The sequence below is a fragment of the Bemisia tabaci genome, chromosome 7, assembly GCF_918797505.1.
Source record: "Bemisia tabaci chromosome 7, PGI_BMITA_v3".
Classification (NCBI taxonomy): Eukaryota; Metazoa; Arthropoda; class Insecta; order Hemiptera; family Aleyrodidae; genus Bemisia; species Bemisia tabaci.
This window is the reverse complement of record NC_092799.1, coordinates 1,975,433-2,220,023: the sequence shown is the minus strand read 5'-3', so window position 1 is coordinate 2,220,023 and position 244,591 is coordinate 1,975,433. Positions and strand designations below refer to the sequence as shown.

Sequence of the window (244,591 nt, the reverse complement as noted above, 5' to 3'; positions counted from 1 at the left end):
TGAAATAATTAATTTACCTTAGATTGTGCTTTGAAGTGAAATAAGGCAATAGTACTTACAATTTTGTGCTTGCGTGTTCGTTCAAATGAAGCGTTATCGATGGAGAAAATATTGAAGTAAAATTGTGTCCTCGGAACACAAAGCAGTGCATTCGATGGCTGGAGCACAACTCACAGGTACAAGGTAAGTTTATACTGATAACTTGTTAAACAGTCCAGCGAAAAAACAATAAATACATAGAATTTAAAGCAACACAGACGAAAAACCTGAGCGGCGACACGCTAATGATACGCAGGCAGCAAGACTGATCAGACCAAGTGGCGAATACCGCGACCCCTCGGCCTTTACAGGTTCGGGGGTGGAATTTCCATCTTCCTTGGCTCAACGGTCATCTTCTTTTGTTTTCTTCACGCAGCAAACGAGTTGTGGGAGGCGGGGAAGTAATGGCGTTGCCACATTGCTGAAATATTTTCCCATCCTCCTGTCTTAAGGATTGCTATGATTATGTCAATTTCTCGTCTCTTTTTTTTATATTATCATGTAAGGCTCATTTTTTTTACTGTCATAAGGCTAATCTTAAGAATTTTCAGAAAAACTAGTGAGAGAGGCCCTACTTTCCTCGAAAATTGAAATCCTCTGTTCTGTAATTTCTCTTCTATGTCGCTTTAAATTCTATTTATTGTTTTTTCCCTTGACCGTTTAACAAGTTATCAGTATGATGTTACCTTATACCTGTGAGTTGTGCTCCAGTCATCAAATGCACTACTTTATGGTCCGAGGACACAATTTTACTTCAATAAAATTCTCTCCATCGATGACACTTCATTTGAACAAACACTCAAGCACAAATTTGTAATTACCTACTGCCTTGTATCACTTCAAAGCACAATCTAAGGTAAATTAATTATTTCAGAGACAAAGCCAATTTTATACCCCTGTATCCCAATATAATTTTTGCTGGTATCTTTCTTTTAAATCAGAGTAACAGCGACATCGCTCATGCAATTCTAAACGCGCGGTTTATTCTTCAATTCAACATTTTTTTGGTTATGCTGTTATTTTTATATGTTTCTTTCTAGTTAAATTCTTCAGTTGTCGATGGAAAGTATCCCTGCAGCATTGCCGTGCTAAGGAAGAACGCCGGATGAACATCCGAGAGTTGCCAAATTTCCCTTGATAAAGCATGTATTTTTGAAAATATTCATGTATTTTTTTTTCTAGAAAAGTTCAGATATTTTAGATTAAATTGCGTACAAAATTGTCTAAAAATTTTGGAAAGTAATATTCGCAATTTTCCCAGTAAATTTGGTTTTTATCGGAGGAAACTTAGCAACGTCTGAAGGCTAATATGGCGTTCTTTCTTAGCACGGCAGAGCAGCTTTGCAACTCGGTGGCAAAGCTACGAGCCTCTCCCATCATGACTGTTTTGTGGTTTGAATTCTTGACAGCATGTGGGAGATAGTTTGTAGCAAAAATATCTACTTTTATTGAAGGTACATTCACACTGTTACTCTAATAGAGCGGATGATGAGCTTACTTCAAAAGGAATTTGATGAAATTTCTGGCGAGTCAGTGTTTTTGAACTTTTCCCTTATTCCTTCATTTTTCTGTCGAAGAAAAACTGCGAAGTGAAAATGGCTACCCATGTGCATTTGCGTCTATACTTCTTACAATTTCTTTATAATAGATTCTCATCAGACCGATACTTGAATATCCGAATCTGCTGAAGTGATCATATCATTGTGGTAGGTCCCAGAGTTTGACCCGATTGAGTATTTATTAAAGTTACATAGCAAAATTATATTAATGTAGAATAGTGGGAGGTAAAAATTATCCAAGTGACCCAATCAGACGCTGGCATAGTAGTGGCTTATTCAACTTTAATAATCTGGATCGTTGACCTAATAAGCTTGAATGAGCTAGCATGTTGGGCCGTTCAATTTTAATGCTCTTAATGATTCAGCTACGATAAGCCTGATCATTAGCCCAATGAGTTTGAATAAGCCGATTAATTGAATCATTCAAATTGAATGATCCTGATCATACAAGTTGAACGATCCAACAAGTCGGCACATTCAAATTGAACGATCCAACAAGTTGGCACATTCAAGTTGAATGATCCAATGGGCCAGCGTATTCAAGCGCATTGGGTCAAAGATCCGGATCGTTCGACTTGAACGATCCGGATCATTCAAGTTGAATGATCCAACGAGTCAGCGCATTCGAGCTCATTCGGGATTATTGATGCTCATTGAAGAATCATTCAAACTCATTCAGGATCATTGAAAATCGAACGATCCTGAATGAGCTTGAACGATCCATTTTTTCTCGGGTTTCCGTTCCATTTTTCCGTGTCTTTTTTTTATGAAAACCAATTTTATGGAAATCATACACATGGCAAATTTTTAGCAGGGTGAAGATACGTATTTTTCGTATACAAGGTGATTTGTCAAGCTCAAGTGACGTGATCGCACTGGCATGCGATCTATTTCATCGATAAGGTCAAAAATCTCGGCGGATTTTGAACTTTCTAAACCCAAAAAATTGCATACTGTAAGGAAATGAAGACAGAACACTGTTTAGAAAAAAACCTCGCAATCAATACAGTTATCGATGTCTGTATCGCATGCGAGGTTTTTTTTTTCAAACAGGATTCTACTTTCATCCCCTTAGAGTATGCAACTTTTTTGGTGAAGACTGATTCTTTAGGCTCATGCGCGGGGGCGGGGGCGATCGTCCTTTTTTTGCTAAAGATTCCAAAATCTGCCGAGATTCTTGACCCAATCGATGCGATACATCGCATGCCAGTTCGACAACGTCACTTGAGCTTGACGAATCACCCTAAAACCTTCGATATGTTGTCGGTACTCTAGTGGAAATGACCAGTGGCGCGGCGTGAATTGCGATGTATCGATTGTTCTGCCATTTAAACCTGTGGAATAGAATCGACAAACAGGGTGTTGGTAACCAACACCTGAATAATCGATTCTTTACTATAGCTTCAAACGGGGGAATATCGATTATCGGTCATTCATGCATCGCCACTGGGAAATGAGCTATAGACTAGAAGTGGACAGGACTGTTGCACTGTGCGGTGTTTGCGGTTCATGGATGTAATAGGACTAGGTTCACGGGCGTTGGCCTTAATCCTGTTGCCATTCATTGCCACCATGAAGCAGCACCGACACCCTCGGCTTATCACACCTTCCTTTTGTCATGGAAACGTTTATCCCCTATTAATGCTCCTTAGCTCTTCTGCCTCATTCTCTCATACTTGTCGCCTCCGATTTTGGGTCCTTTCTCCTGTGAGCAGCTCGTCGCTGTTGTCGGGTCGGGTCGGGTCGCGTTTTCAGCTCGTTGGAGCCGGAGGCTGGCATCTTTCTCAGAGAGCTGTTCATGGGCGGTCTCGGCCCTCGCCCTCCTGTTTGTGGGTGCCCAACCAACACTGGAAAAAAAGCACATTGGATCTGGAGTCCAGACTCTTGTAAACATTGAGAAGAAAAAATACTCTTGATTCAATCAGATTTAGGTTTAAATCAAGAGCCAAGCCTCTTAATTTGAGCGGATTTCCTTTTAATTTAAGCTTAAATCTGATTGAATCAAGAGCCCTTTTTCTTGTCAATGTTTTCAAGAGTCTGGACTGTGGATCCAATGTTTTTTTTTTTTTTTTTTTTTTCAGTGCACCTCTGGAATCGTGGGTGCTCAACCAACACTGGAAAAAAAGCACATTGGATCTGGAGTCCAGACTCTTGTAAACATTGAGAAGAAAAAATACTCTTGATTCAATCAGATTTAGGTTTAAATCAAGAGCCAAGCCTCTTAATTTGAGCGGATTTCCTTTTAATTTAAGCTTAAATCTGATTGAATCAAGAGCCCTTTTTCTTGTCAATGTTTTCAAGAGTCTGGACTGTGGATCCAATGTTTTTTTTTTTTTTTTTCAGTGCACCTCTGGAATCGTGGGTGCTCAACCAACACTGGAAAAAAAGCACATTGGATCTGGAGTCCAGACTCTTGTAACATTGAGAAGAAAAAATACTCTTGATTCAATCAGATTTTTGCTTAAATCAAAAGGAAATCAGCTCAAATTAAGAGCCTTGGTATTTTTTCTTGTCCACGTTTTCAAGAGTCTGGACTCTAGATCTAATGTCTTTTTTTTCCAGTGAACGTGATAGACCACTAGATAGAGTGAGAGAATAACGATGACCAAAAGCGAAACCATTATTTCTATTACGATGCTTCAAAATTTCGGCTCCAATTTTATTTTTTTCGAAAGAAGTAACCCAGCTTTATGGCTTGATATGTATACCGGACTATAGAAATAAACCCATACTTCGCCCTGGAAGCAATCGCGGACGCAAAAAATATTGTATCGTGCATTTGAGTTCATCACTTTTTACGTATTCTGCCGTGCTTAGGAAAAACGCCGCATGAGCCTTCAAACGTTCCTAAATTTCCTTGGATAAAATACGAATTGCCTGGTAAACTTATGAATATTTACCTTCCAAGTTTTCAGATAATTTTGTTCGCAATTTCACCTGAAGTTCCTGACAATTTCGAGGGAAAATATTCATAACTTTCCTCGAAAATAAACATTTTATCGTAGAAAATTTGGCAACTCTCGAATGCTCATACGGCGTTCTTCCTTAGCACGGCAGTATTGAACCTGGACGAATAGATTTTAAGAGCGAGACGTACGATTCGCCTTCAATTCGATTGATATGCAATATTAGCTACTTGGAGGTTAAAATAGTTGAACCTTTCATTTCCTGCTTCTGCAGCCGCTTTCAACGGGAAACGAAGTGAGCACCGGTATGTACAGTTTATCTGTTTGGACGTGATCCCTCCTTTAGTCGAACGTGTTTATGCCAAAAGGAACTATGTCTCGCGCAGACCCTATGCACATAGTTCCTCTTAGCATAAATATGACCAGTTGTGAATTATGTCACCATCGCAATCTAAAACTTCAGAGGTATTTTCCCAAATTCCGCCAACAGAGCAAAAAAGTCCAGGAAGTTTGCAAGATATTTCGTTGACTATAGTATTCCTAGTAAAATGACGAGGAGTCTCCAACATCACAAACGGAGATACGTGGTTTCTCACTTTTACCATTTAAAGCAATTTGGTACCTGTTTCTGTTCCCCCGAATGAGGTGATTGTAGCACTTTTTGATCCGTTTAACTTGTTGCTCGTGAAATTTTAAGTCGAAAACATGTCCTACGGTAGTGAATTCTTTAATATATTTTAATGCCAATTTGGTTGGTTTTCATACAACATGGTAAAATGATTGAAAAAATAATTGAGCTACAAGCCAAAAATAAATTAAACAAATAATATTTCAAACTAAATATATTAAGTTTTCCACCAATGAAGTGAGTTTTAGAGTAAGTTTAAAGTAATTCCTGTAAGTTTTTTATTATGTCTCACTCTATGTAGCATGAAATATTATTTGTTTCATTTCTTGTTGGTTTGTAGCTCGATTATTTTTTCAATCATTTTACCATGTCAATTTTTAATTTGTTCAATGATTCCTTACGACCATGATGCTTCACAGGTAGAGACATTGAGGCATTTACTTGAGTCGGCTAGTAGTGGTACAAGGACCCCATAAAATCTCATCAAAAGCAGTTTAACACACCTCAAAATGTTTATATCATTAAAAATTGTACCATAAATTTCTCGTATCTTAACACTCTCAGCTATATTAAAACCAGGCTCGGACTGGCCATGAGGCCAATCTGCCATTGGCAGATACGCCCCCTTGGCGCGCCGAAAACGCGCCCCTCTGACAGATAGTAAATTAAGAAGCTAAAACAAAATTACCACCGAGAATATATGCGGAAAATTTCTTAAATGAACTGAAGAAGGGAGAGTTAGGAGTAAAGAATGGTGCTTTCACGCATGATAGTGGTGAACAGAGGTCCAGGAACTACTTTCTAAAGCGTAAATACTATTCTGTGAAATTTTCACATTTTTGTACACATACACGCGCTTTATCATCCCCCCCCCCCCAACCATCATTCGCTATTTGTAACTCCCTTAGAAGCAATGGTCGGTTCGATTTTTAGACATACGCACCCTTTATACATCTTAAGAGACCCTTAAACATATTTCTTCCTTTTCAAAATGACTATTGACTTGGGCATACCATAGCATATCTCGGGCAAACTCAACCTTCATTTAAAACGAAATTAAAAAATAAGAGGCATCTAAAGTGTAAACGCGATATGACGATTCGCGCAAGATGGATGTCCACATTGCATATGAAAAATGTAAGACGCGATGGCGTGAGTCGTGAACTCGCAATGCTCTGCTCTATGCTACTAGTTAGAAGTACCATCAAGAATAAGACAAACGCAAACGAACACAATATGGAAATAAAGCGAGGGAATGGATGCGCGTTCACGACGGCGCGGTGCAGAGATACAACTATTCGTACTTGATGGACGTCCGTGCTGCATCTGAAAAATTGAAGGCGCGATGACGCGAAGCGTGAGTTCTCAATGTTGTGCTATATGCTGTCAATGAGGTGTCGCTCAGATTTGGGAGAAAAGTTAAAAAAGAGGCGTGAACACATCTCTCCTACCTTTGGCTGTGTTGATACTCGTTCTTTCCTCTTTTTCGGGTTCTTGTCCGATTCTTTTTTAGGATTGATTTGCAGATCCACGTCAAAAGCTCGTGTAAACCGCAGCACTGGCTCGGTCGTTTTGGAAATCATGGTGCTTCGATGCGTCTAGTGGCTTCAATTTGTTATGTTTCCTTTAATTTCAGAAGTCTATTGCTTACTTCGATGCGTTCAATTTTGCAATTTTTCTTCTGTACGATTCATAGACTTTGAACCTGAAAATAGCGTAAACTTGTGCTGATTTGCCAAAATGTTCTGAACCCTTCTCCACGTAGGGGATGCTCTACCAGAAATTTCACATTACGCCCATTTAACCACCTAAGGGTCTAGCGAGCCAGTCCGACTCTGATATCAACCCGCCGTTTTTTTATGGTGAACCTAAGTGTGGCCTCGGTTTGTTTCCGTCTTGCACCTGTATTCCAAAAAAATTCATTCCATATGGAATTCTTTGAGTCGGCGAGAAATATTGACGTCACGCAAATATTTGGATCAGCCCTCTCCCCAGCCTGACTGCCCTACCACCACGCAACCTTTGAACATCATTGACTTCAAAAATATATATAGTATATGCACGTGTCAACGAAAGTTAAGCCAAAGATTTTGAACGTATGAAATTCGGCCCCACGTTCAACTCTACCACGCGTTTTTTTTTTTTTTTTTTTTTTTTTTTTTTTTTTTTTTACCAAAAAAGAATTTTAAATTGCGGGTGAAAATTCCAGATCCTTATCCAGAGTCTGCCTTTTTTGTGACGTCTGTCACCTAAATGTGTTACTAAGTATTACCATGTGTTCACGGAGCCATATTCTCCGACATAAGTATGGAATGCCGCATCATTTAACACATGCCCCCCCCTCCCCCTCTTTCCCAGACGTCGGGATGCGTCCGCCAAACAACGACGCACACGCCCCGACTCGCCGCGCCGCGACGCCCTGAGCAGTGCAGCAGGCGACGAGTGCAATTTTCTTGTTTCAATGTTGAGAATGCATCCCAAGAATGCCAATTTATGCATACTATCTCTGGTTAATGAGCGCTTTGCGTCTTACACGAGCGAGGAGAAAAACAATGCGATAGGAATGGTCCAGTAAACAAGATTCTAATTCAAGCATGCTCATCACGGAATAAAGTGTTTGGGGTTATCCCTTAAACTTGTGCTACTACCCCAATTTCTTGGATGAAATGGGCATTTCCAATTAATGGTGGTAGTACCGCAACTCGATTGGGGTAGCGCGGCAACATTTGGTTTAGTAACCTAATTTATGGAGGTGATACCACAATTTAAGTTCCTGAATCAAGTTGGGTCGTAACCCTTACCTTTTTTTTTCCGTGGTGCATGTTCCTTCACTAAAATCTCACGTAGGACGCTATTGGTGGAAAGAAAATTGCTGAAACTAACTCCGAAAATCATATCTAAAATACATACATATACGTAGAGATACAACTATTCGCACATGATGAATGTCCGTGTTGCATCTGCAAAATTGAAGGCGCGATGGCGTTATGCGTGGTCACTCAGATTCAAGAGAAATGTTTAAAATGCCCGATTACGTCTTGACTCTGTTGTTCCTCAATTTTTTCTTCTTTTTTCAATGGAGATGTTGCATGTGTGAGAACTTTGCGATTTGACTGTTGATTCTTATGTAAAAGTTCGCGAGAAACACGATGGTGCTACTGGTTTTCTCTGAAATTAACTCCCAAGCTCAAAAAAAGCTCTCAAGTTGCGACCGAAATGGAGGGGACATCCCACCCTACCCTGAGAGTCCACCTCTACATCAAGACAAACTTTCCATGCAAAGATAGGGAGCAAATACATTGACAGGGCAAATACATTGCCACTTTATTTGGGGACTCTGAAACTGAAAACTGAAAACACGGCAACCCTGATAATGTAGTTGCTCCCTATTTTTGCATGGAGAGTTCGTCTTGATGTAGAGGTGGACTCTCAGGATAGCGTGGGATATCCCCTCCACTTTGGCCTCAACTTGAGAGTTTTTTTTTGAGCTTGGGAGCTGACTTCAGAGTAAATCAGTGCTACCATCGTGTTTCTCGCGAACTTTTATATAAGAATCAGGAGTCAAATCGCAAATTCCTCACAGATGCAACATCTCCATTTTCTTATTACGATCATGCAACTGGGCACGCATGAGCCACCCGCGAAAAATTCGAAATATTCGCCGGCTTTCGAGGCCATACGTCATCAGCTCGTTTATGCGGACGCGGACGCACCTATCCTGCCCAGCTAAGGAAGAACGTCGTATGAGCCTCCAGAGGTTGCCATATTTCCTTTGACAAAAAACGAATCCGCTGGAAAAATTGTGAATTTTTTCCCGCAAATTTCCAGACGATTTTTTTCGCAATTCAATGCGAAATATCTGAAAATTTCACGAGCAACACGCAGAGCACCTCAGAAATACATGTTTTATCCGGGGAACTTTGGCAACTCTCGAATGTTGATAGGGCGTTCTTCCTTAGGACGGGAGTATTCGCACGAAGCGCAACCCGGGAGCGGCAAAAGCGAGAAACGCATCGTTTTCTTTTTCCCGCCTCCCGCGTCCAGCGCCGTCCTCGACGGGTGCATCTTTCGTCGCCCCACTCACGTAAGAGTGTATCTCACCCGCCACGTGAGCCCTGCTTCACGTATAAACCCATGCTCTCTGGAGCTCACGCGGAAATCGAGGTGCGCCCTCTCGCCGGAGGAGCGACGCTTTTTACGCCGAAAATAGAATCCTATCCGTCGGACATTTTGAGCAGCCCGCTCCAATATTTCCAACTGCAACTCTGATTTCATGCTATGCCCTCGCCCATCGGAACCTCACTTAACAGCCGTGCTTAACGCTGAGTGCAGTCTCCAATCCCAGCCGAAACAGTAGCGACGCTCATAAGTTTCGATACTATAGTTGAACGGGCCACTAGACAACGTGTTTTCTCTCCCTGCGGGGCGATTATTGAAATGATATCGACTGTATGTCAGCGCTTTGTCGAGTCGCGCCATCGACTAAGCCATTGCTTAGTCGATGGCGCGACACGACAAAGCGCTGACATACAGTCGATATCATTTCAATAATCGCCCCGCAGAGGAGGGGTATTGGTATAAGGGCCGTTCTTGGGCCCACCCTGATTTTCTTCAACTCCTCAATTTTTCGTTAACTTTTACGGAATGCATGAGGATTTGTTGGTTTTCGGTCTTTTCTGGGTCTAGTCCTGGCCTGTACATGGGTCAAGATCGATTTCGGCGTAAGTTGCAGATTATTTGATATTCAATCACAAACCCGCAAAATCCTCGGTTTTTGCCAAATTCGGCCTTCATACCCATGTTTGGGCCGATGTTAGACTCGAAAGAAGATCGAAAAATAACTGGATCATGACGCATTTTATAACCTATGTATAGACCATTCATGAGCAAAAAATCGTCGAGTTGAGGAAATTCAGGGTGCGATAAATTTGAATGCGCCGACTGTGTCCAAGTGCAAACTGGAATGGTAAAGCAAAATCACCATTTCCCACGGCCTCATGTCCTGAGGTGCAGATTTTTGTGACAAAAAATTAGAGCAAACAGTGAAAGTTCTTAGTAAATGGTAAAATAGACTTTTCAAACTCACCTTTTTCACTTGTAATTGAATTTAAAGTGAAAGTGGCGAGTTCGAAAAATCTGTTTTACCATTTGAAGATTCTTGTGCTCAGCTATTTCTTATTTATCTCAGTGCTTGGTTTTATCCACCTCTATTTGGATTACATTTTGCAATAATGAACCACAATATCTGGCTCTTCCATAAAATTACCTTTCTGCGTAGGAAAATCGATGATTCATATGTTGTTTCTAAAAAAAGCCAGATATAGTGGTTCCTTACATGGCCGGATTTACCCACTTGCTGCCCATGGGCCGCCTGTATTATGCCGCCCTCCTCTCATTCATTCATCAATAAAAACCATCAAGTGAACGTGCCGGAGGGAGACGGGTGCATAAGACGCGTTCACTCGTGTTGGACACATTTTTTTGCGTACGCCCTATCAACACTACTAGCAAAAGTTCACGGAACTTTGCGCGAAAGTCCGTTCCGTAAACCTATCTCTGTGGGGACAAGGCCGTTCATTTGTAAGAAATGAACTAAAAAATTAAGAAAGAACAAACATAAGTGTGGTTTAGTAATTAAAAACCTCCGCCGCCGTGTCGCGCTGACCACACTGTTTGGCGCAATACGTGAAGTATTCATGTAGTCTTGTAGGCACTGTGTGTTTAACGCCGCGCCGACCGCTGTTGACCGTACTGTGTTTGACGCAATGCGTGAAGTATTCATGCAATCTCGTAGGCGCTAATATGTGTTACATGCCGACCGCCGCGTCGAGGGCTTCTCCTTTTCATCTCAAGTCCTCGTCATCATTTCTCATTGCGCCAACAAAACTGGGTGAATACTTCACGCATTGCGTCGAACACAGTGCGGTCAGCAGCGGTCGGCGTGAAACGCATAGCGCCTACAAGACTGCATGCATACTTCACGCATTGCGCCAAACACAGTGCAGTCAGCGCGGCGCCGAAGTTGAAAGTATGTACCCCCATTAATGGTTGTTAGTTCACAATGTTTTCGTTCATTTCTTATAACTATATGTCTTATTTTAAGTTGAGTGTCTTTTACCGATTTTTGTCCGCATCATCCATATGGATGCCACACTGTGCGTCGAGAGAATTCTGCTTTGACGAGTAAACTTTTTTTCTTTTAGAGGTACATACAGGCACTGCAGACTATTATTTTATCCCTTTGCACTTTACTCTGTCCAACTCTAGTAATTATTTGACAGATGTACACGGATGTTTACAGATGTTTCATTTACACGGTTTAAAAAGTTTGTCATGTGACAACGGGAAATTCTTCAGTGCTCTTGCTAGGCGAGCGGTATTACTTTATTGTAAACACTTAATTAGTTTATTTCAAAACTCCCAGTGGTGTGACTCGTTCATTTCGTCAAATTTTGGAAAGAAAACACGATGTGTAGTATTTCAATTGGACTGTATTTTGCGACCAGGAACTGCAATTTCTAGCTCATACATAAAAACGCCCATCTGCATTGGAAAACTAATGGCATATACGTTGTTCCTGAAATGAGCTAGAGCTTGATTTTGCTAATTGCAAAATGTGGTCCAATTCATACTTCGTAAAAGACCTATCGAGCGGGACTGACCCTGTGACCCAAAGACCGTTTCCCTATCAGTTTCTCTTGGAAGAAAAGTTGAGTTATTGGTGCGGTGACCCACTGACCATTTTTTTTGGTCAACAGGTTATCAGCAACAAACAACCCACATGTTAGCATCGATCGCTGGTGGAAAGGTCAATGACCCTGTCCCTTAAACTCAAGTACTTTCACCTTGTGACCCACTGACTGAGTTTAGAGTTCATTCACCCTCCTGTTCCTGTTGATAAACACAAAAAATGAACGGGAGAAGAGAGAGTAAGAGTAAAGAAAGGTCTTCGTACGCATGATAGTGGTGAATGGATGTCCTGGAACTATAATCCGGAAATAAGTGCCCAGAGGCGTCAGGGCCTACAAAAATGCTGGAAAATTGATGGTTTTTTTTTTTTTTTTTTTTTTTTTTTTTTTTTTTAATTCGAGCGGGACTGACCTCGTGACCCAAAGACCGTTTAACTTTCAGTTTCTCTTGGAAGAAAAGTTGAGTTATTGGTGCGGTGACCCACTGACCATTTTTCTTGATCAACAGGTTATCAGCAACAAACAACCCACGTGTTAGCATCGATCGTTGGTGGAAAGGTCAATGACCCTGTCCCTTAAACTCAAGTACTTTCACCTTGTCACCCACTGACTAAGTTTAGAGTTCATTCACCCTCCTGTTCCTGTTGATAAACAATTTTAAGATGATCGGTCCAGTAACTTACTGATAATACCAATGGGTCAATGTACCGAAGTGCAACCTGAATAATGGGTCAAGAGTTTCCCATAATTCATGAATTTCGCCCTTGTGCCCTACTGACCCTGAGGTTAAGTCGTATTAAGGTCGTTCACCCTTCAGTTTCTCTTAGCGGAAAAATCTCATAATAATCTCTGCGGTGAGTCGATCCAGGAAATTAATGCGGAAGCCAGGAGACCTCTTGGCTCGTGGGAAGAAGGGTGAACTGTGGTGATTATCGGGTACGTAACTTGGCAACACCGCATAAGGGGGTGCAGTTCTTTCAGGGAGGGTTTGAAACTTTTGAGGGCACCCATTTACATGTCAAGGACTAACATACATAAAATTTTAACTTAATTTGACTAGATGGCTGGGGGTTTTAGTGGTCATACATTGGCTTTTGCCGCCATTTTACCCTTAAAAATAGAAAAAGTCGAAAATAAAAAAAACGGCCCCACTTACGATTTTGCGGTTTTCAATACCTTAATCTAGAAACCTTCCTTGACACTTTTATGAAAAAAAATCGCGGGTGGTCTTCAGAAAAATTAAATTTTTTTAAAACGAACCGTGTCTGGCTCTCCCATAAAAGCACATATCTGCGTAGGGAAAGTAGTGGCGTGTGCGTCGTTTTTAAAATGGGCCAGAAATAGTGGTTCCTTATTGCAAAATGTAATCCAATCAGTGAATAGACAACCTACCCAACAATCCCGCACAAAAGGATTAATAACATAGTAAATTGATCAGAAAATCGAGCTACAAGCCAAAATAAACAAGTAATATTTCAAACTACATGCAGATGAGAAATAATATAAAACTTACAAGAAACAAAGCTTGTTTATTTTGGCTTGTATAGCTCGATTTTTTAATTAATTTACTATGTTCTATACAGCTGAACCAGTCAAATTTGCAATAAAAAGCAACAATAACTTTACAATGTAATTGCAATTTATTGCAATCTTGGCTACTCAGGTACTGGACGTAGACATGTGACTAACACAACTGACCCAGACGCACCACGCGGTCCGAACTAAGATTCTGAAGGAAATATTCCCAAGTTTTCCAGAAAACTTGAATTTTATCACACGGAATTTGGCAACGTCTAGATGTTTACACGGCGTTCTTCTTTGATACTTACCACAGCGGCAGAGCGCCCCGCTTAGATTTATACCGGCCAATATTTTGGAGCGGGAAGCGAATAATATCGGTTAGATTGATTTCGCCCTCTAAAGATGACGGCTAGTCGGCCACCTCCATCATAGCTTCCTAGAACAGCGTTGTCGGATCCATCCAAACAATTGTCAAATTGACACGCACTGGAAAAAAAAACCGCATTGGCTCTAGAGTCCGGACTCTGAAAAACATCGACAAGAAAAAATACTCTTGATTCAATCGGATTTTAGCTTAAATCAAGAACCAATAAGCCTCTTAATTTGAGCGGATTTCCTTTTGATCCAAGCAAAAATCTGATTGAATCAAGAGTATTTTTTCTTGTCAATGCTTTCAAGAGTCTGGACTCAAGAGCCAATGTGGTTTTTTTTTCTCCGGTGCGCTGAATAGATGTCAGAGCTTTCATTGGGAACTGTTCGGACGACGTCCTTTTTGGTTGTTTCATTTCATCAAATTTTTCCCGAGAAATCCGAATTTTAACGGGAACCTGACTTACCTATTTTCCTTGAGCATCCCAGAGAATCTCAATGGCAAATAAATATCGTGTTTCCAGTGGCTTAGCTTGCGATCAAAAATACATCGTAAAACGTGATATCCGCCCGGAGCGCAGCGCCTTCATTTTTTGTGATACTCTACGCTTTGTCACGGTGTTAGCTTATTTGCCTGACCGAACCAGAGCCAACCAACTTTTCACTATTCGCTCTCCCGGATATGTCCTATACCAGTTACTTCCATGTTTTTACGGAGGAAAAAGTGTCTATTTGCATGAAAGGCAAAATAATCAGAATTTTAATCTTGTTTCTTTATTTCTGAATGGACCACGAGGCAAGGTGCAGCTTTAAGTATCTTGATACAAGTTTCCCAAGAAAAATTTCACGCAATATGCGATTCGCTCATCGAAAATTACTACTAGAACTAATGAGTCTTAGACTTAGATCTTTAATATATCTATCGTATATATTGAAAGAATCACTGATTTCGGAGCCGGATTTTAGCAGCGCGACGCGGCGGATTTTTTCGGAACCACAGCTGAAGATTCCCCTTTAATTCGCACCTTATCTTGTGGTCTATTGGAGAAAAGTTGGCAACATTCGAGTGCCTGTACAGTGTCCTTTCTAAAAGTGGCAGTCATTCTGGGTGATTACCCTGTTTACTTTTTTATTTAGGGTGAGTTATCGGACAGAAAGGGCTTTCTTAGGAGGTTCGGCTACACTGAAGAGCGGCTGACGTTTCAATAGAGCGCTGTCGCCGATTAAGCGCTCGTTGTCATTTGTCATTCAGCTACCTGGAAACTGTTTTATAAGTCTCTTTGCGGCGGGTGCCTGAAATCATCCACGTAAGCGGATTAGCTCCGCGTCAATGTTCCCGTCTGTCGACCAATCAGGGACAAAGAATTTCAGAGACCTCCCTCGAAAGACTCGCCACAGTGTAAAGCTTCCTCTATCGTCTCACCCAAGAGGAGCAGTATGTCCTAACACCAAGGCCCAAGAATATGGGCATACTAGTGTCTTTAAGGAAAAATCTTTAACTTTTGTAATTTTGGACCTCTTGCCTTAACTTGTCGAGACATTTTCGACGGCACATTCTCTCATAATGCTAGAAAAGGGAGATATAATTTTTGGTCCTCCCTTTTCCACCTACGATACACGGAGAAAAAAAAACTTCGTACGTGGGACCCGAAGTTTAGGTCATATGGATCTCTGAAGTTTTCGGATTGAGCATCTGAACACTTTAGGTCCAGCTGCTGAGGTTTGGGTCACACATCTGAAACTTCAGTTCTTACATCCGAAGTACTTCGGTTTTCACATCCGAACAACTTCGGTTCTCACATCCGAAAAACTTCGGTTCTCTTATCTGAAGTACTTCAGATGTAAGAACTGGAGTTTCAGATGTGTGATCCGAACCTCGACAGCTAGACCTAAAGTGTTCAGATGCTCAATCCGAAAACTTCAGAGATCCATATGACCTAAACTTCGGGTCCCAGGGTCCCACGCACGAGGTTTTTTTCTCCGTGTAGGGTCCAGTCGTGTACGCTCATTGCTGGGTTGTTCGTTTTCACATCTAAAGGGCACCATCGATGAAGGAGCTGAATGAAATATTTTATTAGAATTGAAACGTTGATTTTAGAAACCAGCACGAAGATAATAAAGGAGGAGTCATGGATCTCCAAGCAGGGCAAACCTTTCCATTTGTAGCTGTGAGGCTACTTTGCCGTTTTGCGGATTGGAGTAATAATGACCCAATTTTCCATTCAAAAAAAAAAAATTGGCTTATCTAATGTAATCAAATTATTTTTATCAAATCCACTTAGTACAGCGTAAGTCGTCTGATTTGCTAAATAATGAGAGCTAATCGAAAGTAAGTGCCAAAAACTTGACGATGGATTTGTAACAATGTTTTATTATCCCGCAAGAACAGTATTTCTTGCTGTATTGCGCAAATTGGTGCCCTTTTTATAACGACTTCTAATCTTGAAATGTTTGTTATTTGCGATAAAGTAACCACGCAAGCGTACACGAGGTAGATCATGCAGCTGGTTTTCATAACATGTGACAAATAAGTTCCTTTCTTACGGTAAGAAGATGAAGTTTGCCTCTTCTGAATCATCCGAGAACTTTCCCGCAGTTTCTCACCCTCTTCCAAATGGACGTATTTATGCTAAAAGGAGCTACACGCCATTTTCAAACTCTTTAGTGGAGCAAGCTCGACTCAAACCATTGGCGTTTCCTTACTAATGGACCGATTTTGCTTTACCGTGAATTGTTTGAAAGCTGAGGAGCTCATTTAATTACGCACGTCACTGAAATTCCAAAAAAATGAATGTTGAGCGAGATATAGGGGATTTTGGACGTAGATCCCTCTGATTGATTGCGCTATCTAGGATACTGAATTAAATCGAAAGGAATTTTATGCACTTTATCGACGCGCCCGCGTCAGAGATTTGTAGAAACTTGATGGAACTTGGTTTTCTGCTGAACAGAACCAAGCTCCAATTTGAGGACTAGCCAGGTCCAAGTTCCATTCTGCCTGGACTCCTGGAGAAGAGTGCTAGCGGTCGGAGAGCGCCTGCAAGTAATTGGTTAGACTCAACCGCGTTGCAGGGAAGTAGTTGAGTTTGCCGGCGTGCCCGTTCCGCGGCGCGCGGCGCGGTAAGGTTGTCCGACTCCGACTGAGGTCTGTCTGATTGAGTCGACTCAAACAATTTGAATGACAAGAACAAAAATAGCCGACGGCGAAGGCGCAGAGTGGGACGAACAGGATAAAACCTCGGACATAGGGTCTTCTCTTGTTTTGCATAATGATGTGCCATGATGGGTTTCTAAGGATCCATATTATATTAATCTAGTGTTGGTTTATGCTTTTGTCAAATGTGCCTGCCCCCTTGACCCCTAAAGTTACCATTCTCTGTAATCTTAGATTTTTCTGTGTTGTCAAAGGTTTGCTTTCACACTTGTCTCTTAGAGTGACATTAATTGGCACCAATATCAATGCTTGGGCCTCATTCTGGAGCGTATGAAAAACATATATTTCACTGTTGGAAAGTAAATTTCACTCAATTCTAAACGTTGAGATATCTGCTCAAAGATAATTCTTCTGAAAATCAGAAAAGAAAAGTTTGAATAGACTTTAAACCAAGCAGTGAACTCCAACACAATGTGTTGACAAACACGTGTCGTTATAACGCGTTGCTGACTCATGTATAGCAACCACATTAGCTTTCATTTTCAGGGATTTTAATATAGGTGAGCAGCTAATTAGGAAAATTCACGATCCAACGCTGCGAGGTCAGCCACACATCTAGACGAGACATTGTATTGTGAACGTAGAAAGCTATTCGAAGGAGTTTAAATTTTTTCATCTGCCACAAGGAAAAACTTAGCAGCTTTTTAAAGATCAGTGTCTACTGAATAATTAAAACCAAAAAAGAAAAATTCTGTCGAACTCCTGGAAAATAAAGTTGATTTGAAGGTATTTTGGGGGCTGCAATAGCCAAATCACCGGTAGTAAATCCCGTTACAATATTGAAAAGAAATTGACGCGATACGAATGGAATTGTATTAAATACGTCTTGATTTTGTTATTTTCAACATTTTACCATGCAAAGAAGTTCAGCCATGTCCGATGCTTTTTTCATTCGTGAATTGAGAGTGAGCAATCTAAATCCCGAAAACTCACCGATTTGCTTTAAAAAATCGCAGAGACTATTAGATATACCAGGTCGATGTATCCCCTCGTTGACTTTACTAATGAATTTCATGAAGGATGGGAAAATCAATATACTTTGGTCATTTTAAGTGCATTTATTTTTTCGTGAAACACAAATAACTAATTTCAATCCCAAAAATCCGCCAACTTTCCGTAGGTAATAAAAAAAATTGACGTAAAAAATCGATGTGTCGACTCTCTGACGTGAAAATTCAATTCTACGTGTAAAAAAGACTATGTGTCGATATGCTGAACAGAGAACACACGTGAACAACGATTCACGACCACCGGCAACATCAATTGGACGTATTTCTGTCAAACGGAACTATGTGCATTATGACGTGAATCCTGTTATGCATATACTTTAATGAGTCTCAGGGCTTATGTCTTAATGTACATAGTTCCGTCTAGCAGAAATACGCCCAATTCAAGAAGAGAACGGCAAAAATTATATGGGGCTTTAGCCCCTTTGAGAGTTACATCGATATTTGTCCGAAAAAGTGTGAGAGTCGAATTCGCTGTTTCTCTATCTCTTGCTGAAATGCTTTGATTGCTATCTTTTGTTGCTTGTTTTGGCGTCTTGATCTTCTCAGTTGGATTTGCATTTTAAAACTAAAAAAGTGAAAGTAAAAAGGAACGCCTTGAAAGTAAGGTCAAAAATGAAATCTTCGATCAAAATACCTCAAAGTATACCGAGTTTTAACAGGGAATACCAACAAGAACAAGTAAAATTTGTAGAATGAAAAACAACTTAATCAGCCAAAATTCACATAATAAAATAACACTTGATTTGGGAAAACGGCTACAAAAAAACAACAAGGGATAAACAAAAAACGCGGAACGTTTCAGAATATTAACACTTCCTGCTCATTTTTATTTTTATTTATCCGGTTGAAAATGGAAGTGTTAATATTCTGAAACGTTCCAGGTTCCAAGTAATTCGTTTATCCTTTGTTGTTTTTTTTTCGCAACCATTTTCCCAAATTAAGTTGTTATTTTAGTAAAATTTGTCTTTGAGCTACTCATCTTCTCATGTTTACACCGAAAGTTTGAAGGAACTGCGAAAATCGTGTATTTGCGGCATTATATGAAGTTGCGGTCAAAAATGATATCAGCTATGATAATGCCATGGGTTTACCACGTTACGACACGAAATGCTCATTGGAAGGAGTGGAAGAGCCTAGAGTCCCTTTATACCCAGAGTTACGACATCTCAATTCTGGTCGGGCTTGGTTGGGCTCAGAGACAACTGGAAGTGGCCAAAAAATCCAATTCCGATTGGTTCTCGCTCATGGAGTCACAAAAGAGTACACCAAGATAGTGGTGGCTCGAATGTGAACAAAAATAATGAAAATATAACCCAATTGTAATTTATCAAGAGTGAATTGTTATTTTCATCGCACCAAAATGAAAATAGATCAAGAAATTATCCACAAATAAATATCATTTTATTTTATTGCAATTTATTTGGTTAGGTTTTGATCAGTTTTGTTGATGTTGTTTTTGGATGACAGACATCGCAGGATTCCTTACCCTTATCCATCGATATTGTCCGTTTGGGTGCACACTTTTGTCGCACCACGGCCAGCCAAGGCCAGCTGATAATCGATATGTCTTAACTCAGGGTATAAAGGGACTCCAGAAGAGCCTAAAGTACCTTTATTGACAGAGTATATGGCCATTCGTATCTTTTTACTACAGGAAAACTGTTCCGCTTTTTGATTGGTCAACGAGTTTTTAGGCTTCATGATGCTCTAAGGGCCGTAAATAAACAAACAAGATGGCGGCTCACCGTAACATCGATGAGAAGCTAAATTTGACAAAAATTTCAGTTATGCGGCAGTAACAATTTAAACGAGCATATCTACGAATAGCACACGAAAAACACATGAAAACATTGTAAAATTGCCTTCCACCTTTATCACAGGAGGATGTAAGATGTGCATAACCTCAATCTTGCTTGCTGATAACGGCCATCTTGTTTGTTTATTTACGGCCCTAAGAGCATCGTGTCAGCCTATTCGCTATTCGCTATGAAAAACCGGAACAGAAATGGCCATACTCTGTCTATGAAGGTACTCTAGAAGAGCCGAGGCAAGTTGGGGAGTGCGGCGATGAGCGGGGATTCCTCTGGTTGGCTCCACTGTGCGCCGACGGGACACGGTCAGACGATCGCCACTTGGGCCGACGCCGACGGGGAACCGAACTGCATCTCGCCGCCACGCGTCGCGACGCCGACATCCACGTCGTCGGCCACGTCGCACAATGGACCCCGTCAAGCAGAGAGATCGCCCATGAAATTTTTGACCAAAACTCAACAAATTCTAAGGGGTGACTCTAGAAGAAAATGAAGAATTTGCAGGTGTCCGAAATTTGATGAATTTCGTGTTTAAGTGGAAACTGCTGAGTGAACTGAACACGAGGATACCCTCGGTTCATGAATCGAACAATTATTGGAGAAGATATGACAAAATGATCTAATATGCTAAACTGCGTGTGTTTGAATGGGAAATGCCGCCAGATGACGTCACCAGGCGGTGCATTTTCTCACTTTTAAATCTATTTTTACACTATTTCCCAATTTAGAAAAATTATAAAAAATACTGTGAAATCCGCTCTTTAAGGACTTTCAGATGGAGCAATAAAAAATTTGCATGCAAATTCTCCATTTCACTGGAAAACCAATGGAACCACTTTCAGAACCTCAAAGTTTCGTAAAAATGGAGTTATGAGCGTTTTAAGTTTCCAAATTTTGTCGGAGCTCTCCCATCGACTGGATCCTTTGTGCGTCGGCCCGTGGTCCGTGCATCCGCGTCACGTTGGAGGGTTTGAGGGGCATCGCCACGCTCCAACGTTCTGCAGTGTCAGCGCACAGAGCTGTGCTCCCCAAACCCAAATCCATGGTTAAAGTGCGAAACCGCGTATCTCCATCGCGGCGTTTCAAAATTGCCGCACCTATTCTATTTTTTTGAAGAGAAACAAACCACTTTTACAACCTGGGATGAACATAGAATTTCTTCTAATTGCGTTAAAAAAATTCGTCGACTTGTTATCCGAAGAAAAAGAAAAGTACGACAGGAAGTCTGCAACAGCAAACGGAGATACGCGGTTACGCATTTTGGCGCCATCGAAATCGAGTTACCAACGAAATTCGACCGATTTATGGGACTACTTCTACCGTGCTCAAGTATGCACACGTCAACTCTTTTTAATCTACTCTCAGGGCCGGATTTACCTACTTGCCGCCCGTGGGCCGCCTGTATTTTTCCGCCCCCCTCTCATTTGTTTTGAAATATCAATAGATCGTATTCGATGTATCGTTTGGTTCAAAACAATAGGATATAACCTCAAACAAACATTTTAGGATTTAATTTAGAAAAGCTGAAAATGAGAAAATTCCTGACAATATCACTTTTCATTGCCATTTGGTACTCGAGAGAATTCGATCACATAAGACCCGTTACCTCAGATTTCTAAATTAACTTTTGAGGCTGTGCTTACATATTGAACCAATCAATATCAATATACTCTCACCTGAGTGATCCGTCGGATACAATCTATAAAAACCATCAAGTGAACGTGCCGGTGTGGGAAGGGTGTATGAGACGAGTTTACTCATGTCGGGCACATTTTTGTGAAAGCCCTGTCAACACTAACAAGAGTTCAGTTCCGTAAACCCATCCCTGTTTGGACAAGGCCTTCCACTTATAAAAAACGAACGAAAAAATTATGAAAGAACAAACATAAATGTGGTTAAAAATGTTAACTTCCACCGCCGTGCCGACCGCACTGTATTGGCGCAATGCGTGAAGTATTCATGCAGTCTTGTAGGCGCTATGCGTTTCACGCCGACCGCCACTGACCACACTGTTTGGCGCAATGCGTGAAGTATTCATGCTGTCTTGTAGGCGCTGAGCGTTTCAAGCCGACTCCTGCTGGCTGACCGCAGTGTGTTTGACGGCATGCGTGAAGTATTCATGCAGTCTTGTAGGCGCTATACGTTTTATGCCGACCGCCGCGCCGCTCCGTTCCAGGTCAAATTGCGTGTTTGGTTTCTCTCTGAACTCGTCTAATTACAGATGTTGTCTCTTGTATCACCGAGAGACGACAAAATTAGAAATTACTGTACTTTTACTCTCAAGAAATGAGAGATTTTGTCGCCTTTTCTCGTTTGTGATTTATTTTCTGAATCCGATTTTTTTCTCTCTTTTTTTGATACCTACATTCAAAACAATTGCAAAATTTGCCGCCCCCTACATTTTGCCGCCATGGGCCGCGGCCCATTAATCCTTAATCCGGCCCTGGAAGAGCCTGTCATCGTATGAGGTATTTTTGAATGGTTTTTGCCTGATTGACCGGCGCCATGTGGTGAGATTTTGCTGTTTTCTCGAAGAATCGCTATAAATCGGTCGCAAGGCTGGTTCTTCAGGTGTGAGCGCAAATGACTAAAACTTTCCTATTTGAATATGTTGTAATTTACAAACCTAAGAGTGGCATGAGATTCAAAGTGGCTCTCTTTTGCGTTGATATCTTAAAGTAAGCTCTCATCACTTAACAATCGTGTAAAATATATGAAACTAATTCGGATTTAGTCGCAGTATTTTCGATATTAGATACATTTCAGAGTAATGTAGTAATGTCCATATGAACTCTTGATCACCTACTCTCCTTAATCGAGATGTTCTGAATGGGTTTTGCGTAATTAATTGGCGCATCGTAGTAAATTTTCGCCTTTTTCTCTAAAAATCGTATTTTTCGGTCGTAAAACTGGCTGTCCAGGCAAGGAGGCAAGCAAACTACACTTCCTCGTTTGAATACGATGTGAATTAAAAATTGAGGAGTAACATTTTGAAGTATACGAAAGCAGTAGCCCCTTGCGCTGACATTTGAGGAGGAACTTTTGTTACTACGCAGTCGTATGAAATATATGAAACTGAGTAATAGTTTGTACACAATTAGTGTTTCAGTAATTGTTAAGGCACGCGATTCTGCCACACCCACCTAACTTCAGCCACTGAATCCAAAAATGACCTTGGTTTCTTAATATCATGCAAATTTTCCTCCAAAAGTTGAATTAAAATCGAATTTTTCCCCGAGGAACTCAATTTGCAACGAAAATCCTAATTTAATGGAAAGAAAATGGGTCAATGCAAAAATATAAGATCATTTTTGAACTCAGTGCTAAAAATCTTCGTAAATATGGGCGCTTTTTCTGCTTTAGGGTCTGGACTAAATGACTATTATGGTGGAATTTTCTAATTGTTTAGGGCCAAAAACCCCTCCCTTAATTGGACACATCCTGTGCCTCTTTTATGATCCTGCGTTAAGTCCGTGTTTATAAACCGCCCTTCGATATGATGTTGATTCGTCATGATGTAATAATGATTCTAGTACTATGTCCCACTTAAAAATAATCGATTATTTTACATGTGTTAAAGTGGACGAAACCTTATGTCGTCAACTTGCGCGAATTGCCAGAGATTAGGGTTCAGACTGAGTGTCGATCGGTGCAATTCTGTTAAACTTGCTCCTCTCGGAAGAATCTGCTTCCGCACTCTGGCTCTTGCATTTTGTTCAAGTCCCATATAAATGTTTCTTTTACGATGCTACTTTAAAAGCGTCTTTAAACTCTCCTCCCTTACTTTGAGCCCTGTGAGACTTAAACTAGAAGAAAAGAGCCGTTTGGGGAATTATCCCAATAAAAGCGTACAGAGTCGGACTGGCTCGCATCTGAGAGCGTAGACCTTTAGCTGGTTAAAGGGGCGTAATGTGAAATTTCTGGTAGAGCATCCCGTACGTGGAGAAGTGGAGAGGGGTTCAGAACATTTTGGCAAATCAGCACAAGTTTACGCTATTTTCAGGTTCAAAGTCTATTAATCGTACAGAATAAAAATTGCAAAATTGAACGCATCGAAGTAAGCAATAGACTTCTGAAATTAAAGGAAACATAACAAATTGAAGCCACTGGACGCATCGAAGCACCATTATTTCCAAAACGACCGAGCCAGTGCTGCGGTTTACACGAGCTTTTGACGTGGATCTGCAAATCAATCCTAAAAAAGAATTGGACAAGAACCCGAAAAAGAGGAAAGAACGAGTATCAACACAGCCAAAGGTAGGAGAGATGTGTTCAGGCCTCTTTTTTGACTTTCCTCCCAAATCTGAGCGACACCTCATTGACAGCATATAGCACAACATTGAGAACTCACGCTTCGCGTCATCGCGCCTTCAATTTTTCAGATGCAGCACGGACGTCAATCAAGTACGAATAGTTGTATCTCTGCGCCGTCGTAAATGCGCATCCTTTCCCTCGCTTTATTTCCATATTGTGTTCGTGATGGTGCTTCAAACTAGTAGCATAGAGCAGAGCATTGCGAGTTCACGACTCACGCCATCGCGTCTAACATTTTTCATATGCAATGTGGACATCCATCTTGCGCGAATCGTCATATCGCGTTTACGCTTTAGATGCCTCTTATTTTTTAATTTCGTGTTAAATGAAAGTTGAGTTTGCCCGAGGTATGGTATGCCCAAGTCAATAGTCATTTTGAAAAGGAAGAAATATGTTTAAGGGTCTCTCAAGATGTATAAAGGGTGCGTATGTCTAAAAATCGAACCGACCATTGCTTCTAAGGGAGTTGCACATAGCGAATGATGGTGGGGGATGATAAAGCGCGTGTATGTGTACAAAAATGTGAAAATTTCACAGAATAGTATTTACGCTTTAGAAAGTAGTTCCTGGACCTCTGTTCACCACTATCATGCGTGAAAGCACCATTCTTTACTCCTAACTCTCCCTTCTTCCGTTCATTTAAGAAATTTTCCGCATATATTCTCGGTGATAATTTTGTTTTATCTTCTTATTTTACTATCTGTCAGAGGGGCGCGTTTTCGGCGCGCCAAGGGGGCGTATCTGCCAATGGCAGATTGGCCTAATGGCCAGTCCGAACCTGAAAGCGTAGTTTGAATTAGAGGATCATCTCATTATTATAATAGTTGCTACATTAAATGCTATACATTTTAATATTATTAAAACTGATATATTTATGAAATCAAATAATTCATATCACTAAAGAACAGAGAAGTATTCAGAGTCGTGCATTATGTGGTTTCTATCGTAACTGGCGGGGGGGGGGGGGAGGTGTTAGGGAGCCCCCCAAAATACCACCCTCAAAAGGACAATTTTTGCCAATCTCGTATTTTTCGCAGCATAACATTGAACATGGATCCTTTCAAGGGATTACAATGATTTGCCACCTCGAAATGTACATTTACAAAACACGGAAGAAAAAATCCTGTGATTTTTGATAAACTGTACGTCTGAAGCGAAGCTCCCTTACATTTTGCAGAACTAGCGGTCTATTTGCTTTTGTATTTTGTATTTCTTGCGGTGGCAAATAAGTTTTTTATCCTCCTTAAAGAAACCACTTAGAAAGCTATGAAGCGTCTGAATTTCACTCAAGGTGGGTCGAAATCCCTCTTATGATAATATTTTGAGGGCTTTCCTGAATCTCCCTCAATCTCAATGCAAAGCAAATGAACGTATTTCTGCTAAACAGAACTATGTGCGTTAAGATATGAGCCCCGAGAGCCATAAGAATATATGCATAACGGGGCTCACGTCATAATGCGCATAGTTTCGTTTGGCAGAAATACGTCCAAATGTGCCGTCCGAAAGAAAGAAAGCTGCTAATGGAATGACTAGAAATATGAGCCTATAGGAGACTGGACACAGATAAATTAATAAGGCCTTTTTACTTTGAAGTAAATCTGTCTTTATTCTTTCTCCTTAATATTATAAAGGTAGTACTTTTTATAAAGTGTATCTAGAATTAGTTTAATATTATTTAGACAATGGGCCTGTTGCATGCAAGAGATACAGCCGCGCGAATAGACTTTGTAGGGGTTAAATGACACTAAAATTACGATGGTCTCATTAAAAAAGTCTGAAATACACTCCTTACTGCGCAATTTGCGTTGTTAGGAACGCGCTTTTTCAAATTTCCCGCGTCTGGGGGCAGTTTTCTAATCACCGGAAACGAGCAAACGGCGGGCTCGGTGATTTCCGGAAGATGCCGAGTCGTTGTTGTTGTTGTTATTTTTTCCTTCAGTTTGTTTACAAACCCAACGTGATCCCTTAAGAGGTCCATGTACGCTTTATGTGGTAACGAAATCGATCAATTTTTAAATATCCAACGAAATCCTTCTACATTTCATTTCACGGTATCACGAGCTCCGATTTTTAGGTTATGTTGTCAGTTTTAATTGACCGGAAATAGCCGCGAGTTGCCGTTAGAAAACTGCCCCCAGACGCGGGAAATTTGAAAAAGCGCGTTCCTAACAACGCAAATTGCGGAGTAAAGAGTGTATTTCAGACTTTTTTAATGTGACCATCGTAATTTTCGTGTCATTTAACCTCTAAAAAGTCTATTCGCACGGCTGTATCTCTTGCATGCAACAGGCCCATTAAGACAAGCTTTTAAAAGACTTATATGAAGTCTAAAAGTGTTTATTGTGCAAAATTTCTATTGTGCAAATAAAAAAAAAAAAAAAATAGGAGACTGGAGAGGAGCTGTCTAAGGACCATGCACGCAGCCTTCGATACACTGGAAAAGGAAACACATTGGATCTAGAGCCCAGACTCTTAAAAACATCGACAAGAAAAAATACTCTTGATTCAATCGGATATGCTTAAATCAAGAACCAAGCCTTTTAATTTGAGCTGATTTCCTTTTGATTTAAGCAAAAATCTGATTGAATCATGAGTATTTTTTCTTGTCAATGTTTTCAAGAGTCTGGACTCTAGAGCCAATGTGGTTTTTTTTTTCCGGCGCGCTGAATAGATGTCAGAGCTTTCATTGGGAACTGTTCGGACGACGTCCTTTTTGGTTGTTTAATTTCATCAAATTTTTTCCGAGAAATCCGAATTTTAACGGGAACCTGACTTACCTATTTTCCTTGAGCATCCCAGGGAATCTCAATGGCAAATAAATATCGTGTTTCCAGTGGCTTAGCTTGCGATCAAAAATACATCTTAAATCTGATTGAATCAGGAGTATTTTTTCTAACGTTTTCAAGAGTCTGGACTCTAGATCCAATGTGTTTTATTTTCCAGTGTAGGGCCTTCGGAATGAAGATTCGAGAAAATTGTGCGGAAAAATTGTTCCTGGGTGCGAGTGCGCGAGTGGGAAAACGTGGCATCGCGGAAAGCGCAAGCGGCTCCGCGGCGGCGCCTGGTGGGTTTACGAGTTTGCAGGGACTTTCACGTTGCGGGACATCCCTCTCCAACCCTCTCCAGTCTTAATCGGTGAGACGTCTGCTAAACTTTATGTCTTATTACAATATTCCCTCTTTTTCTTCTCCCACCCCCTCCTCCCACGCGCTCAACGCCTCCTCCTTCGTTGCCGGAACGTGCAAGAAAATCCCCACTTCCTCCCGCTTACCTCAACTAGAGTCCCTTTATACTGAGAGTCAAGACAATGCGAATCCATTTCCGATTGGTTAACCGGATTTTAGGCCTTCACAGTGACACAAACGGGAATAAAGATTACATTTTCACCAATTTCAAAGATTATAATCTGGAATGGACCGAGGAATTTCGGGTTCGACAAGGAACAAACGGAATGAGAGAAGGAACGGAGAAAGGAATTTAAGAATGAGCCGATGAAAGATTACGAAAAACGTTCAATTTGTGTAATCTTTATTCCCGTTTGTGACTCCATGAGGGGTGTTGTCTTGACTCTCAGTATAAAGGGACTCTAACCTCAACGTGGGGTACCGGAAATCCGGCAAAGTCGCCTCCTTGTTCTCCTCAAAATCCATACCGCTTGACTGTTAGCCGTCGCGAACGTTTCCGAGACCACTCGTCGAAAACTTTACGTCTTTATTTTCCGAGCGGGCGAGATTTTTTTAAGAGGAAAACTTGGAATTAAAAAGCTGAGACTCGAGTCAACAAGGCCCCGCGAAGTTCCGTGGATTATCTCCCCGTCGCCGCCGCTGTTTTCCCGGATATTCATGACGTATGCAAAAGGATGTTCACCTTTTTATTTGTTTATTCTGCATCGAGAAAATAAGGGTGAGTGAAAAAGCACGATTTTGGAGTTTTGAATTCTAGCCATGTCGCGGGCAATCAGCAGTCACCGGAAAATTACAATCTATTTTTTGTTGACTAAGAAAATTTAAAAAAGTGGCAAAGAAAGAAGATAAAAAGTTCCCAATTGTTAAACTTGATATTCAAATAGATAATTTTTACATCTTGAATGCGTTATCAGCTGGCACGCTCGTGAGAACATGTGGTGAAATCAGCGACCCCAGTTGGGTTTAGTTTGGCTATGCAACTAAACCGACTGCCTGGCAAATCGGAGAGTATCACGGGGGTTTAAAGGCGCTCTAAACTGAGATTATGCTTTTGAAGTTTTTTATCAATGAAAACATTGCTATTGCTGAACAAATTATAGCAATTTGGTGAGTTATAGTACGCATACCGTTCGCAAATTGCGCTGGCGATTGTTGATCACCCTCTACAGACATTAGAAGCACGCGTTTTTCAAAGGGTTCTGCAAAAAGGAAGAAAGAAAGAAAAGCCCTATAGGCTCCGGTCTAAAATGTAATGTAGGAAAAGGGAAAAGGCCGGCAAAAATGTTTGCAAACACAAAAAGAAAGAGTAGGTAAAGCTGAAGAATTTTACGATGTGCCTCGGATCTTAGGGGTGGTTCCAAACCCTTCCTCAACCAGAAAAAGAAAGAATAACAAAATGAAACAAACCAAAAATCAAAATGCAGAACCTTCGTCGACAAAAGCACAACAAATTGACTTAAGGACATAGCTCAATTTCCTAGTGAGCCCTGTTTTACATGTGAATTCATGCTGTCCGTGGCTCATGCGGAAACCGAGGTTCTTGTCACGTCAAGGACCTTGTTAACCCATATTCCCTGCATTTATCACGGATTTTGTTTTGCTAAAGTCTCAGGTGTTTTGTCCTCCAAGGAATCTTACTTATTTTTAGTCACTCACCATTTTCACCTCCCTCTCCCCCTTCCCACCAACCCCTCCCCCTTATCCCCTAAAAGCGACCACCACCTGTTGCATTCGAATTCCGTTCGACTTATTCCGACTATTTCAAGCCGTTTATTCCGCATATCCGGCGATTTTTCCCCGTGTCAAATAATTAGTTTAGGCCGATATCTTGCATACTGCGATAATCCATGAAAAACCAATAAGCTGGCACACTGCCGTGCCAAGGAAGAACACCGAAAGAACCTTCAGACGTTGCCGAATTTCCTTCGCTAAAAACAGAATTTACTGGAAAAATTGTGAATATTTTTCCCCAAAAATTTTCAGACAATTTTTTAGGCAATTTAATCTAAAATATCCGAAAATTTCAGGGGACAATAGGCTTAAATTGCTTCAAAAATACATGTTATAACAAGGGAAATTTGGCAACTCTCGAATGTTCATACGGCGTTCTTCCTTAGCACGGCAGTACAATACCGAACCTCCCGCAATTCGACTTCCCTGTACGCCGCCGTGATGTTAATGAGAGCCTCGTGGGTTGCCGAGCTTGCAAATTCGAGCGTGTGTGGGGGGGGGGGGGAGATGTACGATTATCGGGCGGGCGAGGGAGGGCCGCGGGGCCTGGCCGACCGGACCGCGGCTACGTCAGCGATGACTCAATTACGGTGGAAATTAATATTTGAGTTGTTGCCGGGGCTAACAAGACCAAGACGACGGGCGTCGGTCGTCGGTGTCTTCCTCGCTCCGAGCGGAGGGCACAAGTCGCCCGACCCCCGACCCGCTTCTTTCGTCTGCCCTGTAATTACGCGCACTCACCGGTGAAAGCCCCCCCTTCCCCCAGGGGCCCCCCTCGTTATTTTTTTCCCACTTGCCTCTCGATGGGAACTCGACGCGGCGCACACTGAGGCCTTACACCGTGGATATGGGCCAAACCCTCGATTCCATCTATTTATGCTAATCTAACGGTTCTGCCAGGGTTCCCACAGTCAGGGAACACCTAGAGTCCCTTTATACTAAGAGTCGAGACAATGTGAATTCATTTCTGATTGCTTACCGTATTTTGGGCCTCCACGGCAGTATCGGGACCTACTACCCTTTGGGGCCCTAAAAGCTCCATGACCCAACCTCGGGTATTACCGTCATGTCAATTAGGTAGACGGAAAAAACTAAATTGCCGATTTAACAATTCAATTGCTAAAAAAAGTGACTGCAATGTTTCAATGTAGATTCTACAACACAAAAATGCTACTTTAACCACCCCCGTGGTTAAATTAGCTTATAATAGTGGTTGAAGTAGAATTTGTTTGTTGCAAAATCTACGTTGAAACGTTGCAGTCTCTTTTTAGCAATTGAATTGTTGAATGAGCAATTTGATTTTTTCCGTGAATCTAGTTCGGGTGAGGGATTGGATAGTTTTTGGACAGGTTTCGAGGTGAAACGGAAGGGTGTGCGGTAGTGCGCGTCTCCCTCGCTCCGTTCGCGACGTCCGGGCGGAAAAGTAGCGATTTGATCCATTTTCGAGACTGAAAACGAGCCGAGATGCAGATTGCACCGCCGCGCCGAGCTGGAGCAATAGCGCGCATGTCCCTCGGACTGGAATTGGACTTGGGTGGTTCTCGGGCGAGATGGCAGACTCCGGAGAGGTGTCTCGCATCGGGATCAGGTGCGATCCTCGCTCAGCGGAATTCTGGGACGTTGCTTCCGGCGCCTCCTGGGAAACCTCGTCGCTACTCGCCAACAGAAATTCATTCCGCATTCCAATTTACACCTGAGGCTTTTCGCTGGTCTAGACAATTTCAAAATGGACCACTAGACAAGGTACGAATTTCAGCATTCTGATACAGGTTTCTTAACCGAAATTTCACGTAGAACACGATGCGCACAACAAAAACTACTGAAATCAACTCCTTACGAAGAAATTAAATGATTCTTGATGCGTGAATTCAAACCACCCGCTCATGAAAACTCAATGCTCTGCGTGATTCACATCGCGCGCTAAACGTCATCATGACAGTCTCTGCGATATAAAAATCTGGCAACCTTAATCTTGACGCTTTGGCTCAGTTAAAGCAAATTGCTTATAGTTTGAACAACACATGGTGGGAAATGAACGTTTGCTCGATTGAGAGGCTCGCTGAAACCGTTGTCGTGCGCGATTTGACTTACGTAGAGCTTTGAGTTTCTTGTGAGCGGGCCTTTCAAATTCCTCATAACCAATGTGAAATAAAAACGTTAATATCTTCCGTAGGAGTTGATTTCAGTAATTTTCGTTGCGCAAATCGTGTTCCGCGTGAAATTCTGGTTCGGAAACATGTATTAGAATGCTTAAATTCGTACCTTGTCTAGTGGTCCATTGGACGTGTTTTTCCCAAACAGGCTATGTATGTGCTTGTGCATGAAGACATGAGCCCTGAGACCCCTGAGGATGTACACGGAGAAAAAAACTTCGCGCATGAGACCCGAATAGTTGAGGTCATATGGATCTGTCAAGTTTTCGGATCACGCATCCGAAAACTTGAGGTCCAGCTGCTGAAGTTCGAGTCAGACATCCAAGTACTTCGGTATGTACCGGAGTACTTAAGATGTGTGACCCGAACCCTTCGGATAATACGGAAGTACCTTAGATGTCCGATCCAAACTTCGGCAGCTGGACCTCAAGTTTTCGGATGCGTGATCCGAAAACCTCAGAGATCCATATGACCTCAACTTCGGGTCTCATGCACGAAGTTTTTTTTCTCCGTGTATGCATGACAGGGCTCACGTCGTGATGCACATAGTTTCGTTTGGCAGAAATACGTTAATTTGTTTTGCATTGTGATCAGGGAAGGTTCAAGGAGATCCCTAACATAGCATCTTCGAACACGATCTTCTTGACACATCTTGACAAACTTGAAGCGAATCTGAACCTGTACCTTGCACTGTACAAAGCTCGAATGTTAATTTCTTTCGTATTTTGTGCATTGCCAAAATAATCCACTGAAAGGTTAAAATTTGAGCTAGATCGATTGTGCCCAGAATGCTTTACGATATAGCTGAAGAACCACCCGAAGGAATATATTCTTCGGCTGAAATTAAGATTTTTTGGCGGGTTTGTTAGCTAATATGTGAGGAAAACTCCGCTGCAAAGGATAATTTATCAATAACTGCAAGAACGAGAATTTAAATGGCGGTGTTTCCAGGGCCGGATTTTCCTACTTGCCGCCCATGGGCCGCCTGTATTTTGCCGCTTCCTTCTTATTCGTTTTGAAACATCCATAAAAACCATCAAGTGAACGTGCCAGCGGGGGAGGGGAGCATAAGACGCGTTCACTCGTGTTAAGCACATCTTTTGGGAAGCCCTGTCATCACTACTAGCAAAAGGTCACGGAACTTGGCGCGAAAGTCAAGTTTCGTAAACCTATCTCTAATGGACAAGGCCTTTCACTCATAAGAAATGAACGAAAAAATTATGAAAGAACAAACACAAAATCTGGTTTAATGATTTTAACTTCCGCCGCCGCGCCGCGCCGCGCCGATCGCACTCTGTTTGGCGCAATGCGTGAAGTATTCACGCTGTCTTGTAGGCGCTATGCGTTTCACGATGACCGCACTGTGTTTGGCGCAATGCGTGAAGTATTCATGCATTCTTGTAGGCGCTATCCGTTTCACGCTGACCACAATAACCGCATTGTGTTTGAGGCAATGCGTGAAGTATTCATGCATTCTTGTAGGCGCTATCCGTTTCACGCTGACCACAATAACCGCATTGTGTTTGATGCAATGCGTGAAGTATTCGAGCAGTCTTGTAGGCGCTAATATGTGTTACATGCCGATTGCCGCGCCGAGGGCTTCTCCTTTTCATCTCAAGTCCTCGTCATCATTTCTCTCTAGGTAAGTCGCGCCGCTCCAGGCCAAATTGTGTGTTAGGTTTCTCTCTTAACTCGACTAATTAAAGGTGCTGTCTCTTGTATCACTGAAAGAAAAAAAAATTAGAATTACTATACTCTCAGGAAATGAGAGATTTTGTAGCTTTTTCTCGTTTGTAATTTTTTTTTCTAAATCCGATTTTTTTTTATACCTACATTTAAAAATATTGCAAAATTTGCCGCCCCCTAGATTTGCCGCCATGGGCCGCGGCCCATGTGGCCACTCCCTTAATTTGGCCCTGGGTGTTTCAAAATTTCCACTCCTATTTAATCACGTAGAATTAGAACAAAAGCAGTCAGTTAGCATCTCGTAACTCCGCTCAAATGGATCAATTTAATCGGTGCACCGAAAAAAAAGTGAAGTTGATTGAACATTCTGGATGTGAAAAAGGTGTGCGACAACTTACAAAATGCTGAATTACCCGCTACAGAAGTTACTTTAGCTATGCCAAGATGTAAAACTAGCTGCCGTGGCGCGTGATTCAGCAGTTTATGAGTTTTCGCCCTTTTTTTTTACATGCAGATTGTTAAATCAACTTCACTTTTTTTTGGTGTGGATCCCAATTTTATCATTCGTTCAACCTTCGGAGACAAGTAATTTAGCAACCGTCCATAGAGTAGTCAATTAGAGTACAATAGCTTTTTACAGGCTTCAGATTAAACGGCAAAAAAAATTGGTAGACCATCAACAGGCAAATTGGTCTATTGATGACCATAAGTCACGGTTTCGCGCTGCAGTGTTGACATCGACCACGGACGTATTAAACTATAGATCGTATTCGATACATCAAACGGGTGAGATTGTATCGATATCGATTGGTTCAAAACATAAACATAGCCTCAAAAGTAAATTCAGAAACCTGAGAGAATGGATCTTTTGAAACAGATTTTTTATTCTTTTGAGTACCAAATGCCAATACAAAGTGAAATTGTCAGGAAATTTCTCATTTTCAGCTTTTCCAATTAAAATCCTTACGGTTCGGTTTGAGGTTATGTTCTATTGTTTTGAACCAAACGATACATCGAACCGTTATCGAATACGGTCTATAACATTTGAACGAAAATCAATAGGAAATAAGGCCTTCTCCCTGACGGCATCCTGAATGGCACAAGGATAGACACGTAAAGTGGTGAGGCGGAATTTCTCGGGGCTGATGTGCGGAGCATTTTCTGAATATTTCCTTTTTTAATGCGCGGTAATTAGAATATTTTCTCCTCGGTCTCGCCGCGGCCGCGCCGTCCAGTTTCACAGCTACGCGGTGGTCTCTTTCCACACCGCCCGCAGCCCTATTGGCACGGCGTTGATATTTTATGAGGATCGGCTTTGAAAGGTTAATAGCTCTTGTTTTAGGTTGTTTGTTTTTGCTTTTAATTTACTTTTCCCCCGCTTTAACTTATGAATTTCCTTACCCAACATGCAGGTCTCGTCAATCCCATGCCGCACAGTGGATCCAGTCGATCGGAGAGGTCGAGCATAAACTTTTTGACTAAAACTGCAAATTTTGATGTTTATTTCGTCACATTTTAAATTTTGAGGAGTGCATCAGCAGAAAATACCACGAGAAAACCAATGAAATCACTTTTAGAACCTCAAAATTTTGTGTAAACCGAGTTATAGGTTTTCAAAGTTTCATCATTCAAAGTCATTTTGTCCGACCTCTCCTAGTGACTCGATCCACTGTGTGCCGAGCGCTTCTTGCCAATGGATTGTACTCGGAACATCAAACAGGTGAGATTGTATCGATATCGATTGGTTCAACATGTAAACACAGCCTCAAAAGTCAATTGAGTAATCTGTGGGAACAGTTTTTTTGTGATAGAATTTTGATTCTTATAAGTACAAAATGGCAATGCAAAGTGAAATTGTCAGGAATTTTCTCATTTTCAGCTCTCCAAACTTAAACCCGTAAATTTTTGTTTGGGTCTTCTTACAATCTTTAAAGTTCTTTTACAGAGGAATCATCAGAACTGAGGCTCGAATTCCTCGTCGTTCCTGAAAGAGCTAATTTCCGCAGGAAGCCCCCAGTTCGTATCGTGATTATGGGAAGTTTGGGGAGATCCTCATCATAAAAAGGACACTTTTTGCAAACCTCGAGTAAATGAAACAGTATTACTTTAAAAAAGGGTTCTTAAAAGGGTTTACAACAATCTACCACTACAAAAAATACAAAATTCGAAAGAAATTAAATTTCGAGTTTTGTAAATTGGAAGGCACAGGTTCGGACTTATTAAAAGTCTATCCAAATCGCGTAATATTTATTTCCCTCTTTTTACTTTTCATAGTGGCAAATTATTGTAATGTCTTGCAAAAGATTCGGACTAGCCATATGGCCAATCTGTCTTTGGCAGTTACGCCCTCCTGACGTATCGAAGACGCGCCCCTCTGCCAGATATAGCAAAAAAAGATGAGAGAAAAAATTATGACCGAGAAAAAATTCGGAACATTCATAAATGAACGGGAGAAGAGAAAGTAAGAGTAAAGAAAGTTCCTCGTACGCATGATAGTGGTGAATTAAGGTCCTGGAAATATAAACCGAAAATAAATCCCTAGAGGCACCTGGGCCTACAAAAATGCTGGAAAATTGATGTGTTGGTTTTTTTTTATTTGCTGAATTCAGATTTTGTATCCGTAGCTCAATATTTTGACGAGGAGAATGTGAGAAATTGGGACTTACTAATTTAATCAAGCCTCAATGAATGACAATCATTTCCCTCACTGGCAGGCATTTGATTAAATAAAGTGTGCAATCTTCCGCTATTATACGCTTTACGCTTTTAAATTGCGCTATTGCGCGAAAAATTGGTCACTCTCCGTCGTAAAATTCGCCTTGAGGCATTGAAAATTTTTCTCGATTATATTTTTCGAAAAGGAGCTGATGAGCGTCATTAAGTGAGAAAATCAAAATAGCTCTCGAACTTTGTCAAGTGTCAAAATAACTATACTTAAAATTTCGAAGATCGGTAAAAAATTCTTTCTTTCGAAATGTTCACCTTTTATGGTCACATAGAGACACTTGTCAATTCTTAGACGTGCGCCCTTTTGATCGCTTGAGAGACCTCTAACATATGTTTTCTTCTCAAAATGATACTTGATTAGGGCCCATCCTATTTTTTGCTGTGTTGCTGATGTAGCCCTTGAAGCACCACTAAAATGAGACAAACGAAACTAACACAATATGGAAATAGAGCAAATGGAAAGACGGCGCAGAGATACAACTATTCGTGCTCGGTGAATGTCTGTGTTGCATCTTCAAAATTGAAGGCGCGATGGCGCGAGCTGTGCATTCGCGATGTTCCGCAGCTTCGCTTTATGCTGCCAATGAGGTGTCGAGAGAAAAGTTAAGAATCGAGGCTCGATTATTACGGCTCTCCTATTTACGGCTGTGTTGCTCATACAGTCTTTAAGGTACCGCGAAAATTACAAATAAGACAAACTGAAGCAAACACAGTATGGAAATAGAGCAAAGTAAAAGGACGACGCGCGGTTATCGTTACGGAGAATTGCGAGTTCACGCCTAACGCCATCGCGCCTTCAGTTGTGCAGATAAAACACAGACATCCATCATGTACGAATAGTTGTATCTCTGCGCCGTCATCAATGCTCCGTAAGGATGCGCGTAATTGATGACGGCGCAGAGATACAACTATTCGTACGTGATGGATGTCCGTGTTGTATCTGCACAACTGAAGGCGCGATGGCGTGAACTCGCGATTCTCCGTTCTATGCTGCACCGGAAAAAACAATATGCTGTTTTAGCACCTAGGATGTCAAAAATGTGTCTGGTGATCAGAGATTGTTGTCTTTACTGCCTCCGCAGTTAACTTTACATCCTGTGAATGCAAATTTAACTGTGTAAGCAGTTAAGGCAGCATCTTGGGATCACCAGACACATTTTTGACATCCTAGGTGCTAAAACAGCATATTATTTTTTTCGGTGTGCCAGTGGGGTGTCGCTCAAAAAACCTATTTGATCTGTCTAAAGATATTTGTAAATATCTCGGTCAGAAGTTTATTACCAAACTTCCTGTGTAGTGTGAATCGTTTTCTACGCAAGATTTTGAGGAGCATACAAGGCTGTTTTATGCTGGTTTAGATCCTATGTTGGGCCCATTACACTTACCCTGCAGCCTGATTATTGATATTAATAGACAAAGTTATAGATAAGGGAGGCACAGAGGGAATTGAGCAAGCCTATCGGTGGAAGCGGGATGTTGCAATGTCGCAGGAGCCACTGAAGCTTTACAGTTGTTAGTCCATCATGTTCACCCTTACTCTGTAACAACCATCCATTTCAACGAATAGGATTGCTCTGTTCTCTGTTTTCCATTCGTCAATCGTTATGTTGGTCTACTGCTCTGTCTATCAATTTAAATGATCAGCTCGCTGAAGATATCGTTCATTTTTCCCTTGAGGCCTGGATACACGTTCAAATTTCCGTCAATTTTCGATCAAAATTATGACGAAAATGGCGGTCGAGAGTTATCTAAATTGATATCTAAAATTAATTAAAACAGCGTGTTGATTGAAACAAGCACGGTTGTTTGGAAATCAGATGACGGATGAGACCCACAGTTCCATCATCTACCATCAAATTTTCGCAGGCCGGAAAAAATTGATGGTAGATGGTGCGCACCAGTCACCATTTGATCGGAAATTGGTGGAAATTTGAGCGTGTGTCCAGGCCTTTAAAAATACAATTCCCTCCGGTCCGAGTCTGTTTACATCGGGCGCTGAGATCCCGACTTGAGTCCCTTCATACTGAGAGTCAAGACAACACCCCTCATGAAGTCACAAACGGGAATAAAGATTACAGAAATTGAACGTTTTTTGTAATCTTTGATAGGCCCATTCTCAAATTCCTTTCTCCGTTCCTTCTCTCATTTCGTTTGTTCCTTGCTGAACCCGTAATTCCCCGGTCCATTCCAGATTATAATCTTTGCAATCGGTGAAAATGTAATCTTTATTCCCGTTTGTGACACTGTGAAGGCCTAAAATACGGGAACCAATCAGAAATGGATTCGCATTGTCTTGACTCTCAGTATAAAGGGACTCTAATCCCAACGAGAGTCCTGAAACTCGCGAACCAATCGGAGAGCAGCGATACTCTCTCTGCGTGACGTCGTCCGCGGTGACGGCACCGAAAAGCGCACCGTCAAAGCGGTCCCCGGCCGAAATTAATACGGCCGATTTCCGAGCCGGGTAATTTTGTCGAAACAACAATTCGCGGCGTTGGTCGGCCAATTTATGAGTGCATACCGGTCCCGCGGGCCCCGCCTCCCCCCCCCCCCCGGCCCGGCGCGTTGGGGCCCGGTGCCCCGGCGCAGGGCCCACGACTCGGCCGGCCGCTTCACCTCTGGTGGTCCGCCGACATTACCACCGGTGCACCCTTACTCCGCGGCGGCGCTGCCAGGTTTCCCCCGGAAACCCGCCGTTTCCCGCCCGGGCGCACCTGGCGGCCGAGCGGAGCGGCAACCCCGGGTCGGGAGTATGTTAACTAGGTCCGCGCACCGGCCCAATACCCCGCGCTCTTTTTCAGACCGCAATTTCATGTCGGTACGTTTGTTTCTTCCAGATCAAAGATACGTTAATTGTATGCTTGTATTCTTTTTACGCTACGCTAAGCTATCACTTGCCTGCTCGCACTTCTTTTTATTTGTTTTACATCCCCCCTCCTCCTCCCTCTACCTCCGCTTAGCCATACCTCTCCCCCTCTTCCCTACCCGGGTATCCTGCTTGACCCTCCTTCCGATTTCCTCGGTTCTGCGTCACAATTTTGACTTTCGTCAAGTGGGAGAGTGGAGTGTCTAGTGGACCACCACCCCCTTCCTCCCCTCCCCCTCCCCCCGGTCCCCTGGCAGGCGCAATTAATCCGAGCGGGCCGCGCAGTGCTTGCTAATTCGCGTCTCCGTAACCCTTTCCTCACTTGGGCTCATTATCTCATGCTTAGAATTAGTCTCTGGACTGAGGGTCTATTTTCGTCGCTCTGCATCGGGAAGGCAGCTCCCTTCTGCACTTCTCCAGTCTTGCGGCTCTTTCCACTTGCGCCGTCTGCGCGGGAAACCGCCCGTGGCCAGTAACAAAAGGGCACCTCGCCGAGAGAGAAATAAATCCCGTAGAATGAGCGATGCACTGGGTGTCTACAAGTCCGGAATTTCCGGAAAAAGTACCGATTTTTCAAGGAGGGGTCTGGAAGTATTGAAAAAGTGCGGAAATTCCGCGAAAGGTCTGGAATTTTTCTCATTTTTTGGTCATTTTCGTCTCAATTTGAGCGAGAAATTCAAATTTTTAAAATTTCTCGAATTTCGTCAAATGGAGGTACTGAAAAAGTACTGAATTTTTCTATTGAGGAGGTACTGAATTTTTTGGGAATGTACGGAAAAAGTATTGTAAAAGTACTGATTTTTGGCCCGCTTGTATTAGTTTACACCCTGGGTGCTCCCGCGAGCTATGGAAAAACACCGTATTGAGCATTCAGGCCTTGTCAGATTGCTCTTCATGAACACGAAACTTTAGGGAAGGGAGGGCTATCAATTAGGACCGTTTTTGGGCCCACGCTCAAACTCCTCAACTCAACGATTTTTGCCCGTTGAAAGTCCATGTTTTACAAAATGCATCATGATTTGTTCATTTTTCTATCTTCTACCAGCCTGAATATGTGTCACAAGGCAAAATTTGGCGTAAAATACAGGTTTGCTGTCAAATGCCTAAACATCCGCATTTCTTGCCAAAATCTGCCTTCAGACACATGCAAGGCCGGATTAAGGGAGTGGTCACATGGGCCGCGGCCCATGGCGGCAAATCTATAGGGGGCGGCAAATTTTGTAATTTTTTTAAATGAAGGTATAAAAAAAAAAAAAAAAAAATCGGATTTAGAAAAAGAAATTACAAACGAGAAAAGGCGACAAAATCTCTAATTTACTGAGAGTACAGTAATTTCTACTTTTGTCGTCCTTCAGTGATACAAGAGGCAGCACCTTTAATGGGCCTGTTGCAAACTTTTGCTAGAGCAAAACTAAGAGTTGTTTCCTACAGATAATGCCTCAAAAATCACGATGAGCGCATCGGCAAAGTCTGAAATGCACTCATAACTTCACAATCTGCGTAAATTTGCGGTTTTTTGAGCTTCCCGCTTCGAAAACGATACTACGGTACAGGTGAACATTTTGTTAGAGGAGTCGTTCCATTGGCGACAATACTCATCATGGCCGACGCCAGTCCGCCAAAACACGTGTGATGGGACGAGATAACACTGAACAGGATTAAACCATATAACAATCGGCTGTTTACGTTCATATTTTCCTCGCCCGCCTTAATTGACCTTGAACTCTCCTCGAATTACGCGAGGAACTGCGCAAGCGTCGGCCATGATGAATATTGCCGACGATGGAGCGACTCCTCTAACAAAATGTTCACCTGTGCAGTAGTATCGTTTTTGAAGCGGGAAGCTCAAAATAACGCAAATTTCTTACGCAGATTGTGAAGTTATGAGTGCATTTCAGACTTTGCCGATGCGCTCATCGTGATTTTTGAGGCATTATCTATAGGAAACAACTCTTCATTCTGCTCTAGCAAAAGTTTGCAACAGGCCCATTAGTCGAGTTAAGGGAGAAACCAAACACGCAATTTGGCCTGGAACGGCGCGACTTACCCAGAGAGAAATGATGACGAGGACTTGAGATGAAAAGGAGAAGCCCTCGGCGCGGCGGTCGGCATGTAACACATAGTAGCGCCTACAAGATTGCTCGAATACTTCACGCATTGAATCAAACACAGTGCGGTCATCGCGGACTGCGTGAAACGAATAGCGCCTACAAGAATGCATGAATACCCCACGCATTGCGGCAAAGACAGTGCGATCAGCGGGAGACGCATAGCGCCTACAAGACTGCGTGAATACTTCACGCATTGCGTCAAACACTGCGGTCTGCGAGGCGCGGCGGCGGAAGTTACAATCATTAATGCACATTTATGTTGGTTCTTTCATAATTTTTTCGTTCATTTCTTATGAATGGAAGGCCTTCTCCACACAGAGATAGATTTACGAAACTTAACTTTCGCGCAAAGTTCCGTGAACATCTGCTAGTAGTGTTGACAGGGCTTTCCCAAAAAATGTATTCAACACCAGTAAACGCGTCTCATGCACCCCTCCCCCGCTGGCACGTTCATTTGATGGTTTTCATTGATGTTTTAAAACAAAGGAGAAGGGGCGGCAAAATACTAGCGGCCCATGGGCGGCAAGTAGGTAAATCCGGCCCTGGACACATGTTCAGGTCAATTTTAGATCCGAATATGACCAAATCATGATGCATTTCGTAAGACACTAGACCTTCGATGAGTAAAATATCGTAGAATCGAGGAAATTTAGGGAAGGTGGGCCCAAAAATGGCCCTTATCGACACATCCTTCGTTAATATTTCCCTTCCAATTTTTCAGGGGATTAAATTTGCGATTTAAGTTATTAAGAAAATTTTTTGAAACGTACTCATTAATTTCCTTCAAAATAAATATTTTATCATGAGAAGTTTGGCATCCTCCCTCACTTCGGCAGAGTGGACCTTAAGATGGGATACGAAATTTGCACATATTTCCTTTCTGAAATTTCAAAACCTCAACAAACTGAGATATCTCATTTATTATCCATATTTTTTTGGCTGATAAAAATTGTCACTGTTTGTTACAGCCGGCCGGAAATAAAAAGCTCATTCTCAGAGAAAGTTCAAATCCTGATTGTTCTATGCCCTGGTATTTTTACGACAGGAGTATCCTCAACAATTTAACACAATTCATGTGGAAATACATAAAAAAATACTAATCTAGGTAAGCCTCTTTTTCTCCCTCAAAGAAATTACTTATTTATTACCAATTACTAATCATCTTATGTTATCTTTTAGAATTCCAATGGACGTCTAGCTATTTATTCTTTTGAAAATTTTACGTAAAGCACGATGAACGCAATTTTTCTTCAAATTCAACTCATAAAGGAGAAAAACACGTTTCTTGTCTACATTAATTCACACAGCCCGCTCAAAAAAAAACAGCAGTCTACCCAGTCAAATCAAGCATTATAATCTAAATTCGGTTTAATTTACGACGGCAGAATATTAATGTGTAGAGAAAGGAAATGTGTGTGAAACTATGTTCGATTTGGGATGTGTAAACCGGAATCATGCAGCTCTTCGTTCAACACTAGATTCAACAACCACTTGCGCTCACTCGTATGTTTCTTGCCTATGCGGAAAAATTGAAGGTGAACTTCAAATTGATGATAACTATCATCAATAGGTTAGCAAAATCGTTTATTGGCTCAATCAAAGGTAACGCTGCGATAATGTGTATCCATCGAGTAGATGTGCAGAGAACTATTCGAGTCTATTTCGGTATATTTCTTGCCTAAACGATGAAATCGAAGGCGAATCTCGAGTGGGCGGCGCTGATGTGGCAATAAGTTCACGCATTGCTATTGATATTTAGTTTATTTTATTTTCCGAGCAAAAAGCTGCCGATGTAACATCAAGTAGGCAAAAAATTACGTTGACCTCTAAACATAACTTTTATCTCGCCCTCGCTTCGATTTTTAGTGCGAGACCTCTAATCTAAGATATACTTATTGTCTCTAAGCGTGGCCAATGAATATATGGCCGAGGGCCAGATTTGCGTTCAAGGGCCCGGCATGCTGGTCTTTAGGAGCCCCGAATCAGGTTTAGGGCTTCTCTAAATCAGTTTTTAGACTCCAAGGACCCCTAGAAGATCTGGAATACTAAAAAATCCCAGGGAGACCCGCGGGGTCGGACCACCCGAAACAACTTTTTCGATATTCTAGATCTTCGAGGGGTCTTTGGATTCTAACATACGAACTCAGAGAAGTCCTGAAACAGGAATTTCGCTGGTCTTGCGGCCCTAGAATTTTGGGATTTGGGGGCCCTAAGAACCAGCATCACGGGCCCGCAACGCTAAACCGACACTGGACCGTTTCTTCATTGGTCACGTACAGAGACAACACATCTTAGATTTGAGGCCTCGCAGTAGAAATCTAAGCGAGGATGAGGGAAAAGTTGAATTTAGAAGTCAACGTTTCTTCTTTGCCTAATAGATGTTGGATCGGCAACTTTTTGAACAGAAAATCAAATAAACCAAGTACCAATAGCAATGCGTGAACTTATTGCCACATCAGTGCCGCTCACTAAAGATTCGCCTTCAGTTTCACCGTATAGGCAAGAAACATACCGAGAAGTTCGAATAGTTGCTCAATAGATACACATTTATATCGCAGTATTAGCTTTGATCGGGTCAGTCAATGATACTGCGAACCTATTGATGATTGTCATTATCCATCTGAAGTTCGCTTTCAATTTTTCCGCAGAGGCAAGAAACATAACAGGCAACAGCAAAGCGAGGGTGAGGGAAAAGTTAAGTTTGGAGCTCAACGTTAGTTTTTGCTTATTAGATGTTACATCGGCAACTTTTTGAACAGAAAATCAAATTAACGAATTACGAATAGCAATGCGTGAACTTATTGCCACATTAGCACCACCCAATCTGGTCCTGGAGCAGCTAAGAAATGGTGGTGCCGGGGTTGGGGGTTTTTAATCGATTCTCTTGAAAAATCGATTTGTTAAACCAAAGAAAATCGACAAATCGCATCGATTTAGTTGCGTTCGATTACTTCGATAAATCGTATAAATCGATTTTCCCCTCAAAATCGAAAATTCCGACTTTCGCTGCCCGAATTCTGCATGTGAGCTGATCTTTTGACCCACATTATAGCAAACTTCAGCAAATTTTCGTTCGATTTTTTCCAAGGGTGCGAATTTCGAGCTTTCGTACTTTCCGAGTTTATAAATAGATTTTTCGGCAAATTGATTTTTTTAGCAACAATCGCATTTTGTTCAAAGTTGTTCTGTGTTGTGGGGCCGGGGCTTATTTTTGCGCGCAAAATTTGGAAACCCCTCGTCGTTTTTAAGTTGTTTCCCAAGACAGCGCTGTTTTCTGACCTAAAATTGGAATTCGCTTTCACTGGTAAAAAAAACCCTCTTGGTTCAAGAGTGCAGTTTCTTGTCGCCGGTTTTAAGAGTCTTGACTCTTGTTTCAAGCGGATTTTGAATTGAATCAATGCAAAATCCGCTTGAAACAAGAGTTCAAGACTCTTAAATCCGGCGACAAGAAACTGCACTCTTAAGTCAATACACCGCGGCATTGGTCCAAGAGGTTTTTTTCACTAGTGATTCTCATTGGTCGCTCAGAATCACCCAAAAGAAACAAGAAAAAAAAAGAGAAACAATTGGTTGTTTCGTGCAAAATACGACTACTCTAGGTAGTAGGTAAGGAAGGGAGGATCCCCTCTTTACCTCAGAAGCGTAAATGAGGTGAGGGCGGGAGGGAAACGGAGGGCGGGGCGCAGGTGGGGAGGAAGCGGACACGGAAGAAGCGACGAAGAAAGAGGGCGAAATGATGTCTATATCAATTCATAAAGGAGGCAATTAATAGGTATTATGACCGGGCAGTGGGATGGGACCGCCACCGGTGGAGGATTCCTTCCTGGCTGTCCTGTGGCTGTGGCCGCGCCGCGGAGGCGCACAGTGCGGCACCCTCATGGACGATGCGGACAAAAATCGGCAAAAGACACTTAACTTTAAATAATGAAGCTAACAGCACCGACATAGGAAAACCCTTCGGCACTATCAAAGTAAAACACTCGAGGAATAAGAAAATGTTGTACCTCAGGTTTTTTTTGCGTATTTTTCAAGAAAAGTTCATTCGAAGTTGGCAACCTCGAATTAGCCATGTGTTAACAATGTAAAAGCAACGTGAAACACCCAAACTTTAACTTCAAATATCTCTGATAGTCGCAAAAAGTCGCAAGATCTTTTTCGTAGAATTGAAGTTGGATATCTGAGGACTAAGAAAATGTCAACCACCCAGAGCATTTTGCGTTTCAAGCGAGAAATCTCCATTTGAAGTTGACGTCTTTTTTCCGTGTATTTCTTACGGACCAGTGATTCCCGACCTATTTCCTGACCACTTTCTACCCACATTCGAGGTAGTTTTGAGCGGAAAATTTGAAAATGAACCATCATAGTGAGTCAGAAATATCTTCAAGATAACAAATTCCGTAAAAAAATATTCAGATGTCGAGTTGTGAATTTTTGACTTTTGTCCACAGAGGGCCGCACTGTGTGGCGGAGGGGCCCCGGCTGGGCCCCGGCCCGGGAGTCGGGGCCCTCTGCCAGTGCGCCCGCGTATCATGGAATAGAGATCTCCCGCTCGGGCCGAGTCGAGCCGAGCCGAAGCGCCGCTTCCACCGATGATTCATGGTTCGGCCGCCACAGCGCTGCTACTGTTTTCACTGTTCTCTCTCAAATCCACCGAGCGGCAGTTGCCCGCCTCTATCATGTCCCCGAGTAGTCGCGAAAAACACACGTGTTCGACCACTCACGCACTCCGCTTCCAGTTTCGGATCGAGTTGCCCGTCCCCGCGTCTTCGCCCATCACGAAATTTCAAAGTGCGCGAATTTCGCTCTCCCAAATTTCATCCCTCCTCTCGATTGTGTTGTGAATTAGTTCCGTGCCCCATTCTTGCATTTATTTACGACTTGGGATTTTCTTCAAGATCCAATTGCAGGAAACGCTTCGAGTGTTTGTTTCGAATTCGGAAGGATCGTGTGTGCCGACCGTTCAACTGTTTCATACAAGTGTGCGTGGATTTAATTTTTTTTGGTTTTTTGTTTTTTTGGAGCGTGTGACGAATTTTCCAAAAATAAAGGCGCCTCTCTGATCAACTTGTTTAATCTAGGTGTTTTGACGGTTGAACCGCGCTGCGGGATATAAATAGTGGAGCCGTCGTATAAGGCAAAGTTGCATATTTAGTTGCGTCTCACCTTCGGATATTCTCGCACGGGCTTTTTAGAATTTCTACCCAGCGTCGACGGATCCGAGAGCCGGCCGTCGTCTGGTCCAATTTCGTCGAGTGCGTCTTGCTTCTGGATTCTCTCGTACGTCGATGCCCAAATCTGACAGTCCGGTCTGGAAAATGATCACCTAAGTGAATTTTGTTGTGTTGCGTTTTTTAGCTAGATTTCCCTCCAATAAGGTTCCCCCCTCTTGAATTTGTCGGCATTCGGCTGGTGCGCTAATTTAAGCTTGGATTGTGTCTTTTGAGCGTAGTGGCGCCGATCAGGAGTCTAAATCGTTTTGAAAATGGATTCGATGCGGATAATATTAGAGGGAGTGAGTGAAAGGCAGGCTTAGGAGTGTGACTCGAGCTGGAATCGAAGAAGATCGATCGGCGGCTGGACTAGCGGGTGTTTACACTCTGGAAGCGTGCATCGCGGTTTACGGTTTTGCCGGCAACTAAAAATAAATCGCTCACCCTTATCGGAGCGCCGAGTGCAAGAGTCGCGGCTCGCCCCTTAGGAAAACAAGAGGGCCGGCCAAGGGGAGCTTGTTAATTGATCGCAGAATTCGGGATGCTATTCCGTGTCGAAATGTCCTAGCGAGATGAAAGAGTTGAGGAGCTAGCCGTGAGAATAAACACTGGATAAGAAATGTAAATTTGAGTGTGAAAATGTCGGGAGCGTAGTTCGGAGACTATTTTTAGTAGTTCATAGACCTCGGCGACGGGTCTTGGCGGGAGAAGCAGACGCTGAGCGCTACCAACTGTCGCTGCGGAACGGACCCCGCTCGAAATGGCGCCCAGACGAGGGCCGTCGCGACGCCCCGAGAAGATGCGCCCCGCCGCGAGGATCGGTGGACACACAGGACTCATCTCCAACGACTTCCCGAAGGAAAAGCTCTGGTGAAAGCCGACCCAGTTTGAGAAGAGAACCGCGTCACGCAGAACTCTGTGTCAGGATATGACGTCATTCGAGGAGCCGACGGAAAGACTTGTTGACAGAGACAGCGACACATCGGAGACCGAAGCACGCCGAGGATCCAATGGGCACAGGCGGCCCAAACTGACATTCGCTCTCCTTCTCGTCTTCTTCCTCGCCTGGGTCTCCTGGGTCTCAGCCACGCCGCTCCACTACAAGTCCGCCGACAACGCGAGAACTTTAACCAATCACGGCCCGAGCCGCCCTCGCGCCATGTTGGACAAATCCCTAGTCAGCTACAGCAACAGAAGCGCCCCGATGTCCACGTCGACAGAGGGCGCGCTGCGGCGGAGCTCCCGGACCTCGGGGCGACGCACCTACCAGGGCGCCTGGTCGCCGAGCAACTACCTCAAGGCGCCGCGGCTCTCGGGGGAGGCGATGCCGGTGTGCTCCCACGTGGGCGACTACACGAACGAGATCTCGGCCAAGGCCTACCTGGCCGGCACCGTCTTCGAGGGCAAGGCCCGCTCCAAGAGCAAAGTGAGCAGCGAGGGGAGCTACGCGGTGACGTTCGTGGTGCAGCGGGTGCACAAGGACCAGACCTCCCGGCTCAACCCGACGCCGCTGCGGCTCGGAGCCAGGTGAGGCTCACCCTCAGCGAGAAGCCGAGGGTCGGGAAGCTGGCCGAGTGCGACCAGAGCTACGACATCGCCCCGGCCCGCCCGGCGAGCTCGTGAGGGCCCACATCAAGCAGGGGCGCAGGTACATCGTCTTCGTCAACGGCGTCGGCCCCCACAACTACACCGTTCTCGGCGAGCCCGTTCTCCAGAGGAAGAAGACCGTCCAGGCCGTCAAGGATGTTCTCTGTCCCAAATGTGGTGAGTTCTCCCTCTAACTACTCCATCTCTATAACCGTCTAACCAAGCTACCAATGTACCGAGATCAGGGCTCTCATTTACAATCAGAGATCTCTATATCATCAAATTACTGCTGTCCGCAGTAGTCATGAGTGGCGGTAGCCACATCCGGGCAAGTAACCTATCCTCCAAAATTGGCAACACAGCACAGCCCGGTCGAGGCACCGACACCATAGTTACACGAATTTGGCTTATTTGGGTTTTTTTTTGATAAAACACTCATCTCTGATCGGCGCGCGAGAACCCATCTGCGCTGCTCCCTCACAAATTTGACAGCTTCAGTTTGATAGTGTGACCCGGGCTTCAGGGTCCGTTCATGAAACACGTAAAACTTTAAGGGGATCTGAGCCTGCATTATGGATGCGCTACAAGGGGGAGAAGAGGCATTCAGGGTTGCGTCCCGATCAGCTAGATTTGGGCGCGCAACTCAGATTTTTGTAAAAATCCAAGATGAAAAATCGACGCGAAGTGACAATTTTTCATCCGAAATTCATCATGAAACGCCATTGGGAGAGGATCGAAAAGAGCGATACCATTTTATTAGGGCTAAGTTACGGTAAGAAGAGAGGGGGAGGGGTGCGATTTTCAGCGTTACACATTTCATGAGCGGTCCCTAACTGCTTTTTCATAACTGGACTGAATTTTGCAATCTGGAACTATAAATTATGGCCCAGTTTAAAAACAATGTATGTGCCATTAGTTTCCCTATGCACATAAATGTTTTTTTCAGATGAGCTTGAATTTATAGTTCCAAATTGCAAAATGCAGTCCAACTGTGTCTCAAACGTCACACCGAACATCTAGTGCGCAGCAAGTTAAGAGGCCAAGATGGAGTTTTAAGGCGAACCTTAAAATTTCCTTGACCCTGAAACCTTTCTGAGCATAAACTGAAAGATAACTCAGAGAGATGAAGGAGCATAACGGTAAAGATCCATTCCCCTTTCGGGAGGGTTAACACGGTGAAAACAAATTCGACATCATGCGCACCCCGAAGAGCTCGGCAGTTGGAGCTGAGATTTTCGATCCCGGCTGCTGGAATTCGGCAAAACTGTTGACTTCTCGGCAACGATATTCCAAAGTTTCGGGAATTTGGCCAAATTTCAGCAACCTGGACCGAAAAAATCAGCCCCAGCTGCCGAGATTTTTGGAATGACATCTGATTAGTGCGGCTGCACACAATCACGACTTTTCTGGGGGTTTGTACCCTCAGTGCCCCCTAACTACACTTCCTCACTTGCACCGAAATCTACATGCATGAGAGATTTTAAGGAGATAAAAATCCCGCAAATTCAAAGTGAAGTCATTCTACTTTCGAGCTGGCGTTCAAGCTAACTGAAAGTAAGATTTATCCTAAGTCTGGTGCATTCTACCCCTGAGTCTTTTAAAATCGTATAAGCTCGCAGGTCAAGCGAGAGGAAATCGCATATTTTTTTCCAGTCTCTAAGCTTTTTCGAGAAAAAGTGGACGGCATCAAAAGAATTAGCGTGTACTAAATCAGAGGTTGCCGAATTTCCTCGTACTGTTCCTCCGAAAACTGCGTCTGATTCTGCGGTAAAATTTTGCGAGTGCATTGCTTTTAATCTAGGGGAAAGGCACGAAAATTTTCCTAGAATTATGTTTAATGGTTTTCCTATAAAATTATGGAGAGAAAATTGGGTAACGTGAAACTAATGTCAAACTGATGCCTGTCGAATTCAACCAACTGTAAAATGTCGATCAAGGGTAGGATTTGAGTCGGTCAGATGACATGTGTTGTCCGCCTATGCACCTCATTGCACCCTTTACGTCACTAGAGTGTGAATCAGATTCATCGGTTCTACTTTTTACTCTTTAAATTAATTAATCGTATGCGCTTGCTAATTTATGCTTGCGTTGAAAAATATTATTGAACGAAAATATTACCTTTTGCGCATCGTACAAATATCGTACCGCACAGTCACAGATAGGTATGATATCTTGGGCAACTTAATTTTATTACAATTTGACAGAGCAATAGTGATCAAGTTGTTCCGCAGTTTTACAGCTGTAGGAGCGTTCCAGCTTTAATTATTTTCTTTTCCCCTTCTTTTTCAACACTATTCTCTCCTTTTTATCTTTCAATTTGCCCCCTCTTATGTGCGATTCTTTTTTTTCTCTGATCCCTAAAACAGCTTCCAGCTAGTGGATTAAAGTTACGACGATTTCGGCCCGCAAGTCTGCTGCGCAGGTTAGTGACCAAAGTCGGCATAACTAAACTTCCCCTGTCGGATCTTTATGCCGCCTTTGGTTGCCAATTTGCGCGGCAAACTTCCTCTTCCCTTTTTCCAGTCGAGTTAATTTTTTTTTTTTTTTTTTTTTTTTTTTTTTTTTTTAATTTTTAATTTTTACAAGTTAGAACTGGGATAGGACAGAATCCCAGTCGAGGGCCTGATCTAAAACTTTCAAAAGAATATTCGACTGGTTAGGTGGAATATCCCAAGTAGCATTTTTCAACGGAAAAATTGGGATATATTGCAATTTTATCGGCGATAAAATCGCTGGGATCATCAACATCTGAGCGATTATCCACGATCTTATCGGGATAAAATCGCGATATATTATCACGCGGCAATTTATCGCTATATTTTCGACATAAAAATCGCGATAAATGGCGATTTAATCTCGATTTTGTCGACGAAAATTGATCGCGATTTTATCGAACCAAAAAATTTCGATGTGTAGCAATTTAATCGCTATACATCGCAATTTTTAATGCGATAATATCTCAATATATTGCCACCGATATAATCGCGTCAACCAACCGATAAAATCGGTATTAATCGCTGCTACAATTGAGATTGGCGTAGATTTACAGAAGTGCGAACTCGCATCCCATCGACATTAATACGGTGCCTAAAATATGTTTCTGTTACTTACCTTATTGTAAAAAATTTAATAGTTTAAGTTAATTTTGCAACCTTGGAATGGAGCTAGTTTCCTTCGCACGGTAAACGACGAATTACTGTGGTTAGCCCTCGTGCTACAGAATTTCTGTTTAAGAAAGGAGATTTATCGACAATTTTGGCAGCTGCGGTGGGAGTTAGCACCTCATTTGAGGTGGATTTGTAGGCATAGCTAAAATTCTTGCCCCGATCGACGGAGAATTAAGTTGCGTCCGTTTCGAAATCCATGGACCGGCGGTTGGATCAGCCGCGGAATGCGGGCCCAGTAACCTAGTGGCACCTGTGCGCATGCGCGACAGGGCTTTCATGTTTGCGCTCCGCAGGGAAAAGAAGAATAAAATGTTGTACGAGGTTGATTTGCCTACTGCAAAAACCGCAGCAAAGGGAGGTCAAGGTTTCGCTCTCCGGTGTTTTGTGGAATGAGTCGCGGAAAGCAAACTGTCCGGAAGAAAGGAGACTGTCCTCTAACTGAAAGGAGAAAAAAAATCGTCGAATTTTAAACTCTGTTTCCACGTTCGAAACGGGACATCGCGGTGACTGCCGAGTGTTGTCCCATCAAACGTCAGCGACGCTCTTTTTCGATCAGCATTATTCGCGAACAGAGTATCAAACGACATGTTCAATACAGTATCAAACGACATGTTCAATACAGTATCAAACGACATGTTCAATACTCTCTGTTCGCGATGTTCATGTTCATCAAAAAGAGAGGCGCCTTCATGTTTTGATGGGCAACCCTCCACACTCAAGAGTCGTATCGCTGTCCCATTTCCATCGTAGAATCAGAGGTCAATACCATCAGACTTTTTTATATAAAAATAATACTTTTCATAGCTGTCGAAAACATTGGTTACCCGGATCCAAGTTCGGTTATTACATCTTACCGGAAAGTTCAGTTACTCGAATCGACAATTTTGGTTCCCTTAATCGAAAAGTGGTTGGGGGGTAAACACGGGCTGGACGAATTCAACCAAAATTTGCCTAACTGCATTCTGCACTCCCTGAACTTGCACCTCAAATTTGCAGGTTAAATTTTTGCTAGTATTTGCGCGAGAATTCTGTAAAAATATTGTCCCAAGGTACACAAGTTTTTCTGCTATGATACATTGTTTCCAAAAAATGTAAAATGGGGTTTACGGGGTTTTTGCGTTGCTTGGCTACGATTGTTGTGATGGAAAAGGACGGATTGACGGACAGCCTCTCATGCGCGGTGGAGAAGATCTCCTGAAGTCTGCGCGAGCGGCAGAAAACTAGAAGTATAGCCGTAATAGCGTGCTAAATATTAGCCTCACAGATTTTCATGTTCGCGGAGCTCCCGAGGAGTGGAGGATTTACGAGTGGATTTAAAATTAGAAATTAGTTTAGCGTGATGATTTTTCGATGAGCTCTTTTCGCTCGCGTCGGGAAAACAATAGGCGGCCGGGCCGGGTCGGGTCGGGGCGGAGGGGAGCGGTTTTATTAAAGTTATGTAATTGTTTGCCGCCGGGCGAGACTCAACATTGAAAAGATGAAAACATCAAGTGGGTCAAAAAATATAGGTTAATAATGCCGCGGCAGAAGCGCGCTTCTTCTGCTCATTTAAAAATATAATTTGGCTTCTGGTGCGAGGCTCATAATTCGTAAGGGTGGAGCGGCGACTCGCGACTCACCCGGGGTCAGGAACCCCCGAGTCGGGGCCGTCCAAGGTGCTTGCGCTTCCCGCGCGGCGGCGCCCGCCACAATTTTCTCCACACGAAAATATCTCCCGAGCCCGGGCCCAAATGCAGCTGCCGCCACCGTCATTTTAAAGCAAAGCAATTTTGTCTTTGCGCCGCTCCATCATCTCGCCCAAGCCAAGCAAGAGCCTCCTATACTCCCGTCCTAGCAACAACGCCGTATGAGCCTCCAGCAGCTGCCAAGTTTCTTTTCCTAAATCACGAAATTTCGGTAGTCCATTGGAAAAAAAACACATTGGATCTAGAGTCCAGACTCAAACATCGACAAGAAAAAATACTCTTGATTCAATCGGATTTTTGCTGAAATCAAGAACCAAGTCTCTTAATTTGAGCGGATTTCCTTTTGATCCAAGCAAAAATCTGATTGAATCAAGAGTAGTTTTTCTTGTCAATGTTTTCAAGAGTCTGGACTCTAGATCCAGTGTTTTTTTTTCCAGTGTTGTAGATATTTTTCTTCCAATTTTTCAGATAATTTTCTTCACAATTTCACCTGAAGTTCCTGAAAATTTCAAGGGAAAATATCCATAGCTTTCCTTAAAAAGAAACATTATATCGAAGGAAATTTGGAATGGAAACTCTCGAATGTTCATACGGCGTTCTTCCTTAGCACAGCAGAAGCTGCCGTGCGGAGGAAGAACGCCGCATCTCCATTGTAGTGCGTTTTAGAGTTTTTGCTCCTTTTTTATTTCTTTGAAGGAATCAGCGAATTTTATAGCTTGAAACGCATACAGAACATTCAGATAACAGAAAACACAAATCAATGAGGTTTTCAAGAAATGACATTGACTAGTTGGATTAAATTTTGCAAAAAGAACCACTATCTCTGGCTGTCCGATAAAAGCACATATCTGCACCGGGAAACAAATGGCATGTATGTTGTTTCTACAATGGGTCGGAAATAGTGGTTCCTTATTGCAAAATTTAATCCAGTTTTCCGCAGAAAAAGTTAAGTATGACAGGAAGTCTGCTTCGTCGTAAACAAAAATACGCAGCTTCGTACTTTAGCCATCGTTATGGACATTTTCCCTCCAATTTTCCATAAAATTTTGCTCACAATTTAGCCTAAAGTCTCTGAAAATTTAAAGGAAAAATATTCATAATCGCCCCCGAGTAAATATTTGATCGAGGAAATTTGGCAATGTTGGAGTGTCCATACGGCGTTTCTTGCTGAGGACGGGAGATCTGGTTGCACTATGCACTATTTCATCCGCAGCTCCCGCGGTCATTTCCTCCAAACTTCTGAAAATTACACGGGCGCGCCTTCGCCTTCCGTAATTTTCTCGACGTTTTCGCACAACACAAATCCGCAGTATTTTTAACCGGCTCGTTTACCCGCTAAAATTTAACTCAACGAGCGCCTAAATATATTTCCTGCCAACCGATGTAAACTCTAAATTTAGCCACGGATGAAAGAATCGTGAAATATCCTCGTGATTTTTCACACCGGAATACATGGCTCAGAACCCCGCGGATATTTCGCCGTGTCAAATTCTCGCTGGTGAATCGTTCCTTGGACGCTCGTGTCAGGCCCATGGGACTCCCGCCGCTACGTAAACTATAAACTATGATAGTTAATAACTATGCTGCCACGCTCCAGAAAAACGCAGTATGTACCTTAAGATGTTGCTAAATTTCCGCCGATAAAACATTATTTTTCAGGAAAACTTGTTAATGTTAGTCCTCCAATTTTTAGGGAATATTGTTTGGAGCTACTCTATGCTTTCTGAAACCATCAAGGAGAAATATTCATAAGATTTCTCATTAATTAATGCTGTATCAATAGAAATTCAGGGAAACGTCCGATCGTTCATACGACGTTTTTTCTCAGCACGGCAGAAGCTACCTTTCTAAGGAAAAACCCCGCATGAACATTTTGACGTCGCCAGATTACCCTCGATAAAGTATTTATTTTTGAGAGAAGTTATGAATTTTTTCCTTTAAATTTTCAGAAACTTTTGATTAAACCGCCCGTTAAATTATCCAGAAAATCGGAATAATATTATTTTAAAGTTTTTCCAAAAATTTGCATTTTACTTAAGGAAATTTGGCAACGTCTGCAGGCGGCCCATACAGCGTTCTTCCTTAGCCAGGCAGTTTGTGGTCTGAGGTGGAGGGGGACATGAAAATAAATCTGACTTTCTGTTGAAAACGTCTTTAGTTTGAGGAAGTAAACTATTTTTTTCTAATACCGTCGACATAAGGTCCGCCTTCAATGTCGCTGTGTAGGCAAGAAACATACCGAGGAGCGCGAATAGTTGCCTAGTCAAAAAATACACATTTCTAACGCGCCATAAAGCTTCGATGGAACCAATAAACGACGATGTTAACCTGATGATAGACATCGTTCATCTAAAGTTTGCCTGCAGCTCTGCTGCATGAGCAATAAACACAACGGAGAGACAAATAACTATTGGGATAACTATGGTAAAATAATAGCACGTAGCAATTATTTTTTTGAGGGAGAAGAGTTATCTCAAGTGAAAAATTATCCATAGCTGAAAAGTAATCTGACCTTTTTATAAAATATGCTTGTTCTGATTCGTTAGCAGGATGTAATGTGTCTGCTAGCCTAGCCATGCTCTCAAATCATCCACTCAGATGTCATTCTTAGTCAGCACTTGAAAGTACACACCGCTTAAAAGTGCTAAAAAAATCCTACTTCAAAGTGGAGACATGAAGGCATACGGTTAACAGTTTGAAGTGGGGAAAAAATATTTTTGAAATTGATCTTTGATCACCAGAGTGGGCGTATTTATGCTAAAAAGAGCTGTGTGAACCCCGAGTAAAATCAAGAGGAGCCACGATGCATAAAAAATCCTTGATTCAGTTAATTAAAGTTAATTATCTCGTGGTTTTTTTTTCGTATAAATACGTTCATTTGAGTCTTTCTCGATTCTGGGAAAAGTTTTTTCACTGAAGTTGGCGCCGTAGAATCGCGACTTTTTTCCATAAAAGCCACAGGGAAAAAACCGCGGATAACCCAAGCGCAAAAAATCGAGACTTTAATGTAGTTACATCAGGGTGTCTACAAGTCCGGAATTTCCGGAAAGTCCCGGAAATAGTACTGATTTTTTTAAGGGAGGTCCGAAAGCACTGAAAAAGTGCGGTAATTCCGCAAGAAGGTCCGGAATTTTTTCCCTCTTTTGTCATTTTTGTCGAAATTTGAGTGAGAAATTCAAATTTTTGAAAATTTTCGAATTTCGTCAATTGGAGGTACTGAAAAAGTACTGAATGTTTCTGTTAAGGCGGTACTGAATTTCTTGGGAATGCACTGTAAAAGTACTGATTTTTGGCCAGCCTGTTTTAAGAGACACCCTGTACATGTCTCCACCAGACCCGACGAAATCCATGCTGTGTTCTCAAAGTCCCATGAACAAGAATGGTATGTCAAGTTTTCGCATGTCTGGAGCACGCAAAATTCTTCGGAACACGCTGACAACACTGGGTCAGGGCTTTGGCTTTGGCACAAGAAGTTTTGGCCGGGGGGGGAGGGGAGGGGGGCGAGACCCCATGTTCAGCGGGACCACATTTACCCAAATATTGCCGGTATTTTCAAACGTGACCATCCTCAAAAAAGGATTTCAATGCTCGGGGGCAATATTTCAGGAGAGCGATTTTAGTCCGATTGGGTCGTGAAAATTGAATTTGAGACTTGGACAAAAACCACACTTCACCATTAAAATTCCGAGCTATTCGACTCATCTGCGTGCGGATCAAGGGCGTAATAATGCATTATGATAAAACGGATTCGATCTCCACAAGTGGCAGGCAGAAATTTCGAATCTGCATTTTTTTAAATCGCCTATCTTAGATTGCAAACTTGAAATCATTGTAATTCCTGCTGTCGTCATACCCAAGTGAACCGGAGTATTTATTACGTCAGTCTTTTTTTCCCATCAAAAGATTAATTTAAGTATAGCACCATTTTCTGTTTAAAATTATTTTTGTCATTTCCCATTAACCTCCTTAGGATCATCCCAGAGGATGCCGTATAACTTACCCTAGGCTCCTCAGTTAACGGGGAAAAATCATTACAAACAAAATAACGCGATATTAACCAACTGAGAACGATAGATAAATTCGATTTGGATAATGAGCGGGGCGCTCATTATCTATTGTACTGTTATACGCCCCGCACTGGTAAAAAAAAACATCAAAAAAATCAAAAGGAAATCCGCTCAAATTAAGAGGCCTGGTTCTTGATTTAAGCTTAAATCTAATTGAATCAAGAGTCCTTTTTCTTGTCAATGTTTTCAAGAGTCTGGACTCTAGATCCAATGTGTTTTTTTTACCAGTGCGTATAACAGTGGAAGAATATTCGAAATTGGGTTTGAACCCAACATGCAACTATTTTAACTCCGCGGTGGGCCGGGTTGCATACGCTCGATCATGCGGGCGAAATCGGCTGTAATTAAAAAGTCTAAGAAAAGGGCTTCGTAGTGCACAATTTCATCCTGAAGAGCGTCACCGGGAGATAGCTCAAAACTATAGCGTTTCTGGTGTGGTACAAACAATAATTTTAGCCTTAGGCTTTTAATTTAGAGTAGGATACTGCCAGAAAGAACGTGCTCCAATGCGCTTTGCCCCACTATGAAAGAGGTGACTCGCCTCTCTTCGTATTTTTTTTTTTTTTCTTCAATCCATCTATTTTCGTTTTTTCCGCCCTCGTCTTTTTTTCATCGAATCCTTTTTTAGACCAAAAGCGATTTTTTTTCTAATGGTTTGCATCCCTGCAGGACTCTTGGAGGTTTTTCGCTAGAGTCCCTCGTGGCGGTGGCGTGTGAGACGATGAGCGGGAGGGGGTGCGGGCGAGGGGGGGGGACGTCCTCTTGGGGCTGAGCACAATCTGAGTTGGCTTGGCGCCATTGTTAATATCGTAATTAGGCTGTTTGATGGTGTATTAACGAACGATACTTGCGCTTGCTCTAAATCGGGTCCCGCGTCCGTCTAGAGCCTCCGCCGCACAGTAGAACGAGTCAGTTTAAGAAGTCGGACATGAAATTTTTGACCAACACAGCGAATTTTGATGTTTTTTTCGCTACATTTTAAATTCTAAGGGTTGTCATTAGAAGAAAATTTTACGTGGAAACTAATGGAACCACTTTTAGAACCTCAAAGTTTTGTATAAACGGAGTTTTAAGCTTCTAAAGTTTCCAAATTTTGTCCGACCTCTCCTATTGACTCGATCCACTGTGCGCCATTCGCGACTCCGCCAGACCGCGCAGCGCTCCTCCCTCGCCAAATCTACACAAAACCCCACACTTTTTCACCCCTAGAAAGCAATGGACCAGTAGACCACTTACACATTTAAGGGGCCGTTAAGTATCACGTATGGCACTTCGGGAGGAAGGGGAGGAGGGTTAAGCCAACGTTACGGTGCGTTACAAGGGGAGGGGGGGGGTCAAGCCCTGCAGCCGGATTGTTGAAACAATCAGGCCGGATTGTTGAAACAATCAGGCCGGATTGTTGAAACAATCAGGCTGCAGGTCACGTAAAAAATGCGAGCTGGGGAGGGGGGGGGGTGGTTTGAAAAAACGAGTCAAAAATGAAAATCCCGCCCTCGCCGGAGCGGAGGTTTGACTTTCTCCATGGTCAAACGTCAAATAGCTTATTGTTGGTTCAGAGACAGTTTCAGTAATTTTCGTTGCGCGAATCGTGTTCCACTTACGTGAAATTTTTGTCACGATATATTTGTATTGGAACGCTTAAATTCGTACTTTGTTAACTTGTCGATTTTCACAATCGGCACCCCCCGTTAAAAGAAGTGCCAAGGTCAAAATCTATGAAATACCGTTTCCATGCTCATCGCTTGGCAAGGGGTAACATCTCCGTATTTCTCTGTGGATTGCATGGCAAATATGACATTCCCATGCAGATTATGTGGGAAGGATGTCGTTCTCCTGCCCCTTGGAAATCACTCGTGCAGGGCCGGATTTACCTACTTGCCGCCCATATTTTGCCACCCCCTTCTCATTCGTTCCGAAACATCAATTAGAACATCTAGTGAACGTGCCAGAGAGGGAGGGGTGCATAAGACGCGTTTACTCGTGTTGGACACATTTTTTGCGAAAGTACTGTCAACGCTACCAGCAAAAGTTCACGAAACTTTGCGCGGAAGTTAAGTTCCGTAAACCTGTCTCTGTGTGGACAAGGCCCTCCATTTACAAGTATTGAACGAAAAAATTATAAAAGAACAAACATAAGGTGGTTTAATAATTTTAACTTCCACCGCGCTGACCGCACTGTATTTGGCGCAATGCGTGAAGTATTTATGCAGTCTTGTAGGCGCCATGCGTTTCACGCCGACCGCTGCTGACCGCACAGTGTTTGATGCAATGCGTGAAGTATTCATGCAGTCTTGTAGGCGCTCACATGTGTTACACGCTGACCGCCGCTCCGAGGACTTCTTTTTTTCATCTCAAGTCCTAGTCATCATTGCTCTCTACGGCGCGCCGTTCCAGGCCAAATTGCGTGTTTGGTTTCTCTCTTAACTCGACTAATTAAAGGTGCTGCCTTTTATATCACCGAAAGACGTCAAAATTAGAAATATTACCATACTCTCAGGAAATGAGAAATCTTGTCTCGTTTTCTCGTTTGTAATTTTTTTTTCTGAATCCGATTTTTTTTATACCTACATTTAAGAAAAAATCAAAATTTGCCGCCCCCCTAAATTTGCCGACATGGGCCGCGGCCCATGTGGCCATCCCCTAAATCCGGTCCTGCTCTCGTGTTCCAGGATGTATGGAGATGAAGTAATTTCCGTGCAACTTTATGGAATTTCCTTAACTTTCATGCGACTCTCATAGAAAGTTGTCAACGTCCATGGATGTGTGGAAATCGGTAGAACTCCATGCAACATTTTTGTCGGGGGCCATTATTCAACTTTTTGTTCAAAGCGACAGACGAATAGGACAGGGGGAAAATCAACAGATCCTAATGCCGAGAGCCAGTGTCTCCAATGTGCAAGGAGGTAACGAATAGACCAACCAACGGCAACGCACGAGGGCCCATATATTTAATCCATCAATTTCCTCTTTTAGTCTCCAACTACCGCCCGTTTCAACCAATAGCATCGCTCGATTGTCCCCTAGTCTACTTCGTCTATGGTTTTGTGTATCAATTTCAATGAAGAGTCGGCTAGTGCGGTTCCCTTTTTCTGGCGGAAGAACTCTTTTTACAAGAAGCAGAGCCGGAGTGGTTGAGTTACTCGTTAGCGTCTGGGGCAGGCGGTGTGGCCGTGTGGCACGGGGTCCCGGCTCCGGGAGTTAAAACCACTTATCCGGGGCCGTTTCCCAGCGGGAGTTGCGGGGTTCGGCCCGGCCCCGGGTCGTGGGCCTGGGAAAGGAGACGAGTCGTCTGCGCCCAGAGCCGCTTCCATAGGAAGCACGCTCACTTATATGTGAATAATTAATTCCCTCGCCCGGAATACAAAGCCCTCGCAGGATTTCCAATTAATCACCTCAATATTCCTGCCCCTCCCCTCCCCTCGCCTCCCCCCCCCCTTTCACTCGCTCACAATCATGACAGTTGAGGTTTTTCCGGCCCTTCACGCAAGTAACTCTCCTCAAGAAGCGACAGTGCACGGAAAAAAAATCATGTTGGTGGCTGGCTACTCTGTCGCGCTAAGGAAGAACCTCGTATGAACCCCCTGACGCTGCCAAATTTCGTTCGATAGAACACGAATTTTCTGGGAAACATGCGAATGTTTTTCTCCCGGTCTTTCAGAGAATTTCACTCGCAATTTGATCTGAGGTCGTTTAGATTATCAAGGGAAAATAATTGTAACTTCTCTGAAAAATCACTTTTTTATCGGGGGTAATTTGGCGACGTCCCAATGTCCATAGGGCGTTATTCCTTGATAAGGCAGCACTGTCATTAACCGTCATAGTCTATGGACTCGCAGGACTCTCATGGGCCTCCAACTATCGTCCTAAGACCGATTCACCAGAGGGGATTTGACATAGCGAAATATCCTCGGTGTTCACGCAAGTAACTCTCCTTAAAGCGACAGCGCGCGGAAAGAAATAATGTTGGTGGCTACTGTGTCGTGCTACCGAGAAATACCGTATCAATCTTCGTAAGGTTCCAGATCTTGTTTGATAAAACACGAATTTTCTGCGAATCTCGTGAATGTTTTTCTCCAACTTTTTCAGAGAACATTGCTCGCAATTCGATCGGGAGTCTCTGAAAATTTCAAAGAAATATATTCAAAACGCTCTTCATTAAGAATTTTATCCATGCAAACGGATTTTAAACCGACCGGGGGGTTTTGGTACACCCTGAATATGAAGACATCTTAGCGCTGTCAGGAGCATAGTTGACTCGTGACACGAGGCTCTGTGAGTTTTGGACGTTATGACTGTGAACGCTGAAGCGGCTAAAGTCTGCTGTACTAAGGATGAACGTCGTATGAACATTCAGACGTTGTCAAATTTCTTAAGACAAAATACAAATTTTCGGGAGAGAATTTGCAAGTACTTTTCCTTTTTTTTCTCTCTCTCTCTCTCTCTCTCTCTCTCAGGGGATTTTGCTCGTAATCTGATGTAAAGTGTCCGAAAATTTCAAGGAAAAATACTCGTAACTCTCTCCGAAAATAAATATTTTACGGGAGGAAATTTGGCAACATCCGAAAGCTCCTAAGGCGTTTCTCTTTAGCGCGACAGAAGTGGGAGCGGCGAGGCTCTGATCAAAAGCGATTCCCCGATCGGGGGAGATAATCGGGAAGGAAATGCGTGGAATTTCGGGCGTCTGGCGGAGCGGTCGGCCCGCGCGCGGCCTGCCTTATGATTTCTTGCTCATCCGCGGAATTTACTCACGAATTTTCGTTTTCGGGGCCCTCCGCCCCCTCCCCCCTCCCCCCTTCCCCCTCCCCGGCCCCGTTGTCGCGCCAATTATTCTGACATACTTATCATTGTCATACAAATAAATCGTCAACTCTTAATACGTAACAGACAGGGGCCGGTAACAAAGATGTGAGCCTCGTATGCGCTCCCAGGACTAGCGGTTCTCAACCTTTGCCACACGGCTCACATTGGATCGAGCCAATCAGAGAGGTCGGTCATGAAATTTTTGACTTCAACTGCAAATTTTGATGTTTATTTCGTCAAATTTTAATATTCAAGGGGTGCTTTTGGAAGAAAATTTCACGAGAAAACCAATGGAACCAATTTGGAACCTCAAAGTTTTGTATAAACGGAGTTACAAGCGTTTAAAGTTTCCAAAGTATGTCCAACCTCTCCTAATTGACTCGATCTACATGTGAAAACCGTCCACGAGGGGAGAGAATTTAGGGGCCGTCTCTTAATTACGTAACGCCCTGGGGGGGGGGGGTCGAGGAGAGCGTTACGCCATTATATTTTACTTGTTGAAGGATAGTGAACTATTTTACAAAAGCGTTAGAAGGAGGGGAAGGGGTTCAAAAAGCCGAAATGGTGCGTTACGGGGCTGCGTTAATCCTAAAAGAGGTACGTAGCACCGATTTTTCTACATGTAAGATGGAAAAACAACGCGATGGGGTATTTTTCACCCAAAATGCATTACAAATTAACGGAGAGGGGTCGAACAAAGTGCATTAGATATTTTTTTTAAAGGAAGACGCAGGCCTCTATTACGGGTGCGTTACGAAAGGGAGGGGTAGGCTGGAGTCGAAAAATTCGAATTTTAACGTTACGTATTTTACGAACGGCCCCTTAGTCGAGGGAGGTAAAATCTCTGGGAAAAGCTTTTTTTTGTAAAGTTAGGTTCAGAGATTATAGTCTTTTGAGAACGGGAATTCCCGGTGGCTTTTCAAAATGTAATTTTTTGCGCTTTTGTAGAGAGTAAAAGTGCATTGCAATCAAATTTTCTGTCCTGAACACAGCACGCTTTGTTGAATTTTCTGTCGAAACTACTTTTTCGAACTGCGGACTTAAAAGCACTTCGATTGCGGTTTTGTTCGGCGAAAAATCATGTTTTCCCCCAGAAAATCGAGCGGATAATGAGCGGAAAGAGCGAGTTGTCCTCAGGGAATATTTCCGTAAAAATTAGGGAAAATGAGGGGACCATCAGGGAACCGAAAATTCAAGAATTCTCGACGCCATGGTTAAAAATAAGGAAGGCGACGGAAGAAAGTTTGGGAACTCCTGATTCCGAAGAGTCGACTAGCTGTCAATATTGAACACACTCAACGGTTTTGACAACTTTCCAGTTTAACTTAACCAGTATAAACATGCTGGATTGGATTAGCAGCCGGGTCCCGCTCCTGACTGCTCCTGACCTCCCTTACACACATTCTCCCTCCCCCTCCCCCTCCCCCTCCCTCGGTTGTGCCTCGTCTCTTTCTCTTCTCTCCCCCAACTTCTGTAGCTTTAATCCATCCTTTCAGGAATGTATTTCCTACGGCTCTACACGTGTACATTCTCTGTCTCGTTGCCTCATTGGTTTTATGGAAAACTAATCAATTCACGCGGAAACGATTATCATTTTTGACCTAGATTCGTGCATCGATACTCACCTTCGATATCGAGTATTTATGATAGGATGATTATACTGCCTTGCTAAGGAAAAACGCCGTATGAACCTTCAGGCGTTGCCAATTTTCCTCTGATAAAGTACGAATTTATAGGGGAAATTGTAAATATTTGTCTTCCAATTTTTCCGATTATTTTATTCGCAATTTAATCTAAAATATGAAAATTTCAAGGAGAAATATGCATGAATTTCGTCGAAAATACATTTTTCCTGGGGAAATTTGGCAACTCTCGAATGTTCATACGGCGTTCTTCCTCAGCACGGCAGTATACGCGAAAGTAGAAAACGGTCCTTGATGCGAGGTTGCTAATATTTGTAAACCCATTCAAATTTTGAGCAATTAAAGATAGAGGAATAAAACTTTGTTAATGCCCCCAAATCTTTAAAAGAAACAATAAAAATTGTTAGGATCATAATATATGAGATGTTTGGGGGTCCCGAAGGATTTCAACTTTTTTTTGAACTGCACCAGTGTGACGTATCCGATTCTCTTTCGTTTACCTACCATTCTTTTTACCTGTACTCGTCAAATCGTTTTATTTCGTCGGTTTTCTGATTGTTTCTGTTTACTTGGCGGTAACGGAATCGCCATTTTGTAATGTATCTCAGGACTTGGCGGGTTCATCGTTTCGGGCAAACTCTATTCTGTTTCACATCATCAGAACGAGCATATATAGAACATATGTTTTTGGCTCAGATTTTAAGTCATTAGCTATCACCGTTTTTCAAGGGTTGAGGACGTGAACTGTTCGAGTAGAAGAATGACACTTTTTGCCTAATCTTCAATTTGAAGGCGTTTTCTTCGAGCGACCACATTTCGTCCCATTTTTATGAGGCTACATGTGTGACTGTGAGTACAGTTTCATGAGTGCGTTATTGATCCAAAAACGTATTGTCTACCGCGCATTTTTTTTTTCCTTTTTAAAATACTCTTCCCATAACAATATAGCCTTGTGCAGTGTAGTCTTAATGAAGCTGCTCAGATAATCTCTCAAGCAAGGATGAATGTTCACACCTAGCTCCAGAATGCCTGGCATTATCTTATTTTAAAATGTCAAAAAACCGCTTTATTTACTCGACGCGTCTCGCACGGTCCTCTACAAAATCGACCATGGTATTTAAACGATCTTTGAAATAACTTTCTTATCCTTGGAGTCCGCTCATTCCTCTCCAAGTCCTTTTCTTGCCACCAATCAGAGGTCACGTATAGTCAGCCTGAAACAAGGAAAGACTCCTAGAAAATGGTCATGGTTCTTAGCGGTTCTCTTGCACCAGGTCAAATTGAGAATGATAAACGAAGCTTTTTAGCGAGCTGTGTCAAAATAAATGCAGGCAACGATTTTTTGCATATTGATGGTCTATAGTTTGAGGAATGCATCATAATTTAGTCATTTTTGGGTCTAACACATGCCTGAACACTAGTTTGAGGGCCGATTTTGAAAAAAAATGCCGATTTTTCGATGTTTAACAGCAAACACGAAAACCCGGTCTTTCAACCGACGTTTAGGCCAAATGCGACGTAATATAATCAAATATGAATACACTCCGTAAAGTTTAGAACCTCAATGAGCCAAAAATCGTGGAGTTGGGGGAATTCCGCGTGGGCCCACAAAAGGAACTTATATCGACAGCCCTCGTGAAATTTCCCTTTATACAGTTCAATGAAATCTTGCATCTCTGCGCGGGGAAAAATGATATTCCTGATTTAACAATTTTTTACTGAAAAAAAGTTTCTAACATGTTTCAGTGTAGATTTTAGAAGAAAAAAAATGGTAATTTATCCACCCCCGCGGTTAAATTACTAAAGTGAATCGTACATTTGAAACATGTTGGAACATATTTTTTTAACAATTTAATTGTTAAATCAGCAATTCATGTTTCTCCGTGTGGGTAGAAAATAGTGTGATGTTGCGGGAAAAAGTATAATAGTGATGGGAAATCTGGCAAGGGAGAGGGGCGGTCGTATGGGAATCGCGGCGCGGCTGGCGTCGCGGCGGAGATGAAATTCGATCGGCGAGAGAAGTTCTGTTGCGAGCGATTCCGTCGGTGGCGTCGTCGGCGTCGTCGCGCGTCGGTCGATCCCGTCGCGTCGTCGTCGTCGTCGGTTCCGTCCTTGTGTAAACTTGGAGTCACGTCCACGTCCACGTCCCCGCGCCGTCTGACGTCATCCGTCGTCGCCGCCGACTCCACCGCTCGAAAAAAACGAATCACTGATTTAACCATTCAGTTGTTAAAAAATATCTTCGACTTGTCAAAAATGAATATTTTACAATTGTGGAAAGTTAATCTAGTCACGGGGGTGGTAAGATTAGCATTTTTCCATCGTAAAATCTACATCGATACATGTCGGGGGAGAAAATGGATTGCTCATGTAACAATTAAATTGTTAAAAAAATATGCCTGTGATTCAAATGTACATTTTACAATGGACCACTAGACACGGTACGAATTTGAGCACTCTGATACATGCTTATTATCCAAAATTTCACGTAGAACACGATGCGCAAAACTAAAATTACCGAAATCCACTCCTTACGAAGATATTCAATAATTCTTGATGCGTGAATTCAAACCACCCGCTCATGAAAACTCAATGCTCTACGTGATTCACATCGCGCGCTAACCATTAATCATGACAGTCTCCGCGATATAAAAATCTGGCAACCTCAATCTTGACGCTTCGGCTCAGCTATAGCAAATTGCTTATAGTTTGAACAACACATGGTGGGAAATGAACATTGCTCGATTGAGAAGCTTGCTGAAACCGTTGTAGTGCGAGATTTGACTCACGTAGAGCTTTGAGTTTCTTGTCAGCGGGCAGTTCAAATTCCTCGTAACCAATGTGGAACAAAATAGTTAATACCTTCATTAGGAGTTTGCTTCAGTAATTTTCGTTGTGCGAATCGTGTTCTACGTGAAATTTTGATTGAGAAACATGTATCAGATTACTTAAATTCTTACCTTGTCCTGTGGTTCATTATAGTATTTAGCCACGGGGGTGGTTAAAGTAGCATTTTTTTTATTGTAAAATCTACATTGAAACATGCCGGACACTTTTTTTAACTACAGAATTGTAAAACCAGCAATTTCAGTGTCCGTAACCGCACCGTACGTCTGGTGCCCGTCTCGCAGTTCTGCTGTACCCTTGTCGGATCAAAACACTGCCATGTTAAGGAAGAACGCCGTATGAGCCTTCAGGCGTTGCCATATTTCCTTTGATAAAACACGACTTTCTAGGGAAACTTGTAAATATTTTTCTTCCAATTTCTCTGATAATTTTTTTCGCAATTTCACCTGAAGTTCCTGAAATTTTCAAGGAAAAATATTCCTTTTTCTCAAAAATGAACATTTTAGTGAAGGAAATTTGGCAACTCTCGAATGTTCATACGGCGTTTTTCCTTAGCACGGCAGAGCAGCTTTCTGACATCATTTTGAGGATGCTGCGCGCCCTGAGATCGCGGTGACCGGTGAGCGATGACACTGCGCCAACAGTGAACTGAACCGACTCCGGGCGCCGTAGCCAGATTAGCCGACTTACATTAAGTCTCCCTGTGAGAATACAGGGTGATCCAGAAATCCACACCATCCCTAAAACACATAGGGTTCTTGCCTCCAGGGTGCCACCCTAAAGTTGTTTCGTTTGACCTAAAAGCACTCACGAAAGGGTTCTTGCCTCCAGGGTGCCACCCTAAAGTTGTTTCGTTTGACCTAAAAGCACTCACGAAATGGGTCCATTGCAAACTTCAGACAGAGCAAATAGAGGAGATGTTTCATACAGAAAATGGCTCGAAAATCACCGTGAGCACATCGGGAGACAGGGTGGCATAACACGTAAGAAAGAAATGAAAGATTGGAAATTTTAGTGAAACATTTCATGAAATTTAACGAGGCTGTGAAATATTTCATATTTTTCAAGGGCCACAGTATGCAACCCGCACTCAAACGCACAAAAATGGAAGAAAGTCACAATTTTTACATTTGGCGAAACATGAAATGGAACCGGTAATTTTCAATATCTTTCATAAATTTCTGAAATTTTATGAAATATTACGCATGAAATTTCAAGATTTTATTTTTCATGAAATTTTACCACCTTGTTGGGAGAGGCTGATTTACACTGCCAACCTCACAATCTGTGGAAGAAATATGCGGTTTTTTTTTAGAATGTTCACTTCACAAATGATACCACAGTAAGGTTGAACTCGTAAGAGAAGTCGTTCCATCCAATCCTTGCGCACTAGGATGCTAGGTAGTAATCAAACATGGCTGACGCCAACCTTCCAAAACACACTCGAAAAGATGGGATTTCATCAACCGGCGTGTTGTTATTTACGTTTTCCTTGTGTTGATAAAGACCATGCGCGTGTGTTGTGTTTCCTTCCGATCTGCGCGCGGAAGCGTCTAGGGCTGGACACACGTTCAAAGTGAAGCTTCAAAGTGGTGCGGTTGTTTCGTCAAGAGTTGATTGATGAGTTTCAAAGAAGAGCGGCCCGCTCTCATTTGAGGCGCATCGATGGCAACACTTGACTAAACAGTCATCACTTTGAAGCGATCACTTCGAACGTGTGTCCAGTCCTTCTGCCATGATGAATATTGTGTAGCATCGTGGTGCGGAACCCTTGTAAAAATTGGCGATGCGAGCTGCGTTTCAAAATACCATAGGAATTCTTATAGCCGGCTAAAGAAGGCTACAGAAAATCATATAGCTGGCTGTAGAATGCGGAGAAAATCATACGGCCGGGCTATAGTTCCTATCGCCGGGCTTTACACTTTATCGCCTGGCTCTTGCTTTTTTGCCATCGATTATAAAAGGCTATAAGAAATTGTGTAGAAATTCATGTGCTTTGGAAATCATTAAGTTTGATACGGAACCACCTTAATATTTACAAAACACACATTATATTTTCCTCTAATACATATTTTTTTTCATCAATTAAAATGAGAATAATCCATACAGGATGTGCAAACATTTCAATATCATGAGTTGAATAACGCTGACTCCGCCAGATTAAATATTAGAGCACACAAAGCGGAGCGGCGACGCACTAGCGCCTACAAACCTAACAGGGATACTTTACGCATTGCGCAACGCGTGAAGTATTCCTGTTAGGTTTGTAGGCGCCAATGTGTGCTTCGCGCTGGCTGCCCGCCTGCCACGGCGCTTGAAGCAACTATTTCACACCAGAGGTATTGCACAGTATCATACGAAACTGAAGGCGCTCTAATATATTAGTAATGGCAGGCATCCATCAAAAGTACGGAGCTTTCCTCGCAAAATAAATCAAGATACTACGTTCCAAAAAGAGAGCAGTATTCCAAAAACTCACTAAGTCCTAGCATCCGTAATTAGTAACGTTTAGCATACACTTTATCGCCTGGGTGTTGCTTAATCGCCATCGGCTATAAAAGGCTATAAGAAATTGTGTAGCCGGCTATAGAAGCTATCGGAAATCTTACAGCCGGCTGTAGGTCTATGGTATTTTGGAACACAGATTCTAATGCCAATTTTTACCAGGGAAGGGTTGAACGGAAAGGCTCCTCTTACGAAATAGACGTATTTCTGCCAAACAGAACTATGTGCATTATGGCGTGAGCCCTGCTACGCGTACATTGTTATGGGTCTCAGGGCTCATGTCTCAATGCACAAAGTTTCGTTTGGCAGAAATTCGTCCTAATGTTCACCCGTGCCGTAGTATCGTTTTTGAAGGAGGAAGCTTAAGTAAAACGCATATTTCTCACGCAGATTGCAACGTTGAGAGATGGTGTATTTCAGACTTCCCCAATGCGCTCATTGTGCTTTTTGGGACTTTTTTCTAAAAGGAACAACTCTTCTTTTTGCTCTAGCTTAAGTTCGCAAAAGGCGCATTTCAAGTCTATATCTAATTTTTTTCAAAAGTTCAGAAGCTGTTGCGTGAAACTGATGGTGTAGGATTTATGGATCATTCTGTCGTTTACAGGCCCCGCACTAAGAATCGAAGCAGTATAATCGAGAGAGGTACAAGGGAAATTCGGAAGTCATCGTGAATTTTTCTCTACTGGTGATTGATGAACAACTTGTTTTGCAAAATATCAAACACTAAGGCCTCCCTCAATAAACGATCAAATTCCGGAACCAATTTCTATCCAAGTATCTGGAATCTTCAGTCGTAAAATAGTTACTTCGCATTATTCTCAAATGAAACTCGGCAGAAAAGCTCTGTGTGGCAAGAAATGATTGAAGGTAATTCAATGGTCAAGGGGGGGGGGGGGGATTAAAGGTCAGGTCAGGGGGTGATGAAGGCTCCATTTTGATCAAAATGGGACGAGACGTTCAAATTTGATGCAAGAAGAAAGTTGCATAGTTACCAACAGTTATCAAATGGTCTACTTTGATCGGGATTAGGTTCGTGTATCGGGGCCTTGAAGGCTGGACAAGAAAGACTGGCAGGAGTTCTGTTGGCAGATAATCAGGTAAAAGTTGTCTAAATATCAGCGTAATCAGTCAAAAAGTCGCGCAAAATAACTAGGGAAGAAAATGATCAAGTGCGACAAAAAGTCCGTCCTTCCGTCGAAAGGGTTAAAAAGGGTTATAAAACCTTAGTTTGAAAAATACTCGCCGGCTTGACCCGCCTTCACCGTTTGATGATACCGCATGCACCACACTCGCGCTTGTATAGTTGCATTTTCTTTTTCTGAGTGTCAAAGCAGATCTCAAACCGAATGCGAAAGACAATTCACATCTCCACTTTCTTATTCATTCAGTAGGATTAGTAGTGGTTCATACAACAGCTTAAAACTACTTTGACATGATTGCTCGGAACATAAATCGAGAGAGACTTGCCGTGCCATCATCAATTATATTCTAAACGTTGGTGTTAATTTGTTATGCCATCATGAGTTTGTCTTTCTATCTTTCCTCGTTTTCTTAGTTTTGAAATTAATATCACAGTCTTGCAAAACTTTGGTGATATGTTATAATACAGTTAGTAGTGGCTTGATCGACATTTTTCAGAGCAGAAATTAAGGGTTTATTTCTTTGCCGTTCCCCTAATCCTCGGTCCATTCCAGTTTATACTCTTCGCAATTTGTGAGCATGTATTCTTTAAGCCCGTTTGTGACACTGTGGAGGCCTAATATAAGGGAAGCAATCAGAAATGGATTCGTATTGTGTTTACTCTCAGTACAAAGGGACTTTAGTGGTGCCTAATACAAAATGTAGTGCAATTGACAAGGACGATGGATGGAAGCTCATAGCGGATGAGACTTGTACGGGATCGAGTGGAGCGCTGCAAAGTGACGAGACGCCGAGTTAATTTCCCCGCTTGGTCATTCTGCCGTCTGAAGGAAAAACGCCGTATGAACCTTCAGGCGTTGCCAAATTTTCCTCGATAAAACACGAATTCCCTGGTAAACTCATGAATCTTTTTCTTCCAAATTTTTAGATAATTTTGTTCGCAATTACACCTATAGTTCCTGAAAATGTCAAGAAGAAATATTCATAGCTTTCCTCAAAAATAAACATTTTATCCGTGGAAATTTGGCAACTCTCGAATGTTCATACGACGTTCTTCCTTAGCACGGCGGATCGGTCGTCGGTCGTCGGTGAAGGCGTAAAAAAGGCCGATTCTCCAGGCAGAATCGGCAGCTCCGATGGATCGGTGAAGCATCGGGTGTGTAGAGCACTTTCTCTTTTCCCACCAGAATGGAGCTCTTGCGAGCTTTTGCCGAGGACAATTCTGGTGATACGTTTGCGTAACTCGGCTACTGAGCCGCGCACTTGGCCGTGCAGTCGCTTCGATCCCCCCAGCGGCCTCCTTCCCTCCGTCACCACCGCGCAACGCTTCAACCCAGTCCAACTAACCTAACTTCATATCCAGTTCCCAAAATGCACCTCAACAATGTATTTATTCTCGAATCTGCCTGTAAAACTTTCCTTTAAACATTTTTTTTATGTAATCAGGAGACAGATCGGTGAGCTTTTCTGCCACAAAAGCCCAGCGCTTTTCGAATCAAAATGAAATTTACCAGTGAAGATTTTGCAACATTGAATGGAGATGTTGCATGTGTGATGAATTTGCGATTTGACTTATGATTCTCATGTAAAAGTTCGCGAGAAACACGATGGTGCTACTGGTTTTCTCTGAAATCATCTCCCAAGCTCAAAAAAGCTCTCAAGTTCAGGCCAAAATGGAGGGGATATCCCACGCTATCCTGAGAGTCCACGTCTACATCAAGACAAACTCTCCATGCAAAGATAGGGAGCAAATACATTCGCAAGGTTGCCGTGTTTTCAGTTTTAGAGTCCCCAAATAAAGTGGCAGCCCTGTCAATGTATTTGCTCCCTATCTTTGCATGGAAAGTTTGTCTTGATGTAGACGTGGACTCTCAGGATAGCGTGGAATATCCCCTCCATTTTGGCCTCAACTTGAGAGCTTTTTTAGAGCTTGGGAGTTGATATCAGAGAAAACCAGTGGGATCATCGTGTTTGTCGCGAAGTTTTATCTAAGAATCAATGGTCAAATCGCAAATTCCTCACACAAGCAACATCTCCATTGTTCCCATTGAAAGGAATTATGTATAATTCCATCTAAAGGTTGCAAAAATGGACTCGCAAAATGATTTGATTTGTGGAAATTCGGTTGTGAAATTTTTGTGATTTTTGCATGTAATCAGAGGAAAAATCGGTGAAATCTTCCGCCCGAAGGCGCTCAGTGCAGCCAAAGGCCGTATTTGTGCATATCCCTTCAACAACTCATTTCTGGAGGGTCGTAATCAAAGTCGTTCTTTGAAAAGCTCCTTTCCTTCTGAGGCCTCGTGTGGTCAAAATCTATACTGATGAATTTCACTCGAAGTTCACAGAAATGGGCCTGTTGCAAACTTTTGCTAGAGCAAAAAAAAGAGTTGTTTCTTATAGATATTGCCTCAAAAATCACGATGAGCGCATCGGCAAAGTCTGAAATGCACTCATAACTTCACAGTCTGCGTAAGAAATTTGCGGTTTTTTGAGCTTCCCGCTTCAAAAACGATACTACCGCACAGGTGAACATTTTGTTAGAGGAGTCGCTCCATCGTCGGCATAATCATCATGGCCGACGCCAATCCGCCAAAACACGTTTGATGGGACGAGATAACACCTGAACTGGATTAGACCAGATAACAATCGGTGCGTTAACGTTCATATTTTCCACGCCCGAATTGATTGACCTTGAACTCTCCTCGAATTACGCGCGGAACTGCGCGCAAGCGTCGGCCATGATCAATATCGCCGACGATGGAGCGACTCCTCTAACAAAATGTTCACCTGTGCCGTAGTATCGTTTTTGAAGCGGGGAGCTTAAAAAAACGCAAATTTCTTACGCAGATTGTGAAGTTATGAGTGCATTTCAGACTTTGCCGATGCGCTCATCGTGATTTTTGAGGCATTATCTACAAGAAACAACTCTTATTTTTGATCTAGCAAAAGTTTGCAACAGGCCCATTATCATTTTTATGATGTTTTTTAAGGACTTCGTTGAAGCTTCCTTAATCACAATGTAAACCCTATGAGGCCTCCTCCAGGGAGGGGCTTTTCAAGGAACGACTTTGCTTACGACCCTATAGAAATGAGCTGTTGAAAGAATACGTATGAAGGGGAGGTTGTAAATTCCGCCGATTTTATTTTTCTGGAGTGTAAATTCCGCCGATTTATCATTCTCCCGATTTGTGAATTCCGCCGATATGACGTCCACCCAAAATGTAAATTCCGCCGGTCAATGTTTTTGAAACAGGATTTGTAAGTAGTGCAAATTTGCTTACCTCTATGTCTATGAGTTGAAGTTGGAGAGGAGAGCGTAGAAAATAAACATTCAGGGTGTAGAGAGCCCCACGTCAAAAAATAAAAAAAAAAAGAGACCCATGTCATTTTAGGGTGGCCGGAATAAAGTACTCCCTGAATTTGCTATGAAAAGATTCACAAGCGTTGATCGTTAGCGTTGTGTCGGAGGTGTGAAATGCCCACATTGGAGGCGGAAACAAACTGTCGCTAGCAATGTAATTTTCGCACAGATAATCAGCAAACGCACGACACTTCTCGTTGTCTGGTTGAGACGCAATAAAATCATCAGTGAACGAATCATCAACATCATCAGGGTCCAAGTATATCAGGCCGAAAAAATGATGGAGCCAAAGACCGATTTCGGATTTTTCATCGTTATAAGCTGTAGCGAGACCGAGCGCCAAAATTTTACGGTACCAGGACTGCGTAACATGAAATCGGTTTTACTGATATCATCAAAGTGCAACTCCTCGGCTTCGAGCGCAGATCTACCTTCAAACAGATAACATCTTAACTTGATGCTCTTGCCGAATATGAGTGCCGTTCCAAAAACATTTTCCTTTTCCTCCATCGGCGGAATTTACACTCGCTCGGTGGCACCTATCGGCGGAATTTACACTTTCGGTGGATGGAAAATCGGCGGAATTTACCCATTTTCGGCGGAATTTACTAGCGCCCATGAAGGCGACCTTTAACTGCACTAACAGCCCATGCGCGGAAAATTTCCCCAATTTATCTTCTGAGTACACGCAAAAGCAGAACAATTTTGGACGAAAATTTCACAGCAGCATTCCCACAAATAAATACGTTTTTTGAGTGCATTTTCGCAACTTTTAGATGGAGTTATATATTTCTTTGAATGGGAATAACTCAACCTTGGAAAAACTTCACTCGTAAATTTCATTTTCACTTGAAAACTGGTGGGCATTCCTAGCGGAAAATCTCACTGATCTGTCCTCTGATTACACGTAAAAGAGTTACATGCTCCTTCGGGAACGAGCTGTTCAAGGAAGGACTGTAGGTCTTGATACACGATCAAATCCCGGAACCAATAACAATCAAAGTGTCGGGAGTCATCAGGCTTAAAATCCTTACTTTGCTAAAATGTTTCGTGCGGCAGGAAATGATGAACGGTGGCACTCCATTCTGATCAAAATTTGACGGCCCGTCCAATTTCGATCAAAGAGGACTGTTGCATGGTGACCATCAGTCATCAACTGGTCTACTTTGATGAGAATTGGTTCGAAATTTGATTGTGTATCCAGACCTGAAGATTGCGGCCCCCCTGGAGGTAGCTTTTTAAGGAACGACTATTGCTGGGACCCTGAAGAAATGAGCTGGTGAAGGAATAAGCATAGACAGGGCTCAGTTGGAGCGCCATCCGCCATGCATGGATATGAAGAAGGAAGCTCCCGTGATCGGCCGACGTGACCTGCAACTGCGGCGGCGATTTTGACCTGAATAAAACAAGTGCGTCGCATGACAGAGCTCAGTTTTCTGGGTTTCCTTCCCAGAAGTGGTGGATATTCTCCCAGGCCCCGGCGGGCACCCGGGGCCCGGGGGGCCCAGCTCAGGGGGCGCGGGGGGGGGGGCGATCTCCCATCCGCGGGTCGCCCGTCGCGGCTCGCCGCCCGATCCAAAACGCCTCGTTGTGGGTGGACGACGGCGCAAGGGGGGGGGGGGGGGTTCGGACGCGGCGGGAGGCGGAGGGAGATTTGTAAACTGGAGTCCTTAACCTAGTCCGGTGAGAAAAGTGCTAGGCGCTTCGAAGAAGCAGCACCCGGGCGTTGACAGACTGTTCCTTCAATACCCCATTTTACGCGCTCGTGCCTCTGCCCGTTTCGTCGGAGCAGGGCGCCGATTATTGGAATTAATAGACGATGCAATAGACAAAGGAGACGTAGGGAGTGCGCAGCGATCCGATCCTTTGAAACGGGCGAGATACGTGCCTCCATTGAAATGTAAGAAAGAAATGAAAGATTGGACATTTTGTTGAAATATTTCATGAAATTTAATGATGCCGTGAAATATTTCATATTTTTCAGGGGCTAGAGTATGCAACTCGCACTCAAACACATAAAAATAGAAGAGAGTCACAATTTTCACATTTGGCGAACATGAAAAGGAACCGGTATCTTTCAATATCTTTCATGAATTTCTGAAATTTTTCACGTGAAATTTCAAGATTTTATTTTTCATGAAATTTTCCCACCCTGCCTTTGACTAACCGCTTTGGCTCCTGCTTTCTCCGATTATCGGCATAACTCTGCATTTATCAATTCGTCTGATGAATGATATTCGATCGCGAAAATTCGCCTCAGATCCTGATGCAGATAGTTTTACACACATATAACCCAGTTATACTCACGGTTATTCAATAATTGCGTGAAAATCCCAGAATTTTCGGTTCACGGTGGCAATATCGCAACGAGGAGCATCGGGACATGACCGATGCGAGTATAAAGAGCAAGGAAGATAGCCCATAAAACGGATTATTCCTGAGAAAGCGCTTGCATGGATTTCGAGCCATGTTTGTTTGGTTTTTGAAACCGCCAGACGCCGCCACGCCGCACCGCGGATCCCTGAACACGAAAAACTTTTTAAAATAAGATTCCGCGAAATGATTTTATGGCTCAGCTTCAGAACTTCAAGAAAATAGAGGGATAATACACTTCTGGACATTACCAAGGGTTTCAGCGCCCATCTCTCACCGCGAAACTGTTTAAAATAGGTTCGATGCGCATTTCTCTCATTTTCACAGCATGTTTGAAGATGTCCGGAATTTTATGAATTTCATTTGGACTACATTTTGCAGTCTAAGGAACTGCTATTTATGGATCCTTTACGAATGCACCTTTTTGCACGGGGAATCAAATGGCACATGTGTTATTTCCGAAATGTCGTAGAAATAGTAGTTATATTTTGGAAAATGCAGATTGAAATCACTTAGTGAACTGAGAATATTCTCAATTTCTGAGATGTAAATCAGACCACATTTTGCCATAAGAAACTAGTATTTCCCTCCATAAAAATTGAATTTACTGAGAAAATTTTGAATTATTTCTCCTCAACATTTTCAGTCAATACTATTTGTAACTTAAACTAAAATATCTGAAAATTTCTAGGGAAAATATACATAACTCCCCTATGAAATGTAGGTTATATCCGCGGAAATTTGGCAACCCCCGAATGTTCATACGGCGTTGTTCCTTAGCACGGCAGCATTGTAAGACGCAGGTAAATCAATCTGAGGGCCACAGAAGGGAAGCGCCTTCAATTTTCGGAACGCAACACGCGCATCCATCGAGCACGAATAGTTGCATGCGGGTGTTGAGTTGAAATGATCGGTGAAGCTCCAGCCAATGTTTTTCACTAAGTTCCTGCGCTTCGCTTCTGAGGTTTGTCGTATTGATTCTTTTAAATTGAACGACGCCCAGTTCGACAACAACGAGCAAATGCTATTCATGCAACAAAGTTGTCCGGCGGAATGAAATACCGCACAGCCGGACGCCTGGCGCACAGTAGATTTCTACTATCACTCATTCTACCCCATCTAAATGCGACGAGCCACTTGACGGAGTGCGAATTACAGCAATTAAATGTTTGTTCACGAAAATATCACGTAAAACACGATTTGTGCGATAAAAATAATTGATAAAATCTAGAGAGAGCCGTAAGTACAATAATGAAGTTTTGAAAAATGGGCTCAGTTGCGTCTTATTGAAAGAAGCCTCCGTTCTTTGTCAAACACGGAGAAAATTAAATTGCTGGCTTAACAATTTAATATGCTAGAATAAAGTGACTGCAACGTTTCAACGTAGATTTTACAACGAAAAAATGCTACTTTAACCACTATTGTAAGATAATTTAACCACGGGGGTGGTTAAAATAGCATTTTTGTGTAGTAAAATCTACATTGAAATATTGCAGTTACTTTTTTTTAGCAATTGAATTGTTAAATCAGTAATTTAAGTTTTTCTGTGAATTGCCACCAATCATCCGATGGGCTTTCGGAAATCATTTGAATGATTAAAAATCGACGAATATTATTTTAAAATATGTAGAAAAGGTCTTTTTATGTTCTTGCGAGGTAAGGCAGCCGTAAGTGCTATCATCTGCATGCTTTCGTGGTTGATTTTCCGATACACAGCAAGCAAATTTTAAGTCTATAACTTGGTAGAAGAAGGCACCATTTTACTTAATATTTCAGCACTCATTAACTCTCTGGTGGAATATTGTTCCTTACGGCTGTTTTGTCCAAAACAACGTCAATTTTTTGTCTTCTACGGCTTTTCCTCGCTTTTATGGGAAGAAGACGCATGTTGCACGTTCTGCTGTTTCAGTGATTTCATCTAAATTACATTAGACACATTTAGAAACTCGACTTCCGAAATTTGAGAGGTACGATTTTTTTTGCTGTCACTGCAGATTTGGTGAGACTCCTATCCACACAGTGCTTTTCCTTAGGAAAAACGCCGTACAAGCCAAATTCTTCCAAATTGTTGCCAAATTTCTTCTTTGAAAATATTTATTTTTGAAGAAACATTTGAATATTTCTCCTTGACATTTTCAGATATTTTAGGTTAAATTACGAACGAAATCCTGTGAAAAATCAGAGGAGAAATGTTCACAAGTTTCCCCGAAAATTCGTGATTTCGACTCCTCCGGCCAAAGTATCACAAGCGCGTTTAAAAAATTTCCTCCGCCATTATATTTTTCCACAGAGAAATTGTTCAACGAAGTTGTCCAAAAATTTCGCTGAATTTTCTTTGTGATGCCGATAAAATCCAATGAAATTTTCAAACAGATTCAATCAACAATTTTTCTATAGAAAAATAAAATATTGACGGGAATTTTGAAACGTCGCATGGCGCGCGTGATACTTTGGCCAGAAGGTGACGATTAATGCCGACAAGTTTTTCTGAAAATTCGTGCCGAGTTTCTGTCCGAAAAAAGTTCCGAAAATTTGTCGAGGGAAATTTGGCAAGGCTTGATTGTAAATACGGGGTTCTTACTTACTCGGAAAAAAAGTATCACAATCCATACTATACTTCCAGCCGATTTTGGCGCCATATATCAAGAGTAGTTGCACAATCCAGAGGTATAGTTAAGTTGACTAAAAGTGTGGTTGGATTAACTATACCGTTGGCTGGTGCCTTTACACTTCCAGCTGGTGCAACTACTCTTATGGTTGGCGCCAAAATCAGTTAGAAGTATAGTTAAGATTATGTTACTTTTTTTTTATAGTGTAGCACGATACACGGAGAAAAAGACCTCGTGCGTGGGACCCGAAGTTTAGGTCATATGGATCTCTGAAGTTTTCAGATTGAGCATCTGAACACTTCAGGTCTAGCTGTCGAGGTTCGGATCACACATCTGAAACTTCAGTTCTTACATCCGAAGTATTTCGGTCTTCACATCCGAAAAACTTCGGTTCTCACATCTGAAGTACTTTAGATGTAAGAACTGAAGTTTCAGATGTGTGATCCGAACCTCGACAGCTAGACCTGAAGTGTTCAGATGCTCAATCTGAAAACTTCAGAGATCCATATGACCCATATGACTTCGGGTCCCACGCACAAGGTTTTTTTCTTCGTGTAGGATGGAGATTCCTGGACGACGGATCCAGTTTGGAATGGATGGGGTCCACCGTGCGGCGGTTCGTCCGGCGCGGGCAAGCTCGGGCTGAGGTCATCAAAACATTCCTTTTGACGGGTGTATTATCGAGTAATTAGCCAGCGAGTACGAATCGGATCGGCCCGATATCAAGTGGGTTGCAGGTTCTGCGTCTGCGCCGCGCGCCCGACAGGACAATCCCCCGGGAACGATCCTCGGGCAGACGCGCCCAAGAACCACGTATCCCTGCGGGAACTCTACGGGGAGTTGGGCGGTTTCTTCTCGGCGGCTCCGCTCCAGCTCGATGGCAACGCCGAGTCGCAGCGCTGCGCACACCTACACAATCAAGGTTACTATTGCGCATACTACTAGTACTACTATTACTACGAGCCGACCGTTATCTCCTCCCCCTCCCTCCCCCGCCCCGGGAGGTGTGTCCCTCGCCATCTCCCGCTTGTTTTCGTCCGCGGATTCGGAGTTGCTCACCTCCACTCCCGTCCTAAGGAAGAACGCCGTATCAACATTCCAGAGTTGCCGAACTTCCTCCGATTAAATATTCATTTTTGAGGAAAGCTGCGAATATTTTTCCTTGAAATTTTCAGAAACTTTAGGTGAAATTGCGAACAAAATTATCTGAAAAATTGGGAGGAAAATATACTTTAGTTTACAAGGAAATTTACATTTTATCGAAGGAAATTTGGCAACGCCTGAAGGTTCATACGGCGTTTTTCCTCAGCACGGCAGTCTACCTCTTCGGAGGACCTCTCGTGCCATGTATTGTCACAGAGATTACATAGTTTCTAAGGTTTTTTGTAGTCTTTCATCCCGCATTCCGCCCCTCCGTTCATTCCCTCTATCATTCCCTGCGTTCCTTGCGCTACCTTCAAGGCCCTTCTCCATTTCAGTGATTTCTTTATTTGTTTTATTATTTCGGCTTCCATAATTATTTTCAGTGTTTCATGTTTGCAACCCAACGACGTGATCCGTCACCTATCGGCCAAAGTATCACGAGCGCCATGCGATGTTTCAACATTTTTGCCGTCTTTTTATTTTTTTACAGAGAAATTTCTGGTTGAATCTGTTTGAAAATGTCACCGAATTTTATTGGCAGCACAGAAAATTCAGTGAAATTTTCCGACAGCTTTGACGAACAATTTTTCCATTTTAAAAAATGAAATGGCGGCGGAAATTTTTAGTTAAAAAATTGAACGTCGCATGGCACTTGAGATACTTTGGGCGGAGGGTGGAGTATAAACTTGATCGACTATATCCTGCTCCATTCCTGTCCACCCCATTTTCTTATTCTTCTCCTTCTTCTCTATCACTCATCCCGTCGTCCTCTCCTTCTTTCGCACTTCTCCTTTTTGATACGACCACGGATATAAGTAATTTAAAGTTTCATATATAATTTCTGCTGAATTTTATTCGTATTTTAATCGAGTATACTTGATGATTTAAAGGAGAGATATTCATAGATTGTCGGAAAAATACAAATTTTACCGGGGCAATTCCGAACTCATACGGAGCTATTCTCTAAGTCTGACTGTGTAGGCGAATATCTGTACGGAAACATCGTCTCGCTCAGCGTCGCGCCGTGATGAGTTTAAAATGGATATCTTTAAATTAAAATCCACCGTGATATGAGCCCTGTACTGCATGTATTTTTATGGATCTTAGAGCTCACGTGAGGGTAAACCTAGTTCCTTTCGATTCAAATACGTCCAAATCTCCTTCAACACCAAGTCAGAGGCGCCCCTACCGTTCCATAAACTCAACCCGATCGTCGATCACCCCTCAGTTAAAGTCACCTATCCACTCGAAGTTCTCACTGCAGATACGTGATTTTACAAATAAGGGGTGAAAAGGGGGAGAGAGTGATTTAGAGGCAGAAGTAGTGGTCAAAGGTTACACAACGATTAAGTCTGCGAGCGGTAGATTTGGCGGCGAAATTCTCGCAGAAAGAGCGTAACTACTCATCGAACTGAGCCGTAGCGTTCGCAAGACTACCTTATTCCGCAGGCTCGCACGGAAATTGAGTTACGCTGTTTGGACGGTTCAGCGACGAAGTATGCGTTTTACCGTGGTGACATGAACGAACGTCGTTCTTCTGACGTAAGGGCGTCAGCGGCGCGACGTGCTTTGCGATAAATCGATTGATCTGCCCATTAAATCTGAGGAAAAGGATCGATTATCGGGGTGTTGGCAACGAACACCTTAATAATCGATTCTTTATCAAAGCCTCAAATGGGGAGATATCGATATATATCGAAGCACGCCACGCAACTGAAGGGCGTATCTCAATTTCCATGGGAGCCCCGGAAAGTATGGAATTATATGGACAGCAGGGCTCACGTCGAAACTGAGATAGGCCCTTGCGTTAGAGGAGCGCCGACATGAGCGAAACACGGACAGGGAAAAACAGGAGACCTATTAATATCCGCACCGTCTCGCGCTCTCGTGTGCTAAGGAAAAACGCCGTATGAACGTCCGAGCGCTACCACATTTACAATTTTAAAACCTTCATTTTTCCAAAAGTTACGAGTATTTTCATTCTAATTTTCAAAATATTTTAGATTAAATGTTGAAAAAAATTGGCCGAAAAACGGGAGGAAAAATATCCGCAAGTCTCCCTGAAAATTCATATTTCATCAAAGGAAATATGGCAACGTCTAAATAAGGCTCATAAGGCGTTTTTCCTCAGCAAAGTAGCGCTCACTTTCGGCCAGACGATCCGGACAGGGGCATTCGTGGAAAGGTAACAACTCTCCCAGCATGGTCGTACACAAAAAGTTTCAAAATATATTGAAAAACATGATCTTTGTTCTGGATATTTTTATAGTAAGGGTATAGGCCCTGGCCTCAGAAAGATCCATTTCAGATTGGATTTTCTTGGAAATTCTCCCGCAATTTATGGAGCATTTTAAAATTTATTTTTTATTATGCCACATTTTTTTTTTGGAGCTTTTAGAATCCGGAAACATGACGGATGTTGTATGCGTCGCAGGACACAGAACACAATAATCGATTAGTGCGTAAATAGAAAAGCGTACAATTATTGTCCACTTGATAACGTGCAAATTTAAGTATTCTGATACTTGCTATCTCACCAAAATGTCTTTCAGAACACGATTTACTCAATGAAAATTACCGAGTACAACCCCTAACTAGACTGTTCCCGTTGTCACTTTACATTGGTCACGGAAATTTTGAATTCCTCCTCAGAAGAAAGATAATAGTCTACTTGAACAAATCGCGTACTCCAGCGGTTTTGGCAGGGTTCATTCTCCGCCTCATATTTTTCATAGTGTCAGCAATGTGCAACAGCTGAGCCGAATCACCGAGATTGAGGTTGAGGTTGGCATATTTTCTCACCACAAATACTGTTGTGGTAATTTTAAGTGCGCGCTTTGGCTCGCGTCTGCGGGAAACTTGAATTAACGCATCGAAAAACGTTAAACACCTCAGTCAGGAGTTCATTTCAGTATAATTTTCGTTGCGCCAATTGTGTTCTACGAGAAATTTGAGGAAAGAAACGTGTATAGATCAAAATGCTTACATTTGCAACATGATTAGTGGCCCATTCAGAGATAAAGTAAAAAGATTAGAATTCTGATCATTTTGTCTTTAATGTGAATGGGCACTTTTGCCTTCGTAAATGGTAGCAACAGGCACGCTCAAGAGAGCTTGTAGTGAAATTTACCTTAGTTGGGTTACGATCGGATAGGCAACTAAACTAACTCCGTGACAAAGCGTAGAGTATATCACAAAAGATGAAGGCGCTTCAAGCGGAGATCATGCTTTTGAAGGTCCTCACGCTTCGAGCCTTCACTATCCCGATGCGCATTATTGCAATTCATCGAAACAACCCGGGATTCGCCTGCTTCCTGTGACAAATGTAAACGAGTCAAAATGACAGAAATTGATAAAATTGTCGCGGCGGCGGTGGTAGACAGTGCATGTGGCCACGGTACAACCGGTCCATCCAAGACAAAGTTATGTAGCAACTTTTTAAGCTGCAGTTTCGCTGCAGCCACTATCTATAATAACTGGTGACACCAACGGCGATTAGCTTTGAAAGTTTCGATAGTCAAATCCCCGCGGATTCACAACGTTCCAATTAAACTTCATGGTTCTACCCAGTTTCACCATTCTGCTTGATCATTTTTTAAAAAATAGAAAAAATGACACCAACAACGATATAATCGTTTAATGTAGTCGTCGCACCCTTTTTCGATGTGCCACATTATCATTGAATTTTTAGATTCAGGCGGAAGGAAAGTTTAATGAAATTTTCTAATTTATTTTAACCCACAACCATTTCTTAAAATAAAATTTTCCGAGGAAAAAACTTTATAAAACCCAAAATCCTAATCCGTAAGAGGGACAGCAGTTCAACTTAGCGTCACCTCTTCCCACCATCATGGAACCTCTGACATTTATTATTGATTTCTTAATATTTTAATCGCTGTTGTCACGTTGAATTTTTCATTATTTTTGATCGTATACAAGAAACACGACCTCAGCGCCAAAAAAATACAAAAAAACCTAAAATTGAGTTATTGGCACCATTGCCTTTTGTAGTACTTTGCGAAAATTTCAATCGAGAGATTCTTCTGAAAATCAAGCCGAACTGTTGTTTTGACGGAAGGAAGTTTGCAGCTCAGAAAACGCAGTGCAGAGGAAAGCGTGGATGAGTTTTCTGGCAGCGAAATTTCAAACTCCAATTTTTCGACCCACCTTGTCGAAAATCTATCCTGAAAAATTAAATTTCGCGCCCTAGGGTCCTTCTCCCACAGACGGGCTCATTACATTGCTTTTATCACTACCGCGCCAAGGGAGAATGCCCCATGATCATTCCTAAGTAGCCATTACACTCGCCACAATATTGATTTTTGAAAGAAGTCATGAATATTTTTCTTCGACATTTTCCGATAAGCTGGGTTAAATTGGACATATTTCTGCTAAACGGAACTATGTGCATTATGCCCTGTTGTGCATATGTTCTTATGCACTGAAAAAAAATTCTCGGCGTTTTTACCAAGGTTCGTTGGTACTTTTACCATCTCACTTTTTTTACCAAGTATTGGTAATTTCACCATGACAGACTGGTAAGCTTACCTAAAAACCGGTATTTTTACTGTTTTTTTCAGGTAAGAATACCAATTTTATTGGTAATCAATTCCCGGTAACTTTGCCATTTTATCTCGGTAATTCTACCACAGTCGATAAAAAATATTGGCGTTTTTACCAAGGTCCAGTAAAATTACCGAGAAAGTTCAATAATTTTACCGAGATTTCTCAGTAAAATTACCAATTCTATAAATGGTAAATTTACCAAGAAAAAACTGGGATCAAATAGAACCCTGAATTCTTGGTAATTTTACCCTTTTCTTAGTAAATACACCGAGATTTTTTTTCAGTGTGGGCCTCAGGGTGCATGTCTTAATGCACTTAGTTCCGTTTGGCAGAAATACGTCCAATTGTAAATAAAATTTCATCATAAATGCAGAATAAATCATGCGTAATTTTCGAAAAAAATCAAATTTTTATCGGCATACATAATTTTTTTTTCTAATATCCGAATCAGCTTAAACGCCGAAATGTGTATGGAAATACGGAATGTTGTTTGCTTAAGCTGAAAAGTGGCATTTCAATAATCTCTGGGAGCATCTTATGCAACTCGTAAAAATTATTTGAGAGTTCGTTAAGAAACCTTTGAAATTGACGCATGGTATTTTTTCAAAATTTCGATTTTACCCTCTCTACGTGTTCTATGCTGATCTAAGCCCATTTTAGAAGTTTTAAAAATTTCACGAAATCCCACGAAAGTTCCTAAAATTTCATTGTATACTGTTTCACGAAATTTTGCAAGAGCGTTTTGTCTTAGCGAGGTGGGAGTAAACAAATTACGGTAGAAAAAAGGGGTTTCGGCCGCCGATCTAGGTGAGAATGAAGCTTTTGAGTCTGTATTTAGCACAGAGGCGGATCCAGTAATTTGGCAACATCTGATTTTCTCCATTTAAATCCATATTAAATAATCGATTCTTGTCGGAGCACCTGGCTTCTCCAAAGAATCGATACATTTCCATGGGTTCAAGTGGAGAGAAACAATATTGCCAAATTGCTGGATCTGCCGATGACTTGGCAGCGTGGTCGAAGACGCCTTGGTGAAGATCCGCCAGTTCATAGTCCTCCTGAAAGGCTATTAATAACTTTTTCAGACTCTTAAATGTCAAGACTCGCTGCAACCGAAGCCCATATCAATGCCACGCCGCGGCTGTCTTCAATTATGCACCTTCGCCTTCGCGTAAATAAAATCCTTGGCTCTCCAGCGCCAGCTCTGAGGAAAAACGCCGTATGAGCCTTTAAACGTTGCCAAATTTCCTTCGACAAAGCAAAAATCCTCTGGCAAAGTTATGGATACTTTTCTTCCCCTTTCTCAGATAAGTTGCGCGCAACTTAACCTAAAGTTTTTGAGATTTTAAAGGAAAGATTTTCATACCTTTCCCCAAAATTAAATGTTTTATCGAGGAAATTTGGCAACATTCAAATGTTGATAAGACGTTTTTCCTTAACACGGTGGTCTGCGTATCATATCCGCACTCTCCACTTTTTCTAGGCATATCCCTATCATCCGCCCCATTTTTGGTACAACCCCCATTTTTTTACAAATCGATAGCTAAAGTGCGAAACCACGTATGGGTAACGCTGCGTAGCAAGAAACTTGTTTCAAAATGCTTGTGTTTCTACCTTGTCTACTGACCCATTAATGGGCCTCTTTGAAGCATCTTGTTCGTATGTGGAGAAGAGGCGTAAGGTGATAAATTGCGATTATGCGAATCTGAGCGTTGACATCCGAAAGTAACTTTTTCCAGCCGGATCCCGGTCAGACCCCACGTGCTTCGCTCAAAAAAAAAAAATAAATAAATAAATAAATAAAAATTCTCAAATCAAATTCAAATTCTCGGTTCGGTCCTTTTTGGCTGGGAGTTCGAAAAAGGCTCGAGGACTGCTAATCCTACCATCGCGGCGAATGATGTAAAGTGATAATTGGACGTGTTTATTCTAAACGCACTATGTACAAATGAAACAAATTCTGCCTTGCTAAGGAAAAACGCCGTATGAACATTCGAGAGTTGCCAAATTTCTCCAAATAAAACATGTATTTTTGAGGAAGGTTGTTCATATTTCTCTCTGAAACTTTCAGATATTTTAGATCAAATTGTGAACAAAATTATCCGGAAAATGTGAAGAAAAATGTTCGCAATTTTCCAAGAAGATTCGGTTTTTATTGAGGTAAATCTGGCAACGTCTAAAAGCTCATACGGTGATTTTCCTTAGCACGGCAGTATTAAGCTATTAAATCTTATGCACATAGTTTTTTTTTATTTAATTCATTCGTACATAGTTCCTTTTAGCATACATAAGTCCAATCGACATTCCGTAATTGAGACACGATCCGCGCTTTATCACTGGAGCACGAACCGCGGTCCTCTCGATTACAATTAGTGCCTTTGAGCTCCTGCCCGCCCGAGCCACCCATCCTAACTCGTTAACAATGCCACTGTGCACTGAAAAGATGAAAAGAGAAAAAAGAACATTGAACTTATTAATTCTCAGGGAAAGATTCTTGGTGCCTTTCATAAGTCACCGGCTTAATTTTGCGTTATAGGTCAGTTTTATCAACTTTCATGTTTAATTCATTGTGTATAAAGTAAACCAAGTTTCAAGGAATTCGTGATACACAAATTAAACTCCGAATTCGCTCAAATTGCACCCACTGAGTTAATGGCGAACTTGAATTCTGATTCTCGTTTCTCACCCCACAGTCATTGCCAATACGAACATTGTACTTTCTCCCTTTTAATAATTGCACCACACAGATATGTTTGGCATTTAGACGAGGCCGCTGCACTGCGGCTGGGCCCTTTGTTGTGAAATTCATGTACTTTCAAGTCACTGCACATGGAACAAAAATCCAATTTTCTCCCAGATTTTGCAATCGCTTAAATAGACCTCGCAGTTCAGACCAGCGCCAAAAAAGCGCCAGTTAAGTGAGTTAACAGTCACTCCACAATAATGAAATTGTGATGAGAAAATGTTGTCGGGTGGTCATAACTATAGGTCCTTTAATATTTTCGGAGAGTGGAAGGAAAGGCTTTCTTGTTGGATCTAGGAAGGAGGATAAGTTAGGCTAATTTTTGCAATAGGGAACTATGATACGCTCATTTCACAAAAAAACGTATGCCCCATTAGTTTCCATAACCAGATAAGTGCTTTTGTGGGTAAGCTAAAAATAGTAGTTCTTTATCACGGAATTTAGTTCGGGCACGGTGTTTTCTAACGGATGATAAAATCAGTATGCGTTGTTAAAGGGTGTCGCGATAACGCACACTTTATCCTCCAGATGCATAAACTGCGCCTTCATCCTGAGAAATAGGTAGGTTTTAAGCGCGGAGCATGAATTACACATTTTGAGAACTTTAGCAACCATGGATAGAAACTTCGCTTCCACTGTCGAGACGCGCCAATCTTAAGCGCTAATTAAAATTAATGTTCCGAAAGGAAAAGTATGAGCAGAGTCACAGAAGGGCTCTCTCAGTGTCTTTGGGCCCCCCTCCGCAAGTCAGAATATGTTTGACGGATTTTAATAATGGCTTTTCTTCGTCGCCTTAAATCGTCGGAGAGTTTGACGCTTAATCCACGATAAGGGCTAAAGAGCTTGTTTTGGTTAAAATCTGCTGCTATCTTTCCTACATTTTGCAGTTCTAGCATCTTGCTCACGCAACCAGTGCGTGCGAGATTGAAAATTTAAAAGAGAGTAATTTTTGGTGTTTCAATGAATGATGACGGAAATGTTTAATGACTGTGACCTCTTATGAAGATGCAGTTTACGTTCATCGTGATAAGTCTCATCCAAAACCAATTAGTGGCAAACCACGTATCTCTATTGCAGCGTTTCAAAATTTCCGCTCCTGTTTTATTTTTTTGAAGAGAAGGAAGGAATTGTTTGTGTTTGTGAGTTGTGAGGAATTCAGCGTTTTGTGATTGTTGCACACTTTTTCACACCCAGAATGTTAAATCAGCATCCTTTTTTTTTCGGTGTATCTTAAAATTTGCAAAACCCGCGGTGTGTTTTCTTCCATATTTTGTATATCATGAAGTGGCAATCATGATACTCCTTTGCAAGGCTCCACTTCCGAAGTTACACTCCTGAATTTCACTCAAGGATTCCCTAAAATTGTCCCTATTATCATACTTTAAAAGGGTACCCTTAAACCTCCCTCAGTTACAATGGAAATCATATGGACATATTTCTGCCATACGGAAGTATGTGCATTATGACGCGGGCTCTGTTATGCATATCGACGGTGTAAGTCGGCAATCACATAACTCGGTTTGCGACGTCGCAGACCTCCTGTCATAGTTTATTTTTTAAACGGAAAACTAATCAACCGAAATTCTTTGAAACTGCCGTGATTTTTCTTCACTGTGCGATGAAAATTCTGCAAAAACTTCAAGTAGTGATGTCAAATTGTTCTCCTTTAAAAAAATAACATAGAGGCGGAGATTTTCAGACACCGACTTACACTGGCGATATATTCTTTTGGTGCTCAGGGATCATGTCTTAATGCGCACAGTTCCGTTTGGCAGAAGGACGTCCATATGGGGCCTCGTTAAGGGAAGGAGCTTTTTAACGAACGACGATCAGTGGCGTGGCGTGAACAATCGATTATCGGTATTTCCCCATTTGAAGCTATTGTAAAGAATCGATTATTATGGTGTTGGTTACGAACACCCTGTCTATCGATTCTTTTCCATAGGTTTAAATGGTAGATTAATCGATATATCGCAAAGCACGCCACGCCACTGCTCTAAATACGAGTCGACCCCGAGTGCGGAGTCTCTGAGTTATACTGTCCATGGTCTTATCAGAGACTTGCATTTTCTACCGAATACTTTAGTTTTCTCGACTGAAATTCAAGGCTAAGTTTCCGTGGCCGAGACTTAAGTAGGGCATAATAATGGAAATTTCTTCGCGTGGGCTCGAGCCGGGCGTCAAAATTCCGTGGAGCGATTAATGCGAAACGCACCGGGACCAAGTCTTGCCAGCTCCAGACAGTCTGCGACCGAAAGTCGTTTAATTTCCTTCACAAATTGATTAGGTCTAGACACTATAAACAAAAAAGAAATCCGCTGTAAACGGAGGGGCCCGGCCCACGACGTGTGTGCACACTGCACACCCGGTAACGCTCCCGTCCTGAGCAAAAACCTCGTATGAGCATTCAAATCTTGCCTGATCCCCACTCGGAAAATAATCGTTCTTCAAGAAAGTCGTAAATATTTCTTTTTGGAATTTTCAGACTTGTTAGATCGAATTACGAAGAAAATTCTGTGTAAAATTAGAAGAAAAATATTGAGGATTTTTCCCAATAAATCGTGATTTGTCCCAAGGAATTCGGCAACGTCTGAAGGCTTGTATGAGGTTCTTCCTCTCCAGAGTCCGATGTTTAATGAATCGGTACGAGGAGGAGGAAGCGTGCGGAAGGAGGACGGAAGGGAGGGCGGCTAACGAAAAAAGAGGGAAAAAGCCGAATGCATGGAACAAAGGGAGTACATTTTGTAATGAATAGAAAGAAAATAGAGTAGGATGAACGAAAATAACCTTTAGATCCAGTTAAATTTAGGAAATGGGAAGTCTGCCACAGTTACCTTGACGACAAAGCTCCGGTCCCTTGAGCCTCGTGAGCGGGTCCCCGGTCCACTCGAGTTTCTCGGCTCTGCCAAAAATCCTCTCATAAGTTTTGAGGGGCGACGTGACTTTGATTCAAGGAAATCAGGTTTCATCCTCGCTTCCTTTCGCGCCGCTTCTTTGAGATTAATTGCGCCTAATCACATCTCTTCCTCGAGACTGGTGACACCCTTGTCAAAAGGAGCGAGCTCTTCATTCTAACTCGTAGAGAAAGCTATAGGTAAAGGAGACGAAGGGAAATGCAGCAATCCCATTCGTTGGAACGGGTCACTGCAGACTTGCAAACTTAGGGGAGTGATGGTTTAATTGTAGGATCTCTAGTGAGTTGCCGTTAGTTACTTGTGACTCTTGTCCACCCTGGTAAAAATTGGCAGTAGAATGTGTGTTCAAAAATACTATAGACGTAAAGCCGGCTGTAAGATTTCCAATAGCTTCTGTAGCCGGCTGTACAATTTCTTAGAGCCTTTTTATAACCGATGGCGACTAAGCGACAGCCAGACGATAAAGTTTATGCTAAACGTTACTAAATACGGATACTAGGACTTAGTTAGTTTTTGGACTACCGCTCTCTTTTTATGCTGTAGTATCTTGATTTATTTTGCGAGGAAAGCTCCGTAATTTTGAAGAATGCCTGTCATTCTTAATATGTTGGAGCGCCTTAAATTTTTTATGATACTGTGCAATACCTCTGGTGTGAAATAGTTGCTTCAGACGTTGTGGCACGCTGCGGCGGCGCGGCGGGCGGGCAGACTGCAGAGAGCGCGAAACGCGCATCGGCGCCTACAAACCTAACAGGGATACTTCACGCATTGCGCAATGCGTGAAGTATCCCTGTTAGGTTTGTAGGCGCCAGTGCGTCGCCGCTCCGCTTTGTGTTAGGCTCTAATATTTAATCTCGCGGAGTCAGCGTTTTTCAACTCATGATTTTGAAATGTTTGCACATCCTGTATGGATTATTCTCATTTTAATTGATGAAAAGAAATATGTATTAAAGGAAAATATAATGTGTGTTTTGTAAATATTAAGGTGGTTCCGTATCAAACTTAATGATTTCCAAAGCACACGAATTTCTACACAATTTCTTATAGCCTTTTATAGGCAATGGCGATAAAGTGTAACCAGTGATAAGTGTTCTTGTTACCTTCAGTCGCGGCTGAGGATGGGAGCTAAGCTCCCGAAACGCGTCCCGGTTATTTTATACAATTTTACGCAAGTGAGTGTGTTTTATCTTTGTGTTTTTTAAATAATTTTTTTTAAAGTGTAAAGCCCGGCGATAGGAACTATAGCCCGACTGTATACTTTTTTATAGCTTCGTATAGCCCGGCTTTATGATTTGCTCCGCTTTCTACAGCCAGCTATATGATTTTCAGTAGCCTTCTTTATTCGGCTATAAGAACTCCTATGGTATTTTGAAATGCAGCTCGTATCGTCGATTTTTACCAGGGCAGTGCAATCACCCCTTTCCAAAAATCAAATTCTTCCAGTTTACCTTTGTTTCCTTTCTCTATTGCTTTGTCTATCAATTTCCTTGATCAGCCATCCGAGGATACACCCTCAGTCCACGCACGCAAATTTTCCGTCGAATTCAGCTTGGACTACTTTTTGCAATAAGAAACTACCTCTTCTATCGGGCGCATTTCAAGAACGGCTTTTGTGCCGTTAGTCTCCCCATATAAATAGGTGCTTCTATGGATGAGCCAGAAATAGTAGTTTCTTTTTGCAAAATGCAGTCCATTCAATTAGGATGTGATAGCACCACCCTGATGCAACTATTCCTGCTCAATGGGTGTCCTTGTTGTCCACTCAAAAAATGCAGGCGTCTTGACTTTCTTGTTATTTATTGTTCTGGAGATTAAATGGGCATAATCTGGATATTTCGCTGACTCTTTCTCGATTATGGTGAAAGCCTTGTTTAGCCAGGACCAGGCTCACCATTAAAAGCAATATTCTTCAATTTTGATCAAAATATGATGGCTCGTCAAATTATGCTCAATATGGAGTGCCATTATGTAGCATTTCTTGCCACACGGAACTTTTCTGTCAATATTCATTTGGAAATAATACGATATTAAGGTTTTAGGACCAATTATTCCCGACACACTTACTCTTATTTTGATGGGAATTGGTTCCAAAATGTGATCGTTCATCGAGGCACTAAAAATCTATGCAAGTAATGTAACCGGGTGAGGCAAAAGTTAAGCTCTGAATTCAAAGCTAAATTTTGTCTAACGATGCAGCGGTCAAGCAAAAACTCAAATAAAATTCGCTTGACCTCTCATGAATATCGGGGTGAGCTCTTTGCTAGGCGAGCTTTTTGCAAATAAAGGAGGATTGGTTAACCAATCGCTGGAATAAAAAAACCCGAAATTTAGGTGATTTGTATAAAAATCAACAAGGTTTCTTCAGGCGGATACTCGAGTTGAACATTTTCGGAAGGCGTCCCCAGATCACTGTGGATCCCTCCGGATTGAGAATGATGAAAATGACGGCAAGCAGCTACTTAAGATTTTGGCAGTAAAAGTCCTGGAGCAGGCTCCCCTTTGATCTATTCCCAAGTGGTTACAAATAAACGGTTTAATGAGCAAGCCTGCGACGAATAGCAACATCCACCCCTGCCAGATTGTGACGCAAAATCCCTCATTTCACCCCAATTTTCGAGGAATTTTCCACGGTCTGGCAAGCGTGCTCCCGTCTCCGCGACGGCACGTTGGCAACGGGCCACAGTTGCCGATCCACCTGGAATCGAACGGATTCCGCCTGGAAAAGCTCGACTTTCGGGCTCCGTCCGGCAAAGACCCGACGCAACGGAGAGCGACAGGTGTTGAGTGTTGACCCTTCGTTGCCTCGCTGGCGTCGCCTTATGGAGACGCACAGTTTTTTCCGAGAACCTACGTGGCCGTACAGATCTCCACTCCGGTGTTGCGATATTATGAGAGCTCCAGGCTGATTATTGAAATCGATCGACAAATCTATAGACAAAGGAGATGAAAGGAAAATGGAGCCAACATACTGGCTGAAATAGGTGGTTGTAAGCCTAAGGGAGGACTTGATGGACCAAGAATAAGATCTCTTGTGGGTTGCCATTAGTGTGTCTATTACTTGACTCTTTTTCCGTCGTAACCACCCGCTTCCACCAATAGGATCGCTCAATTTTCCTTTTGCCTCGTCTGTCTATCGCTATGTCTATCAATTTCAATACCTATCCCGCTTCTCTAAAAACGAAGAGGGGTTGAATTTGAATTTCGGATGAACGTTCAACGCAATCCAATACATTGTCATTGCACCCGGTTCAACAATTTTCATGAGCCGCTCCGTTAGCTCTCCGAGATTACTCTTTTAGGGATCCAGTTAGTAGTGTAACGTCCTAAGGCCTAGATACACCCGGCGATTAATCGCCGCGAGTGAGAGACGGAAGCCAATAAAGATCCTTGATTTCGATATATCGATGTCGATGGGTCGAAATCAAGGCTCTCCATTGGCTTTCGTCTTTCACTCGGCGATTAATCGCCGAGTGTATCTAGGACTTTAAGGGTTATGCAGCGCTGAACCAAGAGAGACCATGTTCGGGGAGCCTTTTGGCAAAACATAGTTTTGATGAGAAGGCGGAGGGGTCAAAGTTTGGAGCGTATGAAAATTGGATGGCGGCGGGAATGCGGACATTGAAACGGGCAACGCTGCCTCGGTTTAACCGTCAAGATTATTTCTGGGCTTAGGCCGAACGCACTCGTTCGGGAAAGCGCACGCCACGGACCTGGTGCAGACATAGATGGAGTTGGAGACACATTGACGCGCACCTCTGCCAGATTTAATGTCCAGCCAAATTAACTAAATTTACTTTCGTAACAAGATGCTAAGATAGTGCTGGGTCCACACTATTTTCGGGGACAGTAAGGCCAACAAGTCAAAAATTCAAATTGGAGTACAGAATTTCAAGCTCCAATGAGCCTTCTTTGAATGTGAACCCAACACAATTTTATCACCTCGTCACATAAAGTTCGAGTCAAATCAAAGTTTTCACCTAGTTTTTTTTTTTCTTGAGACCACGACCGAAGGTACTGTTTGCTATTCTCATGAAACCCGGAGAACTGCCGAGGTAATGGAAGACCCAACATGACTAATTGCAAGACAATCAGGAATGGATCTTGCGATGCCCGTACTCTTCGTATGAAGAACTGTCAGAGATGAGCCGCGGCGTTCATAGACAAAGGGAAAATGGAGGGATCATAATGGTTAAAACGGGAGGTTCTTGTCGACTAAAGGGTAAAATGATGGACTAACTATGGGGTCTCTTGTAGGTTACCGTTAGTTCATGGTATGCGCCCTTTGTCCATTGCAAGAATCCGTTTCAACCAATAAAATTGATTCATCTTCCTTTTGTCTTCTCTGTCTAGAGCTATGCCTATCGATGACAATAATGAGCCCCAGAAGTGTGGATGGATGCATGGATGTGGAGCGTGTAACCGGCTAGTGAGCGAGAGCCATGAGCGAGCCAAGGAGCGCTTCCATAGACAGCGCGCGACGGGTAGATGCTCGCGCGACGGGGTGCAAGGATTTTTAACTTTCATGTCGCTACTGATAAGGCCATTCACGTCGTCAACGTCTGTCGCAACGGGAAGGTTCGAGATCATTGCACCTGGTCGCGCGACCACATTCGCGTCGCGCGCTGTCCGTGGAAGCGGGGCTCGAGACGCGCATCTTGAAGTTTTTATCCCGTCCACCACTTTCGCCGCATGCTTCCAGCCCTCCGAGCCAGGGTTGCCGCGCCACAATCGCCCATAGAAACAAAGCTCCTTTATCCAGAGGATTTCACTAAATACTCCATACCCAAGTTTTTAACCTCAGGTGATCCAAGTCTCAAGTCATTAACGGAGGTTTCAGATGATCAAGGCCCCAAAAAGATCATAATTAGTGCAAAAATCAGACAAATTGCTAACCAAAGAAATGTTACTTTTAAATATGTCGAGCGGGCTGATTATTAAATGACGGACAGCGCGATGGACAAAGAAGACCCATGGAAAATGGAGCGATCTTATTGGTCAAAACGAGTGGCTCTTGTGGACTAAGGCGGAAAATGATGGACTAACCGGAGTCTCTCGGATGAGTTGACGTTAGCTAGTCTTCGAATAATCAGCCACCGGAATTCTCATTGCAACAACCCTCTCGAAAAATGTCTTTGAAGTAACATGAGCACTGTTTGGAACACTATTTTTTTTGTTTCAACGTAAAATTCCTGTCAAGGCATAATAGACAAATATTCCTGTTGATCCGAAAGGACACTCTTTCCAGTGCTGAGTTTAACAAACCGAACGATCGATTCGTATAACGGAACCTCTTTAATTCGTATGGCCAAACACGCGTTTTGTGCTACAAACCTCTTTTATTTAGATGGGCTCGATCCGAAAGTTCGATCAACGTTGACTTTGACGCACGAAAATGTCGATTTGAAGAAATGAACAGTTTGATTGGTACGAAGAGCCGTTCTTCGGTGGACAAGATGGATTTTTTCCTTTTTCTCTTTCTTTTCAATGTAGGAATTTGAAAGGAGGGATTTGCAGGGAGCACCGTCTCTCGGGCAATGGAACAACGGCGCGGTGCAACGGGGCATGGAGATGGGTAATCGGTGATCGGTGGATGTCGGCAGCGACGAGTCGGGCGGGCGGCGCGGCGCGGCGTCGGGCAACGAAAATGAGGATTTCGAGAAGGAAATGGTCAAAACGGCATTCTTGCGCCGCCGAGCGCACTTATAGGTTAGCGATTTTGAATTTGGCCGCGAGACCGACGACGCGACGACCGCGACAAACGCCGCACAGTGCGCAATCCCATCGACAAAAATCCAAAAAATTCACTTTTAAATACTCCAAATGTTGTTATGATAATCGTCACAGCACAATATTTCTGACACTAGGGTATACTTTTTTGTAATTTTCCTCCCAACGCCCGTTTAAATCCGTGTCATTGGCGGATCCAGCAAATTGGCAACATTGTTTTTCCCCATTTAAACCCATCGAAATGTATCGATGCTTGAAGGGGCCAGGTGCTCCGACAATAATCGATTATTTAACATAGGTTTGAACGGAGGATATCTGGTGCTGCCAAATTGCTGGCTCCGCCGCTGTAATAAATGTGGGTTTGAGGTGGAGGCTAATCCGATTGAAAAGGAACTGTCTTGTAAGAAACACACAGTATTTAAGTTGTCAACTTTAGATGAACTTTTCTCGAAAACTAGGGATATCTCTCCGGGTGGTTTTCATTTTCTCATTCTTTGGACACCCAACTTCAATGCTGCAAAAGAACTTCTGCGACTTTTTGCGACTATCGCAGATATTTGCATTTAAAAATTGGTCAAAATCAGGTTCAACTCAGCATTTTCCGTCGAATTGCGTCTCATAACGCCTAATTACGCGTATCTAGCGCTTAGCCACTTTTGTGCCAGCTCTCAGATACTGGAAAAATCAATATTCGTTGAACAAAGGTCCAGTGGGGTCAATTAAGTATCTCATGCCCTCTGTGGTTCCGTATGTCTATTTTTACGTTGGCTTTGATTTTTATCCACGCCGCTTATGAAAGTTCCGCACTGTGCGCCGGCTGCTCAGACGTCGCTTGACGTCCCACGTTGTCGCGTCACCTTCGAAAAACGCACCGTCCGGTACTTGACCGTTTATCCAGCCGCAAACAATTACGTATTAACAGAATCGGTCGTTCACTAAAAGGCTTAACTGCCAAATAATCAATAATTGAGTGTCTGGTGGTTTGGTGTTGCTTAGGCCCAGGTGCATCTCGTGGCAAGTGACGAGCAGAAACACAAAATTCTAAGGCTTTAAGATGTGGTATGTAGTAAGGCTGAGTTTGGTTGAATTTGTCCAAAAGGAGTCCCCACTTGTGTCGGCGACGTTCAATTAAATATAAATTCCACGTACATTTTTATGAAAAAAATAACCGTGCCGGTTTCGTTTCTTTAAATGAACAATCTATAAGAAAAGGAGAACAAAATAAAGAAACCTCAATCAAAAATCATCCTAAGTCGATATTTTTTTCTGATTTGATGTGGAGTGCATTCATCGATTGATCAATTGATAAGTTTAATTTTCTTTTGTTCTGTTTCAGGTAAGTTTTGCGAATCATTCATCAACCGCCGTCAATTTGTAAGTTTTCTCTTCATCTTTGTTTTTATGCTCTTTTTCGTAGAATCACGGCAAAGTTCAATTTTGTTTCTTTCTTCCCAAGATGTTCTGAATTAATTTAAGTGTCAGTCTAATTTGCTGGATCCGCCAATGGAGAATTCGTAAAAAAAAAAACCCTGGTGCGTTAGCCAAAATCAAGCATCCAATCACGTTTACCAATCTTCCAAGTTTCGGGTGGGCCCAGGGTCAGACTGGCGCGCATCTGAGAGCGTGGACCTTTGGCTGGTTAAAGGAGCGTGATGTGATAATTATATCCTGGTAGGACATCCCCTACGTGGAGAGGGGCTCAGAAAATGTTGGCAAAGCAGCACAAGTTTACGCTATTTTCAGGTTCAAAGTTTATTAATCGTACAGAGTAAAAATTGCAAAGGTAAACGTATTGAAGTAACCGACAGACTTCTGAAATTAAAGAAAACATAAAAAATTAAAGCCACTAGACGTATCCAAGCACCTTTATTTCCAAGAGAACCGAGCCAGTGCTACGGCTTACACGAGCTTAAGACGTGGGTCTGCAAATCCATCCTAAAAAAAAATCAGACAAGAACCTGAAAAAAAGAAAGAACAAGTATCACACAGCCGAAGGTAGGAGAGATGTGTTCGGGCCTCTTTTTTAGTTTTTCTCCTGAATCTGAGCGACACCTCATTGACAGCATATAGCAGAGCATTGAGAGCTCACGCTTCGCGTCATCGCGCCTTCAATTTTTCAAACGCAGCACGGACGTCCATCAAGCACGAATAGTTATATCTCTGCGCCGTCGTTAGCGCTCATCCTTTCCCTCGCTTTATTTCCATATTATGTTTGTTTGCGTTTGTCTTATTCGTTATGATGCGCTTCAAACTAGTAATTTCGAGTTTACGACTCACGCCACCGCGTCTTACATTTTTCATATGCAATGTGAACATACATCTTGCGCGAATAGTTGTATCGTGTTCACACTGTAGATGTCTCTTATTTTTGAATTTCGAGAGGAAGGTTAAGTTTGCCCGAGACATGCGAGATAAAGCATATTTCGGCAAGTGCTAGGCAGCATACAAGTACTGTCATGGATGAGTCAGAATGGACTAGAAAGGAACGAAACCACATCAGCTATTTCCAAAAACTAGGCAAATTTAATTTTTCACAAGAAAACGATTTTGCGGATTTTTATGAACATTTTAAGGAACATGCTTCGCACTTTGCAGAAAATTCTCTGAAATTTGCACAAAAATCCGCTCAACCGTTTTCACGAAAACAATTCACTCGGCCAGTTAAATATGAGAATAGCTGGTGTGACTTGATTCCTTTCTGCTTAAAGCGGTCCAAATAGTGGTTCTTTGCAAAATACAGGGTGTCCCAGGATTAAGTACGAATATTGAAGGAGTCAATTCTTTGGGTCAAAACGAGACGTTTTTGTGGTATAATTTTTTTTCCAAAAACACTTTCCCTGGTGGCCCCGTTATCTCCCTATTAGCCCCGTTTCTTTCCCTTTTATCTTGAAAACGATGGGTTATAGTGAAAAAACGCAGGAGGCATTCTCTGTACATTTTCACCGCTAAATCTAGTGGCGCCGTCAAAAATTAATTTTTGTCGCTGGAAACATTAATTTTGACCACCTCTAGGTTCGATTCCCCCTAAATCCCCCTTCAAATGAGTTGTCCTTTTTTTGGAGGTCAGCAATGAAAAGAACGCTAAAAACTACCCTCAGATACCAATTTTCATTAACAATGATTCATAAACATTGTCACACTGTTAAAAAGGCGAATTTTTTCCCTCCAACTTTGGGGGGCCGTGGCCCTCAGGGAAAGCGTTTTTGGAAGAAACGTTATACCACAAAAACGCCTTTTTTGACCCGAGGAATCGACTCCTTGAATATCCGTACTTAATCCTGGGACACCCTGTATAGTGGATTTGTGCAAGAAAACGTGCGATCCGGAGCCTCGGCTACACGGGGACGGGGCATGTGGACCAGGAAAAGAAGCGGGGACGATATCTGGGTTAGAAAGAGCCGAACGCAGTCGCATATCGGGACTGAGACCGCGGCTGATGCAATAGCGCGGCGGCATGGTCCAGCGTCAAAGGACCCGCGGCACACGATGCGACGTCGTTATGAAACGACCGACGTCCGCCAGAGAGCGCCAGCATCACCTGCGCCCTCCACCGCGCCGCCCGCCGCCCGCACTCCACCGATATCCATCTGTCATAACCGCCGAGCGCCGCGCTCGCTCTATGCACATGCAAACGCCCGCGCCGCGCCGGTTGCCGCTTCTCCGGCGCACGCTCCCAGAAATCCTGATTCTTGATATTGATAGACGAAGCGATAGACAAAGAAGACAAAAGGGATATGGAGCTAACCTATTGGTGGAAGCGTGTGGTTGCAATAGACATAGGAGATGAGTAATAGGCTATAACTAACGGCAACCTACGAGACATCCTATAGTTGGACTGCATTTTGCAATTTGGAACTATAAATTCTGGCTAATCTGAAAAAACACTTATGTGCATTGGGAAACTAATGGCACATACGTTGTTTTTAAACCGGGCTAGAATTAATTGTTCAAATTGTAAAATGCAGTCCAGTTAGTCTATCAAGTGAATGATATACACCAACAGAATCTCTCATTATTTGGTGGTTTGGACAAATTACATGGTGGGATAACCATGTTTCGCAAGTAACATACCAATCACGCGTTTTTACTGCCCTAGCAGCGATATCTAGGGCAAATCTCAAGTGGTCGATTTCCGACAATGGAAGTATTTGGTTGCTCTCATTGAAATTTATTGCAATTCAGGTTCTATGCTGCTGTGCTAAGGAAAAACGTCGTCGTGTAAGCTTCGAATGTCACCAAAATTCCTGTCAGAAAAAAATTATTTTGAGGAAATTTATGGATGTTTTCCCTCGAAATTTGCAGACTTTTCAAATGAAATGACAATCGGAATTTTCTGAAAAATTGGGAGAAAAATATTCATATATTTTTCCGAAAATCAGTGATCTGTTGAGGGAAATATGGCAACGTCTAAAGGTTCATACGATGTTTTTACTTCGCACAGCAATATAGGACTAAAGCCACTACTAAACCACGATTAAATACACTTTAGTTTAAAAATGTTTCCCTACGAAAAAAATCTTGTTTTGAGTCAAAGAGTGCGCTTTTCCGTCTGGGTTCTTAAACCGAGATATACTGACTTCTATGGAAAGAAAACACGAGAGAGTGGAGGAATTTTGCGTATTTTTCGAGACCTGCAGAAATCCCTGTTTTCATGAATTAGGTCTAGTGGCAGCAACTGCAACTCGGCAAAGTATAAAAATAAGAGGATTCCGATGTCAGTATTTTGCAAGAGTTTTGCGCTCCTCAAAGCACGACCCGATTAAGGGTCGACTTCACCGAGTGAAACGACCTTGCGCCTCAGTCGTCCTTGGATTTCTTCAGCGGTTTTTATTACAGATTCATGTCGTTGAATTCTTACGAGAAGGATCGTTTTCGTGCCGTACCACGGAAGAGAGTAAGTGCATTCTGGAGTGAGACTCCATAACTGTGCCATGTCGTGCTTTGCCATGAATCGATAGATCTCCCATTCAAACCTACGTAAAAGGATCGATCATCAACAGGCACTCGCAACCAACACCCGAATAATTGATTTTACACCACAGTTTCAAATTAGAGTGCGTCGATAACCAATAATTCGCTCGTCTTCTGTACGCAATACGCATTAGGGCGAATTCCAACAAAATTCCACTCATTCTGCTTCTCCGTAATAACGAGATGCAGCTGAAATCTCAGCATTTTCAATTGCGTCTGATCAATTTTTGTTTTTTTTTTTTTTAAACCTACAAAGTATACCAAGAAACCAAGCAAACCGTGTAAACCAAGAAATTTCAATTTTCCAGAAAATCAGTGCGTGAAGGATATAAACCAAGGTATTTTTCGAACTTAACGCTAAAAATTATCATGGGATACCTTGACACTTTTCGGTGCCGATTTGTGTCATTGGAGCTAGCCGATGATTTGACAGGGTTTTCCTACCCCAGCGGCCTTCATAGAAATCGATGGATAAAGCGACAAACACAGAGAATGAAGGGAAAATGGAGGGATCCTATTGGTTGAAAGGGGTGGTTGCTACCCGTAGAATAAGGAAGAAAATGATGACTATTTATCCTGGATTGCCGTTAGCTAATCTATGACTAACGTCATTTGTCCATCGCAACCACCCGTCTCCACCAGTTGAATTCTCCCATTTTCCCTCTTTATTCCCTTTATTCCCTTTATTACAGCTATACTGCCGTACCCAACGAACTACACCTCTAGAATGGCCGCGAGATAGCAAACCTGCGTAACGCGCATGGGCCGGTTTTTGAAGGCAGGAGGGGGGTGGGAGCCCAAGTATAGCTAACCTCAATCTCCATTTCTGCTGCGTCTTGCCCATAAGGATTACATGTGAAAATTTCAACCTTTGTAAACTTTCATTTTTTTGAGGTTTTCTTTCAAAGTTCCTATTTTTTGAGTAAAGAAAACCTTTTGAGGTGCGATTGTTCAGCAATCTTTTCATCGCTATCACTTTATTCAACAATAATCGGCAAAATGTGGGCAGCGTCTGACATGGGTTTAGATGGCAGCCTGCTGTGTGAGCCCAAGTAAACCTAACCTATATCAACTTCAAAATGTTCCGGGTCTCTAACACTGGTCAGCCATTCTAGAGGTGTAGTTCGTTGGCCGTACCCAGGAAGAACGCCGTATGAACTTTCAGGCATTGCCAAACTTCCCTTGATAAAACACAAATTTCCCGGCCTGCTTATAAATAATTTTTCTTCCGATTTTTCAGATAATTTTCCTCGCAATTCCACCGAAAAGTCCTGAAAATTCAAGGGAAAATATTCATAAGTTTCCTCAGAAATGAACATTTTATCGAAGGAAATGTGGCAACTTGCGAATGTTCATACGGCGTTCTTCCTTAGCACGGCAGTATTAAGCTGTATCTATAATGTTAATTATCAGCCATTTTCCGCGATTTTCCGCGAATCTATTTTTTCGGGTCAGAATTGGCAACCTCGCAGCTTGCACGCCAATGAATTACCGGTCAAGAGGTGATAGTATTGAATTAATGGGACATGCCGTGGAGCGCTCAGCGGTCCACACAAGTAGACCCAGCGCCCCTCTTCACCCATCACACATCCCCCCCCCCCCCCCATTCGTAATATTCTCTCTCAGCTGCAGTAGACTCATAGCACGCACGCTCCATTTTCCTCGATTCCTCTTCCCGATGACTTATTAACCTCAAAAAGTCAATAAAATTGCCCAAATTCAGTGATGTAGTTCCGCGATATGGACTCCTCAACTGGAAATTTTACGCCAAAAATGCCATTTTGCGTGAATTTCTTTTTTCCCTCATGGACCTCCTCTCCTGCCACGATACATTTTTGGCCGTATCACTCTCCCCTCGTGAAAAATTTCTGGCTACGTATTTGCCCAAACAGGGTTCATTTTGCAATATGGAACTATTAATGATGACTCAATTTAGAATCAGCGTATTTGTCATCAGTTTCCTTCTGTGGATGGGTGTTTTTATGGGTAAGTTAGAATCGATAGTTCCTAATTGCAAATTGTAGCGTAAACATCCTCTCAAAATAATATTTCAGCAGCGCGCAAAAGTACAAATAAAATTAGGGGGGTGATCTTAAACCAATATGGGTCAATTTTTCGCTACATTTGACAGAGCCTTCAGACCGGGATGGAATTTTTTTCTCATTTATTTTTTTTGAACGAAGGAAAATGAAGAAAACAATTTAATCACTGCCATTATTAATAGATGAACTAAATCTATCAGAATTTAGCCTATAATTTTGTGTTTTTTTTAGGCCCTTATCAACCGATTACGAGTCATTCAATTGATTACCTGGCAAATATTCGGGGTCGGTGCATTGCATCTTAGCATTGAGCAATGATAAGCGTTGTCACTAACCTTCATGGACTTTATATGTTGGCGTAGTTGATTCGGTAATTTATCAGAAATGGTGGTTGTTTTTTCTAGCCTGGCGTTGAAGTCTCCCGATGAATCCAATGGTCTCCCTATTTCTCTGCTCTTCCTTATTATTAGAAATTTGTTCGCTGACTACGAGACTAATGTAGCGCCATTTCTTTGGTCGATATAACCAAGCCGTCTTCTTTTTGGAGCATATGAAACAGCATGGGGGCTCTACCGCCCCACTCACAACCGCCTTACGGTCCAACCATCCGCTCCGAGAGCACACATATTCCCGTTGCACCATTTGTCGTTAACGTTGCCGAGATGACTTCATCCCTTTGTTTTCACGTCCTCAAACTTACTCTCCATGTTGCCAGCCTCAATTTCTTCGGCACAATCTTAAATTTAAGATTGCATCCAAAACGGCCGCCACGGAGGTGAAATCTGTGAAAATTACTCTTTAACGCCTTGTCTCCACGGGACATTTCACGAGATTTTTCCCAAGTTCGAATCGCAGGAATGAAACTTCTGCGCTTTTTTCTCATTAAACAACACGACAAATTTTCTTCTTCTTCTTTTCAAGTCGTGCCTGGGACTCCACAATGACTCTTAGTTGGCAAAACGCGGTTCCATTTAAAAGCGAAAACGTTGATATATCTGTAAGGAGTTGAGTTCAGTAAATTTCGTCAAGCAAATCGCATGCACGGAAATAAAAGCTTTAACTGTTAAGTACCAACTATGGATGATATGAAAATTTTCAATTCATTGTGATAACACACCAAAAAATTACGTTACTAACCCAAAAGTCGTGGTAATACGAGATTCAATTTGAAATGTCCATATCATCCATCAAATTGGGGGGGGGGGGGGCATAATTTTAGGAGATAATCCCTTACACTTTTTTTCATGTGCAATTTTGGCCTGAAAAAGGTTTGAACGGGTGAAATGAAAAATATGAAATGTTGACAATTTTTGTGAAATATTGCGTGAAATTTCACAAAATTGTGAATAATATGAAGCATTTTTTCAGGGGCTGGGTATGCAACACCCACTAAAAAAAACCCGAAAAGCAAAAATCAGTCGTCCTTCATTTCATTCCGCATTTGACTTCGAGAAATATGTTTCAATATATTTATATTTTTCTGAAATTCAATGAAATATTTCCCACGAAATTTCAAGATTTTATTTTCCATGAAAAATTGCAACCCTGGCCTGGAATCATGTACTAGTATGCTTAAATTGAGGAGTTAGGTGCAAAAGGGGCGTTATTGACAAAATCGCGTTTTGAGTTATTCGTGTTCAAAGTTTGTTGTTGTACAAATGGAATGTATGTTTAAAGATATGGAAATAATGTGAAAAGTTTAAATATAGATCATTTTATCAAGTTTAAGTTTGTACAATTAGAAGCTCTGAATAATCGCGGGTTTTTTTTAAAATATGAGAAATACGAAAGTTCCAATGACGCCCCTTTTTAATTACTGTATCTTACTTTAAAATTACTTTAAAATTACTGTATCTCAGTGAATGTTTGACATATTAATATGAAAATTGGTACACCTACATTTTAGGATATGAGGATTCAGAAAAACCGGTCTCTGCAAAAGGGGCGTCATGGGCCGTACGCCCCTTTTGCACCTAACTCCTCAATTTGTACCATGTCTACCGGTCTATCGGCGCAATTTGCGGACTGCGGTGCACAAATTGAATCAGGCGGGAGAGAGGTGAAGGGGGTTGAAGGGGGGCTGTGTTTAGGAAGGAGAGCAGCGGCGTTTGGAGGCGTAGTAGGGGAGGGGGGGTCGGTGGCGGGAGAGCAGACTGTCGTAAAGAAGTAACAGTTAATAGAGCAGGGCAACAACCAGTGAAGCGCACCGCGCAACGCGGACCCGGACGGCGCGGCGCGGCGGCGGCGGCCCCAGTTGGGCTTCGGCTTCGAGCCTAGTCAAAGAAAAATAGTTCAATGACCTTGGTAAATTTCACCAGACGGAGTGGCGTTTCCTACCATGCACTCCGAGACTACCGCCGGCGACCACGCGCGCAGCGTTGCCGCACCGCCTCCAAAATCCCCGTAATAAAAGAACCCCAAAAAAGCGCCCCTCCTTGGCTGCCGTCATAGTGAAGAGAGCCGTAAGTGCAGAATTTTCGAAATCGAGTTTCCTTCAAAATTCGTCTTAACTCTTTTAGATGAAATTACTGAGACAGCTAAACTAGCGAAATTCATCCTAATTTAATGAAGACGAGACGGATGAAAAAGCCGTGACTGCACAAAAAATGACATTGTTTTTTTCAAGACAGCCGTATGCGTAGATGCATGAGAGCCAATAAAAACAGTGCTTTCAAGAGGAATGCCACCCTCATCTGCCGATTTATAACCTGAAAATTTGTTTGTTGTGTGTCCAACACGCTACCCCAAAAGCACGCAGAAGATAGCACGTACTGCTGTCTTGCCAAATATTAACCTAACCCGAAACTGAATTTTACCTTTTTCATGTACTTTAAAATAAAATCGGTCGAGTTTTAATCCCCCAAATGATTTCTAAGAGTCTATCGAATGATTGGTTGCGATTTGACAAAGAATGGAGGCTTTTTTCAATAAAATGTTCCACTCAGAAGCTTCTAGGCCCATTCTCTCAAGACTTCATTTTTGCACTTACCGCTCTTTTCGCTATCACGGCAGTTGGGGGTAGATCCCCAAATGGGGAGAGCACGCACGAGTTGGTCATTTCAAAGGTTATGTCATCGAGCTCTGAGGGATTCTTCCTAAATTGCCTGCAATGATTTACTATATTACAACTGTTACGACCGTATTTATTTTTCGGTTCTTCTGGGTACCGTGGTTGTTTTTTCTAGCCTGGCGTTAAAGTCTCTCGTCGAACTTAAATGCTCTACTTGTTTTCCTGCTTTAATCGTTTCCGGAAATTGTTGTATTGACTGTGAGACTTGTGGGGTCGGAATTTCTTCGGTCAATTCAGCAAAGTCGTCATCTTATTGGCTCGTATGAAACAGCAGGGGGCCCGGGTCCCAACCTCGTCCACTTCGCGGCCCAACCCCTTGTCCGGTACTTCGCACCTGCAAAAGGTTGATGCGTTGACGCGAAAAATCCGAGTCATAATTCTGAAATCTGGAGACCACGAGCTCATCTGGAGACCACGAGCTCATCTGGAGATCATAACCCGATGAAATATGTTTTTCGTACGAAAAAGGACAGTGTCTCTAGTGAAAAAGACCAAATGACAACGGCTACTGTCAAACTTCTGTTGGTACTTTATATTCACATATGAATGAACGACTCTGCCGTCAAACATTTTCCGTGAGACATAAGGCATGTTTCTGACTTTTCAAATGATTCGGATTTCGACGCTAATTGTTCCTTTGTAAAATATGAATCGTTTAATGCAATTTGTCGACGTCTGAGGTCACTCGGCTACGTTTCGAGGACTCCACTCATTTAATTATGTTTTGAGGCAGACGCGTATATGTTGTACCAAAATTCTGGATATCTTGGCCAATTCCTACCTCTAAAAAAATTGAACGTCATTCTGGCGGGAACACTCATTTATACGGCCCGGATGTTCCTCCCTCATGGATCGTCATAAAGTTTTTGACACCCGCAATATTATCATATTTAGATCCGTATTCGGGATGACACTTGCTAGAGACCCACTCTCCATTAAACCAGTGAAAATTCTCTGGGTTACGTCAAGTGAGGAAGAGTGGACGAGGGGCCCAAGTTGTGGGATCCGAATGAGTCTTGGGTGGCGCCAGTGTCGGGCCGCTTTTGGAGGTCATGCAACCGGTTCGGCGGTGGCGGCGGCGGCGGCGGTGGTGGAGGAACAAGGAAAAGCCGTCTGGGTGGGTCGGGAGCGTGACCAGCTGTTGCCGGAAAAGCAGGCGCAGACGGCCGGACGCGCCGTTCACGGCCGCCGGATCCCCCTCGAAAACTCCCATATTCGCACTGCGACGCGGAGGAAAATGCCCGGCGTGGCAACGCTGCGGTGCGGTGACCCGCCGCGACCAAGAGGATCCGATGACCTGGGATTCGGAGCAGCAGCCGCAATCATTTTTACGGTCCTCCCGTGCGCCGCGCCGTGTAGCCTGGACCCGCGGGAGGGGGGGCGACCCCCCCCCCACCTTGAATGCGCGGGAGCTCCACAGAGTTGTAGTTAAGAGGAAGGGAGGATCCCGAACAGGGTGGCAGAATTTCATGAAATGTTTCAAATACTTCCGGAAATTTCAGATTTTCACGAAGTATGAGAAATGTTTAATCAGGGTGTTTAGTTTTTTTTTTTCATTTTGCGAAATCCTGATGAAATCCCGATTTCATAATTTATCCGAAACCTGATCAAATTCTGATCCTTTGCGGAGAAAAATTAAAATTTCTGCACAAGCGTATGCGAAACCATAAAAACACCTGATCGAACAGCCGACTTTTCTCAAATCCTGAATTTATGACTGATTTCTCCTTATCCTGATGAAATCGGGAAAATCCTGATGCTAGCTAGATACTCTGATAATTGAGAGTTAGGTGCCAAAAATCAAGGTTTATTGCATGTCAATGGGGTTGCATACCTAGCCCCCGAAAAATGGACCGCGTTTAGCAGCAAGGAACCAAGGAACCAAGCCACATCAGCTACTGCCGAATTTAAGTGGACATTTTAATTATTATTAATATGAGAACGGTTGTGCGGACTTTCGTGCAAATTTCAATGAATTCTCTGCACATTACGAAGCAAATTCTTTACAATTTTCAAAGGAATCCGCACAATCGTTCTCTTGAAAAAAATAATATTGCCCTCTTAAAGTTGGCCAAAGCTGATGTGGCTTGGTTCCTTACTGCTTCACGCGGTCCAAATACGTCTCAAAAATGTCATAAATTTCACAGACCAGTGTTGTACCGGAAATATTTCACAGAAATTTCCAATGTTACATATCTTTTTAATGTTTCGTGATTCTGGTCCTGATCCAGAGTGGTAGAGTGTGGTACTGGCAATAAAATAGGTAACGGTTGGGGGAAGGATGATTTGAACTTGCGTTACGGCTGCGTTACGAGAGAGGATGGTGTCCGAAAATTCGATATTCATAGTTATATTCTTCATAAGCAGGCCTTTGGTGTATTCAGAGAGTACAGACATATTATTTTGACCCAATCATGAGGAACCAAGTGGCAGTTTTAAGAAACTCGGGTTAAGAGTAGTTTTGAGCTTAACTTGCCAAAAACTTTTCCTATTCCATTTTCTCAAAAGGAACTGTATCCACTGACCACATTGTTTCTTATCCAGCTTCCACAAGCACACCCATTCACTGGAAAGAAAACACATTGGATCTAGAGTCCAGACTCTTGAAAACATTGACAACAAAAAATACTCTTGATTCAAGCGGATTTTTGCTTGAATCAAAAGAAAATCCGCTAAAATTAAGAGGCTTGGTTCTTGATTTAAGCTAGATTCTGATTGAATCAAGAGTACTTTTCCTTGCCGATGTTTTCAAGAGTCTGGACTCTAGATCCAATGTGTTTTTTTCCCCAGTGTTCTTTCCACTTCCACATAGTCCCATTTAGCATAAATGCGTTTATTTGAAACATGTCGGGCATATTGTTTTTTTTTTAATAATTTAATTGTTAAATCAGCGATCGATTTTTTCCATGTAGCACACTTGTGTTGCTTGGCAAACTAAAGTTGTTCTCCGATAAAAGCGGAGGTTTGGCTCGACCTGGATGTTTTCGAGCGAGTCCCGGAAAAACTGGTCCGGAGCCGGACACGGTCCAGTCACCGCGGAGCCGTTTCGTGGAAAGCAATCTTTTCCCGAAAATCGGAGCCAACGGGATGCTCCCAGCTCCGTTCCCCGTCGCTTTCCTCCTCCTCTGCCAAGTTCCCCGAGAACTCTCGAAATTCCCCTTGGAATAAGATAATTTCCTCGACAACGTGGCAACTTTTACGGGAAATCAGCCCGAGCTCATGCGCGGAGATCATCGGCATGTTTGCCATTTCCCACCGGAATCCCAGTTTTCTCCCCTCTTAATTCCTTGTTACAGATACCTTCTCAAACAAAATTTCACTGATTATTGAAAAAGTATTAATTTTTATGAAAACGGTTCTATACACTGAAAAAGTGTCTTAATTTTAGCAGAAATATTCTTGAATTTGCTGCTGAGAAAAAGTTTCCCTTGAATCAAGAAAAAAAAATTTCTTAAATAGGGAAGCTATGGAGAAAGTGGCTGTGTTAACAAAAGTATTTATCCATTCCAGAGACAAGAGACCCTCCACTAGTTTCTTAGCCATGGTGGAAGCTTTTACTTTCGGGACTTCAGCATTCTACTGTTGACTTACCTACATGGTTGATGTTCAATAACGTGTTGGCCTGTTTCGTTTTGCAGACAAGCCGAAAATGGCCGAAGTCTGGGAAACTTGTTGGGCTCATGACGTCACCCAAAGCTCATCATCCATCATGTAGGTAGATCTACAGCCGAAATAGGGGTGATGACTGTTGCTCCCTCATAATTGTCCATAAGGAATTGTTGAATCCCCGAAAGTAAAAGCTTCCACCTGTTGCCAAGAGGCCAATCAGGGCCGGATGCACCTACTTGCCGCCCCTTTCTCATTTTTTTTGAAACTCGATTAAAACCATCAAATGAACGTGCCAAGGGGGGAGGCGTGCATAAGACGCATACGCATTTTTTGGGAAAGATCTGTCAACACTACTAGCAAAAGTTCACGGAGCTTTGCGCGAAAGTTAAGTCTCGTAAACTTATCTCTGTGTGGACAAGGCCTTCCATGTTTGGCGCAAAGCGTGAAGTATTCATACATTCTTGTAGGCGCTATGCGTTTCACGCCGACCGCTGTTGAACGCACTGTGCTGGACGCAATGCGTGAAGTATTCACGCAGTCTTGTAGGCGCTATGCGTTTCACGCTGACGCTGACCGCAATGACCGCACTATGTTTGATGCAATGCGAGAAGTATTCGTGCAGTCTTGTAGGCGCTAATACATTATGTGTTATATGCCGATCGCCGCGCCGAGGGCTTCTCCTTTTCATCCTCGTTATCATTTCTCTCTAAGTCTCTAAGTTCCAGGCCCAATTGCGTGTTTGGTTTCTCTCTTAACTCGACTAATTGAAGGCACTGTCTCTTGTATCACTGAGAGACGATAAAATTAGAAATTACTATACCCTCAGTAAATGAGAGATTTTGTTGCCTCTTCTCGTTTGTAATTTTTTTGTTTAAAACCGATTTTTTTTTCATACCTACACTTAAAAAAATTGCAAATTTTTGCCTTCCCTTAGATTTGCCGCCATGGACCGCGGCCCATGTGGCCATCCCCTTAATCCGGCCCTGAGGCCAATGAAGGGTCGCTTGTCTCTGATCCATTCGGACTTTTTAAGGGATTCTCAGGGCCGCATTAAGTCTCTACTAGGGATGCCTCATGTAGTTTACATCGTTACAATGTTTCCTAAGTGATCGGGGGCCCAAGGGGCGCAGCCCCTTGGCTGGCCGTTCTGAATTGTATGTATTTTGATCTAAAGCTCCTAAAAACTCCAGGGAAAAATATTCATAATTTTCCTCAAAAATCAACATTTCATCAAAGGAAATTTGGCGACTCTCGAATGTTCATACGGCGTTCTTCCTTAGCACGGCAGAATAGCAGAAATTATGAAGCGCAAGATTTGCGAGGAGTGCAACTGGGCTCGGAAATCAGCGATTTTAAGGTGAGATCTGACATGGGTGTACTATTATGCCCCACTCTCACCCCCACCTTGACCCGGGAGAAGATGATGGAAGGAAATTCGAGCGAGAAAACCGGGGGCGGGGGGCTTACCTCTTGGTCGGAGAAAAAAGTTCCCTAACGGAGTCTTTAATAGTTCGTAATGCAAAACAGTGCCGACAAAAAAAAAAAAGAAAAAGAGGAAAAAACCGGGTTGAAGATGCGGACAGAAACTCGGGCGATTGGTCACGCTAATTCTTTTAATGCTCTTATTACAGCGCCACTGTCCTTTCTAGGGAGCTACATGCATCTCCACTATTCTCCTCGTAGTGTAAAATATTACATTTTTTCGTCCTCGTCGATTTTGCTGCGTCAGGAATACAGGGCTGATTTGTCGATACGTTAATTGAGAAAAAAAGTTCGATTTCATGAACCGGAGTGTATTGTCCTATATCAGTCTTATTTGTTGTTAGAAATCTCAGAGCGAAATTCACTCCGAAGTGCATTTTACTCTGGTGCATCTTTACGATATAACTACGAGACCAAGTATGGTCTGGATTTTTTGCGATGTTAACAAATCTCCACTCCTTTTTTTTTAGGAAAAGAAAAAAACAATGTCATTCCTTGAAATTTTCACAAAATTAAGTGTAAGGAACATTTTAGATAAAAATTTAGGTGCCTTTAACAACTCCTTTCCGTAGAAAGCCGGCGGTTAAGAGACGTTTTAGCAGATCCTCAGCAAATCATATAAAAGGAATTTTTTTACCAAATCTAACGTAAAATTCATCAGTAAAACTTCAGAATACGCCCTTGCAAAGAATTACAATAAAATTTAGGGGAGCGAGAAAGTAAAAAAAATCCCATAAACTTAGCAAACTTACGGTTAAAAAAACGATCACCTTAAAATTTTCAAAACTGTCGAAATTATTTCCAAAATATTTTTTTTTTAAATTTATTTTTCGTAAATGCAAATCGTCGTAATGCCTTGCAAGGGCCTTTTTCCGAAGTCAGTCTGCTGAATTTTTCCGAGATTGTTAGAATTTGTCCTTTTTATGATAATGTGTTAAGCATCCCCTTAAACGTCCATTAACCATCATGTAAACCACATTAGGCCTCCTTGGTAAAGTGACTGTTTAAGGAATGATTATGAACACGACTGCAGAGCTTGAAATAAGCTCATTACAACATAATGCACGCAATCATACATTTTAAACCTTATCCAATGTGAGGTTCTTCGTTTTCATTTATAATTTGAAACTTACTTTGAACTCGCGGAATGATATCCTCTGCGGCTGGACGGTTGTCTGGGACCTAAGTCGAGGTGTTTCGTCTCGTCTCGAGAGTCACCAACGCTAGTGCTCCCGCGCGAAGGAAAAACGCCGTATGAGCCGTCAAGCGTAGCCAAAATGCCTTTGATAAATCACGAATGTCAGGGAGATTAATAAATATATTTCCTCCGATTTTCCAAATAGTTTTGCTCGTAATTTTGGTCCAAAGGGTCTGAAAATTTTAATGGAAAATTGTAACAGCTTTTCTCAAAAATAAATGTTTTCCGAGAGGAAATTTGGGAACATTACAATGCTCATCGGGCGTTTTTCCTTAGCACGGCAGAGTAGTGTCCTGGGGGGGGGGAGGGGTGCGTGGGAGGGATTTGGAGGAGCGGTGGGGGGGGGTGGAAGGGGGGTGGAAAGGGGGGATGAGCGAATCCAATCGCAAATTGCCCGCCGCGGCACTGCGGTTCGGTAATTCCAGTGGCCATCATTCCCATTAATCAACAGCAAAACCGATTCAAAGAATGAATTAATCGATTTTTTGTCTCACTCGGTCTCTCTCTCGCTCCGTCTCTTCTTCCAGACTTAATTTTTTCCCGCCCATTACGACTTTTTTTCTCGCGTATCACTAGCGCGGTCGCCAAAGACCGAAGACGCCCCGGGGATCGATCATTGCAAAGTTACCATATGACCTCAGTCGATAAATTGCATTGCAAAGATAGGGATACATCTAGGTTATTCGATAACGATTCAACAATCGAATCGCGCCCATTGGCGGATCCAGCAACTTGGCAACACCGGATTTCGTCCATTCAAACCTATGGAAATGTATCGATTCTTAGAATTATTAGAAATATTAGAAAACTGACAAAAGCGAACGCACTTTCGGCACATGGACTACATTTTTTAATTCAGAACTAAAGTTTTTGGCTCAGTTTAGAAACAACGTATGGACCATTAGTTCCCCTATGTACACAAGTGTTCTCACGGTTGAGCGAGGAATAGAAATTCCAAATCGCAAAATGTAGTCCATATATGGGCCGAATTGGTTCATTCATGGATATTGAACCATAAGCGTCTCCTACAATCACACGACAGAGTGCAAACATTTCAAAATCATGAGTTGAAAAACGCTGACTCCGCGAGTTTAAATATTGGAGCCTAACACAGAGCGGAGCGGCGTGTTAGCAGCGCAGAACGCGCACTGGCGCCTACAAACCTAACGGGATACTTCACGCATTGCGCAACGCGTGAAGTATCCCGTTAGGTTTGTAGGCGCCAGTGCGCGTGTCACGCTGATAGCCTGCCACGCCGCAACTATTTCGCGTCAGAGGCGTTTGCACAGTATCCTGCAAGATTGAATGTGCACGAAATAACTAGTTAAAGAGGACTTTCAATTTTGCATCTCGCACTGAAAAATGTTTAATTTGGCGTTGGAGCGTTTTCTAGGCTCCCGCTTTGGTTTTCATCTTATCATATCCGTTTAGTGTACACATGAACATAATGTGTTTAGCTGCTCTTAGAGTCTGTTCTCTTTCATGACTTGATTCATGAATGAAATGTTTTTAAGAATGAAGGTAGAAGTAGTATGCATGTATTTTTGAGGTGGTTCCTTTCATTTAAATGAGGAGAAAAAAATGTGGACATAACATGTCGATTTAAAATCATGACCCCAAGCTCATGCTGTGGCGGCGCTCCGTCTGAGAACGGATGCACTTGAGCTGTTCTACAGTGGAGGGCGAATTCTGCTCTGGGAGGGAGATCGGGGAGCTTATTGGCTGATCCAGGCGGATTATTCCTTCCTCGAATACTGTCGTGCTAAGGGAGAACGCCGTATGAACCTTCGAGAGTTGCCAAATCTCCCCGAATAAGACATGTATTTTTGAAGAGAGTTTTGCATATCGACGGTGCAAGTCGGCAATCACATAACTCGGTTTGCGACGTCGCAGACTTCCTGTCATACTTTATTTTTTAAACGGAAAACTATTCAATGGCAATTCTTTAAAACTGCCATGATTCTTCTTCATTGTGCGAAGAAAATTCTGCAAAAACTTCAAGGAATGATGTCAATTAGTTCTCCTTTAAAAAAATAACATCGAGGCGGAGATTTTCAGACACCGCAAACGAGTTATGTGATTGCCGACTTGCACCGTCGATATTTTTCCTCGAAATTTTCAGATATTTCAGATTCAATTGCGAACAACATCGTCTGAAAAAATCGGAGAGAAATTTTCACGATTTTTCTAGTAAATTAGACTTTTATCGAAGGAAATTTGGCAAGGCCTGATGGCTCATACGGCGTTCTTCCTTAGTATATGATGCAGCACTCGAACGGACGAGGACGATGTTTACACGGATCCGATGTCAAGCGCACATTAGTCATGGACTCATGGCTCATATATACCAAACGACCAGCCAGCGTGATCCCACCGCAGTTGTGCCAGCATCTTCGTAGCTTCTCGGACGCAACTGCACATCAAAATGAGCTCGACCGTCCATATGATCCTTTATTCACCAGGGACCACGTTCAAATGGAGCTAAGCGTTTCCGTCGCGTAGCAACGACGTCATGTGGCGTTATCGGCATCTCAGAGTGATAATCAATTGGACGTATTTCTATCAAACGGAACTATGTGCATTTTGACGTGAGCCCTGTTATGCACATATTTTTATGGGTCTCAGGGCTCATGTCTTAATGCACATAGTTCCGTTTGATAGAAATACGCTCAATTGGACTGAGCTTCCAATTAGCGGCAGACACTCCTATAAAGGCCCTTGTAAATCTGTGCTAGGAAAGCAATAGCACATACTTCGTATCTGAATTTGGTAAAAAAATCAGATTTCCCTCATCCTGAACTTGGTCTAATGCTGCTACTCGTGTGTTGCTATATAGCGAGTAATCAGGGGTAAATCAGGAAATTCCTCACTTTGTATGCCATAGTTTCCATACTCTTTTCATTTTTCGGTTTCTGACTCTGTCTGACTTTCACTACTCTCTCAATAAAAAAATTTAGGATAAATAATAACTGGAAAAATGCATCTCGCGTGCTGTTATGATAAAGATGAGAAAAAGTATACCGTAACACGCATTGTATGGTTGATGAAGTAATTTATTAGCTTGGATGCATTTCGGGCTCAGTCCATCTTCAGCTAGCAGTTGCAAACACAAAACACAGCTAAACAAGTTAATTAGAGTAACGAATTGTCACAGTGCATGATGAAGAGGAATAGAACAAGAAACAAAGCGAACTAAAACACTAGGGACTGGTCAAAATTTGAAAAATGTTAGAAAATGTTTAAAACCAGTGGGAATAGCTGTTTAAACATTTTAAACATTTTTTAACATTTTTCAAATTTTGACCAGTTCCCTAGTGTTTTAGTTAGCTTTGTCTTGTTTTATTCCTCTGCATCATGCACTGTGACAATTCGTTACTCTAATTAACTTGTTTAGCTGTGTTTTGTGTTTGTAACTGCTTGCTAAAGACGGGCTGAGCCCGAAATGCATCCAGGCTAATAAATTATTTCATCAACCATACAATGGGTGTTACGGTATACTTTTTCCTCATCTTGATAAATAATAGGATAAATTTATGCTTGTTTCTTTTCGTCTATTACTTTATCTGTTCATTCCAGTACTCGACTCACTGTCCCCAGTCTCGAGGCCCAGAAGTCCAGCGGCCACGACCCTCCTTACTTCCGAATCCTCCTTGACTCATACGCACCGATGCAGCTTGGTTGCCAAAAGCGCGGATGACCTAAGCCCGCCGTAAGTTCCGTGGGTGTAGGAATGAGCGTGCTTTATCCGCGGACGCCCATGACGTCATGGGTTGAAAACCCGCGGCGCGGGCCGGTCATTTGGCGGGTTTACAGCGGCAATAAAGCAGTTAAAGACGTGGCGATGCGCTCGTTTCTGATTGTGGCCGCCGCGTCGGCGTTTAAGCGTAAACGGTAAAGCTTCACCCCCGTCGTCTGCTTTTATCTTATTAGTGAAGGCTCTTAATTATAGTCGACTGCGGTTTAATTCCGATCCCGCCGCTCACCGCACGCCGTGCAAATTTGCGGAATGTGCGTGGCTCGTGCCTCCTTCTCCAGGGGTGAGACTCGCGCCGCACACCGGGTTCATCATTGAAATTCGTAGACAAAGTGGTGGAAAAAGAAGACGCACGGAAAAGCGTGCGATTGTCTTGGTGGATTGCAGTGGAAAAAGTAAGAATGGAATACCGGAAGTCTTAAACGACAACCCAGGGGCCCTAGTTCTGTCGTGCAACACTGGAAAAAAAAACACATTGGATCTAGAGTCCAGACTCTTGAAAACATTGACAAGAAAAAATACTCTTGATTCAATCGGATTTTTGCTTGAATCAAAAGAAAATCCGCTTAAATTAAGAGGCTTGGTTCTTGATTTAAGCTAGATTCTGATTGAATCAAGAGTATTTTTTCTTGTCGATGTTTTCAAGAGTCTGGACTCTAGATCCAATGTGTATTCTTTTCCAGTGAATGCAAAAACGCCGTAAACGCTATTGTACATTTTTTGGAGACAATGTATCACAGCAAAATCACTTGTGTACATTGGGACAATGTTTTTACTGAATTCTTTCGCAAATACTATCAAGAACTTAACTTGAAAATATGAGGAGCATGAGTAAAACAGTTTTATTTTATAAAGTGTTAAGTTCCAAAAAACGAGGGAAAATCTTGATGGATTTACGACGTTCTTGCTTAGCACGGCAGAATTGGTCCATCATTTTTCCCCTTAATCTTCAATGACCACCCGCTCAAACCACTAGGAAACCTCCGTTTTCCCTATATCTTTTTTGTCGATAGCTTTGTCTATCCATTTCAACAACTAGCCCGCCAGGGTGAGATTTGCGCCTTAAAGTTGGCTGATTATTGGCATTTTTAGACATAGCGATAGAAAGAAAAAAAACGAAGGGAAATTGAAGCGGTGTTGTCGGTTGAAGCAGGTGGTAGTAATTGACAAAGAGGGTCAGTAACAGACTAACTTACGGCAACCCACCCACGAAAAACCCTCCAGTTAATCCATCATTTCTTCCTTCAGTCTGTAATAACCACCCTACTCTGGAAAGAAAACACATTGGATCTAGAGTTCAGACTCTTGAAAACATTGTCAAGAAATAATACTCTTGATTCGATCAGATTTTTGCTTAAATCAAAAGGAAATCCGCTCAAATTAAGAGGCTTGGTTCTTGATTTAAGCAAAAATCCGATTGAATCAAGAGTATTTTTTCTTGTCGATGTTTTTAAGAGTCTGGACTCTAGATCCAATGTGTTTTTTTTCCAGTGTATTACGGGTTTCAACGAGTCAGGGTCCACTAAGATACGGAGGACTCTGCGCGGAAATTTATGATACAAATATTTTAACTCTGGTGTGAGTGGTAAAGTATCGCGCAAAACTGAAGACGTTTCTGACTATTGATCTCAGTAATATGTTTGGAGTTTAGTCCAAAAATTCAATGTCCAACTTTTTTCAGAGTTTCGACCCATTGCGCGCTGCGGATGCGGAATTTCCCCCGGAGAAATTCCGTCGGACGCCACGCGCCAAAGAGTGACGCATATTTATTTTCGGAGGATGGACAAGATTTCGGATACAGCTCCGCATAGCTGCACTCTGAGTAATGTAGCATTAAGGTGAATTTATAGTCGGAGTAAGCAAACATCCTGATGATAAACGAATGTTGCACAAATATTGGTTTTGTCTTAAATTTTCGGCGAAAAACGGATTCACCGAGAGAAAAATCCAATTATAAGATGAATACGAAAAGTTGAACTTAACGTGATCCAGTCGGACTTCATTTTATAATTAGGATCTGCAAGTTCATGACTCATATGTGATGCACTTATTTACATTGGGAATGTAATAAACTTCTCGTTTTTTCTAAGGTGAGCTGGGAATAGTAGTTTCTTATTGAAAAATTTGATCCCGTCGAATCCGGTTGTTTTCGGTTGTTCCCTGGTTCTCCGTGCCAAAATCCACGCAAACTGCACGGAAATCAACCTTATGACGTTAGTGTACGTTTCACTTCCCATACTGATCGAAAATATTTCAGTTACACACATTTTTTTGTCAGAACGTAATTCCCTGATGCAAATCTCGAGTTAGGTTAGTCTTGGATTTGTTTTCCCCGCGGAATGGTGTAGACCCAGCACCATTTCTCCACCTTGTTCTAAGATACAAGTTGATCTCAGTAGTTTTCGTTGAGAAAATTGTGTTTTGCATGACATTCTGTTGAAGAATCATGTATCAGAGTGCTTAAATTCTTAACTTGTTTACTGGTTCATTCAATCTAAAAAAGCGAACATAGAAAGCTTTTCTTAAATTTTCTCAGAAAAAATATGTTTTATCGGGAGAAACGAGGCAACGTTGGACTGCTCATGCGGCGTCAAAACACAACATGGGCCTTTTAAGCCCCAATTTTTTGATACCGCGATTATCCTAACGCGAGTCTGAATAATCGCGCCGAACACCGTGCGGTCAGTGTCAAAGTCATATGAGTGCCTACAAGACTGCATGAATACTTCTCGCATTGCACCAAACGCAATGCGAGAGTTCCTTGCGAAAACTACTCGTCTACGGTCCCAGGCACATTGCCGCTAACTGGATTAAAGGCGCATCACATTGTGAAGATGACTCGACACTCGACTGAGCTCCCTTCCGTGGTTTGCTCGACGCTAAAATCACCGCAAAACTAGGATCACACGTCATTTTTTTAGACATGTTTGTTGACATGTTTTCATTTTTTTTGCCTAAAATTCCTCAAAGTCGATGTAATTTTAAAACATTTTAATATCTTTATGTTGCAGGTAAGTGAAATTTTCGGATACTTATCTCAGAGGTTTTTGGACATTCAACGCATATCATGAGTTGGCCAGTATGGAACTACTTTCATTTTGATGAATTTTCACGACCGATTTCCTATCTACGGGATGTCAAGGCAAACGATTGTAAGGTAAGTGAAACAATGCGTCATGACCAAGCAAGTGGACTATTGGATATCGTGCGAATGTATGCAATGCTATACTTGTTATCTCATCGAAATTTCATGTATAACACAGGTTGCGCGACAAAAATTGTTTTGAGTAATTCTTAGCCAAGCTATTAACTTTTTGATGAATTTTCAAACTTTTCGCTCATAAAAAAATACAATCTATTTGAGTAACATGACACACTAAATGTCATCGTAGCAGTTTCTGAAGGGTAAAACTTTGGCATTCTCTATCTCTGCACTTCGGTTCATCTGTCGATGGTTAAATTTTGAACAACACAAGAATCCTGTCGATTATTCGTTATCGAATGATCCTGATCGATATATCCCTATCCTAGCAATACATTTTATCGATCTAAATCGTTCGATATCGATCCAACAATCGAACTGCTGCCGAAATTTTCGCGATTATGTTGTTGATATGGCGCGACTTGATTCACGTAGACTCTAGTTTTTCTTAAGAGTGGAAATTACAATTTTGTTTTAACCAGGGCTAAAAAGACGTCAGTATCTTGGTTAGCAGATGGTTTCAGTAAGTTGCCATGCGCAAATCGTGTTCTATATGCAATCTTGAAGAATAAATATATCGAAAACAAACTGCGAAAGCAAGTACCTACCTCTGTTTGCGACAATACAGACTTCCTGTCATACCTCATTTTCTCTTCGGAAAACTAATCGACGGAATTTCTCGAGAACTTCTTCGATTTTCCCTCTCTATTGGCAGAATATTCCGTAGCAAGCTGTATAGTTTACTTGTTCACTTAGAGAAACTTAAACAGGAGAAGAAACTTTGAAGAACCGCAATAGAGATACATGATTTCGCACTTTGGCTATCGATGTATCAGAATGCTTAACTTTGAACCTTGTCCACTGGTCGATAAAGCGTTTCATCGATGATTAACATTTTTGATATACTCGAAGTGGTAGTGCGTTTTAACTACGGAAAGTCTACTAAGTCGGCCACATCTCTCGTATGCGACAGACTGATTTTACAAGACATTCCTCCTCAAAACGGGTGAATTGCATGGAGCTTCCCGGCTGCTCGAGATCCGATACAAGGCGGACGAAAAGTGGCACGCTTTGCGATACATCGATTGATCTGCTATTTAAACTCATGGACAAGGATCGATAAAAACGGTGTCCGCTACGAACACCTTAATAATCGATTTTTTACCACAGCTTTAAATGGAGATGTATCGATCACCTATCATAGACCGTATTCGATAACGGTTCGATGTATCGTTTGGTTCAAAACAATAGAACATAACCTCAAACCAAACTATTAGGATTTGAGTTGGAAAAGCTGAAAATGAGAAATTCCCTAACAATTTCACTTTGCATTGGCATTTGATACTCAAAAGAATAAAAAATCTGTTACAAAAGACCCGTTCTCTCAGATTTCTGAATTTACTTTTGAGGCTATGTTTATGTTTTGAACGAATCGATATCGATACAATTTCATCCGTTTGATGTATCGAATATGATCTATTGGGCACTGCGGGCGAACGCAAGGGTGATTTTCATAAAATGAAGACATCAATCAAGGATGCAGCATTGGTCTGGGTCCGGGCGCGGTGCGGCGGCGGCATCCTTCGAATTTGCCTGGGAAATCGCGGGTGTGCTTGTTGTTTGATCTGCAGACTTCCCGATGTCCGATGCCGATGTTTATCTTGCAGACTTGGGCTTGGGACGCGATGCCTCGACTCGAGACAACTTGCTGACCAGGGTCCGCGCTTCCACTCCAGATGACTTCGCGGTCCGTCGCTGTGTATTGCCGCGCCGCTCCACGACTCCATGGATTTATTGATTGTCCAAATCTTGCCCCCTCCTCCCTCCAGGTACCTTGCGAGGAGGCTCCCAGACTCTCGTCGTCTGGCACCGCGAAAGAACGGATCGTATTCGATACATCAAACAGGTGGCGTCGTATCGATATCGATCGGTTCAACACAACATGTAAGATAGCCTCAAAAGTCGATCGAGTGATCTGAGGGAACGGGTTTCTTGTGACAGATTTCTAATCAATAATTTTATTTGGTTATCAGAAATTAATGCATGACCAAAAAGTTCGAATGTACCCACAGCAAAAAGTTTTACATGAACCGAAGTGCGGTTGTGTGGATATAACCCTGTATCTCTCGATGGAACTTTAAGCTAAAAGCGCGGTTCCTTACTGCGTCCGGGCCCGTTTATTATTGAATTTGTCGGAGAAATCGAGTAACATTCTACCACGTTGACGACCTCTTAAATCTCTGTCTTCATCCATCGCTTCCTTGGTCATTTTCATATTTTGCTCTCAGTCATTTTCATATTTTGCTCTGTCATTTTCTTATGTCCTCCTAGTCGTTTTCTTATTTTCCTCTGTCATTTTCTTATTTTGTTCTTACATTGCCTAATTTAAATCATTTACACGATTTGCACCTGAATCATTTGCACGACTTGTACGATCCCTTGAAGCTAGTATATGTACCAATTGTAAAATGAAATAAATTAAATAACAAATGAGAAAGAGGGAAATTGGAGCGACCTAGAAGGAAATGATGACCAACGATAGGATCGCTCGTAGCTTGGCTTCGATCAGTGAATTATTCACATTGTTGTCCATTGAAGCTACCCCTTTCGCTTGCATGATTGCCTCGTCTTCCCTTTGTCCACTTTGTCTATAACTTTGTCTATCAATTTCAAAAATGAGCCCGCGGTGGGAGGTCGCGGGTGGACCTTCACTCGAGTGACGGCGACTCGAGCTAAAAAGACGCATCCACGCCAGGTCAACAAGCGTGAGTTAGGCTGTTTCGCGCTCGGCGGGGCAGTGTTGTGCGTCCGAGTGATTTCACACGGTGGCCGACCCGCGGACGGTGACCGACGGGGACGGGCCCGGGCAGACGCTGAAAAAACACCACGCGAGTCGAAAAAAAAACCAAGGGCCCGCCGATCCGAGGGCAGGGAGGGAAGGGGGAGGGGGAGAAAAAAGGAGATCAATTGAATCACGGGAGGTTAACTCCCAGGCGAGGGATGAGAGAGGGGTCCACGCTACCACCACACCACGTCGCCGAACCAAATGAATATGATGCCTCCAATCGTCTCTGACCTTTGTAACGTACGTATAATCTGCCATGCCAAGGAAAAATGCCGTATGAGCCTTTGGAGTTACCTTCGATAAAAACCGGAACTGACGAGAAAATTGTGAATATTTTTCTCCAAAATTTTCGGACGATTTTGTGCGCAATTTTATTTAAAATATCTGAAAAGCTCAAAGAGAAATGTGCATAAACGTCGTCAAAAATACAAGTTTTATCAAGGGAAATATGGCAACTCCCGAATGTTCATACGGCGTTCTTCCTTAGCACGGCAGTAATGCAATTTGTAAATGCGTTACGTTACTAACGTTATCGGTGGTTTTCCCTCTACCTATCTTTCCACCGATTCGTATAGATGAGACACTGCGCCAAAATTTTCCCCTCCAAATTCTTCCGCGGGCTGAGTATCGAAAATAATAGACAACGAGATTGACAAAGGAGACTAAGGGGTGATGGATGAATCTGAACGAGTTTAGTTTCATATTGTCCGCAATATCCGATTTTCCACGGTAGCTTTGGTCCCAGCCATCGCGGATAAACGAGACCGTTCTATGGAAGAGTTTAGTTTAAGCTGATCCGCGAATTTCGATTATCCGCAGTAGCTGCGGTCCCAGCCACCGCGGATAATCGAGACCCTTATGTGGAGTTTAGTTCAAGATTATCCGCGAATTTCGACTATCCGCGGTAGCTGCGACCCCAGCCATCGCGGATAATCGAGACCCTTCTATGGAGTTTAGTTCAAGATTATCCGCGAATTTTGACTATCCGCGGTAGCTGCGATCCCAATCATCGTTGATAATCGAGATTCTTCTATGGAGTTTAGTTCAAGATTATCCGCGAATTTCGACCATCCGCGGTAGCTGCGATCCCAGCCATCGCGGATAATCGAGATTCTTCTATGGAGTTTAGTTCAAGATTATCCGCGAATTTCGACTATCCGCGGTAGCTGCGATCCCAGCCTCCGCGGATAATCGAGACGCACCTGTGCTATTGCGGGACGTGGGATATCTGTGGTCCGGTCGGGACAGCCGGGTGGCCGTGTGTGCGTTGCCGGGGAAACGCTGCCGTTCCGAGGAAAAACGTCTTATGAGCCTTGAGGCGTTGCCAAATTTCTCCTGGCAAATCATCAATTTTCAGGAAAATTGTTGAATATTTGTCTACCAGTTTCTCAGATAATTTTGTTTGTAATTTGATCTTAAACTTCTGAAAAGTTCAAGTAAAAATATGCATAATTTTCCTCACAAATAAACATTTTATCGAAGGAAATTTGGCAACTCTGGAATGTTCATACGGCGTTGTTCCTTAGCACGGGAGAACGGGTATCGGGTTACCCGCGCCGCCACTGCCCGAGTGCCCAATGGCCCGGTGCCCATTAACCTCAGCGTACACCTGTTATTAGTTCGGCAACTCCACCTCGCTTATTTTCAGCCGTTTTTCATCGACCCGCCGCGCCGACCCCCCCCCCCCCCCTCCCGACCCCCGGCCCCCCACCTCCTCTTTACGCTCAATCACGATAAAGATGTTTGCACACGGAGCGTATTCATTAGTTTTTTTCTTCTTTTTCGCCCCGCCCCCACCCCCTCTCCCTCGCCGCTCCTCCTTTTTTTTGCCGAACGCAAATAAAACGCCGCTAATTTGAAATTATAATTTTTATCTCCACACTAAACTGTAAACGCGGGCGTTCGCGCTTGAATTTGATCGCTTTGCAGAGTAAGCCCTGGGAATTTCAGACTCCCCCCCCCGCCCTCCCCCATGCGACGGAGATGCGACTGGGAGTCAAGTTCTCGGCCCCCCCCCTCCCCCCTTGCTTACTTTCTTAGTCCCTCTCATGATCTAGATTCGGACCCCTCCTCGGGGAAGAAAGAGAGGAACCCAGAGGCCTGTATTAATAGTTGTTCCTAGAACCGTTTCTTTTCTTCATGAGGCCCGTAGGTATGGTTTACTATTTGAATAAGGGTCGTATCGATAGTTGTCCTTAAAACGTCAAGGCTTCCTTACGCCGTAACAATCACATTGGTCAAGGTAGCTCTAAAGTTTCTGGAACGACTATAAGCACTATCCTAGGGAAGTTTCAGGGAGATCCTTAACCGGACACGGTAAAAAACACAATTCTAATGTAATCAAACCCTTTAATTTTTTATGCGGAAAGTTTTCAGAGCCAAATGTTTGCAAACCACTAGTGAGATTCAGTAGCAATATAACTTCACAGGGGCGGATTTAGGGGGTGGCCAATTTAGGGGGGCGGCGGCAAAGTTTGAATTTTTTTTAATGTAGGTATAAGAAAAAATCGGATTCAGAAAAAAAAAATTACATACGAGAAAATGCGACAAAACCTCTCATTTCCTGAGCGTGCAGTAATTTCTAATTTTGTCGTCTTGCGTTGATACAAGAGGCAGCACCTTTAATTAGTCGAGTTAAGAGAGAAACCAAACATGAAATTTGGCCTGGAACTGCGCGGCGCAGAGACCAATGATGTCGAGGACTTGAGATGAAAAGGAGAAGCCCTCGGCGCGGCGGTCGGCATGCAACACATATTAGCGCCTACAAGACTGCATGAATACTTCACGCATTGCGTCAGACATAGTGCGGTCAGCAGCGGTCGGCGTGAAATGCATCGCGCCTACAAGATTGCATGAATACTTCACGCATTGCGTCAAACACAGTGCGGTTAGCGCGGCGCGGCGGCGGAGGTTAAAATCATTAAACTGCATTTATGTTTGTTCTTTCATCATTTTTTCGTTCAATACCTGAAAATGGAAAGCCTTGTCTACATAGAGATAGGTTTACCTTTATGGAAATTAACTTTCACGCAGAGTTCTATGAACTTTTGCTGGCAGTGTTGACAGGGCTCCCGCAAAAAATGTGTCCAACGCGAGTATACGCGTCTTATGCCCCCACCCCCCTCCAGCACGTTCATGTGATGGTTTTTATTGATGATTCAAAACGAATGAGAAGCAGCCCATGCGCGGCAAGTAGGTAAATCCGGCCCTGTAACTTCAGAGATAGATTCTTGGAATGGATAACAATGAATTGCTTCTGCGAATAGTACAATGTACGGATGAAAAAATTCAAACTTTTCATCCGAAGGAAACTCGATTCGGAAAATGACACTTACTGCTCTTTGGGCTATGACGGCAGATATCTTCTACTTCGTAGATTTTGGGCGGGAGAAATTTTGTGATGAGTTTCATCGGAGGATGCGCCATGTTAGCTGGTAGCGGAGCGTGGCGCCGGGTGCCGCTTTGCTTTACTCGACCTCTACCCTCGTCTTTTCATGGGCTACGCTGCCGTGCTAAGGAAGAACGCCGTATGAACCCTCAGGTGTTGCCAAGTTTCTTCCGCTAAAAACCTAATTTACTAAATGAATTGTAAATATTATTTTCCAAAATTTTCTGACAATTTTCTACGCAATTTAATCTAAAATATCTGAAAATCTCACCGGAAAATATGCATGGATTTTGTCAAAAATACGTGTTTTGTGATGGGAAATTTAGCAACTCTTGAATGTTCATACGGCGTTCTTCCTTAGCATGGCAGTGCGGACTCCAAACCCCGGCCATTTTACCACCTCCATCAATTTTTATCGACTTTGATTCCAGAAAATTTATCGCCAGCAACTCTCTCACGCTCCGACTTTTCTCCCGCGGTCAGGACCACACGGAGAAAAATGGAACAGCGTTGTGAACATGTTGCCGGCTGTGTCCGGTAAGAATGCGTTAGAGCACATCTAAGGTGGTGTGAACATCTGGGGATGGATGCGCTTAAGGCATAGGCCGAATTTTTTGCTCTGTCCCAACGACATGTGCGGAACTGTGCTGAACCCTTGGTACCAAGACCAATCCACACAGGTCAGTCATTCCCGAGGACGAATTTTGGTACTCTACTGCGCAGTGACGTAGTATTGAGTGCATACAATGTATTTCTTATGGGTGCACTCAATAGTACGTCACAATGAGTGCTGCGAGTTAGGACCGGGCGGGGGAGTGGATTTCAAAAAAGCTGCGCAATGACTGACCTGTGTGGATTGGTCTTGCTTGGTACGCCCGACGAAAAAATTGCCGCAACCACTGTTTCGCCTCGGTCTAGCGCATGCGCATAGACGCCGGGGTGTGTACGTGCATTTCCGAACAGCGCCGCGGCACCAAGGTCGACAAAAATGCTGAGTAACGGTTTTGAGTTTGCGCGAATCTGGTGTCGTTTCTCGTTTGGTCGTTTCTAATCTCTTAATCTGTGTGTGTGCCTTTTGATTCGGAGTCGTATGAAAGTGTGTTTTTTGACCCACTGATTTTCCATCAACATAAATAATCTACTCGGGAGGAATAAAGTGAGCTTGAAAGATTCAAAGCTTTTGTGTGCGGTGTGCCAGCTGTGCCTATGATCTCTCCAAGTTTTATCGCGTTTCAGTTCAGCATTTTGTCTTGACCCAGTGAATTTTCAGTGAGTTCTTTCTTCTTTTCACACAAATTCTAATTAGTCTTCTACTCATTCATACATATATTTAATATTGAACATGAAATGTCTCAGCACATGTTATGTTGAAAGGTACGTTTTGCTTGCTCATTTAAACAAAATATACCTTCCAATCAAAGTTTGTGCTGTACTTTTATCTGCCTGATTCTGCATTCTTATTGTGTGAGATGAAAAATAGAATTTGGATATCTTAGTGCTTCCTCCTTTCGTGCCTTGTTCTACCGATAAGTTCCGCTGTGAAATATACTAGTTACTTGCATTGATAATTTGATACAAAGAAACAACTCATTTATTTTTTTGAATTGAGTCCTGATTATAAATGAAGCCTTTACACAATACCTGCTAAGCATAAATTTAAGTCGCTTTAAGCAGTTTCAGTTAAAAGTAGGTTCCTGTGTCTTATTACCTCATTTCAGTGAATAAGATTTAAAATGCGCATAACCTCAAATACTCAGTGACGGTTTTCGAGGTATCCTAATTCACAAGAATCAGTGATGTCTCCGTAAAGTGGAAATCATTACAATGGTTTGGTTTTGTGAAATGGAATTCCTGTCAAAAGATTTCAAATGCCCATGCCCTGAATAGTGTCTCAGTCCACAAGATTTCTCAACATATGACCTCATTAGGCCTGCATTACCTATCCTGTTTCGGTGAGTTCCTTCATCTTTCACGTCTCCTTTCCAGTGATCTGCTTTTGCAGCATGCCTGTTTCTTCGACATTATCTTTTTTTTCACTTCTAGGTATCTAATTTTTTATCTCATTTCTCCTAGGTAGGTTCTATATTTTTGTTCCACTTTTCTATTTTTCCACCGTGATTTTTCAATTTTTTCAAAATAAAAAACCTAAAAGAAGTTAACAAGGTCCTTCAAATGTCAAAATTTTCATGTTGATGAGCATGTTTTCCTCCTCATTATAACTTGTAACATGTAACACCAAAAACATTAGAGGAGAAAAATAAAATGGTGAAGAAATTTTAAGATTTTTTAAAGATTTAAAATGTGCTCAGGTTTTTTCTTTTGTTTTTTGTTTCATCCTCACTGTTAACAAAAGAATAGAACAAAGCAACCTCCCCCTCCTCAAGGGGTAAGGGCTGGGGGAGGGGGGTCGCCCCTCCCAATATAACGCCTCCGCCCCCTCCCCGCGCTGACCACAGGCAAAACTGTACGTAGGGGCATGAATTTCCGCATCTGGGTACATAGATTCCGCGCCTGGGCGCATCCGCCGAAACTGTGCTAGGCACATCCGGATGGCTGCGCTCAAGTGCGAAAGAAATGTTGGAGCAAAATCGCCGTCCGGGACCATGTGCTGGAGTCCATCTTCTGGTACTCAGCGCGGTTCCATTTTTCTCCGTGCAGACCACTGCCGTGCTGAGGGAAAACGCCGCATAAGCCTTCAGACGTTGCCAGATTCCCTCCAATAAAGTATCAATTATCTGAGAAATTTGTGAATATTTTTCTTCGAGTTTGTTTTTTTTGATAATTTTACTTGTAATCAGATCTAAATTACCTGACAATTTCAAGAAAAGAAATCCATAACACTCCTCAAATTAAATATTTTTACGGAGGAAATTTGGCAACTCTTGAATGTTTATACGGCGTTCTTCCTTAGCATGGCAGACCAGGACTGCTAGGCGTGGGTTCACTAAAACAACTCCAAGCGCTCTACATGACAGATTGTGCTAGTCTCGACGCCAATTCACAGTTTCAAGTACCCAAGTAGCACATAGTGAAATGGAAGTATTATACTAAAATTGCGGTTTATTTAAATAAATATCCTATATCTTTACATCATTTGGTCAATAAATATCAATTTTAAAAATCAGTAAATTGAGCTCCATACAGTTAGAGAGATAGGCAATATGCAATGCAATGAAAAATTGCGACTTATTTCAATTTTATAGCGAGAAAGTTCAATCAGAAGTCTCCCTTCAATCAACGCATGGGCAATACACACAACACTCGCAATAGCAAGAATTTCACCACGCAATTGCAATGCAATGCAATCCGTGCAAAAAACGCATTGTCTCGCGCCCACCACGGTTGTCAAAATTCAGATGGCCGCGGAAAGTTACACGTTTAGGTTACCAATGCTGTCTCGAGTGTCTCGTCCATGTAGACGAGAAATGTGCCACGCGAAATGGTGGAGGTATGTGAACCAATGCGCATAGCATAGCTGCCTCAGGGCTGATTGTTGAAATTGACAGATTAAACTATAGACAAAGAAGAAACAGGACATGGAGCGATCCTATTGATTGAAATGGGTGATTCTTATAGACTACCGGAGAAAATAATCGACTAACTATATATAGGGTCTTTTGTGGATTGTCGTTAGTTCGTCTATATTACCGACCCCCTATGTCCATTGCAATCACCCGCTTCCATCAATAGGAAGCTTCTTTGTCTATTGCTTTGTCTAGCAATTTCAGCACTCAGCCCGCTGGACGAGTTAAATCGGTAACCTGCCACGGAGAAAAAAACCTCGTGCGTGGGACCCGAAGTTTAGGTCATATGGATCTCTGAAGTTTTCAGATTGAGCATCTGAACACTAGGGTGGCCCTTATTTTGGACTTTTTGGAATTTAATGAGCAGCACCCCCTAGATTGGTTCTATTTGATGTAAAAACACTGTAAAAAAATTTGAGGCCTTTACGTCAAGGGTAAATGGTGCCGAAAACAGGGGAAAGATGCAGCGCGTAAAACTGAAGAAGCGCATTTTTACGCTTTTCGCCGATTTGACTGCCGTTTTTAAGGGAGTTGTAAATGCTCAACACCCATTATTGATGGTGTTTCTAACACAACTTTTTGCGTAGATTTAGGATATTTTAACAGATTTGACCTCAGGTAATTACCGACCCCCCTTTCGGTAGGCTAAAGTGGCCCCAAAACGTCATTATTAAGCTCCCGAAATCGCTTTTTTTCCGAAGTTCGGCGCTTGTTACGGGCAAATGCAAAGGCTTCAAGAACTATAATTTTCTTGTATGTGGTACAACTTATTCCGTAGATTAAGTATATTTTAACATGTTTGACCTCAGGCAATTACCCCTCCCCCCTCCCCCGCCCTGCGCACAGTAGGTTGAGAGGGCACTGAAACGCGATTCAAGCTCCTGGAATCAGATTATTTCAAAGTTAGGCGCTCGTTACTTGCAATGTAAAAGACTGGAAGAAGCGTAATGTTCCTCCGCGTATAAAATAACTTTCAAATGCACAAATTTTAAGAAAAATACTGAGGAAGGGTGTAAAAAAAACTTACAATGACTTTGGTTAGTCCGCTCTACAGTTTCTTCCGTAAAGTTGATTTTTTAACATTGGGAAAAGCTTTCTGATAATCGCTAACAACCTGAAGCATCCGTTGCCGCTCTTCGTCCGATTTCGTGAGTTTCTGGCTGTACTCTTCAAACAAGTTAACGCCGCGTTCGGCTGTGTCGATGACAACCTTGATTTTTTTCACAATTTCGCGACAATCACAATCTCTGTCAAAGAAAGAAAACGCTGCAGCTTCAGGGATCAGGTCCCACAAATGGCTATTCTGTTGAGGATATTTCTGTTGAGTGCAAACGGAAAATGGTAACTGCTTTATCTAAAGAAAACCCTCTCGTAGATGGCGAGAAGAAAACAAAACTACAATCAGCAGAAGACATTTCAGGAAAAGATGTTTCTAATTTTATTTCTTGTTCGTCATATAAATTGTTTGAGCGATTCCATCTCTCGTCAAACTTTCTTAAAGAAGATTCATCAACATGGCTAGAAAATCCTCAGTACCTCAAAAATCGCGAAATTGTGAAAAAAATCAAGGTTGTCATCGACACAGCCGAACGCGGCGTTAACTTGTTTGAAGAGTCCAGCCAGAAACTCACGAAATCGGACGAAGAGCGGCAACGGATGCTTCAGGTTGTTAGCGATTATCAGAAAGCTTTTCCCAATGTTAAAAAATCAACTTTACGGAAGAAACTGTAGAGCGGACTAACCAAAGTCATTGTAAGTTTTTTTTACACCCTTCCTCAGTATTTTTCTTAAAATTTGTGCATTTGAAAGTTATTTTATACGAGGAGGAACATTAGGCTCCTTCCAGTCTTTTATATTGCAAGTAACGAGCGCCTAACTTTGAAATAATCTGATTCCAGGAGCTTGAATCGCGTTTCAGTGCCCTCTCAACCTACTGTGCGCAGGGCGGGGGAGGGGGGAGGGGTAATTGCCTGAGGTCAAACATGTTAAAATATACTTAATCTACGGAATAACAAAGGGTATGTGAAAGCACCAATTCACCAATTTCACCATGTAACGCCGTTTGCTGGTTTTTATTTTAATTTCTTTTTATTTTTAATTCTTGTTGCAGTTGATAATGGTGCCGTAAGGTACCGAAACGTCCTGCCTTTTATTGTGTATTTTTAGCCTTGTTTCCGCTTTTTCCTGTGTTTTCGTCTACGGAATAAGTTGTACCACATACAAGAAAATTATAGTTCTTGAAGCCTTTGCATTTGCCCGTAACAAGCGCCGAACTTCGGAAAAAAGCGATTTCGGGAGCTTAAAATAATGACGTTTTGGGGCCACTTTAGCCTACCGTAAGGGGGGTAGGTAATTACCTGAGGCCAAATCTGTTAAAATATACTTAATCTACGGAATAAGTTGTACCACATACAAGAAAATTATAGTTCTTGAAGCCTTTGCATTTGCCCGTAACAAGCGCCGAACTTCGGAAAAAAGCGATTTCGGGAGCTTAATAATGACGTTTTGGGGCCACTTTAGCCTACCGAAAGGGGGGTCGGTAATTACCTGAGGTCAAATCTGTTAAAATATCCTAAATCTACGCAAAAAGTTGTGTTAGAAACACCATCAATAATGGGTGTTGAGCATTTACAACTCCCTTAAAAACGGCAGTCAAATCGGCGAAAAGCGTAAAAATGCGCTTCTTCAGTTTTACGCGCTGCATCTTTCCCCTGTTTTCGGCACCATTTACCCTTGACGTAAAGGCCTCAAATTTTTTTTACAGTGTTTTTACATCAAATAGAACCAATCTAGGGGGTGCTGCTCATTAAATTCCAAAAAGTCCAAAATAAGGGCCACCCTGAACACTTTGGGTCTAACCGTCGAGGTTCGGATCACACATCTGAAACTTCAGTCCTTACATCTGAAGTACTTCAGGTGTAAGAACCGAAGTTTTTCGGATGTGAAAACCGAAGTATTCAGATGTAAGAACTGAAGTTTCAGATGTGTGATCCAAACCTCAGCAGCTGGACCTTAAGTGTTCAGATGCTCAATCTGAAAACTTCTGAGATCCATATGACCTAAACTTCGGGTCCCATGCGCGAAGTTTTTTTCTCCGTGATGTGTAACTTTCTGGAGGAGTTGATCTGAATTTTCACAACTGCGGTGGACAAGAGACTGTGCGCTTTTTTACTATGCAAAGGAAATTCGCAACTGGCATTGAAAGACGGAATCCGCGGGGATGCGACGGGACCGGGAGCTTTCCCTACGGTGCAGGGCTGGCGGCGCTGTTTCGGCACTTAATTTTCTTTCAAGTTCAACAATACGAAGGTGTCGCCAAGAAACCGGAGACGAAGCCGTGAATCACTCGCACTCAGTGGATTTCCTCCCGGACGATTCGTGGGACGCCCCCCTCGGCCCCCCCTCGGTCCCCCTCGGCCCCCCCTCAGCGGCCCCCTGGACCCCCCTCTTCCCGCACTTGGCATCGACGCAGGTCTCCAAGTCTGGATTATTTTGGATGCACGCCCAAGCTTGGAGAGCCTGACATCCTCCCTCGTAAGTCCAAGACGGGATCCACTGTTGCCATTCCAGCCGCTCCACGCCCCATATTCCGCGCTTCTACAAGGACATTCGGCAACGCTGGTGGGATCGTTGTCGGACTGCCGCCAAAACCAGGGTTCGGTCGGGGAAAATCTGCTGCATTTGAGTGCATTTTCAGTTATACTAGTAGAGAGGGCACGAAGCGTCCTTGTAGGGCTTGTTTCTGTACTGAGAAAAAAGATTCGGTTATCATTGATGAGAAGGTGAAATTTTTTTATGGAAAAAAGGATGTTAATCATTTCACTTAGAGCCCATATCGATGGATGTTTTTTCAAAAGGGCATGTCACAAAAGGGTCTTTTTGTGCCCCTAGGGATTTTCACCTAAACGAAACACTGTGATGTGGCAATCCTCCAGCCTCCAGTGAAACTGCACATCGGAAATAACGCCTTACTATTCGTGCTCTTTGGACATCCCTGTTGCATACTAAAAAGTCCAAAGGCGCTCCGGTCATTTTGAACCATGAGGCAGTGCTACGCTGCTGTCACGACTTGTTGTGGTGGTGGCATAGAATATCTTAACTGGTGAAAATGGCGCGAAAATATTCTTTTTCGTTCAGTCGCCATAGTTTTTATTAGAGAAATTCATCTTGGCTCATATTCGTCTCGGTGCGCAGCGCGCTGCTGCGTGCACTGCTCCATGGACTAGAATGACCGGAGCGCCTTCCATTTTTTCATATGCAACACGCGCGCACATTAAAAGCCCAAAACATAAAAGAATAAATTTGAATGCTTTGGAAATCATTAAATTTGACACGCCCACTTTAAACGCCCAATTTAAATTTAACCACTATTATATTTACAAAAAACACATTATATTTTCCAGTAGTACATATTTCTTTTTCATCAGTTTAAAAGGGAATAATCAATGCAGAGAGTGCAAACATTTCAAAATCATGAGTTGAAAAACGCTGACTCCGCGAGTTTAAATACCAGAGCTTAGCACAGAGCGGAGCGGCGTGTTAGCAGCGCAGAACGCGCACTCGCGCCTACAAACCTAACTGGATACCTCACGCATTGCGCAACGCGTGAATTATCCCGTTAGGTTTGTAGGCGCCTATGCGCGTGTCTTGCTAGTTGCCTGCCGCGCCGCAACGCTTCAAGCAACTATTTCGCATCAGAAGCGTTGCACAGTATCCTACAAGATTGAAGGCGCACGAAATGACTAGTTAAAGAGGACTTTCAATTTTGACTGCATCTGTTACTGAAACATGTTTAATTTGGCATTGGAGCGTTTCCTAGGCTCCCGCTTCGGTATTCATCTTATCATATCCGTACAGTGTACACATGAACATTTGTTTTTATCTGCTCTTAGAGTCTGTTCTCTTTCATGACTTGATTCACGAATGAAATGTTTTTAAGAATGAAGGTAGTAGTGGTAGTATGCATTTATTTCTGAGTTGGTTCCTGTCATGTAAATGAGAAGAAAAAAATGTGGACATTACATGTCCACAATTTGGACAATTTTGGACATAATTATGGTTGGATATTCAATCATGTGGACTTAATAAAGACTGGACTTAACGTTTAGTGGACATAAATAGTGGTGGACATTTATTTAATGGACGAAAGGTAGGTGGACATAAAGTCCTGGAAGCTTTACTCTCGTTCATTTTCGATAGGTTGATGTCTGAGGGGGTGGGGGGCATCAGTGTGACATTTATATGAGAAATACCTCCACGTCTCATTCTACACGAGCGTTGTTTAGAAACCTTTAAAAAAATCGGGGGTTTTGACGCTGTAAAGACGCCGGGGCGGAATTTCACTCCGTGATTTTGACTAGTGTATCTCTATTTCTACATGAGCGGCATATAAGTACAAATAGAACAGGGCTCACGTAGAAATGAAGGTATGCTCTCTCGTCAGAGGAGGGACGATACTGGAGACAGAACTCTGCTGGTGATGGAGCTTTTTTTCCAGTATAGCACCGTCGAACAGCGTGGATGGGATGTGGAAGGGACGGAGTGGAGCAATGGCGTGGCGTGCTTTGCGATAATATCGATTGTTATGCCATTTAAACCAATGGAGAAGGATCGATAAACGGGGTGTTCGCAGCGGAAACCTTAAGAATCGATTCTTTACCACGGGTTTAAATGGCATAACAATCGATACATCGTAATTCACGCGACGCCACTGGAGTGGAGTCCTGAGAAGGATAGGTGTCATTCGCACATCGTCGATTAACCATCGTGGAAACATCAAAGGAGCGCGAAAAACATTCGCGACGTCAGACTTGTGAGTAATGCTCGTAAATTTGAGATTCTGACGTGGCGCACGCCCCCGCATTGTTGCCAAGTTCGCCCTCGGGTTTTTAACCTTTTTCCGAAACGACGTATCTGCGGTGACATTAAATCGGCACAAACAATACGACCAATACGTACTTGAGAAACTCCTCACGAAAAAGCTGAGCCATGTGATCGGGTCAGGTGAAAGCACTAGCGGACCCAGCAAATTGGCTACTTTGTTTTTCTCCATTTAAACCTATAGAAATGTACCTGTCGTAGGCAAATAGTCAAATCAGACATTTTGTCCAACATCTGGGCAAATAGTCAAATATTCTTACTCCGATTGAAATTTTGATTTTTTACCGTAATTTTAGACAAAGTACGGAATTGACTTCCACTTTATGGGGAAGATAGCAGCTCGAAGCCTCTGAAATAATAAAAGAACAACTTAATTTGGGGAAAAGGCTGCAAATAAAGAAAAAGGAATAAACAAAACCCGGGACGTTTCAAAATAATAACTGAAATATCTTATCTTTATCAGTGGTGAGGCGTGAATGATCGATTATCGATATTTCTCCATTTGAAACTGTGGTAAATAATCGATTATTGAGGTGTTAGTTGTGAATCCTTTTCCTTGGGTTCAAATGTCAGACCAATCGATATATCGCAAAGCACGCCACGCCTCTGATCTTCATCCGCTAAAACTCACATTTCGATTTTTTGGACGCGTATTATTATGACATCGACTGTTTTACGGGTTGGAGTGCTTAAATTTTTAGCCCGCTCATGCAGCTGCGTGCGTTGAAAAATCGATATCTGTCCGTGACGTAGACCCGAAACAATCTCGCAGACTAGAGAAACGGTCCGAGTTTTCTGTAAACACACCACCTTCTTCCTCCGCCGTCTTCGCCCCTAACTTCTCCGCCCCCCTCCCCCCTCGTCCGCTTAATTTTCGCCGAGGCAAACAAACCAGCGTAGACGGCGTGAAACCTCGCGTCGGAGCGCCGGCGTGTAAACACCGGGAATCTGGTTAATAACATTTTTCGGGCGAGAGGGGGGTGGAGGGAGGGAGGGGGACAAAGGGCCGAAACGAGGTGGGACCTAATCGTCTGATCGGCTAATGAGTCTGGTCGGTCGGCCTGGAAACCGACCGACTCGGTGTTTACACTCGCATCGGCGGATTTCGAAAGCCGACTTGTATACGGTTCTCGGTGAGCCCTGGGGTTCGCGGTAACGAACGGAGCCCAGGGCTCACGAGTTGGGGGGTTCGGGATCGGCCTCGTTATCCAATCGGTAATCGATGACCGCTCATATTTCGGGGCGGTTCGATCCTTGGAGCCCCGCCAACCGCACACTGCCCCTCTCGCTCTGGATCCTCCAAACTTGTGGAAATAGAACCGTGGAGAATTGAGTGGAAACATCTTTATCGATGTGCTTGCACAAAAGCTCCAGAGTCCGTCGTTTTTCGGACGAAAATCCTTACTTTTTAAAATTTCATCGTTGCGAAATCTCAGCGCCTAAATCATGTTTTCTCCAGGAATCCGTTCAAAATTTTAACTTTCAAATTTCACTGACGTTTTTGTCGATTCTACACAAAAATCAGCGGCAGTCCGTTTTGATAGAAATTGGAAAGTCATGTTTGCGTAGAAATTTGAATTGCATCTGGCAGTTTACCGATATTGAAAATCAATTCAAATTCAAATACTCTGTTCACAAATTCTACCGTGCCGCCAATTTTAAGGTAATAGTACTAGGAGGCTATCCACCCCGGCCGCTACGCGGCCCAATCCCTACACGGAAAAAACGAGCTTAGGGTTGGGACCTACATGTTAGTGCTGGGCACTAACGAGGGTTAGATCAAATGGAGCCAGCAAGTCAGAGGAGTGCTGGGCACTAAACAGCTCGAGGCTGGGTCACTAAAGAAGAAGTAGTGTCAAGCCCTAAAGTGACTTTGGAGCGAGCGTAAAATATGAAACGCCTCCGCCTGGGATCGAACTCGGGTTACGCCGGTGGAAGACCAGCGCGTTACCACCAGGCTATCGGGACTCCGACGTCGCACGGGTGAATTTACACCTGTTAAGCGCAACTACGTCTCGCGGCATCTGATTAGCACTACTCATGTTCAGTGCCCACCTGAACTGCCTTACGGTGTTGAGCTGTACAGCGCTTAGACGCCAGCCCTCAACTACTCCCCACTAAACGGCCAGTAGTGCTCAACACTAGTCTTGTTTTTTCCGTGTAGAGGGCGCTTCACGCTCTCTTAAGCCCGTTCCGACAAAAGAACGACCAAAAAAGATTGAAAGATTCCACACGCGACTCTCATTTGTCCAATCTTCCTGTAACCGGGAGCGATTGGACCAATAAGAATCGAATAAAAAAATCGGCATTTATTTCAACCTCACGCCAAGACTGGAACGAACGGAAAGAAGCGTTCCGTCACTTTTGGATAGTCAGTAGCAAAGGAGTATACCTTCGATTCAGTCATACCTTACCCTTCTAATAGACCAAGAATCAACATTTCCCGCTTATACATTTAGTTCAATTTTCCGCAAAATTTGAAATTCCCGCCATATTTCATTAGCGAGAATTTCAAATTTTCCCCCCCTTTTCTGAGTTCTCCGACAGAGCTCAGGAGAGAATTTCATGAGCCGCCCTGCGCCGTCCGCAACGCGCATGGCGCACGACCCGCGCCTCCATTAAAGCACTTTATCTAGCATTGAGAGTTCACTAATTACTTCACGCGACCAGTGTGTAATTTTAAAAGTCAAAAATTTAAAAAAAAATTAACCGATACATGAGTTTCTCCGCCAGGGGGCTCCCCCCACAAGAAATCATTCACCGACCGCCCGCCGGGAGAGCCGTGGCGCAGCCAGCTGCCAGCAGCGCGAAACGCGCACTGACTCCTACAAACCTAAGGGGCTACTTCACGCATTGCGCAATGCTTGAAGTATCCACTTAGGTTTGTAGGCGTCAGTGCGCGTTTCGAGACGGCAGCACGCCGCACCGCAGTGTGCATGTTAAAATGTAGGCAGTTTGACATCAGATTCAAAATTAGCGACTCAAAAAACATCAGTCACGAAACTTTGGTGATCTTTCAGTCATTATTTGACTTATTTCTTCCTGTTCTTGAGTTTTGGACCATAGTGCGCCGCGGGAAATTAACAGTTGGGAATGAGCAAAACTCTCCCGGTTTAAATGCAATTTGCGATCGGAAATTCGGCGACATTGAGATGTAGTTACGCTCTTTCGTGAAAGAAACGACCATTTTACCCGAAATAGCAGTAAATACAGCTGTATTGAAGATTAACGAGAATACACAGCTATTTCTGAAACGACGTAAATTATTGAACACTTACCGGTTGCTTATAACACTGTTTCTTCTTCATCTTTTTTTATTAACAAATCAGATAAATTAAGTCATATTTCCTGATTCAGTGAGTTGGATTGCATTTTGCAAAAAGGAACCACTAGCATTGCAATGATGCTAAGATTGTGCAACTTCATTCTTTGCAATAAAATTGCGGAAATCGTGAAAAACTATGAAATTTAGATGGTAATTTTCGTCTTAAATTCACAGTTTTTAGCGAGTAAAATAGAATCTATTAATGGATAAACGGATTTTTCCTCCAAGACAAAAGAAGTTGCTCAATCTTAGCAACATTGCAATGCTAGTGGTTCCTTTTTGCAAAATGCAATCCAGTTTATGTAAAGTCCATGCGTACAACTGTGCAGGAAACTCAATTTTAAGAGTTGTTGGCATCACTGCTCTCTCAGGGAACAAGTCAGAGTAGTGAATAAAGCTTCCAAATGATTTTCACCGTTCCACAACGACGATGACCGCTCCGACGTCATGGATCCGTCCAGGCTATCAGTTCCATAAACCTTGCGATTAATCATGACGTCACCCATGACGTCACGATGCGGCCGTGGCGCGCGTCTCGCGGCGGCGCGGCGCGCGTCACGCGGGTTTACGACAATGACGTGTCTCCGCTCGGTGCTCGTAAACTCACCCCTTATCGCTCGGACGTCGGACGTCGGACGTCAGTTCCTGCCGACGTCGCGTCGCCGTCGACGTCTGGCTCGGCGTCTTCCAGCGCAGACGTGACGCCCACAAGTGCTATAATTAAGAGCGTACGCTCTCATTACGCCGACGCCGAGTTGCCGTCCCGCCGATAAAACGCGCCTGCCTCGCGTCCCTGTCGACGGGAGGCGAGTTCTTTTTCCCACCGAGCGGCAGTCGAGTCAGCGGTGATAAATCTCTGATCAAACAGACGTCACCGCGAATATCGAACACTGGAAAATTACCCCAGGAATCAGGGAGGCCACCAGTGGCGCGGCGTGCTTTGCGATGTATCGATTCATCTGCAATTTAAACCTATTGAAAAGTATCTATGAACAAAAATAGGGTGTTCGCAGCGAACACCGTAATCGTCGATTATTTACCACAGCTTCAGATAGGAAAATATGGATAGATCGGAAAGCACGCCACGCAACTGAAGGCCACATTCGTTTAATTCAATTTGGAAACACCGCGTTTTATCTACTTAAACTCTGGCCGTCTTAGAAAAGAGGCCCCAACCCACGGAGGCAATATTTTCAGTCTGGCCGGATTCTGTCAGGTTCGGTCGAAAAATTGTAATTTGACCGTGATAATTTAAAGTGTCCAAAGCATGTCCGAAACACATACATTTTCAAATGCATAGTTATTGCGAAATAGGTGCAATGGAGAATTTGCATGCAAATTTTTTACTGTTTTATCTAAAAGTGCTTAAAGAGCTGATTTCGTAGTGTTTTTTATACTTGTTTTCTGATATGGGAAATATTATAAAAATAAATTTAAAAGTGAGAGAATTCACCGCCTAATGACGTCATCGGCTTTCCCATTTAAACATACGTATTTTAGCAGATTAGATAATTTTGTCATATCTTCTCCAATAATTATTGTTCAATTCATGAACCAAGGGTATCCTCGTGTTCAGTTCACTCAGCAGTTTTCAAATTAAACACGAAATTCATCAAATTCCAGACACCAGCAAATTTTCTATTGGGAAACAAAACCAAAATGATTAAATAACAATATTTACGATTTTCGTATGGGATCAAAAATGGACCGCGTTAGGCAAAAATTCGCCATGCCACACCAGCTGTTGCAAAATGTCGGGCAGTTTAAGGTTTTCCATGAAAATGGTTGTGCGGATTTTCGTGCCAATCTCAGTGGATTTTCTGCGTATTACGAAGCAGATCCCGTTACATTTTCAAAAGAATCTGCACAAACGTTCTCTTGTAAAAAATTAAAGTACCTGGTTATATTTGGCAATAACTCATGCGGCTTGGTTTCTTTCTACTAACACGGTCGATTTCCGTTAACATTTTTGCAGTCATGAATGCATGTGCTTAAGTGAGCTTCAGCTAGAATTGTATTTACAAATGGGTGGTTTTTCTACGAGGATTAAAAATAATCGAGTGGCACGGAATATAACAAAAGAATATGAACTATGCAAAACGATAATCCGGGTATCGGAACGAAGCTGTTTTGAAAACGCCTTCAAATGCGGCGTGATACCTCACGCATTCCGGAGAGTTCAAATAGTTGTATCATTGCGCCGTAAGAATGTGACGGAAGGTTTAAATGGAAATAGCCTCTTTGCACGCTGGGCTTGTCGATTTCCTTTGACATTTTTGCAGTGGTGAATGCATAGCTGAAGTGCGCTTCAGCTAGAATTGTTAGCAAATGGGTGGTTTTTCTACGAGGCTTAAGAATAAACGAGTGGTACGGAATATAACAAAAGAATATGAACCACGCAAAACGATAATCCGGGTATCGGAACTTGGCTGATTTAAAAACGCCTTCAAACGCGGCGTGATACCTCACGCTTTCCGGAGAGTTCAAATAGTTGTATCATTGCGCCTTAGAAATGCGACGGAAGATTACAACTGAAATAGCCTTCATGCACTCTGGGCTTGTCGATTTCCTCTGAAATGTTTGCAGTGGTGAATGCATATTGTATAACAATGTATTAATAATTGTATTTACATATGTGTGGTTTTTCTACGAGGATTAAAAATAAACAAGTGGCAAGGAACATAACAAAAGAATATGAACCATGCAAAACGATAATCCGGGCATCGGAACTTGGCTGATTTGAAAGGCTCGTAACATCCCATCTCGGGCCCTGGTACCAGTTTTAAGGTCCGGGCCTCAAGCACGGAGGGGGGGGGGGTCCGAGGGGCATCCCCGGTCCGGGCCCCAAGCACGGAGGGGGGGGGTCCGAGGGGCATCCCCCGAGAAATTTTAGAATGATTACGACTAATCGGACGCATTTTGAAGCTTCCAAAAATAATTTTTCCATCAATTTCTGCGGAATAATTATGTTTTTTTTTTTCTACTTTCAGCACAAAATACTTGCGAATTGTTGCATTCAAAACAACTGGAAAATTTTTATTTTTTTTGGGGGGGGGGGGGCATATGATTCTATTTTCAGTACTAAGAAGGCCAGGCCCCCCTGGACTCCCCCTTCGTTTGTCAATGGCAAGGGAGTTGAGCCATGAGCCATTGAAGTCGAGGATGCCCAGACTGGAGACTCTTAGCATTTGACGACGGAAGAAAATGAAACGCAGTTACTAAAAATATCCCTCTGTACTGAAAATCTTGAAAATAGATAGAAATTTTCCAAAAAGTATACTTCTTTGAAAATTTAAGAAGAATTCTACAGTGCCCCGGCGTGTTTCTGAAAATCTATTCACCTTTTGCGAAATTTTTAGGGTAAATTTTTCACTTTTTCTTACGAAACAAGGGTTGCATGTGAATTCGCAGTGGTTTTTCGAGGGGAGACACGGGCCCCCTCCGGAGCCCGGGCCCCGGTACCAGGGACCCAGTATCCCCCCCCCCCCCCTTGTGGCGGGCCTGGTATACTAAATTATGAATGTGGCAACAGTTGATGGGCATACAACGGTTTACCCCAACGCGGTGGCGGCGCACTTACCTAGGATGCGGGTTATGCATTTTGATCCATCAACAAAACTAGTTCTCTCGTAGATCAGACGCGCATCAATCGACGGATGGAAATCAATAATTATTGATTTCGATCAATAATCAATAATGAAGAGCACGCGTCGATGCAGCTGCCGCGAGGATCCGGATGGGTCGTTGACGTTTCGGGATGTTTTGTGTACGTTTCACTGCGACTATGTTGTCCGTGGCTCCGAAAGATACGCCCTCAATGTAAATATTAGTTCCCGCGGATTAATGAACTCCTATGATCATCTCAACATCATTTTGTTTATTTTTAAACTGGAAAATGACGAGGTCACGCCCTCTCCTTGCGCTAGGTCACTGTTCCAGAAAGTCCGGTTCAATGACCAAAATCGTGGAGGACTCGATGAATGATTCATGTCCGTTGTGTATTTAACCCCGTCGGCGGCGACAAACAGACTGGACACGTTTGAGGACATCACAACATGATCGTTTATCGAGTCATGATTGAATCTCGTCATGAACTCTAAACTGGATCGCATTTTTCAGAAAAGAACCAACACGATTTTACAATTTTTTACTCTGTATAAAATAGGAAATGCTTAGAATTTTAGATCTTTCTCGCTCTCTAAAATAAGTCGTAAAATCTCAACAAGACTGCAACGTCAACGCCTTTACTGTTTACCTGAGCTGGCGGACGGGACAAGTGTCTCGATGGTAACGCCTCATGCCTGGATGCAACTATTCGAACTCGAAGGATGCGCGTGATGCGTGTCGCGAAATTGAAGGCGCTCCGGATATCCCTGCTAATGCAGCATGTGCTCGGTGCATTCATTCAACTTTGCAACAACAGCGTTGACCTCTTAAAGTAACTTTTACAGTTGAAGGAAGGTAGCAGTGCAGGAGCTCTAAACTATATTATTGTCTCTGCTCGACAACGACCGTTGCTAACCTAACTAACGAAGCGACTCTTGTCGTAACGGCAGGTTGAATTTGATGAACGACAAAATTGGCACTATAATCTGGCCTCAGTCATACGAGTCGTTGGCACTTGCGCACTGCCGTGCCGAAGACAAACAGCGTATAACATCCGAATGATGCCTAACTCTCCCCGATAAAATATTCAATTTCCTAGAAAGTTATGAATATTTTCCTTTGGAATTTCGGGATACTTCATATCGGTTTGAGATTGAAATTCTGAAAAAAATTAGGCGGAAAATTTTCACCAGTTATTTCAAAAATTGTTTGGTTTACCAGAGGGAATCCGACAACGTCTAGAGGCTCATACGATGTTCTTCCTTAGCATGGTGGCGTTGCCTCTGAAACAACTGAAAAAACGATCGATACTTGTCGGCGGATTTTTAAAACGTCGCTCCAACACATTGCTATACTTGGGCACTTACGCGCTTCTTCTAACTTTAATTCTCAACGTAGATAGATCACTTCTTCTCGCTGCCGACGTCCAAATCATCCTCTTTCGTCACGGCGACTAAACACCTCAATTCCGTCCCAAGGCTGCTAGACGCTCAAAGAAAGACCACTTTCATATTGACAACAGCATAGGCATTACGCGGTTTTTCTCTGAAAATCCGGCAACCCTCCCGTAACAACGGGGCTAATATGCCGTGAAGCAGAAGCTACTTCGCGGACCAAAAGCGTAATGATAGCTCATGGACGTTGCCGATTCGGTGTTGAAAATACTCTCCTATCAAATTTAACGCATGAGTGCATTTTGCGGGTATATCTGGGGGAGCGTCAGTGCACTTGAGGATAAGTCTGCCGTCTTAAGGAAAAACGTCGTATGAACCTTCGTACGTTGCCAAATTTCTTTCGATAAAATACGAATTTTTAGAAAAACTTGTGATCATCTTCCTTCCAATTTTTTAAAGAATTTTCATCGAAATGTTTTGAAATGGAAATATGAATAGTTTTCATTTTTTAGTGTTTTAAAACGGGAAGTTTGGCATCGTGCGATTGTACTTACGGCGTTTTTTCTCAGTGCGACAGATAAGTGCCGCGTGGGTGTGCGGCCGGAGGGGGAGGGGGGTCGTGGGCCCCACCAATTCCGTGGCGGCTGTGGCAATGTGCGGTGTTGGGGCGTTAAATTGATTGAAATATAAAAATAGCTGTTAATCATTGCATGTAAAGCGCGCGCCGCGCCGAGCCAGGGCTCCGAGCCGCGGACACCAATTTATCTCTCAACATCATCAATACCGTTTAATTACTTGATTAATGTATTAATTACTGTTACTGCTCGTACGGCTCTCCGTATGTGGTCGAGCGGGCGCGCTCCGATTATTTTGAGAGTGCACGCGCGGGCTTGCCGCTTCGCTTAAAAAATTACCGGATATCCCAGGCGGAATCAGACTCGTCACCCGGGCGGCATACAAAATCAAATGTACTTGAACCCGTGAGGGGGAGGGGGCGCCAACGTGGAAGCGCCAGACGATAAAACCATGGATCGTATTCAATACATCCAACAGCTGAGGTCCATTGGCTCAACATGTAAACAAAGCCTCAAAAGGGAATCGAGTAATCTGAGGGAAACGGGTTTTTCGTGAAAGATTTTTGATGTTTATGAGTACAAAATGGCAATGAAGAGTGAAATTGTTAGGAATTTTCTCATTTTCAGCTTTTCCAACCTAAGTCCCAAAATTTTTCTTTGAGGTTAAGTTCTATTGTTTTGAACCAAACGATACATCGAACCACAATAGAATGCAATCTGCTTGTCCATCCGGTTTGCCGATATCTATGTGAGTACATCCTCAAAACATTGAAAAGATACAAGACCCACTTTTCATCCCTAAAACCCTGGATAATTTTCGATCTGCACACGGTCATTAAATTGATTAACTACAACGCGGAAATTATTTTTGAACGGGGAAATGATTGCTGTTCCATCCAGTTTTGCTGATGATATGTATTAAGCTCATCCTCGAAACATGATGAAAATGAAATAATCACATTTCATCGCGGAAATTCCCGGAAAATTCTCGTTTTATTTTTTTATTTACGCGCAGTTTGTTTTCGATGCTTAGTCAGACCATGGATATTTTGCAAGGCGGAAGTCTAAATTTGCCGTTTATAATGTACTTAACGAACACTGGAAGAAAAACACATCGGATGTAGAGTCCAGACTCCTAAAAGCATCGACAAGAAAATATAATCTTGATTCAATCGGATTTTTGCTTAAATCAAGAACCAAGCCTCTTAATTTGAGCGGATTTTCGTTTGATTTAAGCTTAATTCTGATTGAATCAAGAGTATTTTTTCTTGTCAACGTTTTCAATAGTCTGCACTGGTAAAAAAAAACCTCTTGGACCAATGCCACATTGCATTGACTTAAGAGTGCAGTTTCTTGTCGCCGGATTTAAGAGTCTTGAACTCTTGTTTCAAGCGGATTTTTCATTGATTCAAGCGGATTTTGCATTGAAACAAGAGTCCAGACTCTTAAATCCGGCGACAAGAAACTGCACTCTTGAACCAAGAGGGTTTTTTTTTGCCAGTGCGGACTCTAGATCCAATGTGTTTTTTTTTCCAGTGAACGTTTATTGCGCACTTATCAATTAATGTTGAATGTCTCTGGCATATTGAACGTGTTTGTCCCACGACTGCGGTGAGTAAGCATGCTCTATCCCTTAATTTCCTACGATGCCTACGTTTCCATTCCCTGAATATAATTCACAATAATGAAAACACAATCACCACCGACCCATCAAATGGCGTTTTTAAAGCCCTATAAGTACGCGTTAGCACGTGAGCTGGCCCTCCATGCTCAACTTGAAAGGATCGCACTATCGCTACGCATTTAAGTACATCTACTTGTTGCGATTCTCCGCCGTCAAATTTTCACTCTCCCCCTCTCCCACAAAAAATTGCGTTTCCTCGGCCATTTACCGCGAATCGTGACTTGCCAAACGACGTGCTTGCCAAACGGGGCTAGATAAACGCACACTTCCCCCTTTTGCATGGACTCTCAGAAACCGCTATATTCGGTTTAGCCGAGTCGAATAACACCATTTTAAATTGTAGGTAGGTAACGAATAAAACTAAGGTGTTGTGGATATAATTCTATAATTAACTGAAGTACTTTTCTGCTTACGCCTTTCTGCAAACTTTTGTCTTCGGAGACGAAAAACTCGTCTCCGGAGACGAGTATCCTTTCCCAGGCACGAACTAGTTGCCTAGGAGAGAAAATACGAGTAGTTCCTAAGCCTTAACTAGTTGCTCAGGAGAGAAAACATTTCTCTCCTTTGCGCCGACTAGTTGTTCAGGAGAGAAAACATTTCTCTGTTTCGCACTGAGCAGGTGTTTAGGAGAGATAGGTTTCCTTTCTAATCATGGACTGGTGTTGCTTCTTGGTACCCAGGTTCCTACCAAGCATCCGATGTTTCGACCCACATGATGAGCGTTTCTACTCCATACATCGAAGTAGTTGTTACTTAACACAATATTGCTGTGTTACACCAATTTTTGTGTTCAAGGTTTGTAATAGTGCTCCGATGATAGTGTAAGCCGAAAAGTACTGAAGTGAATTATAGAATTATATCCGCAACACATTGATTCTATTCATTACCTACAATACAAACTCTGTAGTTTTGTAAGAGAGTGATCAATGCACTATTTGAATACGAGTCGTTTGACCGACGAAAGTAAACCATTCAAAGAGGCTATGATATATTTTGCTGCGTAGTTTTTGCTACTACATCTAAGAATTAACTTTGTGTTTCCCTATTACGCACCAATATCCTGGAACGTAAGATTCTCTCGGGGACAATATATTTCAGAGACCCCGCACCAACAACCCAAGCAATGTAATCGCAAGCGAGGCAAAATATGAATTCAGCGGTCAACGCTGTTTTTGCAGGCTCATGTCTTGATGCACATAGTTCCGTTTGGTAGAAATATGTCCAATTTAAATACTTCTGATAAATTAATGGCACCAAAAATTTGCAGAACAGTCTTACATAATACAAAAGCTCGCTTTGACAGCCGGAAAAGTTCAGACACCTAGTGTCTATTCGTTAGACAGAGCTTTCATGAGCCTGAATAAAACGGGAAGGTAAGGTTTTACCCAGGAAAAATTTGGATAAGTTTGACGACTAAACCCGCAACTCCGCCAAATTAGTTCCAGTTAGGTTATCAAACCCGTGGAATCATCCAAGCACTGATTGCACACTTAACAGGGTTGCTGCTTGTGCGATGTATATTCCTGGTTTAAGCATGGAAATCAGGCGTAAATGGCGGCATCTCGGCAGCAAGGGCGCTAAAGTTAAGGGAATTTTGCGCTGTTCGCATCTCGTGCTTGCTCGGTTTTATTGCTTAAACTGTTAATGACCATTTTCGGCGGTCTCAATTCTGATTGTATAAGACGCAACCGCCTGGTTATGCAACAGTTTTTTGCCCTAGCTCCTGTCCTGTCTGATCCAGAACCCTGAGAACCGGAACCCAGGCTCTCGCTCAGACGATTCCTCCTGCTGAAATTTGTTCCCCGGATCCGAAAATATTCACTCTCAGGTCAACTGATATTTACCGAACGAGTAATTAGGGAGGCTTATATAGGGTCATTCGTTCAATTTATGAGTTTAAAAACATAACGAGAATCAATCAATGGGAATACTTTCATAATTCTAGATGAAAAGACAGAAGAAAATCATCCACGTTCACCGAAGATAAAACGTTACAAAAAAAAATCTGAACCTCAATACAATGTTTTTCTTGTAGTAATTTATTTAAATTCATATATTAACTCTCCCAGGCGATAAATTAATATTATTTTTTGATGCATCAGATCAGAAAATCGCAGGATTTCTCCTTTCTTGGGAGTTTTGCACTTCCATTTTCTGTTGACAGCCATATTGATCAATGAATGGCTAAATTCCGGATTATTTTTTTGATTTTCTTCAAAAAGTATCGCTGTAAAATTCCTTCTCCGATCTGGATTTTGATGGAAACGGGAGAGCTCAAACCTTGAGGTAACTGAGAAAAATGAGTCCTCCGGGATGTTCGCTCCCGGGTGTCCAAGATAGAAATGAGACTAATTGTAAGTAATTGTATATATTTTTGGTTGATAACAGTTAACTATTATTTCAAATTAGTACAATATTTCTTTTTTCTAAATGTAGAAGTCGAAATTTATCAATAAATACATAAATAAAAAGAGTCTCAATTTTGTTGCATCTTTATGTTTAACAACTCAATTTTCCGTCAAAAGTCAGAACAGAATGGGGTGCTCCCAGTGACTCTTCAATTTTCAGGGAGGGACAAAATTCATCTCAAATTCAGCCAATTATCAATGGATATAGTTATTTTCAGCCAATGGAGGGGTCTCTAAATATAGGTGTGTCTATTTAAACATATCTTTTGGTATTCTAAGGCACAAATCATCGCTTTTTTGACGTAAGGTCTTATCTCAATTTCCGCGTGAGCCCCGTCTTACATATAAAACCATACATTCTGGTCCTTATTTGAACAAATTTACAGGACCGGATTTACCTACTTATCGCCCATGGGGCGCCTGTCTTTTGCCGCCCCCTTCTCATTCGTTTTGAAACATCAAAACACACGCCGCGCTGACCGCACCGTGTTTTGCGCAATACGTGAAGTATTCTGACAGTCTTGTAGGCGCTGCGAGTTTCACGCCGACCGCTGCCGAACGCACTGTGATTGACGCAATGCGTGAAGTATTCACGCAGTCTTGTAGGCGCTATCCGTTTTACGCTGACCGCAATGACCGCACTCTGTTTGATGCAATGCGTGAAGTATTTGTGCAGTCTTGTAGGCGCTAATATGTGTTACTTGCCGATCGCCGCGTCGAGGGCTTCTCCGTTTCATCTCAAGTCCTTTTCATCATTTCTCTCTAAGTCGCGCCGTTCCGGGCCAAATTGCGTGTTTTAACTATTTGGTTTCTCTCTTCACTTGAATAATTAAAGGTGCTGTCTCTTGTATCTCTGAAAGACGACAAAATTAGAAATTATTATACTCTTAGGAAATGAGAGATAATGTCACCTTCTCTCGTTTGTAATTTTTTTTCTAAATACGATTTTTTTATACCTGCATTTAAAAAAATTGCAAAATTTGCCACCCCCTATAGATTTGCCGCCAAGGGCCGCGGCCCATGTGGCCACCCCTTTAACCCGGCCCTGCATATTTAAGCCAAAAGGAACTATGTCTCACGCAAACCTTATACACATAGTTCCCTTTAGCATAAATACGTCCATTTGGAAATAGAGGTACGCCCTACGTCAGAGGAACGACGAAATGTTGTGTTGTCGGAAAGACGCGACCGATGTGTTTAATGAGCATACGCTGCTGTATTCCTCCCAGCCTTTCTAGCAACGACTCAGAGGTCTCGATTGATAACTATGTTGTTTGAAACACACCGTTCGTATCCTGAGGTTTAGATAAACACGCCGGTGTGTTCAATTTTTTTCAACGGTGAACTTTCCTCAAAGGCGGACGAATCCGAGGAATTGATCTGCATCCGAGAACATCTTCGCAAGTAATCCACGTTCCCAGCTGGAGCACTGCAGAAGTGACCTTGAGCCGTTTTCCCCGAAAAGTGTTTAAATTATCGCGGACGATATGAAGTTGCCGGTATTTGGATGCCTCAGCCGGGTGTTAATATGTTCACCCGCAATCGATATTCGAGCGCCGAGTCCCGAACTCCTAATTATAGGTTCGACGCCGTTGCGAGGTCACCGGATCGTCCAGTTAAATGTGGATATATCACATGAGTTCGAATGCAAGGAGGGTCCTGATTTTTCAGCATCCCTTGGCAACAATGCGCCGCCGCCGCGTAAAGCTCTGATTCGACTACAAAGTCGATGTTTACGCCGAGTGGAGTCTGCAAGCCTGTCGAGAGACTTCAAACACGAGAGTTACAAAGTATCTTTGCACTTGGCGAGGCCTAAAACGCTGCACTTTCATGGAGCGCCTCGCGTCAAGTGTTTACTTGTTCCATCTGATTATATTAACAAGATTCATAAATTATCCATGGACAACCAAACACTACGCTAGGATGAGAGTTGGACCGCCAAGCAGAAAGTAGCTGCGAGAAAATTGGCTAGAAATGCACTATGTTCTCTAGGCGGAGGTCTTGATCTCGGACAGTCCATTGCAAATTAAATCTTTAGAATTAAGCTGCTTAAGAATCTGCAGAATTTTGCACTATCCATCGCACGTCGCATTTCTACCTTATACAGTTACGAATGTCCGTGTTTATGGTTACTTTGGGTTACTTTAAGGTACTTTTTTCTCGGTCAGATCAACCAAAAAGATGTGGTTAATCGACCAAAGTTTTGATTACGACCGACCGAAACGGTAGTAACTCACGTAGACCCTGGGTTTTTTATGAGCGAGAGGTTTAAATAAACATGTCAAGAAACATTAAAACTATGGTTAGGCGTTTGTCTCATAAATTCCGTTCCGCTAATCGTGTCCTACGTGAGCTTCTGGTTAAGCATCATGTATCAGAATGCTTAAATTCGCACTTTTTCTACTGGTTCATTAGATTCCTTCTTTCGCTCGATACTCCTGTCGCAAAACGAGACTTAAGTTCGACATAAGTATAAAACCAATAATTTTTTTCGTGCTCTCCGGTGTGTTTGTTGCGTATGCAACGAAATTAAAGGCGAATTTCAGACGGACGATAATCACCGATCGGTGAAAACATGGTATCAAGTTCAATCGAAACTTGTGGAGCGATCGATGTGTGTTTTTCGAGGAGGCAACTATTCGCGCTCTCCAGTATGTTTGTTGCCTATGCGCTGAAATTGAAGGGGAGACTGAGAAGTACAATATCTAATCACAAACTCACACATCATTAGGTCAGTCGAGCATGCAGCGGGATGACCATGCTTTCAAATATCCTCCTGTGTGGGTTTAGAACACGAAGCAACTTAAAAGTGCGATTAACATTATTTGGTTAGTTATCCTGGGTTACATTAACCAACTATTTCGGTTGAAAATTTGCAACCTCGTCCAAAATCTTGATAGATGTGTGTTTTTCGAGTAAGCAACTATTCGCGCTCTCCAGTAGGTTTGTTGCCTATGCGCTGAAATTGCAGGGGAGATTGAAGCGTAAAATATCTGTTAGAAATATGTATGAGAGTGCTTGAATTGGGAGCTTGTCTACTGGTCCATTGGACTTGTTTGAGTGAGCCGCACTCGCGGCGAGGCGCAACTCGAGACGAACGGGTCGGACGGAGTCTCTGGGAGACTGGCGGACGGCGCGGCGCGGCGACGGGACGCTGGATCGCGAGGCGAGGAGAAGCGACGGACGCGACGCGGGTTTTCATGGCGGGACTAATAGCCGTTTTTCGGTCAAGTGCAGATGCAAAGGTTGCCCCTGATCATCCCGGACGACCACGGCACCGATAATAATTGAGAGGAAACCTACTGGGTGGGCACACGGTGGCGCTCCCGGCGACAACCTGTGAAACATGCCCAAGCGCTCCCCCCACCCGCCCCGAGTCGCCCCCCCTCTCGGACCCCCCTCCACGGGCTCCAGCGGACCCCTTACGGCGAGTTGTAGTACGCGCCTCTGTTATTGCTTGTAAAATAGTACGCATGCGTAGTGCAAACTCCGCGCCGATACGAATTCAAGCGCCAAGGCTGCGACCTCACCCAGGCTTGCCGAACTGCACCCTAAAATCCGCCCTTATGCTCGCCGAATGTAGGGAATAGGACTGGAGACAATATATTTTGGAGATCCTAAGACATCGCGGGTTTGCAGTAATTGCCCCCCGAAATAGTCCGTTCCCAATTTTTCTTTAAATTAAACGCGGTCGCATTGATGCTCTAAAACTTCAACGGTCTCGCAGTGAATTTCCCCAACATGTAACGTTTTTGTGCTAATTTTTTCAACACGCAAAAAACTGAGCACCAACTGTTCAGATCAAGTGGTGCCAGCTAGTATGGTATTAGCGCTGAGCCCTAAAACTTTAGGGCTCCAGCCCTACAGACTGTAAGTCTCAACAATACTGCCATATCAGCTGGCTCCATTGGATCTAAATAGTTAGTGCTCAGCCCCATATAGTTTTTCGGTGAAAAATGCAACGGTTTTGCACTAGTTTTGTAAAAATTAGTGCGTTTAGCGTTCTCTCTTAAGAATAAAACTAATTTTTTCATTCGTGCAATCGAACGTACGGTTCGTATAACCGCGAGCATCTTTCATCTGACCTTCTAACTTCATTAGTTCGATCATACGAACCGAACGTCCGGTTACGTCAACTGAAAATTGGGTTTGACAAATCGAATAGCTGGGATAATATGGAGCACCATGTCCTCCTTCATTTTTTGGAAACGCAATTTTATCTTTTTGCCAGTCGAAATTGTTGTGCCATTTCGCCATTTCCCTCCTTCTAACTTTTCTACTCCTGCGTTAAGGTCTCCGAGTAAGCCGAATAGAGATTCTCCTTCATTCTTTGAATTTGCAACTTTAGCTACTTTGAAGTTGATATAGTTGTATCACGTGTTTCGCCCCATCCAACTTTTCTACTGCAGCGTTTAAGTCTCCGTGTCAGAAAATAGGTTCTCCTTCATTTTGTGGGTATGCAATTTTACCTATTTGTAGATCGAATTAGTGGCATCACGTTTTCCGACCCATCCAACTTTTCTACTCCTGCGTTACAATCTCCGAGTCGGCGGAAAAGAGGCCAACCTCTTTTTCATTCCTGTGGATATGAAAGAAAGTTTTGCTGCTTCACAAATGGACGTATTTCTATCAAACGGACCTAAGCGCCGTAGGGCGAGGAATGTAGAGGGGGGCTTGGATTGGCGGCGGAATCGGGCGTCCGACTTATTCCGTCCTATACTCGCAATTCTTTTCCATGGCGCTTATAGGTCCGTGTGACAGAACGCGCTATCCGGGCTTCTAAATTCCTCAAAAGGAACTCAAATTGGCGCTTAGTTCCATTTGATAGAAATAGTCCAAATGTGACCGGATCTGTGGAAAAATTCCTCATCTTCCGGGAACGAATTTCCAATATTTGGAGCTTAGCGCTAACAACGATCGTGGGAAGTGCCTGCCAAACTGAATGGATACTTCAAGCATCGCACCATCGACCCGATCTCTGGTCTCGCTCACGGCTCTTGGCTCACGAATCATGCCGAGTTCCGAGATGCGCACGCTATTTGAAAATGCGTAGGGCAACGCGCACATCATTTCTGAAAATGTGTGCAAACATTTTGATCATGACGTAACAGATTTTATAAAATCTGTTATTCAAGTTCGCAGCCTACTCAATTTTCCCCTCCACCTAGGCAGCGTGCGAACGATCGATCGCAGTCGTCGGCTCGTGAGCATTCTGCACCCCTGTATTTTTAAAATATACCCTTGCAAGGGATAAAAATGATTTCTCACTGCAAAAAATCAAGCAGTACCGATTAAAAAATTCAATGGAACGGTCAAACTCTAATAATTTTTAAAACCCTCAAAATTATTTCGTTAGTAATTTCTACTTTTCATGGAAGCAAATCATCGTAATTTCATTTGCATCCATTTCCAAGGTTATTCTGTCGAAGTAAAATCAAGATTCCTCAAGATTGTCCTTTTTTTAAAGTGCACTGATCAGGATTCTCGTAAAACTCTGTCAGTCATAATATTAACCAAATGTGACCTCTTTAGGAAAGAGGCTGATTGAAGCCACGGAGGAAAAAAAGCACGGTTATTCGACGGTTACCAAGGTAATGATGTCACACGGGATTCCACGTTAGTGGAACCGTGGATTTTGGTAATATTATTGATGAGCACAGTACCATAACCATGCTCATAATAGTATGCCTGTGCCCACAGTAATATTACGGTGAACAAGGTCATATCACCGTGCTCATTGTTACAAGAATCAAAATCCACGGTTCTACTACCGTGGAATCCCGTGTGACATTACTACCGTTGTAACTGTAGAATAACTGTGTTTTTATTCTCGGTGAGAGCAACTATGGATATGCCCTTAGACCTTTTAAAAAGAGTTATTTAATCACAGGTTGGCAACAATACACACAAGATAAACAAGATCTCATTCGACCATCGTGGATTGTTTTTCAAGAGAGGTTAGGGGCGGAACGAGCAGGACTATGTTCAACTCTTAAGCCGCGCACTATATCAGTAGGTACGGCTTATAAGTCTCAACGTGTAGGGCGACCTATACTAGTTTCGGTTTTGTAAGCATCCGATTTGCAGGTGAAATTTCATTTCTCGCGATCTGGTGGTCACAGACGGAATCACCCGCAGTGACTCGACGCTAATCCGACCGGAACCTTCTTTTCCTCCAACAACAAATAGGAATATACTGCCCGGCCAAGGAAAAACGCCGCATGAACATTCCAGAGTTGCCAAAGTTCCTCTAAAATAATTGTAACTGTAGAGGAGGGTTATGTATATTTTCTCTTGAAATTTTCAGATAATTTGGATCTGACTGAAAATAAAACTCTATGAAAATTCGGAGAAGACAGTGAATTGTTGTTTTTTCAATGAACGGAAAGTTCAAATTTATGTATCTAAAACGGATATATCTTAGTTAGTAATCGATTTCAGTAGTTTTTGTTGTACAAATTCTGTTCTACGAGAAATTTTGATGAGATTACCAATATCATTATTTATCATTAACATTTCGTCCTTGTTTAAGGTCTATCTCCGAAAATTCGCCTTCAATTAGGAGGTTAGGCCACGGAATACTTCTGAGCACGAATACGTTCGCTTAAGAATTGTGCTGTACGCTCAACCCTTCGCAACTAGACTGTCTACTCCACCTGTAAAATTATTACATGTTGCATGTTTTTCATACAAGGAGCCCTTACATAAAAGCAAATCTAAGTCTGACTTGAACGTTTAAGACTTTCGACCTGCTAACGCGAAAGTTACCAAATTTACTGGCGCCAACTCTCAGATCCATCAAATAATGATAGATAAGCGACTTCAGAGAAATGTAATTAAAGGATTGAAGAGATTTTACAGAGCTGATGCAAGTTTTGCCACCGGTATGATAGTGTAACACGCATCTAAATGAACCATATACTGAGCGGGACATAAAAAGTAAAGAGTTCTGCGGTGGGGTGGAGGAGTTTTCAAATCCGAACACCACCCTTCCCCCTACGACCACCTTCTTGGTGGACCCTAAAACTCTTCATCGGGTTAAATAGGTGGAAAAAAGGAGAAAAGAAGACAAGGAATACAGAGCCACTGGATTGGATTCAGACAATCAATCTGATCAGTAAATGAATAGCCTGTTTCGATATATGCCTAACTCTGATCGAAAGAAACGAAGAACTAAAAATGCCCAAGACTGAGGTAAAAACCGAAAATTTTTGGCGAACGGAACATGTTATCGTGCGTGTTATTAGTGGCTCTAAGAATGAGCCTTGTAACCAAAAATATGACATTTCTTCAGAGTAATACAGAAAGTACAAGCACACAGCGGTCTGAAGTGCAAATGGTTTTGACAAAATGTTGGTAGTTTTGCCAACTCGCGTTAAAATTCAGTATAAAAGTGAAAGTATCATCACACAGCACACTTAATTCAAGTTACATTTTCCCTCAAAGTTTGTTGGTTAAGATCACTAGTTACCTCATAAAGGGAAAATTGTGCTGAAATGAACTTTCACCATTCGTAATGAGAATTGCAATCTTACAGTGAACTTTAACGGATAATGGTAAAATCACCAACAGAGAAAGTGGTCAGCATGGAAACCGAAACCTATATTTTTAAACCCAAATCGGATTTCTGGCTCGGCTGGAAAATTAAGCTCCCTCATTACGAATCCTTTGGTTATCTTTCGTCACACATTGTCTCCGTATGGAGTCCGCGGCGCGAAGCTCAAGGATAAGTTTGTCCTGTGCGAAGAATATAAGTCAATCGTGACAGTGGTGTGTCGCGTTTTGCGATGCATCGATCGATCGGCCGTTCAAACCCGTGGAAAAGGATCGACGTTCAGATAATCGAGCATCGATTTTTTGCCACAGTTTCAAACGGGGTTATATAGATTGTCGATTATGGAGGCCTGGCCACGGAATCGTGATCGGAGTTGGCTTGGAGAGCACTGAGCATGAAGCAAAGAGGATACTGGCTTAGACCGGCCCGGGAAGTAGGTCGCTTAATTGCGCGTCCCTCTCTCGCATACGCATCATCCGATCTTATCCATGCGCAACTTTGATGCTCTTCACTTCGAGATGTCCAAACCGCGGTTTCTTTCACCCCGCTTCTGTCCGTCCAGTCCTCTTCTCGCAAAAAGCGAATTTTATTCCCAGGTCCCAGCCCCCTTGGAAGAAGTCACAAGGAGGAAAATCAATGGCTTTATAAACCAATGGAGAATTCGCACAGAATCATTTAATTGCTTCATTCGAGAGTGCCTAATGAGCTGAGTTCGCAGTATTTTTCAGAATTTTTTTTCTCACGTGGGAAATCGGAGGAAACTAGATTTAAAAGTGAAAAAATATGCCGCCTTATGATTTCATCCGGCGGCATTTTCCATTTAAACACATGTATTTTAGTAGATTAGGTTATTTTGTTATAGTTCCCCCAATATGTGTTCAATATACAAACCGAGGATATCCTTGTACTCAGTTTTCCTAGTAGTATCACTTTCAAGATGAAATTCACAAAATTTCAGACACCTGCAAATTCTCCATCATAGTGGTTCATTTGGAACACCACTACTAGTCGTAAATGGACTAATGATTCTCGGTCTGTGAACCATACCAAGGTATCTTGTGCCATACTAAGGTATGTGCACCATCACTAAGCTATATGTGCTATTATTATATGTTGCCTTCACTCCTATCGGTGGTGTTCCATATGAGCAACTAATTGGTTAACAAGCCGTAACTTTTTCTCAGTGCAGAGTATGGCCTCTGAGGGATTCACTCGTGCATGATTGACTCAACCGTGTTAGGCCTTATGGAGCACGTAGGCAGGGTGGCATGAAACGGAAGGAAGAAATAAAAGATTGGAAATTTCAGTGAAATATTTCATGAAATTTCACGAGGCTGTGAAATATTTCATATTTTTTAGGGCCTAGAGTTTGCAACCCGCTCTCAAACACACAAAAATAGAAGAAAGTCACAAATTTTACATTTCACGAAACATGGAGAGGAGTTGGTATTTTTCAATATCTTTCATAAATTTCTGAAATTTCATGGAATATTTCACGTGAAATTTCAAGATTTTATTTTTCACAAAATTTTGCCACCCTGCATTTAGGATCCCAAAAAAATATCAGATGATTCAAAAATGCAGGTAAAAATGTCTTATTTCCTTATATTACTGTGACTTCCTCGGAAATAACTTTTTTAGACGGATTTACACAGTTTCGAAACCAATTTTGTGAAATGGATCTGAAAAATATATCAATTTGCAGCTCCACAATGACAGTTAGTTGCAGGTTGAGCAAATTATAAACGTCAATATTTGGTGACGACCCCTTTTCACCAGCTTCCACCTACTCTCGTCAATGGTTTTTGACATTTTTTGGGGGTCCTAAGGGTCTCTATGAGACTCAATGGCCCGTACTTTCCCCGTGAAGGTACTAGAGTTCTTTCTGGTTCCGTCTCATCAACTATCAACACTCCAGGACCGCTGCCAACAAATCCCACCAATCAGATTCAATGATTTTCAGTAGAAACTCAACGTCCTGCTTTTTATTTTCCAAAACTTTTAGCTTCGATATTTAAGGTTCTTCTTTTACCTTTTGTTTTTTCTATCTCTCTGAGATCAAACTGAGAAATGAATGTTTAAAGTTTCAGTCCTATAAACCGAAAGGTCCTATAAACCGAAGCGAAAGGTTTAACGCCTATTTTACTTCCCTAATTTACTATATTAAAGCGATTCGTAATTTTCCTCATTTGGGTTTTTGTTCTTTGCAGGTAAGTTGCTGGACTTTCCTTCTCTTGTTTTCAAGTTGAAAATTGGATTTAATGGCGGATTAATAGCGATTTGTGAGTTATATTTTCCATCATATTTATTTACTAAACAATACAAGCAGTGCAAAATTAAAAGATGATGTTAAGGTTCAAAACATCGGATCATACGTCACTTTTATAGTAAAATTACTTCTATGAGCCCAAAATTGCTGGAAAAAATACCCTTTACACGTCTCGAAAATGGATGTTTCGGCACTATATTTGTAAACGCCTTGTCAGAATTCGATTCATGTTTTTCAAAAAAAACCTCAATAGTTTTTACTCTCAATGCTTCGTTTGATATTTTATTCAATTTTTTCTGAATTTAACATCTGCCACTTCCGTTTAAATTGCTCATCTTGGAGGCGCTGGGTCTCTAAAATGGGCGTATTTCTGCGAAACGAAACTATGTGCAGTATGACGTGAGCCCTGTCATGCATATATTCTTATGAGTCTCAGGACTCGTGTTTCAATGCACATAGTTCCGTTTGGCAAATATATATATCCGTCCAAATATATTTTCTCCGCGGTTGTAAATGACCCTTATGCTAGACTTTCATTAAGTTTGGTACACACAATTCAGGTGATACTCGGCAACAGTGCTCATGCGTTGGCAAATTAACCTTTGATCCGTGAAACTTGTATTTTCTACCCTGCTCCACCCTCCTGTCTCAATCATTTCTCTTTCCCCCAACTCCCGTGTAAGCTTTCAATTACCAGTGCACTTTGCTCCGTTTTCGCGAGCTTGCCACTTCGCGAAGAATCGCGCACCGATGCGCCGAGTTCCCCATGAAATTGTCGTATTTTAATCGAAAAGAACCACATCGTTTGTGTCATGAGCCCTGTCATGCATGCCGTTCTGTGGATCTCAGAGCTCTTGTCAGAATTGATACGGTTCCTTTTAATTTTAATACGTCCAAATATCTTCAAGCTCAGCTCGACCGTACGTAATTTTTCTCACTAATTGTATTTAGATGGAAGACGTCTGATTATCATCTTTGTGACGGAAGTTTGCATCCACGTAAACATATTCTTGATGTAAATCAATCTACACGGAGAAAAAAACTTCGTGCGTGGGACCCGAAGTTTAGGTCATATGGATCTCTGAAGTTTTTGGATTGAGCATCTGAACACATTAGGTCCAGCTGCTGAGGTTTGGATCACACATCTGAAACTTCAGTTCTTACATCTGAAGTACTTCGGTTTTCACATCCGAACAACTTCGGTTCTCACATCTGAAGTACTTTAGATGTAAGAACTGAAGATGGTGGAGGGATAGAGGTGTGATCCGAACCTCGACAGCTAGACTTAAAGTGTTCAGATGCTCAATCCGAAAACTTCAGAGATCCACATGACCTTAACTTCGGGTCCCACGCACGAGGTTGTTTTCTCCGTGTAAGTTAGAATATTTGACTATTTGCCGAGGCATTCGACAAAATGCCTGATTTTGCTACTTTCCTGGGACATATCTATTTTTTCTTTTCTATAGCTTTGCCTGTCGCTTTCAACAATCAGCCGGCTGATATTGAAATTTCTCAAAATGTTAGTGCGGGGTCTCCGAATTCTCAGGTTCCATTAGTTGAGGTGACGGAACTTTTTTTGAGTTGAGTGACTGATTCTGGCGCGCGGAAATCGGCGGTCGAGTCGTAATGGTCCTGCGGCGGAGGCGGCGGTAGCTTGGCGGTTTCCAAATTCATAAAAATGACGGTCATTAAAAGGAAACAAGGTTTCTCGATAAAAATTGCCGGATCAGAGAAGCTCGCCCCGAATGGGGTCAAGGCTACCCATTGTCCCGGCCGGGAAATCAAAATCTTTATCTTAGCCTACTGACTCACAACTTTCATTCATGCTTTATCAGCTCCTCAACTTTGAGCTCCTTTATCACCAGCAAAGCACTAATAAAGCTCCAACTCACGTCCCGACTTTTCATGGCGGCAATTAATTCCCTCGCCAGGTTGCCGCCTCTCCCATCTTTTCGCCAAGACCCAGAGAAAAGTTAGGTCCTATGAGCCGTTGCTATGGTGTTCTATACATATTTGCAGTAGCGTTTGGTTCCTATGACCGTGCTCTAGATTTTAGGACCGAATCCTCCGGCCCAGTAACTTTATCCTCAGCTCATGCAACTGCTGGCTGATTGTTTAAATTGATAGACAAAGAGGACATAAGAAGTATGGAGCGATCCTATTGGTTGAGATGGGTGGTTCTCACAGACAAAAGAAGAAAATGATGGTCTAATTAAAGGTTCTCTCTAGGGTTGCCCTCAGTTAGTCTATTTCTTACCTCCTTCGTCCATTGCAACCACCCGCTTACCAACAGGGTCTCTCCATATCCTTTTTGTCTTCTTTGTCTATCGCTTTGTCTACCAATTGCAACAATTCAAACCAAACCGAACCAAGCTATGAGAAACCTTGTTTCCATGGACGGTTCCATCACGGTTACATGAGTAGAAGTGCAAGACTCTTACATATCTGACACCATGCTTATGGTTAACATGACCAATTTTTTTTTTCAGCGTAGGTCCGCATGGGTCATTTAACAAGTTTCCAACGTTTCGATTTTGTAATTTTTTGGCACATTCATTGAGAAAATCGTGTTTATCACAATGAAAGAACCATTTCTCTAATAGTTTTTCGTTGCACTCAAAACTATGCTCGTTAATATAAGGCACCGATTTATTATAATTGTAATATCTGGTGGTAAGAATGACGTTTTTCGCTTACTTAGGTTCATGTCATTTATGGCATTTATTCACTTACTTAGGTTCATGTTTCGATTTTTAACTTTACTGGAGATCATTAAAAGAACAATTTTCATGATATCAACCCAAAATGAAAGGGAGGCAAATCAAAAAGAAAATGAATGAAATCGGAACACTTAAATTGCATATTTTATGAATAAGAAGGGCAAAGGGCTTTTTGATGAGATTGGCTGCCACCTTTCTAAGCACATCATACACTAGTCACGCACTAGATAGAATGGAACCAAATTATCAAACTCTCACAGCGAGTAGAGGGGGGATCAAACAAATTTCATTGTTGCAATTTTTTTTTTTTTTTATTAAAGCATGGCCTGAGTCGCAATCATTGCATATATTTGTAAAATCGGCTAATAGCTCAACTTTTTTTCACATTATGAGTAGCTGAAAACCGAAAAATCAAAAATATTTCTATCGCTAATATTTTTTTCCGAGTGAAACTCAACCTTAATGGAGGGAAAAATGAAAAAAATTCGACACCAGTCGGAGTTTATGATGTAGCAAGTGGGTGGCATGGTGAAATCAGAGTTAGCTTGCTAACAATGACAGGGTACTCTGCCAGCGGACAGCTGTTTTAGCGGCGGACAGCGGAGGCGGCAGACAATGCAGTACGTGACTTCAACGCATTATTTTAACACAAATAGAATTTTGACCTGTAAAACAACTCCTCGCCACCTAAAATATCATTCTCGTGCACCTGCAAGTCATCGCGATTCATTTTATCTACTCAAGGCCCAGTTCCATCTCCGCTTAATATCTTTTTACCTCTTGTTACAAATTGTCAGGGAGTCTGAATTCCCCTTAATAAAAAATGTTAGTGAAGAGTTTTACTTCAAACTATTAAGTCAAATTTGTCATTTGGAATGAAAAATATAGTATTGAAATTCATAAATTTTCATAAGAAACATTCAATGTTTCCCTGCTTCCATAAAATGGTTAAATTTGTAAGGAGGTGATTTCTGGAAAATTTCAACCAGCATAACTACATTTTGGTTCGAAATTTTTGACTGTGTCACATCAAAAGAGTCCTTCCGTAAACTCTGGTGTCATCAACACAACGAAGACGACTGCGACTTCTTGTGAGACCATGCTTCGACCTCTTGACTTTTATCAAAGTGCTTAAAAATGCTCACCGCGACACTCGTCAGTCATCGTTTGGCCAAGTCTATTCGATTTTTTGCTAAACAAGTCGCTCATTAACCATCATCAAGCTAATTACCATCAGCGTTGACTTTCAAATATGAACTTTTGCTTCTCTTGATCACAATGCCTATATAGATTGTGGATGCGGGGTTTCGAAATATATAGGGTGTCCTGGACCACCCTAACCAGCCTTTTCTCGGGTTTTAAGGTCGGACGAAGTTGACGACTGCGGGGCAGGATTGGAAATCAACCTTTAGGAACTCGAATCTCATGGCACCGAAGACCCTTTTGACCCCTATCGAAAGGTAAAACGGCGCTCGTGACTGTAAGAGCTGGGATTCTATTCAAAATTTTGAAATCATCACGTAAAATTCAAGGAGTCGGAAAGGTCAAAATTTTACCCCAAATCGTTACAATGTTGCCTTCACTACTATTAGAGGTGTTCCATCTGAACCACTAAATGGTTTATACGCCATAGATTTTTCTCCGTGTGGTGCTTCAATTCTTGGTGTTTAGTGAGCCAGTAGAGTACCTATATTGAGAGAGTATGGCCACTGGGGTTACCACCTCTGATTGGCTCAGCCATCTTAGGTTGAATGGAGCCCTTAGGACCCAAAAATGGCGGACGCCATAAATTAATTTAATGCAAAATGACTCAAAATGTAGTTTTCTTTGCTTATCGTAACGAGAAATACACTCAAATGCACTCTTGCGACTTCTTTACACATTATTAAGACTAATCGTGTGCAATTTTTGAGAAGAATTATCTTGAATGTAGTAAGGTTGGCAGCAAGTACGGTTGGTGGTAACCGTCAAAAGTTGGCAATGACCCCCCTCCCATCCACAAAAACCAAAACGAAGCACCGCCATTTTTGGGTCCTAAGCCTCTCCATGGGGCCCAGTGGCCATACTCTCTTAATATAGGTACTCTATGAGCCAGGATTTAGACGAAATGAGGAAATGATGATTGATGAATGACGGGCAACCCCGCGGATGAGAGTTGGGTCCGAGTCATGAGTGGAGCGTTGAAAATGAGCCGTGAAGTCGTTTGTGAGTGTCAACAAGGCGGTTGCCGCGGCTCCGATCCACGATCAATAAATAATAAACAAGGCACAAACTGCATCGCTTATCGTCGCTCTCCTCACGAAACGGCGTATCTCAATGTCCACTTGAGCCCTCTTTTCCATATAACCCCTTGCTCTCTACGGCTCATGAGGAAGTACAGGCACGCCCTTACGTCGTTCTATCCGCACCAGCGCTTCGCCTCGGATCTTAAACTCGATGTAAAGCACAACCACCGACCGAGGCGTGATTCCACATTATTCCTCCTCATTTTTCCCAGAAAACAACAGAAACAGTGATATTAGTAGCAAGCCTCTCCCCTCCCCGCTAAAAATCCATCGCATTGCACACATTCTTGTGTGGCAAGGTTGTAGGGTCAATGGAATTGTGTGTCATCGCAAAGCCACAATGAACTATAAGCCAATCCAATTTAACCCGATCAGCGGACTAATCATTGGATTTGATAGACGAAGACGAAAAAGACTCATAGAAAATGGAATGATTCTATTGGTTGAGAGGGGTTGTTGTTTTAGACTCAGGGACTAAAGGACTAACTGTTGCTACTACCCGGTTTTATAATTTTTATTTACTTTTTTTGGATGTGTGTCGCACTAGATGGTTTTAAAATTTCCAAGGAAACACTCAGATCTGTAGTAACGTTTTGCCCAAGAACAAAACTGCACAAGAAAAATTTGGAAGAGCTTGGTGAAACTAAGAAGAATTATTATTGAATGACACATTTCCTGTGTTGTTTTGCTAGGATCACTCCGTTCTCTCCTCGCATTTCCCCATTCCGCCATTTTCCTTCTCTTGCTTGTCTACTCTTTTGTCCATCAATTTCCACAATCGCCACGCAGAGACAATATATCTAACAATCTAAGCATGCAGTTGGGTAAGACAGAAGTTGATCGATAATTCCTCAAATGTAAGGAATACGTCCTCCGCGCGCCGGATATAGCCGATCGGTGGATGCAATTCATTTAACTTGGGTGTGAGGTTGGGTTGCGTCGTCGAATTTGCAGGCGAACCAGCATGGATTCTGTTTGCTAGCGATGTGGTGCGGCGCTCTGCTTGCCGCTCCAACTGACATGCTTCATGTATCTCTATCATCCTTAGTCCGCCACGACGAGATTTGTAGTTAAGGGATGAAAGCTACGCTGCCTTGCGAATGGAAAACGTCGCACGAACCCTCGGTTATTTTCAAAGACAAACATTGTTGGGAAATTCTCAACATTTTTCTTCTTCCAATATTCCAGAGAAGTTTGTTCTCGCATTTCTCTAAATCACCTAAAATTCACATAATTATGACGATTCATGTCGGTATGAGCCCTTTTCAAGGCGATTTTGTGCAAATCAGGGTAGAATTGTTTAACCAATTGGACGTATTTCTGCCAAACAAAACTATGTGCATAATGACGTGAGCCCTATTATGCGCATATTCTTGTGGGTCTCAGGGCCCATGTCTTAATGCACATATTTCTGTTCGGCAGAAATGCGTCCGATTGCGTGACTCTTTGGTCATGACTCATCATTTGGAGGATGTGAGCGTTGATTTCCGCAAGTAATATAACTTTCATGGACCGGATTGTTCCTTTTTAAGTTTTAATCTGTGAAAGACCTCTTTTTTGAAATTGCGTCAAACCCATACTACCTCATTTTCCTTTTTTACCTCCCTTACCAAACGAGTGGGGTGAAGAAAATATTAATGACTTGATCCCTTTATTAAGGCCAAATAACTCTATTGAAGTGTATTGAAAATCTTGAATGGAAAGAGAATAATTTGGTAATTTTCATTAAAGCGAGTGATGACATTTACAATTGAGACTCTCATAGACATTAGCGTAAAAACCCACTTTATTCATACGATTACATTCTAGCTCCTGTGATCATAAATAACATTATGAAAAGAACTGTATCAGACATTAATTTTACTATGTTGTTAATTCATGACAAAAACTTATTGTTCATTTGATATTGTGATTTTGAACACGCTGAACGAAGTTAATCGTGATTTGTGCTAGATGGGGCCTCGATGATAATAATAAAGCACACTGACATTACGGAAACTTTTGTTTTTTTAGCACAATCATGAAAGATAAAGATACATGTAGATGAAGGTAAACATATAAAGAAATAAAAAATCGTCGTGGGGCATCTGCGAGGAAAAATGTTGGAGTTACGACAATAATGCTCAGAGACTTGAACGCTAGGCTAGAAAAAAGGGAGCATGTTCTCGGACTTTTTTGGTATGGGTTACGCAGTTATATGTACACCATCATACAAATGAACTTTTAATCAATGAGATTCATAACTAGCAATTGTAACAATTTTTAGCAGGACGGGCCCATTAACAGAATATTCCCAAGTAACTTTAGCGAGTTTTACTCGCATAAGATCTTTGTTTATTATTATTCAATCGTTTCGTAAAAATGACTATTAGTTTTTAAATCATTTGAATTTCTTTATTAATTTTTTGGCCGAACCTGCATAACACTCTTTAATTGACACGGAAATTTATTTACCTTTTTATTCCGATGAGCTAAGTTGATGAGTGATTAGACTATGATCATTTCGGAAATTAATCCATCTTCAGGTCTTCTTGAAACACTATGAAGATTTTATCGCGGCGCGACACGTCACATGGTAAAAATAATAAATAAATAAATAAATAAATAAATAGAATTACGTATAAAAGCTTAAACTATCTCGTCTAAACTCGTCTCGTTCGCCTCGATAGTTTAAGCTTTTATACGTAATTCTATTTATTTATTTATTTATTTATTTATTTATTTATTATTTTTACCATGTGACGTGTCGCGCCGCGATAAAATCTTCATAGAGTTTCAAGAAGACCTGAAGATGGATTAATTTCCGAAATGATCATAGTCTAATCACTCATCAACTTAGCTCATCGGGATAAAAAGGTAAATTTTCCGTAACAATGGAACGCGATAAAGATACCACTTTCTACTTTACTCTTTAATTGAGCTTATACCTCCCTCATAATGGGACGAATTATCTCATGATAGACGAAACCATTGTGAGGTCGTCAAGAGTTGATTAAATTGTTTTATTTGTACACAGATTTTTAATCTCCACGAGACCAAAAAAAAAAAAAAAAAAAAAAAAAAAAAAAAATTGGCTATGGCCACTAATAATGAAGAGCTCATATTGCACCTGACCAACATAGTAATTATAATCATAGATTTTTCTGGGTGTGGGGAAAAGAGTTGGTTGAAGGAGGGTAAAATTGAATTGGCGGGGCATTGTTGCAACGTCGGGCGGGAAGCGTGGAAGCGCCCGTGCAGGGGCAACGCGAAATTGATCTGTACTCATGTGTGATTGGTAAACTGCACAGTTGCACTAACAAGAGTGCGCACACCATGTGTGGTCGATTGGCTCGGGGGCTTCGGGGGTCCGGCGTGGAGCCCCCCGTTCCCTGCCCCCACCCCTTTTCCCCCCCTCCCCTCCACCCCTTTGCCCCCCGTCCCTGCCTTCCCTGCGTGTTCACCGCGCATCGCACAAGAGCATAACCTTCTAATCACAAGAACCGGAATCATTAAAACATCCACCGACCCTGTCTGCCCCGGCAGTTATTTGAATATGATACGCCTAGTTTACAACCGCAGTTGCGCGCTTTCGTCCAATCTCCCGAATTCCATTATATTGCCGCCGTCTCAATCGTCATAACTTCCACCGTTCAGATATGCATTGATCCTTTTACGCGAGGAGTGTATTGCCGCAGCTGCGTCCATCCAGCTCGCTGATTGGCTCATCGCTTTTAGCCCTTCCGTCGAGCTCTCAGGGTCGATGCGTTGTTCCCTGGACGAAGGAACGTAAGCAATTTTCAACGTTGCAAAATTTCCACTATTTTTTCCTAGAAAACTGCTGGGCACTCCTATCTGAAAATTTAACCGATTTCTCTACAAGCTCTAAACAAAAATCACCAACATTTTGAACGAAAGTTAAGCATAGTCATACATCTGTCACAAATTGAACTAATCGAGTCCATTTTCTAAACTTGAAATGAAGTTGCGTTTTTTAGTTTGAGAAACGACGAAAGAACACAATCCCGAATAAAAGAAATTTGAATTTTCCTAGAGAAATTGATGATTCTCAAGCTAGGAAAGTGTTTATTTGGTAGAAATATTGATCCACGTTTGATCAGAATTTATTCGAGAAGTTTGACTCCAAACTTTTTCGTTATCAAGTTTGTTTACATTAGTCCGTTATAACACCATTAAAGCATATACAGACCAGCATCTGACTCTGTTCCTGGAGTATTCCTAATATTCTCGCGTAGCGCCCGGACTCTCTGAAGACTGCACGACACGGCAGAGATGTCAGAATCGCGGAAAGCTCACACACCCGGCGTGTTTTCTCAGGAAAATGGAAAATACCGTTTATTTACAGATACATGACTGCTCTGATGAGGCTATTTGCGTTGCGTTGTCGGTCGTGGCTAGCGCCTTCTTTTTCCAGCTCTCTCTACACCACCTTCTTTCCCACTTCATTGTTGAATCATTGCACACCTCCCCCCGCCCCTCAAACTTGCGGCCAGGTCCCCCCTTTCGAGTTCCTTTCCACGCTTTCGTATAATTTTATATCCTTCATCGAGAACTTTTACAATATATCATGTTTTTTATTGATTTCCCCCCATATCGTTTGTTCTCTCCTGTTTAACTAGCCTCCTCCGAGACTCTTTCTTTTTACCGATAACTCTGAGGCGTAGCTCATACAACTTTATTTCAGGCTCTGCCGGATGATTATTGGAATTAATAGACGTAGAAATAGACAAAGGAGGAAAATGAAAAATGGTGCGATTCTATCGGTTGACAGGGGTAGTTGTCATAGACTAAGGAGGGAACGATGAACTATCAATAGGATCTCGTGTGGGTTTCCGTTATAGTTATTCTATGACTTATGTCTTTTTCCAACCACCCGATTACATCAATAGAATCGCTCCATTTTCTTTTAATCTTATTTGTTTTTCAATATCAATAATCAGCTCGAAAAAGAGATTCTGCAAGATGTCTTAAGAAGTGCCGCGAAAGTCTCCGAATTTTTTCCAAAAAGGGCTCCTGGGGGCTTTTAGGCTTTTTAGTTATCTCCTACGAGCTGTAGACACACTAAAAACTTTCACTAAAAAAATGTAAATTCACCAAAGAGAATTTGGCGCTTTGCGTATTTGCCGATGTAAATTACTTTTTTGCCAAAAAACCGAAGTCGCCTCAAGTCGAATCGGCCTCTACTTTAATATGGAAGCGAAAACACATGTCTTCCTGAAATTTTATGTGAATGTTTTAATGAGTCAAGAAATATCGGGAAAAAATTGAAGAAAAACGAAAGGTTAGCTTTCGTTAGTGTAAAGGTGCGCATTTTCCGACCTTAGTCATTAATGCTACTGAGCAGGCTGAATATTTAAAGTGAAAGACAAAGCTAAGGGCATGAACAAATTTGTATTAGTGGAGGAGATAGGTTGCAGCGAGGGGAGGAAGTAAGTTGTAGAGTACCTAACTAACGGCAATCCACTAGGGGCCCCATTGTAAGTTATCATTTTCCCCTTTTAGCTAAAACCGCCCTTTCAACCAAGAGGGTTGCTCTATTTTCTTTTTACCTCATCGTATACTGCTTTGTCCCTGAACTTCAGTAATCAACCCTCAGACTGTGTGAAAATTAATACAGTCAACTCCGCTGAATCGGGACTGTTCCCGGGCAATTTTGTATACCGATTCAGTGGATGTCCCAATAAATCGAGTTATCCCTGAAAACACTGAAAATAGGAAGGAAATGGTCGATTTTGATGGGTCAAGCATTTACTCAGGGGTACCTTCATTTTCTTCTTGAATAAAGAATCTCTAAAGGCAGTATTCAAGGTATTTTTTCGCATGAGCTAATGAAATTCGTGAAGCCGGTGAATCGTCGTAGCCAGAATCTCCGTGGTTATTATCTTAAGAGAGTTTTGATGTGAGTGGAACGTGCGTCCGGCAGAAAATTGTCCTGACAAACGAGAGTTGAAACCCAATAAAGGGTGGCCTTTGCCTACCGATGTGAAAAATTCTGCTCCGGGCGATCTTGTGCCAACAATGTGGTTATCTCGATAAATGAGTGTCCAAGTTAAGCTGAGTCGACCTACTAATACGTCGGAAATGGATCAAACCCGAAGACTTGTTCTTTTTTGGGAAAAACTAGTAAAAAGAGAGGTTTTTGAGGAGGCTCATGTGACTTTGACACTCAAAGCGGGAATGGAGAGAGCAATGGGTTTGCGGCGGATCCGTGTAGGGAGGACTGCGCTCGGGGATTTCGCTCAAACTCGCGCCTCGCATTCCGTAATAGTTTACATCTCATTTAATTCCCCTAATGGACTCGTTATATCCTCATTCAGCAATTATCTATCCAGGCACGCGCTTGCCCTCCACCTTGAGCTACCTCACCTCCTCCCGCGATCCTGCATCTACAGCATATCTCGAATATCTGCGAATCTCGCGGCATAATTCAAATGGCGGCATAGCCTTCGCAAGTATCGTGGCATATATGCAGGCATATCTCGAGGAATCGGAGGCATATCTTAATGAGCGAAGCGTGGCTAAATATGTGACCGTTCAGCGAGCTGATTTTTGAAATTGATAGATAAAGCTATGGACAAGTAAGACGCAAGGAAAATGGAGCGATTCTATTGGTTAAAGCGGGTGCTTGTCATGGACTGAGGGAGGAAATAATGGACTAATTATAGGGCCTCTCGTGGGTTGTCGATAGTGTTTCCTTTGTCCATCGCTATGTTTATCAGTTTCAGTATTTAGCGTGCTGATGGAAAAGCCCATAGTCCCCGAATGTCAAATTTTTAGACTAGGGATTTTTGTCGAATTGAGTTTGGATTGTAACTCGTAACAAGAATCACTTCTTGTGGCTCATTTTTGAAACATGTTGGAGCCATGACTTTTTTTATTCGGATAGATACTTCTCCTGATGAGCCAGAAATGGAAGCTCCTCTTTGTAAAATGAAGTTTAATTATGATGCGATAATAGCTCCTTGTGACCGCGATGCAACTATTCGTGCTCCAAGAATGTCCGTGTTGCCTATACGAAAAAATGCAGGCGTTTTAGCTCTCTAGTTTTATAGGACTCCGTCGTTTCTCATTGCAAAGTGTATTCTAGATCCGATTCTAATATACCGGTGGAATACCCTTCCAATAAAACTCCAATTGCGAATGGAGATTAGATCCATCCACTGCATAGTTTTACATATTATTTCATTTATTTTAACATTTACTCCCCATCTGAAGTTATTATGAAATTGATTTATGAATTAATTGATTTAGAAATCAGATGTTTGACAAGAAAATTCATAAGTAAGCATTCTTCCGCAAAAATAAATGAGCAAGTTTCTGCAAAAACCAAGTCAAATACGTGCTTTACCAACGACACTTCCCAACAATTGTGATTATAAATCACTCTGGATGATTAGAATTCATCACGGAGCAAAAAACTTCGTGCGTGGGACCCGAAGTTGAGGTCATATGGATCTCTGAAGTTTTCGGATCACGTATCTAAAAACTTGAGGTCCAGCCGCCGAAGTTCGGGTCAGACATCTTAAGTACATCGATACATACCGAAGGGTTCGGGTCACACATCTGAAGTACTCCAGTACATACCGAAGTGCCTCGATTCCGACCCGAACTTCGGCAGTGGACCTCAAGTTTTTATATTCGTGATCCGAAAACTTCAGAGATCCATACGACCGTAACTTCGGGCTCCACGCACGAAGTTTTTTTTCTCCGTGATAGATTGCCTACCCTTTTGGGGTCTAAGAGCTCCATGACCTAACCTCAAAATTTTCGACATGTCCATACTCTCCGTATATAGGTACTCTACTCTTTGCCTGCGCCGAGAACATATTTGATGATGTTACGAATTGATGCATTGAGGTTAGGACAAAGGATCCGCTCCCGTGGAGGGGGGGGGGGGGGGGACGAGACCTCCAGGTCGGAGCGCCGTCCTCGGGGCGGGGGTCCCGCGGGTCGGGAGAATTTCCCCGATTACTATTCAGTTCCCTTGGGGGGTGGGATGGGGGGTGGGGCGTCTGCGCACGTATTCACGCAGCGTACTGCGCCTGCGCTGTGGCGGCGGCGGCGGCGGCGCTGGGCGAATTGGGAGAGGGAGCGCCGTGCTGGAGGGGGGCGCCTTTGTCGGGCGCTCGGAGCCGGTGGTGCGGGGCGCGCTCGATAATCCGATATCGCGATAACGAATCGTGTTGTGTGAACATTTAAACATAACAAGGCGGTTAGCCGGCTAATCGGATGAGAAACAAGAGGTTGTGACGAGATAGAGCCGGGCAGCGCGACACAGTGGCCGCGACCGCGCTCGCTCGTGTGCCCACTGCCCCCCCCCCCTGGCCGCCGGCCCGGGCCCCCCAAGCCCCAAGCCCGACGCACACCGGGCCGGCCACCACTCACTCGCTTTCCCCCTGTGACACCGAAAAAAAAGGATGCTCACACGCGGTTTTGGCGTCTGGTTGAGGGTTCACCAAAGACATATAGACGGAGCTCTAGAAGAAGAAAATGAAGCCACCTCACCTATTGGTTAGAGCAGCAGAAAAACTAACTTTATCTGATATTCTTGTAAGATTCCTCCTTGTTACCAAACTAAAATAGGTTTTCCATATAAATTCACCATCCCAACTTTCTTTACATGTTCATTTCGGGCATTTAAAATGAGATTCGAACAAGAAATATGGAAAAATGAAGAGGACAAGTTCAAATCAAATCGTTTCCCGCGCATGGATTCACAGCGCCGGAATGGCTCCACTTCTTCCCCGTGCTAATAGCACGGGGAAGAAAAATGACGGATGAACCTTCAGTTCCTTTGATAAAACACTTTTCAAGGAAACTTGTAAATTGTTTCTTCAAAGTTTACAGCGAAATTTATTCTCAATTTGATTTAAAGTATGTGAAAAATACAAAGAACAATTTTTTAATCAGCAATCCGTTTTTTTCCATGAGGTAGAGATTTTCCAGGAGCTGGCATCTTTAATTTTTCTTTTTGGATGCTATCCGTCTGTCGCACACAATTGGCAATCCATGAATCCACTGGCGGAGGGAGTAGAAAAGCACACATTTCAAAAATAAATGGAACAAGATGATTTTGTCTTCAATTTGAATAGACACTTTTTCCTTGCCAAAACATAGTATTAACAGGCATTCTCAGGAGAGCATGTACTGAAAACCGTGGCCACACCATATAGGTGGACTTGGATTGGATAGGCAACTGAACTAACTGCGCGACGAAGCGTAGAGTATAACGACAAACTGAAGGCGCTCCAAGTCGTGTTCACGGTTTTGAAGGCTCAAGCCCAACGCCCTCAATACGCATTATTGCGATTTGTGGGTACATAACTTAAACTGCTTGCGAACTGCCGGCGATTGCTGATTGCCTGCGCTATACTCACCTTTTAGCTGAACACCCTCTTACGACGCCTAACATTGAGAATTAGGTTCCAAAGATCAAGTTTCCTTCCTTAAAAGTGCGGGTTGCATATACCTGGTCCGTGAAGGGTACGTTCCAAAACGCCATAATTCCATACGTTGCGCAGGTTTGTGAAAAGAAAAGAATCGATAAGGGCTGTTTTTGGGCAACCCTATGGGTGAATTTTTTTCAACTCAACTATTTTTCGCTCTATTGATGTCAGGTGACTTTTGGGCTCTTCTCGGGTTTCATACTGGTCTTAACATGGGTCTAAAGGCCGATTTTGGCAAGACAAGCGGGTTCTGTGGGTTTGAGATCGAATGCCGAAAAATCGGCCCTCAGACCTACGTTAAGGCCCGCCTTTGACCCAAAAGAGACAAAAAGTGACCAAATCATAATGCTTTCCGTGAAATGTAGACCTCTTACGAGCCAAAAATCGTAGAGTTTCGGAAGTTAAGAGTGGGCCCAAAACCGGCCCTAATCGATACCCTCTCCTTTCCGAAATTGTCCATCCTCTCCGGAATTGTTCACCCTTTCTGGAATGTTTCCACCCCTCCCGGAATTATTCACCCTCTCCGGAATATTGCATCCTTTCTGAAATTGTCCAACGATTCATATCTCTCTCAGGTTTCAAGTCGGTGGACATTGCGGACGAACTGAGTGGACGGTGTCCAGCGCCCTGGGGACGGGGCGACAAGAGAGTCGCGGTGCGGCGGCGGCGCAGAGCCTCGTATCAGGATCAGAGTTGAATAAATCAATTTCTTTGCGGCTTTGTTCAAATTAAAACGCGGCGACCGGAGCCGCTGCCGCGGCCATCGAGCGGCGAGCGGCGCGACTGAAAAATAGCGTGTTGACTGTCCACAATGTGTGTTGGATATGATAAAAAACACTTGCTCCTGGAGCGGCGGCGGCGGTCGCGGGGGGTGAGGGGGAGGGGGAGGGGGGGGGGGGGGTTGCGGGCGCCAGCGCCGCCCGTGGGAAGCGGCACTATTTGGCATAAAAAGATGAAAGATGCAAAGCGGGCAGTATATGCAAGATGAGACAATAGCGGCTCGGCGAGCGGCTACTGCATTTGGGCATGAGCCCCCGCCCCCCCGCCCCGCGAACCCAAACATAGCCAAGCTTGTCCGATCGGATCATGACTCAAGTGGACTGCATTCCTTTCCCCGGTTCCACCCGGTCCGCGCCACTGTCCGGCTCGACCGGTCACCAGTTCGCTACCTTGGTCATCCGCTGTCCACCGTCCATCCACCGTCCATCCCAACCCCCGCCCCCTGTCCCCCTGTCCTGTCCCTGGGCCTTGCCTGCAGTGTCGTCATTACTCCACAAACCTCTGAGTCGATCGACAAACCTCTGAGTCCATCGACAAAGCTGTGAGTCGATCGACAAAGCTGTGAGTCGATCGACAAACCCGTGAATCGATCGACCAAGCTCTGAGTCGATCGAATTACGTCGATCGGTTCACGTTTTGGATTTTCGATCAGTTCGTGTCGATTGAATTGATACCGGTTTTTTTAAAAAATTGATTGTCAATCATTCCTCGTCGATCGATTCACGTTTTTTTCCGATCGATTCATGTCGATCGAATCGACACAGGTTTTTTAATAATTTGTCGATCGAATCGGTGTCGATCGGTTTACGTTTTTATTTTTCGGTCGATTCTTGTCGATCGAATCCACACCCTCCTAAAAAAAGCGCGTCCAGCCATTTTCGCGGCTCGAAGCATACTGTCCGATCAACGAAAATTCGAGAAATTGACAGCGGACAGAGCGGAAAAAATCCACAAATTCCGCTCCTAAGGTGCTGTGCTCCTAAACGTGAGAGTCCTCTCGCCCTCGACTCAGTAGCAGAGTTTTCCGCCGGCGTCTAGGACGTCGCGGACAGACGCGCCTAAGTTTCCGTACCCTCACCGATCACTGCCCTCCGCGTACGCAGCTACGATCTCTGCGTTACACAAGTCGAGCAACTAAATTTTTACCGGGTTATCTCCAAAATTGTGGCTCTACCCCAATTTTTGAATGATATGCACGTTTCTAAATGATTGTGGTAATTTCGCAACTCAAGTTGGGGGTGCACTGCAACGTTTTCGTTAGTAACTTAATTTATTAGGCTACTATCACAATCAATAGGAAATGTCCAATTTGTCCAAAAACCCCCGTGCGCTTTTTAATCCTTTGTTCGGCCGCTGGTTTTTTCCGACCGAAAGAGCCTGCCACGAAAGTATCATCTTTTGCGGGATTTCAGGGATTTCGTTCAATTGTGGCCTGTGCAAAAATTCATGATGAATCAATCCCTTACTGAGAGTTTTAGTCATTGAGTTCAAAGCTCATTTTTAAATTGTTTTACATCAATAAATGTTAATATTTTGAAGATTCTTGGTTGAAACATCTTTACAATCAAACTATGCGGAAAATTTGAATGCGAAATACGGAAATGCGGAAAATGCGAAAGAAGGGAGAGTTAGGAGCGAAGAGAGGTGCTTCTACGCATAGTGGTGAACAGAGGTCTAAGAATTACTTTCTGAACCGTAAACACTTTTCTATGAAATTGTCACCTTTTTGTTGACATACAGGCACTTTATCATCCCTCTCCTTCATTCTTTTTGTGTAGCTCCCGTAGAAACGATAGCCGGTTCGATTTTTAGACATACGCACACTTTATAGACCTCATGAGAGACCTTTAAACATATTTCTTCCTTTTCAAAATGACTATTGATTTGAATATATCATAGCATATCTCGGGCAAACTTAACCTTAATTTATTTCGAAATTCAAAAGTAAGAGACAACTAAAGTGTAAACGCGATACAACTATTCTCGCAAGATGGATGTCCACATTGCATATGAAAAATGTAAGACGCGATGGCGTGAGTTGTGAAGGCGCAATGCTCTGCTCTAGTTTAAAGCAACATTACAAGTAAGACAAACGCAAACAAACACAATATGGAAATAAAGCGAGGGAAAGGATGCGCGTCAACGACGGCGCAGAGATACAACTATTCGTACTTGATGGACGTCCGTGCTGCATCTGAAAAATTGAAGGCGCGCTGACGCGAAGCGTGAGTTCTCAATGCTCCGCTATATGCTAGTCAATGAGGTGTCGCTCAGATTCGGGAGAAAAGTTAAAAAAGAGGCCCGAATACGTCTTTCCTGTCGTCGGCTGTGTTGATACTCGTTCTTTCTTCTTTTTTCAGGTTCTTGCCTGATTCTTTTTTAGGATGGATTTTTAGACCCACGTCTTAAGCTCGTGTAAACCGCAGCACTGACACGGTTCTTGTGGGAAAAATGGTGCTTGGATGCGTTAAGTGGCTTTAATTTTGTTTGCTTTCTTTAATTTCAGAAGTCTGTCGGTCACTTCAGTACGTTCAATTTTACAATTTTTACTCTGTACGATTAATAAACTTTGCACCTGAAAATAGCGTAAACTGTGCTGCTTTGCCAAAATTTTCTGGACCCCTCTCTACGAAGGGGATGCCCCATCAGGGAATATCACATGACGCCCCTTTAACTAGCCAAGGGTCTACGCCCTCAGATGCGAGCCAGTCCGACCCTGGAATTTATATTTTGAACGTGGCCAAATTACAGCAAGCAACTATTACTGCTCCGAAGCCTCTCCAATTGCCTGCTCGAGTTTTGAAGGCGATCTAGGTGAAACGCGGGCCACTGCTGTGAGTGCTCTAATGGAGATTTTGATTTGGACAGGGATTTGCGATTTCACCACTTCTTCCTTTTTAAAATTTGGGGAAAAACACGATGATGCCACTAGTTTTCTCTGAAAGAAATAGCCAAGCTCAGAGCAGAAGCTCTGAAAGTTGAGGTCGTAGTGGAGGGGACCCCCACGCTCCGCTGAGAGGCCATAGAGTGAATCATACAAAGGGACTAAGTCAAATTAAAAAAAAGGAAAGAAAAAAAAAGAAAAATAGGCGTAGTTTTGAACCTAAATAGCCGCACATATTTTCCACTCCTTTCTAAACTGTAAAGTTTAAAGAAAAAGATTTGAGTGTGAAGGTAGGATTCGAGTTTTATTGCTTACATCGATGCTTATGCCTCGAGTGGAGGTTTTGATAATATACCTGCGTCGCAACTTTCACTTTGGATATTGATGGATGGCGAGGAGAAACGCGGCGGGGGGGGGGGGGGGTTATTATTTATTCATGGGGATAATTTACGACCTGCCTTGAGGTTTTTTATGACGTGACAGGAGCGCATGCCGAAAATCCGACGATAAATTTCCCGCCCGGCCTTGGCGAATTTTCTCGTGGCCCATTTTCCCTTTCCCCGTTCATTTTCCCTTTCCCCATTCATTTTTCCCGTTCGGGTTTCGGCTATCGCGGTCCGGTCCGGCGCGGCCGGCTGCATTCCGCGGATCGAGGTGACCTCTTTCCGCGTCTCTTGTTTTATCTCTTCTCGCCTTTTTCCTCTCGAGCCTTCGCGCGGATTCAAATGCCGGCGTCGGCGTCGGCGGCAGAACTGGAAGCGAGGCGCGTGGTGTAATGGATTATGCGAAATCCGTGCCATTCGAAAAATGCCGATCGGCCCGCGGCCCGCGCGGCTCGAGCCCCGGCGAAATAAAGTCATTGGAATCGAGTAATTGAATTAAATCCGCCGCACAAAGGCACCGCCGGCCACCGCAGACGGCATCCCCGTATTTACCCGCTTCGGAAGCCAGGCATCGCTGTCCGCTAGCTATTCAAATTGATAGACAGGTCTGTGCCTTTTTATATCAATCTTTGTCCATAGATTGCAATCAAGAAACGGAGAAAAAGGAAGGATCCTGTTCTGCCGTTCAAACACCGCAATCACACGCTGAATGTGGGAGCTGAATGTGGCTTGAATGTGGAAGTCATCGGCCCGATGCCTGAATTTTGCGCGTGACGCGCATAATTCAGCAACGATTTTCAGCAACCATCGAACCAATTTTGAATTCGTCTGAACTATTCGAGTAGATTTAATACACATCTGGATGAAAATAACTCGCATTTGCTAAATTTCAGCCGTTGGGCGATGACTGTTGACTTCCACATTCAGCTGCTAAATTCAGCGTCTGATTGCGGCACAAGGAATAGCGGCGTATCAGCCTCCAGGCGTTGCCACATTTCCTTTGAGAAATTATGAATTCATCAGGAAAGTTTCAAATATTTTTCTTCCTATATTTGGACAAATTTGTTTGTAAAATTAATCTAGAGTTTCTGAAAATGTCGAGGAAAAACATGCATAACTTTCCCCAAAAATACATTTTTTATCAGGGGAAATTGAGCCTCTCTCGAATGTTCATGCGGCGCTCTTCCTTAGCACGGTCGTGTTTGTCGAAGCGGTTGATTGCAGTGGGCAAAGAAAAAAAATGCTGCGGTCCACAGCAAAACCGCCGCAGCTCCACTCAAAATTTTGTATTTTTTTCGAGCATGAACTGTTCTATCAAGAAAATTCAATGGCCATAATTCTTCACTTTAAGCGCTCAGCCGATAGGCAGCGCTCTTCGATTTCGACTTGCCTCTAGACACTCTAGAGTACTAGTATACTAGTGCTAATTCGTTTAAATGGCGCACCAGCTCATCGATGTGTAGGCTTTTTGGGGGGGTCCATTTTGAAAATAAATAAAGCTGTGAAAACCGTATTTTATGCTTTTAACGTAATGCGCAGGTAGTTTCGATCGTTTGTCTATAAGAAAATTTCCTAGCGGTAGAGTAATCCTTATCGAAATTGATCGTTGAACTCAAATGAAGCCTAAAAAGAACGCGCCTGATGAGCTCAACGGTGAGCTCATTTTCGGGAAACAAAAATGCGCGTTTACGGTTTCCTTGGTAACCTTTGTTTGCTATCAGCTGATGTTTTATTTCCATTTCCCAGCCAAGTCGACGGAGTTTATACGTCCTTTCTTCATTAAATACATTTACTAACACCTGAGCGCTTTTCTAATACGACAGTATTAGAACTTTCCCGCTTGTTTTTTTTTTTTTTTTAGTTCCGGATCGTATGGCGGAGGCGTATCGAAAAAATTCAGGATGGAGATTTGTTAGGTTTTTTTGTAAAACAACATTTTGTCAGGAAAAAATTGAAAAAGTGTTGAATGGATATACGGCGTTCGTACTCTGGACGGCAGAATTATATACTAACTATAGTATCTCCCATGGGTTGCCGTTAGTTAGTCTTTTAAATACCTTTTTTGCCCCTTGCAACCACCCGCTTTCACCAATAGGACCCCTCAATCTTCCCTCTTTCTTTTTTGTCTATAGTTCTGTCTATTGATTTCGATAATCAGCCTGAAGCGGTGAAAAATTTGAGCGTATTATTGTCGTTTCCCACATGATGAAAAGCGCAACTTCATTCTACTGTTGAAAAATTGGCTTAATTTATTTCAAAACATTTAGGAGTATGATTTTGAAATTTCTGTAGTAAGTGTCGCTGACTTTTGCATGAAATTAACAGACAAATCATTGAAATTTTCAGGTATCGATGTCCTGTCATGTTTCAGTGAAAATACCGTGAAAGTAAGGTGGAAATTGCGTAACGTTGATATCCATTTACGTTCTTTTTGTCTGTGAAACGATGAATTATGGAGAATAGAACAGAGGAAGAATTAAAGATACGCTAGATAGACAATAAGACACCATTAGAAACAGTTTTCGGGCAAAATGTGTTGTTTGAAACATCGAACCCATTCTAAACAGCAAATAAAGGTGACCCAACAAGTTTTCCCTGAATTTTTAAAATTCCTCGACGTTTCCCGGTTTCCGTGACTCTGGCAACCCTGCAGTAGTTAGTAGTATTCCAATGATTACATCAAGTATCTAATACCAACACCTAGGCCTACACCTAGTTGAAGTTGAACACCTTGGCGTTGTTTATCCACTTAACAAATTCTTCAGTGCTCGGACGTGAGGAGCCCATCTCTGAGAGAGTGCGAAACTTTCTGTCGCCATGAGTTTGTCTCGAGCCCAGTGTGCGACTTGCGGAAGGTCTCAGTGGGAGGGAAAAAAACCGGTGAAAAATGTTGGCAGGTTTGTTTCTTGGCCGGTTGGGACACCCGAAGTAAGTCAAGGGGGCTGGGGGAGGCGAAGAGATTAAGTTTACAGCTCTATTAAGAGGAGGAATGCAGAGTAACACCTCGGATCTGGGCTCTCTCAGCCCGGCATCGGGATGCGAAGATAGAAAGGGAAAGAGAGAAAGGTTCTGGAAGGAGGGAGGAAGAGGGAGGAAGGATCAGACCTCGAGGATGATGACCGGATTATGCGCAACCGGCGTCAAAGGAAACATGTTATGAGCAAATTCCGGGATTTCCAGTGGCTTCGCCGGAACTTCCGCCTTTGGGTTGCTACGCAGATATCGCCGAGTATACAGGGTGTCTTAGCTTTGACCAGCGTCATCTCGAGGGGCGCTTCTCTACGATACATACAATAAAAATTGACAAGTAGATAAAGAACTAACAGTGACTAGTGGGACTAGTCACTAGACTATAAAAGACCAGTGGGTGTCATACTTATAAATATACAAATAGTTAATAATCTCATAATTAAAATGCCACAGTATTCTGAAAGGAATATAGTATTATAAATCCAGTTCTTCTGTATTCAATGTTAAATCCTGAAATTAACTCTGATTCTCCCTCTGAAAGATCAAAGGGTGTTCGGTTAGTCTCTGCTAAGATTGTAATTATTCAAATTAGTACCAAAGGAATCAAAATTATCAAAACATATATATATATTTTTGAACTTTTCTTATATAAATGAAGTTTATTTGTTTTGTGATTATAACTACGGTAATTAAAATTATAATCAAGTTAATTTCATACGAAATTAGTCGTGAAATTGTTCGAATTATACCAATAAAGGCATAGTTTGAGTTTAAGGATTCAGCATTCTCATACATGTATTTTAGCAATAATTTCACGTAGAGCACGATTCACTTAACGAAAATGGAATTAACTACTAACTAAGATATTTAACGGTTTTTCTTGTGTAAATTTGAACCCTCCGCTTATGAAAAAACAAAAGTTTACTTGTGTCAAAGCGCGCAGTAAACGTTACCGGAACAGTATCTGCGGTATGAAACTATGGCAGCCTGAATCTCGGTGCTTCGGCTTAACTGTTGCACGTTGTTAAAACTTTGAAGGTAGGCAGGGAACATTGCTCGATTAAGAAACGTATCAAAATTATTGTTCGTAATTTGATTCAAGTAGGCTTTAGTTTCTCTGGTAGCCGGGAAGTTCAAGATTCCCGCAGCCAATTTAATCTAAAAACATTAACATCTCAGTTAGGAGTTGATTTCAGTAATTTCTGTTGCACAAATCGTGCTCTTTACGTGAAATTCTGGTTGAGAAACATGTATCAGAATGCTTAAATTCGTACCTTCTCTGCTGCATTGGCGAGGCGTGGCCCTGGTAAAAATTGGCGATAGGAGCTGCGTTTCAAAACACTATAGGAGTTCTTATAGCCGACTGAAGAAGGCGATAGAAAATCCTATAGTTGGCTGTAGAAAGTGGAAAAAATCATACGGCCGGGCTACACGAAGCGATAAAAATTATACAGCCGGGCTATACTTCTTATCGCCGGGCTTCACACTTTATCGCCTGGCTGTTGCTTTTTCGCTATCGGCTATAAAAGGCTATAATAAATTGTGTAGAAATTCGTGTGCTTTGTAAATCCTTAAGTTTGCACGGAACCACCTTAATATTTACAAAACACACATTATATTTTCCTTTAATACATATTTTTTTTCATCAATTAAAATGAGAATAATCCATACAAAGTGTGCGAATATTTCAAAGTCATGAGTTGAAAAACGCTGACTCCAAGAGATTAAATATTAGAGCCTTACACAAAGCAGAGCGGCGGCGCACTGGCGCCTACAAACCTAACAGGGATACTTCACGCATTGCGCAACGCGTGAAGTATCCCTGTTAGGTTTGTAGGCGCCAATGCGCGTTTCGCGCTGGCTGCCCGCCCGCCGCGCCGCAGCGTACCACGGCGCTTGAAGCAACTATTTTACACCAGAGTTATTGCAAAGTATCATACGAAACTGAAGGTGCCCCAACATATTAGGAATGACAGGCATCCTTCAAAAGTACGGAGCTTTCCTCGCAAAATAAATCAAGATACTACGGCCCAAAAAGAGAGCGGTAGTCCAAAAACTCACTAAGTCCTAGCATCCGTAATTAGTAATGTTTAGCATACACTTTATCGCCAGGCTGTTGCTTAATCGCCATCGGCTATAAAAGGCTGTAAGAAATTGTGTTGCCGGCTATAGAAGGTATTGGAAATCTTACAGCCGGCTGTAGGTCTATGGTATTTCGGAACACAGATTCTACTGCCAATTTTTACCAAGGGAGTAATCGAAAATCGATATATCCCCGTTTGAACTTATAGTAAAGAATCGATTCTTGAGGTGTTCTTTGCGAACACCCTATGTTTATAAACCCTTTTCCATAGGTTTAAATGTTAGATCAATCGGTATGTCACAAAGCACGCCACGCGTCTACTTTGCTGCTCCATTTTTTTCCCATGAACGTACACAGTTACACACTTCCGTATATATGATTGCTTTAAGGTACTTTTATTTTGGGCGATTTTTGGTTAAATCGACGGAGACTGCAGGTTATTCTGAGACATCTAGGAATGAAGAGTGAGTTCCCCTAAGGGTACTAATCTACCCTTGTTTCTCTTGATGTCGTTCGGATATTACAAATTGAGAACGGCTAGCGCGATGGTCTTCATCATCCATGTGCTCCAGGTTCGGTCCTGGCGACTTGCGTCTAACTTTTAACGAGGCTGAAAATGTTCAACTCAAAGATGTACAGTGTAGGTACCCCAAAGGAAAATTAATCAAAAGGTATTAACCGCAAGTTTTGGTTACTCTGTGTTCTTCCTCCTTTATTAACTCAAAATGATGGTTATACTTTTTCTTTATGTAGATTTCGGAATCAACTGATGGGTTCAACATGATTCCCATGAGACTCAATGTCGATGCGTGTGGAGGAAATAAAGAAGGGGTCTTTGGTTGGTATATCTTTGGAGAAAAACTTTCTGTAAAAGGTACATCAACGCCTGGATGCAACTATTCGTGCTTAATGGATGACCGGGTTGCATCGACGACATTTGAAGGCGGTTTAGCTTGTTTGGTTTTCTCAGCAGCAAATCGACGAGACGCGACATTTTTGACGAAAGCTCTTCAGATTACAGCGGGCCGATTATTGAAATTGATAGACAAAGCTATAGACAAAGGAGACAAACGAGATATGGAGAAATCCTATCGGTGGAAGCGGGTGGTTGCAATGGACAAAGGAGGTAGGTGATAGACTAACTAACAGCAACTTGCGAGAGACCCGACTGTTAGTCTATCATTTTCTCTCTTCGTATATATGAGCCACCCATAACAATTAATAGGATCGCTCCGCACTCCCTATGTCTTCTTTGTCTATAGCTTTGTCCATCAATTTCAATAATCAGTCCGCAGTACTGTCACGCATGTAACAGAGGCATTATAGAAATCTTATCGTCTTATAGTTACTGATCATACTTTTATACATACTGCCGTGTTACGGGGAAACGCCGCACGAGCCTTCCCGACTTCAAAAAATTCCCTTTGACAAAATACGAATTTTGAGGAAAATCATTTGTTCCCAATTTTTCAAAGAATTTTATCAGGAATCAGCGCTAAATTATTTGAAAATTTCCGGCGATGATATTCATAATTCTTCTTAAAAATGAAACTTTTATTGGGCTAACTCATATATCTGGTCAAAGCAACCCTAATAAAAACTAACCATGAAAAACCGCGCGTTTAGGTTACTTCTTTTTCTATTTCTAATATTTACAGAAAATGGTGTTTACATTTCTCACTGTACACTCTACTGTCCCGCCGCGCTGAGGAAGAACGTCGTAAGAACACTCAGACGTTGCCAAAGTCTGTGTTAAATTATGCACTGTCATGGAAATTTCTGAGTGTTTCCCCTCCAATTCATTTCATTCGCGATCAGATCTAAATTACCTGAAAATTCAATAGAAAATATTCCTAACTCTTCTGAAAACTGAACAATTTACGGGAAGAAACGGGACGGCTCTCAGAAGTTGATACGAGGTTTTTCCTTAGGCCGGGAGTATGTAAAGTAGCAAAAGCTCATGAATTGGACGGGAAAAGGGGAGGCCTGGAAGCGCGCTCTGGCGGCGAGGGGGCGAAGGAGCGAGCGCTGTGAATGCTGTAGGTCGGCGCCTGCGCATTGTTCTCTCGGGGAAGGAATTCCTCGAGATTCGGTGCCTCGGGCCTGAGACTCGCGACTCGCGAGCCCAAGGAGTTGAGCCCGAGCAAGGAGCAAGCCTGAGCAGAATGGCTAAGCTTCCTACTCTACTCGACAAACTTCACATTCCGGCTCAAATTCACGGTGGGCTTTTCATTTGGATTCGGCCGCGCGCGCAGCGCGCAGGCGCAGTCCTCTGTGCCTATGCGTCCGCGCATATATATGTATATCGCACGCCCTGAACCCCCTCCCCTCGTCTCCCGCCCTCCTCCTCCGCGGGTAATTTATTTATTCCTCATACGTTCTCTTTCCAATCTGCAAGGAGTTGGTTTCTTTGTCGAGCCTTGCCACCGCGATGCCCGGTGCGCCAGCTCCAAACTTGCCAGATTCTCCGATTAAATATGGATAGTTTACACGGGTTCAAACGGGGGAAAGTACTGATTTCTCAGTACTATCTGGCGACTATGGCGAGCTTGGGCCCTCTCTCGTCTCTCTTGCGGTCAACTTGTCGTCGCTGAGGCCATCTCGCTCGCTCGCACTTGTGTCGTTAGCCCGGTTTGTCTAACAAATCATCTCTTGTTTTGTTTCCCGACGCTCGAGAATAGAAGAGAACTAGCCGCGGACTAGCGCTCTCTCGCCGGCGGCGTTGCCTATTTTAACCTCTCCCTCTTTTAAGCCCTCCTCGGTAGCCGAAACAAGCAGGATCGTTATGTCCCATCAAAAAGTGAGCAGGCTAAAACCAAAGACCCTCGTCTCTTCTGTTTTCCTCTCCCTTCATTCATCCGTCAAAAACATGGGATTTTATCGGTTCCTCAGAAGATTCAGGGGTCATACCCCCCCCCCTCCCCGCAGACTGATTATTGAATTTGATAGGCAAAGATATAGACAATGGGGACCAAGGAAAATGTAGATATCCAAATGATGGAAGAGAGTGGTTGCAATAGACAAAGGAGGTAAGTAATAGAGTAAGTAACGGCGATCAATAAGAAAGCCTACAGTAAGTTATCATTTCTCGACTTAATCTATGAGAATCACCCGTTTTAATCAACAGGATCGCCCAATTTTCCCGTCGTCCTCTCTGTCTATTGGTTTGTCTACCAATTTCAATAATCAGCCCGCTAGGCCTTAGAATGATACTCCAAGGTATGTCACGGTGAAAAGTGTGGGCTTTTGATGCAACAGCATCCCCTGAAGTGACACAGGTTGATTCTTTGACCTGCTGTAAAAACGACGGGTCCTCTGCGAAACCTCTCTCCTCGAGAGGACAAAATATTTCAAAGGTATGGGGATTTCCCATTTCCCCCATTGCCCTCACCAGCGATCCCAATCTCGTAATTTCTCGATGGGATAATTTCGATTAATCGCACTTTTCAAGGATACTTTTTTCTGACTTTTATACAAGAAATATTCGTCGCTGTTTAGGGTGGATTTTAGTGCGTTTTAAGTTTCTAGTCCCAGTAGGGATGTTGCTTTTGTGGAGATGCATGTACGAGGTCGGCCGCGGATATGAATGCTCGATCCAGATATGAGTGATGCAGCATTACTGGGACTGAACAAATTATAACTACCAAAGTAACGCATTGTAACTACCACTAGAAAAATACGTAGCTTAAACCTATCAGGCTCAACCACGGCTCATACTGTGGATCTCAGATCCACATAAAAAGCATTGTAAAAGAGCAACAATTTTCTTTTCTCTGCGTCGGCTGGAAATACTACATTTTGCGCTTCTTTCGCAGAACTCCATATATTCTACGAAGATCCTTGGCTTTTAATGGGTTGATGGCACCCATTTTTCATAATTCATTTCCTGCTAGTATGATGACTTAGCTTCTCGGGATGTTTTCAGTTTTTCTTCCAGCACAAACAGCGACAAAACCCCGTCTTGAAAATGCGCAAAGTAAAACCCGTCGAGAACGATACTATTTGTGGGTTCGGATGGCAGGCGCGGGAAATGACATTTGCTGATTGGCTTATGTCAGTATTAGGCGCTGCCTTGATAGGTTAATTGGTCCACATTTTGCAATAAGGAGCCACTATTTCTGGCTCATGTTAGAAATAACATATATGCCATTGGTTTCCCCAAGCAAAAAGGTGCTTTTACAGAAGAGTCGGGGATAGTGGCTCCTTATTGCAAAATATGATCCAATTTTAATTTTGGCTTTTGTTTAGTCAACTTTTGATTAGGTTTTTCTCCTCTGAGAAATAGTTTTTTGAGCTGTTTGATGAATGTTTTAGGTTATCCACGGAATTTCACGACAGTGCGCCATTCTCAAAACCCTGCCCGATTTGGTTCGACTCGTGTGCTGGAGGATGCGAAGAAAGAGACGGCAACTCTGAGTGAGTTGCCCCCGCGGATCTGTGGGTCGATCGATAAATCGACAATCGATAAATCCCTATCTTAGCAATGCAATTAATCGATCTAGGTCATTCGATATCCATTCAAGAATCGACCCGGTGATGTTCCTTCGTGTCATCGGCTGATGAATTTGATATTCTAGCCTATTGATCAGTCGTGGGCAAGAAAAACAGTTTTCCCGGCACCGGAGCAGGAGGTTTCCGCGTATTTCGTCTGTTTTCAGCGCAAAGAGGTTGAGCCACATTTTATCGAGTTAACTTTGGAGCGTCTCCGTTCCCTTGCTACCGCCGATCCAGATCTTGCCAATAGAAAAAAAAATATAGAGCCAGCCATGGGAACTTATCTTCTTCATCGCCTTCAACTTTATGCCAACGGATTTAACTAGAATCAGCCTAACTTCGTTTCTCGTTGCCGCACTTCCTCCCATGTTTTATTTTTCAATAGGAAAGGGCATTTCGTCACCTTAAGCCGAAAGTGTATCATAAGCGCCATGCGACATTTAAAAATTTCCACCGCAATTTTATTTTTTTACAGAGAAATTGTTGGTTAAATCTGTTTGGAAATTTCACTGAATTTTGAACTAGCGGCAGCACAAAGAAAATTTAGTGAAATTTTCGGGCAGCTCCGTTGAATTTGTCTGTGAAAAAATAAAATGGCGCGGAAATTTTTAAATATCGCATGGTGCTTTGATAATTTGGCCGGAAGTTGACGATCTCTTGGTTGCGGCATCTCAGGATCTCCGTTAACGTATCCTCCACTGTAATTAAAGTAAATGCATGTAATTCGTCAAAGCTTTTACTGAATTTACTTTATAATTTTAAAATGCTGAAAACTAAAAGTTTCGGAAAACTCACGCAACAGCATCCTATCTAAAATGTAAATTAGCAGTGGGGACTCTGAAATACCGCAACCTAGAAAGGTCCTTTCTGCACCCAACGCCTCATTTGTGCTGGGGGTATGTGAAAATCGTACGCAATTCCTGTTTTTTTTGGTTCCTTTAGATTGGTTCTCTTCCACATAATTCTTTTTTCCATAAATTGTCGTTATTTTCACGTAAGAACCCAACCAAATTTTGACGTTACCAATTTGTTTCCTCGATTGCATTTTTACCAGGACAATCTTACGTATTTCTTACTAAAAATTTCATCGACGTTTCCTCCAACTTCTTGCAAAAATCAGAACATTTTCGGTCTAAAATCGCACGGGTAGTACGGGTACTATCCTGTAAAAAATTAAATCGTTTGAATTAATTTTGCAACCTTGGCATGGAGTGACGTTCCTTCGTGCGAGGAGCTAAGAAATAAATTCATATGCCCAAACATCTTCTTTCTGTCATGTACCTCGTGTCATTTGTGGATCCTCCGTAGTTTTTTCCACGAAATTGTCTAATTCTTCTTCTTTAGTAATGAACTCGTCCGAGGTCCTAAACGCATAAGTTATCCAGAGGCTTTACGACTTTAGAAGGAAAAAATCAAACCATTATATAGTTGCAGTATTGCTCCTAGGGAATTTTATACCGGTATTTAGATTTAGATGTACAAATTCCCTGTCGCAAATCAGTTTTTCGAAAGACGAATGGTCATCGCTTTTGTTCCAAATTTTGCACGATTTATCAGGTTGTTCTTTGAAAATTTCGCACTGAAACGTCCATTAGTTTACTCAAAGATGGGAAAATAAGAAGTCCAAACAAAGACCGACCCATTAAAGTAAGTTAAAGGAAAAGTTATTATTTGATGATAAATTACCTAATTTTCCCGCGATTTCGAGGACCGGCGGCGCTTTAATACATTTAAACAATGTATTTTTTGGACAATTGACAACACCGGGATAAAATTCATTAGTTGTTTACTTCATCGACAAAGTAGGTAACACTGGAATTGAGTGAAGGTACAGGAAAGAAACAATCGATGCCTCAGTTAGTGGCTCATGTGACAAATACTAAACGAATTTGAGTGTAACGCCTGCCGCTCTCTTTTTGTGCTGTAGTATATCTTGATTTATTTTGCGAGGAAAGTTCCATACTCTTAGGGGATGCCTGTCATTCTTAATATGTTGGAGTGCCTTCAATTTTGTATGATTTTGTGCAACACCTCTGTTTCGAAATAGCTGCTTGCCGCCGCGGCGACCAGCGCGACACGCGCGATGGTGCCTACAAACCTAAGGGGATACTTCAAGCTTTGCGCAATGCGTGAAGTATCCCCTTAGGTTTGTAGGAGCCAGTGCGCGTTTTGCGCTGGCCGCACGCTACTCCGCCCTATGTTAGGCTCTAATATTTAAATTCGCGGAGTCAACGGTTTTCAACTCATGATTTTGAAATGTTTGCACTCTCTGCATGGATTGCTCTCATTTAAATTGATGGGGGGAAAAGTACGTACTAAAGGAAAATTTAATGTATGTTTTGTAAAAATTAAGGTGGTTCCGTGTCAAATTTAATGATTTCTAAAGCACTTTAATTTTTCTTTTAAATATTGTGCTTTTACTGTGCTGCCGTGTGGTATACGCGCAACCAAAAGCTCGAAATTGGACGTCTTTGACTCTAGAATATCGATGTACAAATGGGTTAAAACCAAAGATTGCGTGCTTCTAGGTTTTTTTCCCTCTTTTATTCATTGTTGTACAGTCTCTTTCAATACGACTCATTGAGATCATTCAGCTTGGAAAAGGTTTTATAGATATTTGCCACGTTTTAAAAATGCAAATATTTTGAAAATAAAGTAATATTTACATTTCAAAGGCGATGACTAGGCATTCCTATGCTTCGCTCCACCGTGCGCCTGGATGAAACTATTCGGACTCCATGGATGTTTGTGTTGCATACGCACCGAAGTGAAGGCGTTTTGGCTTCAGGCAGTAATTGACTCATCAGCGGGGCTCAGTTGAGCATGTGTAGTAAAACTTTACATTGCTGCTAAACCAGTTTTAACTGTATTAGAAAATTAATGTGCAGGCTTTTCTCGTGATAAGGTACCATATGAACATCATTTCAATGAATTCATCGGACTTTTTTAAAGGCTCTGCAGAATCTAATTCGGTTAAAAATTATGCAAGATCGAAGACAAATGCATGCAAATTATTGATTTAATGTTTTCAGTATCTTCATGAGTTCTACCATTTCTGATTATGCTTTCATTTTGTCTGTTTCAGTTCGACCGGTCAGTGTAGAGGGTCTAAGAGACCTGAAATTGAAAGTCAAAGAACAATTAACGTTAGTATGCAAATGTAAAGGTAATCCACTGCCGTTACTACAATGGTACAAAGATGGTGTACATATTAGAGCAAGTAAAAGGACGAAAATTCAATATAAAAAGTAAGTTGAATCAACGTATAAGTATTTTCTCTTAGCATTTGACTTTATTGATGGCATCAGGATTGCAAGATTGCAGAAGCCCGAAAATAGCAGAATGCAGATTAAAAATTTAACTACACTCTCTCCCGATTTCGGCGTCTAGTCGGGGGTTTACCGACAAGATCTATGCTGAATCCTCACGAATGAATCTCACAAGGAAGCATATTTTGATTAAAATATTAATATGCGTAGCAAGGTTTGCTTGACAATTTAATTAATTAAATAATTAATTCTATCTTTCATTCTTATCGTTTATTCTAAGGCATCGTGTCTAGAAGCGAGAGTAACCGGGAAAACCTGGAATTCATTAGAGAATTAAAAATTTAAAAAAAATAATGAGGGAGAAAAAGGTTAGGGCATCTGTTCAAGAAACCGCGAATATTTTTTTTCTATCGCTTAGTCATTTCGTTTTTCAAATTGTGCAAACATGCAAATAAAAAAGTAAGTATCTTACCTAGAAGGTACACCGACAAAAAAAGGATGCAGGTTTATCGTTCTGGATGTAAAAAAGTGTACGACAACTAACAAAACGCTGAATTAACAGCTACAGCAGTTACTTCAGCAATGTCGAGATGTAAAACTAACTGCTGTGGTGGTTTTTCTCAACCTTTTGTGAGTTGCCGCACACTCTTCTCATTCAAAATGTTAAATCAGAATCCTTCTTCTTTCGGTGTGCTATCAGTGATCTCCGTTGCGCAAAACATGTTCTACGTGCAATTTTGGCCAGAAAATGTGGATCAGAATGATTAAATTTGCACTATGTCAACTGGATTGCATTTTGCAAAAAGGAACCACTAGCATTGCAATGTTGCTAAGATTGTGCAACTTCTTTTGTCTTGGAGGAAAAACCCGATTATCCCCTAATAGTTTCTATTTTACTCGCTAAAAACTGTAAATTTAAGACAAAAATTACCATCTAAATTTCATAGTTTTTCACAATTTTCGCAATTTCATTGCAAAGGGTGAAGTTGCACAATCTTAGCATCATTGCAATGCTAGTGGTTTTTTTTGCAAAATGCAATCCAACTGGCCTATGGCAATAATCAGCCAGGAGATTTTTTTTTTTTTTTTTAAATTATAGAACAATGTTTTGATAGAATGTCCTCTCGGATTCTCCCACGGAGACCAAAAGCGGAGTCGGAATGTGTGTTGTGTGTTGCGTGTTGCTAATGGAGTTTGGTATTTTTGCAGAAGAAGATCATTGCTGGTCATTCCCAAAGTACAAATTGAGGACGCTGGGAAGTACGAGTGCCGCGGAACTGGCGTTACCGGCCAAAGCGTAACGTCCTGGTCCACCGTTACCGTTCACGCCAGATCCGATAACGGTGCGTATCCACACATTACCTATATCCTTTCTTTTCCATCACTTTTCTTCTTCTTTCCCCCTCTTTCTTCAACAAGGTGGCAAATTCTAGAGTCCCTTTATACCCAGAGTTAAGACAACTCACTTTTGGTTGGGCTGAAAGTGGCCTAAAAAAAATCCAATTCTGGTTGGTTCTCGCTCATGGAGGCCGAAACGAGTGCACCAAGATGGCGGTACCTCGAATGTGAACAAGAATAATGAAAATATTACCTAATTGTGGTTTATCAAGAGTAATTGTTATTTCCATCGGTCTAAAATGAAAATAGATTAAGAAATTATTCACAAACCAATCTAATTTTCGTTTTAATTGATCAATTTGTTGATGTTTTTGTGTGACAGACATCGCAGGATTCCTGATCCTTATCCCTCAATATCGTTTGTTTGGGTGCACTCGTTTCGGCCTCCATGGCCAGCCAAGGCCGACTGCCAGTCAGCTGATAATCGAGTTGTCTTTAACTCTGGGTATAAAGGGACTCAAGCAAATTCTTGAAGAGTCAGAGGAAACCTAGAAGGCTCCGAGAATGAGCCACCGGACGAAGTCTCAACTGGACCGCGTTAAACAGAAAGGAACCAAGCCACGTCAGCTGTTGACAAATTGAATCGGGCAATTTAATTTTTACATGAAAACGGTTATGCGGATTTTCATGCGAATTCCAGTGGATTTTCTCCATAGTACGAAGCAAATTTCTTAAAATTGTCCAAGGAATCCACACCAACGTTCTCTCGTAAAAAATTGAATTGCCCAGTTAAATTTGGCAATAGCTGATGTGGCTTGGTTCCTTTCTGTTAAACGCGGTCCAAATAGAAGCACACATCACAAGTTTTCTCCTGGCAGGGGGTCTACAAGTTCGGAATTTCCGGAAAGCCCGGAAATCGTACTGATTTTGAAAGCCCGGTCCGGAAGTACTAAAAATGTACGGAAATTCCGCTGAAAGGTCCGAAATTTTTCATTTTTGTCGCAATTTGAGAGAGAAATTCAAATTTTTTAAATTTTTTGAATTTAGTCATAAATGGAGGCACTGAAAAAGTACTGAATTTTTCCGTTGAGGAGGTACTGAATTTCTAGGGAATGTACTGAAAAATTACTGTAAAAGTATTTGTGTATTTTTGGGAAGCTTGTTTTAGTAGACACCCTGCTCGGAAATCTTATGTAGGAAACGATTCCACATTGGGAAGTCCAGGAATCAACCCCCGAAAGAGATATTCACAAGTATTCTCAACACGGATCAAATCTGCCGTCCCAAGAAAGAACGCTGTATGAGCCTTCAGACGTTGTTATATTTCCGTCAATAAAAACAAATCTACTGGGAAAATTCATTTCTATTTCATTTTCTATTTTCTACAAATTCAGAAAATTCTGATTGCAATTCAATCACAAATATCGATAATTAAAAAAAAAAAATCTCAAAAATACATGTTTTATCCGAGGGAATTTTGCAACTCTTAAATTTTTATATGGCGCTCTTCCTCAGCACAGCAGGAACAGCAGTTAGTTAGTACAGATGACGTCATTCACGTCATCGTAAGGGTCATTTTCTGCGGATCCTTGAATTGTTATTTCCCCACAAAAATATTGAATGTTTTCAATTTTAAGAGACTTCGCGGTTATAAGTTTTGTGAGAAAAATTTTTATGAGGTAGCATTCCTCCCCCCCCCCCCCCCCAAAAAAAAAAAAATAGTCCTGAAGAGGGGTCCGGGAAAAATCTAGGAAGTCCACGGAAACTTATCACCCCGATCGAATTTGATTGTCACTGATACTAATGACAAATGACAGCCGCTTTCAGTCCCGAGCCGTTAAGTCTAAAGAGCATATCATTTTAACCTACGATTATTTGTTTCAATAGAGAACTAAATCATTAAACCTACATGAATGTTTTGCTTATCAACTCTAGATTATGAGGGATATAATCTGACAATTGAAAGTTTCAGTTCTGCTGGGTTTTCTGATCAAAAAATAAAACATCAGAAAAAGTTTAACACAATCTGAAAATGTGCAGGCTAATTTCAGTTAAAATTGTCCAATTTAATCGGAAGATTTGGTAAAATAAGGGTATTTTGAGAGGTATATCGAAATAAATAAATCAATAATAAAAAAAAGGTGAAAATTGTGATTTTTTGGAACAATTAGGGATGAGCCATGATTAATCGGGATAGATTGATATGAAATTATGATAAATCAAAATATGAACGTACATGTAAATCTGGTTATTTCTTTTTCTCTTTTAATTTATGGAGATAATCATACACCGTCTGGGATTCGTAGCAAGCAAAACACGGAGCATTTACTTCAATGTAGTTTCCGACAAAGCCCGAGAGCAAATCGGCAAAACCAAGTTTCGACTCTAAATTTAACGTTGCGCGGTGATTTAAATTTACCGATGGAGGTTCCCAGGTGTGGATCTGACTCGGGATGCCGTACTGAACCGATATTTTTGGAGCTGGTCCACGGCTCGGAGACAAGAATGGCGGCTATTTTTCAAAATGCGGCAAGCATGCCTGACAACCGCCGACAGCTCATTACTCAAGAGTTAATGTCCAAATTTTCCGTCCCCGGAAACCGCATATCGGTTCATCGTTTTGGCACCGAGAAGATTTTCGCAGCCTCCACTTCCGGAACTACGCCCGCGAAAATCGTCGGCTCCGGCAACGGCCAGAGATGCAAAATTTCACCAAACTTTACTATGAAACTTTTTAAAACTTCTCTAATGGGGCTTTCAGGAGTTTTCGTCCAATTTTGTTCGTCCTAGCGAATTTTTGAGGGATTTTCACATTATCATCCCAACGAACGTATGCGCAGTATAAAGCAGACGGTGAAATCAAAACGTATCTGAGGGCTCTCGCGTACCATCTAAAATTGCATTCCAACCCGCAACGTCCTGAAGATGAGGACTCTTGACACAAGGTATTTTCCCCTCGTCTAACATTTACTTCCGTTATAAATTGGACGGAAATAAAATTCGATCATCAGACACATAACTGTAGGGCAAAGTAATAAAGAGGACTAAAAAAAGTAGGACTAATTTTCTTTTCGACCTATCTAACTATTGGACCATAATGTAAAATGGACCAAAACAAAATTCGACAAAGTATCTTATAACCGTAATGGGCGCGTATGGCATGAAACGCATAAAAATAGTAAAATCCTAATTTTTACATTCCGTAAAAATAAATAAATAATCATGAGTCTAATATCCAAGTTTTTTTACTAAATACTCGGATGCATCCGATTTATTTTTCCGGGTTGGCGTCGGCCATGGTGAATGTTGTGTAGCATCCTAGTGTGCAAGGGTTGGAGAAAACGACTCCTTCACTGAGAAAAAAAAATAATCTTAAATTCGCCGCCGAGAAGTATTTTTTCTTAAATCAAGAATTTTGCTGTTCATTAGAAATTACTTTTTCGCTTAACCCAAGCATTATTTTGCTTGTATCAAGAAAACGTCAGCTCAAATCAAGATGAAACAAAGTCTTGGCGGCAAATTCAAGAATTATCATGCTCGAGTCGAGCAACTTTTTTTTTCAGTAATTATGAAATGCCACCAGTATTTTTAAAGCAGGGAGCTAAAAAGACGCATATTTCTTGTGCAGATCGTGGAGTTAGAAATGCATCACGGACTTTTCCACTACGCTCATCGTGATTTTTGAGCCATTTTCTCCGTTTTTTACTCCAGCTGAAGTTTGCAACCGGCTCATTAGAATAAAATATTTCCGATTATGAAGGCGGAATGTGAGGTAGAGCTCTTCAGTTTTTCAGTCTGACGAGTGGACGCGAGGAAATGCGGGAGCGTTGGGTAATTGTGAGCCTTAAAATAGGAGATTATCTCGGAGTTGGCCGATAGCGCAACTCTCGTTGCGCCTTCACCTCCAGACAAGTTTTATTCACGTGACGCTTTATTAAATTTGGTTTTCCTCTCCGACTCTATTGCGTCAACACTTCCTTCCTGTCGGCTTGACGCCTCTCTTTACTCATTTTCCGGCGCCGGGCTCGAGAGCTTTTACCCCTATCGCCCACTGTTGCCCCTTCGTCATTCTTCTAAGTTCATTTAGACCGCCCACATGCTCCGCATTAGAGCACCTGCGGGGGCGTTCAAGTAATATGAAAGGTACTTGAGAATCAAGATCTCTGCTCCTACTCTATTTTTTTCAAGGAGATCCAACCTATCATGCTTTAAAGTTTTCACAGGATATTCTTCATGCAAAGAAGAAAATTCATTAACATTCATGAGATTGACATTAAGTAGTTTTCCTCTTAGAAAATGAAGTACGACAGAAAATCTGCAACGCCACAAACGGAGACATATTTGTTTTCTCAGTTTCACTGTCGATTTACCAAATTTTTACAAAATTTTGGGAATTTTACCAAAACGTGATAGGAAAATCAAGGAAATGTCCGGAAATTTAATTTTGTTAATTTTGTGGCAATTGTGAAAGTACAACTGGAGGTCTGCAGCCTTGCAAACGGGGGTACGTGGTTTCGCACTTCGGTCATCGATATCCTATTGAACACTTTCATTCGGTTATCTTCGGTCTCGGTTTCGATTATTGAACCTAAACTTGGTTTCCGCGATTCAACATTTCGATTACCTTAGTCGGAAAGTTTGGTAAGGCATATGACATAAAGCTCCCTCTTCTCTAGATACAATCAATCAGTGGCGTGGTGTGTTTAGCGATATATCGATTAATCGGTCATTTAAACCTATAGAAAAGTATCGATAAACAGGGCGTTTGCAGCCAACCTCTAAATAATCGATTATTTACGACAGCTTCAAATGGGGAAATATCGATAGATCGCAAAGCACGCTACGCCACTGCAATCAATCTTCGGCGCACGATAAAATGCCTTCAAGGAGCAGGTGTGTAAACAATTCAGCAGGGGTGTACTCTTGGTTGCATATCCGGTGTTTTGAAGGAAACCTTCTTTACGTTAAGTTAGCGCGGACCGATTCAGCGATTCTCTCACCCAAAGATACGGAATCCCATTCGATGTCTCTATTTGTGCCTTTTTTCTTATTTCAGCAACCTCACTATGGCCGTTGCTTGGAGGTCCTTGTCCAATCGACTCCTACTGTCTGAACGGTGGTACTTGTACATACTATGAAACCGTTGGCGAGCCAGTCTGTCAGTAAGTACATCTGTCCATCTAAAATTTAAAAACGATCCATACTTTAAGTTTAAAAAAGTGATCGGGATTAATGAGTCATTTATCTCTTTTAGTACAATTCAAGGATTCCATGGGATTCCTTTCAACGGAAAAAATTTTCTGCTGGGCGAGTCAAGTCAACGTCAATCCTTGCGCGGATTTTTCTGAAGACGGGCGTAACCGCCAAAAGCCTAGTTTCGAGAAAACATGAAAAAAGTAGATGTCGTCGAGAATTCTTCATGTTTCTTTTCGAAAAAATCAACCCATGTTCTGAATACCATTTGTGCCATGTAAGTGTGTGAATGAGTAGGATCGGAAAAACTGAGCGAGAAGTACAATGTTCGAACCTGGTGGATACACCCTCCCTATACGAAACAGCTCAGTACAGATATTTGTAGCAATATTATGACAAGCAAATAGCATGCGTGTTCCATGGCAATAATTAAAATTATAGTTGAACGTATTTTTGCCAAACGGAACTATGTCCGTTGTGACGTGAGCCCTGCTGTGCACATATTCTTAAGGGTCTCAGGGTTCATGGCTCAATGCACATAGTTCCGTTTGGCAGAAATATGTCCATTTTGCGCCCTCGCTCGTGATTTTTCCCCTGAGGGAGCACCCTTCTGTGGAAGAGGTGGTCTAGGAATCACGCATTTTTATCATGGAAGAGATATTCAAATGTTAAAACAACACACTTGAGGAATTATCATTTGGTAACGAGATGTGTTCATTGATAAAGAAGAGCATTCCGCCAAAAACTCAATTTCTGAAAGTTTGGCGGTTACACCCTTCTTCAAATAACGCGTTCATTTGGTTTCATACTCAATCTCAGAACTCCGCTCCAATCTCACAACGGGGATGATAAAAGTGAACCGAGTTGAAATCAAACCGCGACGTAACGCAGCGACAGCGGGAAACTTTGTTGCAAATAGTTCTTGCTCCAATTTCCACCAATTTTTCCAAGCATCTATCGCCCTCCGTCGCTGGAAAATCGCAACCCATGATAATGACGCCCCGTTCGTCAAACACTTCATCAACTTACACACCGTTGTCCATCATGATTTTGATCTCGCAGTTTTAGCGGATTCTCCATGATCGGAACAAGCTTTTTTTGTGAAGTTGGCAACAGTGCACTTGTTTTCTTTTACGACGCTTGCATTTAAATTTATCCCGAGTCGTAGAGTAAGGGTTCAACGGATTTTCCACCGTTGCCAGTTTGAAAATCTCCCAAATCACCCGGAGGAAAGTGGAGAATCACAGGATTTTCATCCATGTGTGGAAACCGCTCCTGGAGTTGTTTTATTTCCACGCATTCGTAAGTCGCAAATGTTTCCAGGACAGCGAAAACAGTTGCACCTCTAAACGATCATTTTATCACTGGCTCATCTGAGATCCGCTCTCCTCAGACGTCAAAATTTCTGCTCCGTTGAGTCTTACTTTTATTCTCTCGGAAGATTAAACCCGAGAGACCTCAAAGAGCCCGGATGAAATTTCTTACGAATACGAAATGAGATTTCACCGATTTGATTTCTTCGACGGAGTCATTTCTCTTTATGAGTGTGTATGTTGTTTTTCCTTCGAATATTTCATCGCGGATGAAGTTTTGTTGACGGTGCGAGTTGTCAAAACGTTGAAATGTTCTCCCGTCCACACTTTTATTAATCGTCGAGATAATCGGAAAAATCCAATGGAAAAAGGAAAAGCTCATCTTGAGCTGAGTGCAAAAACTTAATAAGGAAACCGTGAGAGTACTCACTGATACGCGATCCGACACTTCGTCGATTCAAAGCGCCAAGCGACGATTCGGTTAATTTGTTTTGGCTCCGAGCAACTATTTTAGCTTCCAAGTAGTCAAATTGCATACCCAGAAAAATGAAGGAACTTTCGAGGAGCTCGCCTAGCCGTCGAATAATCGAGAGTGCCAAGCTCCGAATCGAACCGTTGTATACTGCCGTGCTAAAGAAGAACGCCGTATGAACAGTCGAGAGTTACCAAATTTTCCCGAAGAAAACATGTATTTATGAAGAAAGTTTGGCGTATTTATCCTTAAAATTTTCCGATTTTTCAGATCAAATCTGGAAGAAAACTGTTTGAAAAATTGGGAGAAAAATGTTCGAAATTTTCCCAGTAAATCCGTTGGTTAGTAAAGAAAATATGGAAACGCCTGAAGGTTCATACGGCGTTTTCCCTTAGCACGGCAGTATACAAAGTGGACTTGTATTTCACATGTGTCAAAAATAATTGCGAATATTTCGCTCAGGAGTTACTTTTCGAACCTCCCGTTGTGTAATCATTGTCAACGTAGGATTTTAAAGAGAAATCACGTGACATTTTGTTTAAGTTTTAAGACCCATTATCTGGAGTTTCTGGTCATCTGCATCCACCAGAAAATATCCGAAATTTCCGAAAATTTATCCCCACGGCAGCGTTGTCCGTATGAGTCTATACTTTCGGGGGCTGGAAAGGGATGAAAATGGAGCATTGGAAATGGCGAAAGGCCCTCATGCCCGTGACGTCGATGCGAATAACGATATGGAGCGTGCGCGGGCTCTTGTTAGCTCCCCCTGCCCGGCTCCTGGCTTTTGCTTCCATCAACACACACTCGGAGGGGGGGTGGGGGGGGTGGGGGGGCATTCCGAGGATTCCGTCGCGGAATGCGCCAGTCCGTGCAAGTGAAATGGCGGAATGAAATCATTGAAAATATTAGCCACTTGAAGACAATATACATGAGCGACGATCAATCACACAACAGGAGCCGCTCCCGCACAGGTGGTTAGGAATCCCTGTCCGCAACGACAGGAATGCTCTTCCTACATTCCTCCTGTCCGCCAACTCCGCCGCACAGTGGATCGACTCAATAGGAGAGCACGGACTAAATTTGGAAAGTTTAAAAGCTCATATCTACGCTTAATCGAAATTTTGAGGTTCTCAAAGTAGTTCCATTGGTTTTCTTGCGAAATTTTCCTACTTCAAAGTAACCCTCGAAATTTAAAATATCGCAAGTAGTAAAATGACAATTTTTTATGAAAAGATATCAATGAAAAAAATTTAGAAAATGAAGGAAAAGTAGGTAGCATTATGAAAAGGAGACGGAAAATTTAAAGTGAGTGTCACTATTTACCAAAGAGAATAGGTCTAGTTCCTGTCCACGAAATGGATCTTTTTTCCGTCTAGAAAATTGATAGGGCTATTTCCTTAAGAAAAAATTTTAAAAACCTGATAGAAAATAGAGAAAAATTGGATATTTTCTTTATCTGTTTCTTAGAAATTTAAAATTCAGAAAATAGATGAAAAAAAACCAAATGTAGACAACAAAATTGTCTGTTTTCCTTGTATCTAGTGCCCGGAACATAGACAGAAAATAGAAGTTTTTAATAATTTTCTTACTTTTATTCGATACATTTATTTTCTTTCCATTTACCATCGTTTTTATTTTTCTGTCTAGAAAATAAACAATTTCTAAATTAGTGCTGGACAGAAAGTAGAACCCCATGCTACTTGGGGTAGCGAAATAAACGCCAAAATTTGTAATTTTAGTCAAAAATTTCATGTGCGACCTCTCTGATTGACTCGATCCACTGTGCGTGGACCAGGGAAATGTCCTCGCCGCGGATAAATCTCCCGGAGCCGCCGCGACGCCGACGTACAGTGGGAACGAGCCCCCGAGGGAGGTTCCACATGATTCGCAAACTTGTGAAGCTTGCATTTTCGTTAATTCGAAATTAGAGGTTGATAAATTAGCTCCACTGGTTTACTTATAAAAATGTCTTTCAGATGCACTCCTTGAAGTATATAATATGACGAAATAAACATCAAAATTTCCGGTTATAGTGATAACATTTATGCCCGAATGGAGAATTTGCAAGGGTCTGAAATTTGATGAATTTCCTGTTTAAGTGGAATCCTCTGAGTGAACTGAACACGAAGATACCCTTCATTCATAAATTGAGCAATTATTAGAGGAGATATGACAAAATAACCGATTCTGCTAAAATACATGTGTTTAAATGGGAAATGCCGCCAGATGACGCCACAAGGCGGCACATTTTCTCACTTTTAAATCAATTTTTCTCCAATTTCCCATGTCAGAAAAAAATTATGAAAAATGTTGCGAACTCAGCTCATTAGGCACTTTCAGATGAAGCAATAAAAAAATTGCGTGCAAATTCTCCATTCCTCCAATGGCTCGCCCAACTGTGCGAAGGTCAGTTGAGATTTTTCTGCCGACACTTCTGCGCTCAGAGCTGGGTCAGTGTGCCAGTGCCAATACTGATCCCGCGTATTTACGCCGTTTATGCAAAATAAGTCCATCCACGCTGCCGCCCTAAGAAAGAACGTCGTATGAGCCCTCGAACAATGCAAGTTATTCGAACTGAGCTTGTGCAGTAATTTTCAATTCTTCATACAGCTCGCAGAAATTTCCCCATGTTTTTCAACAATATCAATCCGCGAAAAACAGGTTTAGGGTTGCATAGTATTTAAGATTATCTTTTGCACTACTATTATATTACTATTGTATTTTTCTCGAAATTAGAATGTACTTAGATGGGCCTTCGGGCTAGCACCTGTCTCTGCTAGTTCCAATTTGTGAATATTTAATAAAGAATCTTATTACTTGCAAAAAAAAGGGTTAGGGTTGAATATATTGAGCTTTCATTCGATCTCGCCGTCTAAACCACCGAGGTAACGTTCGGAAATATCCGCCCCCTTAAGGGTATATTTAAATATGACGAAATGCGAGAATTTTACTCTATCCGGGAAATTTCACTGTGTGTTCAGTAACGCAATTATTACGTTTTAATTCTACATTCAGCTCTTCAGACTGGGGGCGTATTCAAAATTTACGTATTGATGGCCAAAATGCGAAACCGCGTAGCTCATTTGCGACGTTGCAGACTTCCTGTCATCCTTTATTTATTCGGTGGAAAACTGGGCGACATGAGTTTTTGAAAACCTCCCTGATTTTTCTTGTTTACTGGCAGAATATTTTGTATAACTTTCAAGCTATAATGCTGTTTGCTAGCAGAATATTCTGTATAACTTTCAAGGTATAGTGTTGGCTTGTTTCTCCCCAAAACAATAAAATATGAGCGGGCATTTGGAAACGCCGCAATGGAGGTACGTGGTTTCGCACTTTAAACATGGATTTTCGATTTCAAAATAAACCAATTGACTTATGCTCCCCTTCTAATTTTGGTTTTTTTGTTTGTCTGTTGAAGGTGCGCAGAGGGTTTCAACGGGCAACGCTGTGAAAGCAAGGACGTTTACAACAGAAGCAGTATGTATAACAAACCCAGCATGGCTTATACTTGTAAATTGGGGTTATCATCAACATACTATTGCTGAAGATTAATCCTTAGATCACTCATTTCTGGAATTGTAATGAGAGACAGCCTTGTACATAGCCTATCTCAGACTATACTTCATTCCATTTTTTATATCTTTAATATTTCTTTTGTAATTACCTTCTTCGATTCACTCCGACCAATCACCAGTCATTGATTCGGACGCTGCGCGTCCAGAGCCCCAACTCAAAAACTGCGCAGAGCGGAAAACCCAGAAGAGATCCCTGCACAGAGCCGACATGATGTACACACTTTTATAAAGCTTAGATCTAGCTGTGTCTTTATTTAAGAAGTAAAACACAGGCGGCTTAAAAGATATCGTAAGTTTTAATCGTGCGAGTCAGCTTGACGGGGAACCCATTCCTCTTTTGTTATTTATTGTTACCACACACTGAAAAAAAAGAGAGCTTGGCTCATTCACACCATTCTCAAATTTGCCGCAAAGATTTTTTTTTTATCTTGTTTCGGGCTGAATTTCTATAGGAGCAACGGGATTAGTGGCTCAAATCGAGGAGTTTCATTCTTAATTCAAGAAAAAAACTTGTTGGCGGCAAATTGAAGAGTTAGTGTTTTTTTTCGGCGCAAGTCATACTGAGTGATGCTTTTTCATGCAGTACGGATGTCGATTTCTACTGTGCACTTTAAGTTCCTTCCTGTTTTTTGATGTCACACATTTAGTTTGGCCCCTCAATGTACACAGCACTTTCGGTCAGGAAGTTGAGAAAGACCCGACTGCCCGCTCTCCGCATGTCTGGTCCTACCCGCCTCAGGGTTTACAGGCCAAAAGGCTCCAATTGGTAGCCATGACCGCTCCACTTCCACTTAGCGCACGTTCATTATTGAAATTGATAGACTAAGCGATAGACAACGAAGAGGAAGAGAGAATGGAGAGATGTGGTGCAAGTCTGGTTGCAAGGGACAAAGGAGCTAAGTAATAGACTAACTAATGTCAACCAACTAGGGACCCTGCAGGCAGTCAATCATTTTCCCTTTAGTCTAAAACAACCACCCGTTTTGATCAATAGGATCGCTCCAATTTCCCGTTGTATTCTTTGTCTATCGTTTTGTCTATCAATTTCAATAATCATCCCACTGCGTACGTAGCCGCTTTAAACTACACGTTTGACTAGCCGGACTCGGAATTTGCGTCAAACGAAAAATTGATCTCGTAGTATACTGGTAAATAACTGGTAATTAATACTGGTATATACCCGTACCACTCAATGAGCAAGATTTCATTTCAATTTCTTGAAATTGAGAAGCATCTTTGTCCGAGGACTCTCTCAATGAATGGTGCAAGACAGAGCAGGATATATTGTCTGCGAATTTTTGCGAGGAAGCCAGAAAATCATGTGTATTCTGAGCGTTTTCTCATCGGAAAGTTACCTTGGATTTAAGGTTTCTTCAAGTACCAAAATGTTTCGTCCTTTTCACTATATATCTAAGCTTGTAATTTTTTTTTGCGTCTTGCTTGTAGCCGCCTCTTTGCCATTGCCATTCAAGGTGCAAGAATATCTGCATATCGTTATGATAACTAGTTTCGTTAGTCACAAGACTCGGCATAGTTTCGAGTCCAAAATCAGATTTGCGCTCTAAGTCTTAAAATCTGAGCCTTCTAAACAAGTCCCTCATTGACTGAGCCTTCATTATAGAATATTCTTTCCGCTATTCAAAAAGAAAAGGCCAAATAACGTTGGGTATATCTTAACATTTTGTAAGGCAATCTAAGCTGTTTTTGTGTGTATAAAATGCCAAGTCCGTAAACATGGTAATAAAGTTTCATAGAATTATCATTGTCAGTTAAGTTTTAGAAAATTTTGACTTGCAGATAATGTTGCACTTGTCTTAATTTATAACTTGACCAAAACTCATTTTGTGCTCTTAGAATTCTCAGAATGCCCATTACTAGATTTGAAATAAGAACCAAACCTTGAAGTGCACCCCTTATACCTTATATGATCCTCATGCACACATCCTTAAAAACCTACGCACCGCCATATATGTATGGGTTAATATACAAACGTTCGATATCAACTTTTTACTTTTTGTATTATAAACATATTTTTATCGCAGTCCGAGACTTTTTTACAATTACCGATTTCCACCATTTTTATTCAGCGTCTAAAAAAGTTTCAAATGTTAAATTCGTAGTTTCATCGAATCGGTTTAAATGTCGACTCTCTTTCGTATATCTGTGTTTTTTTTTTAACCATAAATATTAGAAAATGTGATCATAGATACAAATTTCCGCACTTCGCCAAGAGGGCCGGGAAAGTGCTTACCCTACTTAGTGGTGTCAATCCGTCAACTTGTTTTGACTTTAACGTAAACTTATTAAAAATGAATGTATATCCTACCTAATGGTCAATTTCGCAAATGATTTCGAAAATGCCTCGGTGTATCGAGGTAAAAAGTTGAGACTGCTGAACCTTGGGCGGGTACGATCTAATGAAGATGTGCAATATTTATTCTGACTCGGAAAAAAAGAATAAAATGAAAGGAAAAACGAGGAGGCCGCCACAGCTTTGGCATTGTAAAAGGTCGATTTATTCTGACAGAAATTTCTCGAACTGAATGAAGACCTGACCTCAGCCTGAGTATCTTGCCGCTCGTATCTCTTAGAATGAGCATCATTATGAACTGGCCACATATAATGTAAAACCCAAATACGAGATGTAACTTGGATGGCACACGATTAAGTTCCTTGTCAAATATTAGTGTTAATCACATTTTAACGTTAATTAAAAGTTCCTAATGTTACTTAGTCAATCATAATAAAATGTTGTTAGTTAGCGTAAAGAGTTATTATTTTTTATGACTAGTTTGTTTTCATTTCTCTCATCACTTTCTATCTTCGCATATTGTTCTTGTCAAATACTAGGCACTTACAATTCTTTGTAAATAATTGTATAAATTATATTGTTCAGATCAAGGTTGGCCCAACAAGGCGTGTCGCACTTTAGGCTCAATTTGTCAAAAATTCTACAAGATTTAGTTCTAAATTTGTGAGATCGTCATTCGTGAGAGTATACGCTATCATAATATAATAATTGACCACATTTTGCAATTAGAAGCTCCAATTTCTAGCTCAGTTTAAAAACAACGTATTTTACCTTCGCTATGCACAATTGCACATACATGTTTGTACTGATAAGCCAACAATTGTAGTTCCCAATCACAAAATGTAGTCCAATTGAACCTCGAGGAAATTTATTGATAACAAGAGACTACAAATGATCGATACAGTGACTCTCTCTGACCGTAAATGAAGGAGACATCGTGTGATTTTATAATGGTCACTGTAACGTTCCGTTCAGTGTTCGGTTGCTCGCAAAAATGTGTCACTTTTTTCCTTTTATCAGTTCCTTACTATTATGAGACCTCAGCCCAACTTTATCAAGTGTGTGTGTGTTTTTTCTATATAATCTTTCTGATGAAATGACTTTTTCCTGTGATTTTTTAAGTGTTTTTAAAATAATTTGTACCTTTGAATAGTCAACCAGTCTTATCTAATCTCAATGAAAGACGTACAACTTTTAGTCAATTTTCTGAACGTCCAGGAGACATTTTATTTGAGGTATCAAGTCATGTAAAATTTGGAAAGGGCGCGGTTATTAGGAACGTTTATGAACCTCTGATAGATATTTGATTTGACTCTTTTGCCGCCCACAGAGTTTTCATTTTCCTCTATACGTTCATCTGAAACACGTCTCTGTCATTGTCGCAGTAAAATGATACCAATTTTCCATTCTCAATCTCATAATATTTTTCGTGAGTTGAGTAAGTCAAATCATCATATTTTCGAGTAATTCATTTACCTTTTGTTCAATTGGTCATTTGGTGGTTCATTTTGGTCGATTTACGATTTGTTAAATTGTTTAGCGCTTAGCGCACTGATAATAATCAACCAAAACTCTCATGAATAGCCTCTGCAGTACATTAATTTGGAAATTTTTACCCGTATTTTTTAAAATCGCGGGTTGTGGAGCATTTTAAAGTACGGGCGCAGCACAACGTGCTATTAGCCTTAGTTTCCTAGCTTTGAACTGTCTAATCAGTGGCGAGGTGTCATTGAGGTGTTCTGCGAACACCCTGTATATCGATCCTTTTTCGTAGGTTTAAATGGCAGATCAATCTATGAATCGCAAAGCACGCCACGCCACTGTGCCCGATCCATTCTGTGTACAGTATGCACTACAGATCTTTCTCAAAATTCCCAGTTACAAACAACCGAACACGTTTACAAATAATCGAGCCCGCTAAAGTGTTTCTGCCATCTAAATATCGGGTTCTATCTAAGAAAATGTGTTAATATTCAACCAAAGATTTGCGCTACCGAGCTGTTGTTTTTATTTTTTTTTATTTATTTTTTTTTTTGCTGTAATGTTTTGTAAATATGTAGGTTTCTCCATAAGAGCTGAGAGGGAGCTGAGAGCTTTGAGCTATGAGCTAGCCTCCCTCCGAAATCCAACTGCCGTCGTTGGATTGATGCATTTTCTTGTGATTTTAAGCTCACGCTTTCTTTAATTTCTTCCTCTTTTGCTTACTTTAGGCAGGGTGGTAAAATTGCACGAAAAATATAATCGTGAAACGTGTGAATTTTTCCGCAGACGTCATCTAGTATACCTAATTGAAAGACGTATCTCAAATCGTGGATTATGAGCTCATGCCGAATAATAATCGAAACGTTGCCGAATTTTATAGAGGCATTTCCCACTAGTTTTTATCACTCGTGCTTCCTGTGCCAGAAAAAGATCTATAAATGCAGTCGGATGAAAAACAATTATTTGATCTGTTGTTTGGTTTTTTCAGTGTGAGTAATAGCATGTCCCACACCTGGAATGAATATTTCATATTTTTCGAAAATTTTATAGCCTCGTGAAATTTTATGACATGTTCCACTGAAATTTCCAATCTTTCAGAGGTCTCTTTCGTCTCATGCTGTACCATAACTTTAAGGCCTAGGCATGTTATATGCTCCAAAACGTACTCGTGTTTGAACTACTATCCTTCTACTTACTTAAGAAATATTTTTGAACGGATGAGTTTCGATTTATGAAAACGTGTCCATCCACTATCTAACTGTCCAAGGGGATAAGGGCACCGCTCCATAAAAATCCAAAATCAAGTCATTAATACGAGAGCAAAAGAGTGTTCTATTAAACTTTTGGGACCATGAATTCTATACTTTCAAAAGTGTCAAAACAAACTGGGGTTATGGGTACTTTGAAGGGGAAAGATAATTTAAATTCTAATCTGTCTTGTTCGGGGGTTAAAACTGCCTGACCAAAGCTTAATTTCTCGCCCTATATGTACCTTTTCTACGTATGCAATTTAGCGCACATGCTAAGCCAACCATTTGTACGCAAATTCTACGCTAATAGGAAGATGAGGATTGTGAGAGATCAAGTTACCTTTGATAAGTGCATGAAAAGTGGTATTCACCGAAAATGAAGGCAGTTTTTTGTAAATTACATTTTCAATTTAAATCAGTTGATGTTCAAGCCTTGTGCGTCCAAGATATTAAAGCATGAACTTTCCGCGGGAAATGTAAGTTTAAGAGAACCTACGTCGTTTGTGTGAAGATCACGCAAAAAATCCAAAAAATTGGATGGGAAAAAAGAAAGAGCACCGGATTTGAACAAAAATCAACCAATTTTCGTTTAGGAGCCAAGAACCCCCCCCCTAACCCTCGCAGAACCCTGCACCCCCCCCCCCCCCTACGTTACAAGTATCCCCCCCCCCCCAGAATTGTTTTTAGCGTTTCAAAACTACCGCTTTCCGCTGCTGGTTCGTTCCAAAGTATGACTCTGCGTTGCACGCATTCCTGCAACGGAAAATTATCGTGGCGGGTAAAATTACCCATCTGACCGTAATTTATCATGAGGTGAATCACGCTATCAAAGAAGAAATTTTTCCCCGAATTAGGCGCCCCCAAAATGAAGAGAGTGTTCACCTTTGGGCGCACTTTTTCTAAGACATCAAATATATCTTGTAAGAGTGGTTTTATATTTTCGAACCCCATCTGCCAATTTAAAAGTTCGAGACATATTTCATACGATTTAATAATATTAAAGTAATACTCAGAAGGAGTATCGCTTGCAAAAAGTAGTTTATCTGTGTCGATATTGTTTACACGATTAAAAATTTTAATTATTGACATTTTAGAGATATTGTATCGGGCTAGTTTTAAAGCTTGCCTTAATGATTTTTGGTCGTTGGGCATCCACTTGTAATGAGACTCCAACCAAAGATGACTGTCAAAGAATCGCGCCAGAGGAGTTACCGCCGATGTCATTATCATGTTCAAGATTTGCTCCCCCTTGTGTTGCCTTTGCGCTCCTTGTCCGCCGCTACACGCGCCACTTTCTTCTCCGTCCCCTCTATTTCCGAAATCTCCTTGGCTTTTCGGTCCAGGATGCGTCGTAGAGCTAGCAAATCCGGGTCCAGCGGTAAATTGAAATGCACCAGAGCTCTCGTGCGTGCTACTCGCCACCAGTCCAGGCGGTCCTCGTTCACCACTTCGGTGAAAGGGGTACAATTCGATCTTGGCGACCTCGTACCCAATCTCCCCCGGAGTGGCTAACTTTAAGCACGACCCGTGTTCCGTGTGTGAGATATATTGCGATAGCACGCCATCTGTCGAAACTGACGTTTCTTGAGCTAACGCACGTTCTAGCCATCCACTTTCCGAACCTTGATCTGAGCACTTTTGTGATGTAACATCTGCATGTTGAGTTGTTGTAGTCGCATGTATGGATGATGTGGAGGTGGTTTCCATGCGAGGCAATAAGGTATGTTCCGGTTCGAAGTTTAGCCACAAGTCGCAAAGCAAGTTCTTGCCCTGCACCTAAACCTCGATGATGATTGAAAATTCTCCTTGAATTTGATTCTTCCCACGCGCACAAAGACATGGTACCTGGATCATGCCTAGATGATAGCAACAAGAATTGAGATGGAGAACCAAGTAAATTCATCCATTCCGATTTGAGTTGTTGAATATAAATCTTCAATTATTGTTAGGAAAACCCCAATTTTTTGCATCTGGACTCTTTCCGGATTTGCCAAAAAAAAAAAAACGCTCGGACCGTAATTTTTTTCCCCTTGAGGTTTGGAGCTTTGATTCGGTGCCACTGGCAAATTTCAATATAAATTAAGAAATTAAGAGACTTTTAATGAAAAGCAGATCATTCTCATCACCTAGAGTCAATTAAATATCTTGGAAGATACCGCATTGTATGGATTTGCCCGGTTTTTCTTCTCGAAATTTAAGAACGACTGCACATATCGAAGCGTTTCAAAAATTGTGGAGACACAATTCTTAGTGATCCGACTGACCGACTAACCCACTGACTGATCGAATGATTGACCGACTGACCAGCTTAACGATGGAGGCCTTACATTTACTTTACACACTCTGAAGCCATATTTCCAAGTATGGAAAACCGAATTATATCGTTCTAGATACAATCTCTTTGTAGTCTCTGCGGTTTGCAACTTTTACTGTTACTAGGTACTATAAAACAGAAACAAGCTTTAATTCGTCAAAATTCCTGTTTTGGCGAACAATTATCAAAAACTCTCTTGCGGAACCGGGAACAACCCCAGTGAATCAATTCAAAGGAGTACATACACCTCCTTAGGTCATTCTACGCAAACAACTAACGTGTCCGGAAATTAATTTACTCGAAAATTCAATGCAAATCAAGCAATATTAGGAAAATTACTAACGACTCACTGCACACACTCTCAGGATTACCAAATGGTTTTATTAACATACATCCGATACTTTGATCAGTACCCTGGTAAAAATTGGCGATAGGAGCTGCGTTTCAAATTACCATAGGAATTCTTAAAGCCGGCTAAGGAAGGCAATAGAAAATCATATAGCTGACTGTAGAAAGTGGATCAAATCATGTAGCCGGGCTATACGAAGCGATAAAAAAGTATACAGCCGGGCTATAGTTCCTATCGCCAGGCTTTACACTTTATCACTTTATAAGAAAACTAGGGGCTTATGGGGCTGCTTCGCAGCCCCTTATTTTTCCTGTACACTTTTCACTTTCACATGTTTTTTTTTTTTTTTTTTTTTTTTTTTTTTTTTATTTATTTATTTTCATTTAATTTTCTGTTTTGTCTTTGAATCGGGTCTAATTATTTCTTTGAGAGAATAAATATAACAAATGTTTTCAAAAATTGTAATTTTGTTTTAATCTTCATACAAAATTATTTTTTAGGTTTTACATTTGTTTTCAAACTAATTTTAAAGAAGATCTTTTTTTATTTTTTAAATACTTTGCTTTTTTTCGATTAAATTGTTGATTCTTCTTTTGCCATTTCTGTCCTGCTTTTCTTCCTATATTTCCTACAACTTTGCTCTTCTTCTTTCGTCCTTTTGTCTTTTCTTTTTTTGCTTCTTCTTTTTCTTCTTCAGTAGCTGTTCCTTCTGGTTCTTCTTCTTTTTCTGCTCCTGTTTTAACTTCATCTAATTTTTCCGCTTTTTCTTCTTCGTTTTTTCCATGTTCAGTCTGCTTTCTGGTTTCCGTATTTGCTGGTATGTTATCTTTTTCTTGTTTCGTTATCTTACTATTCCACATATAAGTCAGTTGTTTATTACCCATGTATGTTCCTAGCTTGACTTGTTTGATAAAAATGGTTTTTCCCAAGTCTTCGTGTGCATCCGGAATGCAGCTGCATTCCGGATGCGTTAAGGGGTGGGCAGGAGGGAGGGACGGACTGAGAAACTGAAAAAAGTACGTTACGTAACGGTAAATATTAAATAAACTTACCTATATATGGATCCTTGAACTTTAAAGCAATAAGGTCCACCACCCGGAATATCAATTCGATTTGCAGAGAAAGAGGCAAAAGCAACAGCACTATTATAATTTCTGATATGCTTTATGAAATTTGGAGAATGTAAAAATAATGATTTCAAATCGGTATTTGTCCGAATACTCGGTAAAGAAATTAAGCCATTTTGGCAGCAGTTATTAAAATGACCATTGGACATTTCACCCTGAAAATGGCGAGCATCACAATGATGACAAATTATATTCATTGAACCGACTGAAAATTTGGTAACAAAATTTTCATCAAAGTTCTGATCATCAATTTTATACTTCCGAAATGAAGAAATGAAACTTTGATTTTCTATACTAATAACAGAGTTAAGTTCTTGCTTCACTAAACGAACATGCGAAGAATTCTGGAAAACGCGACCACGTTTTGGAGGACGACCGCCTCGGTCATTGAAGATTTCACTCATAACAACTGTTAAATTTAAAATTAAAATTAGTAAAAATTATTATTATTTTAACAAAATCATAACTGAAAAGTTCAATTTTTAAATTAAAAAAAAATAAATCAGAAGAAAAAGGATGAAATGAAAATGGAAATTGATAATAAACATATTTATATACATTGAAAAAAAACGGCGTGAAAAGTTCTGATCGGAAATGAGAAAAAAAAACTTGGATGTTATTGACTTAATGAGGAAAAATTGGCAACAGGAAAAAGATGGAACCAATCATGAAAAACCGTAAAAAAAAAACGCGGGAAAAGAAAAATGTAAGTTGATGGCAGTTGAGTGTTGGAAATAACCTCACTTAATGATGATTGTTGAATGAAAACAGCTGATAAAAAGACAGCAAACAGTAAAGTAAGATGCGTAGCAACAAAACTTTTCCGAAAAACAAAAAACAAAAAACCCCCACTTCCCCTCATCCAATTTATGAGTTTTTAGGGATTTAAAAATCGGGGACGAACCCCAGAAAATAATTTATAGTTTTCCCGAAGCATTGAGAACAACACCTTTCAAATGAACCAACGCCCCTCGCAATTAGTACAGTGGTTGATTCACAATTTCATTCTATTTTTCAAATTAAATATTAAGATGTGTAGAAATTCGTGTGCTTTGGAAATCATTAAGTTTGATACGGAACCACCATAATATTCACAAAACACACATTATATTTTCCTTTAATACATATTTTTTTTCATCAATTAAAATGAGAATAATCCATACAGGATGTGCAAACATTTCAAAATCATGAGTTGAAAAACGCTGACTCCGCAAGATCATATATTGGAGCCTAACACAGAGCGGAACGGCGTGCTGCTAACGATAAGCGCGTACCAGCGCTTACAAACCTAACAGGAATACTTCACGCATTGCGCAATGCGTGAAGTATCCCTGTTAGGTTTGTAGACGCTAAGGCGCTTTTCGCGCTGGCTGCCCGTCCGCCGCGCCGCAGCGTGCCACGGCGCTTGAAGCAACTATTTCACAACAGAGGTATTGCACAGTGTCATACGAAATTGAAGGCGCTCCAACGTATTAGGAATGGCAGGCATCCTTCAAAAGTACGGAGCTTTCCGCGCAAAATAAATCAAGATACTACGGCCCAAAAATTGAGCGGTAGTCCAAAAACTCACCAAGTCCTAGCATCCGTAATTAGTAACATTTAGCATACACTTTATCGCCTGGCTGTTGCTCAATCGCCATCGGCCATAAAAGGTCATAAGAAATTGTGCAGTCGGCTATAGAAGCTATTGAAAATTTTACAGCCGGCTTTAGGTCTATGGTATTTTGGAACACAAAAGTCTACTGCCAATTTTTACCAGGGTAGTAAAACATCTGAGTGTGTTTTCTCATGAAAAATTTCAAGTGTTTTTTTTTTATTTTCGACTCTTTGAACTCGTTAGGTTTTAACATCAGCTGATTCGCTTAGCCTGGTTTATTGTTTAAGCAACGTATGACCGTTTTTATCCATGAAGACAATTTTCGTTACCAACTGAAGCTGCGATTGAATTCATTTCATGGCTACGGAATTTTGTGCATTATTGCTCGCCCGAAAGGACGAGAACTCGGCGGGCTGGAAATTGGAGCTTGCGGTTGCATCCTCCTCAATAAATGAGCGCAAGTTGAGACATAAATCCAGCCGGGCGGCGGATAATCGGAGGAAAAATTGGGGTACTTTGAAAATTAATGGATCTCCGTCAGGAAAAGTTAGTGGGAAACCGGCTTTCAATTGGTCCGAATTACATTTCAAAGTTATGTTTCCACCGAACAGGTTGCTAACTCTACCGCATAAAAGTAACGGACGGCCGTTTTATATTCTTTTAGAGGTACACCGCCATAACTTAGGCGCCCCATGAATAGATAACGCACGATTTAAAACGAAGGACGCCACGTTGCAAAATTTGCCGTCGAGAGATAGCCCCGGAAAAATTTCCTGTTGGATCAAGAGAAATTCAAATTAATAATTTCCGGACAATACAAAGAAAAAACAAGAATAGCAATTTAATCAACTAAGGCTAAAATCAAACTAAAGAACTCAAATTCGCTTACGTCTAATTGGCAATTAGACGTAAGCGAATTTGAGTTCTTTAGTTTGATTTTAGCCTTAGTTGATTTAATCGGTTCGCTGTTTTTTAGTTTCGTTCATTGTTTTAATAGCAATTTAAGTTACAGGCCGAATGGCACCCCCTACTTTTACGCGTCGTCTTCTGATTGGCTGATTCACCTGGTGCCTACTTTCTGGGGTCCTTATGGGAAATAACACGAGGCTCATTTTTCATCGAAAATATCTCGAAAACGAGAAGAAATGAAACATTTCAGAAATCAATTTCCAGATGTTTCTGAAGATATTGATGGGTAATACATGACACCTTTTTCTCAAACACACCGAACAGTTCGACCTGGAATTTTATTTCTTCAGCTTGAAATATAGCACTTGATGTCATGAAAAAACAAAATTTCAAGTCAAACTGTTTGGCGTATTTGAGAAAAAAGGTCATGTAATACTAACCAATCTCTTCAAAAAAATCTGGAAAATTATTTATTTATTTATTTTTTTTTTTTTTTTTTAATCTCACAGGATTTCTCCTAGTATTATTATTACTTCTAAAATCTTCGACTTTTACATTTTTTCGTGTTTTCGAAGTATTTTTGATGAAAAATGAACCCCCTGTCATTGTCTATAAGGGCCGCAGAAAGTGGGCACCGGGGAATCAGCCAATTAGAGACGACTCGTAAAAGTAGGGGGAGCCATTCGGCCCGCAATTTAAATGGCTGCCCTTTTTTTCGGGACACTAATTCTCACTGAAACGACAGGAAATCTCTTTGCTTCAAACGGCAAAATAAATCCTGTCATTTTGAAGAGATTTCCAGCTAAATCAAAGAGAATCCTTGTCCGGAAATTATCAATTTGGAAATTTATCTCGGTGCTCCAATCACATTTGCTTTATTCGAGCATTTATGCAAATTCGATGATTGATTAATTTGATGAATAATGATTAATTCGCTTTTATAAGGCAATTTATTAAATGTATGATCGTTAAAACATCAAAGAAAAAATTAAAGCTTTGCATGGGCTATAGTTGTTGCATCTCTCGTAGATCAGTGCGCTGTTAAAAATTTTGGAGTGAAGTGGTGGATCGGAGTGTGCGAATCTTGAATAGGTGCGAGTAAAATTAACTTGAGGTATTATTGACTACGGTGTAGAGCACAACATGGTAGTAAATATTACCCTGAGTTGACTTTACTTTTACGCGTTCATGATACGTTCTCTCCAGTCCCCCAGTTGATTCAAAAATTTATATCCAAGTGGGCGTGCATTGTCCTCTGATTTTACCCATACCTGACAATTGGACTACATATCGCAATTTGGAAGTACGATGTCTGGCTCATCTGTAAAAAAACTTGCGTGCATAGGGTAACTAATGGCACATACGTTGTTTCTAAGCGGAGCCAGAAATTGTAGTTCCCAATTGCAAAATTTAGTCCGAACGGAGTAAACTCCGACTGTAAACAAATGTATACATGAAATATGATGTGTCTCATCAACACGTAGTGCTGGAGTTGACTTGTTCTCTTTCAATAGCAATGTGTTTCCATGTCTGGTGTAATAATCAATGAAGACAGTGACATTAATAATCAGGATGACGATGAAGATAACGATGACGCTAATGATATTGACGACTATAACAATGACGGCAACAATGACGATGAAGTTTACGATTAGGATGATGCTACGATGATGAGGACGGCGACGATGACGTTACAGATGAGAATGACGTTGTTGGGAAAGGAATATCTTCTCCCCTCTTCTGCATTATTAGCCTAATGCCTCAAATGTTGCTTCTGAAACAGACGAGAAATATTCCTTCCTAAATGCTAGACGTGTTCAAATTCATGATCCTTTCGGCCATTTTTGTAATTTTTCCAGGAACGGTACATAAACCATCTTTGAATTTGCAGATTTAAGGGGGAATTTTAAAATTTTTAATTAGTTTCAATGTTTACAGACCTCCTAACTCATCCTTTCGAGGGAAACATTTTTCTTTCCCAAAAGCAGGTGTAAAGGACTGAAAAAAAAAAGCCCGACCAGTCCGCACCCAAGGTATTTTCCCTAAGTTGGCGACTTGTAATATTTTTTGTTTCCACCTAAACTCGCCAGGTAGCGACGAAAAAAAATGTTTTTGGATATATCTGATGCCTCCTAATGTGTAAAAAAAAGATACATGGTCAAGAAATTAATTTAGCAATCAGGAAAAATAAATAAAGATTTGTCCATTGAGAAGGACACCGGGTCACAAAGGGTCATAAAAGAGCTTTTGAAAGAAAAGAGCGTCCATTAGAGATGGGAGACTTTTTGTTTCGATCGACGCACTTACAGAATCTGCCTATTCCGGGGGAAAACTCCACTCTCAAATTCGTGGCTGTACGCCTCAATAATGGTCTCTGATAGGTAAAATTTGAGTGATTTCTCCCTCGACTTGGCATTTGCCAACCCCTTCTTGCTTCCCTCTGCGAGGACGTCTATATCACCCTCCTTGTCTCCTCCGTTGCCTTTCCCTGTCATCCTTAGTCTTCTCTTTCTCTCTTCCTCAGCTCAACGCAATGACTCTACGCGGTCACTGAACTTGAGGTCTCATTCCTTCACTTTTTATTGCAGTGCTCAATTTTTATACCGACTTCCATCTCAGTTTCTTGTACTTCTGCCCTCGTTTTTTCGCCAATCCCCTCCCTCCCCCTTCCTACCTACCTCGGATTTCTCCGACTAGACGCCGCGAAACGAGCCGTTTGTTTATTGGTGCGTTTTCGGTTAAACGAAACGGCCCAACCGAAATAGGCGGGTACTTCCAGCGGCGTGGGCCACGGCGCGACCGTTATATCTGTCGGAGACAGTAGAATCAACCTTCAAAGTGGATGTTCAAATCGGTAAGTGCAGGAAGAAAATAGGTTTTGGGGTTAAAAGTTAAAGATTTTCATTTCAGATATTATAAATATTCTCAGAAAAATTCCAAAATTTGAAGGTATAATTTGCATCAGCGTTGACGTAATGAGCAAATGAAGGATTTTTTTTATCGGAATGGAAAAAAGCAAAAGAGTTTTTTAAGTCCTTTGCGGATTGGTTACAATATACAATTGGACGTATTTCTGCCAAACGGAACTATGTGCATTAAGACCTAAGCCCTGAGACCCATAAGAATATATGCATAACAGGGCTCACGTTATGGATTGCATTTTGCAAAAAGGAACCTCTATCTTTGGCTCTCCCATAAAAGCACTTATCTGCGTGGGGAAACCAATGGTATGTATGTTGTTTCTAAAATGGGCCAGAAATAGTGGTTCCTCATTGCAAAATGTAATCCTTATAATGCACATAGTTCTGTTTGACAGAGATACGTCCAATTAAAATAATGTTAAAACCTGCGACTGATTTTTCTCTGTTTCAGAGATCGCGCTCTCGCTCAAAACCGGCCATTCTAAAGTTTCGAAATATTCCCCAATAAATTGCAAATTGTTTTCAACAAACATTACCAATGCACTTTATGCCGAGTCTTACACAAAAGCTATTCGCCGATTTCTGCTAAGGTTATATTTTTGGGAAATTCAATTTATCAACTCACAGCTATGCAAACTCGTGTGTTTGAGCCTAAGTTGAAATTAAACTATTTTCCTGATGAGTGATTTTATCGTTCACATTACTGATTCACAAAACTGTAGTAACTCCTTAAGGTGAAAATCAAAATTCGAAGACAAGGTTTCGATAATGGCAGAAAATTCCTTTTCACGATGGCTAAACCTTTGACTAAAATTATAAATGCGAAAAGTAGAATGGTTGGCTTTGTCAGGTTTAGCAATAGCATCTTCTGATTATTGCCCCACAACGGGTCACTTGGATTGGAATAGAAACAATAAAGTTATTAAATAAAATAAAAATAAACATTTTCTTTCTATTTAATGTACTACCTATGTCACGTTTGTTAAAAGCATGCTTTCTTATTGATTTTTGGCATGCAACATAACAAAAAACAAATTTTTGTAATCTATTTAAGTATCAAAGTAAACTTCTTGGTACAGTGATTCGTTTGACCTTTTGGCATATGAAGGATAAACTTTAAGGTAGCATCGTGGTAGAAAAACATTGAGCTTTAGTTTTAAGTCAACGTCACACTTAATCCTAATTTGGCCCTTGACTTTCAGGGATGCAATTCTTCATGTAATCTGGCTACTGTTGTATATATTTTCTGTGATAAGTCGTATGAACTACTAGTGTAATTCTTCTCGCTGATGAGAAAATAATACTGTGTACGCGTGCATTTATCCTAGAAATTAGCATGTAAGATAAGAAATGTGATAACCATAAAAATAGTAAGCAAAAAAGGGGCTCATAACTCTACTCCCATTGTGCCACTACGTCATTTCGCTGACATAAAGGCGTTACTACACATTGAGATGAGCCCGGAAAAGCATTGAGTTGTATAGACGACAGGGTTTATTGCAGAGTGTATTTACGCCCTTATGTCAGGAGGGCGACGGCTAGATATGCAATAAATGCTGTAAGATAAAAACCCTTGTGAATATGTTTGTATAAAAGTCACTTAATTTTTTACTTCTTGTACACTTGCAAAATATGTCAAAATGCTTAGTTGTTCAATTGTTTCATTTTTGTGAAATTTTAGGATTAATATTATCATTAAACAATTTAAATTATTTCAATTGATTTTTAATTTCGCTGTTGTTTATTTAACGTCTCACATTTTTGTTTTCAATTTTTTAAAAAAAAAAGGTTTCCTCCAAGATGATAACTTGATCGCTACTAAGTAATATTGTATGCAAAGATGATGGCGCAATTTAAATACACACTGATGATGCATTTGACTTTAATATTTGGCATTAGCAAAAAAAAAAATAAAAAATAAACACACAAAGTTACCATCTACAGTTTTCCAAATTCCATGACCAAACTTTTGATTCTATCGCACATAACCGTTCAAAATAATCTACCATTAAAATATGAAGCAGTTTGTGTACCCATTCAAAATAATCTACCATTAAAATCTAAAGCAACTTGCGTGCTCTTAGGTCCGCATTCAGTTTATTTTGCAAAAGCGTCATTTGCACCTGTCAAAAAATTTAGTTTTACTACATACTTAAGTCATCCATCATTCAATACCTCGTTTGCTACACCGGCTTTTTGTGCAGGATTTCACGGACACCAATTTTAAATAAATTGGTTTACCTAACTCCACCCCTTCTTTCAGTTGCCTATTACAACCAATACAATGATGTTTTAAGGATCGAGGGGCATTTACCTACAATCAGTCTCAGTTATTGCACAAAAATGTTCATCCATAGAATTGAGTATGCAATACGCACACCATTAGCGTATTGGTTGCATTGCAAGCTTTTTGAAGAATTGCAAGCTTTTTGAAGAAAATCTAGAATGTCAAAGCACGATCTTACAAGGAGGCATCAAATCATCAAAATACGATCCAAAGCCCACGCAATGTCACTTAGTATTTGCATATTTATAATACTGCTGTCTTGTGCTGTCATCTTGCCCAGTCTTCAACTGCGGGGACAAACCTTACTCAAAAGTACCTTTTTTGGTCTGTAACATGAATGTACGATCGGAAAAATTTGTATTGGATTAAAGAAGCTGTTAATTATATTGACAGGTTGCTCACTCTCCCACATCCTTGTGTTGTTAGTCGGACACAGAAACTTGAGGAAACGTTTTTGGTACAATTCTCCCTGAAAAGCCTCTATCGCGCAACGCCTGATACAGAAACAATTATTATAATTAAGTCTTTGAAAAGTACAATTAATTTCTTTGTAATATATGTTTGAGAGCTCCTTTTTACCCTTTCTCTGTGCACGGCACTGATTTAACACTCTTGGTTTGGTTTTCAAGGTTGAGGTGTTACTATCTATTTTTGTCAAGTTAACGAATTTCCTGTTAAATTTGGTTGATCTTTTGGGTCGCTTTTTAACGGCTAAGGCTATCTCAGTATCTCACCTATAAGATATACAAATACAGAGTGTCTAGCGTCAAAATGTGGCTAACAGAGGAATCGATTCTCCAGGCCAAAAATGGACGATCTTTTACTTTAATTGGACTGCATTTTGCAATTTGGAACTATAAATTCTGGTTCTTCTGGAAAAACACTTATGTGCATAGGGAAACTAATGGATCATACGTTGTTTTTAAACCGGGCTGGACTTTATAGTTCCAAATTGCAAAATGTAGTCCAATTTTGCAATTCATTCCTAAATTTTGCTCAGCCATGGCTGTACATTTCTCCCCCTGCGATTGAGTTCAAATTAATGGACTACTTGATACACCATTCAATGATGGGCCTTATCAACACACTATTTGAGTTGATGGCTTGTTATTCTCTCAAAAAATCGAGTGAATTCGTTCCCTTTGAAAACAATTCAAAGGCGAAAACGCTTCGAAAGAGGAAAGTTTCAATTTGGCCCTGAGAACGAGCCCCTGGCGTATCTGCGTTTTGATCCTGAACACCGTGATGAGCAAACTAAATTCTCCCTCTATCCCTCTTAAAGAGAGGCCTCCCCACATATTTCAGGATTTTCAATCAAAGGCTCCCGTAGAGCTTTACAATATGAAAAAGAGAGCAAATTAAATCAAGTTTCAGGGAATCATAAGCAACCAACGAAATTGTTTTGAAAGCAGCCATTTTTCCTTCTCGTATAATTTTGTTCACATCATATCATCATTTAAAAAAGATACTTAAAGATGGAGCTTTTTTAAAAGATCCTAGGAAACGAAATACTTATTTCGTTGGCTAGTTTCTAGTAGTGACTTTTGCAAGTTGGCCAGGCTAGGTACATTGCCTCCGACTGAATTCGTCGGAAAAAAAGTGCCAACAAATACTAGAAAAACGCAGGCAAAATTCTGTTGCCAACTTGCATGAATCACGATTGCCAGTATCTCTTGGACGCCATTCATGATAAGGTCAATCCAAGTATATTTTTCATTTCATAAGGCGTATCTAAGAACCTACTCTAAAGAACTGATCGGCCGTCTGTAAATAAATTCCTTCCCCTCTGAATGCAGTGGTAAACAAATTTCCATTGGGTTGTTCGGTTGGTGTAATGCTTGAAAATTAATTTTTTGACGTAATATCGGAGATCATGCGGTACTCAGGCCATCGTGGTAAGTACATGTGATATTCAGTAATTTTATTCATGACACATAGTCCTCAAGAATATTGTGAAATGCCGCCATCTAGCTGACAGCATCCAACGAAAAATGTCTTGACTTGACTGATGAATTTTTCCCTTCTTTTTAATTGGTGGAATTAAACTTATCGATTGAAAACATTGTATGATTGGCTAGTAAGACAACTAAAAAAAAAAAATAAATAAATAAATAAATAAAAAAAAATCAAGAAATCACAAAAAAAATCTTATAGTACATCAGAAAGGGAAACATACAGACGGGGAATAACTACATCTGCATTTCGATCCTCCTTACTCCTCGCGTAAAATTTATTCAAGAAGAAAATTTTCAAACTCAAAATTCAAACCAAGACTCGAATGGAGATCGAAACATGCATGTGTAAGTACCTGCAGCATATTTTTTTACTTGAATGTTTACGCTCTTTGCATTTTCAAATAATATTTTGGTGGTGGAACAAGAAGTATAGCAAGTTCACTCTGAATTTGTTTTTTTTAATCCTCCATTTTTATTCTATCAATTCAGTAGTATATCATGAACGTCTGATCATCACACATGTTTTCATTGTACATGGCGAAACTCATTTTAAGCCTGAATGCTTTCTAATTTGAGTTTTATATATATATATATTTTTTAACTTTTTCATCTAACAGCGTGAACACACATTAATGATGCCCGTGAGTACAGCTGAAAATGTTCCTTCTTTATTGCTATTTCTAATCATTAATTCGTTCGCTTTTTTCATAAGAATTTTTTTTAACTCAATTGGCAAAACGCATTCTCTCCTACGACGTAAAACGGGTCACTGACTACTGGACTAACACACTTGAGCATTCGGTCGTTGAAATTAACATCAATTTGCATATTTTGACCCTTTTTACGTATATGTCGCAAGCAGTCAGAAATCGGCGGCAATGTGCAAGAGGTCGTGTTAACTCGTCATTTCATTTATTCGCATCGACATAGTAAAGGTTTCATTGATAACGAGATTCAAACGCACAATCTCGCCTTGAAGCGCCTTCAAATCCCGGTGATACTCTCCGCATTGTCGGCTAGTTAGTTTAGTTGCCCATCCGAACCAAATCCAACTAAGGTTTGCTACACAGCAGCTAATTACACCCGTTGTACTCACTAGTGTACTAGCTGGTACCAAAGCAGGAAAAAAGTCTATCAAAAAATCATAACAACCGTCTACCTCTTTTTTTTAAAATTATAACATTTTTTTTTTGCATTTTTTATTCAACTTAAATAGGTTGCAATTTGCCTCGATTACTGATTCCCTGCGACATATACATGAAAATAGAGCTACATATGGACGTATGTCTGCCAAACGGAACTATGTGCATTATGAAGTGCGCCCTGTTATGCATATATTCCTATGGGTCTCAGGGCTCATGTCCTAATACACATAGTTCCGTTTGGTAGAAATACGTCCATATAATCTGTACTTCGGTAAACATTCTATGGTTTGCATCATTCAGTGATATTTCCCCTAAACTGCTAGGGAATGTATTTATTATTCATAATTACAAAGTGTTAATGTCTCTAGGTAAATACGTAAATGTTCGCCTGCCATGTTTCTGTTTTGTTTTTCTGCTATGAACAGTTAATCAAATGTAAAGCAAGCGGGCGAGATCTATTTCACCCTCTAATTTTTTTTTTTTTTAAAAAAAAACTTTTCAATGAAGAAACTCATTATACATGAGTGTATCCTATGTCTACATAATATTTACTACACTAGTAACAATTTTACCCGTCGACTGTGCGAAAGTGCACGAAAAAGTAGACGAGCTCTGTTCGAGAAAATGGCTTACTTTACAGATCTAATCATGTTGTACAATCCCCTGTATTTCAATGAAGTGCTGGATTTTAATTCAAGATTTCTCTGTTAACAGAAAACCGCCACAAACACGGCTGGCCCGCTGGATCACGGATCGCTGACTTGTATGATGACTACGGCTCTTATTAGTCGGAGAGATTGGACGTCAATTTTGTATGGACTGGATCAACCATCCCTGAATTTTTCATTTTTTTAAAAATAATTTCAACGAATAAGTGATTTTCGCAAGTTGGCAGCATTTAATTCCGTCAATTTAAACGTAGGTAAAACAATCGATGTCAATGAAAACAAGCAGTCTTGCCATAATCGATTATTTATAATGGATTCAAACTGGAGGAACACAGTCCTGTCAACTTGAAAACATTATCAGTGTAAGCTGATAATGGACCAGTAGACAAGGCACGAATTTCAGAATTCTGATACACGTTTCACAACCGAAATTTCACGTAGAACACGATGCGCACAACGAAAATTACCGAAATCAACTCCTTACGAAGATATTTAATGATTCTTGATGCGTGAATTCAAACCTCCCGCTCATGAAAACTCAATGCTCTATGTGACTCACATCGCGCGCTAAACGTTATTTTAACAGTCTCTGCGATATAAAAATCTGGCAACCTCAATCTTGACGCTTTGGCTCAGCTAGGTATAGCAAGTTGTTTTTAGTTTGAACAACACATGGTGGAAAATGAACATTGCTCGATTGAGAATCTTGCTGAAACCGTTGCAGAGCACGATTTGACTCACGTAGAGCTTTGAGTTTCTTATGAGCGGGCAGTTCAAATTCCTCGTAACCAATGTGAAATAAAAACGTTAATATCTTTGTTAGGAGTTGATTTCGGTAATTTTCGTGGCGCGAATCGTGTTCTACGTGAAATTCTTGTCAAGAAACATGTATCAGAATGCTTAAATTCGTACCTTGTCTAGTGGTCCATTGAAATCGATAAACAAAGCTAAAGACGAAGAGAGTATAGTGAATTTGCCGTGATCCCATTGGTTGAATGGGGTGTTCTTCCAGACTAATTGGTTAAGTGACAGAATGATGGACTAAGTCTAATGTGCCTCGTCAATTCCGTTAATTATTCAATCATTTACCTCCTCTTTGTCTACCGCTTTGTCTATCAAAATCAATGATCAGCCTGCTGCAACCCAAGATATCCAATCGAATCTCGGATATCGACGGTGAAACTACCAAACCACGTATCTCGGTTTGCGACGTCGCAGACTTCCTGTCATACTTTATTTTTTAAATGAAAAACTACTTAACGTCCAGTCTCGAAAATTTCTGTGATTTTTCCTCTTCGTGCGGAGAAAATTCTGTGAAAATTTCAAGGAATGATATTGATTTGGTCTACTTCAAAAAAATAAAATGCGAGCGTAGATTTTTAAACACCGCAAACGAGATACGTGGTTTGGTAGTTTCACCGTCGATATGTAGCTTGTGGTATGTCTGTTCTAACAGAGAATTCTCTTTTGCATTCCGTGAGTAGCACAAAAACTAATGAATTTCCTCAGGCTGTACTTCTTTGCCCAATGGTTGCAACTGGATTGCACAAGTAAAGTAATGTTTTTTAACGTTTCCCTCAATATTCCTAAGCTTAGGCAGTATTAAAAATATGTTGAAATGACACTCATACGAAATAACAGGAAACAACTTTTCCGAAAAATGTTGCATCGATTTTGAAGGTCAATTTTTGCCAAATTAATCATCATGGTATTCACCTCTGAGGTTTGATTTTTGAAATGGATAGATAGAGGGATACCCAAAGGAAGAAAAAGAGAAGAAAGACCAATCTTATTGGTAGAGACAGTTGCGGTGCGGACAGAAGAGGTGAGTATCGTAAACTAACTAACGGCAACTCACGGAAGATCTTATAGTTGGTCCATCATTCTCCCCATTAGCCTACAACAACCACCCGTTTCAACCAATAGGATTGCTCTATTGTGCCCTTGGCTTCTTTGTCTTTAGCTTTGTCTATCAATCTCAATAATCAGCCTGTAGGTAATTTATGCTATGGAGACAATATTGGCGATGATTGCGGCAATATTGTTACCATAATCCACTTACATCACCCAGAGATGTCGCTGTGAATATTTTCACACAGTGTTAAAGTGAAGCCTCCAAAATATATATCCTTGCCTCTAAAGTAATGGGACAATATTTCTGTTAACCTTATTGCAGGTACAGAACCTACCTTAATAAATTAAAACTGTGGAATCGGAGCCTTTGCATAAGGGAGAAAGTATTTCGATGAAGGTACGACCTTTCGAGTCGCAAAATTGATGATTGTTTGACGAGATGTTTTGAAGCTCAAGCGCTGAGGGATGTAGTGTTCTTGAAAAAAGGTATGGGAGGAAAACGTCGCAGGGAGACAGGATCCGTAAAGAGAGTCTAAAATGTTGATGGTGAAGATCGGTCGGTGTACTATCTTCGACGAAGCGAACATTTCACATGAAACCAAGTTCTTAAAAAATTCACCGAGTCGGTGAGATAGGCGGAAGGGGCTCATCTTTCAGCCAGGTTTTTAGCTTCGCGTTTGACCGTACTTGGTCTGATTTTATTCCGATCTGACCTGCTGGACTCCGTGCATTCTGAAAAAAATTTTCTGCAAAAGTCATCAAAATTGATCAATTTTTTGAGATTTGCAGGATGAGAACGGAGTGAAACTTAACCGAAAAATTAAAATGGGTTCTACATCCAGAAATAAGTCCATTGAATTTTAGCATGGCCTTGTAATTTTCATTTTTTGGCCTACCCCAGTCATAGTATTTAAAAAAGTTTCAGAAACAACATTAAAATGATTTTGGTTTTCTACGGCAAACTTTAATCCAATTATCTTTTTTCACTCTTAGCCGAATACTAACAGCCAAATTTAGTGTATTATACTTTTATGATGGATGCATTAAAAATATATTAAGTTCATTAATGATGTGAAACAAAAATATATATTGAATGGGTAATCCGTTAGGACTACAGATTTTCTAACGCAAACGATCACCGAACTGGTGCATGTAAAGTATTACAAAGGTCCAAGTTTAGAATTGATGATGTTTTTAGATACTGTTTGATTTGTCAAAACTGTAAATTACGTACTTTTGATTGTGTTATATATAAAGTTACCTTCAATGTTTATACGATATATGATTCTCTGCATTTTTAGAATTATTTTCGATCACAGAAAGATCTTCGACTTTTTTTTTTACTTTCAAGGTACTACGTGAATAAGGAATCGGGGATTCTAGATGTTTAATTTTGTAAAAAGTAAGTTATTAAGTATTCTTTCAATTTTGAAACTCTGTCAAATCATTGATGGAGATGAAATCAAGGCTAGTGAACATGCTAAGGTGTTGTGTACTTCTGTTTATAGTTAAGTATATTTTTTTTTAAAGATTGCAATTTGTTTTTAGTTAAAATTTGATAAATCCAAATCGACCTCGGTTGAATTTTTGCAACCATTACTTTTTAAACTAAACACTCACTGATATATTTATTAACGAGCAAATGTTAGAAATAAATCTCTTTCTGAGTCATGCCAATTGCAGTTTCCATTCTTATTTCCTCATCCAGTTATCTACGAATCATAGTCAGAAACAAGTTAGAATCATAGTTAGAGACCACAATACAAGAAAATAAATAGTGCGTAAACCTTTCGGCAGTAGTTATCGTCCATCTAAGATCCGCCTTCAATTTCGTCGTATAGGCCATACACCTGCCGAGAGCACGACTCCAAACAATCATCTCATTTGTGTCGCCCCAAAGACTTTCATAAATCCAATAGACAATGCGTAAACCTGTAGGCAGCTCTAGGTCTCCACTTATTAATACGCCGTTTTCGAATCTTCTGTATTTACATGACGAGATTTTCCAAATTGTTTTGCATTATATTTTAGATTTGAGTATCCTTTATTAGTAGCGTCACAGGAAAACCGAGAAACCACGCGGAGACGCTACTTCAATATTCAGCTTCCATCGCCTTCCTAAGGCGCAGGCATACAACTATTTGAACTCTCCGGAACGCGTGAGGTATCACGCCTCAATTGAAGGCGTTTTTGAATCCTTTGCATTTACATGACGAGATTTTCCAAATTGTTTTGTATTATATTTTAGATTTGAGTATCCTTTATTATTCAGTTATATTACTCCTGCTTCTTAATTTTTAATTATTCTGCAAAAATAATCAATTTGCGAAATACAAACCTGGCTTTAGCCCTCTTAAACTACTGCTTAAACGGTCGAAACTGCAGTAGCGGCACAGGAAAACCGAGAAACCAAGCGGTGACGCTATAGTCCAGGCGCCTGGTAAGTCCACCTGGAATGTTGGGTACACAGCGATTTTTTAGGCCTACTTCATGTTTATTGGGTCGCTGAATCCGAATCTGAAGTTTCCTACCGCTTATCTGGTGAGCATTTTCCGCCATATTGAAAAAATTGAATAAAAATGCCTTTTTTGCGGTTTTTTTTATACAGCGGCTACGAATGAGAAAAAGTACCGGGTTTAGTTAATGTTTTGAATAGCTGACATAATTTGAAAGAAAATGGCATATGCATATGCTGGGTTTGCTCAAAAATTGAGGAACCTCGGATCTCGGAACTTTGGAACGCTTCGGAACTTGGCTGACGGCGGCGAGCCGGATCGTGCGTTTACAGGTGCGCCGCGTAAACGTGAATGGGCGCGATGTTCAAGATGCTGTATCTTCCTCAATTTTTAAGCAAACCTAGCATATGTTGACACCATTATCTTCCAAATTATGTCAGCTGTTCAAAACATTAACTAAATCCGGGACTTTTTCTCATTCGTAGCGGCTGTATAAAAAATACCGCATAAAAGGCCTTTTTGGGCAATTTTTAAATATGGCGGAAAATGCTCACCAGATACGCGGTATGAAACTTCAGATTTGGATTCAGCGACCCAATGAACATAAAGTAGGCCTAAAAAATCGCTGTGTACCCAACATTCCAGGTGGACTTACCAGGCGCCTGGACTATAGCGTCACCGCTTGGTTTCTCGGTTTTCCTGTGCCGCTACTGCAGTTTCGACCGTTTAAGCAGTAGTTTAAGAGGGCTAAAGCCAGGTTTGTATTTCGCAAATTGATTATTTTTGCAGAATAATTAAAAATTAAGAAGCAGGAGTAATATAACTGAATAATAAAGGATACTCAAATCTAAAATATAATGCAAAACAATTTGGAAAATCTCGTCATGTAAATGTAAAGGATTCAAAAACGCCTTCACTTGAGGCGTGATACCTCACGCGTTCCGGAGAGTTCAAATAGTTGTATGCCTGCGCCTTAGGAAGGCGATGGAAGCTGAATATTGAAGCAGCGTCTCCGCGTGGCTTCTCGGTTTTCCTGTGCCGCTACTGCAGTTTTGACCGTTAAGGCCGTAGTTTATTGGCGCTAAAGCCAGGATTGTATTTCGCAAATGGATAATTTTTGCAGAATAATGAAATATTAAGAAGCAGGAGTAATTAAACTAAATATTAAAGGGAACTCAAATCAACAATATAATGCAATCCAATGTGGTAACAAAATATGTTCAAAAAGCTGAAATTAGAACCAAATCGGAATTTCGGGTACACAGCAATTCTTTAGGCTTACTTTATGTTTTTTGGGTCTCCGAATCCGAATCTGAAGTGTCCTACCGCGTATCTGGTGAGCTTTTTCCGCCATTTTTAAAAAATTGCCTGAAAAGGCCTTTTTGCGGTTTTTTGGATGTAGCGGCTACGCATGAGAAAAAGTCCCGGATTTACTTAATGTTTTGAATACCTGGCATAATTTGAAAGAAAATGGTGTCAACATATGCTAGGTTTGCTTAAAAATTGATGAAGACACAGCATCGTGAACATCGCGCCCATTCACGTTTACACGGCGCACCCGTCAACGCACGATCCGGCTCGCCGCGATCAGCCAAGTTCCGAAGCGTTCCAAAGTTCCGAGATCCGAGGTTTCTCAATATTTGAGCAAACCCAGCATATTCATTTGCCATTTTCTTCCAAATTATGTCAGCCATTCAAAAAATTAACTAAATCCGGGACTTTTTCTCATGCGTAGCCGCTGTTTTCCAGTCGGAAAAGCTCCGCGAGTCCCTCGATTCGAGCGATTCGCTTAAGACGCTCCAGAGAAAGAGTCAAAAAGTTGTCAGAAAAGCTTGTTTTTTACTAGTTTTTGATTGTTTCTCGGCTCAAGAAGCCTCGCCGACAGTCGGGACCGTGCGGAATCGATTTACGCCTCCAACTCCATAGGATGCGACTGAAATTTCGAAATTTTTTTCTCAGTCCCAAGTCGAGAAAATCGACAGGTGTTACATAGACTAAATTTTTACGAAAAATCGAAAGTTTGCCGATCGGGCCGACACCAAGTAAGTTCGCTTGGAATTGACCCGCTGAGTGCAATTTTCCAGTGGGAAAAGCCCCGCGAGTCCCTCGCTTCGAGCTATCCGCTGAAAACGCTTCAGAGAAAGAGTCAAAAAGTGGTCAGAAAAGTTCTTTTTCGACCAGTTTTTGACCGTTTCTCGGCGCAGGAAGTCTCGCCGAGAGTCGGGGCCGTGCGGAATTGATTCTACGCCTCCGATTACGTATGATGCGACTGAAATCTCGAAATGTTTATCTCAGTCCCAAATCTAGAAAAATCGACAGGGGTTACATGGACTAAATTTTTGGCATCAAAATCTAAGGTTTGCCGATCGGGCCGAAACCAAGTAAGTTCGCTTGGAATTGACCGATTATTATATTGACCGAGATCATTCCGCTGACATAAAAGGAAAAACCAAGGAATCTTTCGAGAAATTACGTTGACAAGTTTTCGAAGAAAGCAGTCAAGTATGACGGGAAGTCTGCAATGTCACAAACGGAGATACATGGTTTCGAACTTTAGCCATGGCTGTACTTCCAGATTAGCTTTTCTCATAATCATCAACTCCATGATTCCGAAAATACTTTTTTAATCTTGATTATATTTACTCTGTGGACTCTTTATCCAAAAATGGAATTCGGATTTTTGCGTATGTTAACGCACCGTTTTGTACGTGCGAATTCTCGACGGAAAACAGTTGCGTGGTGCATAATTTCCTGCCGAATCCCATGGTCCATTATTTTGCGGAAAAATTCAATAAAGATTCTCCTCTTGATTTAAATAAAAATTTTGCTCAGCGGTTCCATGACAGCTGCACCGATCATTCATTTTGAAGGTCCCATCTGAATCGTGTGACAAGAGCTTTTCCTTTTTAACCAAATTTTTCTTTCCTTCCGTCATGTGCCTGGAGTGAATGATCGATTTTCGATATTTCCCCATTTGAATCCGTGGTAAAGATTCGACTATTAAGATGCTTGCTGCGAGCCCTGTTAATCGATCCTTTTCCATAGGTTTAAATGGCAGATCAATCGATATATCGCAAAGCACGCCTCGCCACTGTTCCCCATAGAGAAAAAAAAGGAGGTGTTTGCATTTCGGGCATCTTGGAATTTTTCATAGAGTATCTATAGCTTTGATGACGTCATTGGGTACAGCGACGTTTTTATCCTGTCGATTTTCTTGGAAATGGTGTAATTTAAGGGAAAAAGTCATTCTATAAAAAGTGCTTGAAATTAAATAAAGGGTTGATTTAAGTAAAAAAATCGGACATTATGGTCCGTTTTTACAGCGTCAACATAACCCTCAACGAGCGTCTTGTTTACATTGATGACGTAGGTGGGTACAAATCCTCAAGATGCAAACACCTCCTTTTTTTTCTCTATGACTGTTCCCAACTCGAAGACATCCTCGTATTCCACCTCCACACGCACCCCACGCAGATCCTTCCGCCTCAATTGCAAAGTCTTTTATGGCTTCCCTCTTTTTTCAGACTATTCAAACGCCCCAACAACTTCCGAGGGAAACAAAATAACAAAAAAGTAGGGCATCAAGTCAATTTTGTACATACATATTTTTGGGCAAAATGAGAGACGACATGTCTTCATTTGCGACGTTGCAGACTTCCTTAGAAATTGTATCTTTATTTCGAGAAGCTGGTCAACATGAAACTTAAATTCTCCACGATTTTTCGTATTCGAAAGCAGACGATTTGGTTCAAAATTTAAAGTCGTAATATTGGATTGTTTTTCAAGGAAGAGAAGAAATAAGAACGGAAATTTTGAAACACCGCAATGGAGATACGTGGTTTCGCACTTCAGTCGGTGCGATACGGACATCCATGAAGTTTAAATAGTTGCATCAAGTCCCCCTCACCGTCGACCAACGCGTCGGTCGATCGAATCAACTACAGGCAGTATGAGCAGGGATTCAAAACGCCTTCAATTTTTTGAACGTAATACGGACATCCGTCGTGGTTGTATAGTTGTATCAAGGCGCCGTAGCAAACGCGTCCCATTGTTTATCGTTACAGACGAATATAAGTTGAGAGAGGAAAGTCATAATGCTTTCAATTTTGTACATACGTATTTTTGGGCAAAATGAGAGACGACATGTCCTCATTTGCGACGTTGCAGACTTCCTTAGAAATTGTATCTTTATTTCGAGAAGCTGGTCAACATGAAACTTAAATTCTCCATGATTTTTCGTATTCGAAAGCAGAAGATTTGGTTCAAAATTTAAAGTCGTAAAATTGGATTGTTTCGCAAGGAAGAGATGAAATAAGAACGGAAATTTTGAAACACCGCAATGGTGATACGTGGTTTCGCACTTCAGTCGGTGAAATACGGACATCCATCATAATTCGGAAAGTAGAACCTACTGAGATATGCTCTCGGTTAGGTATGTTTCCACGACCAAAATGGGAAATGAGATGCAATTTTTCAGTGCTGCTATCAAATTGAAGCAGTACTTTTACTTTTTGATCAACAAAAATCAAGGATCGAGTATCAAAAGAGTATATCGCACTCTCCTGGAGATTTTTGTTGATCAACAAGTGGAATCGTCTCTTAAATTTGATCGACAGCACTCAACAAGTCCCATCTCTTCCCTTTTTGATCGATTCCTATCAGTCTTGGGAATAAAGCTGTTGTTTCTCGGGTTTGTCATCTTTTTTAGCGCGAAACGCGAACTGCACCTAAATGAACTTAAAATTTTGGTTAGTTTGACGTGATTTACCTCCTATATTAACCGAAAGTAACACAATAATACGGTCATTCCCCAATTTAAAATTGACAAAATTAGACATTATTAGAAAATTAAACTTCCGAGGTATGTAGTTCTTCGTTCAAATGCAAAATTGATACTGTTCAAGAATGAAAAAACAAAAATTGTGGGAAAAATCCCCTGTTTCATTTGGTTATCATTGTCGTACACTAGGAAACCCCTTCAAATGCTCGTGATACCAACTTAGCGACTGCTACTTACAATCAGAGGGGAAACATCATTTTTCAAGAATTTTTCAGTATTTATGCGGAGTTGAATAGCCAATCGAGACATGATCATGGATTATTGTGCTTGCCAAAATGAAGTGTCGTAATGTCTAAAGAGAAATATGCGAGTATTTGTGGATTTGGAATAGCAGGGAACATATACTTTGAAAACTTTTTATTACATTACAAATTTACAATAATTGCTTTCCTGTCTAACTTTTCAGTATTTAACGCCTAAATTTAACTCAAGTTAGTAGAAGTCAACGATTCGGGCGTGATTTGTACTTCTATTAAAATCAAGAAGAGCTGTGCACAATGTGACATGCGCCGTGTAATGCAAGTATTATTATGGATCTTAGGGTTCATGTCAGAATTGATATAGTGCCTTTTGACTCAAATGCGTCCACATTTTCGGCTTCCGTTATGAGGTGTCACGTATCATTGCACTATAAGGGAAACAGCTATTTTGACGATAGGTTGTTTTAAGCTTAGTACTGGTTCAACGCATTTGTTTGCGTTTCAATGCATAAAATGTCAACTTCGTTTCTGAGCTTCACGGAGAAAAATTATATGTTGATTCAGTATTTATGTTGTTAAAAAAAATTCTGGCAAATTTCAAATGCTGATTTTCCATTTTAAAAAATGATATTTACGCCCACGGTAAAATGAACAAATCCGAACGTTGAGTTACCGTTTTTGTACACGGAAAAAATTAAACTGCTGATTTAACAATTCAATTTCTAAAAAAAGTGACTGCAATGATTCAACGCAGATTTTACAAAAAAAATTGATACTATAAACACTATTGTAAGCTAATTTAACCACGGGGGTGGTTAAAGTAGCATTTTTTTGTTGTAAAATCTACGTTGAAACATTGAAGTCACTTCTTTTGGGAATTGAGTTGTTAAGCAGCAGTTTAATTTCTTCCGTGTATTGTAAAATCAACATTCGAAACTTGACGGACTTTTGTATAACAGTTTAAATGCTAAATCGAAATTTAATTTTTTTCCGTGTCTAGTGTTTATTTTTTGCATTTGCACAGCCATACGAAGTTTTATTTTTTTTATTTTTTTACATTTTTTTTTTAAATCTTTGATGCAAATCGAGCGCCTCTCGACGGTGCGTGGTGGAACGTACCGCGTTATCGCGCTCTGAATAATTTAATATATGTTAATATAAGCAGAGAGGTCCAAATCTATTCACAATATAACGCATAAACAGCAGCTGAGATGGTAAGGTGGTAATTTTCAAAAGTGAACAGGGCATAGGAGTCTCGATTTTCGTCCCAGAGAGCTTGCGACAACGTCAACAAACCTTGACCCGCCTTCTCTGAAATCTGGATGACGCATACCAATTTGTACCTGTGGAAAAGAAATAAGAGTAAGATGCACATCTGATACTCAGACTAATCTACTATCCAAGTTACTGACGATTGCAGTAATCACCAAATTTTGAAAAATGAAATTTTCTTTAAAATTCCAACAATCTAATTTGAAATACCCCGCACCTAAAATTAAGCAATATAATGGAGGGAGGCAAAATCTATATTTGGAGATCAGCGCTTTGTTTCGCCTATTCATGAGCAAGTTGTTTAACCAAAAATCGATCATAATTCTCCTGATAATAACTGATAAAATGGAGACTTCATTTTGCAATTGAATTAGTAAGTTCGAAAACACACCAACTCGGAAAAAATAATATGCTCAGGAAACAAAAAACTGCGCGGCAGGCGAAGAAGTTACTTTCAGAATAAGTTTTCTGGTGCCAAAGGATCGGTACTTCGGGACATTGTAAAGAACCAAGTAGAAATAGATGCATACGAGTTGCCGAGTTGGTGTGTTCTCGATCTTTCGAAATTTCCCCCAAGTAACAGCTACTAGTTCTGTAACTAAAACATCTTGCGTCTGACTTGTCCCTAAATGCGTCATGATATATCGACAAAAAGTCAATTTGGCCCCTAAAAAATCTTTAATGGAGATGTTGCATGTGTGAGGAATTTACGATTTGACTGTTGATTCATAAGTAAAAGTTCGCGAGAAACACGATGGTGCCACTGGCTTTTTCTGAAATCAACTTTCAAACTCAAAAAAAGCTCTCAAGTTGAGACCAAAATGGAGGGGATATCCCACGCTATCCTGAGAGTCCACCTCTACATCAAGACAAACTCTCCCTGCAAAGATAGGGAGCAAATACATCGACAGGGCTGCCACTTCATTTGGGGACTCTAAAACTGAAAACACGGCATCACTGCTAATGTATTCGCTCCCTATCTTTGCATGGAGAGTTTGTCTTGATGTAGAGGTGGGCTCTCAGGGTAGGGTGGGATATCCCCTCCATTTTGGCCTCACTATGAGAGCTTTTTGAAGCTTGGGAGATGATTTCAGAGAAAACCAATGGCACCATCGTGTTTCTCGCGAACTTTTACATAAGAATCAATGGTCAAATCGCAAATCTCTCACACATGCAACATCTCCATTGCCTCTAAAAATCGACCTTGATGCGCCACATGGCTCCTGAAACTCCAATGTGAGTTTCGAACACTGGGAAGGAGCCTCATAGTATAGTTTACCTGTCGAACTGAAGGTCTTTGACGCGTTCTCTAAGATCCGCGGAAAGCTTGAGCGCCATCTTGGGGGACTCGACGGCGTCATACCTCGTGTCGACCGTCACCGATTCCGCCACAACCTCGTGCAAAATCCGCTCGACTTTCTCTGGGCAGAATTTATTTTTCGACTCTAGCTGGTAACTGTTGGCATACTTGAGCACCTGAGAAAAATCGGATGAATTAACGTCAAAAGTTGTCGATATTACGTATTTTGTTCATGAGCATTCAAGGAAAAGTCAAGTGTGGAGGTTGTTACAAAACTCTGAACTGAATTATGTGTTTGTATGGCGTAGGCAAATAATTAAATCTGGCATATTTTTCTGAGTGCCTAAGCGTATAGTCAAATTGTGATAGTTTAAGCAGTTGTGTATCTTTTTGATGAACTCTCGAGTTTTCCATGTGTTGTAAAAGTAAGAACTCATCAAATCTAAGAAATAGTACTGCATTGTCCTCTGAATAGATACTAATTTATATTGAAAGCACACATTTTGAAAAATTCTATACTATACGTATGGCATACTGAAATTTTCGAGATGATTGCAATTCAAAAACTAGGAATAAACTATTACCATCTTAGAATGCAATATTATCATATCATTCTTACCTACAATAGCAATAAATGGTTTATTCTAATATGAGCAAAATAATTAGAATTCCAATTTAAGTTTCAGTAAAAATATTTGACTATTTGCCTGCGACATATCTTCACTTGAGTGGTGTATGACGCGGAGTATCGCGTGAAACTGAAGGCGAGTTCACATGCTTAAATATCATGTTTCTGATATGGCATAAAAGAACATTGACTCAAGGACATAATATCCATCCGAAAAAAACGCATTAAAACTTAATATGTAGGTATTCAATGAATGAAAAAAAAGAAAAAAAAAAAAAACACTAAGAAGTGGCCCGAACTGTATGTAACAAGGTGGAGAAATAGTGCTGGGTCCACACCATTTCGCGGGTAAACAAGGCCAAGAAATTCCAAAAATTCAAATTAGAGTCAAAATTAAATGTTTTGAACTCTAATGCGCACCAGTACGAAACTGAGGGGGGAGCAAACCCAATGCAAACTGCCTGAGCTGAACACTCTCCCCCCTCAGTTTCGCACTGGTGCGCATTAGAGTTCAAAACATTTAATTTTGACTCTAATTTGAATTTTTGGAATTTCTTGGCCTTGTTTCCCCGCGAAATGGTGTGGACACAGCACCATTTCTCCACCTTGTTGTATTCAATGAATTACCTATACTTTTCTACTTGAATGAGCTACAAATCAATGAAATCCGAACTGAAAGCTATGATCATGACCACACCTTAAAGAAGTTGTCCTACCTGATTTGCTGGATTCATAGCAAAGCATGGTTTCTGATATGTTTATCAGGGAGCGACGAAAACTAGCAGTGGAATCTCTGTCACTTAATGTTCCAGAGTCGAAGCAAATTTTTTGACAGATGGTTTCGATGTAATTCAACGCATCACTTCCGTTCTTCTACTAAACATGAATGCGTCTTTGCGACTCAGGTCTGAATTGTCCAACTAAAATTTGTTAACTATGGAGTATTCTCGTAATGAAGCACCGAAGATGATCATACAGGAAATCAGGAGATGTAAGGAGTTTCAGATCAGATAATTCTGAGATAAAATCGTGTTTTGGTGGGGGTTGAATCTCACGGATTGAGGCAAAGATCATGAAATCTATCGAGATGTAAAGTTCCTAAGTTCAATATCGTCCGAAAGATTTTATAAATAATGTTCGAACCATGATAAAGTTCATCATTGCAAAAAATTTAGAAAAAAATTATAAAAAATGTATATCTCTGAGACTTCGAATCCCCTCGGCGGTCAGATTGCACACAAGAATGACAGAATGAAAAAAAAGGCAACTCTTCGTCACTTTTCCGACAATGATCAACTTACTCTTTTTTGATGCCCTTTTCCCTTAATTTTCCCGGACGTGTCCCGTACACGGAAAGGACCAAAACAGAGTTCGTATGACAGGATAAGTTTCCAGACAAGATATGAATTGAAGGACCACACACATGTTTTCTCCTGACAATTTCACGATGAAAACGGATCCTAGAATGAAAATTCTGAAAATCAACTTATGAACCAGAACATTCGTCAGATGGCGAAAATACGAATTTCGTTTAACTTCCTTTTGATCCGTGCTAAAAACACGTGTTCGCCACACGTTCAGGAGTTGATTTCCAAACGCTTTGATGTGTGAATAGTTCGCCATGTAAAATTTTAAAGAGAAAAACTATAATTTTTTTTTTCAAGTCCTTTTCAGACCTTGTCTAGGATCTTATCCTTCAAAAGCCCTTAAAACCCTCAAAACCGCACTATTAACAGTTGATCAGGGTTCCAGGAATTGATTTTGAAAAAAATTCCAAAAATTAAAAACTATCGAGCGAGGGGTGGATTATTGAATTTCGCTGGTTACAGCTGAACGGAGAGGTTCACATCAGGGTAGACGGACCGCGATAACAGTTGGATTGAAAAACACACCGGGAGGGGGTGCGGGGGGGGGGGGTGGACCACTGATTCTTTACTTTAATCGAAACGTTCCCGAAGAAAAGGAGCCGAGACGACGTGAAAGGACACTCGCTCTCCGGGAGTTACGGAGTTACGGGAGTTAAGTGGAGTTAGGGATGGTTTTGTTATGTCACTGAGGAGCCTTCACGGGTCGGACAAAAAAGCGGCGATGGGGCGACTGATTTACAAGGAAATCCATTCTGCAGGGGGAGACTTATGAGCCGGGACACACAGGGATTTCTGCGAGCGGGAACGGTGGACTGAGCCGGGTTTATGGGCTCGAGACATGAAAAGGAATCGAGGATCGGGGATCGGCCTATGGGCCAGGGATCGGATAGTAATCATCAATTTCGTAATTAGTTCCGGTTAGAGAAAGCACAGCCTCGGGCTTTCGGATGTGCATGCTCGAGGCGCCGCGGCGCGGGCGGGAGGGAGGGTGATCGATATTCGTTTTCTCTTTTCAGTTTTCTTCTCGCAGTGCAGTGGGTGAGTGGGTGAATGGGATACCGGGTGGATACCCGTGCCGAGCGGTACCAACTGTCACCTTTACGATTTACGCTCGCTTTCTTCTCCGAAGCCTCGAAAGCTTTTTTCAACTTAACGCAGGGTCAAAGAGCCCACCATTGAGTCCGAGTCATCCATGCGCCCGAGAGTTTTCACGGGAGAAACGTGATTGATGACTTATCCTGCCGTGCTAAGGAAAAACGCCGTATGAACCTTCAGGCGTTGCCTGTTTTCCATTTATAACACACGAATTTCCTGGTACACTTATGAATATTTTCTTTCTAATTTTTCAGATATTGTTGTTTCAATTTCACCTAAGTTCCAGGATAATTTCAAGGGAAAATATTCATAACTCTCCTCAAAAATAAACATTTTATTGAAGGAAATTTGGCAACTCTCGGTAACTAACTTCATACGGTGTTCTTCCTTAGCACGGCCGTACTCGTGCCATGTACACAAGAAGAAGTTCCAGTCGTTTGAATTTCAAGCATAATATGTCTACCATGTTTCTTTACTTCTGAATTTTTACATTATTTTATTCACAAATCATCAATCAATCAAACTGATAACAATTTACCGGCGATTGCTAAATTCCTGCGAAATGGTGTAAAACGGTGCAAGATCACCCTAGTATCCAAAATAGATTTGTGCAATAATTTCATCGTTTTTCTCACGAAAGGGTGTAACCATATTTTAATATTGCCAAATTTCCTCTCGCAAATCGCATTTTCACCGGGAGAATCTTCGGCATTTCGAAATAAAAGTTTCGTTGATTTTTCCTCTGAGCTCTTCCAAAAATCAAACAAATTTTGGAAAAAATTGCACGCTTACAGTCTCGTAAAAATTTGAACTGTTTGAATCAATTTTGCAATTTTGGAATGGTGTACCGTTCCTTCGTCCGAGGAGCTATGTCTCGGCAATTCTGTTCTTCTATCCTTTCAATCCGTTATATATGATCGATTCTGGGAGGATAAAAATGAAGTCGATAAATATCGAAAAATATTCACAACTCTCCTCAAAAGTAAACATTTTATTCGAGGAAATTTGGCAACTCTCGAATGTTCTTACGGCGTTCTTCCTTAGCACGGCAGTATCGATGGTGCAACTCCCAAACCACGTATCTCGTTTGCGGTGTTTAAAAATAGTAGCGGATATTTTGTTTTTTATGGATGATTTTATTGAATTTTTTTACACAACTCTTATCGGTTAATAGCACATCAGTGCAGTCAATTAATTCTGTATTTCTGATATGCAGATGGAATAAAAATCGATTTTAAGATTTTTCATCCTGAAAATAATAATATCTGTTATTTTGTTCCTATCTTACTCTTTCAAATTATTGTATAAAGTAACTAGTCAGTTGTTACTTTTGTACACTTTTAGCTTTGTAACTTTAATAATTGTTTACATTTCCCCAGTCGGAACCTTACACTAAAGTAAATTAAAAAAAAGAGATAATTTTTACGACGCAGTCCGAGAAAATGGTAAATAGGGGAAAACAAGGGGGAAAACGGGAAACAGGCTTAAATACAACGATAAAAAACCCGAGACTTTCCGACTCAAAACTGAGTCATTTTCAGTCGGAAAATAAATTAAAAATTAAAAAATATCGAAGAAAAAACCCGAGACCTATATTTTGTTAGATTTTTCTTTTAAAGATGAACAAAGCAACATTAATCCTTGAAGTTTTTTTCATGATTTGCTTTACACAGAGCAGAATAATCACGGGAGTGTTACGTCGAGTGGTTCTCCATTTAAAAAATTAAATGTGGCAAGAAACCCGCAACGTCACAAACCGAGATACGTGATTTTCGAATTTCAGCGTCTTTATATACAATGAGAGTTTGATAGACAGATATACTGCTGTTTTAAGGAAGACCGCCTTATGAGCCTTCTAACGTTGCCAAACTCAAATGAATAACGAATTTTTAAGGAAATCTGTTAATATTTTTCCTCCAATTTCCCAGAAAATTTTATTCACGATCAAATCTATATTATCTGAAAATTTCAAAAGAAAATTCTCTTTAAAAATAAACATTGTATTGGTGAAAATTTGAAAACTCTCGAGTGTTCATACGGAGTTTTTCCTTGGCACGGCGGTATGAGTAAATAGATGAATCGATTGACACTTAGACGAGTAGACAAATAAATACAAATGGATGCAGTGAATGGATAGTGGATGGTATATAGGGGAATGTAGAGAAATGACTTAATAGATGAATACATAGATGGATAGATCGATAAATTATTAAATTGATAGATTGATGAATGTTCCTACAATACGACTTATTTATGTCAAAAGGAAACTCGGAGGCAAGCAAATTGTATGTAATTACTTCGTCTTGTATGCCTTAATTCACTTCAATATATATTTTCTCTGAGCATAAAAGCGTCCGATAGATGGATGAAAAGATGACAGTAATAGATGTATGAATAGATGAATGAATGGATATATGGAGATATAAATAGATAGCTATACATGGTCTTAGCTTGAGAGATTCCGAGGAGCTGGTCTTCCAGTCAAGAAGAAGTTTTATTGTTTTAGGGCAGTAAACATCACCTACATAATTTCCTTTTCAGAATATAGTGCTTATCTGGCAACATGAGAAATCCGAAATTTTGTAAGATGGAAATTGTGTTTTCTCTTCGTGGTACCCAGGCTGCTCAGAGCAGTTACGATTTGCCCCCCTTATTACATGCCTTCATCCCACGAACACGTGCAACCAAAAATTCATTACTCCCATTGCTGAGTATTTCCTCGAATTAACAAGCCGAAAGCTGTAGACAATTTGGCGTGAAAAAGAACGGAAAAGGATAACAATTGAAGAACTTTAAAATCAATGCAAGGCAGCCAACACGACTAGGACAAATATCATCATTAGGAATATGACAGCCATTCAACGCGTAAAGATTGATGAAGAATTCGCCATGAGGACATGTCGATTTGCAAGTTCATCAGTCCAGACTGTGCTGCGTGCGTGTCTTGATACCTCAATACATCAGGTTCGATTGCCCACCAAAAGCTGTATAAATCGTACTCATGCACGACACGTGTGATAGCGGGGGCAACTCGTGCGAGTTGATATAGTTGTGGGTTTCTACCACTTGATTATAAGTAAAAAATCGATATTTATCGCCGCTATCGCGATATCTATCGAGAGTATTGAGATATATCAACATTATCGATATATATTGTCATCGTGGATACACATCAACATTATCAATATTTATCGACTTAATTGGTATCCTCTCAGAGTCGATCATAATAACGGATTGAAAGGATAGAAGAACAGAATTGAATGTATTTCTATCAAACGGAACTATGTGTATTAAGACATGAGCCCTGAGACCCATAAGAATATGTGCATAACAGGGCTCACGTCATAATGCACATAGTTCCGTTTGATAGAAATATGTCCAATTGCCGAGACATCGTTTCTCGGACGAAGGAACGTAACTACTTTCCAAAATTGCAAAATTGATTCAAACAATTCAATTTGACACGAGACTGTGCAAGTGCAATTTGTTTCCAAAATTTGTCTGATTTTTGCAGGAGCTCAGAGGAAAAATCAACGAAATTTTTACTTTGAAATGCCCAAGATTCTCCTGGTGAAAATGCGATTTGCGAGGAGAAATTTGGCAACATTAAAATGTGGTTACGTCCTTTTGTAAGGAAAACGATGAAATTATTGCACAAATCTATTTTGGATACTAGGGTGATCCTGCACCGTTTTACATCATTTCGCAGGCATTTGGCAAGCGCTTGTAAATTGCAATCTGTTTGAGTGATGAGGTGTGAATAAAAAAAATGTAAAAATTCACAAGTAAAGGAACATAATAGACATATGGATTACATTTTGCAAGAAGGAACTGGAAAATCTTTGGCTCTTCCATAATAGCACCCTCTTGCACAGGGAAACCAATGGCACATATGCTCCTTCTAAAATGAGCCAGAAATAGTAGTTCCTTAATGCAAAATGTGGTCCACATTATGCTTGAAATTCAAACGACTACAACTTCTTCTCGTGTGCATGACACGAGTAGGAGCCACGCTCGCAAGTGCGTTTGGCAAACTCGGCTCGGAAAGGCAGCTAAACTAATTGTCAGACAAAGCGGAGAGTATCGCCAGAATTGAAGGCGCTCTAAGCTGAGTTCGTGCTTGTGCAGTTCTTTGTCAATGAAATCTTTACCATTTCGATGCCATTGATTAATTATGACGAGTTAACACGCATGCAGACTAGAAATTGCCTGCAATTTCTGACTGTCTGAGACATACTCTCAGCTTATGCATGAAAAATGTAAATTTTTTATTGTTTCGTGGTAATGATACCGTGACGAGCAAAGTTCTATTGAAGGTAAAAAAAAGCAATTGCTTCACAAGGTTTTTTATACTTAAAAAGCGGTCGGCGCGATGTAAAAATTAATGAGAATAAAGCCCAATACCTTTTTAGCGACAATTTGATGAAAGTCGGCTTTCAATGCGGTTTTTAGGTCACTGAAGGACTTCATCTGAATGTTCCAGCCTACATGCTTTGCTGCCTACAGTAAAGGCAATTTCTGGAACAAAAGGGTCAAATTTAAAAAAAAATTATTCTATCCACTATATTTGTGTAAGTCGTCGGCAAGTAACCGACAAATTGCAATATGTTCGTGTTGAATCAACAAAATAAAAAAATTTTAAGTGAAAAACCGATACAGAAAGTAGTAATTATTATGCTTTGAATTCCAATATACGTTATCCCCTTCTTCTTGAATGTATGGTACCCGCTGGCACACTCGGGAGTTCGTGAAATGTAATCAAGAAGCTGCGTTGGGTTTGGTTTGGTTAAGCAACTAAACTAACTCCGCGGCAAAGCGGAGAGTATCGCTGGATTTGAAGGCGTTCCAAGCTGAGGTCGTGCCTTGAATTTTTCGCTAAAGAAACCTTACTATATCGATGTTATTGTAATTGCAATTTGATGAATTGACCAGTGCGGAGCTTGCAAATTGCCGGCGATTGCTGACTGCCTGCGACATGCAGAAAAACGGTAAAAAAAAGTGGTACATGTAAGAAGTTTCCCTAGGGTTTTACAAAAGAAGCTTCCTAAAGTATACATCCACGGTGAAACTACGAGACCACGTATCTCGGTTTCCAACTTGCAGACTTCCTGTCATATTTTATTTTCCAAATGGAAAACTACTCTACGTCAGTTCTCGAAAACTTCCGTGGTTTTTCCTATTAATTCAGAGAAAACTCTGTGAAAATTCCAAAGAATGATATTGATCTGGTCTCTTTTAAAAAAAATAAAATGAGAGAGGCAGATTTTTAAACACCACTCACGAGATTCGTGGTCTGGTTGTTTCACCGTCGATATGAAACTGCATGGAAAAATGCGAATTTATTTGCATCCGTCAAAAGTTGTTTGCTCTTAAAAGTTAATGATTTCAAAATAATTTTTTTTTTCACGGAGAATTATGTCAACTGGAACTGAATTCCCTTTTTCCTAGATCAATCTGTAGGTCCTTGAATTCGTTCGTTATTGAAACGATTTCTTGATGCAACTATTATCTATTTACGAGGAGAAAACTTGGTTCTTTGATGATTTGTCAAAATTTTAAGGAGCTTTGTAAGTTTTAGTGATGAGAACTTTCGGAGAAGCTTATTGAAATAGCAGAGAAGTTTTACGAGCGGAAGATTGAAAAAGGGCAAGCTTTTATCTCCTGCATGACACACACGCCACAGGCACATTTCCACGTCACGCGATGTTTGAGGAACAATATTCGTGACTCGTGAGCCGTTGTAATAAGTAAACGCGGCACAAATTTTGTGGCACTACATAACTTTTGTAATAAAGTTAATGTGTTGAAATTAGTTGTCATAATGAAAATCTTCAAACTGTTTCCTTGTTGAGACGATAATAGAGTTACATTGATCATTTCCGCAACTTAAAATCTTTCTCTAAAAAGTAAGAGTCACCTTTATACCGTGCATTACAGTTATTTTAGTTAAATTTGTACATACGCTCGAGGCCTTTCGGTATTACCCCATCTTCGAGAGCACTAAAAAAAACTACAAACACACTAAAAATACACTAAAATTACATACTACAACAAGCACATAATAACGACGATAAATGGACCGCGTTAAACAGAAAGGAACCAAGCCACATCAGCTATTGCCAAATTTAACAGGGGAATTTGATTTTCTACGAGAGGACGTTTGTGCGGATTCCTTTGAAAATTTAAAGGAATTTGCTTTGTATCATGGAGAAAATTTATAGAAATTTGCACAAAAATCCGCACAACCGTTTTCATGAAAAAATTAAAGTGCCCGATTAAATTTGGCAATAGCCGATGTGGCCTTTCTGTTTAACGCGGTCCAAATAATACTGTGAGCACACAAACTACATTACCAAATTATAACATGCTAACCCATAATTACAAGTAAATATAAAGGACAAGTGACGAAGTACTCGGCAAAGCAAATCAGAATTATTCCAAGACCAAGGCCGACAGAGAAATGAAAACAAATGGTACTGATATAGTCGTAATGAACTGTAATGCACGGTATAGAGATGACTCTTATTTTATAGAGATTTTAAATACCGCTACCAACATGTTTAAATAAAATATTTCTCGAGGAGGCACATACGCTGTGGAAAATTTCCACAGCGTTTAATTTGGAATCCCCGCGTACTTTTACATTTGCTTTTAATAACTTTTTCGCACTGTGTGCCCATTACGGTGTCCTTATATGCGCGTCTGTGACGTTTTCCCTCTTTTGTGCCAGTGACGTTTTTTGCCCATTTAAGCTGACAAAAAATTAATCCGAACAATCCGTGGGTGAAGCACATTATCCATTTTACCATTTAGGATTTTGCAAACGTGACTGCACAGATAATTTTCTGGCCAGGTTTTTACGAATTTCACCTCAAAATATCTGTCCAATCTGTTTTGAGGCTTGGTTCATATTTTTTCATTATGAATATTTGCCGGAATGACTGTTGCTTGCGTCATTCCTTGCGTGCGGTATACAACATGGCACAGACTCGAATCAGTCTTCCCACCACAGTGCATTACCTGATGTTTGACTTGCCGAAGTCAATAGAACATTGCACCATTTCAAAAAGGTATAGTCTAAAATCAAAGCGAAGAGTTTATTGAGTTATTTGAATTCTAAGTTTTGCATGAAAAAAAAATGCACGATGAGAAGGTAGCTTGCCGTTGAATATAAAATTTAAGTAAAATACCTATTATACAAAGCATGAAGCATAAGCTCCAATCGGAGAGTTTAAGTATGAACGACTCATTATGAGTACTCGTTTATTCGTCAGGAAATGATTTCTGAGTTGCAGAAAAATTTATCAAGCTGCAATTTTCTTGAAAAATGCCAAAGTACTGAATATTTAGCAGACCTGTCCAAGTAAAAAAGATGTAAATTTATATTTTTAGGATAGAGTACTATTCTTGTTCCTGGGTAGGTGTGTTGCCTCTACGGCAAAATGTAAGGCGTGTGTTAAATAGACAAATATCTACTTATACATTCTTAGATTGACTATTGGCTCAATCAGCGCACGAAGCTGTATAATGGACCACTAGACAAGGTACGAATTTCAGCATTCTGACACATGCTTCGTGACTAAAATTTCATGTAGAGCACGATGCGCACATCAAAAATTACCGCAATTAACTCCTTGCGAATATATTAATGATTCTTGGTGCGTGAATTCAAATCACCCGCTCATGAAAACTCAATGCTCTACGTGATTCACATCGCGCGCTAAACGTTATCATGACAGTCTCTGCGATATAAAAATCTGGCAACCTCAATCTTGACGCTTTGGCTCAGCTATAGCAAATTGCTTAGAGTTTGAACAACACATGGTAGGAGCTGAACATTGTTCGATTGAGAAGATTGCTGAAACCGTTGTAGTGCGCGATTTGATTCACGTAGAGCTTTGAGTTCCTTGAGAGCGGGCAGTTCAAAGTCCTCGTAACCAATGTGAAATAAAAATGTTAATAGCTTCGTTAGGAGTTGGTTTCAGTAATTTTCGTTGCGCGAATCGTGTTCTACGTGAAATTCTGGTTAAAATACATGTATCAGAATGCTTAAATTCCTACCTTGTCTAGTGGTCCATTGTGTCTTTTTCCAGTAGATTCATACTCCCTGGTATAAGTTTGTTTTGAGAGCACAGATGTTTTGATTTTCATTGTGCATGACACCTCTTTCTCCCATGAATGATAACATATGTTGGAGTTAAACCGAATTGTATTGTTCAGGAAGATAGGTTCACTCTTGAGAACCAATTTGGTTGGAGAGGTGTAAATTTAAATTGTTCTTGAGAACATCTCTCGCACATCGCACAACGCTGGATCTCCTACCACTGAAACGAAATTCGATTGACGTCGATGGAACAATGTGTTCACCGGTGTGCAATAAAACTACGCAGATTGAAAGCCTTGCAACTTGAAAGAAGTTGAGGAAAAATTGAACCCGTGAGCCATGAATGACTATAGTCTCTCGAATCTACAATTTTTTTCATAGGAGACAAGGATTGAAAGAAAAAAACCAAAATTCGAATCACTCGGGTGAGGTTGAACCCGAGACTTAAGGATTGAAGCGTTTTTCCTCCTTTGAATTCATTACTATAAAAATGACGTTCGGATCAACTCTTGTATTTTCAGATATTTTCCTTAACTTTGAGTTATTGGGAGAGAAAAAATTTACCCGTGTTTAGCTGAAATCAGAGCAGCCTGAATTTCCACAATTTGAATGTGTAACACTTACATTTTAAGGGCCGCTTGCACATGATGATTAGAAGCTAGATTGCGGCTCTAAATAGGAAGAAGAAAAATAAAAGAGCAGCCTGGAGGTCTACGATATAAATGTAAAACACTTACATTTTGAGGGGCGCTTGCACATAATGATTAAAAGCTGGATTGCGGCTCTAAATAAGAAGAAGAAAAATAAAAGAGCAGCCTGGAGTTCTACGATATAAATGTAAAACACTTACATTTTAAGTTCCGCTTGCACATAGTGATTAGAAGCTGGATTGCGGCTCTAATTGAATCGTGTCGGGAAATCGGGGGGCTGATTAGCGCGGGTGTGGGAGTGGCGGTCGCGGATAATGACACGAAGGATCGCGAAAGAGGTGTCGCGGTCGAGCGGTCGGACCGCTAGCCGGAACTTGAAAGGCTAAAGAGCGAAACAGCCCGGCTGGTGAGAAATGCGAGTGTTCGCTTCTATTATTGATTAAATGGCCGTAGCATTTTGCCATTTTCCCGATTTTAAGGGCGACGTTTTGATGATGACGTCTTCTGTTAGGCCCCGCGCCGCGCCGCCTACCCCCGCCGCCCCTCCTTCCATCAACGTTTCACCTGTTATTTACCCAGCCCCAGCGCACAGGCATAACCTCGCTCATATTGTGAAGAAAAAAAAAATAAAAAAATTACACCGCTCGCGTGTAACCGTTTTTGAGAAAAAAGGACTGCATTATGATAGCAAATTTGACTACCATAGGATTCCGCGAAAGGAGGAAAATTAGACAAAGTTGAGAGTCAAGGATTGCGGAACCTTCAGTATGGAAGCAAAGTTTGGGAACTTTCTGTCAACCCAAAGCACAATATCATCAACATCACCGGTCCCTCTCGCCATAAAAATTGTTAAGAAGGTATAAGCAATGTTGTCAATTATAATGTTTAATTCCCCCCCCCCAAAAAAAAAAAAA

General features: G+C 41.5%; 2 protein-coding genes across 4 annotated transcripts; one reads left to right on the top strand and one right to left on the bottom strand.

Annotated features, from left to right (window-relative positions):
* Positions 1-45,136: 45,136 nt before the first annotated feature.
* On the top strand, positions 45,137-205,252 carry vn (membrane-bound neuregulin protein vein). Its single transcript, XM_072302118.1, is given in 7 exon segments — positions 45,137-47,252; positions 47,255-47,334; positions 47,337-47,493; positions 187,519-187,681; positions 188,912-189,045; positions 194,097-194,202; positions 199,440-205,252. Coding segments are annotated over 7 exon segments (1,362 nt in total). The 5' UTR covers positions 45,137-46,657; the 3' UTR covers positions 199,567-205,252.
* Positions 205,253-229,403: 24,151 nt separating this feature from the next.
* Positions 229,404-244,089, bottom strand: LOC109039677 (dynein light chain Tctex-type protein 2). Of its 3 annotated transcripts, none has more exons than XM_019055271.2 (4): positions 243,878-244,089; positions 239,328-239,441; positions 231,813-232,009; positions 229,404-230,604 (listed from the first exon to the last, which is right to left on the bottom strand). In XM_019055271.2, the coding sequence occupies exons 2-4, from the start codon at positions 239,391-239,393 to the stop codon at positions 230,439-230,441; spliced, it is 429 nt and encodes a 142-aa protein (XP_018910816.1). In that variant the 5' UTR covers positions 239,394-239,441; positions 243,878-244,089; the 3' UTR covers positions 229,404-230,438. The 3 variants fall into 3 exon arrangements, with proteins under 3 accessions (XP_018910816.1, XP_018910817.1, XP_018910819.1); XM_019055272.2 differs by lacking the exon at positions 243,878-244,089 and adding an exon at positions 243,652-243,784; XM_019055274.2 differs by lacking the exons at positions 239,328-239,441; positions 243,878-244,089 and adding an exon at positions 233,178-234,655.
* Between the last annotated feature and the right edge of the window lie 502 nt (positions 244,090-244,591).

Bases quoted from the DNA above. Each gene is read 5' to 3' on its own strand.
- LOC109039677 (XM_019055271.2), bottom strand. From the start codon at position 239,393: ATGAAGTCCTTCAGTGACCTAAAAACCGCATTGAAAGCCGACTTTCAT. The intron at 232,010-239,327 runs GTATTGGGCTTT...GATTTTTCTCAG, and splicing joins ATCAAATTGTCGCTAAAAAG to GTGCTCAAGTATGCCAACAG. The intron at 230,605-231,812 runs GTAAACTATACT...TCTTTTCCACAG, and splicing joins AAAGACCTTCAGTTCGACAG to GTACAAATTGGTATGCGTCA.